Source organism: Pelmatolapia mariae, linkage group LG2 (genome assembly GCF_036321145.2).
Source record: "Pelmatolapia mariae isolate MD_Pm_ZW linkage group LG2, Pm_UMD_F_2, whole genome shotgun sequence".
Lineage (NCBI taxonomy): Eukaryota > Metazoa > Chordata > Actinopteri > Cichliformes > Cichlidae > Pelmatolapia > Pelmatolapia mariae.
This window is the reverse complement of record NC_086228.1, coordinates 34,589,609-34,853,186: the sequence shown is the minus strand read 5'-3', so window position 1 is coordinate 34,853,186 and position 263,578 is coordinate 34,589,609. Positions and strand designations below refer to the sequence as shown.

The window sequence follows — 263,578 nt, the reverse complement described above, 5'->3', positions numbered from 1 at the left end:
AGAGAGCCAGACATTAATATTACCTAATGATTAAGAGAGTGGTGCATAAACACATAGAGAGGTTGGTGAAGAAAAAATAGTCAGTGCATCACAGGAAGCCCCAGCAACCTAGGCCTACAGCAACGTAACTAAGGGAGGATTGAGAGTGACCTGATCCAGCCCTAAATATAGGTTTTATCAAAAACAAAGGTATTAAGCCTAATCTTAAAAATTGAGAGGGCGTCTTTCTGTTGAATCCAAACTGGGAGTTGGTTTCACAGAAGAGGGACCTGAAAGCTGAAGGCTCTGCCTCCCATTCTACTTTAAAAAACTCTAGGAACAACAAGTAAGCCTGCAGTCTAAAGTGCTCCACTGGGTGACACAGTACTATGACATCTTTAAGATAAGATGGGGCCTGATTATTCAAGACCTTGTATATGATGAGAAGGAATTTGAATCTAAATTGTACAGGGAGCTGATGAAAAGAAGCTAGAGTGGGAGAAATCTGCTCTCTCTTTCTAGTCCCTGTCAGTACTCTCGCTGCAGCGTTTTGGATCAACTGAAGGCTTTTCAGGGAGTCTTTAGAACATCCTGATAATAATTAATTACAATAGTCCAGCCTAGAAGTAATAAATGCATAAACTAGTTTTTCTGTATCATTCTAAAACAGAATATTTCTAATTTTAGAGACACTGCAAGAAAGCAATCCTGCATATTTGATTAATATGCACATTGAAGGACAGGAAGGTCAAAAAATACCAAGATTCCTCACTGTGTTACTGAAGGTCAGGGTAATGCCATCTATTATGTAAACAGAATTGGTCCTAGCATGGAACCCTGTGGAACGCCATAATAAACTGTAGTGTGAAGAGGGCTCTTCATTTACATGAACAAATTGGATATTAGATACATATCATTGCAGTGCAGTTTCTTTAATTCCTTTAATAAAATATTATGGTCAACAGTTCTAAATGATGCACTGAGGTATAGCACGACAAACACAGATATGAGTCCACTGGCAGAGACCATAAGAATTATCATTTGGGACCTTCAATAAAGATGTTTCTGTACTGTGATGAGTTCGGAAAACTGACTGAAATTCTTCAAATAAACCATTCCTCTGCAGATGATCAGCTAGTTGTTTTACAGCTACCTTTTCAAGAATTGTTGAGATAAAAGGAAGGCTGGAGATTGGCCTATTAACAGTAGCTGACATAGCTGGTTCAAGTGATGGCTTTTCAAAATAATGGTTTAATTACTGCCAACTTAAAGTTCTGACGTACATTGTCCAAACATGCTATATCCATGCCCTGCTATCAGCCCCTTTGATAGTTGAACTTTCTTTTGCTTTTAGAACTACCTTAATTCTTCATGGCACAGATAGAGTAAGTACAACGATCCAGCAAAAACCGCAGTTCAGCCACTACCTTTAGCAGTGGCCATGATGATGACAATGAGCTGCAGGTGATTAATTGTCAGCAGGTTTGTTGGCCAAAGGCAGGAACCCACAGAGGAGTTTACTGCCCAGGTAGGGAGGACAGCAGGTAAGCAGAGAGGTGAGTGAGGGGAGAGACAAAAACAAACTGTGGTAGGAAGCCACAACGGACTTTCCATCCTGGCATGATAGTATCACACAGTTGCTGCAGATTTCTTGACAGCACATCCCAAATGTGGTGTTTAAGCGATGCTAAGTTGGGATTTATTTTATTTAACTCAAGACACATCAGGCCAGACAACATTGTTCCAATCTCTTATTGTCCAACTTTCTTTGAATTGTAGCCTCAGTTTCCTGTTCTCAGCTAACAAAAATGAATCACGCTGTGGTCGTCTGCTGCTTTACATGCTGTGCATTCAGAGATGCTCTCCTGCACAACTTGGTTTAACTGAATGAAATCTAAGTTACTGCGTATTTCCTATCAGCTCAAAGCAGAGTGACCATTCTCCTTCTGCTTCTGGTATCAGCAAAGTATTTTTACCCAGAGAACCACAGCTCCATGGATAGTTTCTCTTTTTCAGACCATACTCTGGAAACCCTACAGATGACTGTGTGAGAAAATCCCAGATCAGCAGTTTCTGAAATAGTTGGACCAGCCCATCTGACAACAACGTATCCAAAGTCACTTTTCTTCCTCATTCTGATGCTCAGTTTGAACTTCAGAGATGAACATGTCTGCATGTGTGAATTAGATTAGATCAAACTTTATTAACCCCTCGAGTGGGTTCCTCCGGGAAATTCAGCACTGACAGAAGTTGCATGTTGCAGAGTTGGAATACCAAATAAAGGGGAATGAGAGAGTATGAATATAAGCATAAATATAGCATATATAAATACAGAATATATAATAGGGATAAATATGAATGCCAGTGAAATATAGTCTATGATGAAATGTAGATCTCACAGGTCTATTGCACATTTCAACTATTGTGAGTCTGTTGCACAGTGATTATTGCACAGTCGACTATAAAAAAATATTGCACAGTAAAAAGCACTACAGCTTAGTTGTTCCCGCCCTCCTTTGTCCTCCTGTTTCCCCTCCCCCTGCCCTCCAGCGAGGAGTTAAATAGTTGGATGGCGTGTGGGACAAAGGAGTTTTTAAGTCTGTTGGTCCTAGACTTTGGGAGAAGCAACCTGTCGCTGAACAGACTCTTCTGGTTCCTTATGGCCATATGCAGAGGATGCCCAGCATTGTCCATGATGTCCAGCAGTTTCTTTAGTGCACTTAGTTGCTACCATGCAATTGGCTGATAAGATATTTGTGCTAACTAGCAGCTGATCAGTTGTGACAGAAAGCAGCTCACTTTGCTTTAAAGACAGAGAGTGTGAATGAATTGCACACATATATATCATTAAAATATCATCCGACTAAGAAACAGTTACTGGTAAAGATTACTCCTGCTTAAAATGTCTAGTATTTTATGTTTAGGCCACATCCGAACCAAAACTCTCCCAAATGCAAACTTAATTAAATAAAAATTTGCATATGAGCAGAGTTTCCAGCATGCAGTGTGCAGCAGTTAAACTCTTCAAAGCGTCTTACACAGCACTCTTTGTTCTTCTTTCAGTTTTATGATTCTGTATGACAAAATTCACTAATACTATCAAAAGTATTTCCACATCTCTGTAGCTAATCATAAATTTCTGAAAAATCATACACGTTTACATGCTTCCTGCTTGTAAAGAGAAGTGATTCCCAACCACTGGTCTGTGAAAACCCCTTTTCATTTTTAACGTTGTTACCCTAACCCCCTTTTGAAGACGGATGTGGCCATTCTTGTGAAAAAGTAGAGTGCAAAGTTACCAGCTAAAGACAGGAAGTCAGCGAAGTGCACCCATAGACTTGCACAGACACCAGCTGATCAGGGCTAATTAACACACAAATAAAACACTTGAATTTCCTTCCTCAAAGCTCAAACATCACGGAAAGATTAGTTAGTAGAGTTAGCTGCTTACAAAGTCCCACAATATATTAAAAATATTATATTCTACTAAAAAATGCACCAACACCACACGTTGTATCACAACGAGTACGCCAAGCCGAAGAGCATTAAAGACAATCAGTTCCACTTTACTGGGAATAACCAAAGTAAAGCACCCAACTAACCAAGCCATGCTGACTATGACTCTGCTTTAGGAAGAAGAACAATATATAATATGCACTGGTTTAAAAGAAAGAACCAACGGACATTAAAAAGCCAAGCAAGACTTTTTTTGATCCCACTGCAGGAAAAGTTGTGCCTTACCACAGCTCAGGTACAGATAGCAGGATGAGCACTTCAGTACTCATCTACAAGTACTTTATAGGAAGTGACAGCAAACAGTGATAACAGCAACCACTGTGTGCAGCATGCTGTTGCAACATTTGAGTCATATAAAATGCTTCCAAGCTTTGAGACTTTTATGGACTAAATAGGGGTTAATGTTCACTAAAATCACATAAATGCCTGTGGAACAAATGAAGATCTTCGATCAGATGGCAGCAGCGGTCTGAGTCTCACAGCAGACGTATCCCCACACATTCAGTTCAAGCTCAAGTTACCTCTCCCTCCCTCTCTCTCATGTATACGGTAGGTCTTTGCTTCACCCTCCCAGCAGCTGAACGAAGGAAACACAATGAAAATTTTATTGGTGCAGAGCCAGAACTTCCTCGAGCGTATTAGCTCTCTACCCGTCTCTCTTTTTTCACTTTCTCTCTCTCTTTCTTTGCCACCCACTCTTTACCTCTCTTTTACTGTGGTAGTTAGAATATTTACGTGAAATGAAAACTGAAATTGCTGTTATAGCATGAGGGGTGGAGACAGAGGGAGAGGAGAGGCACAAATAGAGCAGACAGAGGAAATCTCTCCAGTCTGGATCACAGCAGGCACATCAAGGTGAGTCCCTTCATCTGCATCTTTGTCTCTGTTGTAGTTTTATAACATACTAACAGACAAACTGCACTCTGTTACTTACCTCAGCTGTCTTCAGTGTTCACACTGCAATGAAACGTGATTACCGACACGTGTAACGTTAAAGTAAAAGGCTGCAGCTTCTGTTTAGCGGGACTACATCAAATCAACCAGCTAGCGAGCATGTTAAGTGTACCTCATTGTGCTTTAACACTCTTCAGTAACACCTGTAACACTGAAGTGTTTTGGTGAGAATCTATATTTTGATTCCAAGTTCTATATTGTCACACGGCATCATTTTGCCCTTTGGCACTTCCCTTCTGCCTTTTATGATTGGTGCAGTGCTGTGATGGATGTCAGGATACCAGTTTTGCCTTAACAGGAGAAGAAATTGCAAAACAAACCTGCGCATAACCAGTTTTTCAATAAGCAGGTTTCAGCTGCAGAGGATTCCTGTGGAAAAATTAACCCCACCCCACCCTGTTGGTCTGATTTGTTTATGCTGAATGACTACAGTCCACCTGTTTGCTTCTTCTGTAGGTAGATTCAAGCTTTTGTGTAACAGCTGATGGTGCTCACGTCTTTTAAAGTTATAGAAGTTAAACAAATTTGTGTTAAAAGTGTTCAAACCTCCAAACATCCACAACCATGCAATTTGTTACTCCTGATGATAAACGTTAATATTCCAGACCAGAAGTTAGACTTCAATAAAAAGCTTAACTGGCTCTACAGTATCTATTTTTCTGTAAGCTCTATCTTTTCCTTCCTGACAGATGCAGTGTCCTCGAGAACAGGATGCTCTAATCCCTCAGCCCCGTGGGAATTTACCTAAGCTCTGTGCTGCGGTTCCAGTTGCCGTAACTATAGGATGCATGCTTTTATTCTCTCCTGAGAAGTTGCTTGGCTGGATTGCCATGGCAGTACTCATGCTGACTGTTGGCCCTTTGCTACATGGGCTCTGTCTGCTGGCAGAGGAGCTGATATATCATTCAAACACAAGGTGAGAGGAAAGGTGTTGTAATACATTAACTGTATATGAAAGATGGGAGTAGCTCCATAACATTACTGTTAGCCTCAAGTGGCCACTGAAGGAACTGCAGTTTTTGACTTTGCTTCATTTTCAGCGTCAGAAGTTACAATTGTTACAACTGATTAAAGCAGTTTAAAACCATTCGGTATGCTTACTATCACTATATATAAAACAAGAGACTTGGATCACAGTAACAACTTAGTATCTCCGAGTTCATTGATTTAATTCCACAAGCTGAGACTTTACTGTTCGTGAGTACTGTGTCACTTCTTAGGATGATTTTTAGTAAAGATATTTCTTTCCACAACTGGTGGAGCTTAAAAGTGACAAAAAACATGTTTGCTGCCAAATTATTGTTAGAGATACCGAGACAGCCTTTTTAAAGTAATAATTACTCTGTATAGCAGCAACACGTGTTAACGGGGCCAAAATTTGCCCTTCTTCCTTCCATGTTCTGACCAGATATCGAGGACAAGGGATGCTGAGCCACATGCTCCCTGCCTGTGGTTTGTGGGGCAAGACCCTGCTCGCTGCTGGTGTGGCAAGCCTAATGCTGTACCTGGCTGGACATCATCTACCACACAAAGGCAACATCTGGGAACTCCTTGTCCTTGTGTTTGTCCTTTACCCACTGTTGAAAGTCTCTGGAGTCCTGGTGAGGTTACAGACACGTCTTCATTGCACATCACTGTCTTTCTCTTACAGGGCTTTCAGCCTTTACTTATTATTAAGTATATTATGACAAATATAAAACTGTCACCAAAATGTGAAGAAGAACCACCATGAATTCATGTTTAAAACAAGTATTTTGTTGAAGCAGTATCAATTAAAGCAATGTGTTTGTGTAAAACAGAAATTTACCACAAGATGGTGCAGTTTTTGAACAAACAAGGGTGAGGTGCAGAGCTGTAATTACACAGGGATAGAATTGATGAGGCGATGGGAAAGCTAGGTTAAGAAGAGAGGCGACAATCAGCGAGCAGCAGTACAGCTTATACAGACTGAAAGTGTGGAGGAAGGAGTGGGTGGTGACGTGTGGTGAGGTGTGGGGCAGGAACGGTAGATGGGTTCTAGGTTGGGAGCTGGGATTTTATTAGTTATTGGCTCTGAGCCCCTTCTTGTTTGCAGTGGTGATGGACAGGTTGAGAGACGAGGTTAGGCAGGAGTTTCTGTGGACTGTGAGGTTTAAATATAATACTGGTCTAGAGGTGGAGGTGTGCACTGGAGAGAAGAGGACTGAAAAGAAGAAACAGAGTAAAGGAGTTTAAATACTTGAGGTTAGAAAGAAAACCGTCTGGACTTCTTTAAGTTGCTTGAAGATGTTTACCCTCTCATCCAAGAAGCTTCTTCAGTTCTAAGGTCAAATGATGGGGAGTCACAGATTTAGGCTACGTCCACACTAATACATTTTCATTTGAAAACGCATCATTTTCTCTTCGTTTTGGCCTCCCATCCACACTGAGACGCCATTTTCGTTCAAGGAAAACATTTTGAAAACGCTCTCCTAAGCAGATACATTTGAAAACGCTGTTTTCGCGTCGCAGTGTGGACAGTGAACCCGGAGCCATTTCGAAAACGATGACACATTTTAGTCATGTGATGCAGTCATGTGACCAATTAAACAAAGATAGCGGAGGGCATTATACAGCGTTTGTTTTGTTTGCTTTCAGGTTTGACAGCCTTATTAAAAATTAATATCAGTCTGTACATGCTCCAGAGAGCTTTTCTTCAAATTCTTTAATTCTCACTCGCTTTTGCAACTTTGTACTTTTGTGTTACTCGCAGCAACAACTCCACCTCATTGTTAGTCCATTTAAAAAACTCGGTGCTTTTCCTCGACATTTTGCCGCGACGTTTCAGAGAGCCGGAAAGTAAATAAGCAGCACACAGAAATGAGGCAGGTCGAATCTTCTTGCGCTTCACACATGCGCAGTACTGAAACGTAAGCGTTTTCGTCCGTTTCAATGTGGATGCACAACTCTATGAAAATGACTGAAAACGATAGCGTGGACGCGGAGCGTTTTCAGGCGAAAATGCCGTTTTCAAATTTATCCGGGCTAGTGTGGACGTAGCCTTAAACCTTGTGGGAGTGTCCCCCCCAAGAGGGACAAAGGACCCCCTAATGATCCTCTACTAAAATCACACGAGCCAAGGTGTGAAAACGGTTGTAGATCACAATCAGCCAAGGTTTCAGGTGAACTCATTGTGAAACCTAGCCCAGGATGTGAGTGGGCATTAAGGCGTCTGGGAAGGGATCTCAAAACTGGATTATAGACGGCAGACAATTGGTGTCGTAAACCACCGCCTCTGTTCAAAGAGGGTCGTTCATAGGACATAGTCATAGAAATCATAGTGGACATAGATGTTGCTGCTGTTCAGATCATGTAGAAATAAAGCAACACTTGGGACATCCCAAAAAGACGCTGAACAAGTGGAACATCTGGGAATGGAAAATCAAGAAAAAGTCGTAAACAGGCTGCAACACAAATACAGTAGCACAACTCTTTACCACATTAACATGTCGTGGAAGTTGAGGATGCACTACACAAGTGCTGCTACCTCATTTCAGATGTTGTTCACACAGCGCTCCTCAGTAAAGTAATTCATCATTCCAAAGAAATCCAGTTCTCATGATGATGAATGTTCTCTCCTCTTGATCCAGCTGCCATTGCCGCAACCAGAGCTAAACTCACATTGCAGACAGTCATTAATTAGCAGCACTTCTGGAATGTCCACCAGCCTGTCTACACTAGAAGACTTTCACTATGAACATAAACACGGCGCTACAGGCAGGTGTGCACAACCAGTCAGGTTAGTTGAAGGGCTACCGACTCGCCATGCTCAACAGTGCATGCAATCGTCCCAGCAGCAGTCTGTCTTTACCTGCACTCAGACGGTAGATGTGGGATCTCAAACATACATTACCAGTCATGACTCTTTACGTTGTAGATTCTCACTGAAGGCATCAAAACTATGAATGAGCACATAAGGAATTATGTAGTAAACAAAAAAGTCTGAAATAACTCCAAACATGTTTTAAATGTTAGATTCTTAAAAATGTCTGCCCATTGCTTTGATTACTGCTTTGCACATTCTTGGCATTCTCTCGATGAGCTTCATGAGGTCGTCAACTGAAAGATTTTCCAACAATCTTGAAGGAGTTCCACTTGTTGGCCTTTTTGCCTTCGCTCTGTGGTCCATTTAAATCAACGGTGTCACCAGTAGTTCACGGTAGGAACCATGTATGTAGAGACCATCCGTTCACCTTTTCTGCATCTCACGGCGGCTGGAACCAAAGATTTGAAATTTGGACTCATCAGACCAAAGCACAAATGTCCACTGGTCTAATGTCCATTCCTTGTGTTTCCTGGTCCAAACAAATCTCTTCTGCTTGTTGCTTTTCCTTAGTCATGGTTTCTTAGCAGCTATTTGACCATAAAGTCTCCTCTGAACAGTTGATGTAGAGATGTGTCTGCTACTGGAGCTCTTTGCGGCATTTACAGTGGCTTGCAAAAGTATTTGGCCCCCTTGAACTTTTCCACATTTTGTCACATTACAGCCACAAACATGAATCAATTTTATTGGAATTCCACGTGAAAGACCAATACAAAGTGGTGTACACGTGAGAAGTGGAACGAAAATCAGACATGATTCCAAACATTTTTTACAAATAAATAACTGCAAAGTGGGGTGTGCGTAATTATTCAGCCCCCTGAGTCAATACTTTGTAGAACCACCTTTTGCTGCAGTTACAGCTGCCAGTCTTTTAGGGTATGTCTGTACCAGCTTTGCACATCTACAGACTGAAATCCTTGCCCATTCTTCTTTGCAAAACAGCTCCAGCTCAGTCAGATTAGATGGATAATCGATTGGATTTAGATCTGGACTTTGACTGGGCCATTCTAACACATGGATATGTTTTGTTTTAAACCATCCCATTGTTGCCCTGGCTTTATGTTTAGGGTCGTTGTCCTGCTGGAAAGTGAACCTCCGCCCCAGTCTCAAGTCTTTTGCAGACTCCAAGAGGTTTTCTTCCAAGATTGCCCTGTATTTGGCTCCATCCATCTTCCCATCAACTCTGACCAGCTTCCCTGTCCCTGCTGAAGAGAAGCACCCCCAGAGCATGATGCTGCCACCACCATATTTGACAGTGGGGATGGTGTGTTCAGAGTGATGTGCAGTGTTAGTTTTCCGCCACACATAGCGTTTTGCATTTTGGTCTCATCTGACCAGAGCACCTTCTTCCACATGTTTGCTGTGTCCCCCACATGGCTTGTGGCAAACTGCAAACGGGACTTCTTATGGTTTTCTGTTAACAATGGCTTTCTTCTTGCCACTCTTCCATAAAGGCCAACTTTGTGCAGTGCACGACTAATAGTTGTCCTATGGACAGATTCCCCCACCTGAGCTGTAGATCTCTGCAGCTCGTCCAGAGTCACCATGGGCCTCTTGGCTGCATTTCTGATCAGCGCTCTCCTTGTTCGGCCTGTGAGTTTAGGTGGACGGCCTTGTCTTGGTAGGTTTACAGTTGTGCCATACTCCTTCCATTTCTGAATGATGGCTTGAACAGTGCTCCGTGGGATGTTCAAGGCTTGGGAAATCTTTTTGTAGCCTAAGCCTGCTTTAAATGTCTCAATAACTTTATCCCTGACCTGTCTGGTGTGTTCTTTGGACTTCATGGTGTTGTTGCTCCCGATATTCTCTTAGACAACCTCTGAGGCCATATTTGTACTGACATTAGATTACACACAGGTGCACTCTATTTAGTCATTAGCACTCATCAGGCAATGTCTATGGGCAACTGACTGCACTCAGACTAAAGGGGGCTGAATAATTACGCACACCCCACTTTGCAGTTATTTATTTGTAGAAAATGTTTGGAATCATGTCTGATTTTCGTTCCACTTCTCACGTGTACACCACTTTGTATTGGTCTTTCACGTGGAATTCCAATAAAATTGATTCATGTTTGTGGCTGTAATGTGACAAAATGTGGAAAAGTTCAAGGGGGCCAAATACTTTTGCAAGCCACTGTATCTGAGCTCTAATCTGAGGTGGTGTTAACTTGAGATTTCTGAGGCTGATGTCTCGGATGAATTTATTCTCTTGGTCACTTGGTCTTCCTTTCCTGGGGCGGTCCAGTTTCATCATAGTGCTTGATGGTTTTTGCGACTGCACTTTTTTTTTTTTTTTTTTTACGTCCAGATGAACAGATTCAACTTTTGGAGATTTAAAATAAAAATCAATATTTCAAAATGAATCCTTTAATAAATACTTAATAAACACTCCCAATAAAAACCTCATTTCAAAAACCGTTTTCAATTTCCAAATTAAAAAAGAGATTTTCAAAATCTTTTTACTTTACTGACATTTTCCACTGCACTTGGGGACACATTCAAAGTTTTAGCAATTTTCCAGACTGACTGACCTTCAGTCCTTAAAGTAATGATGGACTGTTGTTTCTCTTTACTTAGCTGGTTGGTTCTTAGTTCTAACTACTGTTAGAAATCATAATATGAACTCTAACAGTTGTCAAATAGGGCTGTCAGCTGTGTACCAGCCTGACTTCTGCAGAACACAACTGATGGTCCCAGCCCCATCAAGAAGGCAAGAAATTCCACAAATGAACCCTCACAAGGTGCACATGTGAAGTGAAAACCATTTTAGGTGAATACATCATGAAGCTCATTGAGAGAAGGCCAAAGATTTGCAGCGCTGTCAACAAAGCAAAGGGTGGCTACTTTCCAATTTTGTTGTAGTATTGTACTAAGTATGAATGAGCAATGATAATAAAGAGTTATCTTAACTTAAATACTTTCAGGAGAATTATTAATAATTCTTCTCTTTGCTACATATATCAATATATCTTGTTTCATATATTTGATGTCTTCAGTTTGTATCTACAATGTAGAAAGTAGTAAAGACAAAGAAAAACCATTAAATGAGAAAGTGTGTCCAAACGTTTGACTGGCAGTGTATTTGATTATGTTTTAGTAGTTGAAGCCTTTACTGAGCGGCTACATTTGAAGAGAATTCACCAACCTGACAATTTGATCTCAGTCAGAGCTCGGTGTGTGTTTGTGGCTCACAAATAAAAACAGCTTTAAAGGACTACACTACAGAAAGACCAGTCCCTCCCCGGGGCTTTACCTGATTAAAACTGATATGGCATTTCTTGAGTAAAAATAGACTCTAAACATGTCTTCATTAGCAACAATGACCATTGCGTTTTGCACAGATCTCTTTTGGTGCAGCTGACTGTGTCCCTCATGCTGAATTCAACCTAAAAATATATTTGTTCCACATGGAAAAGGGCAGCTTGGGTGAGAGGATGCCCTTTTTTTCCCCTGGCACCTTCAGCAGGGTGTCAGGTGGCTCCTGAGCATAGGTGAAGTGTTGTGACATTGTTGCGGCTGTTTCTGTGGTTGGCATGCAGGGTCCGTCGGCGGTGGAGGTGTCAGACATCTGCGAGGGGAGGAAGAAGAACGTAGCCCACGGCCTTGCCTGGTCCTTCTACCTGGGATACCTGCGACTGGTGCTGCCACGTCAGTAACATGACAACATCTATAAACAAATCATGTTTTGCCCTCATGTCCTGTTAAATTCAGTGTGTGTCCATGTGTGCAGAGGTTTCTCCCTGTTAAAAGGGAGTTTTTCCTTTCCACTGTCGCCAAAGAGCTTGCTCTAAAGGGGTCATATGAATGTTGGGGATTTCTCTGTCTTCAGCTTACAATATAAAGAGCCTTGAGGCAACTGTTGTTGTGATTTGGAGCTATATAAATACAAGTGAATTGATTTAAATTAAATTTATTAACCAGTTCAGGTTGAATCTATTAAGCTGCTAGACTTTGTTGTCTGTTCTTTTTGGCTCACAGGGTCACATTGCTACACTTTCTTCTCTATTCTAGAGATGGAGGATGAATGTGAATGAAGAGATCTGAATTGGTTTCTGTGTTTGCGTGTCTATTCAGATTTGGAGCAGTCCATCGCAGCGTTTTGTGCCACACACCAGTTAAACAACATCAGTTGGGGTCGTGGCTCCAGGAAGCTCCTCATCCTCATCCCTCTCAATGCCAACATTTCCCATAAGCTGGAGGACGAGGATGAAAACATCCAATTCTATGACAACCTACCAAACAATGAGATTGACAGGGCAGGAGTCCGGGGGCGGGTCTACAAGCACAGTGTGTACCGCATAATGGATGAGAATAGGAAGGTATGCAAGCATAAAGTAACCCAGGCATAGTTTTGTTTGTTTTTTTACTTGATTAATGTGCATCAGACTGGACTGAAGTCCATATTAAAAAATGTTTGGTCAGTATTAAACAGCTGTAAATGTCTCGTGCAGGAAATGAACTCAGCGTCGGGTTTTTTTGCTGCAAGTGTGGTTTGAAAGACTCAGCATGGTCATATTTTTCTCCTTTGGTCAGATTTGCAAAGATTGCACAGTTTAAATATGACAGACAGCGAGAGTCACAGCAAAGTGACAGACTCAAGGGCCTTTTTCTCTATACATAATTTGCTTCAGTATCTTAGAGAACATCAGCGTGCTGTGTATCCAGCGTGTTTGATGCAGCAAATCTAACACGCTGGATACACAAGTAATAGTTCAGTCAAAAGAAAGGAAGTTTGGGGCAACATGAAAGCATTTCGGGTTTCATTTAAGACTAAAAATAGCCACAGATAGCTCAAAGTGAATGGCTTTAATTTACTGCTGCAGACATTACATGGAATCAGGTTATTTTTACATATATATGCATATATATTCAGTTTAGTGCATATTTAATGTGCACTTTTTACTTCATCTTGGACAAGTACTTTAGAGTCTAATACTTTAGAAACAAAACACATCTTGAGTAATGATTTATAACGTCAATTTGCTGGCCATTTTTCTTCAATATTACAATGATTAATATCAATTTGGGAGTTTGACAGGTGGATGCTGGGGTGGTGGAGGGGTTGAAACAGCAGGCAGAGTTGAAGGGAGGAGAGATGGGAAATTTTATCATTCAAATAAACTTAAATTTGCAGGACGTGTTTGGTGTATGCTTTTATGAGTGTGAAGGGATCCGTGCTGCATACCGTCCTTGCTGAGTGGCCAAGCGCTAAAGTTGCTCTTTATGTTACTTTTGCTGTAGCTTTAACATCATGATCTTCCTCAGTGAAGCCAGGAAATCCTAACAGCTTTACACTGTCTGCTGAGCTGATTGTGACATTATTTCACTGAGTATTTATTTCCGGGTTACGACATACTATAAAACAGACTCCTTATCATCTGATATTTTTTGTACTTTGAAATAAAGAAATAAAATAATCTGCCTCACCTTTGACTATTTCCCTTCAATAGCACAGCATTGGTACGACCTCCTGGTTAAACCAAAGAATCCATCAGTGGAGAGCTAGTTTGTGAAAGCGCAGAAACAGCACCATCTAGCTGTAAAACACGAGAATCAAACATATCTGAGAGGAGAGTGCTGCAAGCTTTTAAAGGATTATCTGTCCGGGAAATATATCTTTCCCTGAGTGTCTGTTTTTTGTTCATGTCTGTGTGTGTTTGTGTGTCAACAGGTCCATGAGTGTGTGGTGGAGTATGCGACGCCTCTGCTGACGCTGTACAACATGTCCCAGGAGAGCAGCGCTGGTTTTGGGGAGCCTGAGCGCAGACAGCAGGTTCTGCTCTTCTTCAGGACCCTGCAGGACATCCTGGAGCACTCGCTGGAGTGTCGCAACCGCTACAAGCTCATCCTGCTCAATGGTAGTGTGTGTGTGTGTGTGTGTGTGTGTGTGTGTGTGTGTGTGAGAGAGAGAGAGAGGGAACTTTGTACTCCCAGCATGACACAGGCTGCTTTTAGGGGGATTTTAGCTTTCAGCTTATCCACTTTCCCACAAGGACGTTGTGGCTGTTTTTAAAGGGGTTTTGTTGCTACACTGGAGTCTAAATGTGGCACAGTATGAAGCTGAAATGAAATATGTAGGTCAGAGGATCAGTTTCAGGAACATTTCTGGCTTTGGTCCAGTTAACTGTGGCCTCATGTGAACTCATGTTTATCTTTGTGATGGAACTGAATATCACTGTGTAGTTCTTCGATTGTTATAAAGCTGAAAACATGGAATTAACAACCAGATAATCTTCTTCTTCATCTTCATCGTTTTCTAGATGAGCAGGAGGATGACCCTCACTTCCTGTCCAAGGCCATCCTCAGACACTTGGAGCAGCAGGAGAGAGAGGAGTTCTGTCTTACACCAAATCCTCAGCAAGAGAGGGCACACCCATTTGTGGGCAATGCAGATACTAATAATGGTGAAGTGATGAGCAGAGACCCCACGCTCATGATCAGCCTGGAGCAACCTCAGCCTCTGAGGGTACCCACGGAGGACACTTACTAAGTCAGCAGACAAAGATGAAGACCAGCTCTATGGAGGACCAGAAGAGCCACGTGCATCAAAATAAAGAATTTTGTGCTTCATTAATAAATTTGTCCAAATAATATGCATTTTATATTTAATTTTTAAATAATTTTATTAATTTAAAAATCACTAAAATAATTTATTATTCAATATATAAATCATTATTTCAAAATCCCAAATCTAATCTATTTGCTAATAAAATAGCGAATTCACGAGCTAACAGGAACGGAAAAATGCAGGGAGGAAATGGATTGGAAAATGTCAGTAAAGTAAATCTGTCTTATTTAAATTGCATTTTAAAACTCTCTTTTTTAATTTGGAAATTGAAAACGGTTTTTGAAATGAGGTTTTTATTTCGAGTTTTTATTAAGTATTTATTAAAGGATTCATTTTGAAATATTGATTTTTATTTTAAATCTCCAAAAGTTGAATCTGTTCATCTGGACGTAGCGTTTTGTGGGAGAAACGTTTCGTCACTCATCCAGGTGACTTCTTCAGTCTCAGCTGACTGCAGGTTTCCCCAAATCTTATAATCAGTACATTTGCATGATGACTGAAACCAGCCCACTGAAGGAACAATGGGCTGGGAGGTCAGTTCCTTAATCTTAATTATGCAATTTTATACTTGTACCTTTATTTTAAATTAAATTATTAAATCATAAATTACTTTAGTAATATTTAAAGAAATAAAACAATTATAAAATGAATTCCTAAATGGATTTCCTAATGCATATTTTATTGCACAATTCATTACTGAAGCACAAAATCCTTTATTTCAATGTTCGTGGCTCTTCGGGTCCTCCATGAGGCTCAGCCTCCGTCACTGTGTGCTAACTCTGCAAAATGATCATTTCGTATATTCCTATACGAATATACGTATAGGATATTCATATATTATTTAAAATAATGGATTCAATTTATAGCTTGTTGGAGTTTCTTATATAGATTCTTTTTTTTACATTTTATTTTGAAAGTACCTTTTGTGCATCCACATTATAGAATAATTCAAATTCTCCAAGAATTGGCACCAGTCCGTTGCGGGGCTATCACACAGAGACAGACAACCAATCACACTCAGGGGCTAATTTGGATTCACCAGTCAAAGTGTCGTCTGTGGACTGTGGGAGGAGAGAGGGAGAACGTGCAAACTCGCACACAAATCTTGCTGTGGAGCGACAGCGCTAACCTCCACCACCGTGCCACCCAATGCAAAGACAAATGGTGATTAAATGATCATTCAAAATAAACCAGTCTGGCATGATTCATTTGTTCCAGCTGTTAAAACTGTTAATTAAAATGTATAATTAATAATAATTTGAAACATGTTGAGATAATTAAAACAACTAGCATGTTCTCAGATGTCAGGCTAGCACTGCCGTAAACATGAGACTTTTATTGTGAAGTTAAAAATTAACATTGTAAAAAGGATATTTCAGCATACAGAGGATCCAAAGGTGTTCTTTAAAGCAGGAGGAAAAGGTCAGTAGCTCTCTTAAATATGGCTAAAAACAGCCAAATTCAGCTCATCTGTGGGCTGCTACACCTTCCATGAACGATCTGTAAAACTAGGAAAGCATTGATTTATCATCAAAATCTTTCTTTCATTTAGAAAATTATATCAGTGCTCTCACAACCAAAGACAAAGGTTAATGTAGGTGTCCAAGTAAAAGTCTGAAGTGAATAGTATTTGCAAAAGTCAGGTGGCGCATCTAAAAGAACTAGAATCATCTATCAGCCTTCTTAATTTATTTCAAAGATGCTAGTTTATGGAATAAATCCCTGCAGTTTTTTAAGCTGAAATTTTAATTACAGTTATTCAATTATTCATTCATTTACACTAAAACATGCTTGTGCAACATGTTCATGTCTATGTACTAAACTCAATATTAAATCAATACAGCTTTACAAGATTTTTGTTAGGTAATATTCTGGAATAACTATCATTAATAAATGGACACTGATAGTTAATTAACTGTGAATCAACACTGTTAAACAATGAATGTAATAATAATGAATGTACTATTCCATATATGGTTTTTAATAACGGTTTTTGTAAAGGTGCAAATGATGTCTGTAAAATGATAAATCTGTAAACTTTATTTGGATTGCTATTATAAAGTTATTACGGTTTAACCGATGTTTATAATTCCAGTTAACATGCGTGCGGTATGAATGTGGACGATGTTGCTGTGAGTCACAAGACTGAAACTGCAGGTTTTCTTCTTTTTTATTTTACTGTTTAGTTTAGTTTTCCCGTTAGCTTTCCTTCTGCCTTTGCTGTCAGTTTAGCTTTGTTAACGCAGGAAAGTTCTTATTGTGAAGTAAAATTAGAGTTAAGTCAAATTTGGGATTGTAATGGTCAAACCCATGGCCACACTCTAAAAGTCCGTAACTCCTATGTATTTTTATTGTTTCATCTGAACACAATAACACACTTTAGTTTCCAATAAGTTTATTGATTGGTTTGGATACATTTGTTCTATTTGTAAGCGTGCACATTTACTTTACTTATGTATTCATACCAGTTCATTACTTTGTTTGATCTTTGACTAACCGTTGCTTCTTCTGACTAACCTGCCATGATCCCTGGGAGTTGGTGTTTTTGTGCTTTATGATTGTGTTTTGCTTAGTTACCCCTCGTGTGTCATAGTGGTCTGATCAGCCATTATCTATACCTTTGTGTGTCATTTCCTGTTTAGGTCAGTTATGTCTGTCTGGGCAGTCATTTGGTTTGTTAAGGTTGCAGTTCTCTGCCTGAGTTTAGTTTTGTTTCTTTGACCTCTTTTATGAGCTCAACATTTATTACTTTTGTAAATATAATTTTGGGGTTAAATAAATGGAAACCCTATTTTTCTAATAATTCCTGTGACTCCTGCTTTTTTCAACTCGCTCCATCACAGGGTTGCATTATAGTTGTAATATGTGTATCACATGACCAAAAGGACTAAAGGGGATCTCTGGATACTTTAAAGTCTTGAGAATGAAGACTGGCTCATGGATCAGTGATGAAGCCTCGATTACAAGCACAGCATTTGGTTATCATGCTGTGCAAAAACACTATAAAAGCTGCTACATTTGTAGATATTATTATTATTATGTTCATAATCAGCACAGGTAGGTCCACTGGTATTTGGAAATTAACAAAGTTTTTATAATTGTGCCTCGGTACACCACCATCAAAGTTGGCACTTGTATTCAAGTGCCAACTTTCAGCTTCGATTCAAGAGGGTTTACAAAAAGTTCCACACATCTTTATTCACAGTCCAACATTTTGATGGTGGCGTGTGAGGCGAGGGGTTTAATAACATCTGTTCCACGAGCTGAAATATTTTCACACGAGGTCAGTTCACCAATATTAACTTTGAACTTCACATTTAGTAAACAGCCTGCTCTCTGTGTTTGCTTTGTCACAATGCGCTCATTCCTATCTATCCATCAGTGTGTCAGCTGATGTTAGCTGTGTGGGATGTTGTGATGTTTTGCTCCTCTCTGGAAAACAGGTTGGACTTGCCTCCCGGAATCATGCATCTGTTTTAATCAAACAAAGAAGTATAATCATTAAATATTAGCATACACAGTTACATTCAGTTACACTGCTGAATTAAACAATTTGTTAAAAGTATCTTCAGCTAAAAGTGATTTCTTTTCTCCAAAGCAGGAGCGTCTTCATACGAAGTGGTGTACACTTCATATGAAGTTCATATGAAGTGTACACCACTCCACTCCAGTTCATATGAACTTCCATAAAACACACATTTTGTCTTGTTTTTAACTCCAGCTAGTTATTACAAAATCAGCTAATTCACTAGTTCCTATTAAACTAGATGTTGAATGTTGATCTTCAACACTGAATTCAAGGCTTTTTTCATATAGTAATATCTGAATTATATTTCCCTTAAACATGTATTTTCAGTGTTATGAGCATAAGGCCTTAATGTGGAGATTAATTCACACGAGCGCAACCAAAGACGACTGCTTTTCTTTGCAGATTGTTTCATCTGAAGGCCAAAAGGAAAGAAAATTTCCACTTTGTTACTTTTATGGGTTTTGGAACAAGAACTTGTGTTTGCCTGTCGAGTCCACTTGATGCACAGTTTCATCTCCATTTCTGCTCGTTTACACCATCGATCTAAATATTATAAACCCCACAACTGTTCTGTGTTCATAATGCAGCACAACTGGATCAGATCCCCGTGGCTGTCGACTGATCTGATGCAACCTCGCGGAGCAGTTTCACCGGCTGCGCTCTCAGTCATGAGGTGTTTGTGAGTGCATGTGAAATGCAGATAAACAGGCTTGGTGCCAGGCATCTTGTGACCGCTTCTTTTGTTTATACAGTCATTGAACACATCTTCCTCCTCTTCCCTCTTCTTTACTAAATACCATGACTTTACATGAACTCTTTTGAATTCTGTACTTTTCCAGTTTTTCTCTTTTCCCTCATTTATATGTAGCCGTCTTTCCCCACCACTGATAATAAATATGCCACAGACAGTGATCGTTTTAGAGGTCACACATTTAATCCAGACGTTAATAAGTTAAAAAGCGCAGCAGGTAAAACATTTAAGAACCATGGCAGCAATAATAAAAGTATAATAAATAAACAAATAAGAAAAGAATAAGAAAAGTCACATTTACATTTACGTAGCAACACTTCCTTAGCACTAAATGAAAGGTGCTCTGTTTGCACATGATTTTTCCTCTGCTCACATTTCTGAATGCTCACAGGACGTTTTATAATTATAGCAGTGAGTCAGCGGAATAGCAGTCAGTGTTGATCACTTTGAGAAGGATATGTTATGTGAATCATTTAGTGTCACATGTGCTCACACCTTGCAGCTTTTCTTAATATCTTAATAAAAGAACCAAAGGTAACACTTCATAATAGAGTTTACTAATAAACTTTATTTTAAGTTTAATGAATTACATATTGTATTATTGTTATGCTTTACATTAAGGTCCATACATTTATAGACAGTGATCCAAATCTTGTCTTTGTGCTTCTCTGCACCACCACAGTGCACTTAGCTTTCATTCAAGGAAAACAAAAGCTGAACTTTTGGGGAATTTTGGACATTTTCCTGCATTGAAGCTAAACAGCAGGGGAGGAATGCACTGGAAATGCCTGAAACTGAAGAGGGTGATCACAGAATTATTTCTATGGCTATTAAAAGCAACAACCAGCCAAGTCCTGACAACACTCTGGAGGACACTGTCATCAAGAGACGCCTTGGTGAATGTAAGTGCAGAGGGTTTAAAACAGGTGCAAATCACCGGTTGCATAAGGCCATATTAGACTTGCGTATCAAAAATAATCTAAAATTGTGTTAGTTTGACAACTTAATCTGAGTCTCTGTTATTAAACCCCTCGCCTCACACACTACGTGTGAAGTTTACTTTGGAAGTGACAAAACACAGAAAGCTTATTCTGAATAGTTGTGTAATTAAAACACACACACACACACACCACACTGAATATCTTAAACAGTGAGTGTTGGTTTTACAGCACTGTCACTATACATTGCATTTCCTTGTCACCCCACAGTGTAGTTCCCCTGCATTTCCACAGAAAGACGCTTCCTTCTTAGTGGCGAGCCTCTGACTTGACGACAGCAGCTAGTCTGAACATGACTGGCTGCCAGCTGTGACGTTTCACAGCAGGGAGATTTCCCAAGACCATGACTCAGGTGTGAGTCTTTAACCTGTAACCTTCCTACTGCTGTCTGCTCTCACGTAACCTAAGTAGGTTGGACTTAAAGCAAGGAGCTGTTTGGTGTCATGGAAACACTGTCCTTTGATTGGAGGAAAAAGCTCCTTTCCCTCGCCAGATGAATATGAATTTAAATGACCGGTGTGTATTAGACAATTAGTCATTTGTGAGCAATGCATGATTTATGACGCCAACATGTCTGGACTTGAAAACAACACTGTGGGATTCAGAGGAATCTTTTGTGCAGTTATAAGAGTTAGATGGATTGCTTAAACCTTTGGATCTGCAGCAGGCCACTTTTGTTCATTTATTAGTATTTTTTTAGTACTAGTAGTTTTTTAAATCAGGTATGTAGAGCCTTCATTTACAGACACATGCTAATACAAATATTCTACTACAAATAAAGGTCCTGGAGCATAACTGAAGAAAAGTGAACTTTGTGTGTTTTCTACATTATATGAATTAAAATTTTTATAGACAATAAATGTTACTTCCCATATGGTTTTCTGGAAAAATAGGGAAATATATATTATGTGGAAAATCCAAATATTCTCTGTTTTGATCTTGAGTTTTCAAAAATCATGTATGAACTGACTGTAAACCTTATTCAGCTTATTTACTATAATGAATGGTTGCCTGCACACTATTTTTATTTATTTTTTTGATTATTTGCTACTTGAAAAAAATATAAATTTACAAACCTTTCTCCAGGAAATCTAAAAATTTCGTAAATTACAGGGTCATAAAAATAAATGTTAGAAAATGTCATAAAATGTTTTAAGAAAATACTCTTAAAATGTGTGGGAGTGGAGTTAAAAAATAAACACAAATACATCAAAAATGGAATGTTTTTCATAAGGTAAACTGAAAGGGAAATGAAATTCAAAAAGAATAAAAAAAAACAAAGGTAAAAATAGGCAGTAAAAACACAATGTTGATTTAAGTCATTTTACTAATTTTGTCCATTATTTGCTATATATTGGTGTTTTAAATGTCATAATCGTGTCAAATGTGTCATTTATCTTTTTTAATCTATTTAATCTGTTTTTAATATTATTTTGTAGGATGTTAAGTGCAACTTTCATAAATATATAGAGTTAAAAACAATAGACGTGTACGAGGCACACAAATATTACAAGGTAGGACGATACATAAGGAAATATCTTCATTTATTAATTAATAATAAAACTAAATATTACAAATAACTACTGAGCTTTTACACCAACTTTCTGCAATCTCCTCGCGCGTTGCGTGATCCGGAAATTTCTGGCTCAATCCACCAAGCCCCGCCCACACGTGCGAGAGCTCAGCTGACGCAACCGACAGCTCGGGTATAAAACCTCCGCGCTCACAGCCGACAGCCGCTCAGCTCAACCAACTCGATACATGGAGAAGACACAGACCAAACGCTCGGAGGAGATACCGGTGCTTCACAAACAGGAATCAGGATGGTCTATAGCTCGGCTCTGGTCTTTGGACACCTCTTGTCGGAGGAAGAAAACGTCGTAGAGATGATAGGAAAGTGCTTTTGTCCGCTAAAGATAACAGGACAAAAGATGAGTTCATCCCGGCGGGGAAGCGTCGAGAGCTACGAAGAAAGCGAGAGCATTTCATCCTGTAAGTTGTTCATAAAGTTAGTGTTTTGTTTTTTTTAATATACTTTTATCCAGTTTATATAAAAAGGCGAAGGTTCTTCCTTAAGTGCTCCTGGTCTAAGGACTGCTCTCTCTCTGGCAGAGCCTTTAAACACCGCTAATGCTATTTAAATATCAATGGTCCAAAGTAAACCTTGGAACCGGTTGGAAGTAGAACTAAACCTTCGCGTTAGAACAATGGGGCATTGAACTGGCAGTGCTCGTTCACGGGACACTCGTCTGATGCAAGCCCTTCAGCTTTTGGATCAGCTGATCACTTGCTGAGCTTTTCAGAGCGCTTCCTTGTTCGCTGCTGATGCAAAGCCTTTATTCTGGTGACGTACTATATTAAGTGCAGCTTTCATGTGATTTAAAATCTGTCCAAAGTAAATTGATTCAAGGGTCTGACACTCAACGTTCCTAGTGTAGAGAAAAGGAGGGACCCTTTGGCGTGGATATTAAACTCTTAACGAGATGGTGTGACTTGTTTCTCATTCTGACTCTGCTTTGTCTCTTTATTCAGTTGCTGACCTGGACGCTGGTCTGGAGCACGAACAGCGGCTTTTCCAGCAGGTTGTGACTCAGCAGATGGAGCGTCGCCTCACTGAGGCCAAGGCTTCCATCCTCAACTGCCAGGTGCTGCTGCTACCTCGCCACATGACCACCAGGATTAGTCAGGATGTGGTGCGTGCTTCTGCTGATGAGCCCTGTGGGCTCCGGGGGGCCTCCATCAAGCTCTACATCGATGGCAAAGACGGCCTGAAGTACATTGGGAGCATCTTCCCCGATTCCAGCGTCACGCCAACTTTCGAGCTGTCTGTGGTCTTCAAGGCAGAAAGTGATGGCTGGCCGTCATTCAAGAACATCTTCGATACCAACAAAGTTTTGAAGCTGAGACCAGAGTACCGACTGGTCAAGAGGAAGCTCTACTCCTCTGCCAGTCCTGTTGTTCACGACTTCAACTAGGGGTGAAGATGAGACGCTAAACCATTACCCATGTGTGGTTTTAACCATCAGCTACATGTAGTCTGCCATGCACTGGAACCTGATTGCCTTCCTGTAGTTTTTAAAGTGAGTTATTTTTCTGTATGAAACTCTGACAGGAGGCCCACTGTATTTTTTTTTCTTTTTTTTATATTTATTTTTTTTCCCTTTTCCTCTATTCTGTAGTTGATGACAGTATTTTTGCACCAGTATTTGAATGTAAAGATGTGTACACTGGAAATGTGTCAGTACAGGATTGGGCAGGTCTCATTCCTGAAAGATGCTTTTTAATATACAGAATGCAAAATAAACTTTTTGCACAACTTCAGTGCTGTGTTTGCATGTTTCTCTTGAACACTGGGATCACACAGACCTGTGATACCATCATAATTACAGACCCATTTACAGGTAATAGAAACTGTTAATAATCCCGTTCCTGATTACAATAAGCCTGAGGGCACAAAATGCAGTTCCCAGGAAACTCTGTTCCCACAGAATGAATTCCCCATGTCAGGTTAATCATTACTCAAAAAATTCAAATTGAAATGCTGCTTAAATCCCCAAACTGATCCCTTACACATTTAGATCAAATCTTTATTAACAAATTTACACAAATGTATCAGCTACCCAAACACAACTACATGAACCTTTTCCAGTACAAAACTTCACTCCTTGACACGCATTACAAAAACATTTCCTGTGCTCTATACAGAGCCTACATCCTAAGTAATAAGTGGCAATGATTCAGCAACAAACTGTTAAAGCCCATTAAATAACAGCTGGGGTTTTTTTTTTGTTTTTTTTTACAAACCACTGGTTTTTAAAGCTGCTTCCTGTCTTCAAGGGCAACTTTGGGCCTTAGTGTATTTCCTAGTATAAGAAGGGCTTTGACATTTGAGCTCAACCTAATTAAATATTTTCTAGAGCCGGGTAATGTTTTGAAAGCCTCTTTTTGGTGCTGTCGATACCTCAGGTTAAGAGCTTGTTGCCAAACATCAGTGGCAGCCCTGCTCAGTGTTGAAGGTGTTACACTGAGTTTCCTGTCTCTGTGATATGAGTTTAACCTGTGGCTGAATTTTATATATATAATTACCCTTATTATCAGTTGTACTCAGAAGTACGATCAGTAGAAAAGTGAAGGATCTGCAGTTTAATGGGCTGAAACATGCACTGGTATACACTGGCCAACAGATTGAATCAAATCAATTAAATTACTATTAATAGAAGACACAAACCACAATTTTGCAACCAAAAAAAAATCAGAAATCTATTTTATGAAATATTTTAAGTAACTCTTATTTTATCATTATGCTTTAGCAGTGATCAAACTAATAGATTTCTTAGCTCGGGGTGGTGTCAGCCCAACATGCAGCACTAGAAGACTCGCTTTGAATTTGTGGAACTATACATCATGGTTGCTCATGTGGCCATCTTCGTTGTTGACGTCTGTTCAGCCCAAAGGGACTGAGCATAATCGGGTGCAGGACGTACGCACGACTCAAAGTGATCAAATCTGCCAAGTAGAACTCATCTGGCCCGTTCCCATCTGATCCCAAACAAACTGTTGCTGGTGAAAGTATTGTTCTCTATCCACAAAGTCCTTGTTGTGTTGCAGCAGGGGCAAATTATGACCCCGCTACCCGTGCTGGTGAAATGATTCTTGGGAAAATTGGTGCAACATCCCATGGCGCCCCATGAATGGGAGAGGAAGAAAAGCTGTGCAGCTCTCTCAGACACACACACACTTATGACCCTTAGCACAGGTGTGTGTGCGCACACAAAAACCAGGCACATGGAGACGGCACAGTCCTCTTCAGAAAACGACCAAAGTGACCAGAAAGCAATCAGCTGCAACATTCGAAGAGCGGCTCTCAGCCCCCTCTTGCACTACTTCTTCATCTTGAGGTCGGCCTCCATGGCACTCCGCCGCCCCCTAGTGCCTCCATCCTGCAGCAGAGACACAAAGAAACGTGGAGAGAGAGAAAGAGCGCGCTTAACGTAAGGGTGTACAGGTCAAAGGTCAGGGAGGCCCTGTGGCAGGCCTCCTTGTGTCATTGAGCTCCGCACAAAAACACAGCACAATCCACCCTGGAAGGCATCGTTCCCCAAATGATGAACAGAAAAAATAATCATGAGCAAAATAAAAAGAAAACAAGGAGAAAAGAAACTGGAACATGCAGAAATGCTAACGCACATTAACGGAAAAACACAGGAAACTGGCATTAACCGAAGGTCGACGGAAGCTTGGGTGATGAAAGTTACCTGTGTGTGTGTGTGTGTGAGCGTGTGATGGGAAAACATTTTGGTGCAAACAGAAATGTAAACGTTTATGAGGGTGATACAGACAGTATTTTCAAAGATATATGAGTGTGTGTGTGTGTGTGTGTGTGTGTGTGTGTGTGTGAGTGTGAGAGAGTGAGAGAAACTGCAAGGAAGAGGAAGAAGTCTTTCATTTCTATATCATCTGTATGGCACATCTATAGAGCACAGGATGGGCGTAGGCTCACGACCCATCTCTTCTGCATTTAATCACTTCTATACTGCTGAGTAGTTGACACCACTTTAATAACTCAGCAGTTTAGAGCAACGTGTCTTTGATTCTGCCGTCATAAGTCTTGGAAAACCTGACTGATTAGATTGGATTGCCACTATGAGGAGTGGAGGTTATTTCAACATGCTGTATATAAAAGACGGTCATTTTACATTAACCACTTGTTTACAAACAACCACTGTGAAGCAATCTGATATTCTTATATCAGCATTTTTTGACACATAAAACCCAAACAATTTCCTCACATTTGCTATGTGTTGTATGTTTTTACTCGTCTAAATCAGCCGGTTGTTGTGTTTGTGGTGCTATGCTAACAGTGTGGTTGGAGCATGCCCTCTGTTGGACAAACTATGTAACATTCACACTCATGGCTGTAGGGCGTTTCTCCCATCTCTTTTTAAATCTTAACTTATCAGCCAATAAAAATACACAAAAAAAGAATAACCATCGTGAGGGCAGTGCGCCAAGTTACAAGCTAAAACTAAAGCTGCTCCCATAAAACTGCATCACAGAAATACCTACTTATAAATACTATGTTAAAAACTGAAGCTAATTTTATGGATAATTTAATTAAAAGACTCTAAAGGGCACCAACACTATAAATGCAGGTGACTTGAATTATCCATGCTGAGGCCTAACAGAGACCGAGCTGCTACAGTTGTCTCTGCTGGCGACTGGCTGTCCATCAAAGTGTCCACACCCACTTCTATTTAAACACAAAAAAACAAAAACAGTCTTTCGGACAGGGTAAATATTATATCACAGACACCAAAAATATTTTTTCTATTGGGCTGAAAAGTGATATCTGATTATCTGATGTAGAGTTGGTTATTTTAACATGGGAGTCAATGAGGATTGACTCACTTTTAAAGCCAGTCTCAAGTGGCTCTTAAAAGAACTGAAGGCTTTGTCTCTTTCCCCATTTATTTGTGAGAGCCAGAGGATGTTGCTTGGTTATTTTACATTTAACATCTGATTTTATATTTGTTTTTTATTTTATTGAGTATTTCCCACCAGTCTGAAGTGCGAGTGACTAACTTCAACTAAAATTGGCCAGTTTAGGTTTGTAATATAGTTTGCAAGCTGACTTTTGCTCCTATCAATCTATATAGTTTTATTTTCTGACTGGTCGTATTAGTCCACCTTTAATGGCTTTTATGGTGTCTTAAATCCTTACTGTCCTCTAAAGCCGCTTCAGTAGAAATAAAGAGAAAGATCAGAGGTACAGACAGGCGTGTGCAGTGTGTAACACTGTGGATGTGTGTACATGTTAGCTTTGAGACAAGCGTGCACGGAGCGTGGCCTGGCTCTGGTGAAACTTGAGCGAGAACCTGAATACTTACAAAAAGAGAGAGAAGGAAAGCAGGAGAGGCCATTGGGACACTGTCCTGTAGGAGGACAAACATCGGAGTGAGAAAGAGAGAGAAAGCACACACAGGCGTGAGAAAGCAAGTTTCATACAAGTCTGTGTCAAACACAGAGACACGCTCAGGAGATGGGAGTCCTGTTGACTTCAGAGCTGCACATACACAAACGCACATTTCTACACAACATCAAGACACACACACACACAGTTTCTGAATGCAGTCTGGAAATATTAAGACTCATGGACATGAAGAGCGTACACAAGCAGGCACAAACAGAAGCAACGCAGAGGTGTGAGGACCTCTCACAAGCACCACACCACAGTTTGCACAACTTGTTAAAGTTCTAAAATGGAGAAGTTGGACTTTGCTGTGTAGCAGTCAAACAAAACACTAAAAGTTTACTACATCTGTAGAAATATTTGTTAAATATATTCTGCAAAATGTATCTTTATGTGTGGACTTTCCAAGAAAACATGACATCTTCCCAAAATGTGCTGTCTGAATGTTTCAAATTTCCATCATATCCTATTAGACACACACTCAAGCGTTCAAACAGGAGAAAGCAGGGTGCAGATAAAAGATGGATGTAGCCACTGTGACAACTGTGAATGCAAAGCCCAGTTGTAAAGCCTCAAGCGGAGCTTTTACGGCATCATTTTATTATTTTGAAATCAAACATGACGAGCGAGGACTGGATCTGACTGAGACATTCAGGGACGCTGCGTGCTACGCTACAGCTTTATCCTGTTTTTCACTCTTCATAAAATGCACCTCATGTTTTATTAAGACAGTCATCAGAAAAGTGTTTACTGAGGTAACAGATCAAAGGAGCTGAAGTGTCATTTTTCCACAGACAACCTTTTGTCACCCCCTGCTGGCGATAAGAAGAAATTAATGTTTAAGGCACTTCCACAATGACTCCATGTTTGAGAACAAGAGTGGAAGAAAATGGTTAGCTAGAATGAAGTTACATCCATTTTTTATATGCAATGTACGGGAGAAAATAACACACACACACACACACACACTAGGAGATGCAGAGAGAGAAACAGGAAACAGAGCAGAGGGTCAGAGATAGACTAGAGAGACAGCAGAGGTGCAGCCAGCATGCAGGATGTGAATCAGCTGGGAAGTCAAGATTAAGAAAGTGCACTTACAGCAATTAGAAGAGACAAGAGACAGTGCTGTGTAACAAAGTGAGCATGCCTAACTTGTATGATGCGCATCAGTGCCGACCCTTTAATACATTGGCACTCTTAACTCCTTGTGTCCTAATTGCACCACTGGTTTCTGGTACTTCACACCACACTGACACAGTACAGTAGCATCACTCTGGGATCATAAACTGGAGTCAGGGTGAGGTGTATCAAGGTCAATTCTTCAATAATTTCTTTTAGAAAACTAGTCCATTTGTCATATTCTATGTGAAATAAATCAGAACTACACTGACTGCATGGTCACTTAAATGTGTGTTGAACCCACAGTAAATACAACAGCATATCTGTCTGTGACATTTCACAGAGCATAACTGAATCCACTATTTATGTGTTTCTTCCACATAAGCGTGTATTTTCATCCAGTTTTGAAATGATGACTGCCAACCGCAGCATGATGGCACATTGAAATTATGGTCCTGATATACCAAACACATTTATCTACACCAATATAAAATGCCCTTCATAAAAAAAACCTTTATGACTCCATAAACTGGAAGTGTTATCTGTGGTTTACAAGAAACAGCCCAGTTCTGGGACTGTGCACTTCCTGTAAATAATTAAAATGCATTAAACTTAGATTAGATTTCTCCACCTTCTCTTGGAGGCGGGCAGAGGGACTGTTTGCAGTAGCTTTGCAGGCATCATAAAACCCTAAATACCTGGAAGAACATTTATTGCACCGATCTAACAGGAGTCACAGCACTCAGTGTTGGAGAGAGACAAGAGTTTACAGTGTAGTTACAAAACAGCACTGGCATGTGGGGAAACTTTCTTTTGCTTTTAATAAAGAACTCTGCTTCATCACAATCAGACTTGTCTGCTGCTCAACCCACCTTCTCGGCTGGCTCTCCTGGTTTACGATTTCCCTCCCTGCCTCGGAGGCTCTTGGCAGAGATGGCGCTCTCTGAGGTCTGCATGATGAGCTGGGTGGCCAGGAACTGCTGGACATGCTCCAGGACGTCGCGCTGCATCTCCAGAGCCATGTGGTACACGTCGTGGTCCGACGAGTTGTACATGACGGCATTCTGAAACATCAGCATGATGTCGCGCTGGAACTCAGCGGTGGTACGGATAACACCGGACTCGATGTTCTTCTTTATGGCGGACAGGTCCATGGGTCTGCAGCAAGAAAGCAGCAGCAGTTAGTTTGTTTTGGTACTTTAGTTGAACAGTTAGGCTGCAACGATTTTTAGCTGAGCTTGTTTCAAAAATGAAGGGTGTGTGTGCGCGGTCTGACCTGTGTACAATGCTGTGGTAACCTGGAGCGATGTCATCTGACACAGGCTGTAGGAAGACGCTGGCGTACCTGAGAAACACAACATTAGTAAAAGTAAAACACCTGTCTCCTCTCAACAACGTGACCCGGGTTAATCTGTAGGATTCAAACGAGTCTCTAACTTCTTTAACTGACTGGAAAAAGTCAAATGGTTTCATGCAAACGCACTGCAGAATGTACAACAATGTAGTTACTCATTCAATCACACCAGCTCGATACAAAAAGCTGGAAATTGATGAAACTCACAATAATAAGACAAAAAAAAAATCAAATGAAATTGATTTGAACTTACTGACCAAAAAAACAAGACTTGAACAATTTATTGTTGAGCTCTGGTACAAAGCTCTACCTGTGATTGGCTGCAGCTCTCCACACCAGCATAATGGCTTTCTTCCAGATCTTCTGCGCCTGGACCGCCTCCTGGTCTTCGCCACATGTAGAGCTGACGCAGAGAAAGAAGAGAGAGGAAGTCGGAGCAGAGTGGGAGAGAAAAGCAAAAAACCAAAGCATATACTGTTAGACTGCTTAGCTCAATGAAAATGACAAATGTCGGCTAAGTTTGATCCATTTTCAAAGAAAGATTTCCCCTAATATTTTTGTTTAGAAGAATAGCAGGGGTTATTTCAGGAGAAACAGACTCCTGGTTTTACTATTACTGGTAAAAATAGGGACAGGGTGAATATTTTTGCCTACGCCGTTTCTGGAAGAATAAGCACCTGGGCACTTACAGCTGGGAAGAAGAGGCCGGGCTGCTGGCCAGTGAATCAGCAGTGTAGCGCTGGGAGGGCGGGCCGTATCCATCCTCACTCTCACTTGCTGCCCGATCCACCTCAGATAAATATGGACCCTCCCCCTCTCCACACTCGTCCTTCAGCTCCATCGCTTCTTCAGGGTCACCCTCGCTCCCTGCCTCCTCCTCCTTCACCTCCTGGATTTAACCACACAGAGTAAAATAACAGTTATTCTTGTTATCATATGCCGTCCACACATGTACGTAGCCTTAAATGTGTTACCTTGGACTCTTTCCCGGACACAGAGCTGTCCTCAGAGTCTGTGGGACAGAAACGAGGAGACAATGAGAAAACAGAAATGTGTGAGCATTTCCACTGTGGGTATAGATCAGTGTGTAATCCACGCACCTAAGCAGGGTGGGTTGGGCTCAGGCTGACTCCACTCCTCTCCTTCACTCTTCACTGTAGCTTCAGTGACTTCTTTGACCACGGGCCCCTCCTCTGCGACTTCACTTGCTGCTACACCATCATCAGAGGTGACAGAAGAAGTGACATCACTTCCTGTAACCTCAGGTCCTTCATAGTTTCCCTTAAGCGGTTCTTCCCTTTTAGTATCTGGCTGGTTTTGTGTCTCCTGGCTGGCAGGTGTCGGGGCTAATGTCGCAGCCATATCCTGAGGTGTCTGTGGGGGGGCTGACTCTTGGATGGTGGGTGTGGGCTCTGAAGCTTTCAGCTCCTGGGTCTCCCAGGGACCAGGGAGGGTGTGACCTTCTGACACGGCCTCTTCGCACAGAGAGAGAGCTGCTTCCACCGCAGCTGCATCCAAAGCCACAGGGTCATCGTCCTGGGATGATGATTAAAAAGATAAACCATTATGTTGTTTCAGTGTTTCCCCACACATGAACTTTACATGGGGGAGCCAGGTTAGTGAAAGAGCAGGTATTAGACCTGCTGACTGTCAGAGCAGCAATGAAGTGTCTCCAATTAAAAAACAACAACAAACAAACAACAAACAAGAGGAGTTCTTAAGCTTAAGCTAACCCCCAACCTACCAAAACCACCAGGGATAACTCTTAGTCTGGCCTCTTCCTCCTGACCTGTCAGACACAGGTGACCTTACTGGGATCACTAGGCTCCTTCCAGTATGGCTCTCATACTGGAAGAAGTTCATTGACCACACTAAGGTTGTGATCGTTACATCATGGGCCACATCCAGCCTACTTTGATCTTGAGACAGCTGTGAAACTCGCCTTTCTGAGATGTCTTGATATTTGAAAAGGAAGTGCAATTTCAACAGCATGTCTTAAAGAAACGCTGATGTAGCAAATGAGAGAAATGTATTAACACAACTCTTTGGGTTTAAATTGTAAGAAGAAAAATGTGTAAAATTTAAGAAAGTTCTGGCAAAGTTTTTGTTAAGTCACAGAAAATATTTTTTAACTGTGGAAACCACTAAAAACTACAGAAACCTCTACAGTGAAAACACAGGAACTTTTCTCTTATTTAATTGCTTAGCTATTACTTAAGTACTTTGGTGCAGTATGAAAGGCCTCTTTAATTTACGCCCTCCATGCATCCAAAGGAATAAAGAAACCAATATACTACTGGAAAAATCCCCTTTTTCTTATTGTGAAAATTCAGTAGCTGTTAACGAGCGATTGTCAGTACTTCCTGTCTAGTGCTCTCCTACAGTCTGTTCAGGTTGCTGCTGTGACAATCCTCAGTGTAGTTATGCCATCTACAGGCAGTCCTTGTTCTGCTCTAGAGATTCTTCGGGGCCACTCTTAGCTAAATGCTTAGTCCAAGTCTGACAATGGGAACATAAAATATGGCAAATTTCATTCTTTGTTTTCCAATTAACACTAAATATTTTCTAAATCACATTTTCTTTGTATTAGTTTGTTTTTAGTGTCATTGCCTTAATCAACGACTAAAATACTTGATATTAAACCTACAAAATAAACTCTGCTCCTGGTCATATTAATCTCAAACTAATGCAGCCCCTACACAGTATGTACCTTCTCTTCAATGATGGCAATGATGTCTCCCACTGTCTCCAGGTCCAGTTCATCACCAATGTAAGACACAGCCACGAGGTCTTCTTCTACTAATCCCGTGTCCTCACCGAGCTCGGCCTTCACTGCGGCCTCTGCCTCCCCCTCTGTAAACCCGTGCAGGTGACGAAATAAGAACACAGGCATGCAACAACAATCTTACTGCAAAGTTAAGACCCGTATCTCCCTCTTTGAACCAGGAAACAATGACCAAAATGCAACAACACGGACGTCTGACTTTATTTAGAAACCGACTGTAGAAAAACAGAAGGAAAAACAGGAGGAGGAGAGACATGCAACGACGTTCCCCCAGACACAAAGACATTTAGTGTTACTTTGAACATGCTCTGTCTATCTTAATTACAAGTAATCAGGAGTCACGATGCCCAGTTAGGTTTTGGTTTAACCTGCTTTTTAAAATCAGGACATTTTTAGGAGCCTCATGAATGCAATTATTTCCAAGGACAGCAACCAGGCAAACTGTAAAGAAAGTAGGTCCTGTGTAATGTGACACTTAGTTAGGTGTGTTTACCTGTGATGATGTCATGACCAGGTGGTAAGGCAGTGGCTGCCGTAGCAGTCTGTACGCCATTAGTTAGGCTTCCAGTGGAGTCGCCCTCTGCAACCTGACATCAGAAAAAACACAACAGCAACAAAAACACCAAAGTGAGGTTTAATAAAAATTATCAGAGCATAAAAGAAGATTTAAAAGAATACTGATGTTAGAATATCACAGTAAGGCTTTATTGCCCTAAAACACTGAGTGGATTAACTCCTAGTTTCATTCTTTGAATGTTAGTAGTAGAATAGGTATCAAAACTCAGTGGCTTAGTCAGGAATTTAAAAATACTCCAAATCTATTTGCATTTAAATGACCTGTTTTCACACATTGCTGGTTTTCAGGTATTTTACAGAACTGAATCTAAAGCCTTTGAGCGAGACTCGTAGCTTTCATTGTAATCACATCGTTTCTGGATGTTATGAGCCATGCTAAGTTGCCTCTCACCAGGCGAGGGCTGGCTGAGATGAGGTTGCCTTTTTTCAGCAGTTCTGACAGTAGAGGTGAGGGTGGCGGTGTGGCCTTCTGGGCTAGGAGCCTTTTCTGTGGCGAGTCATCTACTAGAGCAGCGAGTCCACCATCTTTGGGCCCAGGTCCTGGAGGGTCTGCTGCTGGCAGAAAGACTCCTACCCCCTGAGCCTGACAGACAGCAGAGAAGTCATTGAGAGGGAGCAAAATGATCTTATTCCTCTGACTTTAAATGAGGCAAAAACTATAACCCCTGGGGTCGAATATACTCATGTTTAATGTTACTGTAGACGTCTACATATTCACTGCAGTGAAGCATAGTTTATGTTGCTGTGAGCTTGGCTGAAATTCATCTCTTAACAGAAAACTGGGACTCTTATAAACTCATTTCCCTTCACCATCATTCTTCTATCCTGTGAGCTAAACAAGTATATATGGCAAACTAAGTGTTCTTACAACTGAGTGGATGGTGGCTGCATCTTCAGAGACACCGGCTCCTGTATCCATGGGTGGAGTGGACACTGAAGAGTCAGTCTGAGAATCCAGGGTTGGTGGGCTGGCACCCAGGGGAGACCGTACAGTCACACTGGGCAGACGCTTGGGTGTGTTTTTCACTGCCTGGCGAGCTGCAATACAGACAGAAGACCAGAGTAGAGGTGAGCATGACAATTTTCAAACTCTCCTTTAAAAAAATCTGAAAAAAAGCAGCAGAGAAATCCTGAGCATCATGTGAGCGGATCGTCATTCCAACCCAAGCACTTGAGTGAAAGACGCTCTTGTCTTAAGAAAAGCTGAGAAAAATTCCAAGAAGGACGAGAAGTTGCAATCTTCTGCGATATAGATGCATATAATTCCTGCTGTATTACATCCTCTCAGTTGATTCTGATCTCACATCTATGTTACCCCTAAGGTTTTTATTAAGCTTCCCTCCCCTTCCTAAAAATATCAAACTATAAATTACAGCAAGGAATTTTTCTACTTCATCTTCATGATACTCAGTTTGCAGATGGTCTAAAGTCTATTTTTAAAACGTTTCCTCTATCCAACAACCTCAAATAGCCATAAAATACAGAGTGCAATAGTCCAGAAGAAATAAAATGCCTGGCTACAGAGGACCTCTCATCATTTTTAATAGTGCTATTTTTTTCAGACATCCTAATTCCTGATTCCCTTCTAGTATTATCCACATAGCCAAAACCACAAGGGCTTTGCAACAGATCGGCTACATGTGTGGACCGAGGTTCGACATGTGATTTGAATCTTCCTGGTTGTACGTAGATGTGAGAAATGATCTTGACATATATACTTAACTTCAAGCTCTGACAGATCTTACCATAATATACAGACAATGACAATGGCAACACCCACCACAGAGCAACAAGTTTGCAACTAATTCTTCGTCTTTTCCTAAGAAATACATGCACCAGCCTTCGTAGAGTGAAAGTGAACCTAAGCTACCTTGGTACGCCATTTCTGTGGCTTTCCTCTTCTGCTCTGCTTCCTCCTCGTCCTGTTTCTTCTTTCTAGGGAAGACAAATTAAAAAAAGCCACAAAAAACAAGCATTTTATGACAATATAACAGTTTGTATACAAAACTAAATGAGAGAACGCCCTCATTTATCTAAATAACCCAGTCATCTACAGAGATACAGACGCAGACATAAACTTTTTTAATCCCACATTGGGGAAATTTACTTGTTACAGCAGCACAGACAGAAGAAAAATGTGAATAAGAGATATATTAGAAAGCACACACACACATACATATATATATATATATATATATATATATATATATATATATATATATATATATATAAATAAAAGAATAGTGTACAAAACATGTATAGTCGTTGGTTACTGGCAAACAGAGTAAAGTTCTACTGGCAGCGTTCTGCAAGATCTTTAACACTCTAGAGTTGGTTGTGTGAAACAACTATCATGGTAATCCACCCATTAGGTGGAAGCACTATCCCACAGATAAGATGCTTACAGTGTGATCTCTCCCCAAAGCTCTTTCAGCTGGGAGTCCATGTGACCCATCTGTATCAGATCCACCTCCTTCTTCAACTTCCTGTTGTGATTAAAACAAACAAAGCAAAAAGGGGTTAAAGTTCAGATATCAAAGTTGTCAAATGTTTTCCCTTTAAGAGTTTATGTACCTGTACTGCTCTTGTGTGTCTCGTATAAGTTTTTTTAACTCCTCTATTCTCTCAGCGGTCAGCCTACGAACGATGACATCTTCAATGGTCTCGACCACCTCGCCCTTCTCACCGCGCTTACGCCTGGAACAGAAAAACACTCTCAAATTATTTTTGAAATGCATAATAATATTGTTTACTTTTTATATCTGCACACAGATGTGTGTGTGTACACTGTAATACTGACTTAGGGGCTTCAGTAGCTTCCAGCAGTTCTGAATATTGTGAGGCACAGTGCTGAGAAACAGAGAACAAATTATTCTTATAGGTGAGCAGAGGAGATCAGTCCAACTGCAGTTACATTCAAAAGACAATGTTCCTGAAGACTTATGGAAGTGAAGTGTGAGATAAATTCACAAAAGGAATATTTGTTATGCTCTCACCTTTTGTGAGAACCAGTCTGGTGGACGCCCAGGCTCTGCGAAAGGCTTGATGGCTCTACTTACACTTACCCTGGAACACAGAGAGTCTCCTCAGACTAAACTCAAGCATTAAGCAGATAATCTAACAATAACACACATTTTCAAGCATTTTAAAAATAAAATCAAATAAAATGAAACAATATTATTTTGTCCTACAAACTGCCTTGCACTCACCTACTGCCAGTGTTTGAAACAGATTATGAGCACCATAAGGATCACTGTTAAGACACACAATCTGATATATTCTAGTACGATGGTTCATTTAGACAAAAATTAGTAATCTTAGGGAAAGCACAAACTGTTTGCAAACACTGATATCTTAAAAGAAATGGTACAAAACCCTATGAAGATAATTTTCCTATTATATGGCTCATTTTTAGGAGAACTGCAGAAAAATAGTGGTATATAATGATAGTAAATACAATTACATTTATATTTATCAAACAAGACCCTTAAATCATTTTACATATCTTCTCCTTACAGCATTTCTCCAACACATTTAAAATATGAATATGAGGTCCCATGGGCAAACTAAATCTCTTTCCCTCTCTCTCTCTCTCTCACACACACACACACACACACAAGTAGCTGAGCATATTTCTTTTTACCAGTTTTGGTCTCCGCTCCTCATAACAGAGGAGGCCAGGCACAATTTCTCCCTGACTGACCAGGGCTCTGTCGGCCCCACATTCAGTATCTTGTGTTCTGTTGGGGGAAAAAAAGAAGAAGAATTTATTACACGATTGACTGTTTTTCCTGCTACTTTGTTGCTACTAGCTAACCAAGCCACAGGGTGCCACAAGCCAGTACACAGTGTACTGGCTTGCCCCAAACCCAGATGAATAATGGAGAGGGGTGCATCAGGAAGAGGATCTGACTTAAAATCATCACCAATCCAATCATGTGGCTCATTAGTAAGATCTGCATACTGGACTGGTCAGGAGCCCACAAACTGCAACCAGTGCTGCTGGCAAGCACAGTACCAGTGGAAACTGTGCCACTAATGAGTGAAGACAGATTAGAAGAAGGCCAAGGTTAGTGTGTCTAGAGTCAGTAACAGAGAAATTCTGGAGCGTGGAGGACAGAGCAGGGACTGGGAAAGGGAAATAGCTGACTGATTGGATATGTCCAGAGGAAAGATAATAGATATACTGAACAAAGGACGCTGAAGATGGAGCTACAAGAAAGAAAGAAAAGGGGAAGAACAGAGGGAAGATTTGTGGATGCAGTGGAGGAGGACTATGCAGAGGGTGGTGCGACAGAAGAGGATGTTAGGGGTTGGGTGAGATAGAGACAGATGGTCCAGATGATCCACTGTGGTGACCCCTAAAAGGCACAGCTGAAAGAAGCTAATTGAAAACCTGTATTTTAGGGCAAAAGCAATGGCACAAAAAGAGCCACATAAAATATGAGAAATTCTGAAACAACTCAGTTAACTTCAATCTGCCACACAAGCTTCCATCCAAATTGCAAAAGCATCTGAGGGTAATCTCAGTAACTGAACATCAAATATATCAGTGGTGATAACCACGAGCTTCACTGTTGATGGTTCATAATATTCAAGTAAAGATTCATTCATGTTGTAAATGGGACTTGTGTTTACGTGTAGTAGTAGTTCTGCCACATTAGATTTTAACGTTATGGCTTTGTTATTACTAGCAATATTATCTGACTGCGTTTTGACAATTTTAACTGAGTAAAATCCCAATTAACATTATTTTTACTTGAGTGCTATTTTACGGAACTTTGTATCCCTGCTTACTTTGTCAAATACACACAAAAAACATGTTAAAAAAACTAGTATTTTTTCTAAGAAGAACACTATCATCAGTCACTGATGACGAATCAGTCTCCGCGGACTGTCTCAGGTTTTTTAGTGGTTTGTTGTTGTTTTTTCCCGAAGTACCACACATATGACGGTCCTGTTCCCGTACAGTCAATAAAAACCGTTCAGATCGTAATATGTTAAAAACGTTATTTTAAGTTTAAAAATATAAAAAACCAAGGGCAACGGCGTCAAATGAATGATTTAAAAGTCTTTCGTTATTTATCCAAGGTAGCTAGCTAATGCTACACTATTGATATTAGCTTGGGTATGCTAATATGATTACAGCAAAGCATTCCTCACGTTTACTGGGGCGTGAATATAAGTCAAAACACACAACCCTATCAAGAGACGTATCACATACATTTCTAGAAAAAAAACAACATACGCATTGCTAATATTTAATTTATAGCGTTAGCTTAGCATAGTCGATTAAGGGGGACACATTCGTGAGACACACACAGGTAAACACGGTGCAACGTTTTAGCAAGGTAAGGGGCTACAGGTTCTGGCTAAAATAATCTAGCTACAAGTCTTGGAGTTTGTTTGCTATTACTACTGTCTATAAATGACGAGGAAAAACAGAAAGACTTGAAATATATTACTCACTGCCGATACCGCTCGCCATTGCTTTTGTAACGAGGCCTTGATCACAACTTCCGCCGGACAGGTTTCAACGGAACACACAGTAAAGTCAACCCAAGCGAGCGGAACAAATGGAAATTTGATTAAATAAATAAATAAATGAAGCTTTAAAAAAACAGTGAGGGATACTAGGAGCTGTTTCATTACACTTAAGCAGAGCTGGGAAGTAACGAAGTACAAATACTTCACACAGTAAAGTCAACCCAAGCGAGCGGAAACAAATGGAAATTTGATTAAATAAATAAATAAATGAAGCTTAAATAAATAAATAAATGAAGTACAAATACTTCGTTACTTCGAAGTACAAATACTTCGTTACTGTACTTACGTACAATTATCAGGTATCAGTACTTTACTTGAGTCGGGTTTTTTTTCTGACAACTTTTTAATCATACTCCCTATATTTTTAAAACAAATATTTGTACTCTGTACTCCCTACATTTTCAAAATAGGCTCGTAACTCTTGTTCCATATAGAGTAGTTAGACATATTCAGACACACAGAACCAATGCATAATGCATGGTATAGCACAGAACCATGTACATAATGCACACACACACACACACACACACACACACACACACACACACACACACACACACACACACACACACACACACACACACACACACACACACACACACACACACACACACACACACGTCATTTGTTACTTGATGGTTGTTGTGGCTAACCTTCTAACTACCCCTGTGTAATTCAAAAAATGTAACTACTGATTGGAAGGTTGGGAGTTCGATCCCTGGCTGCTTTAGCTTATATCCCCAAGTGTTCTTGGCCAAGATACTGAACCTAAGTTATTATCAGAGTGTGAATGTTAGATAGAAAGCGAGAAAATGTATAAAAGGTGCTTGTGAAATACATAAATTTACTAAACGAAATATTTTTCTCTTTGAAAAACTAAAGTTCATGCCAAATTTTAGCCAGTGCCGACAAGGGTGTATCCTTCAGCGTCTATTCAGCAATAATAAAAATAATGGAATACAGGAATAAAAAAGCCCTGTAACACACTGTCGACCTGTCCAGGTCATGATCATGGTCATGATAATCCGACCGTGGATGTTAAAAGACTTCCTAACAAATGTTGTGAGGTTGACAATTTTGAGTTAACATTAAACACTTTCTTTCCAAATGCATTCAAAAACTTTCTAGCTGTTGGTTTGCGACGTTTGTGTGAGTGGCACGGTAGTGTAGTGGTTGGCACTGTTGTCTCACAGCAAATAGGTCCTGGGTTTGAGTCCAGCAATCCTTTTTTATGTGGTGTTTACATGCTTTCCCTGTGTCTGCCAGTATCCTATTCAAAGATCTGCATGGGGTTACGTTAATTTTACATTGGCCATAGGTGATAATAGATTGGTTTCTCACCCTGTGGTAGGATCCAGCCCCTCCGCTACCCTGAATTATGCTTAAACGCCTTCAAAATGACTAAAAGCCCCAACTTACATCTTATACAATGCAAAATTCTTCGTAGAACACACTGTACAGGACAAAGGTTGTTCCAAATGGGCTTTACACACTCAAACATATGCACCTACTGCAAAGACAATTCTGCTGTTTAGAGGTTCTGGCAGAGGATATGTGAAGACTTATACAAATGGTTTAGTTGCTGTATCCAAGCCTCACCTAAGCTGTGCATCTTAGGTGGCATAAGTGAACTAGATATGGAAGCAGATACATCACATATACTCCTTACTTCCTTATGCATCACTAAGAAAACACAGCTTCTTATTAATCAAATCAATATAGAATTTTACTTCTAGATCACATTAGTCTGGAGAGAATGTCTGCCTCCAAAAAACCAGCTGGGTGAATTTGTTTCTCTCTGGTCCCCACTGATCAATTCCATTATTCAGTGGGTGTGGTTGACTGTAGACTGTAGCCTTGTTTCCTTGTATGCCTTATAGGCAGATGAGGGTGGTCTCTGGGACTATGGGTGTCTGGGGACTTCCTGGGGCCTGGGAGCAGCATTTGCTGTTTTGGAATGTCTGGGTGTTTGCCTCAGTTGGCGGTGGGGGACTGGGGTGGGTGCTGAGTAACGGTCTTGGGATGTGGGACCTTGGGTGCTTGTGGTAGCAGTTGCTGGCCCCCAGTTGGTCTCTTCTGGGCGAGTCCAGGTGTGGGGCCTGGGACTCTGGTGCCCGGGTTGACCTGCTCTCCGTCTCATGAGTGCCCGCAGCTCATTGGGTGGGGTGCTACGTCCAGGTGAGGGAGCAACCGATGCTGGTGATGAGCAGTGCAGATGCAGATGAGCACTACTTTTCAGCAGTAGTGTTTGTGTTGCATCCTCCCCCACCATCAATTTTAACAGCACTCTAGTTTCTCATCCTGTACACTTTATACACCCACCCTCCACAACACACCCACCCAACACAGCACCTTTAACACTGAGTGGAGGGGGGAGGGGGCATCTTCCTACACACCTGTTTCACACACCCTGCCTGCGATGGGGGTCTACAGGCGGGTTTTGGGGCACTCTGGCTGTGTCCCTGTACGCTGCTGGTTTCGGGAAGTGTCTGCTCACCTTGGAGGAGGGGGTTAATGTGTGTGCATGTGTGTCTTTGTGTGTTATTAGTGGGTGGATGGGTATATGTGAGAGAGTGAGTGAGCCATGAGTAAATAGCTGGGCCAGAGTCTGGGGCTTGTTGAGCTTTGGCCCCTGTGGGACGTGGTCGTGGAGGGTGGGGTTCCCCCTCCCTGGGATGTGGGTACTTGTTTGGCTGGATGTTCTGGTGTGGTCATTGACCTGCTCCCTTGGTGGTCTGGGCTGGCTTGGACCGCTTCCGTGTTGGGAGGAGGGAGCTCTGCCAGGTGCCTGGGACCCTGTTCTTGGCTCATACCAGGGTGGCCAGCCTCTAGCGAAGCCTGTTGCCTCTGGTCCTCTGGGATTCTCACCCTTTGGCCATGGGCGCCCCATCTAGGGCCTCCCTCCTTCTCCTGCTGGGATGGACGTGCAGATGTTGCCTTCTGCATCTATCTCCCTCTGCCCCCGGCTCCACCCTCATTTTTAAGTATAATTCGTGACAAAGACACATACACAAAAGGAAAACCGGACAATGGACACGAGACCATCACGATACAGCCTCATCTCACACTGTTTTCTTGTTTTCTTTCAGTTATGCTTATATATAAGGGGCTCAGGACATTCTCTAAATAAAGGACGGCAATTTATATTTTCTCTATAATCTTTACTTTGATTCATAATTTATAAAAATCCCAGTAAATTGTAAACAGGTTCTTGATAGAACCCCTCAATTCATCCACTGCCTGAAAAATAACTTCCAAGTCAGCTTCCTCCTGATTGGCCGTCTCCCATAATATGGTTTGAACAGCTGGAGGTGGACCTGTCGTCCCCTTAAAAACATTTCAAATTAGGGTCAAACACACATTTATTAGAAAGGACAATTAAACACAAGTGCTCATGTTCATAGCTTGTTGCCTCATTTCTAAATGATGATAGTATCCTATAATCCCCTGCCCCGTGTGTGCACGCATCATGTATTGTAAACAGTAGAAAGCTACTTTTGGCTGCTTCCTTGTTGCATGGGGTCACCACAGCTCTGCATGATCGACTTGGCAGTTATCAAGCCGGATGGCCTTCCTGACATAAATCAAAGGGGATTTGGATCTGCAGCAATCTTTATCCGACCAAGCGACTGTGAACCACGACACTATGCATGCATTAATGTAAACAGTGACCACAAGAAATTAAAATCCAAGAAGCAAACAGTCACACCACATTTAAATATTGGCAGTCTTTATTTCAACAAGACTAAAAAATGTTGTTTAATATACATTTTCTCTTACACTTTAACATCTATCTCATCTTGTTTTTCCATAACATTTAGGAGATACTCTGACAAGTAGAAATCTGGTGTACTTGTAGGGCCTCTTTTAGAGACATCTAAAACCGCTGCTTTTTATTTACACTCCCCCCCCCCCCCCACTCTTTTCAGTCAGTCACTCACTCCATCCTCAGAGAGTCCTTTCTGTTCTTGTGGGCCAAAGGCATACATGGAAAGGTTTCAACAACAGTCCAACTTTAAAAGACACAAGACTGAACTCGCTCTGTGGACCGAATGGACGTCTTCCAGCAGCTGGACCAACTCCTGCCAGCTGGAAACGTTGCTGCCCTGGCCTGCAAGCACAGACATTTTTGTCACCATCATCAGCCTAAAACATTTCTTCCGTCGGGCTTCTTCACACTCCTCACACATGACACGAACACGTGCACGAGCCCTTGTGGAAATGTTGGTGGAACACAAGGGAGAAAAAACAGTAACCTAGAATTAAACTGGTCACCTGCAGAAGTAATGCCAAATCGAGCTGCTCAAGCACAGCTTTGTAATTTTAAATTAAGGCTTCAGTATTTCATACAGGTTGCATAGATGTTTCATCAAATCCTTCAAGGTCAGAGCTTGATATGACGTCCTCGTCTGATGATTGCGGATGATAACCTGAAGATGTCCCGTAAGCTCAAGAGCAACCTGTTAATGTCAAAGCCAGACAAGATGCAAAGGAATAAACTCCCATCTAATCGCTTCATCCGTGCAGACTCGCATTAAAGCTGCAAATCTTTTCATTATACTTTTACAAAAATGTATATTTCTGTCCACTTTAATCTGCACACTGAAACATTGTAGATGTTGCATTTTTGATAATCTGTAAGTTCTAAATGCATGTTTGAAATACATGGAATACATTAGTGCAGCAATGCTGCATGAGTCGGCATTGTTGTAGAGATGAGATGTCCAGGTAATGCAACTTAACAGACCCGATTATCAAATGAAAAGCTCCAAGAAGAAAACTTACATTGTGCTTGTCAGCTGGTAACAATATACTCAAACACCTTTCAGGGAATCTGAGCAGATAGATCATAAATCATCAACAACAGCCACTTTCTTTTCTTTTCCCAAAAACAAACAAACAAACAAACAAACAAACAAAAAAAAAAACAAAAACGTAAGAAGATGCTAGTAATGTACCAAACATAAAAAATAATCAGGCACCTTTCATTGCATTAATTTTGGTAGTAATTGTGAAAACAATTAACTTTGAGTTGAAATGACGAGAACCGTTCAGAATGAGTCCATTTATACTGACACAGGCCATTTAAAGAGGTACAGCGTGTACTGTGGGACGGGGACGTGGGCCAGAAAAACAAAACAAAGGCCCCAAAACCTGTGCACACTGACCAGAGCGCCCCCCCTTATCTGTGCACACTGACCTCTTCCACCACCTACAACTACCAGTAAAATCCGCTGTAGTACCTAATATATATCTTCATACCAAAAAAAAAAAAAAAAAAGCTAAAAATCTCAACACCTCCTCAACATAAAACCCTGTATTAAAATAATCTTTTCTAGATTTCCATTTGATTAAAACACTGACTTTTGTTCCTCTTGTCTTGTTTAATTAAAAAGCTCCCAAAACGTGCATGTTGCCCTCTTTTCTTTCCAAACGTTAAGACTGTATAGAGTCAGATCTTCTGTGCCGAACTGAGCTTACAGTACCCCCAAAAAAAAAAAAAAAAAAAAAAGGGCATTTGGGACATGTCAGCTTTGCCTTCTTGGGGGTTTAATGGCAGGGGACATCAGCCACATATCTAACTCTATCAGACACTCTCAACCTCATGGTCTAGATCACATTGACTCAGTAAGCACGAGGTATGACCTTACTATTGAACTGCTTAAGCTGAAAGAAGTTCAGTGAAATAATAATGAAGAAATTTAAAGTTAAGATGCGAAAACGCTCGCAGCAAACGTACATTATGCGTGTTAGGGGCTTGCAGAGCACCCCGCAGACTCTTCCACAGAACGACGCCATCTTCAGGTCAAACATGAGCACCTGTGCTGTAAACTCACTGCATTTTTGAGACGAGCTGCCTCCAAAGCAAACCGAGCGAAACAACGAGTCTCAAAATGCTTCAGAATTTCTCGCCTTTCTAAAATTATAAATGCACACAGGCACAAATATTCACAGTATGCACTTTTATAATGTGCAAAAAAAATTAAAAAAAAGCTTTGAATTAGTAACAAGACAGCGTCACGTGGGTTCTGTTTCTATTAGTCGTGTTTTGTGACCGATAGAAAGACCAGCCTCAGAAATTTAAAGATGTGTCCCAACACAGGCACTCAGAGTTTGACCCAATATCTTTCTTAATGCTTAGATGTCAGATGTCAGTCATCGAAGAAGGCACAAAGTTAATCGTGAGATTAAACTGCCAAAATAAGTGTGAAATGCTGCAAGCACAACCAAAAAGTAGCTCAGAGAGAGCTGTTGGAGGACAGGTTTATCTGGGCAACAAAGGTGGATCTCTTGGGAAGAAAAATCATACTGCTGTACACTGATGTCTTTAACAACATACGAACAAATAGTTAATAGTGAGGTTATTGTAATATTAAGAAGTTTCTTCCCCTCCCACCCCAACGGTGGACAGTCCAATGTCCTGAAGGCAGTCTTTTTGTTTTTTAAAGTCTCTCTGACAGTTTTCCCCTTCGTGCTGTTGCTCCTGGTCGTTCTCTTCCCTCTCCCTGTCCAGCCAGTTTTATCTCAAGCGGGAAGCTAACAGGGCCAGGGCGAGCCCGCAGAGCGCCAGCGCCATGCTTCCCCGTGAGGTGACCCCAGCTGAGTTATTGCTTTGCACTGGATTAACCCGTGGTGATCCAGCCACTTCACTTCCACCCACTGCTTTTCCACCCCGTTCTTTATCAGACGTTGGTGGAACAGAGAAGTACATGTCGCAGTTCGGACCGTCGCAACCGCTGCCGCTCTCATCTCCACTGCCGTCATCATCTAGGGGGCAAAAAAAGACAAGCAGGTGAGACGTGCAGCTAGGAAACCGAGTCGCAAAAGCTGTGAAGCTCATTAACCGCTCTCACCGCTCTCTGCAGTAATGTCGACGCCGCTGTGTGCAGCTTTGAGCCGGCTCGTCATTTCCTTCAAAACTGCTATCTGACTGCGGATGACGGTGTCTGGTTTTGTTATGTCCACGTCCACGTCCGGGTTTGATATCTGATTGGCCAGCCCGCTGCCAATGACATCTGATTCGTACCTGGTGGAATCAAGTCTGGCATTAGACTTTAATTTCAATAATTTACAAGCAACGCAGTAAAATTTAGATTCTCTCTTTGTGAAGTCTGCGCCTCTCACCTGCTTTTCGCTGTACCATTCCAGCACTCCTCACCAGCTGCAATCCCCTCGCTTACACACACGGTCTCTGGCAACGTGGACCAGAACTTTTTGGCATGCTTCAATTTCTTTTTTACTTCAATTGTCTGTTTAGAACACACAAAAAGAAAAAGGTCAAAAACAATTACTCAGAGTAAATGTGATATTCACTTCTTTGCCTTCTTAGTCCTCACCAGTCGATCTAAACTGGTTCCAGCAGCAGTGGTGGGTCTTGCTTCAGGACTGTAAGGACGGAAGCGGCTGGTGAAGGTGGACTCTGTGATGGAACGTTTGGAACGAAACCCAGTGCTTATTTTGGGCGTCCCACATCCTTGGAAAACCTGTTAGAGGAGGAACAAGAATACAGAAATGTTTTACAGATGAAGACAAAATGACCCTGTGAAATGTTACGTTTTGGTCAAAAATGTCCCGAGTGCTTTTTTAACAAAAGAAGGGATTTTCAACACAGCATTTCTAAACAAACTAGTTTCTTCAGAAAGCATAAATTATTTCAATTTGCCCACAATATAAGAATTATTTCAGACAAAAACAAAAAAAATTGACCAGGGTCAGTGTCATTGTCCCCATGGAAAACTCATCCATAGCACAAACCACTGCTGTAGAAAGACTCCAAGTATCAAGAACTGGAGTGGGGAGTATCATCAAGAAATGTAAAGACAGACACACAGTACAGAACACGCCTGGCAGCGGTGGGAAGCAAAAGACTCTAGAAAGAAAAATGGTGAGAGAACAACTGCCAAGACACCCGTGAATGACTTAGCCAAGTTTGAAATTGTAGTCTCAAAGGAGACAATCACTATAGACCTGCACAGGAATGAGCTGCGAGGTTAGAGACCAGGAAAAACTTCTGCAGAAGACACGCCTTCAAGCCAGACTGAGGTGTGCTAAGAACGACCTGGAGACAAATAATCCACACTAGAAGAGCGTCCTTTGGTCAGAGGAGATAAAACTACAGCTCTTTGACCACAGACACTTTGCTGATGTTTGAAGAAAGTAGTGAGAGTTCTACAACTCCAAGGACGCCGTCCCCACAGGGAAACACGGTGGTGGGAGGATCACGAAGAAAGAAGTTTATGTGAAGATTTTAAAAGAAAACCTCGAGCAGTCAGAAACAAACCTGAGTCTGGGTTGTATCTTTATCTTCCAACACAACAACGACCCAAAACTGAACTGGTTAACTGGTGAAGAACTACCTCCAGAAGACCAAAGTGAACGTTACTGACCGGCCGGTGCAAAGCCCTGACTTGAAAATCCCTGTGGGGTGAACTGAAAACCAGGGTCACTGTGATCAAATCTGGAGGAGCTTCAGAGATTCTCCAAAGAAGAATGAGCTGGGATTGTTCAGGAGACGTGTTTGAGAGATGCTGAAAACTACAACAAACGACTGCAGGCTGTTATCCAGCAAAAAGAGTAAACGACTGACTATTAGCATCCAGGAGGTAATAATTTTGACCCTGGTGGTTTTTGTGAAATAGAAACTAAATTATGTGCAAAGTAAAAATAATGTAAGCATCCAAAATAAAACAAGGATGTTCGGACAAACTGTGCTAAAAAAAAAAAAAAAAAATTTGAAAGGGAGGGCTAACAATTCCATCCTCATCTGTTTTTATTTTCTTTAATTTGAAAGGCGCTGAAATGAGACTGACCTTCTGCGACACCTGCATGCTGTTCTCCTGCATGTTCATGATGGCGTCTGAAATCTTCACATCAATGGGATCCATGACAGACTCGAAATTAAAGGGACCTTCGAGCCTCTCGGCGAGACTATGCATGGCCTCTGAAAACCAAAACATAACAAGCTGAAATCAACACAGGGGAAAGCAATTTAACAGTAAAAAAACAAAAACAAAAACAAAAAAAACAGGTTGTGGTAACATTACAAGCTCCTACCACTAGGGAGAAGCACATGCATGAGGGTGAGACATTTTTAACCAGTGAGATGAGCCATTAGTGTAGGGCAGGATTAAGCTGCAGCACAGCAAGGGGGCAACAGAAACAGATGCCTCTGCAGACCGCAGCGGTGTCAGCAGCCAGAGATAGACACATGTAACGGTGATATAGTTAGAAACCATGTTTCTGGTCACAAGAATCCATCATGCAGGATAGATATAAAGCACACAGAGAAGAACTGTGGATGCGTGCACCACCCTGAGTGTAATGTAACTGATCTGGTTCTGTTTGTACACAGCACAAGACTGCATTCATTCCAAGGGTCACCGCATGTACAGCCCCTCCCTCCCCCTTTTCTTAAACAACCTACTAAAGAATGAGGGACATGTTTGTACATGTTTTTCAACAATAAAACTGTTCCCATGTTAAATGTTTTTCTTCCAAAGCTGAACTGCAGTTTACTTCCTTTCTTTACCCCGAGTCTATCGTGCCACAAATCCCATCGCCACTCTGGTTTCATGCTCACAAGGAGAATAAGGGGTGCACGCTTAGATAAGAAAGTCGATGAAACTAATGATCTTTGAAGAAATATGAGTAAGCGGCAATGAACCCAGGAGCAGGAGGCTGCATAAATATACTCTGTTGCCAAATTAAACACTTTCAGCTATTATGGTTATAAGACGGTGTAATCACGGGCAGGTTTCTGTTAAACAGTGGCTGCTGGAGGTGCCCTTGTTCGCATGTCGTCTGCTTACCGAGGAAGTTGTTCCACTCCGTGTCCAAGTCTGCCTGGTTAGCCAAACAGCCACGCATCACATTCAGACAGTAATTCTGGCAGGGTTTCAGGGCTACTTGGCCCGAGCAGTACGGACAGTACAACATCTTCATGGCCGCTCGCACACAGCTGGGAGAGGCGCTGACCTGGAGTAGGCAGAGGGCAGTTAGTGGGCCGTTTTCATTACATCATCGCCGAAGCACTCATTCAACACCACCAGAGACACATTCTCATACTCTGAAAAAGCATGACCATTAATTGCATAAGCCAAATCCACAAAGCAGTTTAATCTAATCGCCAATGAATCACTCAGTACAGTGGAAAAACAAGTCATACCAGAACAGAGTGGTTTATGTTACCAGACAGAGAGAAAGAGAACCACAGATCAGAGATGTGCACTCAGAACCGGAGCAGGGAGGGATGGACAGGACTACAAGGAAAACAAGTCTCGTTCTCGGCTGTTAGTTTTTCTCTTTGTTAAAACTGTGCTCCGTCACTTACCGTGGAAACTTTATTGGCCACCTCAGGCATGAGCGCCAGGCCACGCACAAAGGTGCGTGCGGCGATAAAGGACCTCGTTAACTGGATGCGGAGCTTGCGGGGCACGTCGCCGAATGGCTGTAACTCCTCCGTATGTCGGCTGACGCACTCCATGTAGGTGTCGCTGAACTCGTACTGCACGTTGACCAGCCGGAACATCCTCTCCAGAAGGTCGGCCCAGAAGTCCGACAGCATGGAGTCCAAGTTCACGGCAGCGCTGCCGGACACGTAGTACTGGGTCAGGGACTGGAAGAAGTTCTTGAAAAGTTCCGAGTTCTGCACGTACATCATCCCGTATGTTTTCACAAACATGCTGTCCAGCGAGATCTCTGCGTTTTTCAAAAGCTCGCGGAAAAACTCTGTGGAGATGTGAAAGAAAGGCCGGGTTAGTCTACAGCCTGCGGGTGACAAAGAGCAAGAACAAACAGTGTCAGATTGTTTATATTTAAGTGTCTACAGGGAAGAGTTCAAGATGTCACGAAGAGAACATCTAGAGGAGCTCAGGGCTAAAGTTATGACTATCTGCCCAGTTGGACTTTTCCTGTTTTTTTGTGACATTTTAAACTTACTGCTGTGTTCCTCTCTCAACATTTTAAAGGACTTTAGAGGCCCAAGTTTGCTTTCAGTACATTAAAAATCTTGCTGCCACCATTTGAAATCAGACTGACGTTACTCCACTTCACCTGTGCCCCATGTCCTGACACTTAGAACGAGCTTAAGCATAAAATCTTTAATGAAAGGCAAAAGGAATGTGTTAGGGGACAGTTGGAGACGAGGGGGTGAGCGCGGCGCATCAGCAGAGATGTCTCTCCACATCAGTGTGCTTCAGACTGACCACCATCAATGGCATTTTTCTGTTGTCACATTCCATTCGCCTTCCTTTCTGCCAGCTTCTCTTGGACTGTCCTTCAGAGACATTTTCAATAGGATTACGGAATAATGCGACCCCACAACCACCAGCAGCAGCCCCTCCCAGCTACCGTATATGGACCTGTATGCACCCCCCTCCCACTACTATCCTACCAGCCCTGCATCTGCCTCCCTCCCCTGCTTTCACTTCATCAGTTCCTTCAGAGAGCTCTCTTCACTAGAGATGAGGAACAATGACCTACTTCATCCTGAGGAATGTCCATCACCCCCCTTACCACCCCCCAAATAATCCAAGCCCCTTCTCCCAGACCCCCACACCACCCTCCTTGCCCAATTTTCTTAATCTGAATAAAATGAGAATTCCACAGAGCCTCTGAAACATGTTTCACCTTCAGTCTCACACACACTCGCCCTTTTTATCCATTATCTGTGCCCCCCCACCCCACCCCACCCCCCTCTCACAGACCTTCTGTCCCGCTGCAGTTTCTCGGGGTGCCCACTGCGTGGCTTTGAAATGTAAAGTTCCCATGCTCTCACAGGGGGAGTCACTAAATGCTCTCTGCTACCAGTACACACACAAACACACTCTCGCACATTCACACTCACACAGAGGACCCGAGTAGTGCTGTCACTTCCACTTCAGACTGACACACTAAAAAGAAAAAATGAGATAGAGGAGGGGTAAGGGTGGCTTGGGGCGGGTTAAGTTGAGGGCTTTTTTTTAAGAACTTCAAATCCCTACTGTGTCGCCAAGGATACCGGAAACACTGCAGCCCCTCCATTTACCTCCTCGCCATCACAAGTGCATGCGCACACACAGAGCCAGGGGAGAGGGCACCAAGTTCCACGCTCCATTGACAGAGATTAAAACAAAATGGTCCACCCCCACCCCTGGAATGTCATAGTAGCCACACTGACATGAAAGTCAGTGAAAGGAGACTGAGGAGGTGAAGAAGAGGAGGAGGAGGAGGAGGTGGGAGAGGCATGAAGCACGAGGACAACCCTAAACTTCTCCATTTCCTTTCTACAGTTAATTAGAGGAGTAATTCCTATATGCTAAACAGATAAGCCCCATTATGCGTTTGGACAAACCCACGGGTTTTTAAGAAGGGTGTGTGAGGGGTGGTGGCACAGTGGGGGCAGGGGTGGCGGGGATACGGAGGCTCTCTGGCCCGAGCTGAGGGGTCCAAGTATGAGCAGCATTACTCAGACATCTTGCATTGTCATTAAAAACAATTTATGACACGCAGTCGTCTGCCAACAGGCCGAGGAGCTGAACGCTCCCTCTGGATTTTCCCATTAAAAATGTACCTGTCACTCAGCCAATGGTCTGAGAGAATCTGGGTGAAAGGTTACACATGAGAGTGTCAGCTGTAGGGAAATGTAAGGAAAAGGACGACTCCTGCTCGACTATCTGTCTTTTCCTTCCTGCACGCTCCCCCCCCCTTGTCACTATTCCAACGTGCTGCAGAGAAAGTGCTAAATTACGAACAACGATCCTGGGCCCAATCCAGGAACAGAGGAACTGACCGATCTCCTCCCACTTCCTCTTCCAAAAACTCCCCCCACTAGTGTCCCTATAAACTATGCTCCTCCCAATCCCAGCCCAGGCGGTAATTGCATCCTATTTGTGCCAATTAGTCGCCGAGCTTCTCCCTTTTCTTATGGTATGGGATTCCGTCCCTCCTGCTGCTGAGCTCGGTGCTCAGATGGATGTCGCTTGTATGTGTCTGGAGGCAATGGGGCCATAATCCAAGCGCTTAATTCCCAGACATGGAGTTGCTCTGCTGGACAGGGTCACTGCAGCAGGACAGGCTGAGGTCAGAATAAACACGCAGCGACGAGACACACAGAGAAAGAGAGAACTATTTCTGGCTCTGGTCTTAATTGGCCATGACTCCTCGCTCCAGGCGCATGATGAGAGCCTGCCCAATCACATACACTACTTCCTGAGTTTGTTAGTGCGCGAGCGAACGCTGCGTTCGTCTTCATGTGCAGCTGCAGCTGCGTTTGTGCACATGTGCGCACTCCTTGTGATGTCACGGCCGCTGCTGTTATTTCTCTGCAACAGTAAGCAGACCAATGTGCACTTCCTGTTCCCATTTCACCGGCTGTAAGCGCTTCCTTCGGTGGTGTCTTGGTGTGACAAAAGGAAATAATAGGCTGGCAACCTGAGCCCGTCACCACATTTGATGTGAAAGAGAGAGGACCTGGCGGTTTAGGTAGAAGAGAGCACAGCAGGGCTTTGTAAAGAGATCCCACATCTAACGGTTGAGAGACTGCAGCAACCTGCCTACAGTGATGATGAGGAGGGAGCACGCAGGGAAGAGGTTCACGGTCATCCGTAGAGCTGTGCCCTTCTGATAAACTGGACGTTCTTTTTGGGTGTTGCCAAGCTTTAGAATTTTTGCACAAGCCAGTTGTTATGACTCCGTTACAAAAACACTTTGTGCTGAATAATAGCGGAAAAATTCCTAAACAAAACAATATTTATGCAATAGTTGATCGGTGGTGCTCTGGATGGATAAACTTGACATAAAGAGCCGAAGCCACAATTGTTCAGAAAGATTTTTTTACGAAATTGTGGTTCTGGTATCAGTTCCTCTAAAATCAAACACTGTGAACACTATTTTAATCTCAACGTTCCACTCTAAAGTTGAACCCTGTTACGGAAACAACATCTTCATTTGCTCGCACGCATCTCGGGTGTTGTTTTTAAGCCTGGTTTGTGGTCGTTACCTAAACGTGACACTGACATTTCCGAAGCTGACCATTTGTTACAGACCGTTTGTGTATTTTATGGACGAGATGACTAAACGAGAAAATAACAATTTATAGATTTCTCAGTAATGAGAACAGCCCTTAATATTGCCACTAAGCACCAGATGAGTTGTGCAAGACAAACAGGGTGGAGGACATGCATGCGTGAGAACTGAGTGCAGTGAATCACAAGCAGCACTTGGACACAGTGAAGAGAGATGGAACGAGAAAGAGCGGCAAAGAGAGGGGTTTTTGGGAGAGTGAGGCATAAGATGGGGACAAAGGGCAGTAAGAAAGGAGAAAAAGATGGGCGGGACAGCTCGAGCAGCCACTGCATTCCAACACGTCACATTCCTCTTCACATCTGGCTGCAATACACACGCTCCCTGTTACTCACCATCCCTCGCTGCCTTTCACAGACACATAAGATCTGACCCACATGTGCGCACACCAACGCAGAGCTATGCACATAACCTCCTTTAACAAGCAAGATTCCAATGCACCGGGAAACTAAAAATCTTTTTTCTTCCCATTTTTTCACTCAGCCTGTTTGGGATCCTCATCCTCCCCTCTATCCTATCATCGCAGGGCTGCAGTGGTGGCATGGTTCGGTGGTTGAAGGTATTCAGAGCTGCCCTGCTTCCTCTGTGAGTCAGCACTGTTGCATGTTCCCATGCGCTCTGGCCCTCAGCAGGGGAAACCTGATCCCAATATTTACAGGCATACACACATGTGCTCACACACAGAGGAACAGGAAGTATAGAGACGACTAAATCTGAAGATGTGTGTGGTCCGTCTGGAAGCATGCGTGTGTCTCTGGAGAAAGGGAAGCCTGTATTTCTTTTCTTTTTTTTACATTTCTTTCAGGGGGACGACGAGACAGGGAGCAGAGACATTGGGAGACAGGTGGACAGGCCAGAAGACACAGACTGGCTGTCTCAGCTATGGGCAGTGCGCTGGCAGGTGGGAGTGTCCATCAAAAGGAAAAAAAAATTAAAATAAAATAAAAGTGTAGCACAAATGCTGCGATGAGGAAACCAAGGCCAGTCTTACAACATAACCTGAAAACTGCATGTGTTTGTGAGCCAGTGTGTTTGCTTACTGTCAAAGTGGTCATGCCTCTGTTTGAAGGTGGATTGTAGGCTGGTGCTAAGCTTGGAGACGGGAGCTTTGATCTCCGTGTGGCTCTGCTGGATTAGCTTCTCCTCCATCTCCACAGTGCAGCAGGAGTAGCCCTGCGGACACACTTTCAGGACTCCTGGAACAGACGAGGGAGAACGTGCGTTAAAATTCCACGTCATCTGAGAAACATGCGAGTCAACACAAATTAACTCGAGCAACAAGTCCTGATTTTAAATAGAAACATAAAATTTAAGATTCAATTATGATGCTGTTAATGTCACTGTAGCAGCAAGTAATGCAGATTAGTCATTGATTTCTTCCCTGGGATTCAGACCTTATGCTGAGAAATAACAGGTTCACCTCTCACCAAATCAAACGCACCCTGGCTGTTAAAGCCCCCTTAAATGCACGTAATTGCAGCTCAGAGGAGCCTTTAGCTGGCCGCTCTATAGAGCCCCGCTCTTATCCCGACACTCCCCTGTCTTGATGGATAGTTCAGCGCCAAAGCTTTCTCTGAGTGCTGTCCCTCCTAAACAGTGTTTAAGAGGAAACGATTAACTTTTCGCCCACACTGCAGGTGAGTGCGCTGACGTCAACCACAAGCACATGAATGGAGATAAACATATGTGCAAGCACGCTGGGCTGAGGAGTTTGAAAATTCTCTCCAAGTAATGTAAATTAGAAAGTTTTGGACTCCTTATTTCGGTGTGAACTGAAAGTGTATATATGCATAAGATTTCCATCAAGAGTAAGTGCCAAGTGATGCCTTCTTCAAGGCTCGTTATACTAGACGAGTGGCGTTCTTCTCCCCTAGAATCTCAGCACGAACAGCTGGGGTACAAAACTGACAGACATGGCTCTGAAAGATCGACTCGATTAAAAACAAAAACAAAACAGCAGCCTGTTCATCTCCTCTGTTAAAACCCAAATACTGTGTCTGACAAAATGCGAACTGTCAAAAGTCAGTTTACCATCCAATTAAAAGGAGGGTCAGGGGAGGACGTATGCAAAGCCGCAGCTGCAATAATGTTTTGTTTTAAATGTAGCTGTTGGAATCTGGGAGAACACTGGGATCCTTTCATTGGATCCCAGCACCAGCAGCCAGTTTAGTTTTCCCCACCAGCTTGTGCTGAACACGTTCCTGCTACTTGCAGGACTAGCATGTCATTCATGGACTGAAGCTTTGGGATTATCAGCCACACTCATTCAAAAAAATAAATACATAAAAATCCTGGATTAGTGTTTTCAGATTTCACCAAGTTTCCACATTACTGACACACTAGTAATACTTGATACCTTCACAGTTATTCAACACAGTTATTCCTGGTTTATACACTTATTTTATGACAAGTTGAGTCTGTTCAACATTAACCCAACCCCCCCCCACCCCAAAAAATCCCCTTTACTTCCTTTAAGTGACACTAAAAGAACCGTATGTAAACCACATCTGGCCATTTCATTCACTAACATGTCCTGAATAAACCTGGCAAAGCTACCTTAAGCTCATCTTTTGTTCCCGTCACTTTCAGCGCTGATAATCAGTTATTATTCACTTCCTTGTGTTACTCGTTTTTGTTACACTCAGGGAAGCTGCTCTGCTGCAGTTGAGGTTCTGCCTGTTGAAACTGGTTTGATTACATTAAAATCAAAGCATACGACTGGGATTTTTTCCCCCGCCTTGTGTTATCTTCAAATGTTTAATGCGTTGCTATGACAACCCTGACAATGTGGATGTGTTTCTCTGTGACATCTTGAGGCTGCTTTCATTACTGCTGTAAATGTAATAGAAGACGCCCATTGAATTCTATTAGCAAACAGGGCCCGACTTTTGGTGATTTTTCTTGGTAGCACAGCATAAAAAGATTGCAAACACACACACACACCAACCAAGTTTTGCTTCAGCACAGTGAATCAAACATATCATAGTTCCCAGCATGTCTGAATAAGCACCTAGAACTTAAAAATAATGAAACTTAAGGGTCAGACGTGACTCTCAGCAGTGCAATCGTCTAAACGGAGCACTAGAGGGAGGGATGCACCCTGGCGCCATAAACTGGACGCCTCTGTCTGGGATCGAGTCCAAATAAGCCTCAAGTCACCCCTTCTCCTCAAACTCATCCCCCTTGTTCCTTTACACATATGCACCTACCTCTCACACATACCCAGGCACAGTTGGCAGCCCATACCTAAACATATTCACACATCACATCACCGCTCAACACATGGCTCTTTGTATGAGGAGCCTGATTGGAGGTACCCAGACACACACACACACATACACACACACACACACACACACACACACACACACACACACACACACGCTGAACTTTTAGGTGAAACAACCATCCAGTCTCTCCTTGAGCAGGGCCCCCTGCTTGCCCACAGCGCAGGCGTACAATCAAAAGGGCTATATCCATGTGGAAAATAGCCGTAGTTACCAAAGTACACAAATAAAAGTGAGATGGTCAATATTTCACAGGAATGTCTGTACAAATGTCACATTGTTAGCTCAGAGGATTAGGTCTCTGAAAACTGAAGAATCTTAGCTAATGCATACTTTGTGAAAACATTTTGGCAGCCAATTGCTCAAACCGCTGGGAGAGAAACGGCACCCGCTGGAACAAAAAGAGCGCGCAGCGAACATGAACAGTTAGAGCTTATAAAAATCAACATCCCACTGACATGTTTCTGCCTCACCATTGCAGGGAAAAAAGGAAAAAGCTTTGTCAGTTGATGCATCAGTCATTTCTCCACCAGCACTGGCGTGAATAGTCTTTGTGCGACGAGTTGCCTGATGGAGTTCCTTTGAGGGGCCTCTGTCATCCCCTCCAGTTTCCCCAAGTACTTTAAGATGTAATAAGACACAGTGACAGAGCATTGTTCAAGTGTCACTTAGAAGAGGAAAACTGCAATTTATGGCAGGGAAAACGAGAGAGTAGCATCTTGTAAACAAACATGCGACTGTGTCGTGGCATTCATGGGCTCTTTGCTGCCTCTCTGGCCTTTCCTTTGTGGCTGTTGAGGGGGGGGCGACCACCATCCCCTTTAAATGGCTCATAAAATAAGTCACTTCCCTTTGACATTGTCCTGCCTCTCAAACTTTGTTCTCAGAGGAAGGATAGTGGGGGAGGTGAAAATGCCTTACAGACAAAAACCAGATTAGACACCTCGCCACCCCCTCTGCCTGCCATCATGTGCCCCTGAACCAGACGGACCTCAAAGTGCCCCCCGCTGCCGCCTCGCCCGCCACCACCCTGCAGGCTTAACCAGCGAGGTCAGGGGTTAACAGCGACTCCTCTGAGAGAGGTCCTGTCCTCTGACCCCTCCTCTCCCTCCCTGTCCGCTAGCCAGCACATTCACCACACACAGTTAGTCATGCCTCAAACCCCAATCACTCCAATAATAACGCCGCCAACACACATATCCCCCCCAAACAAAAATGTTAAAAATCCCCACAAGTACAGGCAATTAAGAGACACAGAAACAGACAACATATAAATAGGACGACTTAACGGGCACACACTACAATCGTTAAAACTGCAAAGAGGTGTGGAGGAGGCCACAGGGTACAGCATGTCACGAACCACACAGCGTTCTGTCACTAATTGGAGCCTAGTCATCTGTGACTGAACCATAACACAGAGCTTTCACACGACCATCAACATTTGTAAATAATTAAAATGATAAATGCAGCTTAAAGCTCATGTATATACACAAACACACACTTCAATCCCAGTGGAATGCAGGTCGTTTGAGATGGCGAAAGCTGGGAAATCTCACTTCGAAACACCAAAAATGTGCGGGCGCCTTCCAAGTCGCTCTGATTTATGTGTGAATGTTCAATATATAAAACAAAAGATTCAAACATTCCCAGCCGAGTGAAGTACGAGAAAGAAAAGAAAAGCAACACCCGTGAATGCAAAGGTTCACTATTAATTCACATATTATGCTCGGTCCTGTAACATATAAAAGGGAGAGTGCTGCTAGTCTGCTGAGCGTTACTCACACACGCTGTTGTAAATTTGCACACCCTGCAGCCATAACATTCTCCTCTCGCTTCTCACCTCTGTCTGCGGTGCAATTTTCCCGAGGGGGTTAAGGGATTGGTGCCATTTGTTGGGCAACTTTCTTTTCTTGCTCCACATCCTGTCAGGCACAATCACGTGAACCAAACCTGTGGCGGAGCAGGTCGACGTCACCGCTCATTTAAAAAAGGTGTGATATTTTACGCACAAGCATGACGTTAAGGGCAGAATAAATTGTGGATTGATTTAATGAGGAGAAAGAGATGAAAGGATAAGCAAACAGCTGCGCATGTCGCTTCCAAAAACATAAAATCATAGCATTCCCCCCCTCCAACTCATTCCCTTCTTAGATTCTTTCCTGTTGCAACATGTTGTCAAATCAGCCCATTCTTTGTCTCCCTCTCTTCCTCCCTTTCATCTCCAAGAAGCCTAAAGTTGTCGTCTGTATCCGGGTTTTAAGAAATCCTTTGACTCATTCGCTCATTCGTCACTGATCCATTAGTTTTCTCAGCCTGTAATGCAATGTTCGAAAGAATTCTAATAATTCTGCGCTTAATGCAGAACTAAATAACTCAGTACAGACTAAAAAATGCTTTGCTTTTTAAGTCAGCTTTCACTAATTACTTTGGGAAGCGAGCATTTTGAAATTACACCCTCACAGCTATGCAAAATGATGGAATGAATGTTTTCTGTGCAGGGCTTAGCAATTCAGTCTCTGCCATGACATCAGTCTAGTGTTACTTTATCCCGTGATTTTTCACAGTACAGCTAGGATAAGTGCTTTTCAAGAAATTATTTAACCAAGTCTTACTCAAACCTTGTTTACAGCTTGGAAGGGGGGGGGGGGGGGGGTTATAACAAACATTCACTGCCTGCTACTCAGTACAACCGCAGACTTGCTGAAGGGCATCATGCCAGCACTAGTTCAGGGAGGGAGGGGGAAGTGTCTCTGGTTCACTTTCCACATCCAGATTTTCCTTGCTCCCTTCTGAGGAGTCAACCTACTCATGTCTGCAAGGTGACCATTACGTTAAAGTAATTACTGTCCAGATATCAACTTCTAAAGTGTGCCCTCTTTTTAAGCTTAAACACCACTACCTTCACATTCAGCAACTGGGAAAAGAAGAAGAAAGAAAAAAAGAAAGAAGAAGAAATAAAGCAACGTTAAACGTACACTCTAATATCCTGAATACATACTGAGCTTCAGCTGAATTACCGCAAAGGGAGAAAATGTTCAGCAACATTATGCTGTAAGCGGAAACCATTATTAGAGACTGGGCTGTTCATATGGAGATCATCAGGGCAGGGCGATATTTCCACCTACTCCTTTTCTACACTTCAGCCCTTACAAAAATAGAGTAATGACAAGTTTATGGCAGCTTTGGCCAAACCAATAATGCTTTTTGGGTCCCGCACCATTAGGGACGTCCAAGAGATTCTGAATGTGCTGGGAGGGGAATTCTGAATCTGAAGTCACAAGCCTCAACAAAATGGTGGGTAGAAATGCTGCCCTGTATCCATTGTTTGTGAAGTCAAGAATAACCGAACCAACAAATTCTGCACTTGATGGACAAGAAACGATTGTTTAACGCGGTTCTACTCAAGCGGTGTCGTCAGCACCTGCATAGAAGCAAAGCTAACGAACACAGCTGATCATAATCTGTGTGTCAAGTTAAGTGTCTGCACAGAAATCCCGTCTGCTCTACAAACACACCGCAGCACCACTGACCCGGACATCTGCTCTAAAGAAGACACTACAACACATACTGTAGATCTGTGGCTCCTCACAGGGAGTGGCAGTTTTTGGAGACAGGCTGCAGCTAACCCATGACTCACTCACTCACTCTCTCTCACACACACACACACACACACCTCGTAACTACCCTCTAGCTTGTAAAGGATGCAACTGAAGTGGGCAATGGCTTTAAAAATTTAAGTTAAGCGGTAAAATCTTTTACGACAGTCATTTCAAACATCTGCAAAAAAAGAAAACGTGCCTGGAACAAAAGGTTTTCCCTCATCAGGATCACCATCTTCATGAAGTTATTCGTCTTAGACAAAAACTGCATGTGCTACAATACTTCTAGACTATACACTAAACTGCGTTTTCTTGATCCGTTACTCAATATGTCCAATAACAATGATAGTGATCTCTATAGCAGGGCTGTATACAATTATTATTTTTTAACTTTGAGGATTATTTGTGTAAGTTTTAGAGATTTTTTTTTCACCTTTATTGTAGGAAAAGAACCCAACAACCATCTCAGGCTGACCGCATGACATAACACTCAGCATCACTGCAGGTTAGCTCATTGTTGCCAAGCATCTTCTGAAGGACTGCCTTCTTGTTCATCTTATTGGGAAGCTTTGATTTCACTCACAGCAGGTTAACAAGATGTCGAGTAACGACAACTCTGAGTCTGTTAGTCAGCTGACAATAAAGCGACCATCGTCCACATGACGAGTCAAGGCACCGATGTTGTTTCAGCCGTGGAGGTTAATGCAGACTACAGTCACGGAGGAAGTTGATCACTAGTGTCGGGCTCGGGAAACTCGAACACCGCCTGTGACGTGAAAGATTTACTCCACTTAGAACAATGTTCACCATCCATTTGTGAGGGAGGAAGTTGAGGTTTAGCGGAGTTCTCTCTGGAGTGAATATTCAGAGCTATGCAGGCAGCCACAGAGCTTTGGATAATAACTGTGTAAAATGATGTTTCCTTAAATAAATCAAGAATTAAAATCTATTCCACCGCACAGCTGTGAAAACACCAAACTGCCAAAATGTACTTGTCACGTGGCATCAGTGTGAGGAGGAAAAAAACAAAAATGTGGCTACTGCTGCGGTGCAAGAGCAAAGATTCATTAAAATCCTAAAATGCATCTACTGCTTTTGTTTTTTTTAAGAAAAACAAAAGCAGTAGATGCCTCCTGCCATCTCAGCAGAAAAACAGAGCACGGCCCAGCTCCCATTTAGAGTGAAGAAATGTCACATTTAAGTCTTTATCTGCGCTAAAATCTGCAAGATTTTGTCCAGCTTGCGAGTTGTTCTCTTAATGGCTCTCAACCTAACAAACAAACCTCACACTAGGATCCATAAATCGGAGCCCTTTGCCACCAGAGTCCATTTCTGATTACTAAACCAGTCGGGGCCTCGGGCCAATTAAAACTCTCCATTTGTGAACATTCCAAAACGCTGTCATCCATGAACATTTACCCAGAAGCCCCTGGGGAGATTCCTCAACACTGCCCTGGCCTCTGGTTCGGCCTTTTTTTTTTTTTTTCTCCCCCCTTCTCCCATCCCAGTCCTGCATCTCCGGCTTTGTCTCCCCACACAAAAGCTCCCTGCCTACACCACTTCCCAGGTCACTGCTTTGTCAGGACTTTAGCTCACTTCTTAACTTCCCCAAGTGCATTTAACAAGTCAAACCAAATTCCAGCCGCTGTTCCGCAACTGCTCTGCAAGTTCACCTGCTGGACTTTATGTGCACACATGCACATCTGTTCAAGCAAAACCTGCTTGAATCCCTGACCAATACATGCCAAACAGCTATATGTTGTGATTAAAGACTGTGCACGTGGAGGGGAAACTTATGAGGGAGCTACCGATTCAACGGGTTCAGGCATTAGTGCTTAAAATGCCCATTTTAAATTAAATGCTCTTAAATTAGAATAAAACGGTTCAACATTTGGCCCAGAAAGAAGCACGCAGGTCAAACCACGGTCATAACTGCCCTGAAATTAGATTATAGACAGAAAGGTCAGGCCTCCAACACAACTGCGAGTTTAGCCTCTAACCACGAGGGCGCTTGAAGCCATAATTCATATTAACATAGTTATGGGGAATTCATAGTTCAAACAGAAGTGGTTTGGTTCAGGATATGATTTAGCTTGGGGTACTTTCATAGTGTGCGCCGCACAAACTTTCTGCAACTTGTTTTACTTTCTGAAAACCTCCCGTCCATAAATCAGCCCCGGTTCAGCAGCGTGACTGCTATTCAGCTCCGCTTAGCCAGCTGGTTTTTGACGCATCTGTGTCAAGTAATGCACAGAGAACAGATTCGTACATAAAAGAAAAGACAACACTAAACACTTGCGAGTAAATCAAGAAACTTTCCTTCCTACCATCACTCTGCTGGGAATCTTCCTCAACAACTGCACCATCTATCAGCACGCGTTGGAGGCAATGATTCACGTTAACTGGTCTAATCTTTTAACCTTCCCCACATCTATCTCTCAGGTGATGCTGCCTTTGATGAGCCGCAGATTTGAAGTATTAGACGCACTGCTTTAACTACAGATTCCACCTTGCCGCTTTAGTCGGTCAGTGTTTGCGCGTACACGCGTGCGAGGAAATGTGACGCAGTTACAGCGAGAGAGAGCGAGACTGTTACGTTGAAGATTTGCAGAGACAAGCAGAGGGTTTGCAGACAAATGGAGAGAACAAGTTACAGCACAGCGTGATTATCACAAGGGAAGAGCAAGAGAGGGGGGGGGGAAAAAGGAAGCACAAAAGACGTTCCTGGCTTGTCCCTATACACCAGCCCTCCATCTTTCCACTGACTCATGGCACACAAATGAAAACAGACTTTAAAGGAGAAGATGAAAAACACTCTTTACTTAAGGCCAAGTGCTTTACCAGGGGACCCTGCGCAAACACTGTTGTGCTGTCAGAGAAATGGACTACCGTTAAGCTTACAAATAGATGTGCTTCACACACAATGCATGAGAGCTATGCAGTAGAATATATGGAGAAAGCTTAAACCAGTTTGTGGCCTTTATGTGTGTACTGTGCAAGTCGCAAAACCCAAATTAACACCCTGCCACTCAAAAAAATTCTAATTTTTCGAAACATACGAGGGCTCTTAAAAGACCTGACATGCAAACAATACATTTCATCGTTGGTAGTAAAACCCAACGAACCACTCCTAAGGACTGGGAGCTCTTTGACAATGTTTATAACAGACCTCAAAAAGCAGCTGAAGTCCACCAGATGTTGAGGCAGGACGGGGCCCGGTGAAGCCCCCCCAGGCAGAATGAGGTCAGGTACGAGATCAAGTTTCTGGAAGCTCAAAGCTACAAAGGGGGGGGGCAACAAAGATTCTGATATACCTGTTGGGCCTTACGAAACTGGACACCCAACAGAGGCGTTGGGAAGAGAAGCACTCACTGCCGACTGTCAAAAGAAGCAGAAAGACTAAACCTCGGGGTACAATGCTTTAATGGTTCTCAGTCATGGATGGCTCAGTCTGTTCACGACGATGTGCACCGAACGGGTCGATAAATCAAAGCTACTTGCTGTTTCAGTGATTCACAATATTTCAACCACTGGCGCGCCGTCTCGCATTCCCACATAACGAGTAATTTTTCTGCCCACAAAGCACACACTGACCAAATGATTTGCAGCCATCACTTAGCAAAGCATTCGATCCTTTTATGTGTATGTTTTTTATCACGCTCCTTTATCCGGCCTCAGCCAGAAGAACGTCTGCCGCCGTCTCCTTCATGTTTTCAAAACCTGCTTTTATCGTGGTGCGAACTTATCAAGTTCACAAAGCTATGTCGAGCAGCCAAAAATCCGACTATTGCTTTTTTGGGGGGTGTTTACGCAAGAAAAAAAAAAAAAAAAGAGCTTTTTGATCTCAAACAATATAATTTATATGAAAATAAATCCAAGAGCGAGCAGCGCACAAGGAGAGAGAATGGGTAAATATTAGGAAACCTATTAAGCTAACTGCAGTTTGGAAAGTTGAGCTAAGTGACTGACTGCCATGTCAGTGGGAGTCTTGATGCAGGCCTTGGGAGTAATTAGCAAGGATTACAGCTCCTCTGGCCTGCACCCAGCACTGGGGTTTCAGCCCAAACACCCAGGCAAGTCCCTGGCTTCGCTCCCTCACAGCTTTCCCCAACCGCACAGGCCTCTGGTGGTGTCACACAAATCCTAATGACGATCATGACTATCAACACGGGGCATCAAGCCCGCTGTGGCTTCAGAGGAAATCAATTAACCTTGGTCGAGTTACACCTACATCTTAACCACACTCCACGCTACGCGGTGAGATGACTTGAGTGAGTGATTGGAGACACGATGCAACAGGCGAGGAGGTGGGGGGTGTCACACTTCACCCCTGCAGTTTGAGATCAGCGCCAGTGACCCTGTACCACACTCCTCACAGCTGGCCAGGTGTCACCAAGTGGTCAGCAAAACGGCAGCTCAAATATCAGAAGGACAAAAAAGTGGCAGAAGCAGCAGCTTAGAAGCCTGGAGTCAACTGGCAGAGACAGGCTGAGGTGGTGAGGGAGTAGCTGTGATAAAACAACCCAAAAGCATACAGAGCAGGTATTCAAGTGATCTGACAGCACACCAAAACTAGCCTAAAGTGCTTGTCTTGATGCACAGACAACGATTTTGTGTGTTTCAGAGCAGATACTTCCTCAGCTTGTGGGTTTAAAAGCATCATTTCATGTCAGTTCACACTACAAGCCAAATTTTTAACATATTTTCATACTGGGAGACGTCTTACTGGTGCCTCCCTAACCATCAGAAGCGTGCGCAAAGCTATAACAAGAAATGTGGTTTACTTTTGGCGTTCACATAATCTAAAACCCTTTCAGGTCAAGTGAACAACAGTGGTAAAAGGAGACTAGACGGGAGCTAGGTGGGCTGCAAGGCAGGAAAGTGCCAGTGAACCACTTCTGACTGAAGAAAAAGACTGACTGAAGAGAAAGAACAAGAAGGGGAGAAAAGGGAAAGACTAGCAGTGAAACAAAACCTCCCAGAGGAGCTGCAAAACAGCGAGCGGCGGGAGAAGAAAATGATCTGATGTGTCAGTCGGGAGAGAAGAGGCACAGTCGACTTTTTCTTTTTTTTTTTCTTTTTAAATAGCGAGCAAACAGGATGTGTTAACAAGGAGGGTTTTTTTTGGGGGGGGGGGGGTGTCATCTCTCTCAAATCAAAATACAGAAAACCGCAAGGCCAGATCAGGATTCCCCACAGTTTGCACGAGGCCAAGAGCCACCAAATGATACAGTTGTGTTCAACTGTGGCCTGCAGTGCCAAAAATGTACTGTGAGGCGCTTGTTTAAAACCTTGTATTGTGCTCGACAGGCACGTGCACTCAGAGGGATTTACTAAGCGGAGCAGGCTAGATGTAGACTTGTACACGGCCTATATGGCCAACCGAGGATGATTCACATGCATCCAGTTGCCTCCCTGGATTCAATGAGCCTGTGTCACACATTCCCAACCACTCTCTGGCTCCCGTCTAGCCCACCACTTGTGGATATTCAAGTGGACTGGGGTACAAAACTCTGTCCTGTCAGTCAAATCTCTCCCTTTCTCTGCATGCCTCAGTCAGTCCCTCCAGTGCTCTCTTTGTTGCCGTGTGTTCCCAGCTCCGGGACTCCTGTGTGCAGGTCTTGGTGGTCCGGTGTGGAATGTGGTGAGGAGGGGGGGAGGCAGGCCGGCCTAAAAAGGGGGTAATCAATTGTTCCCACACAGAGCATCCACCCCCCACTGATCTGTCGCTCACTTGGCCATTTGGGGGTTGTGGGGACCAAAGCAAAGGATGCAAAGCGTTGGAATTACGGACGTCGAGTCGACGCGCACACACACAGCTATTGAACTGATGCTACACTTGCAGCATACTAAATGAGCATAAGAGACAAACTTAACATTCCAGAGTTGTTGAAGGTGGTTCTTACCCAAAGACTAAAACAGGCCTGAATTCACAAGATCCACGCAACAACAAAACCAGGTACTTTCATCAGCACTCCCAAGCCGTTTCTGTGCTCAGCCTGAATATTTTTATACACTGTGATATGCTGATGTGCTTAGGAACGGGATACCATGAGAACCCCTGATCTCAGAGCTGCCACACTGTGATAGCAGGAAACTGATAAGAGCTGGCAGGCACGTGTAGCCACCCTCCCTTCCTCCTCTGGCCCCATCTGGGTGCTCAAACTCACAGCCGGGATAAACCCCCCCCCCCCCCCCCCCCCCCCCCCCAAAACCCCTCACCGATTCACAAGACCTCATCCTCATGATACATAAACTCAATTATCCCCAAGGCGAGTCAAACAGTAAGGCAAAAGATGTTACAAATTCACTGCAGACAGCAACAGGAACCATTATAATATGACTGCATTTGGTCAGCAGCAACAGGGCTCGCAAAATCGCTAGCCCGACGTCCCGGGGCTAGCGATTTTTCCAGTCGGGCTACCAGAATCTATCCCTGCCCTGCCCGTCGGGCTATCATAGGAAGGAAAAATATATGTCAATGCTTTTGCATTCTTTCGGAAATGTAGCTGGGTAAATATGTCATTAGCGTCGGTGAACCACTGTCAATATGTGACTAGGGCTGCTCAATTAATCGAATTTTAATCTAAATTACGATCTGGGCTTTCAACGATCATTAAAAATGACTGAGCCGATTATTAGCACCTCCCTCGTGCTTTACTCTAGCGCTGCTCCGTTTGGCAAATCGAGCGCACCTCTCTGCGTTTCGAACACCATCACTACAATTAAGAGGAGCTAACAGAGGGAAGCTCGGAAAGCTAAGCAGAAGTTATTTGGAGAGGAGAGTGACTGCCGTTGGTTGAAAAGAGAGGTAAAAAAACCCTTCAGTGGTGTGGAAACATTATGGGTTCGCGGAGTCAGACGTGGATCAAGTAGACATAGTGTGTAAACTTTGGTGTCGTAGCTGCACCACAGAGCGACATGGCAAAGTTCACTAAACATAGATGTTTACATTTTATTTTTTATATTGCAAACATTTGCACTGTTATCAGTATTTGCACACTATTTTATACTATTTTTGACAATCTTTAAAGCCATTATTCAATACATTTTTATTGTTAAATAAATATCATCAAATAATCGAGATCTAAATTTCAGTGAAAATAATCGTGATTATCATTTTTGCCATAATCGAGCAGCCCTATATGTGACATATTGAAATCGCATTTGAATTTGCGCTTGTTTTTTGCTTTCACTTTGCAATCGCGCGAACTGTGTATAGAGAGCGACAGTACTGATTGGTGAGTGACGATAATTTGTGCACCACTTCCTCTGACATTGTCTTATCAATCGTTAGTTTACTATCAAACATGACAAGTGAAATCTCCCGCAGGAAGCTTAAACATGTGAGAGGTTGATCGCGCAGAGAATCGCTGAGCGTTATGTGAGTGCGTGTGTAAAGGCAGCAGGATATATATTTTAGTTCTGCTGAGCCAAATAAGACCGGTCAGGGTGAAGAAGTGACAGCCAAAGAAAAGCTTACCACAAAACGGAAAAGTTATGACAAATCAGACTATAAGGCAAAAAGAAAGTGCAGCTTTATGGTTTCATGGACAAAAGAATTTCTGTGGCTGGAATATGACAAGCTAAATAACCAGGGGTGCACATAAGTGGTCCGCAGGTGCGCATTCGTTGTCAAAATAAAATACGCGCACAAGATAAGAAGTTGCAACGCGTGTTTGCGTCCATAAGATTTTCTGGAGGAGGACAGACATTTGTTTAGAACTCTTAAAGATGTCGAAGAAGCTCCTTTAAGCAATTACTTTGGTGTTCCTCCACCTCCAAAGAAATGTCAAATGGAGTCCGAACCACAAAAGAAGCGCGTATTCTCGGAAAAGTGGTTGCAGGAGGTGAGCTGGCTTTAAACAAATGATGAATGCACAGAGATTTGGTGCAGAATGTGCCATGAAAATCCCACTCTAGCGGACAAAAACACTGCCTTTTATATGGACGCAAACGCGCGTTGCAACTTCTTATCTGGTGCGCGTCTTTTATTTTGACAGCGAATGCGCACATGCGGACCACTTATGTGCACCCGTGTAAATAACATAATGTTCTGCCGGGTGTGTTGTTGGTTTCCCTCGATTTCTGAGTCGACAAGTGCCTTTGTTACTGGGACCAGTAATTTTAAGAAAGGCCCCCATTAGAACCCATGAGAAATGCAAGAAATGGATTATTGCTCAGTCTGCAAATAACATACTAAAAATCAACCTGAAAAATCTGTTTAGAACAGCCTACTATGTTGCAAAGAGTGAACTACCACTGGCAAAATTTAGCAGTCTTTGCAAACTTCAAAAAGCAAATGGCCTAGATCTTGGTTCCACTTGCCTCTTACCTGTGACTCCAGTGGAAATTTCAAATTCAGGATCTGACACAGACTGATTCCTGTTGTACAGTTCTTACAAGTTCATAGAAATTTATGTTCAATTACAACCAAGTATTTGAGTTGATGATTGTAATTTTTATACAATATTGTAATTTGTGTTTCAACAATTTTTTGATTAATGTTTTGTTTCCGTTACAATATTATACTTTAATGTATAATATTGTAACGGAAACAAAACAGGAAACAAAACATAAAAAAAATTGCTCCCTTTTTTATTCGGGCTACTTAAATTTATTTTGGGCTACCAAAAACTGAAGAGTCCCTGCCCGAAGGGCTACCAGGGATTTTGAAATTTTGCGAGCCCTGAGCAACCAAAAGTTGCTGTCATGAACTTGAGCCCACATGATTTGGAAGTCTTGGGTTCAGCATCAACGATTAGTCACAAATACAGAAGATCTTTACATCCTCATGCAACCAAATGAAGGCAACACACGTCAGTAATGAAGCCGGATGAATGCAATTAATTTTACAAATATTAACTACCCTTAACTAAGCAGGGTTAATATTTGGGGGCCGGGGGGGGGGGCTTTAATGCAGGACTATTCATGTAATCCCGACCTGCACACATTTTCAAACTAATCATTCACATATTAATGATTACGCAGCTTATTCCTCCAGGGGCAAAAAGGACACTTAAGATAAGGTTTTTATTAGACTCACACCTAGATAGGTGTATAATGCATTTAAATTACTTTTTACGCTCACCAAGTCTAGATCTAAGCAAGAATGTGGCTTTAAAGACCTATAAGTGGTTCCTCGTTAATGCTATGAGTCAGACTTAGATGTGTGAATTTTCTGTTGGCTGTAACCACACCTATGGGTGGGCCTACAGACAGTTTCTTGATTGGCACACCACCTGAATCCATCTGATCCCCCCCATACCCGATTTAAAAAAATAAATAAATAAATAAATAACTGAGACTTAAAAGCATGTACTTCTCTAATGTACCATTCAGGAAAGAACAAATGAAGCATTTCACACCAAATGCATCTTTCAAAGGATGCAGCCTGCAGTTCCATATGTGAGACCTGAAAGCCAAATAGCTATGTATTTATACAGCCTGCCTGAGCTTCTTCTGCCATGGGAGGAAAAACCTTTAATTAAGTAGACTACATTTCAATCAGTTGGGGACCTACAATATTCTCAAAGTAAACAAAAAAAACATGTTGCCTCTGGGGGGGAAAGGTCTGAAAATCTAAGAAAGCCAAGATTAAGGATTAAAAATGAAAAGATCAATTACTTAGGGTTAGGAACATCAGTGGTTTGGTTTTTTTGGTTGAGGCTCTCACTCAACATTAAGACAAACGCCTCCTTCCTAGCTAATGATGCTAATATAAACTTGCTGTGAGCCGCCTTGTCAGAACAGGAACCGTGAGCATTTTCAGAATCATGGTCTTCACTCGCAGCCTGCAGAGCCTCAAACAAAACTTTGCAAAAACGTCGTGTTTCACATTTTTTTTTAATGTTTCACATTTTGCAGCCATGCCACAGAATATTTGTTGCATAGCCAATTTTCTTTGAATTCGCCCTTCCCTGCGTCATTGCCAACTAGCATCCAGACCACAATATAAAATATGTGTTCTGCTTTTTTAACACTGTTTAGAAAAATCCAACTTCCTATGTCTTAGGATTTTAAAACATAAGTTTGACATTTTAAAACCAATTAATTCATTAACTCAATGTCTTGTGTCCCTGTGGGACCCTTGATGTTGCATTCCTCCAACTCTTTGCCATGCAAGAGATGCAAGGTCGGTTTCTACAAGCATTTTTGATGTTTGGACTGGTAACACTTTGCTATGAGAAGTCAGGTTTGTTGACTTTTGGCAATGCACACTGTGGCATGTGATTTTAACCATAGAAGATAAAAGTATAAGCAGGAACTTTTATTTTTTAGGGGGTGGGTGGGTGTTATATTTGACAGTGCCAACAAAACTTTTGCACTGACGTTTCCCACAGTTTCTTTTTCTTGGAAGCAATAACACTTTAAGAATCACTTCCACAGTTTTATAATGACAACACTTGCCAGTTGGTTTTACGAGTCTGACCTTGAGAAACTTGACGGGTTCGTTATTGGTTAATTATTACAAGCGCGAAATGCTGGGGCACTAGTCTAGAGCCACTCCAATATTGGTTGTTGCACCATAAAAACTTGCAGACCGTGTGTGCGCGCCCCAGTTTCCTGCTCTTATCTTATCTGCAGAATGTCGCTGCAGCAGCACAACCTGCCATTTCCCCAAACTGTAATGATGTGGGGCGTGCTGCCACCAGCTAAGGGAGGGGGGTAGCCCTTACAATGTGAGACTGCAGAATGTCTCGAGCTTACCGAGAGGCCAACGCGCTGAGGTCATGCACGCCTTAAGTTTCAGCCATAATGCACTGAGCTGATTATGAGCAGAGGATGTTCCACACACTGAAAGGAGGGAAAACGACCCTCCTTTCTTTGAACTCTGCTATTGTCTCATACCTGAAGCATGATATGAAGCCTGACAGCCAGAGTAAATCAAAACAGATTTAACCCCCCCACCCCCCCACTCTTTTAAATGAAGCGTGAAGTCTGACCCTGCTTTGGGTAGCCTTTGACATGGCCCAAACCACTAAAGAGATGGTCCTGTTACAGCTTTACAGGAAATGCTGTTAACAATTTATCACAGTATCAAATATAACTGTAAAGGGAACTCAACTATTATTAGCAGATATAGTCAGACAGCAAAACCACCATTTACATCCTGTGCGATTACCAGCATTATTTATCTGTCATCATTAAGGGAGCAAATCGAATTTATTTCCCATTTCAGTGAAGTATCCAACCACGGGACATAAACAAATCATCATCCATAAGACAGGAACCTTGGAAACGGGGCTTGAACCGTTTTCACGTGAGTGGTAAACGACTGATACTATGGGATCAGAAAGGAATTTACCGAGTGAGCCTGCTCTTCCTCTGCACCACTTAATTCTGTCTACAGCAAAGCAGGGTTTCCATTTCAGTTTTACGGCATTAAAACATCTTTACTGAATCTCAAGTCTGGCTTCAGCTCAGGCTGACAGTAATTTTAATGGCAACAAACATTCATATCTCCGTGCTGCCAACAATAACACAAGATGCTTGCGGTTACAAAAGGCAAGTTTTGAATCCCACCAATAAGACTCATATTCCACGAAACTGATTTGTGATGCACATATTGGAGGACGTAAACATTTCAAAAACTCGTTCTGTGACAACTGGCTGAGATTGTGCGTCATTTTTAAAGCATGTCAACTTTTCCACACAGTAATAGTAAAACAGTTGCTTTATTCAGATTCAGTGTGGGGTGTGTGTGTGTGTGTGTGTGTGTGTGTGTAGGGGGGGGGTGTCTCTATCATCTCAGTCTCTATCAGCGACAAAGAGCCACTCATTGAGGTCAGCCCTGCCTAAAAACCCAGACATACACCGGCAAACTATTGTAAGGAAAAGCCACGTGTGTGTATGTAGCACACAAACCTGGACAAGCTTTCATTCACATCCTTTCAAACCCAGGGATGCAGGACAATAAAATCTGACCGAGACAGACGTGTTGCGGTACTCCTAATGACATTTACCATCACAAAGACAGAAGCAAAAAAACAAAACAAAAAACCCCACACACAAACCTTATTAAAAAAAAGACTATGAGACTTGTGTGAAACTTGGGATCAAATTTCTGTCTCTTTGACAGCTACACCCAACTCAAATTCTAATGAGCCATTGTGGCCCCAAAAGAAAAAAGCTGATCTGAACATCCCTTAGTATGCAAACGAGAACTCATAAAGGGCTTTATGATAATAAAGAGAACATATACACATTGGCTCACGTAGTCAGATGGAATAATGCTGTGAGCACTTCGCCAAAAACAGTTATCCAAGTTGTAAAAATAGCTTTTCTGCTAATTAAGCTCTTTATGAGGGCCAAAACCTACATATGTATATTTTGTTTTTTCCAAGTGGGAAACAAGACAGAAGCTTCCCCCCAGATGACCTACTTCTATACTGTCATACACCATGCTGAAGCCACTCCAAAACTGGCAAACCTAACTTCACCAAATGTTGCGTATTTATTTTAAGTGCCATTAAAATTAAAAGGAAATGAGTGGCAGTGAGGGGTGGGTGAAAGTATGCAGGGCACATAGGAATTTCAACCCCCCAACTCCTCCCCTTGTTGCCCTCAAGGATTTACTGTAAACGCCCCCACCCCCCTCCTTCAAGGAAAGTTTCCATTACTTGGGCTTATCTCATGATTAGCATCATTGATTTGCCTTTTTGCCTCTCTGATTATTAACATGTCTGCTTCCATTATTACTTAGCACTCTGCATCCTGTGACTGGTCTGGAGGTGGATTTAGGAGATAAACAAATAAAAAACTTTTTAAAAAATAAATCAGCCAAGCCTGGAGAGAAAGAAAAATCCATAAGCTCTTTTTTCCACAATGCAGAGGAATGTTTACTAAATCGCTGCCGGCTGCCTGTGCTTCACAGCCATGGGGGTCTCTACTGAGGAAGCTTGGAAATAAACATGGGCCTGGGTTCTTTCTGTGCGGAACAGAGCCTGTGTGTTGATTATAGCTCTTTATTGTTATGAATTACCTACAAGTATTTCCTAAATGATGACTATGTTTACGCACTGGAGCAGTGAAGTGTTGCCAGCAGCACTGAGCCAGAAGAATGCATTCCCAAATGTTTCATTGCTACTTAATAATTGAGGAAAAACATGGACCAAAAGAAAATGAAAAAAGCAGCATGTCAGTATGATTAACAACGCCTCTATATCAAACCTGGAATAAGCACTAAATGTCCATTTATAAAAGTGACCGTTTAATCATTTGCTGTAGAGGTTGTTATTTGTGGCAGTGTCAAAAAGCAGTTAGGTAGTTTTTGGCTAAAATGGAAGGTGTGGTTAAAAGATATCTAAATGTCAGGTTTGGATTGAAATATTTGAGTTAATTTCACAGATTTGAAGCTAAACTCTCTTCAAGCTAACTTTGCTAGCTTAAAAGGTTCTCTTAGCTAGGACCACCCGGAAACCTCTGCAAGACCCACCGGGGGTCCCCGCTCCCTACTTTAGAACCCATTGGGTTTTAAGGTTAAACTTGAGATATATTTGTATATACAAATATAAATAAAAATGGGCCTCACCGTTGACTCCTTTGTTGGGGACGTCGTTAACGTTGAAGCCTTTGGAGCTGTAGGCAGCACGAACTTCATTACAGTTGTTCAACTTTTGCTCCGCAGTCCCCGACACCGACAACACAGCCACCGTCCACACGACACACAGCGCCAACAAACTCTTCATTTTGGGCCAGGCGAAGAGAGAAAAATAAGAAGACTAACAGCGAAAACCGTAAAAATGTTAAAGTCGCTCAGGTGTGAGTGTGTGCACGGCTAGGACAAAGTTTCAGCGAGTCCACGGTCGAGTTTCCTCATGGAGACGCGCTGATTTCTTCGGCTCAACAGATACTTCATTCACAGCAGCAGAGGCCGGGAGAGCAGAAAAGACACCGAAAAAACACCGTTCACGTCGGACGTTTCACAGCTACAGGTACGTGGGTTAAGTGTCGAGTTCCAGACTCAATTGAAAAACACACAAAGACGCGACAAAACAACGGGGTTAAAACATGGAAAAACTTTTTTTCTTTGAGACTGAAGGCAACAATCACAGAGTCTCACTACTGCTTCAGAGTTTCGACGAAAAGTAAAAACCACGGGAGGAGAGCAGGCTGTGGAAAGTTATCGGGAAAAATTTGGGTTTCTTCAGTCTTCTTCTCTTTTCTTTTCCGAATCGGAGGAGGCCGAGGGTTTCAGTGGGAGAGGACGCTGGACCGCTTGCAGGTTGTACTGGGATCCAGATGCGAGCAGAAAAAGCCCTGGTGGACACCCAGGAGTGAGAGCAAGTTCCGGGGACAAAGACCTGGAGATCAGGAACACCAGGGGTGGAGCGTGGAGCAGGGGCTTCCAACCAACCCAGGAGCTCTCTCCCACTTTAATGTTTAGACTGGAGGAAGCCGCGCTTGAAAATCAGGACTGGAGCTGAGGGTGGAGCTACATGGTGGCATAACATGTGGGTATGACCTATTACTGGCCCACATGACATAAAGAAAAGACTCATTTAGATATGCAAAAGTGCTCAAAATCACAGATCTCTTTCACAGAAGATCCAAGTCTGACCCCTGCTTTGAGCAGGGATTTCTTATCAGTTTTTTTCTTTTTTGCTGTTAGTGTTGAGATAAGAGTAGATAAAAGTCCTTGGAGTCAAACAGGCTTCCACACACAGTCTTAACAGATATTAGTGACAATAAACCATTTTTATCTCTGTTTCTAGGGCACCCCAAGGACTTGAATGATAACCAGGACATTTTGTAACCACATCTTATCCAAGGTGGGGAAACAGAGATCAGTGTGAAGTCTTTTAAGTCTTCACCCAGACGCTTTTATTTGAGTCCAGTACATTAGAGCTTGTTTAAAATGGCTGGGTGAAAGCGTGGCCAGTGTTTCTGTAACAAGGAGTCAAAAAAAAAAAAAAATGACAGGGCCCGCTCCTTACACAAACACGGTCAGGCTGTCCTGTGTTAGCAATGGGCCAGCTGTGCTTCTCACATCCAGCTGCCTGTCAACTGTAAACAACAGTAAGCAGCTTGCTGGAAGCATGGTGGCAGGCTGTAGAGGTGGACTGAGATTGCACTCGCATCTAATGGGAGATGTATAAATCAGTGAAAAGCAGATGCTCACTGAGATGAAATGAGGAAGAATGCTTTTTTTTGTTTAGACAAAAAGCTCCTGGACATGTTTGAAATGATGCGTCCTCCTGTCATGTTTTAGTTTTTTAAGCTGCACTTTGTTGGCGTCTGTCTGCTGGTGCTGTCATGCTGCTCTTTGCCTCTGACCTTTGTCCATCTCGCAATGCTGGCAAGAAAAGAGGAAAGAAAAAAACAATCTGAGTTTATTTAGCACTGATAAAAATTCAAAGTGTCAACCTCTTAAAACACCAGAACCCTCAAAAAAAGGAGAAAAATAATTCAATTCACAACCAGAAGCTGCACTATTTTCGCATTTTCAGTAAGGATGAGGTGCGCGACAGTCTTTTTTATGCCAAAAGTAGCATTGACAAGATTTTTGTACCCCCTGCATTTAAAAATGCCTGGACTTGTGCACATGTCCGTTGGTTTGGGGAGGGCGCGGGGGGTTAGCGATCGGCAAAATGACATTCCTCCTTTTGTGTCCACATTCCTCAGGCGGCTCCACTCATTCTGTGTGACTGCGCCTGCTGCAGGGGAAGCCAGGGGCTGCTGAGGAACAGGAGAAGGAGGAGGATGCTGGAGCTGTGTGTGCATGGGAGAGCGTGGGCCCGGCGCTCCTCTCAGCGGGCCAACAAAAGGTAAGAAAATGGTCCAGTGCCATGGTAATTAGACGTGAATGAGCTTTGAACGACATGACATGTCTCGGGCCTTTCTCTGCAGCGAAGGAATTTCAACATCCAGCTTGGTAAAAATTGGACTGGACTTTGGGGGGTGGGCGGGGTTGTGCCCGTGCACTTTCGAGCACCTGAATTACATTGTTATTTTAATTTATATGCAGTGTTTGATGACCCCTCTGGCTCGTGAAGGTACACAAGCCCGAACATCTTTGTGTGGCCATGAAAAAAGCGCTGAAATACATATTCATAGGGGAGTCAATCACTCAGGCAGAAAATGCAACAATTCCTAATAGTCAGCTATTCTCACTGTTCCTGCTGACTAACATCACATTGACCTTTCAGTCTCATAATGCGGGCTGTTCCAACATTGCCCCAATATTACCCTAAGAAAACACATGGACTCTGCATCTCAATGGGCCTGTTTGCCCATTCTCCAGCCTCACATTAGCATTCAGAGTATACTCCCCCCCTCCTCCCCCTCCATCCCGGGCTAGCTGCTGCTCTCTCTGCAGCCGGCGTTTGCTCATCTCCTTATAATCAGCCTCCCGTTTACATCTTAAAAGCTGCAATACAGCTCAGGAGAGAAAGGCACAGCTGGATAATAATGGCGTTTTTATCTAGCACTGCCGAGCAGAGGGTGTGTGGGTGTGAAAAGTTACAGCAGAGAATCGGGGACACAGAAATGGGATTTTGAAGTGCGTTTGCTGTGACAGGCGTGTTATCTGCGGAGCTGTGAGTGATTGGCCTTGTTAGGGAAGCAGACAGGCTTTAATAATGGAGACGAAACACAAACACTTGGGACTAATGAACCCTGGTTCACTGCTGGGTTGTGGATGAGTATAGCTACCTGGTTAAGTTAAACTCAGGAGGTTAACAGACTGGGTCAATAGAGAGAAGCCCTGCAGAGAGGGACAGAGAGGACAGTAGTTCATAATCTGCTGGGAGTGAGAAAATACAGATCCAAAGAAAAAACACATGATCCACGTGCTGCTTTGAGGACTCAGAGCAATGAGCGCAGTCCAGAAACACATAAATTTCATGATTCATGACTGGCTTTGAAGTGGATCAGTAGCGAAAAGCACAGAAAGTAATATATATGCCTGGAACATTGTGTGTGCAATTTGTAATCGCAGCAGCGTGCCATCCATTTAATCCTTGTTTTTCATGGCATTTTAAGGATTATTCCATACCCATAAAGCCAAATCTGTGAGTTGGAATCTTTCACTTCATGTTTTTGGGGTTGTTTTTCCACTTTCCTCCAACAACTTAGCATTGAGCTGTTGGTAGCTTTTATTCCAAACATTTGCTCATTCTGCTATTACTCTCACGTAAAACAAGCCTGACAATCAAGTTAATCTGCAACTTAATTTCACTTAATTCATTCAGCCTGACACTACATCCATGTCAACCAGTTTATTCCTGGAAGGGGTTTTTTGTCTTTTGCCTCAACTAATCACTATTGAATGACTTTTGACCTGACAACATAATGTTCAGTCAACAAAGAAGTCATGGGAGTGCTCGCCTGGAGCAGAAAGACACTTTTTAATGTTATTTGAGTTTATTAACATTAGCAAACTAACATCCATCAAGTTCATCCATGCTTGTCCACACAGCAAGTGGTTCTTATATAGTGCTTTTCTACTCTACCTGACCACTCCAAGCACTTTTTACATCTTGCTGCATTCTTTACCTATCTAACATTCACACACATTCATAGAAACTAGAGTAGAACTGGAGGTTAGCATATTGTGACTGTGCAGATGGATGGAATAGCAAATCCATCAGATTCTTGGGTCTTAATGATAGAGCTGTGACACTAAAAAGTCTGCTAGCTTACACAGTCAGCATTTTTGCTAGCTCTACTTCTTATCCTTGTAGTAGCTCTATCCATTCTTAATGTTCTAAGCACTTAAAGTGCCCACACATTCATTCAGCACTTTTTATACTAAACTAGTGTGTAGTGCTTTTCCTGTTACACTCATACCACTGACCTGTCTGCTGCAGCTGTCTTGCTATCAGTCTTGATTATGTATGTAGCCTCTTCATATTATTCTAATATAACAGTTTTAGCTTTCTTTGTAAACTCAGCCACTCTGCTGCCAGCAAACTGTGAGTGGTTAGATGCTGCCAATGCTAACCCTTTCACATGAACACGTGCATGGATTAGTAAACTTCAGGCTAAGTTAACAAGTTGATAGCCATCTTTATGTGACCACTTAGCCTGATTGCTAATGCTAGGGTAAGTGAAGCCAGTTTATGCTAAGGTATCTTGGAATTTGCTTCCTAGTACAGTGCCCGGACTCTGTCCATGAGCATACTGCAGCAGTTTCAGCCTTGGCTGAAAGGCTCTACCTTGCTAAGGAGGAAAATGTTACCCATTTTAACAACTACTAATGAACTTTGGGCTCAAATCCATGAAAATGGATGGATGAAAGGATACTTTTTAAACATGGTAAGCTCACTCTCAACTTCGACATGTGACTTCCAAGGTAAGATAAACATGGCATTTTTTCCTCCCCGCCATTTATGAGAAGCATATTGTTTAACCCAGAAGTAAGTAGGATCATATAATTTTTAGTTGAATGTGGCCCTGATTAAGCAGATTAGTTTTTTTAGTGTTAGCAGCTAAGCATATTTCCACCCCTCCGTGCCTTAATCTTTATTTCTTGCTTCATTGCTAAATGCTTAGCTGAATACACTAATGCTAATTGTGATGCTAATATCTTAGCTTAAAAACACATTGCCACAGGCACAAAACATCAAAACAGATTGAGTTTATTTTACAATGTATTTTCCCCATCAACATTCAATTGAGAGAAAAAACAAACACATCATTATTTCTTATGACTCCTAGGTGGGACACTGGCCAGGGGTCTTGTGACTGGCCATAGGAGACATAAATCAGGTGGCGCTAGTCAAATAATTTAGGCCTGCACTTTGTTTAGGCATTCCACTGCCAGGACCCTGGTAGTCGGCGTGCTCGATCGCTGATATGACTTAGCTGTACACCTGTGCTTTTCCTGACATGACAAGTCAAACAGTGGGCCATGGGCAGACTCAGCACTCGCAGCTGTGGAGTCAGCTGTGTGGTAGCAGCAGCACCATGTTTGCATCATCCATGTTAAAAAACCAAACAAATGAAACAATAAGAATCTCACTTTTGCTTTTAACCCAAAAAGCACAGAAAAAAAGATTAAATACAGAGGCCATCCTTGGAAATGTATGAGACCAGTGCAACATAACAAAATTAATGTACACGTTTTTATACATATTATATTTCACATTAATGATCGCTTTATGCACAGTGCTAAAGAGTAAGCTAGAAACGGCAGCAAGGCTTCACAGTCCGGCCAATAATTAGTCCACAAACCAAAATGCCAGTATTGTAAATAAACACGTTAATGTAAACATGGCACCAACACAGAGAAACATACACCTGTACAGTTATCAGGCTGACTTTGGAGACTTATATTCAAATGATAGCCCTTGGATCCTTTTTTTATTATAGGGCTGTTACTGTTTCTAAAAAAAAGTGCACCAGCTTTACAAAACAGAGCAAACAGTGATGGTGGGAGTGTGAAGGAAGCAGTCGGTAATAATTTAGCTATCACTACGACATAAACAATCAGAGAGAAGGGTGAGTAGTAGCAGAGCATTTTAAGGAACAGTGCATGTTTAAATAAGTGATTCATTGCATCCTTCAGGGGGAAGGAGCTCACTAAAACTGACCAGATAAAGTCCAGCCCTGGCAGGAGGTCATGCACTGCCACGAAGGAAAATGACAGCAGCTGATTTCGTCTTCTTCCAGTTTGTACCTGCTGGGCTGTGACTCAGTACAGACTGAGCGGGAGCATTTATTTATTTATTTTTTTAAAAGGCCCGTTGTGTGCTAGGTCCATTACATGTCTAAAAATGAGTCTCTCCATCGCTTTGTTACATTACATAAGAAGTGAGTGTGAGAACAGAGGTGAGGCAACAGGACGCAAAAGTTGAAATAACCATTGTGGCAGCGGACCAGTGGGCAACTTTCTTATTTACACAATGGCGTCTAATGTGCTTTAATAGGTTTGTTAAGAACACAGGTTGAACAGGTTCTTGTTCAGACAGATAAAGAGAAATGTAGCATTTTCTGTTGTTCATGCGTCCTCTGCTGAGCCACTAAACTTTATATCAGGAACAAGAATTCCAAAAAAGGTTTGTCACATTCCACACATTTTGTACTGAATCCTAGAGGGAAGAGGTGATGGGAATGCATGGGTCAGTGGGGATAGACCGGGAACAGACTGAGCATCAAGGAGAGGATTGGAACTAGGTAGCTCCTCCACAGTGGAGCCGCGAGTGAGGAGACGCCTCCCATCCCAGCTGTAGCCAAACGAGGGGTTAACAGCTGCTCCTGGAAGGTGAAGTCATCCATTGCCAGGTTATCAGAAAGGTCTGAGGAGGGAGACAGACGGAGTCAGAGACGGAGGAGATGGACAGAAGATAATGAAGGAAGGTGAAAGAATGAAAAATATGAGAGAAGCAGGAAAAAGGAGAGGCAATTAGAAAAAAAAGGCTGCCACAAAAGCTGAAAAACACATGTCTGTCATCTTTCTGCATGATGTCTGACACAGCTGTAAAAACAATGTTACATTGGGAGAAACCCAAGCTGCTCATATAACCAGATGTTGCATGTTATTGTTGTAAACACGTGCTGAATCATACAGACATAAATTTTGCTGATAGCAAGTGCTGAAATGTGGTGAGATGCTGAAAAACAAAAAATTAAAGTGAAAAACCACAAAAGCTGCATAAGGTCATGTCGAAAACTTAATGTGAATCATCTGTCACAATTTAACTGACATCTTAGTTAAAACAAGACTATTTAAGACTATTTGTATTATAACTGGGATTTGGTAACAACCCTTCATATTGTTGTTCTTCATATATACTGGTATTTTCCCTCACAACCATCTCTGGGGTTTACTGTAAACAGTCAAAAGGAGATAATATCCCGTGAGCAGCAGCTCTCTGGGTGTTCTTGGTGTCAGAGGAGAATGAGCAGACCGCTTCAGGCTGATAGGAAGTCAACAGTAACTCAAATATCCACTTGTTGCAACCAAGGTATGCAGAAGGGCATCTCTGAACACAGAACACATCACAACACTTCAAGCAGAAGACCACACTGGTCTCCCTTTCCTGTCATTTCCTGTCAGGAAAACGAAGCTACAATTTACACAGATTCACAAAAACCGAACAATAAAAGGTTGGAAAAATGTTGTCAGTCTGATGAATCTCGATTAATGCTGTGATATTTGGATGGTAGGGTCAGAATTTGGTGTAAATGACATGAAGGCATGGATCCATCCTGCCTTGTATCAACTGTTTATGTCAGTATCAGTACTCAGGTAGGTTCAGTATTTTCTGTTGGATTCTTCCATCAGGATAATGCACAACATAAAAATCAAATAATCTCAAACTGGTTTGTTGAACATGAAAGTTAGCTCACTGTACCCAAATGGCCTCCACAGTCACTAGATGTGGTTGAATGGGAGATTTGCATCATGGATGTGCAGCTTAAAGAAATCTGCAGCAATTGTGTGACGCTACCATGTCAAGATGGACCAAAATATCTGAGGCATAGAGTTTGAGTTGCTAATTCAGCTGTTTCTGCTGCTTCACACTTGGCAGCAAACTGTACAAGTGCAAGGTTGAGATTATCCACTAATGAAGCCAACAGAACCACATCTGCAAAATGCAGAGACGAAATCCTGCAGCCACCAAAGTGGAGACCTTCCGCCTCAGGATTTGAGAAATCATCAGTATATTAGGCCTCGGGAGTGAAAACGGGCTGGTCATCCGGCTCTGCTTTCTCTATGGAAGGCGTGCCACTGGCATCGACACAATCCTCAGATCATTCCTTCTGCTGACCAACTATCCCCAGTTGAAGTCAGCACCAGTGTTACTAACTCTAGCCAAAAGAATAAAAACATACTTTTCATCAACTAAATCTACAGTGATGTTTTTTCTCCCCTTTCTTCCAAAGGAAATTTTTTATTATCTTCAAGGAAGTCGCATATTTCTACTTCATGTAAAAATGACTGAGTGCTTTACATGAGAAAAAAGTTATATATAGCTTAAATATTCCTACCCGAAAAAGCAAAATGAGCCATCATCAGAAGCACATATGACAGTCTTGTGAGTGTAAAATGCATCTGAAAAATCTCATAAAATGGTTTAACTTCTACGTGTTTACTAAATTTAATATATCCCAAAATTCTCTTCCACACAGAACAAACAATTGCTGTATTCAGACAGTCAATATTCAGCACTGTCAGAGGGACATGTAGAAATCACACAGATGAAGACACAGAATACAACCTGTAATTAGATTGTCTCATCAGTATCATGTGGCAACCAAATGAGCTGTAATGTTTTCCTCTCATCATTCTTCTTCTATGATTATGTTAATCTTCTGTCATATGGTCTGCTTTTACCCCCCCCCCCCCCTTTTTTTTTTTTTTACAGATAGTGAAATGTTATTATTGTGTATCAGTTACCATTTTAACTATCTGATATGCCTTTTTTTAACAAATGTATATTGAAATGTAATCTCTCCCGTTATTGAGTGCTGCTTTATTTTTCATTTTGCTTTTTGTTCTGGAAATGCAAACTTTTGTTTCCAGTAAGCAGAAAAAGGTGAAAAGTTGTCACCTTTTCTTATTGCTGCATTAACTCTTTCATGCAGAGAGTGCATTTTTTTCCCTTGATGATGCACTGTCATTGTCAAGTAGCAGTTTGTGGTTTTGTGCTCAGCACTGTATATGAACGTAGTGCTGATGAGGAGCACAGGAAGTGTGGTTGCTATGAGAATTTATGCAAACCGGCCAGCAGTGATGAGTAAACGATAAAGTGAAAATGAAATATATGTATATGTATGTAAATATAAATATATATATATATATATATATATATATATATATATATATATATATATATATATATATATATATATATATATATATATATATATATATATTTATATTTACATACATATACATACATATACATATATATGTATATGTATGTATACATACATACATACACACACTCACACACACACACACACACACACACACACACACACACACACATACATATATATATATATATAGATATAGATATATAAAGGAGAGAGTTGGCATATTTAGGAGAAAGACATTTGTGGAGATAAACTGGAATCTTTTTATTTATTTAATTATTTCTCATGTGAGATTAAAAATAAAATAATAATAAAAAAATATCTAGGTTCGTTTTGACCTTGAAAAAAGACTTTTTGTCCCTGCTGTTTTCTCAGTACCAGGGTGCCATCACAGGATATGTTGCCCCTGTATTTGTCATTGCTAAGCTAACCTGTATTTACATGTTTACTGGGGCAGAAACACATCTGTTAGCGGTTTAGCCTAGGACATACCTGCTTACACACTTGAGCAACAATAAATTACTGTGCTGTTATTGCTGTTAAATAAGTGATTAGGGTGAGGAAGTGATAGAAAGTAGGCTATTAATTTTCATAACTTTTACAGGTCTGCAACCAAGCGTAAATGTTTGAAAAAAAGAAGAAGAACAGATAACGCACCAGTGGGCAGTCAAGTGAAAAAGCCATCTGAGCCGACGGGGATCAGTGTTCATTAACTGATGGATCTGGCTTCTAAAACACATCTGATGTGGCTTGGACCTTGGAGTCCATCAGAATCAGCTAACGCTCAGGGTTTATTGTATCGCACATGCGCGGCGAGCACTTAAATGGCACCAGGGATAATATGGAGAAAATTAGAGCTGTGCGAGGTTTATGCACTGTTTGCCTCTGGTGATAGCTTCCATTTAAGGCATACTGTTATTTTTCACTTTCATCTCTCCCTCTGCAGATACTGTAATGATGCCCTGAGGCAAGGCAGGTAACTCATTTGCTCCAATGGGGCTGCTTGGGGCTTAGTGTCACTATTTTGTGGATGTGAGTCAGAGAAAGCTTTGGTTAGATAATCTCTTTTCCTATTTTTCTCCATCTGTTTTGCGTGCTGCAGTGACTCCTTGGCTACCTGCTGCTCTGATGTTGCTTACTGCTCTCTTGCTGCACTGCATCCACATCTGTTTCCCCCCTGACACCGAGCAGATCACCCTCCCTTTGTGTGAAATATTCTGTGCTACTTTGTCTGGCAAAAAGCTGTGAGAAAGGCTGAAATATAAAGGGTGAGCTTTTAGGGAGGCCAGGAGGATATCAGTAATAAAGCAGCAGTACAGTTAGGAATGCGAGCTATGAGTTGAGCCGCCCTCTGTCAAACCAGACACAAACACACACACACACATGTGCGCAGGTGGACTTCTGACATAGCTTCCTCCCACACACTCCTGATGGTTGTGCATACATTCTCATCCTCACACACACTCATACCGCACGGTCACATCTGAGCTCCTAAAAATAACACATTGCTCCTAATTGAATTAGCTGTCTCATCTGATCTGTGTACTGTTCCCCCTCACGGCAGCGATCCAGCAGGAGGAAGTGGCTGATCTGAGCCGCTGTGTGATCACAGGGAGCAGTCAGGAATCTGATGAAAGCTTCGCCCTTCTTTACTTGAGTAAAAACACAACAAACCGCCTAACTGTGTAGTGCCTCAGGCTCCTACACAGTCAGGCACCATCTTGAACAGAGAAATACACTGCAGTTCAAGTCTTGAGCCACCCATCATTTCTTTATATTTTGCTTCAAGCATAAAAACGACTCCCAACTCAGCAGACAACTTACAAGTATTTTTACATCAACAAGGTGATTCCCAAAGAGGTATTAGCTGACACCATGGCTTATCTTGACATTACGCACTTTGTGTCCTGAAAGAAATGAGAAGACACCCTGACTAAAAGAGTCCTGGCTGTGCTGAAGAATAAACTTTCAAGATCATTAGAATTGTATAAACTCTGTTGGTGCTTTATATATAGTCTACTTCCATGTATGTTTGCACACTTCTTATTGTTCTAGCAAAATGCAAAGAAATGAGTGGCTCCAGATTTTTGCACAGCACTGTAAATGCACTCCAGAGCTTCGAAATGCATCTCCTACAAATTTCTTTGCCGTTACGACATCATTTGAATGGCGGCCAGGGGACAATTGACTTTTTTTCCTCCTCCTGTGTCCTCTGACATGGCAGTGGGCAGGCATTCTCTGGGGCTCTGAAAGAACGATTTGTCACAGTCGACAGCGGCGCACTGTACTGCCGAGCCAATTAAGCTCAAGGTGCAATTTGATACAGCTTTTATATACACTGTGGGTAAGAGGGAGGGCGGGGGCTCGGACGGGGGTGGTGGGGGGGCCGTTTGCATGCGCGTTTGCATTTGTGGAGTTGTGCGGGGATGATTGAGTGGGGTGTGTGCGCACGCCCGTCCCTATGTGTGGTTGTGAAAAAGCTGGAGACAAAGTGGGAGAACATTGTGTTGGTGTTGCTTTACAGCGGCAATAATGCGAGTGAAAAAAAGGAAAAATTCTCAGGCTCTGAAAAAAATCCCTAAAGCCAGGGAGGGAGGGGAGAGAGAGGGGGCCTTTTCTTGCTAGTTTAAACACTTTGACATGAGCAGCACCACAGAGGGGCCTTGTTCTGCAGGATTTAAAAACAACCCAACGGGGACTGAACACTATGCAAACTTAGATCCCTTACACTCCTGCACAGGGCTGGGACTAATAATATCCTGGTATAATTAGTGATGAACACCTGTGCCTGTGTGCAGCAAGTAAGTATAGACAGAGCGAAAGTGACTGAGAGGAGAACACAGACACAAGTAATCCAGATTCTTTTCCCCCTTTTGAGGAGGAACCGGGATAGCGGACAGACAGGGACAATTAGGCAAATAGATGAATAACTCCTGGATATAAATAGAGCCACAGTCCAGACTGTGATTAATGTGCCCAATGTGGGCCCTGGTGGCTTTCGGCAGAACACAGCCCCCCTCCTGCTCATCCATTCAGAGCCTCTGCAAAAAGACGCCACCTTGCTAGCGTACCCCTGCTACCTTTATCGTGGCCTTATGAGCTTGAGTTACGACCCAGGGGAGAGGTCAACAGTCCAACCATTGATTTGTAACGGTAAAGGCTCTGTGCTGCGAAGCAAGCACGGTAGTCACATGCAAGTTAACAAACGAGGTTGCATTCAGGGTTTAGCTTTATGTTTTCTTTAGTGACCGGTCCCTGGGAGGACAGACCAATATATCCAGGCGCTGCGGTATTTTAGCGGGGGAGCGGATGTTTGTTTGGATTCTCCTCACAGGTCAAACGGTGGCTGCAGTGTGTGTGCGTGCATGTGCATTAAGTGTGTCTGTTGTCTCTGTCTGTCTGTGCAAAAGGAGGACAGGGGGAAGACAGAGAGGGAGGGGAGTCTGGAGCGTTGTTTTCAGCAGCGCTCGGTGCCCGAGGCTCGTCCTTTACGCTTTGCAGTTGTCACAACAAGCAAACTATGTAGAAAAATTACAACGGTGAGCAGAGAGAGACGCATTTCCCAGCACAGGTGAAGAGTACACGTTGGAGAAAAAAATAAATAAATCACACGAAATGCTGTCGGTAAAAACGTTTTCTTAATTTAACTCATCTTAACAGAGTGGGTGCACACCAGTGGCTGAAGCGTTACTGTAACCCCTCCGGTGAGAGTGTGTGCCTTCATGGTGCAGTACAGTTTATTCAGTACATGTGTGCTATGCACAAAGGCCTTTTTTGGTCAGATAAGTATGTGGAATGTTAAGTCTCCAAACACAGGTGCTTCTTATGAAATGGAGGAGATGGTTTAGATTGCTGCTACATTGGCAGACGATGTGTGCGCATAACACATCTAAGCTGCTCAAATTTGATCTGGGTTTTGAAGATTCAACAGATTAAGTGATATTTTGGTTTCCAAGATAAAGCAAATACTTTATCCCTTGTCCCATCGCAGCAGAGCAAACTACTCGCTTGGATATTAAACTCAGCAAATTTAGAAATTGAATGGCCAGCATGTATATATGTATGTGTGTGTGTGTGTGTAGTCTTCTTTCAGTAGCCGCCCTTACAGCTGCAAAGACATGGGTTCTATAAAAACATAATAGGAGCGGCTCATTCGTTTGGCTTATCTGGAAGAGATTAACTGATAAGACAGTGCACTGTGATTATCGGCTCCTTGGTCACATTCTCAAACTCCGACACTTGGCCAGGGCGCTGAGTCCTGGGACACTGCTTGACTGAGAGCCGGGAGTGAAATGAGGGAGCGGTCCGGGATGCCTCTGTCGATGGGCTGGGAATGTGACCGTCTGCCTCCACACCCACAGGCCGACCACAGGGGCGCTCGGAGAGGCTGGGAATGTCGGGCCAAGAAAAACGGGACGCCCAGAGGCGGCCCTGGCCCTGGCCTTTGCAACGGCGCTGCTCTCTGAGCTACTCCGGCCTCCCAACTTCCACAACTCTGTTATTCTAGACAGAGGGACCCTCCCACACAAAGGGCAAGAGAGCAAGACAGAGAGACACGATGCCAAAGAGGGCCGGGGACATGAAAACACAGATGATGGCATTTTAATTGCTTTTGAAAAACAAAGGTGCACAATTGATTAAAAAATGCGAGAAGACGTTGCTTGAGTGAATCTGCAAAAGTTCCCCGTTGCTCCGATGGGAGAGGAATACACCCTCCTGTCGACCGGGGAAAACCGACCCATCACAGGCACTCTCTCAACTGCGGCTTGTGGAACAAATGCAAGTCAACAGTTATTAATTAACATGGTCAACGAAGGGAGGTGCTGTCACCGAGGGAATGACCAGCATGCTGCACCCATTGCCCTCTCCCCTGCGCCATCCAAATTAGATTTACTCCAGTGTATTTATAGTCTCCGCCTCCCGAAGCAGCTAATATGATCACAGAAAGGAGTAAAAGATCTAGCTTGAACAGAAATAAAAGCACCGAGCAGGGACGTAAATTTTAACCGAGAATTCCTCGCAGTGCTGACGCTGCGAGGGCGGAAAGTGTGCGCGCTAGCGAGAGAGGTAAAAACCATAACAAATCAAACGTACAAAGAGTTGATTCTGTACTCAGGGCGAAGAGCTCATTCAGGACAGGGGGGGAGCGCTTCTGCGTATAGAGAAGGGCTGTGAACCCTCTAAGAGGTCAGTCCTGAGGCGGGGTCAGAGGTTGGCAGGGTGCACCGTTTGAGACTGCTTCTGAGAAGACTGGACAATGGCAGTTCTTATTGGAACAAGCGAGAGACTGGCATAGAACGACAGAGACACGAGAGAGAGAATCAAGTTAGTGGGTAGCTAATGGGTCAGCATTTGACCCCAGGGGCATCCTGGGCCTCGTCCTGGTCAAGTCGCCTCCAACAAGCACATTTTTTGGATTCTGTCTTTATCTTCTTATAATAAAGGAAGCCGACAACCCACAAAAACATGTTTACATTCTTTTCCTGGGTCCGGCAATCAGCTCAGTAATGGAAATGGTGCTGGTAGATTCTGATATGTTTGTTGTTTAGATGTCCTCACCGACTAACCAGCCGAATTGTCCCCACATTCCTGTCATAGAAAAAAGCCAGACTACAAATACAGCCAGGAGTGACAACTTGGCTGGTCTGACTGCACACACAGCGAGCTCCTGCAGCGCAGTTTCACTATCTGTCTGAGCCCTTTTTAGTGGTTAGCCTGCGGTTTCCTGCAGCAGCTCCGAGTGTAGTGACAGCAGGACTCCTGCAATGTTCACTGTGTCGTCGAGTTACTTTCACGAACAGCCTGGAAGGAGAGAGTGAGAGCAGGCCAGAGGGAGGGGAATGGATGGAGGGAAAATTTAAAAGACGCAGGTGAGATTAGAGGGTTAACGTGTGAATTGCAAACCTCCCAAACTCTCAGCCGAGCTTTTAAGACATTCCCCACAAAATGGCTTCTGTGTGTCACTGTGGCGGCGAGCAGCGGAGCGGCGGACCTCGAGAATGGTACCGCTGTGTGCAGAGTGTTTGTGGACTGTGGCTGAGCTGATGGACACGACCCAGGAACAGGCCTGGAATCAATTTAGTGCGTCCAAAAAGTGCCTGTGAATGTAAATAAAGCTCTTGAGCAAACAAACGCTTTTCCGAGAGGCACACACAAACACGGAGAAATGCAAAAGGCCTACAAAATGAATCAAATGCTGGTGGGCCCCCTTCAAGTAGATGATGAGAACCCAGCTCTGAGCCCTTGTATCCACATAAATTAAAACCAGGGCTCTTCTTCCTGCCTTCTGGCTAATTTGGAGTGTTTTATCCCTGAACTGATCTGAGATAACGCCATGACAGAAGACCAACGACAATAAGAAGACAACATCATCCCCCTGTTCCTCTCCCCCCTCTTTTTCTGCTCCGTTTCCATCTTCCCCTCTTACTACCACCTCATTCAGCTCAGGAACTGGGGACACACAAGGCCTTGTGATCAGCCCCAAGAAGAACAAGACTGGGAAACTATGACTCTTACTCGCCAAGCCTGTTTACACAGATGGTGGCAAGCTTCATTATTTTTGTGAGGGGTGTGGAAGGAGGAGGATTGGCTGAATTTACAGAGGTTGTTTATAAGCTCAAAGAGGGATGGACATGGAGAACATTGGGTCAGAACATTTCCAGTGTGTTGGACATTATCAGCCCCCTCAACCACGCAGCCTTTCAACAACTCCTCTACCTCAAGGATTTCACGCTGTCATCAGTTTAAGACTTCTCCAGAAATTTTATATACCCACTCCGGCAAACAGTTAGTACTTTGAAATCATCATTTATCATGTGAAGCCTACACAGATTTGGGCTGGTAAACAGTCATCATTGTGTCAGACAAGGACGAAAGCAGCAGGCACTCTGTCCAAATCTCTTTTTGGAATGAAGATTTTGATTTGCAGTAATCCTGCAGATCACATCATTTTAATCTATGCATTTTATTTATATGTATTTATTTAAAATCAGTGTTTTTAGGTACATACGTGGTCAAAACAACCTGCTGAAGTTCAAAGTGAGGATTCGAATGGGGAGGAAAAGTGATTTGAGTCACTTTGGACAGTCCATGGTTGTTGGTGCCAGGTGAAGCTGCTCTGAGTATTTCAGAATCTGCTGTTCTACTGGGATTTTATCACCATCTCTAGGGTTTCCAGAGAACAGTTGTAAATAAAGAAAACAACCAGCTAGCTGCAGTTCTCAGGGTGAAATGCTTTGTTGATGCCAGAGGTCAGAGGAGAATGGCCAGACTACTTTGATATGACAGGAAGGAAACAGAAGCTCAGATCTCTGCTCATTAAAACAAAGGTGTGCAGAAGAGCACCTCTGAATGCACAACGTGACCGCACTGGGTGCCACTGCAGAATTTGTTGTAAACATGAAAAGATGGATCCATCCTGCCGTGTGTGAAGCTGTACAGATTACTTTAATGTCCTACTTTGGGACCATTAGTACCGACTGAGTATCAATGAAACGCAACAGCCTTCCTGAGTATTGTTGCTGACCATGTCCATCCCTTTATGACCACAGTGCACCTCATCGTGTCACAAAGCTGAAATCACCTCAAACTGGTTTCTTGACATGTACTCATGTCATGTGAGAATGGGAGATTCACGTCATTGATGTGCCGCAAACAAATTTGCAGGAACTCTGATGTCATTATGTATTTTAATACGGACAAAATCTCCACAGTGTAACCACCAACTGACCCATTTATCTATCTCAGGGGTGGGCAACTCCAGGCCTCGAGGGCCGGTGTCCTGCAGGTTTTAGATCTCACCCTGGGTCTACACACCTGAATCAAATGATTAGTTCATTACCAGGCCTCTGGAGAACTTCAAGACATGTTGGGGAGGTCATTTAGCCATTTAAATCAGCTGTGTTGGATTAAGGACACATCTAAAACCTGCAGGACACCGGCCGTCGAGGCCTGGAGTTGCCCACCCCTGATCTATCTAAATACCTTTGCAGGTATTTGAAAAAGGAAACAAACCTTTTGCAAGGTTGAGAGGTTACGAGTATCACTTTTAGAGAAGACAGTGCTAATAATGAAATGTCCAAAACATTACAGTAACCACCTCCTTTAACAGCAACTTTGTGGCTCACTGACAGATATATTATCACATTAATTTTCTTCTGAACTCCTTATAGAGGTGAGCACTTCAGATCTGGTATCGTATTGATAACCTGGGTAATAACTGTTGGCACATTTTGGCACTCAAATTCAAACTCTCAGCATCTAATATTTTGTCCAATCACCACACAGAACTCACAGTATTTGACTTCATTTTAATGTTTTTCTTTAATTGTTTTTCACCTCCTGTTACCCAACATGTTTTTACAATTTTAAAAAAAGAAAGTAAAATACTGTAAAACGAAAACTTGCTTTTTAGAGTTGTCATAATTTTAGAAAGAAAAATAATGAATGAAATGTTTAAAAAGACAACTTAGTGCTGATCGATGCACGGGCCAAGGAGTGAAACGTGTTTTTTCTGCCTGCCATGTGGGCACGCAGACACCTGCACGCTTCCTCTCACATGTGCACCGTCTGAGCCCGTCTCTTTCTCATCCTAGCCTGTGGCACCGGGCCTCCCTGGCTGGCAACCATATGTTGATGACTCTTCATGAGTACAGTAGCGCTGACGATCAGCTCTATGAAATTACATGAAGCTTGAAGAAGAAGGAAATTGCTTATACGGTGGATGCATCCGGTGCTGTTAATGTAAACTGTGTCCGCTGTGATGAAGACATGTGCAAACACTGTTGTGGAAGACAGGCGCCGTGTGACTCACCTATCAGGTGCAGAAGGGTCAGAGGTCACAGCTGCAGTTAATTAACATACCATGCTGGAGCACTGACAGCACGTTAGGCTGTTAATTTGACCCACATACAGAATAAAGAATGTTTAGGTTTCCCAGTGTATCAGCCTTTACAGTTATCAAAGGTGTTTTTGTCTCTTTGTGTTCTTTCCCCACATTCTCTCATCACCTTCTTCGCTCTTTTACTCACTCCTTTGTTCCAGCCGCAAAATTTGTAGCAGACCTGAAAGGTGAGCCGAGCCCAGCCTCTCATCGTAAGCCGCGTGTTTCACATTACAGGAATATTTCCACTTTGTATTTTGCTAACCTCTGGCGCTGATAAAAAAGATCCAGAGCTCCCAAAGGAATGGCTTTCCTTCGGGGCGCTTACAGTGAGCGAATGTCTGAGCTCAGGAACATAACAAGAGGTCTATTCACGTGGCTCCTGCTGAGCATAGCGAGCAAAAGCCCGTCCAGCTCAGCAAGAAAACACATGAGGCAGGGATCTGAGCTGCTGAGCCAAAGCAGAGCACACTGTTTGCTTGCAGACTACCGAATGTTTCCAAACTGCATCGAAAAGCCATTTTCGCAGGTTGTTTAGTAGTAGTCCACTTAGTGCCACAAAAAAAAAAACACCCAACCGTTTTATTAAAGCGAATTAAAATTGTGTGATCATCTTAGCCACTTCTCAGGATTAATCACTTGTTTTCCCACTGTGTACTGACTGGACCATGAAATATTACCTTGATCCTACTGGGAGTTATCTGCTGTATTTCACTGGGCTTCCACACTGAGCTGGAAACAGATGATTCCCTCACTGCCAGCTTTTCACAATTAAACTTTTTCTTCAAATTTTAAGACTTTATGCAGTAAATGAGTGTGTATTAGCAGATGCTTTTGTGAAGTTTTTTAGCACCAGGTGGTAACAGGATAAAAAAATGTGAGGCTCAGGCAATGAAGAGAGGCTTTGAGAGGAATCTGTGAGCAGGGTTTTGCAGAGATGGCGGCACATCCTTTGTTTCTCATAGAGGCCATACAGTCAGAGGCCAGGTGTGCATGAAAGCACAGAAACACAGGTGAGCCCTCATCATAAAGGTAAAGACACGCCATATAGAATCACATTTTACTGGACTACAACAAAGCTAGAGACAACTCCATATGTTCACAAACACACATCTATTCATAGGTACAGTACTGTGCAAAGACTTCCATCATTCCTTCATATTTTCCTTCCGAGGAGCCTCTTTCTAGTCATTTTAAAGTCATCTTTCAACATTTCTTCAGTCCGTTACTTGTACCTGACCATTTCAGAAGAATGACTTTTGTCTTGTTTTGTTTTGCTTGGTTGTTAAGACACTTAACACTGACTTAGGATTCATTCAAGTATAAAAAAGGAGCTTAACTCAAGAGATGAACCAGCTTAATGTCTACACATAACAGAAAACCTAGCAAAGAACTGATTTTTAACTGTATCTTGAGGCACTTGTCACACAGATACACACAGTGGGGGGAAATAATTTAAATAATGAATTTGAAAAGAGCACATTAAATAAAAGTTATAAATTGATTTCCATGTCACTGAGTGAACAACTCAACCAAAATTCTGGCTCCACAGACTGGCTGTGTGCCCAAATTCATCAGGAGATCAAATGATTATTTCATGCACTATAATGTGTTTGCATTTCTTTATTTCAATCTCCCAAAAATAATACAGTTATCACGAGAGGTATAAAACTATATTTTTTATGAGCTATTAGCTGAAAATGTCATGGTGTTGTGCAGTTTGTCCTTCAAAAGTTTGAGGAAACGGGACAAGTGGAGGATAAAAGAAGAAGTATGAGGCCAAAAAACTGTCTGCAGCCTATAAAAAGTATCTGAACACATATGACACAGGATGTGAGAGATGGATCCAGTCCTTGTAGTAAAACATTAGGTAGTTATGGCAGAGCTTAATATTTTACTTTATGGTAAAGCACGGTGGAGGCTCTGTCATGATACAGACTACTTAAGGCCCAGAACCTGATTGCTGTAGCTCAGACTGGGAGGTTGGTGGTTCGATCCCTGGCTCCCCCAGTTTGCATGCCAAAGATACTAACCCCGACTTGCTCTCCGATGCATCCATCGGAGTATGAATGCGTATGAATGACAGTTAGAAAGCACTGAAAGTATAGATAACAGTGCTTGTGTGCATGGGTGAATGCGGCGTGTTGTATACAGCGCTTTGAGTACTCCAGGAGAGTAGAAGCGCTATATAAGAATGAGTCTATTTACCAACCACATTTCAATAAATCTCTCTGTAAATCCAGTGATCATAAAAATGTATCCACAACCCCGCTAATGCAACATTTGCATCATTAAATGATTCGCAAATTTAATGCTGTTTTCTTTTTTTAACATCACCTCAGGTCATGGCATAGAGATTCTTTGGTGTGTAATTTGCAACCAGTTTGGTTCAGGAGGTATGGAGGTGGGTGGTGGGGCAGGTGGTGGTGGGGTGTCCCTGTCCTGGAATAGCTCTCCGGGACTGGAATGTTCTGGGGAATGTGTAGCGCGGAGGTTTGATTGGCTCGGGAGGAGAAGCGTGTCCGTCTGCGTATGTGTTGTCAGAAGGTTATGGAATCTGCGCAGAGAGTCAGTGAGGAGAGATCCGTCGTTGGTAACAGCCTCGCTCTGGTCACCAGGCTGACAGCTGACTACGTTGGTGGCTTAGCCCTGCCTGTCTGCACCTTGTTGTTGTGGCTTCGGTCACCTTTCCCCACGGCCTGTGTGGGTATACGTGTGTGTCACACCATTGATCGCTTACCAGGCTTTGTGAAATCCGATCTGCCTCGTCCATCTCAGACCAGCAGAGCACAGACAAGCAGGCCATTAGCCCCCTCTGCTCTGCAGGTTAACCTTTGAACTCCAGTCCCCCGTTTGACCAGAATGGACCAAGAGGCCGTGTGGGGTCAGCATTTTGCTAGGTCATCACAGGCTATCAGCAGCTATCTGTGCAACTGCCAATAAGCACCGACTTCTCAAGGTCTACAAACATTACTGGCTTGCATAGAGACCGGTGCAAACAGGCTTTCAGGTGGTTGCAAACACACAAATGCATGCAACCATGAGATGCACACATACCTAATCTAGAAATATACGAGCTGCAATGAAGCAGAGCTGCACAGAGAGGCTGACGGGAGTGTTTAACAGAGGGCATCAGGCTCTCACGGCCCAGCCCGCTGGAAGCGATGGCCCTGCAGGATTCCTGTGTGAACCCTGGGTTCCTGCTCTCGCTCCCTGCCCGGCAAACCCAAATCTCTGCCACAACATCCCAGACAGGAGGACTACTCCCACTGCTGTGTTTGCTCAGCTGCGCTGGCTTTGTATCAGTGTATCGAACCCTCTTGTTTCTGCTCCCTGGCTGTTTTCTCCCTCTTCTTCTGTTTGGTTTCTTTTCTTCCAACTGTTTGTGGCCTTTTTTTTGTTCTCTGTTTGGCTTTCACAGCGTACATCTGACGTTTTTCACAAGATTGACGGCAGGTCACGAGGTGGAGGTGAGGCAGCTACCTGCGGAAGTCTCATGTCTCCTGCCACATAGTGTCACGTTGGTGTCAACATGCACAGCAGTCACGTAAATCACCTCTCTGCTTTGGACTGCGATCGCTCTGACTCGCTGCAAAAGAGGCCAGATCTGTTAATCTGGTTAGCGGGCACAAACATAAACAACTTAACAGCCTTTTTCTTCTTCCTTTTACAGCCTGGCTCATAAATACAATTTAAGCTGATTTTGATTCGTCAGCGTGGATACAGCATCACTTGAAACCACACAAATTAAAGTCCATATCGTGTGCATCTAACCTGCAAAGATGCGTAACCGCTTGCGTCGTGGCGGCGGGCCCAGCCCCGACACCCCCGCGCACTCGTCCTCGTCGTCGCAGTCGCCACTCTCAAATTCCTCCTCCCCCTCTTCGCTCCACCCGTCCGCTCCTGCTCCACGAGACCGGGCTCTCCAGCGCTTCTCAGACACCGTCACAATCTGCAGCAACTGTGGGACAAACAGGAAGCGGTTAAAGGTAATCATGTGAAAAAAATGCACCCTCAGCCTCTCCGTGAGTCACTCTGCGGCTGCGGAGTGGGCCTGCGCATATTAAAAGTTTAACAAAGCTGTGAAAATAAATAAGGGGTGTATCTTGATCTGAGTGTGTAGCATGTGATTATAACAGGGTGAGGGGAATTCCAGGGAAAAAGGAAAAAGTCGGCGAGATCTAAAAAAGGTTGGTATTTACCAAACGTGTATGATAATCACCAGGCAGGAAAAACAGTTTTGTTATCGGTGCCAGTTTTGTTATTTTTGTCCAAACGTGATTCATTCAAAGGGCTGCGGCTTTCGCTCCATGTAATTTGCCGGTCGAAAAAGAAACTGTGGGGTAAGCAGACTGGTGTGATTGTGTTGTTACTGGCAAACATCATTGTCTTGAGTGGTTGTCTCAGGGCAACAAGGATAACACCACATAACACACTCCACCCGAGTGGACATCAAGGTCCCCCCCTCCCCCGGTAACTAAAAATACACAGCTAGATGTGAGATTAGGAGAAATGATGTTTGCAATATTTTTGGAGCATTTTAGCTTGAAAGGAAGACCCGACTAAGATAAAATCCTGCAGATGGATCAATACGACATCAAAGCAAGATGGTAAAAGACAAACATGCACCACAAGCTCGAGTAAGTGTGCGACAGAAATGTGATTTTCAGCATAGCCTTTATCCAGTTTGGCCTCTGGGCTGGAAAAGCAGTGGCTGTGTGACTTAGACAATTTACAGAAGCTCATAATGAGTTCTGCAACACATTCCTTAACTTCTTCTTCCTTTGTTTGGGAGAAATGTGGGAAACTCATCAACTCATAAATCATATTGAAAAAAATACCCCGGAGCTGTTAAGCTATTTTCATTAACGATGTTTAAATTCCAGTCGACCTAGTATAATAAAAATATATCAAGCTTTACACGTTTAATAACTTTAACTGAATGAAACATCCTTGAAAAACCTCATTCAGTTCCCATCCTACATTCGTGCGTGAAAAAATGCGTGTGAGAGCTTGGAGACAACGTACACGGTCGCACTCTGACCATCGTTCGGGCTTCACAACATCGCACGTGATTGAGAGCCTCGCCAAAGTAACAGATGTGCTAAATTCCAGCCGCCTGCCCTCTCTGGCAGCGTCGTCTCATCTCGCCGCTCAAGCTCCTCCTTGTTTGTTTTTTACTGATTTCCTTCCTATCTGTGTACGTCAGCATGCATATTTTGCTGTTGTTTCTAGTTGTCTTTGGGAGAAAATTGAGTTCATATGGGCCTCGTCTCAGGTCAGCTGCGACGTCTGTCTGGGCCCAGACTCGTGTGTGTGTGAGTTTGTGTGCGCGCGATAGAGAGCGGAGGTATAAAAACCCCAAGCTAATCACAGAATTACGTCAGTCGGAAGATAAACAACCCTTTTCCCTTCGCCTCCATATACAAGCCAGTCAATCTGGCTTTTACAAGTGACATAAACTCTAAATTTTGGAGAGGGAACACACATTACCCTGTTCCCAGCACAGCCAACCAACAAACCTCCATTCATTTCGCAACATTGAGGCCATACACAGATGATGACCACAACATTTTTAAAAGCCTGGTCACTTGGACCGAAGGACGGACAAACAGTAACTCACAGACATCGGACAGCGGATCCATAGGAATATTTTAGCTTCTTTTTGAGGCTGTGCAGCGAAGCACCACCTGCTAAAAGAGCTGAGCTCTCATGAAAACACCCCGTTATCTTCCACAAGTAAACTCTCCACATTGTGAATGGAACTTTAATGTACTGAACTGTGTTAAAGAGACATATGTGTTTGCCTGCACTCGCCAGAGCCCTCCACAGATTTACCAAGCTGGTCCCGAAATTCCTTCTAACGACTTGTATCCTGGCAACTTGTCCAGACTCAGGCACGGGAGGGGCAAACCTTGTTAAAAGGAAAACAGACACTTGTAAAGCGGGGAGAGAACGAGGTGGCTCGGGGTATTTTAGAACAAAACCTAAAAAAAGGAATGAGGAGAGGAGGGAAAACCACTGATGTCAACAGCCGTGTTTGGAGTTTACCGCCATGAGCAGATCTTCACCTTCCAGTATACACACAAACTCGCATAAACAGACACTCTGACGTCTGCTTTACTACATCCTGACGGTAGATGACACAGGGATAAGTGTTTACAGTCGTGCAGGATCTGCAGCTTGGTGGGGCTTTGAGCTCAGCGCTAATGTGTTGGCAGGCTAATATCCTCACAATGACAGTGCTGACACACCGGTGTTTGTTAGGTTTCATGTTTACCATCTTAGTTTGGCATGTCAGCTAATGTCACAATCAATTCGTTTAAAAGAATAAATGTTTTGGGTGAATGACCAAATTGAATCACTTAAAAGCTCTTAGTCAGCTGTGAGCAAACATGCGGGGATATATTCAGTCACTGAATGAGTAATTCAGTTCATTATCCTAACACGGAGGCTCTTTACTCCACGGTAAAGGTTAATGTAGCTGGGAGTTAACGCTATCCAATCAATGGCCTGCTTCTTCAAACAGAAACACACAAAAGCAAACACGCACCTTCAAGTTTAATGCTGTGAAAAAGTCAGACGATCCCACCGATCTCTTAGATGAAATGGACAACTTTACAGCAGAATTTAAAATGTTTACAGCCTGCTACAAAGAATAAATATTTTTGTCTTATACCCAGTTTTCCCCTTCGTAAAGATACATTTAGTCATTTTTTGAAGTTTATTCAATGGAAAAAAATGTGGGACCCATAAATATACATTGATTAGTGTGTAATTATTATCTTCCAACAAACTGATGCAGTCTCATAGACTGCAGGGCGCCGCCATGTTGCCCTGCCATCTTGAATACCATGGCTGAGATGGATATCACCGTTCCCCCAACCTCGTTTTATGTTTGTGGCTGGAGAACGACCAACTTATAGATGCTTGCACTCAGTGGAGGGAAGTTTTAATTCATGCCTGGACCTTCAGACTCAGACATGGTGTGTTATAATCTGAAATGGGTCCCCTTCACCAATCAAGCAAAAATACGAAAGAAAGAGACAACCAGCAACTTAATAAAATGTCATCCTCGTCCTCAAGCATTATGCCCCGAACTGAAGTAAGGGCTCTAACACACCAACTTCCACAAACATGCTCATTTATTCCCCATTCCCCTCCCGTCTCCTGACAGCTGACAACAACAAGGCTAAACAACAGCAAAGCTAACATCACGCCAGCTAATATTTGGTTTAATTACATTCTTACATCGTATGAGAGTTTAGTATCCAACAATCCACAACAAAGAAATTCAGGAAAAAAGAAGTATCCTCACCAAATCACCTCAGTATCGCTGTCATCAGACAGATGTGAGCTTCTCAGACTCATCAACCTACATCGGACTCCTTTCACAAAGGGGCAGGCGCCAACGAGGCCAGTGGCTGCTATTAGACGACTAATAAATATAATGAAAAACATGTAAACATGCTAGCTGGATATATGCAAAGCAGCACATGTAAAAATGTTAAAACACAAAATCAATAGCAGTTTAAACTTGGTGTGTCATCTGGTTGGCGTGACCCATCTAGTGCGCGTCTACACCACCAGCAACCGCCGCTGCTTGTCTGTAAGTCCCTCCCTGCTAGTACATAGTGTCTTTGTAGCGTCACACATCAACAGAGCACCCTTTGGACTCAGGTGGAGCTACAGGGGGATTGGAGGAGATCTGACCCCTGGCAGTGGTGCGTGAACATGCCCTCATGGCCGTGATCCAGATCCCCAGCTATGGGTAGTTAGCACCACTGCCTTGTGGTTGTGTCGGGAGTGACAAAGACCAAAATCCAGAATGGAGTCTCAAAGTTGGTTGGATGGCATTCTTGTCACTGTCAGGAAGCTCCTGCATCCTCCCGCCGTTCCAAATATATCCTGGCACTGGATCCAGAAGTCCCAAATCACACACACAAGTCACAACTTCCAGCAAAAAGTCGTCGTCCTCATGGCAACCGATGGATTACACTGTAAAATGTGCGGTGCAGCTGCAGCATGAAAACTGAGGGAACATCGTACATTTGTTTGCTGAACATACGATAAATGTACATTTTGAACCTTGAAACAATAAGGCATTTATGATTCACCTCAGCTTCAGAGCTCTGATCACTGATCAGTTCAGAGAACACTGTTATTTTTCTGAGGAATTATTTTTATTAAAACAATTCTCTGGATTTTGAACAGAAGAAGTGCTGTGCACATCATAACGACTGACATTCTAGGATTGATTGTTTTGTCTTAAACCACTGTACTGGATAAATCAATATTTAGCCCTGGTAATGGAGCACAATTAAAATGTCAAAGAAATAACAATTCATTCTGATGAAGACATGAATGCTGTTATTGTCATAGTACATCTAGAGGGCATCACAAAAGTCACTGTGGATTAAATATTTAGAGACCACAAATATGCCAGCCGACCAAGTAAGTCTAGAAATATTTTGCCGAGCACGAGAAACCTACCAGTGACACCAGAGGCAGCTTACAGGAATAGTTCTCACGGGTATTACTGCTAACCTTCATGACAGTTTCATAACTGTTAAGATAAAGTAGTAGACAAACCAATTAACCGACCAACATTGCTATCGTCTCAGAGCTAATCTTTTTTTTTAAGATGTTGATTAAAATCTAGCTTCATGGACACATTTGAGTGAAGAGCATATGAGCTGTACATGGAGAATGCATGAAAACGGTTTTGGAGAATTAAAAAAAGAAAGTGTTTATGCAGGCATGGCACTGACCCTTCTCCACAGCGGGACAGGGGGGAGGATGACAGGGCAGTAGCTCTGTGGCAGGGCGCTGTGGATTCTGCCCACTGGCTGCCTGCCTCTGCCGCGGCTGCGGTAGCATGTAGGGGTGGGGTGTATGTTTGTATCGAAAGTGACGCTGCGCTTTTGGCATGGCAAAGCCGCTGCGTGATACGCCAAGAGCATCCAGATTTACCACAAGAGGAGAAACCTCAAGCAGCTCTGAACTGGAATCTTCTGCGATTATAAAAAAAGAGAAAAACCAAAGCAAGAGGAAGCAGGGAGGAAACAAATAAAAGGGACTTTTTTTTTTTCGAGAAATGTTCGGCATGTTTTCCATTGCGAGAGGAAATCTCTCGCTCTCCTCTTCTCTGTTTCGCGAGTAGCATCGGGAGCTGGCTCCCACAGACAGCTGGACACAGGGAACATGTAATCAGCTCGACCATAGGCATCCCGCACGCCACAGGGTTCACCTCCCTTTAACACAAAAGTGCAAGTCACACCAAGGAAACATGGGCTCAAAGGCTGCACACAAAGCCCAAACATGTGGCAGATTGCTCAATGCAGGCCAGCCCAGACAGAGACACAGAAACCACAAGTCTGTCACTGCCTCCCACACATGACATGAACTCCACACAGGGTCACTGCTCGACACGACAGCTGCAGCTGAGCCTCAGAGCCTCTGGCTGACCTCCGCTGATAGAAATCAACCTGCGCTCGCTGATCATCAGCTGTGGTCTGCTCGAGCTGGCACCGAGATCTTGGATCACATTTTCCCATAAGTCACAGAAATTTTCAGAATGTAGGAAGAGCCTGGTTGAATGGGTGATAGTCAAAAATGGAGAGGATGAGTAAAAAAGGAAAAGTGCATGGAATTTTTTTTATCAGTGTCTGTGGTTGGGATCTGGGCCTGTGTTATGTCCTCCTCTACATGCACAGGACTTGTCTGGACATGCTGCTATGTGACTCGGCCCAGATGGAATCTGTAGGACTGAATGTTTCTATCAGTGCTTCAACACATTTACATCACGCCTGCAAATCTAATCTACAGAATTTAAGGATTAGGTTTCCAAACAGACTACCTCCCATAAGTTAAAAAAAAAGGTCCCCCAGTGTTGATGGTTTCTATAATTGTTCTGACCTGAAGGAAATCAGTGACACAGTGATGAAATTAGCTGACCTGATTTATGGGGTTTCAGTCCTGCTTTTTTAGAGTAGCTTTGCATGACTCACAATTAAAAATAATCCTTATTTACCTGACACTGTCCACCTGTGTGAAACAAACAGTTTTAGCCCTTCTCCCTTTGTGGGAGCTTTTTTCTCCACAGACTCTGTCGTCCTCCTCCACCCTACAAAGCTTTTCAGTGTCTGATGAGCTGCAGGAAAAGTGTTTCATCAATAAACAGCGCTGGTAGAAGGCTAAGTTCACAGGAATAAGGACGTGCTGGGTACTGAAGCAGGGGTTTTCCTGGAATAAAACAGGCCTATAATTAAAAAATGATAAAAATGGTCACAAATGCAGTAGTGTGCAAAAGTCTTGAGCCACCCCTCACATGATGCAATTCTCATCCAGGCTTTCTACTTGTTCCTTTGGACACTGGCAGCTTTATTTCACACATTTTCAGTACCTGACCAGGACTTTTCTGTTTAGCTGCTTAACAGTGACCTATAAATCATTCAATAATGGAAAAATGGCACCTAACTCCAGGGATGAAGAAGTTCTGTATGCACATATAGCAGACAATTTACAAATAACTCATTTTAAATCAAATCTTTAGGCACTTTGTTACTAGTGGCCTGTCACAAAAATAAATAATACGTTCCCATTTTTTACAAAGATTAAAAAAATTACGCAGTTTAACAGACAAAGTGGCACGAACCAAAAAAGGCGATTCCCAAAGAGCTGCTTATTGTAAATGTATATCCATATCTCAGCACGGTGTGCAGTGTATCCTTAAAGAATATGAGGAAAAAGAACAAGTGGAGTACAAAAGAAGTGACAGGCCTAAAAAACAAGTACAGCAGATGAACAGTATCTGAGACTCATGTCTTTAAGAAACAGGAAAATAATTCAGGAAGGACCTGAGAGAGGGCCTAAAGACACCGAATGAAACACTATCAGTCATGGATCGGCCTCCCCAGATCCCGGACCTCAGCATTATTGAAGCAGTGTGGGATCATTTTGACAGAGGATGGAACAAACAGTCGAAACATCCAAAGAACAGCTTTAAGAAGCCTGGAGAACTAGTCCTGAAGAACTGATCACAGAGCTACATGAGAAAGTTCAGGCTGTGTTAAAGAATAAAGGTGGTCACGTGAAGCTCATTCAAACTTCACAAACTCTGTTTTTTTATGCTGTATGTTTTGATAAATCACTGAACCTCGCATTTCTCTAGCAAGATAGAAAGAAATGAGTGGTGGCTCGCGACCTTTGCACGGCCCTGTATTTTCCACACAATGCTGCTGATTTTTCTTTGAAGACCAAAACATCTTCGGTACATGTCACAACACTTTGATGTGGAGTCTGACTCACACACATGCTCCACACTGATGCTGATGTTGCCCCATGTCTGCTGAGCGTGTGAGTTGGAAAATATTTGCTAAAATATTACCCACAATTCTCATCAGGTAGGAAACAATTGTTTTGATGGACATGTGGAATGCTTTCAAGCAGTCTAGCCACATGTTCTAAACTTTCCCATCTTTATTTAGAAGTGAAACCAACCTCAGAGTGAACCTCAAGTGTCGGTAATAACCCCTTCTTCCACTGAGAAAGCACAAAGCTACAAAAACGGATGTTTGCATCATGCCTTTGTTTCTCTGACTAACCTGAAGTTCTGTTTACAGCCTGTCTAATTGTCAGATTGTATGCATGTGTTAGCCTCTCAGCCTTCTTCTAAGCAATGCTTGCCATAGAAGTGTGCTTGAGGAGTATAATTCTGTTATAACTAACAGAAATAGTGTCCTGAACTAAGAAAATTAGACCCAGATTATAAGACATTTCTCCTGTACCTTCCAGGCCCTGGTTAAAAATAGTTTGCGACACTCTGGTATTGATATCAGAGCGCCTCTAGCACAAAAAAGGTACAGCACATTTTTAAAGCAAGCGTGCAGGTCATTGTGTCAGACAACGCCTTTTCATCACGCATTGTTTTTCTTGATAAACGAAGGAAATGGACTTTCCTTGCATCTAATGCGCACATGTCCCGTGAGCCGCTGTGTTTCTGTCACGCTGGCAGATATCCCTGTTCAGAGCTCGTAGCCTGGGGAGAAACGGCATGAGAGTGGAAATAAATGAGGCACATCATGGGAGAGTAGAGACAGATAGACAGACAGATGGAGGAATGACAGGAGGCACTTTCCACAGAGTGAGTCATGGAAAGCTCCTCAGCGGGGCAGAGCGGCGTTTGGGTCAGCGCAGCCTGCCTCGCATTCCCACCCGCTCTCCTCGAGTCGTTACTCAACTTTTATTGAATGTGAAATGTAAAGAGAGGAGGAGGAGGAGGACCAGCGCTGTCTCATTCTCCTCTGTTTCTTCTCCCCTCACCCTCCTGTCTTCCTCTATCTGTCCACGCTCGAGCATGTCACGCAACAGGAGCTCAGCCTCAGACGGTTAATGCAGACAAAATTAATTTCCTGATGTTCATTCCAGTCGGACACAGAACACGCAGGAGGAAAAAAAGAAGCGGCTCTCCGGTCCGGCATGAAACTGGGAGTGTTTCTGCTCCACCTTAGCCCGTAACTCTATTTCCAGACCTCTCAGTTTGGACTGAATCCTGAACGCATGTTTAGATGATGTTGCAGAGGGAGCTTAGGGGGTTCCTCTGATATATAACCTGTGTGCATTCATATTAAATAAACTGTTGGTGTTTAAGAATAGAAGAATGTTGTTTTCCAACACGCTAGGCTCAGATCGAGGCGGTGCATGAGCGCAGGGGGTTAACTCCCTTTAGTATTAAATATATCTGGTATGACAGCAATTTTCAATCTTTTTTTGAGGCTAACCAAATGAAAATATCGACTTATGTCTGTGAATGTGCCTGATTGTCTCTATGGGGTTTAATAGTTTAAAAAGTCTCATTCCTGCTCGGGCCGCTGGTTGCTAAATCTGATTACACCCCGTCAGACAATCTCTTTTTGTCCGCTGCCCATCTGCTTTACACGTTATCGCCGTGCTTTCCAGAGTCATGTGTTGCTCAGAAATCCTCCATTTCAACATCAGCAGACTGTCACTGCATGTCCCATGATCACACCTAGTGGGAATCGGTGGATGATCACTGGGGCAAGCGGGTAAGAAAGAGTGGAGGAGCTATGCTTGTGTGTGAGCGGCAATCAGCTGATGTGCTGTAGGCTTAGCTTAGCTTCTAGCCTAAGCACATAGAGAACTGAAGGTGCTGGAAAGAATGAAAGAGAAACGTAAAAACTGCTAACCACAGAGATAAATAGGGGTCTTGCGATATGAGAAGACGGGGAGCATGAGAGGGGATGATAAAATTTGGGAGTGCTGACATTTTGACAGGTCTAGAGAGGAGCCTCAACTGAGCTGTAACCCCCCACTCCGCCCTGAGCACTGCTGTCCCAAACAAAAGGCGCAGGATGAACGGGGAGGTCTATGACCCTCGCGGATAAGACCCTATGATGACCTAGCAGAAACAGGAAACAGGAAGTGTGACCCGTGACCTCTACGGGGAGGTATCCTGTTACACAGCAACATATGACTGTGCCCAGCGACAGAGAGTGTGAGAACGCAGCAGGAAGACTCAGCTGTCCGGTTCCCTGACAGTTCAACGAAAAGTCAAGAATCAGCAAAGAAAAATTAGCACGAAAAAGACAAACAAACAAACAAACAAGCCCTCAGCTCAGAGTCACAGGTAAAAAATAGGAAAATTCCCCTCACCGGTGTTCCTGCTCAGCAAGGCGAGTGCCCGCCTTGTGCTGCGGGGTTTTTATAAGCCGGCTGTGTGATAATTACACCCACTGGGGTGGTAGTGGTGTGGGAGCGAAAGGGGTGGCATGGGCCTCAGGATTGATTGAGGGTTTGGGGAGGGGGCAAAGATGGAGGGAGAGGTGGAGGTATGGAGGTAAGGAGGAATGGGTGGCAGTGGTAGAAAGGATGGTTGGGACTCATTAGCAGGCAGACTAATTGGGAGGAAAAGGCCCCTCACATGCTCTGTCTGACCTCACAGTCAGCAGGGGAGAAAGCCTGGGGTGGGAGAATGGTGTGTGAGTGTGTGTGTGTGCAATCTGTTGGTTGGATTTGTCAAGTTAAGGAACCACAACTGCTCAAATCCTAAACTTACCATGAATTCCTAAGTCTCCGGAAAACGAAAGGATAACACGCATGCACGGTGCGCTAACAGGGGTACACAAACGCCCTGCAGCCCCTTCAGAGGTTTACACCAGGTGTCACACTTCATTTAAAGCACCCCTCGTGGGCTCGTACCCGCTCACAAATATTAGCATCCCCTCTTTCCTCTCTGCTGTACGTGGAAAAAAAAAGAAAATAAAAAAAGACGAGGAGGGCGAGAGGACAAAGCCCTGAGGGGATACATTAAAAAAAACCGCTTCAAAACCCTCTCAGTAAATAACATCAAACAGGAGTCAGTCTCTTTGACTGGAGTACGTGTAATGACTAGGTTAGCAAGTTTACAAAACAGCAGGCCTAGTAGACACCCATAGAGTGCATTAGTCCTAAGTTAAAGGCCACTGCACACATCTCTACAGTAGTATTCAGTAAAGGGTTTCTTATTTATATATTCCTGCTATATGAGCTTCAGTGTGTCCGCAATTAATTACTACCACTGTGCACAGTGACTCAGGACGAGTGTTTCTGTGAGTTATGATATTAAAGAGTGCATTCTGCGCGAGCATGCACGAGGTGTCAAGCGCACGCCGCCCAGGCTCTGGTGGCTCGGAGGAAGTGAGACTGCGTGATGGAATTTGTGGCGCTTGGGATCTGGTTTATTTTCCACCCTGGATTCCTGTCCTACCTGCAGGATTTTCCCAGGTTCTGGCTTCAATTAGTCTGGGAAGCTGTGAGCAGAAGAGAGGTGGGTGTGGGGAGGAGGGAGGGGGGGGGGTCTTGGGGTTTTAGGGGAGGGATAGAAGGTGGGGGCTGGAGGAGCGAAGGGCGACAGCGCTGCAGTCTGTCACACACAACTCAGCACAGCTGGGGAGATGGAAAGAAGTGAAATGAACAGGGAGGGATAGAGATGGATGGAAGTAAAAGCTAAAATGTTCAAATAGCTGAAAATGAAAGCTTTGGCTGGCAACGTGAAGAAGTTATTTTTCAAATTACAGAGCAATTATAACAGTGTCAGATCAAACAGCTGTGTTTTAATGAAACTGACTCATAAAAGATGCATTCCAAATTTAAGCTCTCCAAAGAGTGTCGTGTAGCCAGAAAAGGGGGGCTGTCAGAATAATCCCAGGAGGTCTGACCCTCCAAATGGCAAACTCATCTGACAAATGAAACGCTCTGTAATCAAAGACCAATCACATAATTGCTCTATTTTGCCACTAGCTCAACCATCTCCTGCCAGATTAGTTGTTCAGAGGAGAAACTTGATACTCTGGGAAGTTAAACAGATGTTCAGAAAAAACAACAAAAAAAACAAACTAATCCCCTCAGAACAAGAACACATCATCAATATAATATGTTCTAATTTAGGAGCGCTAACGCCCCTACGTCCCCTGCGCGCAAGAACTTCACGAAAAACGAAAGTGTTAATGCAGAGTCACGTTCACACAGTCCACTTCTCAGCAAGAAAACCAGGAAGAATCGCCAGTCTGGCATCAAAAGAATATCTCCAACCTGACGTCAGAGCCGGGGAGAGAGCGAGCTCGAGCACTCTCGTCTTTATCAGCTCATATTGCATATACAGACAGGACCTCACACGGGAATTTGTTACACACAGTGTTTGCATGCACAAAAATGTCCGTGGCTCCTCACAGTCCCGCACTGTTTAAAGATTCCAAGTCGGGAAGCAATAACTGAAGGAGAAAGCCATTTCTCCTCATCCATTTATAGTGTGCGGCTCACTTTAAACTTGGCTACGGCTCAGTCATGACATCAACTGCTTCAGGCGTGAGAAAACGCTGTTTTATAAGCTGAGGCGACCGGCTCTGAATTTTTTCCTCTTCTTATTGTGTTTAGTTTAGCCTCACAGAGGCACAAAGGCAAGGGGTCCCCTGCCAAACTGTCTCTGTATCTGCTGATACTCTGATCAACACTGACAACGTGAGAAATGACACATTTCCGCTGCATAGTTGCATTTCACAGGGCCATCGTCACGGAGCACTTAAGAGTGGAGGAATGAAACATCAGGGGGATTAAAGTTGGAAGGAAGTCGATTTTTTGAGGGGTCCCACGTTCCCTCTCGCTCTTGGAGAGTGTAGCCCCCTATATTTTACGACACAGTCTTACATACTATGGTCTGGGACCGATTCGCTTTTTGAAAGTGGGTCAGTACGAGCTGGAAGAACCGTTGATCCTGTTCGCTGCTCCAGCCAAAAGGAGAATAATGTTCATTCAAATGGAAAACGTGCACAGGAGAAAAGAGCCTTATAGGATTTGCAGAAGACTGTATGCAAGCGACCCCTGTCCAGCATGCAGAGCTGAATGCATATCCAGGACTTACATGTGCACATTCATCTGAGCACGATCGTCTGTGAATACTGCAGGTTTTAATCAACATGGCACTCCGCTGTTTGCCTTCCTGGACCATTACGCAACATTACTATCTCACCGTTGGCCTGTCCTCATACACTTTGCATATAAACAGGGCAGATGAAAGTAATTATCTGTGAGCCATGGCCCCACTCTTTCATATCACATGGTTAATTAGTTGCTTTTAGCCCAGCATCATCTGGAACTGGTGGTCTTTCAACTGGCGGGGAGGCGGAGACCTTGTAAAACTGCTTTTAACTGAACAACATCACTTTCTCCAGTGCCCTCGGTGGTTGTTTACAATATGCAAGCGGAGAGCAGGACCATGAAATGCGGTGTATACTCAATAAACATTTAGCAGGATTAGAAAGTATGTTTAAGGCTGTGCCTCTCTGTTGAAGAGGGATTTGATCCTTCCCTGTTGGCAGGTAGCTCTGGGTATGGTTATGCTGCCAAGTCACTTGGTACTTGGTACACAACTTGGTTTCAGATTTGAAATTTGGCAAATTGTTATTCTTGGCCTCCTAAAGGAAGGATCCCACTGAGTCTGGCAACTGTTTTTAATCAGCAGGTAAAAGGTTTGTATGCATTCATGTATTTCTTAGGTATGCCGAAGGACTTTGACGATCCCCTTCTTTTTCTTCTAGCTCAACCAGGGGGTTAACATTTGTGGCTGGGAGTAAAATCTTAACTGGTAATACTGGCCCCTAATGGACGGACAATTCTATGCAGTCTGTGAAAACTTGAATACATTGCAAGTAGCAGCCAGACATTGCTAATCATTGATCATTAACTGGTCATAACCAAGTGTGAGCAGTTTGGTTTTTGCACTTTGCTGGTCTGAAGCGTTCAGATATGTGGACGGTCCAGCAAATTCACCCCTGAACAAGTATGGCCTGTTTGGAAGGGTTGCCAGGAGAAAGCGTCCTCTCTCCAAAAAGAGCATGACAGCATGGTTTATATTTGCAAAGCTCCATCTGAACAAAACACAGGACTTCTGGAACAACGTTGTTTGGACAGACGAGACCAAAGTGCAGATGTTTGACCGTAATGCACAGCGCCATGTTTGGAGAAAAGCGAACAGAGCACATCGGCTCTCACATCTCTTACCAACTGTCAAGCACAGTGGTGGAGGGGTCAGAGTTTGTGCTGGTTTTGCAGCCACAGTATAACCAGTATTCTAAAGTCTGCGCCCATTATTAACATCACTCTACCAGTTTATTGGTTGAGCTCCCATACTAACATGCCAAAAAAACCACAGTGGCAATAATAAACATTAGATCTATGACCATGTTAACAACAACATCAGGCAAATGGACATTGTGCAGATTAGCACTTTTATTGTGTCTCAGAGCTCCAACTAAAGCAAAAGTAATTTTATTTTTATGAAAACTAATTAGTTTCATATGTTTTGATAAGAAATGTTACAAGAAAATTACAAATTACTATCAAGATAAACTCGGTGAGCCATCTTCCCCTAAAATTCCAATACTTTAAACTTCTCAGTGGGCTGATTTACAGCAGGACTGTTGCAGCAGATTGCACAACATTGCAAGGTGTTCCTGTCATTTTGCACGCCCAAGTATAATGGTGATTGGTTTTAAAAATATTAGTGTAATCCTATTTCTGCAACAAAAGGGGGGAGGGAAAGCATGGCTGTGAGCCATGAACAGTTTTACTGCACATGAAATATGCAATCAAGTGCAGTCATTCTTTTGTCAGATGTTAATCCAGGCCATTGAAGTTAAGATCTGAAGGGAAGGGGAGCCGAAACAGAAACACGCTTGACTCTGCTGCACGGTCATCAGATATGAGACTAAAAGCTCCCTTGCGAATGGTCAATCTGCATAAATATTAACCGATTGCGTAAACAGAATCAAAACCCCATAAACGTCCACATGTTTGCCACATCATCAGTACAACATGGGAGCCAATTAGAAATGGGAATTAGGTTACTGAGAACATATGACTTGACTGAGTTCATGCTTCCAAGGGATTGTCTCAATGTCTATAACACAATGAGCTCAGTCATTTCACTAAACTGCATTTTCTTGCAAAATCTCATCAAAAGCCTATCAGGAACTCGATCCACACGGTAAACAGTCTGCACTGCAGCAGCTCTGCTTGTAATCATATGGCTACAATTGTTTATCTGTGCCGATGCAGGAAGTTTTGAAAGGCTTATTACATTAAAGGGTATGTCCTGTGTTTTTAAGCTTAAAGGATAATTCAGGTTTATTACAGCTTGGCTTTTATTTTGGTCATTTTGGCTCTCACTCCTACTTATAATAATAGTGTACAAAATTGCTCAAAAGAAGGCTGAAAGGGCAAAAAATGCACAGTCAGGTGATCACACTGATTTCACACTGAAATTATTACACAAAACATCCATCCTGGTCTCTGCACTGAGGGATTATTATTGACATTTTATGCTTTCTTTGCGTTTTAGCACCAAATAAAATGGTTAAACAGTTTTTCTTTCCCCAGTGAATGTCAGGAACTTTCTCTGGTGAGTCCAACGTCTTCACAGCTCACAGAAAAGATGGCCAAAACTATAAAAAAAATAAGACCCACATTTTTAGGAATGAGCGTTTAAACTGCCTAACGTATGTAGAGCCAGGATGAATCATGTATGGTGGCGTTTGAAGGCAGCAGGAGGCATCTGACACATATGAATGAAGTAATGCTGCAGAAGTAAATGATAGAATTACACCGTTTCAACCCAAAGCCCTCTGAATTTTGTTTTTTCTTGAGGCTCTCTGGGGGAGTGGAGAAGGGTCCGGAGCTACTTCTTAGATCTCCCAGGTTCCCTTTTAAACAGGAGAATCCACCTACACAGGGCTACAACATCCTAAAGCTCAAACACACTCGTGTTAACATGCACACATATGTGTGTATGCATGCGGGAGGGGGCGAGGGGTAGTCAGCTGGAAGTGTTGACAGCTACAAGTGCAACCACCAAGAATCAGGAAGTGCCGGCAGATCTGTGGGCTGATACATGAGTTCGATCCTGCATCTCTGAACAAAGCCAGCCTGCTCCAACCGTGGTTTACATGCCAGCGGAAGTGGTGGGAAAAAAACAAGGGCTTCGGCCTTGATGACAGCTGGGCCTTTTGTGGATGGAGGACACGCATCCTTTCATATTTTGGCTGCCATACGGGAGAATTTGTGTCCAGGAAGAGCTTTTTTTTTTTAACAGTTTCCAGTCAAAAGTGTTTTGCTGTGTTTAAAAAGGGCAAAATAGTAAACAAAGCATCCTCATTTAACATCTTTGCTTGGCTTGTGCTGACCCCCACAGGAGCTGCAGAGCAGGGCCTCCAGCAGCTCGGGAATCAGTGTCCAACTGTGAGCCAAGAAGCAGAGCTAATGGGAGAGTGGACTATCCCACCTCTGCAGAGCCGGAGCTATAACCATGAAGGAAATAAAAGAGCACAGCTCACCTGGTTGATGTGTTTGAGTTTGTCTATGATCTGGCTGATGACCGGCTCAGGTGGCTTGTTGCTCCTGGACTCTGAGCTGGGGTGCAGTCGTTTAAGGCCGGGCCCAGGATATCTGAAAGGATGGGAAGAAAATGCTTAATAAGCCTTATGTTTATGAAACTCTGAAGAGCTTCAGTGACTTCAGGCTAAGCTACCTTTGTGGAAGACACAAACAGGGCTTTTATCACCATCTAGTGTTGAAAAGAGGAATCGCAGGTCTTCTGGGTTTTAGTTTCCGGAGCTAAAAAACTCATTTGTCAATGAGCTCTGACCAAAGAACCAATTTTCCCTCACTGGAGAAGCTACAGCTACAAAACCAGAGACGGGTTGATATTTATCTAAGATCTGCTGTTTAAAGACAGCTTAATGTTATTAATATAGTTATAAAGGCTGCACTTCATCACCCATCACATGCTAACTCTGAACATCTGCCTTCAAGAGACAGGCTGCTACATTACTACCTTCTTTGACATTTTTAAGTGTTTCAAGGGTGCCGACAACATCCCCAAAGATCTTGAACTATCATGTAAAGTTTGGCTGCTGATTAATTTCATGCACATTATCTGCTCAGTTAGTAGCTTTTTAATCATCTGAAGTTAATGAGAGAACATTAGCAGAGATGTATTTTTGCCCTGCTTTAGCTGTGTGGGTATATTTAGGTAGAAGCAGCACACGGGCAGGCTCTTACATGCCTAAATGTACGACTGAGGAAGTGCTGCTCTGTTTACACTTGTGTACACTATGAAGAGGAGGAGCTGGGGTGTCTGAAAGGTAGATTTCTCCACAGCTGTTGTCTTTCATGTTGAGACTTTCCTGCAGGTGTGTTTTTTTCACTTCTGACAGTCCCAAGGGTTTAACCCCTTCCTCACCGCACGCTCGGAAGGATGAGACCGGCTAATTCTGCTTGACTGAGACGAGCACGTTTAGGTGAACCTGAGTCAGACATGTCTCTCTCAGGTGCCGCAGTGGAGAGCGGATGTCACGCTGCAGCGTTTATGTCGTCTGCCGTGTTGTTGTAAATGTTTGAAAAGATGAAGGACGAACTATTTTAGAGGAAATAGATTAGCGAGAGTGAAAAAGGGGCCTTGAAAAAAGAATCTGTGCACACGTGTGTGTTTGTGTGTAAAGTATGAGGTCATCCTTTGTTCTCTCTCTTTTAAACAGCCCTGTGTGCACACTCCCCCAACACACACTCACCTATGAGCTGCCGTCTCTTTTCATCAGTCTTTCGTTCTCCTCCAAGTCAGACTTTTCATTAAACTCAAATTACATTTCCCCACTTATTTATTCTTCTTATTATCCATGATCTCATCCCTTCTTCGCTGCTAATTATCACATGAATAATGGAAAAACGTGTGATCAATTAAGCAGAGGAAAAGAGGAAATATGGTTAAGAGGAGGGAGGATTAGGACGGGGAGATTTTGAGTGACGATAAGAAGCCGAGGCAGGTTAGTGTTTCACATGATAAGTGCCTGTCAGATAATTTTACCACAATATAATTTAGCGTGTCTCACCGTTAAACCGTTTTTCACCGCTGATAGTCTCAGTTGTCGACTCTCGGCTCGTTATCCAATCCTACTCGTGTTATTGTTCGCTGCCAGCAGAGCTGATCACATCAGCTCATGCTTGCGATAACTTAATCTAATGCAACACCAATTACCACGCTGCCATTAGGTCCAGTGTGAGGCTGCCACCTCTCGCAGCAAAATAACCCGCAGAAGTAGAAGAACACTTCCTACTACACACACACTTTTATACAAACACCTTTTTCTGTGCCTAAGAATCTTGTCTAAGACACACACACACACACACACACACACGCACACACACACACACACACACACACACACACACATGATTGTTAACACTGTTCCTTTGTTTTAATGTCGCACTGAGAAAACACAAAATTCAGAGTTCATACAAACAGCTGTGATGGAGCAGTGGGTGGGTGAACTTAAGTCTCATTAAAGTGGGCGCATTATGCTTCATACTTTTATTTTTGGAGCGCTGCATGATTCTAACTTCAACATAATCCTCATTATTCTTTAATCCTCAATCCTTCCCTGTCCTTTAAGCTAAATTAAGCCAAATTTCTTCCAGTTGGCTGACCCCTTGTAAATGACAAGTTTGAACAGCAGGTGGGCGGAGTTGCTTACTTTCCATCATCATCAGTAGCTCTGCTCTTCTGTACTGATGTATCATTAAAATGGTGGTAAAAACTGACACAATTATGCGCTCGTTTTATTCATCCCAGCTGCCGTAGCAACGGTACAATGCGGCAGGTTTCAAAAAGCGGTGCACGACGGGCAGAAAGAGCTGCTAGCGACAGTCTGACGTTAACTTTGTCATACGGTGCCATTCACATGGCAGGTATAAACGTCCTTAAAGCCTTAGCTCTTATTGTACATATGCTGAAATCATTGAAACGCTGACCATTTGTAATATGAGCATCCACCTCAGTAACAGCATATTCACATGGGAGCCTCTAAGGAAGAGGATAATGGTTCCCTTTTAATGGCTCCTTGAAACGACTTATCTCGTCTCTTGGCCAGTCTGCACTGGTCCAGGTTGAACTTTCTCAGAAACTGTTGATGGACTGCCGTAAAATTTGGTTTTGCTACCCTACACGCACAGACGAAACATGACACTGACTATGAAGCTCGCGTTGCCTTAACTTTAAACCATGAGGTTAATGTTTGAGGGTGGGGTGAAATTGTTCTAGACCCATAGCCGACGGAGGTACTAAATCATTTGCTTTAAATCAACTGTGATTTAAAAAACATATATACAGATATCCATTATTCTCTATGATATCTTTGGGACCACAGTAATTCTTACATGTACCACATCACATCAGCTGTCATGAATTCAGAGCCTCTCAGAGTGTGACAAACCATTTCTGCTTTTCATTGACCCAATTTGGCACTAATGGCATTTCTTCCTTGTAAAGAAAAGTTGTGGATTACACAATTAGATGAAATCTGCTGAGGGAATTCACGTTTTCCTCAGAAAGAATGGAATTAGCTTTGGTGATACTTCAACTTTCTTCACCTCTTTAAGTAAAGCCAGTTTTTAAAAATAAATTTCATACAATCTTAAAAACTCTGAACTTTCCCATTAGGCTCTGTTATTCTTTGTTTTAAGTGTCTATATATTTAAATAGCATTGCCGCTGGCACAGTGTTAGCATAAAGAGTCGTATCTGACTCAACTCAAGGCCTCACAAGACATTTAGCATAGCATGTGCTGTAGGCTCCCAGACAGCTATAATTTAACACAACGCTAAAGGATGACAGTGGGCACGGAGCATGTGGCAGTCTCTGAGGCTGAAAACAGAGTTGAAGCCCCAAAAACTGCAGTTCCTTTAGTGGCCACTTGAATCCGGCTCCCATCCATGTGGATTTAGGCTTACAGTTTGGCTGTGACCTAGAGCTCGACTCCACCTATCTGTGTTTATACTCCTGGTGCCTATTGCAGCAAGTGTCTGTGCTTCACGGATGCAGCTTGCTAGCTAAGCTGGCTAGGGACAGCTAACTTAGCTAACTTAGCACTCCATCTTCATGTCCTTTCTTCTGTTTTTGTCTCACTCTACCTCCTTCACTACATCCATGAATCTTCTCTGAGATCTCCTTCTTTTCCTCCTGTCTGGAAGCTCCATCTTTAACACCTTTTCTCCAATATATCCCCCCTCTGCACATGTTCAAACCTTCCCAGCTTGATAGTCTCATTTCTACTCCTGTCCATTCTGGTCACTCCCATCTCCAAACCATACATCGCATCAGGTCTCACTACCACCTTGTAAACCTTACCTTTCAGTCTTTCTGCTATCCTTCTGGTCCACATTTACTTATTTCTGGCTGCAAAAATCAACATGGCAGCAGCTGAAACTCTGACTTTAGGTTTGAAAGTCACAGCCCAGAAAAACGAATCTTTTATATACAGTCTACAGCACTGACTCGTTTGCACTCATGCTGACCAGTCTCTGCATGATTCCACCTTTGTGAGCTGCGGTTCAAAGCAAAGCTCATATGAAATATGAATTTAGAGCAAAAACTGAAAGAGTTTTTTCTCAAACAAACAAATCTCCAAACAAGAACAATTAGTGAAAAACTAAATATGATAATGATTTTCCATCTTCTGACCTCCTCTCAGTCTCCATTGTCACAGTCCCCAAAATGAAACATTCACGGTCGACACCGAATCTTATCTTTGAATCACTTATCACACAGGCATGAATTTACACTGTCATTAGATCCAAAAGAGGAATGTTTTGAGTTGATACGGCGTTACGTTTTTATCACAGTTATCACAGTAACACTCTTTGATGTGGTGAAAAGTGTTCCTCCTCTGATCTGGCTTCCAGGTGTGATGGTAAACAGAGCCCGATAAAAGGCGCCTCATTTAGCTCCACAGATCACTCCTCAAGTATCAGAGACATTCAGCACCCGACCCCTCCAGTGCTTATCCTCCCCACCCACCCGGTCTAAATTTATCTGCATGAGACAATGCACTGAATGAATGCCACATTTGGCTCTGAAGAAGGTCCTATCTCGGGAGATAATGGAAGATGATCCAGAACAAATCTCGGAGTGAAAATGCACCCGAGTGAATCTGCAGACATATGCCCTCGCAGGTGACATGGAGAATTGCTTGCCGCGAGACACTGTAATCTCTCCATCATTTTGTCTCCTGTTCCTGCCTCCCCTGCACCTTCCTGTCGCACTGCTTGGTCCAGCTTGTAATCATCCCCTCAGGACAGCTCTGCCCCCTTGCCAGCCTGATATCTCCTCCTCAGACTCGGGTTCTTTTTTTTATATCTTTGTGCAAGAAGTACTGAACTTATTCTCCTTCATCCTTGGGAACAAGAGTTAAAACATCTCCCAGTGCTTTTATACTAAAATTTGTGCATCTACACTGATTTAATTCCACACATGATTTAAAAGCCTAAAAATCCTATGATATCTGTAACTATGTGAGCCAAATTGAAATCGGGGCCAGCTGACGGTGCAGGCGGAAAGAGCGCTGAGAGTTGTGATGTGTGAAGCCAAAGGACAGGGGTGAAATGAAATATTGTGGAAACCGAATGCTGTTCTGCGGGGTGCACAGGAGACGCTGGATGAAGGAGGAGAGAGCGATCGAAACGGCAATTAACTAAGCGAGAAGAAGGTGACAGTGTTCCTGACATTAATAACATCCCATAGAGCCAAAGTCAAGATTTACACTCGCACTCAGTGGGTGAGACGGTGGGAGTGGGGGGGCCTTGTGGGAAGCTCATCAGCTCTGGGAAAACTTGCCCTTCAGTTCACCTACACTCCTAGATGTGAAGCTGGAGGGCTGGGAATTCAAGAATGGGAGCAAAGTGTTTGTATAAGCGATCATTTAGAGAGAGCCAATAAACTGTGAAGTGCTGATTCGCAGTCTGCAAACAAAAACCAGACCCCCGCGTTACCTGTTTGTCATCTCCTGCCCGTTCCAGCAGAGGGAGTGGTTCACTGGAGCAGGCTCGCGGCTGCATAAGGCCTCCCCGAGACCACTGTAAAAGGAGCTGAAGCCTCTCAGGCTGGTTATGAAGTCCCTGAAACACAAAGGCAAAGAATACAAACGTCAGTTAACACCATCATCAGTGAGCGGATCAGAAAACAGCAGAAAAAGCGAAAGGAGGCAGGGAAAGTGCAAGAGAGGGAATTCAGCTTAGATAGCAGCGAAAGCAACTCGATTAGATCCCCCTGGAGAAGGAGAGAATAAAAGAGGCCAAAATGAGCAGTGTCTCTATTCCTAATTGACATTAATCTGGCCATTGTGCTGCTGAGGCCAGCAGCCCCCGCTGGGCGTCATTACACTGTTCATTTAAGCCTGTTACTGCATCAGAAGTGCTAAAAAAACCACTCAAGCGGAGAGAGACCGAGCCAGAGCATCACGCGCAAGCAGGAGGGGACCTGTCGACAGCGTCAGGGGCAATATTTGTCTGTCAGGGAAAAATATTGCCCCCGTGGCACCCTGGAGAGACAGAGAGCTGCTTCATCATAGGAAGAGGTCTCGTTCTGGCGCCCGATTTCCTCACCTGCGGAGGTCTGCCAACGTCTCGTCGGGGTCCGAGGATGACGGCTGAGCCCCACGGGCTGCGCCGGAGGCGGCCAGAGGCTGGGACGGAGGGGATCCGACGGAGCGAGAGGCCCGCTGAGGAGTGTGTCCGCACATCCCGCTCACCTGCCCAAGAGAGAGAGGAGATTAGAAAGGAAGATCTCACTTCTCCCCAGAACCTCTTCATCACCACTTATGTGGCACCGTACCCACTTCCTGCTCCTAAAAGCCTCTTCATTCAAGCAGCGGTGACACTGCAGACGCTAAGAACCTGTCAATACCAAACTGCCGGCCTTACCCAGCTGAGCACCTCTGCAAATTGTCATCTGTTTGGGATTGTTTATTTTTGGGAGGGATGAAAGCACCGGGATTTGCATAACAAACAAGTCATTGTATCCTCTGCCAGCCATGTTCGAATTTGTAATCATAACACTCCAAAAAAAAAAAAAAACCAACCTCCAGCCTCTCATTTTGCTGCTTCTTTCCCGTATAAATGCCATTGTGTTTCACACCAGAGACAACATAACAATAATAAATAAGGAGTCCTTCTCTGTCTCTCAGAGATAATGGAGCTGGCACATTCTTTTCAGGTGCAATAAAAATGCAAATGGCTGTTAATGTTTAGCTTGTGGTTTAATGATTTGCCGGTGGTTTAATTTCCCTGGGGAATACTGGCCGGGCTTAATTCTGCCATGTAATGTTAACAGCTAATTGTGCCCAGCTCCCCTTTAAGTGAAAAGGCTGGCATCACTGCTGCTGAATACTGATGGGATCCGATAGAGCGGCGACGGACATCTTCATCTGGAGCTAACCGAGGCCACATAACACACACACACACGCACACACACACACACACACGCACACACACACACACACACACACACACACACTTAGAAATGCATGCACGCACACAGATTTTTTCAGCATAAACAAAAATGAATCATTTCATGCAATTATTCATTTGAGCATAATGCACCTAATCCCATTAACATGATAAACACACACTCCTACATAATATACTCTTTGCAAGCACTTGCATATCTTACAACAGCGCACGCGCTCATTTATCGCACGCGTGCTGACACACTGAAATGCTGATCGGCTGCAACACGGAACCATCAGGGTTAATCAATACAGCCTTGTCATCCAAGGATGGTGTTAGAGACTCACACACACACACACACACACACACACACACACACACACACACACACACACACACACACTCCTGACAGTCACAGATGGCTGAGTTCTCCTGCACTAGGCATTTACCAACACACAGCTTCCCTGACTAGCCATCTTCCCTACCGTGTGCTTAAGGGGATATAACACACACACACACACACACACACACACACACACACACACACACACACACACACACACACACACACCTATTTGAGCTCATTGTTTCTTCCACCCCAATCTCTCCTTCCACATCTTCCTCTCGTGCGATACGTTCGTTCTCGTGCGCCCGGAGCAATTGCCGGTGCTTCCACGGGCCATGATTAATGTGATCGGAGCTGCGTTTCTCCTTTTTGTTTGAGCATTCTCGGGAAGCCGTAGGGAAGTTGTGGCACAAGGGAGAGGACTGATTCAGCACGCACGCCGACACAGCCCCACCCCATCCCTGCCGATTGTTTTCCGGATTCTTCAAGGAAGGGGCTCATTAGTGGGGTATTAATATTACCCAGGGCTCGACTAACACAACCAACAGGAGAGTCTGCAGATAAAGCCCGCCTCAGCGGGACAGCTCAGAAATGCACACTTTTATCTGCATCGGGCAGCCTGTGCCTTTCTCTCTGAGGGAGAGAGGGGTGCTGGCGGCCAGTAGTACGAGTCACACAAACCTCGCAGCCCAGACTTGGATGCACTGGCATACCTGCATCTCGGGATCCATGTGGCGCTCAGCATGTGCAAACATGGTGTAGAGATGCACCGCAAACAAATCAATGGAATTGCACACAGCGCTGGGACCAATGTGAGATCGGGCTTTTGCTTTCATTATGATCGTGAGGAGTTTTTAATAAGCAAACGGCTTCAGGAGCAAAAGACGATACTATCGGTGTTATAGGATGGCACGATGCCACGCACAGCTGTAACAACATACTGGAGAAAATTTAGTGAGTAATGCTCGTGCTCCAGAGAAGTCAAGGCTCAGGGGACAGACTGAGTCAGCACTCAGCCCCCATCCTCCTCCTCCTGTCACCAGCATAGGAACTAACTTCTGTTGAAATACACACTGTACACTGAGACAAAAAATCTGGACTGGCTGTAAATTCATGCTTTTATGTCATCTTTGCATCATTTTTAAGAGGTATCAATCAGAAATCAATGAATAGACTTCAAACTGTTCAGGATGCAGCGTCAAGGTCGGTTTTAACGAGTCTACGATGGCTGCTCGTTTGTTTCAGAATTGATTTTAAGATTTTACTGACTCCTTTTAAAGCCCTTCATGGCCTGGCTCCATAGTGCACACTAGAGCTGCCGTTCCTGTACCGACCTGTGTGCAGCCTGAGATCCCGCTAACTGTTCCAGCCTCACGTTTAAAGATAAAAGACGATCGAGCGTTTTCTGTTTGGGCTCCTCGATTGTTGAACGACCTGCCAGACTCACTCTGGCCTGCTTGGTCAGTGGCTTCTTTTAAATCACTATTAGAAACCCATTTATAATGCAGGGCCTTCTCATAAATTTGATGATAGATTTTATGTCCTTTGTTTTTGTTTGTTCAACTTGTACATTTTATTCATTATTAGGGAGTCACATTGATTTTTTTATGTTACACTTGCATGGGCTGTTTTAATTGATATGCAAATTTTCATTTTTAATAATTCATTCCATTCTGTTTCCTGTTTTATTGTGAAAGTCCTTGTCCTATGTGCAGTGTGTCTAGTTTTGCTTCCTCTTGTCCATGTTCCATGTATCTTTGTATCCACACCAAGTTTCATGTTTTGGTTTTTTTATGTTTATCTTCAGTTTCCCCAGTTTAGGTTATTGTTTAGCTTCACCTCTGCCTTTTGTTTTGTAATCTTTTCCCAGCCTTGATAAACGGCTCGCTTTCTGTTAATATTCAAGTTTTCTTCCATGTTCCTTTGTGTCTGCATTTTGGGTCCTCTTCGTCACTCCATACTGTTACAATAGTGGTTTACACTTTTATCCAACCTAAGTGAAAGATTCCTGGTTTGATGCAAGGAGGAAACACAAATTCCTTCGGAATTGTGTCAGGTAGGGCATCTGGAAAGGAGCTGAAAGGAGCAGTTTTTTGTTTTTAATTTAAGGAAGTAAACTTTTTTAGACAAATAACATTAACTTTCTTTTAACCCTAGGAACCTCTCACTGTGAGCCAACAGTGCTAAACATGCTTTGCTGTCAATTTAATTTATGTCTTTACATGAAAATATCTGGTTTCAAATGAATCTCCTTTTGTTCAACACAGAGGAAATCATGCGTGCTCAGTGAACACGTCATCATCGTTATCATCTGAGTTATCATAACAAATGTTTCCAGATTAACAAGAAAACTATTTCCTCTGTATTTTTATCTTATTTCATCGATTTTTATTATTATTTTTAGCTGAATAAAATGTTTTTTCACATGAAGTTTTAGTTTTTAGTTTAGTTTTTGTATAATGAACTCCGTAATGTCACTTAATCCTCAGCAGACTGACGCCAAAAATAGCACATGTTTTAATGATCTCTGTTTGGACATTGTGTTATTCCATGATGAGTTATTCAATCCATGTTCCAACATATATATATTAACTTAACTTGCTCAAGCAGTCACACTACAGTATGAGTGCAGTGATTTTCTGGGTCATTAACCAGCCGTGACTGATGTGTGCTCAGTCGATCCTTCTGAAGCTGTGAAGTGAAATTCGTGTGGTGCTAGTCCACAACAGCAAGCTTTAAAAAGTGCGGTACAATGTAAGGTAAAGCCCCACATGATGAAGCAAAATTTGAAATAGTTATATTATTAGTTACTGCCAAATGAATTAGCATTATGCTGATGTGTCACTCCAACACTGGATCACACTAAAAGTAAGAGCATTTGATAAAATAAGAAGGTCTCAATAAAAACAAACACTTGAAACTGTTGAAGTAGATTACACATAAAAAGTCGTTCATCCAAAGGCTAGTCTGGTGGGTTAAGCTATAATCTGATGAAAAAATGAACCCATTCTGATGTAGATCAAGCAGGACCTTTTCATCAGCGTCTTTTAGCTGGGGCCCTTTTAAATTCACACAGGGAAGTGAAAATATGGATATTGTGCCGTCTGGATTGGAAATGAGGAATTGTCATCGAGTCTTTCAGACTGAAAAATATTGTCGGACTTGGGTTTGATTCAAAAGTTTTGCTTGCGTCAGTCTTTGCTGGCTGACTCACAACCACAGCCAAAGATCTCAAGTCCCTGTGATTTAAAGTGGGTGTGATTAACCGTAGCTGTGGTTACTATTAGAGCGCATTTCAAATCCTTTTCTCTTAGCAAACTATTTCAACTTGTGGAGTTCAGGTGTTACAATATTAATTGTGGCTCCTGAACCATGAGTGCAGCTCACTACACATGTACGTTAGTGTTTCTTTCACTGGCCCCAACCTTGGTTTATACACAGACAGCAGACTTCACATAAGATAACTCATTTTTCATGGCACTTGAGAAACCTATTGACGTATCTTTTATAACTGTGAGGTCTCTCTTAATAAATTCATGGCTACATAGGTTGTAGGGTTAGGTGTCTTTTAGTTTGTGATTATTACCCGCATGTTCCCAGACCATATCACAACCATAACGTTAACAAAATTCAATGATTGAGAACTTATTTGGTGCCTGTTTCTATTTTTCTGAGAATGAAAGCAGCCCGTCAGCTCAGATTGGTTCTTATCTGCATATATCTGGTCAGAGGCTTGGATTTTATGAAGGTAGAGCTTTACAGTGGAGCAATTGCTCACACGGTAACACTGATGTTTATCAGGCTCTGTGTTTGAAATGAGTGTGACAGAAGCAACCTAATGGCTTCGGGGGGGGGGGGGGAAATGTATTGTTATGCTTGCATTTTATTTAGGAAAAACATGTACTGAGGCTTTTTATCAGATTTGTCAGGAACGAAGCTTTTCCTCTTTACACCGCAGTCACACCTGAGATCGTGCTTTAACTGATCTGGTTTTTTTCCAGCACAGAAAAAAAAACTTGTATTTTTGTCAAACATGTTCAAGTTACAATTACAACAGACGTGAGCAAGCAAATCCTTCACAGCATGAGCATGCCCATGTTGGTCCTGTGCTCGCATTAACTGTTAGAGAGGGGCATCGTTTAACCTGTCCTGTCAGCTGGTGTTTGGAGACACACGCAAGTCATTTTCTCCCTCTCTCTTGAGCTAACGTTGCGTAGTTTTATGTGAGTGTAGGTTTCATTCGACATATTAAATGGCAGTTAGATACTTCACTTTAGAGCTCAACTGACATCGGATTTTTTCAGATCAATAATGATTTTCTGATATTCTTTCTTGTAGACATGTGAAATATGAGCAGATTTCCCCTAACATTCTTTATATGTAGTTATTTACTAGAATAATACAACAATTAATTTTAAAATTAATTTTGTTTTATTGTCACTAATACATGGTTGAAGAGTATTTCTCCTGTCTTACTTTTACTTTTTAGGGTTTTTGCTTATCGGTCATTATAAATGCCGATACTATGGTGGCCCTGAGAGGACAAATGGACTGCAACTTAAGAAAACACCACGCATAAGAAAAACGCTGCAAAAGCACACAAAACACAACGGAAATAGGAAAAACAAAAATGGAAACAGGAAAAAAGAAAACAGAAATAGGAAAAAACAGATTTCCAAAAGCACAAGGGAAGTGTTTCTGGGGAGACAATAACCCGACGGACCAGTTGCAGGACCCAAAATATGCTAAGAATTGCGCTGGGAGACACTTAAAAGAAGTGGAGGATCTATCGGTTTTGTGAGGAAAGAAAAGATGAGAGGTAAGTGTGTTAGCCTAACTATTAGTCTAAATCTGTCATCAGTATTATATGAATCATGAGATGAAAACACACTTACCTAGCAGGCTTTGGTTCCTGCAACTGGTCCGTCGGGTTATTGTCTCCCCAGAAACACTTCCCTTGTGCTTTTGGAAATCTGTTTTTTCCTATTTCCGTTGTGCTTTGTGTGCTTTTGCAGCGTTTTTCTTATTGCTGGTGTTTTCTTAAGTTGCAGTCCGTTTGGCCTCTCAGGGCCACCGTACGATACTGACATATCAGCAAATGTCTAATATTAGACTGATATATTGGTCGGGCTCTACTTAATTTCTTGCATTTTGATGAACTTTTATTAATTTATGGTGAACTTTTGACATTATTTTATAGTGGAAATGTATAAAAAAACCATCACTTTTCTATTATTATTAATTATTCTTTATTATTGTCAGATTTTCTCATTTCTGTCTGATATTAGGTCACTGTTGTGACCTCAGGAGGATTTCAGTAGCTCACGTGTGTTTCCAGAAAATGTTATGATCACATTCAGAACTTTGAGAATTTTCAAAAACATGTCACAGGTCCGTGTTTCTCTGTTGTAGTGATCAATGTTAGGAATTACATAAAGCTCCGCTGTATGCCTGAGGCTGACTTATTAGCTTGATTAGCTAGCACAGCAAAACCTTAACCACTTAAAACATGATCCATTTTGAGATTTCTGAGAAGAGAAACCATCCTAATATCAAACCTCTTTTTTTTTTCTCCTTAATGGTTATCAGCCATTATACCAGAGGAGATGCTCTAAAGCTAACTGAGCTCATAAATCTCCCGCACGCCCTGTGACATCTACACTCGTGCTATCTTAGCATCACTCCTACTCCTGACTCCTGTTTCTCGCTCTCACTGTAATGTGTGCCGTATCAATATCTACAGATGTCTTTCAAAGGTGAAGCATCATTTTAAAAGTTCCAGCATGCTGACCTATTGGTGAAATTGCCCACATATACTGTCTGTGTTGCATTTTTTTTTAAACTTTTTTTCAAATTAGCTGAGCTACTCCACAGTCTACCCTCTGGCAGTTCCAGAGGTACCCCAGGGGTACATGTACCCCCTGGTTGGGACTTGCTGAGCCAGAGGTAAAGTGTGGGAAATGTGAGCAGTAATGTAAAGCGCACATGGACCAGTGAACACAGAAATCCCGTAGCGAAACTATCAGTGCTAAAAACACACAAGTGACTAAACGCTGAGCTGAAAGGAGGATGTTAATGTCTAAAACAGATAATGTACAGCTGACAGTTTAATTTAAAATGAAACTCGTTGTTTGTGAATCACGCGTATGGAGACACTCTTTGGAAAAATGGATTTCACACTCCTCACTCACTGTGCTACTATTCCTGAAGCATTCAGAGACTGTGAAAAGCTATTAAAGCATGATGTATTTTTGATTTTATCAACACTGTCCCAATGCAGATCAAGGGGGGTGGTGGTGTGTGGGTGTGGGGGGGTGTAAATCCTGATGTTTTATTCAAGTAAGATGGAAAACAAGTCCAAGAAATGTGATAGATGCCCCCTGCAACGAGGAGCTAATTGCCTGCATGGGGAAAGCATTTGATAAATGGCTCTTTAGTGAGAAGGATGTTGTTCAAATTGAAATTTGTATCCATATTATAAATAATTATACACCATACAAGTGATGACCAGAAAGGGAATCAAACTTAAAAGCCGAGTTGGTTTTGATTAATTTTTAAATTACAGCATTAGTCATTTGTTATTAAAGCTCAGCTAAACAAACAAAAGCCTGCACAGGACCCGCCGCTGTTTCTGTCATTTCTTATTCATCTTTATCTTCTTCCTCCTTTTTCTTTCTCTGAAATCCAGCCTCTCTAGGCATCACCCAGAATCATATAATAAAGAGTTTTGAAAATACAGAGTATTAACTGTGGACAGTCTCTTAATTCTTTTCATGTATGCACATCAAGCACCCCGGCGTCACCATTCGGTTGGAGTTAAACTATTGAACCATGTGCCTAGTTTTCAAAAACGAGGTACTGTTGGACTCCTTGGATCAAGCAGAGTTCAAAGAATTTCCATCACATTTTATCTCATGAAAAAAGAAAAAAAAAATCATAATTTTTCTTCCCAATCTTTAGAAAAACCAGCACAGAGATCTTCAGAGCAAGCCTCATAAATGTCTCATTAAAGTTATCAAATAGATTTTTGAGCCACACACAGCCAATCACAATCACAGGAAAAAGTGGCAGACATGAAATGAGGTCACAATCAAAGCCGTTCTGCAGTTTAGCAAAAGCAAACTTTGTATTGCTAGATCAAAAAAACAAAAAACGTCACTACTTGGAGGGTGCTGCAATAACTGGAAAGGTTTTAATTAGCTGGAAGTAATTCTTGTATCTGGTAAAATCGTCTCAACTTGTCCTGTCAAACTGATTGATGTGACCTCCCCTTTAAATCAAAAAGGCCACAATTTTTTAACAACTGATCTTTAAGTCTCACAAAAACTATCAGACGGATTTTAGATTTTCAAAGCCATTTATCTGTTACAGCCAATCAATGACAACAGATGAGCCTCCAAACAGAATATGAGATTTGATGTTTTAACCCTAAACGTAGTGTCTGTAGGCACTTCTGCATAATCTGAGCACTGCTCAGGGCATTGCAATAAGCAAGAACACACACAGGCTTTCCTACCAGAGGTTCCACCCACGGATTCAGTCTGATCCAATCTACAAGTTTAACTTGTGTGGAAAAAACAATGTTGTTTTAATGAAAGTCAGTGGAACATTTTAATGTTTGTCTGGTACTCTGCACACAATTAATTTAATTCAACTAGTAGTTAAAACAGCTCAAAATAGCTCAGACATGTTCCAACATGGCTGTCCAGTAGCACAAGAAGAATTTTAGTTCAACTGCTGGGCTTCCAGATACACACTCTCTAGCCTCTTTATTAGGTACGCCTGTTTGACTGCTTATTAATACAAAGATCTAATCAGCCAATCACATGAGAGCACATCAGTGGATTTAAGATGACCTGTTGAAGTTCAAACTTAGCATCAGAAGCGTTTACAGACAATGGTCTGAAAAACAAAATTTCCAGTGAGCTGCAGTTTCTGGCTGAAAATGTCTTGTTGATGCCAGAGCTCAGAGGAGAATAGCTAGACTGCTTTGAGCTGGTAGGCTTGTATGCTCTTCTGCATACCCTGCTGTATGCAGAAGAGCTTCTGAACAACAAACTTTGAAGCAGATGGGCTTCAGCTGCAGAGGACCACAGCAGATGCCAATCGTTTCAGCTAAGAACAGGAAACTAAGAGTATAGCTCACACAGGCTCACCAAACAACAGAAGACTGGGAAGACGCTGCAGCATCTGACTGGTATGGTCAGATGTTGGCAGAAACAGCATGAAAGCATGGATCCATCCTACCTTGTGTTAATGTTCAGGTTGGTAGAGGTATAATGGTGTGGGCCACATTTTCATGGCAGACTTTAAGTCCCGTAGTACCAGCTGACCATCTTTTAAATGCCACAGCCTACTAGAGTATTGTTGCTGGTCTTGTCGTTATGCATAGTATCTCCTGATGGCTGCTCCCAGCAGGATTTCACAGCATATCACAAAACTCAAATCATATCAACCTGGTTTCTTCAGCATTACGGTGACTTCACTGTACTCAGATGGCCTCCACAGTCACAGATCTCAAGCCAACAGAGCACCTTTGGGATGTGGTGGAACGGGAGATTTGCATCGTGAACGTGCAGCTGACAAATCTGCAGAAACGGTGTGATGCTGTCATGTCAGTATGGACCAAAATCCACCACCTGTGGTGTGAAGATTTAAAGCAACCCTGGTATTAGTAAGATGTATCTACAGAAGGGGCTGGTGAGTGATACAAATCTATCATAATTTACAGTGTTAAGCTACAGAACGATCCCTCTGTGTCCCTTAAACATCCCAAATCATCTTCTATAATTTGCATTGAACAGTTAAACATGACTTCTATTAATTATGCATCGATTAAATATTTAAACATGACTAGATAAATAACTAATAAATAGCTGACAAATAAGACATATGTTGGAGCGTTTGGAAATCTGATTGGCTGGATGCTGGCTCTGATGGTATTAACAGTTTCAGAGCTGGCTGCGCTTCCCGTTTCTCTGCAGTAGTTTCGCACTTGTTCGAACAGATTAATAGGCAATAAAAATGCAGCGAAGATTTAATTAGTTTTCTTGTTTTCACACTGAAGCAACAGTTTGGATGTGATTTTATCTGCCTCTGATATGTGTGAGCACAATGGGAAAGCCACCAAATAAAGACAGCTGATGAAAAGAGTGTGTTATTGACAAAAACTGTAACAGGCACACAAAGAGGTATTTGATATTAGACTTAAAACTAAGCACCCAGCTGCATTGAGTGTATAACTACACATAAGTCATGTACTCCGCAGTATATCTCCTCTAATCTTGGTCAGATCCATCATATTTCTGTCTCAACCTACTTCCCGTCTTCATTTTCAGCCGAGGGGTCGAGGGGTGATGGATGTCTCCTCCACACTCTCCTGTCCTCCTTCCCCTTGGGCTTGCTCTTCACACACTTCCCCCCTCCCGCTCTATTCTTTCGCCTCTCCCTCTCTTTGTCCCCTCTTTCTCTCCTTTCTTTCTCCTCGGTAACTGGTAAAAATAGAGCTTCATAAATCATGCATCTTCTTTCACAGCAGTGTGTAAAAAAAAGAGAGGAAAAGAAATAAATTGGGGGGGGGGGATGAAAAAGAGAGAGGCAGGGAGGGAGGGATGTTGAGGATGAGATGTAGAGACGGAGGTGGATGACATCAAACTCCAGGAGAAGGGTGGGAAGTTGACAGGGGAATAGATTGGAGCTGCAGGGCTCTTGGCTGCCCTCTCCGTCTCTCTGAACATTGGCTGATTCACGCTGGAGTTGGAGGAAATGAATGTTAACATGCCAAGGAGTGGGCTGGCGGACGATGAGTGGTCATCTCGCCAGCAGAGTTACATGTTTCAAGCCCGCAGAGCGGAGAAGAGATGTCTCTCTCGCACCTTGAGGACTCTCTTACTCAGATAGGGTCGATCCGTCTGTCGCCCTTAGTAACAGGGGTCTGCACTCTGACTGGCGGGAAGGTTAGTGAGAGATCGCTACGACAACTGCACCACATGTAGAATCACATGAAAACCCAAAACAAGGCACGGTAGATCCATTAGGCTGTTGTACAAAATACTGTATCACGAGAATATTACTTAAGGGTTCCTCTTAGGTGAAAAAATCACCACGGCTCTGATTTTTTTAAAAGATTAGAAATCAAAGTTATTTGATAACGCAGCTGCAGCGAGTTCTATTTGATCATGTTAAAAACATGGCTGTAAGCTGTCATAACCCCCCACCATGATAAGATGATGAAATGTTTGGAAGAACCCCAGTAAGAGTGCAGAGTCCATGCTCCAAGTTTGGTGCCAGCAGATAAAAAACTTCCTGTTAGGCCATCTGGTGTTGATTTCAACTGGCTGTAACAGACACATGCTGTATAAACATCTAAAATCAATCTGATAACTTTGGTGAGAATTGGTCTGAGGATTCATCTGCGCTATTTTAGGCAAAATGATTACTGCACTGCCAAATAATCGCCACATAACGTAAATATTTCCTCTGTAAATGAAGCGCCCAAATCCATGAACCACAGATCAAAGCATTACTGTGATATGAACTCACTTCCTGTTTGGTATCCCTGCAAATGATTTTGATTGGCTGTGGTGGACAATCAATCTATCCCCAACAAGTCACCCTTTAATTCAGGTTACATTTTTGACAGCTCTGAAAATTAAAAATTTTCCATCTGTTTCATTTATAGTGAAAACTGGGCTTCAAAGGTACATCATATCTGAAAATCCATCTAAACAATCATGTTGCCGTTTATGTCCACGCTTTACTTTCAACCTTTTAAATTGCTCTCACCTCATCATCATGTAATCTTGTGGCAAAATTTGTAATTAAAAAACTAGTGCATGTATTTGTTTTTGTTTTGTGGGGTGACAATAAAAAGGTTAGTGTAATGACCACAAAACAGTCATCAGTCACCTGCCTGCAATTCTGTTTCATCTTCTCATTTAAAAAAAATGCAACTTTTTTACTGCTTCTCACTTTTTCTCTTATCATTCTTCTTATAGCTGATGTTCTACATGTTACCAAACAGGATAAACTATAAAGCTGTTTGTTGGGAGGGAGCTTTTTCACCATAGGGCTCATTTCCATGTTCAAGAAACCAGTTTGGGATTATTTGAGTTCTGTGATATGGTGCATAAGCCCATCAAAAGATGGGTACACTGAGGTCATAAAAGGATGGACAAGGTCAGCAACAATAATAAGGAAGAATGTGGTATTTTAATGGTGCTTAACTGATACTAAGGCAGCCGAAGTGTGCCAAGAAAATATTGCCTGCGCTATTAAACCACCAGCAGAAGGCTAAACCGCTGATACAAGGCAGGATAGATCCATGCTTTCATGTTTCATGCCAAAGTCTGACCCTACCATCCAGATGTAGCAACAGAAATCGAGACTCATCAGACATTTTATCAGACTTTTATTGCCAATTTTAATGAGCCTGTGTGAATTGTAGCCTCAGTTTCCTGTTCTTAGTTGACACCCAGTTTGGTCTTCTTCTCATTCAAGGTTCAGTGTTTTGTGTGTTCAGAGATGCTGTTCTGCACACATTGGTAGTATGTAGAAGAGCCTACAAACAAGGTTGTAACTCAGTTACTGTTGCCTTCCTCTCAGCTTGAAGCAATCTGGCCATTCTCCTTTGACTTCTGCATGAAAAACTTTCACCCAGAGATCTGCCGCTCAGCGAATGTTTTCTCTGTTTCAGATCATTCTCTGTAAGCCCTGGAGATGGTAGTGCAAGAAAAAACCCAGTGGATCAGCAGTTTCTGGCACCAACAACCATGCTATGCTTAAAGTCAGTTAATTTTAAGCTCAGCAGGTCATCTATACAGGTGAAAAAACCCTGACACCACTGTAGTGGTCCTTCTTTCAGGTGTTTAACTCTGGGTGAGGCTCTTTAGTGTGACAAAATTAGCCCTGAGAGAGACAATACCTCTGTCCCTTTTGTGACACTAAGAAAGGAGCGAGATGACGTTCACATCCTCTGTCTCTCACTCTCACACACACACACACACTTTTTCATTGAGTCAGTGAATACACTGTCACAGCAGCCTCGTTCTGCCTCATATACAGGACACAGACTCATAAACACAATGTAACGTCATGTGATGATTTGAATTGGAGTCTTAAGTACCACAGACGAGATTTTTTTTTAAAACTCCATCTCAAACACACACACAGAGAAGAAAGTGAGCTTTCCCCCACAAGTCAGTGATTCATAGATGCAGCCACACCCTCACACTGCAGAGTAAGTGAGGTCAACCTGTGCGTTAATAAATGATGGGTTCCGAGTGAAAACCTGGTCACTGTGGGGATTCAGGGTGTGAGAGTGAAAAGTTCAGCAGATATCCAGGAGAAAAAGCACATCCAGCTCTGTAACCCCAGCAGAAAGGGCCTTTCATATTTCATAAGCAGTTCTGTCTGACTTCGCATGTGGGCTAAGAACCAACTTGACGGTTTTATTGCAGTTAACGCCACACATAACGGGTCACCGCTGCTGAGAAGTGAGAGACAAGTTTCAGAGAGACGTGCTGGGAGCATCTGTCTGATACGTGCTAGTCTTCATCCCTCTCTTGCCTGCTTGTTGCTTCTCCTTTTAATGCAGTTCCACCCAAAGTGCATTTTTGCTTTGGATGTGGAGAAGTAATGTGTTGCAGCCTGCTGTCTGAGGCAGAGGGAAACGTCTCAGCCTGTCTTCTTCAGCACTGAACGCTGAATAAGGATGTGACTCAGCGGGTCTAATGTGGTTACAAGCATACATACTATCAGTGTGATACTACAGCGGGAGGTGTCACCAAATCTCTGCTCGCACGATTAGAGATTTAGTGAAATCAAAGGTGAAAAAATATGTAGACTCTTACATTACTGCCATAGGTATACCAAGAGTTCAGGTAAAATTAAAACACTATAGAATAATATAAATGAATCATTTGCAGTCTTTTAATGTGCGCAGAAGGAAAGTGGGTCGGCTCAGTGAGAGAAAGACTGCAGTGATTATGCGCTATAGGCCAAAAAACAAGCAAATAAACAACATTCAGAGAAATTTATTCAAATCATCTCGAAACTGAAAATCCAGATAAACAAGTTTGTCAAGTGTTTTCGTCTCATGGCCACAACTGAGGTGAATGATATTTGTAGCTGTGTTCTCTTCCAACCTGCTGAGATCAAAATGAGATGATTGCTGCCTTGATTAGCAACATCTCATCTCGTAGTGTTCAAAGCAGCAAGTATTGTAAGCTGCTGGGACCTTTCTGGTAGGGTTTCAGACTGAAAGACCAGACTTCTAGCAGGTTGTAACTTCAACAACAGAGCCCCAATACTGCAGACCTTTAACATTTAAATAGGCAGCAGCATGCGGGGCTGGAAAACTAAACCAACAAGCAAAAAAATAAATAAATAAAAGGCCCTGTGGGTGGTTTTTACCAGGCCTGCAGCATATTCCATATTTAGTGATGACTCGAAGAAAGTTTTATTGGGAATACAAACAAATGCAGACGGAGACAGTAACATTGCATTTGCAGAGGGATGATAAATACCAAAATCAAATCACATTTGTCTTCAATACTCCAAGATGATCAGTGACCATAAAGCCGGTCCAAGTTGTGACATCGCTGTGGATTTATCCATCTTCAGTTTAAAAGCACATCTTACAGTGTGTACGTGTGTTAGTGTACGGCACTCACCAGGGTGTTCAGGTGGCTGCGCGTATTCACGGCGTGTTTGAGAGCCAGTTTAATCATTGTGGGCAGTCTAAGAACAACAGCCTCCATATCCTGCTCTCCCCTCATGGCACCGGCCAACTTCCCCAGTCCATCTATATAGCTCCTCCAATGAGGCTGCACTTCTGCAGCTCCCCCCAGGCAGTTGTGCATCACTGCTTGACAGAAGCCTCTGCAGGCCGGCGGCCCCAGCACGCCCTGGCAGTGCGGGCAGTACCACAGCCTCAGCAGGGACCGGCTGCACTCTCGGCCGGGCCGCAGATGGTCTGTGGTGTTGATGACCTCGATGCCCAGGTTCAGCGCCTGCAGGAAGACTCGTGTGGCCAGGAGGGAGCGAGAGAGTCGAGTCATCATCAGTTTAGGATAAGGGCCAAACGCTCCGGAGTCCTTCCAAGCTCCTCTCACACACTCCTCGGACACTGAGGTGCCACTGCCTCCCAGCAGGCGGCGGTACGTGAGCGGAAAGAGGCGGCCGTAGAGCACCGCTACCATGTGGTCAACTGTGGAGTCCGAGCCAAGGATGTAAAGCGACATGTCCAGGAACAGCTGCCCCACAGAGCTCTGGGCACCGCTCGCGAGAGTCGGGAACTCTGACTTCAGCATAGTCAGGGTGGAGTTACGTCCGTGGCGCAGCACCAGGTCAAAGGCCTCTGCAAGAAAGAGTGAGACAGGGTGACAGTCAGGCCATCTTCTGAAAGCTCAAAAATTTCATTCAGTGACGCCTTAATAATCACTACAACTACCTCAAAGTTATCTGCAAACAGGCATCAGCTTAACTCAAAAACATGAAACACTCAAACAGAAGCTTTCCCCCAAACAAAGATCCTATCCTTAACGATCAAAGCCAGGGAAAACTTCCCACGCGCAGCCTCGCGTTCCCTCTTTCCCACTTTTTCTCCATTTGTTGTTTTCCTCTAATGTGCTCACACACACTCTGAGGAAAAGCACGAACACATGCGTGTTATTACAGTAACGGGTGACGGCTTCAAAATGAGCTTCTCCAATAGATAAACAGTGAGATTCTGGCTTTGACCTTTCCACAGTACAAAGCAACGGTCTGTAAAAAGCTCACAGAATCGTAAAAAGACACCAATAACGTCAATATATTAGTCAAGTGTGAGAGGCATGGCCGTAAGGATGTCTGTGAGGAGAAAAGCATTCAAAACCTGCAGGAGGGAGTGGAGCAGGGGCCACTGTGAGAAGAGAAAATAATCAGTGGCGTTTCAAGGCACAAAGTGAAGTCTTATCAACAAGGTGGCACAAGAAGCGGGAGCTCCATCATCGACCCAGTTGCAAAATGAGTGAGGACCCGACAACAGAGGGGATTTAAAGCTCCATTACTGAACTTAGCAGGGGAGCCGGGACTCAGTGAAATGAAGCTTTGGACGGGAGAATAGCGTGAGATCCCGAAATCCCATTTATACCACGGCTAGTCCACTACATCACTTTGTTGGGAGTGACTGCCGCAAATGCTTTGTGAGGAGCAAAGGAAAAACAGTGGTTTAGGGAACATTAGAGGAAGTTATTGGTTTATGTGCTACAACAAATAGCCATTTCATCTTTGTTATTCGTTTTTCCCTGCTTGGATAGTTTAATTTGTTTTTCTTCATGCCTCTCTGAGGTCAGTGAAGCCTATGTGGAGCTCTGGCGTTGAGAAACAATTTGACACCTCTGTTTTTAGGACATATAATGTGACTTTCTGTGTATGCGTAAAGAAATCCACATGATGATATAAATACATATATATGAGATGTTTCACTATGATTGAAATGAATTCTGGCTGAAACTCTCACAGAGGAATAAACACATTCGTTCCTCAAATTAAACATTCACAGTGTTTTTGTTCATCTGAGGTTATATTTACCTCGTTTTAAGATTTTTATTATCATCTGACATGTAAAACCTTAGAAACGAGTGCAATTTCTTCTCCCCATGTTTAGCAGGACTCAAAACACAGCAGCTAATGCATAAATGCAAGCAGGCCCAAAGTGATCCAGTTTTGCTATTTATGGTGTGAAGTGAGGTGAAGACACACTGATATGAGCTGAAAATGTTTCAACTCATATTGAGGCTCAGCGATTCCAATTTATTAATTTACAGAAACTTATTTTGAAGAAAAAAAAACAAGAAGAAATTGATTTTCTGTCAAAGTCTCAGACCAAAGGATAAACAAATATAGCACACCCAGATGGTGGTTTACTTGCTAGCACGAGCGAATGTCTGCAGCACACTTATTTGCCCTTTTATGGCAACCAAACTGCAAACTGCACACTAGCAGGCAGATCGGAGCATATTATAATGAACAATTTGACACTAAATCCACCTTTTTGTGTTGTTGAATTGCTGCTGAATCATTTGAATCTTTCTGGTCCTGGTTTATAGTGCTCATTGCGGCACAAGGTACTTGCCTTTGTACGGGGAAAATTAAGCTCAGCTTTGGAAATAACAGAAAATATTAGAACATTTTTTGATGTTGCATAGCTTCACTGCCATGTTTCAAGGTTGTAAGCCTGAGTTTAAAAGTTGGTTTTCAACTTTAAAATGCTGAAAGTGTTGAAATATGCTGCCTTAACTGACTAAAGAGAATCCTGTGAAGTAACTACCCTGTAATTAGCCAGCTTTAGTTATGGTGGCCGCTGTTTAATAGAATACTGAGACTGTTTAAGCAAACTTTATCATAGGCTGGAGTAAACTGCAGCTTTAGGTTCTAATGTGTATGTAAGCAGCCTGCTCGCTCAGCAGAACAGTCGCTGGCTGCCTAAAGGTTAAGAAAAGCATTGGAGGATGTTCAGGAGCAGCGCACATCTGTTTGGTTTTTCACTCTACGGCTGTCCTGCTGTGTCTGTGAAGCACTTCCCTCTGTGATCAGTGAGGAGGCAGATGTGCAGATTGCCAGCTGAGACAAGGAGACAGACTGAAAGGAGGGAAAACATACCCACACACCCACACACCCACACACACACACACACACACACACACACGCGGTCACACACAGAACTCGCAGATGAGCACGGAAAGTTTTCAACAAGCAGATATTTGGTTATTGATTGAAAAGTGGAGGCAGTGAGAAAATGTATCCAGCTCACAAAGCGGTTTCTAAAAAAAATCCACCCACATCAAACCCTGCAATTCAGCCGCTATCTGTAGCATCTCTCACGCCGTAAAGAGGAGAGCCACTTTGCGATGGTAAAGAGAAAGACTAGAGGGCTCTTCATAAATGCAATTCAATGGCTCTGAGTAGCCGGGGTCATAGTATGAACCATTGCGAGTCCATTTCCTGCAAATGCTCCTCACGTTCTTTCAGCGGTGAAAGCCTGGACGGGATCGGGTATCCTTTAATGGAGGGGAATGGGGCCGTATGTCGGGGACCTGTGACACGCTGGATACAAGCGTACGAGGTCAAGAGCACGCATTACAAGAGCAGGAGCCCAGAGAAGCACATTAGGTCACGCTTAAAATTAGCAGTAACATTCATTTTGTGAGCGTCAGGGATGGGGGCAGAAGGCTGCTGGTTGCTGGAAAGCCGTTTCTCCTGAGACTGAAGGCCTTTTACTGACAGACCACCTGTTTACTCCAAAGCATCTGGGCATCTCATCTTTCTCGGGCATTGAAATGCTCATGTCGGATTGACTAAATGCGGTCCAGTAATCCTCTACTATGCGAATTTGTCATAATATCTGGTTTCTGAGTATTTCAAGCCATTAATCCCAAATTAAGCAGCGATCAAGTATCACACATTTCATGTTATTAGTAAAATAAGTCTGACAAATCTGTGGCACAGTGAGGTAAATTCTTTCTGACATCTAAAGCCTTTAAGTGACTGCAGCTCTGACATAAAACAGGCGCTCCCATAATCTATGAAGGGCCTGTCAAATAAGCATATTTGATGTTCAGGAGCCCATCAGTCTCCACGTTACGTATAAGTACATAAATCTGCGGCTCATAATGCACCAGGCTTGGCTGACCGTTGCCTGTGGTTGACACGCTGCGAAGGCAAAGACATGCACCGTGCTGCCTCATCAATCAGCGGCCCATACACCCATTATCCCCTGAGAGGAAAACATCAATAAATTACCCAGCCAATGAGACTAATCCATTTGGCTGATGGAGTTTCACCTCTAGCTGCCATGGAGACGGATGGAGGAGTCGCTGCCACCTGGTCCCGTTAACAAAGCAGTACCTGTCCAGGACGCAGACAGAGGACTGGCGGGGGTGCCACGGTGTCACTTTTGATGTAAGGTGATTGGGCTTCTAAAGGGGGCCGGTGATGATCCAAATGTCTTATCATGTGTCTGTGGGTGCACCAAGCACGTGCGCAGGCTGACTCTAACAGACACCTCCCAGCAGCGTCGACGTTCAGTCGTGATTTTATGAGCTACAACAAAGCAGCATCTGTTCACTGACTGTAAACAGTACGCTGCATTTTCCAGGCACGTTTCACTCAGAGCACTCTGCACTCAGGTAACCTGAGACCCGCTCCACCTGACAGCCTTTTTTCCCCCCTTGCGGGATTGTTGTATGTTTGCATCCGGGTGCTCGGGGCTTTACGGGACGGCGGCAGTGAGGCAGAGCGGGGCGGGGCCGGCTGATTCCAGGAACAAAGCAGGCAGGATGCTGGTAAGGCCTAGATAACATCACCAGCAGACCATGAGGGCCAATGGACAGCGGGGTAGAAATGAGAGGTGTATTAGGTTACTCCATCTGTTAGGGAGCACCTCGTCGAACACACAAACGCACACACGCCCACACGCAGCCGCGCACAATGCAATCAGAGCACTCAGCAGCAGCCAGGTGGTGACAGCGAGGGCGAACATTTGGCGGACCATGGTGGGATGGCGAGGTGTAAGTCAGGTGTAAGGACACTCATACACACACACACGCTAACAGATTTTTCTTTGTGTTCATTTATCTGCTGCCCTGTGAGCGTCTAGCTAATGTTTCCTCCCAGCTAGGCAGTAAAATAAACAAAATTCATACACTGCTTTTATTACTCGTAGTCTGCTTCTAATAAGAAAACAACTCGAGAGGGTTGTTTTGGGGGGGGGGGGGGGGGGGGGGGGGTTTCTCCAAAAACTCATACAGTCCACTCGGATCCACTGAAAAAAATATACAGCACTTTTACTTCTGTGTATATTTTTATGAAAATGTGGTGTATTGTTTCAGGATAATCTTCAAGTCCAACAAGACTCGTTATCTGTTCTACATTAATTGAAGGTTAAAATCTAGGTAACAGTCCCAAGCTGCTCTGGATAAAAACACACAAACAGAACTTTACTTCTAAAGTTCTGAGACAGTTAAAAGATATTTTTCACAATTTGATGCATTAATTAAAAAATAGTTCTCAAATATTTCTATTTCAGTAAAAAAAAAATTGGCAAAATTTTTCATCTCTCATTTCTTTTTTGTTATTTATTTGAGGAGCCCGAGCTTCAGCCAGCAATAGTTCTGCAGGCTTTCTGAAGCTCTTTCCAAGTTTTTCTTTGGATGTTGGCTCCTTTTTGACTGACTGATAGCGTTCCAGGATTACTCTTATTGCATTGTCAGTGCGTTTGGGATCATTACCATGCCGAAAAAAGAAGCCGTTGCCAATCTGATGCTTTCCTGATTTTATTACATGGTCGATCAAAATCTGGCGTTACTTTTCTGTGTTCATAATTCTATCAATTTTGACAAGATCAGTGCGGAAGTGCAGCCCAAACCATGACAGAGCCTCTGCTGTGTTTTACAGATCTCTCTCCTGACTTCCTCCATTCATACTGATGACTATTTCAAAATTAAAATTACACATGTGGTGCTGTGGGCCAGGCAGGTTAGGACACAGAACAGGATTTGAAGAAAACAGCAGCTTTACTGCTGAACTCAAGCAAAATACAAAATACACGAAAACTCAGACAGGGCGAAAGAAAGCTAAGAGAGCTCAGGCTGTGTTGAAGAATAAAGGTGGTCATACCAAATATTGACTTTCAAGCTTCTGCTGCTGCTGTCACAGTTGGGGCACACTGCATAGCTCATCTTTGTGTGCCGTCCTTCTGCTGCAATGTAACACTGGGTATGAGCCACTAGAGAAAACAGGTCCATGTGCCTCTCACAGGGTGGCTGGTTTGAAAAGCTGAAGGTGACATTGTATGAATAGATGAAATGAAGTTTTCCACCATACAGCAGGGCCAACTCTGTTTTGGCCTTACATACTGTACTTTCCATTGATGTATCCACATCACAGCGCAGGATGCAGACTGTTTATAGCATTCAGTTTATAGCAGCATGTGTATTTGCGAGGGGCTGACAATCAGAAAGAAGATGGCTAAAAGGCAGGAGAGCCATACTGGCTTGTTTCTGACAGAGGAACTGCAGGGGCTTCACAGTGGCTCAGTATAAGATAAATAATAATCACTTTAAACTGTGAAGCATGCCAAGCTACGCTAATAGAGTTCAGATGATGAGCACAATGAAGGATGAAAACATTCACAAGCATGAAGAAATGTAAAGCTTGATGTTTATGTACATATATGATATGCATAGACTCTACATCCCCAAATTTCTGTTAATAATTACCAGCCATGTTTGCTTACTTAGTGTACATTCAGTATTTTTCTCCACGCCCACCTGCAAAGACTCTGTCCTCTATTAAACAGGTCTCACAGTTTGAGAACCACCAAGCTAGGTCAGGCGTAGAAGTCACTGGTTTGAAAATAAGCTGGCAAGTATCAGACTTTATTTTCACCTGGTTGGCTGAGAGTTGGAAAGCAGCCATGGTGATATATGGCAGCCACAGTTTTTTAATACATTGTAAAATGCAATTGCCTGAATTCACAAAGAGCAGCAGAGGTCTGCTCATCAAACAGCACAACAACAAAGAAAACTGATTCACTGGAGCTCAGAGCACAAAATATTTTAATAATTTTTAATGCAAAAGATTTTTCCACACTTACCAAGTTCCATTTAAGCTCTGGTTAATTTGCTAAGAATATCAACTTTATTGCAAAAAAGGACAAATATCTAAAGCGGCTCTGGGATAATTAATGGAAAACTATTCACTTACTGTGACAGCTACAAAAAGAATTAAAGCAGTTGTGAAGGAATAAGATGAGTGTATATTCCCACTCAGTTTATCATACCTGTTGGCTTTATTCCCCAACAGGTGCCACTGCTGGGGAATAAAGCCGCGGCTGATGGGTGCAGACGACAACGGTTAAAACGTGAAATGTGATTCGAATTCAATTTGGAACGTTTTTGTTTTCTCCATTCATCGTGGGTTGTTTTTTTTAAACGTGGGTCGTGGGGCATAGACTGTTTTTCACCTTCAGAAGTGGAGCCAATGCCATAAAAAAATCTGCAATAAAAGTAGCATCTGTGTGTGCTTTGTGCCTGCCTCCCTTTTGACAGCTCAGCCAAATATCATTAGAACTATTCAAGTATAAGAAACACATCATCTCATTGACTGGAAAACATATCCAAGAGCAATAAACCACATCCACGATTACTTCTTCTTATACCATCAAAATCTAAAACAGGAAGCATTAGACACACAGAGATAAAAATTGCTGTTCCTGGGTGATACAGATACGCCAGCAGCCAGTTTTTCTTTCCTCCCGTGCTTCCATATTTCTGCTTGTCACCATTGACTCCATTGATCTCTGGCACTGGGCTCCAATGCCGAGGTCAAAGTTGAGCCGTGCTGTATCTCTAACCGGCAAACAGGCGCTGTCAGAGGACACGGTGTGCAGCAGAATAGAGGACACGGCGAGGTGGGAAGGACGCGAGGGCAAAAGTGAAGTGGAAAAACACAACCGAGAGCTGGAGGGGAGGTAGAGGAGGAGGAGGAGGGGGTTCAGTGAATGGTGCCAGAACGTGTGGAGAGAAACATTCAGCGAGGCGAGCTTTGAAGCTCCATTCAAAGGCATCTGGAGTCAAGCAGTGCCAGAGCTGTGAGACACGTCGCACACCTCTCGCCAAAACTCAGCCACGGGTGAGAGAGACCTGACACCCCAATCAAACGCTCGCCTCGCAGACAAAATACACATCAGACCCCGAGGAATCCTACCACTCAGAAAAGTGATACTTGAGTGAAAGGCTATTCCAATAATGGATTCATTTCCAGCGCACAGACCGAGACGCAGAGACAGGACACACATACACAACCCAACACACGCACACACCCATAGGCGTTATTGCTCTCTGGGGCTGCCGTTCAAGGCCGCGGATAAAAAGCCCGCAGCCCGTCCGTCCACATCTGAGCGAAGATGAGAGAGGTCACGACTAACGCAGCACGAGCACTCCACTCCAAATTAAGCATCCGAGCTCTATTAATCCAATATGCATCTCTAAGTAGATCCTGTGGTTCGTGATGAATGCACTCCTACTCATTCACCCTCATGCTAGTTTTCATGCTTGCGCCGCATTACGCCCATGCATCGGCTTAATGCTGAACAGCTCACTTTCAAACAGAAACAAATGTTATAGAGGGAATATTTGCGTTGCCATTTCACGATGCGCTCGCAGTAATAAAAGATGAGATTCGTGATCCCCTTTTTCTTTTTTTTGAAGTCGGGCTTATGACACATAAAAGGAGAAGCGGACTGAAGTGAAGAGAACTTATGAGGAGAAGCAGCAAGTGTTTTTGAAGTTCTGAAGCAGATGGGTGCACAGTGTGAGGGGAAATAGTGAGGCTGCATGAGAGGAGGCTTCCTTAATTATAAAACCCAGACTAATAACTTTCGGTGGATTAAAAATAATAATAATAAAGTTAAAACACGTCAGGTTTTAACCTGACACGTGTTGGAGGCTCTGACGCTTTACAGTCCTGTTGTTCGAGCTATCATGAAGTCCCACTCTAACCTTCTGTATGCCTTTGTGTACGCAGACATGTGTGTGTGAACAAATGAGATGAGTTTTTTTTAATTATTACAAGCTGTATTTAATAAAAGATTAAAGGCCAGGTCATTGCCACTTTAATAATTAATTGTGGCTCGTCTATATGTGGAACATTCTCCCTGAAAATAATGATGCACCTTGCATGATGTCACTATTATAGTGTCAGGACTGCCTGAAGACGACTTATTCTCATCCTTTGTCATGAGATCAAATGGACTTGGAGTGCGCGTGTTAGCGTGTGATCGTGTTTGTAATTGACTGCCTCAAGCCATGTGGGTTGAAGGACACCGATGACAGTTTCATTACAGAGCCGCAGAGTGCAGTGTGAGGAGTGTTTCTTCTCCCGGTTTGTCAACGTGGGTTCAGATGTGACTCAAAACACTGAATCAGTGTGAGGTGTGTTTGATTGCCCAACAATGATTAACTTTGAGGGAAAAATGGCTGCAACATTTTTTTTTGCAGGAGGAGTGTAAAGTCTCACCTTTGAGAGAAGATGGGTGGCCTCGAGGATAAGGAACATGCTGACAGACTTTGATGTAGGACATGGAAATATGGAGCTTTTTACCAGAAGCAATTTAGCACAAAAAGGTGGTGGAGGAAGAAAAGGCACAAGCTGGGCTTCTTGCAGGTCTTCACATCCAAGAAGGAAAGGAAATGTTGGACCCTGCAGCTCAGAAACAGCAGCTCAGCTTATCGATATAGTTGTCACCGAGGTGGGAGGTATCACAGCTAAAATACACAGTCGAGGGTGGGGGGCGCAGAGGTCATGGAAGTGCAGAGAAAATATCAGCGGGAAATAGCCAAAGGCTACAGATTTATGCTGATTTAACAACAGTGTTTGAAAGATCCGCTGAGAAGCTTCCACTAAAATTGAGATAGCTTTCAGAGGAAAGATAAAGAGTTTTGAGAAGAAAAAAAGCAGGCAGCTGTGTCAAAAGAAATGTTTGGGAGCGGCAACAAGTCAAAGAGCAAAGAAGACGACGCCTCACAAAGCCAGACTTCAGAGGATGACAGAGAATGCATCAGTGTATCGCTGTTTCATGTGTAAACTGGAGGAACCCCAGATCGTGGTGACGACCACAAAGGATGCCAGGAAAAACAAAGGAAGGTGAATGAGCTAAGACAGCATTTTGAGAGGCTCATTTAAAAATCATAAAGCCGCTGCTTATTCTCCTGCTCTGAGACAAATTCGGTTTACACGCAGTCTCAATAGAGTTCACGACATTCGTTCTCTTCGCAGCCCATGTTTTTGGCAGTATATGCACACATGTAGCTGCCTGCTTTCATTTCTAAGAAAATACTCATGTTCTTCGGGTGTTTTCTTCTTACTTGATGGAAAAGTGACATATTTAACCCTTTAGAGAAACTGTGATGCAAGAACCAAGTTAACAGTGTAATCCAAAAAGAAGTTGCTAAAGCAAGCTGTTAAAAAATACAGTATAGAAATACCAAGAGAACAAAGCAGGGCAGGAGAATCAGTCGGTTATGCTTTTATTTGAAAAATCCAAAGTACAGGTGAATGTGTCGGGGCCTCGGTCGGGGAATACACACTTTGCCCTAGCGGCTGGTCCTTAGGCCGGCGTGACTGACCTAGCGATCAATTTCACAGCAACCACTCGCAACCAGTGGGACAACTCTAATTTTTCCCCAGCGACAGGTGGTTGCTATGCGGTGGCCAATCGAACAGGTCTCTGCGCCTGTGTGACTGGGACATCAGGAAAACTGGCAAAACTAAACGATGATTCTCAGGAGTACTGCAGCGCTCACAGCATCAGTGCAGCATCAGCCGTCTGCAAACATGATGATAATAAAGTTTTTAGTGAAATAAGTGAAATTCTGTTGAGCTTTGTCTGCTGGATGTGTCAGCGAGAGAACAAACCAGGTTATATGTAGAGGTTCAAAATGTGAACACAACTCGCAACAAGTGTGCTTCAGTGTTTTTCATCCCACACAGGCAGCTCAGAGGCAAGAAGCCAGGCTTTTGTTTGGTTGCTGCTGAAAACCGTGGAAGCAGAAGAGATGGAGAGATAGAAACAATCTGCCAACAGCTTTGTTTCCAGCACCACAACCTTCTCCCACTGGACTCTGGCCATTTCATCCTGATGGTGGAGAAACTGACTTTACAGAACTTTATTGTTGTGAAATAACAGCAGGCAAGCTAACCTTGGACGTTCATGTTTCCCAAATTTTCAGCTAAGGCTTCACTAAAGATAAAGTATGGGATTTTCTTCAAGACACCAACACTCATTGAGCTCGTCTGTATTATTGGGTCAGGTGCTTCTCCTCCACTCTATGGATTCTCTGTGGGCTTTGGGTCAGTCGATTTGGCTAGCCAGTAGTTTTGGGCAGATGCTAAATCCTGCTGGAAAAGAAAATCAGTATAAACCCTGTCAGCAGATGGAAGCTTGACGTGCTCTACACTCTTTGGGTAGATGACTGGGCTGACTTTAGGCTTGATAAAGCAAAGTGGACACTAGCAGAGGACATGGCCGGCTTCAGAAACTTCACTGGACTTCAAAGACCTCAGATTCTTGATACTCCTGATACTTTTCACTCTTCCTCCAGAATCTGAGCATTGACCATTTCCAAAAGAAATTCAAAGTTTACTTTCATGTGAAAGTTCTCTTTAGCCCTGGTAATAAAACTTTCTGGAGACCACACACACACACACACACACACACACACACACACACACACACACACAATCTCTAGAAAATGAGAGGAGCCACTATTCTCGGTTGTCTGAGGTCTGTTGTTTATCCTTTCTGCTGATATTTTTCCAAATATATTCTTCCCATCACCTTGCTAAATTTAAAAGGAACATTGCACGCCACACACCATGAATGACGATTTTCACCAGATGCAATGTTGTGGTCAATTACGGCAGCAAAACACATTTGAACGTCCTGGAAAAAGGCTTTAACCAGATTGTGATGTCTGTTGCTGAAATGATGTTTGGGGTACTAAGCCTAATGCATATTTCAGATGTTAAAACACAACTCAGGGGTCTCTGTTGTTTTCCTGATTTAGTGCCAATTATGCTTATTAGTTTTAATAACCCAGAGAGGCTTTTATGCCCTATCAATCTGAATGTGATGGTTTATTATAATTTGCAAACCGCCATGTCATCGTGCTTAAGAAAATAATTGCTTCAGATTAAAAAGGGCTTATGGGCAACAATCCGACTGTTTGAGATCCGAATCCTTCTTCCTCTTTGGTCAAGAGATTAATTGTTTCTGTCTCTTGTTTCAGAAACTGGCATAATCCCCAAATCTCAGGACATCTGGTGCGCTTGTAGGAGGAGACTGCAGGGGCTTTTTTTAAGCTCATTTATTGGGAATCATGCAGTGTCAATATTTTTGATGTGCTGCGGTAAAGCGGTAATGGAAAATAAATACGTTGTTGCATCACGTTGAACAGCATAGCAGCTGGAACCAATGTGGTGGTGATAGCAGGAAAATAGGGTCCGCTTTGATGTCTGGTAGTCCTTCAGTCAGACGCTGCTCAGTGATGTTGATTCAAGTTTCACATTGAGACTGAACTGTGGAAACCTGTAAACTGTTAATGTATTGATGACTATCCTGAGTTTATAGTCTAAACAATATTCCTGCAGTTTTATTTGATGTGAACTTGAGCGTTTTAAACAGTTACATTAGGAGAGAAAGTTCATTTTTTTGTAGTTTAATTCAAAAAGGTAAATTTTCATGTTTTACTTTCATTCTATAAATCATATTACAGATAAAGTGAAACATTTTAAAACCTTTTCTGTCCTGTTTTTGATGATTATGGCTGATAGCTAAAATGCAGTATCTCACGTTATAATAATACTCAAACATCATAGATCTCACAGTGAAGTCTAGGTCACTGCACGCAACCACCGCCGTCGGGATGACTGCAGACTTGACAGTTGTCCAAATGATGCTCATCGACACCCCCTTCACAAAGAAGGAAAGGCACAGAGGGTCATTGCTGTGAAGGCTGGCTGTTTACAGAGTGCTGCATATTAGTGCGAAATTAAAAATGTGAAAATGTGGGAGGAAAAAGATGCACAAGCAACGGGGATAACTGCAGACTTGGGAGGATTTTCAAGAAAAGTTCATCAAGGACTTTTTAGAGCTTCAGAAGCGGTGGACTGAGGCTGGTGATGTTCAGAGACGTCGCCGGGAAAGATTAGCAGCTACGTGCTGCTAGTCCATTGCACTTGATTAACTGATCATCAGCAAGTGCAAACATCTCCATTAAAGCAGAAGTTGGGTTTTTTTGCTGGTCTGGTGTGTGTAATCAAAATGCCACAATCTTTGTAACAGGACGTCCCAGCAAATTTACAACAATATCAGACTGTGCTCAAACACGGTGGTGGAGGGGCTTGCTTTGTAGGCACAGGACCTGTGCACCTTGCAGCCACTGAGTTGACCCTGAACTCCTCACATGTGATGCCATGTGTCCAACAGGTGGGTCATGCAACAATTGCAATGTTCCAGTCAAAGTCCAGACTTCAACCCGTCTGAAATGCTGTGGCCGGACCTTAAGAGAGCTGTGAATAACTAAATACCGGAAAACTTCAATGAACTGAAGCAATGTTGGAAAGAGTAGTCGGCCAAAATTCCTCCACACAAATGTGAGAGACCAATAAAGTCATACAGAAAAAGCTGGTACGCTACTGAATCGTGGGGTATAATGAGTTTTTCACAGGACTGCATAGAGTCCTGTGAAAACTGTAAACATAGAATCTGTATAAACATAAATAACACCAGAATATTCTTCTGAACCTAATCTTATTATTTTTTGGTAATTATGCGCCATAAACATTATAAAGCATCTCTTGCAGGAAAACATGCAATTAGCAGCTCCTGTTTGCTCCTAAATGAATCGCCCCAAGCTCCATTATAGTTTATTCCCATTTGGAATATAATCTGTATTTTATTTTATATTATAACTATCTGCCTAAATATTTTTTACATGCCCCGTTAAAGAAACAATAGCCCACCTGGGTGGGAAACACTGTTGCGTGAAATAAGCCAGCTGTTTCTAAGGACTCGCAGTCATTTCTGCAAAGCTAGGGTAATAACTTCCGACGTGAGGCTTGGTACTAACGCCCTCCCTCTCAGAAAGTAACGCTGAAGAAAAATCCGACAGCTCTTCTTAAAAACATGGACTTACATTTCACTGTCTGGATCTCGGGTTACGTCATCACAGCTGCTCTGCAAGTCTTGCTGCTGTGTAAACCATCAATGTGATTGTTGGCAAACATTATGTAAATAAGCCTCCGCCACTTCCTCCCACAATTTTGTGACTTTGCACCAAGCGGCACTTGAATTTGCATCTGTGACTGCTTACGTTTTTTCTTGTCTTAGTGATGTGGCATAACTATACGAAAGAGCAATCCTAAAAAACCTACTAAAAATGTCCTTTTCCTCCTTTACCAGGACTAGAGTAACACTCCAGGCTGACTATAAGCCAGTTTCCCTCTCCTACCTGTCATATAAGAGACTTGAGTCTCATACACTGTAGTTTCTGAGCTGCGTTTGCCACGCTGAGTTTATTGGTAAACAAGCACCTAATTAAGTGATGCTGCAAAAGTGTACGGTACTTCTCAACCTGTGCTACTATAAATAGGTGAGAGTTAGGAAAGGGTATTGTACATGACGGGGGAAAAACTTGCAGAGCCTCTTTGTTGTTTGTGTGAGAAACGAGATGAAAGACATACGCCTACGCCGCCTGAATGGCTGAGACACACCTCACCCTCCTCGAGCCTCCCCAGTCTCCCCTCCTCCCCCTCCTCTTCTTCACTGCTTCCTCACACACGCAGCTTTCTCATCCCACGAGCAGAACAGGACTCCCTTGTCTGTGCCCTCACACACACACACACACACACATGCGCACTTGTTAAGGCTGATCCCAGTTTTGCACGGTGCATGCCTCAGCCACCAGCACACAAATGAGACACGCGGAGGCACAAATAGGGCTCACAAACACTCACAAGCAGCCTGACAAGTGGTTTGATCAAAGGCCGACGCATACACACACACACACACACACACACATGCATCCATGCTGTGCAGTTTGTCTCCTCTGTCTGTCTTTGCTTTCCTTTTTGTCTCCATTACTTAGAGCTGTGCTAACCTTCTGCACCAATCTCCACCTGGCCAACCACCCCCCTCCACATCCCTCCCAGCCCCTCCTACCCCAGCCCTCATCCATCTACAGTGAAAAAGATGTCTGCAGCAAGGTAAAAAAATGAATGTGACAATATTCTTAGGGCAGAAACAATGGGGAGAGTCCCCGGGCTGAGCAATGTTAGGTTATTTATCTCCAGGTAAAGATGTGTCTCTTCCCTACTTTTCCTCCCCCATTCCTAATCCTATACTCCCACAGCCCCGGAGCTCCTCTTCAGCCACCTCACTACCTCTGTCTCCTCCTCTGAGAATCACCTCAGCAATCCATGCATTACACTCCGGACCTCTGAAACCGGCGAAACTGCAACACTTTTAATTTTTAATCAGGGCCTCGGTCAGCAGGGACCGGGCTCTTTTACGCTCCCCTTCTCCCACCACCTTAGTCTCACCTTCACTTCTGCCCTCTCTCTTACTCGTGCTCGCCTACGCGCCCCGTCCCTCGCGTCTCTCCTCCCAAAGTCACGGTGATGAATGGGCAAGCGCTGCCATCTCTGTGCCCACCAGCGAGAGGCAGAGGCCGGCTAACGCGGCTCAGACGCTCTCGGGGATCACAGGCAGCGAGGAGAGTAATTAATCCAGTAGGATGGGAGGCAGGGTTGCAGGACATACTGCGAGCTTCAGGACACCGCGTGTGTGTGTTCATGTGTTTGTGTGTTGCAGCGTAAATTATTGGAAACAGAGGATAGAAACTCCAGAGTTTTTGTTTTCTGATATATGTGTAGAACTCGGGGTGATGTGTTTCAGAGAACAAGGTTAGGCTGGTGTGCGTTTGTGTGTTTGTGGGTAGATGAGCTCCCTAAATAAACACCACTTGGGTGCAGACTGGAGGAGCCAGAGGCGGCACATACAAGACTGTCCTTGAACTGCAGGGTCAAACATACTAAAACGAACACACACACACAGACGAAAACACCAACACAAACCACGTCTACAATTATATCCAACATCAGCGAGGATGGAGCTGCGGGGAGCTTTTCTACAACTGTGAAGGGGGGGGTGCGAACCATTATTTCAGCTCCTTTGTTTGAATAAATCCATTGTCTGTGCCGCTTCTCAGAATAATCACTAAACACTAATTGTCTGCAGACGCGAGAGAGGACTCAGCTCCCAAATTAAATTGCATTTACCTTGATAAGAGAGTCTCAGAGACAAACCGCGAGGTAAAAGAAAAATATGTCAGGGCTGGACGTATAAACAGGTGTGTTCTCCGTCAAAGCTCCATGTTAATTGGGCCAATCCATTACCCGCTTTGACATGCTTAATGTTTCGGGGGATGACCGATTAGGGCAGCGCAGAGCACCGTACACGGGCGCCTGGCTGGTTTCCTCTGGTCCATGGCGTCTAACCAGAGGCTACAGCTCCATGCATCATTAGTCCTAGCCTAGCCGGCATACCAATCACACGTCCCCATAGCCTAATGAGATAACTGAGGGGAAATGGAGGGAATGGCTTCAGTGCTGTAGAGCTGCTCTCTTAGTGTGCGGTCTCTCAGGTTTTTGCGTGCAGCTATGGCTGAGGCCGGCGCGATTACGGCACAAATGACGCTCAAAAGGAACAAAGCTGAGAAATGTTAGATTTTGCAGGAAACATGACAAACATGTAGTGGGTGTGTGAGGGCACAAAGGGGAGGGAGGGGTCAGTGACAGCACAGGTGGTTGTAGGGAGTGGAAACGACTCAGATGCTTCCTGTCAGGCTTTCATCTGTTGGGCAGCACACAGCAGCTCAGTCAGTAAGAGACGCAACATCTTCTGTTAAAGAAAATGAAAGTCAAATTTAAGAGCCGGCACAAGCTGCTCTTTTTAGATGTTCAAGCCTGTGCAAAAGTCGTCAGCCACTCCACTTTTTTTTTTTTTTGCTAAGAAAATAGGAAATAAGTGCAGTGATTTATTGAAATGTTTAAGCACATAGTATATGAGGGGCAAAAACAGAGTTTTTACAGTTCCAATGAGCTTTAAAGTCAATGTGATGTGACCACTTTCTTCAGCACAGCCTGAGCTCTCTTTGGCAACTTTCTTGTCATTTCTTTAAGTAGTTTTCAGGATGTCTTGAATAGAAATGCCCTTCTTTAGATATTGGCTGCCCTTTGTTCTGTTCTCTGTCAAGATGAGATCCCACATTGCTTCAATGACGTTGTGGTCCGAGCTGCCATGAAGTCAGTCTATGACCGATTGAGCTCTATTATATGGTTTTTTTGCTTTTACTGCTTTGGCAGTTGTTACATCCCTAGCCTGGGGATAACCTGGACATAATTTGATGCACAATTCTTCCCACTCCCAAGAAAGTGAGAACACTTCAAGATGCTAAACAGCATTTGGCTGACTTCAGAGTTGAGCAGTTCCCCGAACAACAAACAAAAAACCTCTAGTGATCCTTATTTCTCTCTAACAGGAAATAAAAGGCAAGCAAATCACAATTCTCTAAGCTTTACTTCTAACCACAAAATAGGAGAAAAAGGATTTATAAAAAAAGGCCTTCTAACTCCTACTAAACTATCACAAGGTGCTCAGTATGTACAGCGTAAATGCATTTACGAATTACTACTGCAAAAAGCTCTCAGCTAACAGCACGGAGGGCAAAATAAACAACTTAGCTCTCAAGATTTATTTTTTAACTTCTAATCAGGATTCTTGCACAAACACTCAAAATCAACTGGCAAACTAACTGCTGGCTCTGTGGTGGGTGCAGAGGAGGCACGGAGAGGGATGAGGTGGCTGTCTGCTGGAGGTTAAGAGGCAACTGTCTGTCCAGTGATCCAATCCACACACAACTTATTGAACAGCTTCTTCAAACCACCTTGTGTCAGTCTCCACTTGTGTCAGCAACAGTGATGGGAATAACTGTTGCTGACAGTTATTCCCATCACTGTAACGATTCTATTTCTATCGTTACAACGCCGTCATCATTGCTAACAAGAAAATGCGGTGCGGACGCGTTACTGTTTTTCAACACACAGACGGTTGAAGCTGTCTTCTTCTTACGGGAGCTAGTGGGGCGAAACAATCGCACGAGTCCTGCTAATTGGCTGAGGAAGAATAAAGTAGTCATGGTAAACCAATCACATGACCAATTTAAGATGCCATAGCAACAAGATGCTATAAACCAGTTTTCAAGTTGTGTTGAAAGTCCACGAGATGTGTGACGTTTAGCATGTTTGGAGTGTGTCGTGTAGTGCAGCGGTCCCCAACCTTTTTTGCGCCACGGATCGGTTTATGCCCGACAATATTTTCACGGACCGGCCTTTAAGGTGTCGCGGATAAATACAACAAAACAAAACTAGTACCGGTACCGAAAAAAAGAAGATTTATTCATAACACACGTAAAAAGACCCAGGTAAACCGAGTTAACGATAAAAACGATAACAAAATAACGCTGAAAACCGATAAAAACCCTGAAAACCATACATTTCACACCTGAGCCTCAACTCTCGCGGCCCGGTACCAAACGACTCACGGACCGGTACCGGTCCGAGGCCCGGGGGTTGGGGACCGCTGGTGTAGTGGATAGTTTCGTGTTGTGTGTCAGAACAATGAGGGGACTGGTGACTGTCACAGTTGCTGCCAAAAAGCAACCAAAGGCAGATTACAGCGTAAACTCTGTCTCCAGGTAGAAAACAGGAGGAGTGATACACCTCCTGCTGTCAGGCCTGCAGGTATCAGATCTTCAATGTTCTCCTTTATCTTATAGTGGACAGGAACTACTTTTTAGAGTGGCACAAATAATTTGTGTTACATCTTATTTGATGCAGGAACACCTGATTGTTCTGTAAATAGTTTGAAATGTTTATAAAAAAAACACCTTGGCTGCATTTTTAGGTAAATAGCTGCAAATAACTTTGTGGTTTGCAAAGGCTGTGCATAGGTTTTTAAAATTTACAATTTATATTTGCATTTCAAGTTATGAAAATGATTTGTTAAACATGTTTGTGGTTGTTACAGTAAAAAAATCTAACCTTTTTCTACTCAGATTTTATGTTTTTTGTCTGATTTTATATCAATTGTGTTAATACAGTATGTCAAAATGAAAAAATAGATGTAAATTCAGACATGTGAGGTTGAGCTGAAAAGAATGATACCAAACAAGGCAAGATAAATAGTTGTTAAAGGTGAAATGTAGAGAAAAAATAAAAAGTAGTCAAAAACGGCCAATTATACCGTGGACCCCAGAGGGTTAAACATTTTTTTTAAGTAACGCAATAGTTACTTTTTCTAGTAATTAGTTACTTTTAGAACATTGTAACTCAGGTACTAACGCAGTTACTTTTTTGAAGAAGTAACTAGTAACCATAACTAATTACTTTTTCAAAGTAACTTGCCCAACACTGGTCAGCAACACACCCACACACACCCATATACCTTGGGGTTGTACAACAATGTAAACAAATACCACATGATAAGAGTTAGTGATCACAGTGTGTTTGCTGGAATGATTTAAAGTCTGATGGTACTTTCTCCGCATTCATAATTGCATCAATTTTGACAAGATCTCCAACACCACTGACTGAAATGCAGCCCAAACCATGACAGAGCCTCCACCGTGTTTGACAGATGGCTGCACACACTTGCTCCTTTCCTCTGACAGCAACTTGAACCATAATCTTGAAACCTGGATTCATCACTCCATCAGACCTGTTGCCCGGATTTTAAATCCAGTTCTTGTGTAATTTGGCATCACCTCAGCCCTTCTCCATGTTTCCCTTCCTTTTGAATGATTTCTTGACAGCCACCCTTCCACTATCCTCTGAAAATAGTCAGATACATGGACTGGACTGAAAATGAGTCAAAAAGCAGCCAGTGTAGTCCAAAGAAAAGCCTGGAGAACTATTGTTAAAGACCAATTTAAAATTATTTTTATTTTAGCATACAAAGCTGAACACATTTATAAAGTGACCTAATTATGGAATTACATATATGAAACACTTGCCAGAGTCAGTGGGATTTATGCTCTGGGAACAATGGACGTGCCAAATTTCATGGAAAGCTGTCCAACAGTAGAGAGACTGGTAAATGGTGGACAGAAGGACTCACCAACAAACAAACATTGCCAGAATGGCTAAAAACCGTTTCTGCCATTTTCTTCAATTCTCGCAACATGAGGCAGTTAGTCAGCAGCGGGATTCATCAAGCATTGCTTGCTGGCTGTCCTGAAATCAGGTAGAAGTAGGTGTCGAGCTGCAGCCCACATAACGTGACCCATTTTTTTTCCAAAAGGAGGAGCAATCAGCAGCATAGCCGAGGGGTGCCAGAGACAGGGAGCACACATGCAGTCCCAGAAGACAGACAGCGATACAGCACAGGAAATACAATCATCCATGAGCCTAGAGGCTAAATGTAAGATTCAGCAACAGTGCAGCAGAGGAGTTAAGTCCTTTTAAAGTCCAACCAGCAAACCCCCCACTCACTTCTAAATGTGTTTGAGCTGCTGGAAAATTTCATCAAAGATACTTGTACACCTATTGAGAGGAATTGTTGATGCATCACAAAATATTATAGCTGCAGAATTGAGGATTTTCCTTGGGTTTAATCCGTCTTGAGACTTCTATTCCATCTGCAATTACCGGACTTCTGCGTAGCGAGTACATAGCTGCTGGTTTCCAGTAAAGCGAGATGAGAGCGTCAAATGGAGAGACTGGATGAAAGAGGAGAGTGGAGCGAGGATGAATGGAGATGAGAGGTCACAGCGGAGGGGAGCACACTGACAGATATGGAAATTAAGTCAAGAGGGAGACAGAGATACGAACTTTTCCTTCACTTCCTCTTTGTATTTACCCTTCAAAAAAAGAGAGTGAGACCTAATAAAACATTTATCATTCCAGGAAAGAGCTTTAATGTCAAAGACATTAAAGAGCGGAAAAGAGGAAGAGAAAGTTGAAAAGAGAGCGTGACAGAGAAGGATTCCCAGAGTGGATGATGGTGGTGAAAGATGGAGTAGTGCCGGGGCTCAGGGAGGCAGGGGACAAGAAATCAGAGGTACAGGTGTGACAGGAAGTAAGTGGCAGGTAACAGTGGAAGCTAAAAGGGTTGCATTACACAGAGTCTAAAGATGAGCAGGAGCTCTGACAAAGAGACACGGAACTTAAATCTACAAACATTTGAGTCCAAAAGCTTGAAAGGAAGGATCCACAGGCCTGCAAATGATTAAAAGAACTTCATTTTTTTTGTTCCAACACAAACTTGGGGTGAAATACTAATAAATTTAATTAATTCACAAATTTAGGGTGCATTTTTTTTTTTTTTTTTTGCTATTCAGTGTTTTTAACCAAGTAACAAAAAGTGCTTCACTATCCAGGTTTCCATGTCGTTCACTTCCATTTTATATCCATGTGAATTACCACAGTCTGTATATAAAAGATGGATGTAGCCACAGTTATTTACCTACTCATTATTGAAGTCCTGTTAGAAAAAGGCTCTGAAGTTACCAAACAGCTTGATTGACACATCGTTAGCCAAAGAGCTCAACTTGTATTATCCTTCTTTATGAATAATAACTAGCATTTGGGCCCATGAAGTAATCAAGAAAAATGTTTACTGATGTTCACATGCAAGAGTAGCAAAGGCTACAAAAAATCTTTCTGCAACCAGACAAGTCGCCCCCTGCTGACCATCAAAAGGAAATCAGGTTTAAGGTAACACCATTTATATACAGTCTATGTCAGCGGTGGGCAACTCCAGGCCTCGAGGCCCGGTGTCCTGCAGGTTTTAGATGTGTCCTTGATCCAACACAGCTGATTGAAATGGTTAAATGACCTCCCCAACATGTCTTGAAGTTCTCCAGAGGCCTGGTGATGAACTCATCATTTGATTCAGGTGTGTTGGCCCGGGGTGAGATCTAAAACCTGCAGGACACCGGCACTCGAGGCCTGGAGTTGTCCACCCCTGGTGTGTGAATCACAGATGCACCTTACTAACCAAGCTAGCTAGCCAGCTGATAACACTTAGCCACGGTCATCTTTTACAGTTCTTTATAGTGCTAACATATATAACTATGGGCTAGAATCAGCCCACTGCAGACACATTACCCATGCCTCCCACACTTCACGTATAAAAAACTCACACGTGTGGTACTGTCTAAGTTAAGACAGCAGCTATTTTTATCAACTGTTCTTGGTCTGTTTTCATTGGCTGGTTTATTAAATGTAACTGTAAAAAAAGGTAACAATTGGGAGGTGCTGTTTTGTAAGTCACTATGTACTGGTTATACTGGTTATTTAGAGTTGGGCCAGCAGATCTGTTTTTAACTATCTGTATCGCTTGCTTTTTTTAAAGTGTGCCACAAAGTATGGTGTAACATTACAACAGGAATGTGCCGTACATTTAAATGAAGTTATAACATTAAATATTAATATTTAAGAGAAAAATATTTGTTCTTTTGGAGTACAGAAAAACATTTTGCTCAAAGTACTTGCAGCACATTATTCTTTCAGTGGCGCATAATACACCGAGAAATGTACACCTTTATATTATATGCATATATGTATTGTATAATAAAAAAGACTACAAAGTTCATTTTACATCATTTTAGAAAAAAGCTTGTGTAAATCTAATGTAGTTGGAAATGTTACATTGCCAGTGTCAACATTACCCAGTGAATGACTGTAGTTTAGTCATTTTTCTCATCTGCTGTTTCCAAGGCCAAACATTATTGTTTTTGTGGTGACCTCCTGCCTCCATGATGTCACATTTAATATCATTTTTGAAGGATAATAAAAAAGACATGACAAAGGAAATATAACGACTCCATTAAAATGCATCAGAGACTTTAAGTTGAAGCTTTAGCACTTTAAAAAAACGAACACATCACGTTCACTGTGATTATTACTTCATATTCTTCTGTTTACATTAAGAAGAAAAACCTCGAGGAGCATGTAAGCACTGACATGGAGCCACTGATCTTTCCCTGAAACTTGTCTGAATCTCTTACAGAAATGTGGACTTTTTTTTCCATATGCTTTCCTTATCTACAAAATCAGTGACGTTAGATCTTTTCTTTGATTTACAGTTCTGAAAACAAGCTGCTCTAGTTCACAAAGAATGATTGTAAAAGTCTGAGCTTATTAAAGAAATGTTTGTGGATTCAGTTTAAGTGCTTGTCTTCTCTGAAATATGTGTCTGAAGTGGCAATGAGAAGGGAAGACAGCGAGTGGCTGACAGAGAAATAAAAAAAAAATTATGTAGAGACGTAAAAATGAAAGTGAAGCCGACAAAGAGGCAGAAAACAGACCGAGGAATTAATGAAAATGAAATGTGACGGTGTAAGAGAAACCTCGTGGATGCTCTGAATCAGCTGAACAAACAGATGAGCAGACTGAACACAAACAAGCCAAAAGATTTGTCCTCAGCCGCACAATTAAATGACACATTGTGCATTTACAGCTGTAACGCTGATCCTGAAGGTGTTTCACACAAACAAATCTCACTACAACCCCACACGAGAAAGACTAAACATACTGATTAGCGGCAGTACAGTGTGCATGCAGAGTGTCACTTATAAAATAAAATCAGTTCACCTGCACAGGAGTGTCAACGCTCTTATTATTTCCTGTTATCGTGAAAAGTGATCACAGCATCTATGTCAGGTTGTTGCACACACTCCTGCAGTACATGTGTTGCTCACTGCTGAAGAGTGACACGTACACGTACTCGCTGTCACTTATTACAGGTATGAAAGGCCTGCTGACACCAGATGAACTCTGTTTTTCAAAACTAAAGAAAAAACATCAAAGAGAAAGAACAAAGCTTGATGTTTCATATATTAGGCTTAAAGCTAGAGCGGATATTTGAGCTTCAGTTATTTGGTTACATATTGTGTTACCAAAGGTTACAGTTACAGTTTGACATTTTAGGATTTGGTAAAGCTGGGCATACACTGCGATTTTTCAGTCGCGTTATTCAGCTCCTGCTCAAACTGCACGATTGACTCGTAGGGGTTATAAGTTCGTAGGTCACGATGCAGGGTCTCAGACTATACTCACACTGTGCGTCCATAAAATGAAGGTTATAACACAAAATCTGTCTTTCACTCACACAGACACGCACACCACCACCATCAACTTTGCTAAATTGCTAATGAAAAACATTGATCAGGCAGCTGTGATTGAGCAGCAATGTCCATCCAACTATTTTCACGGTTGTTGTGGTCGTGATAATTTTGTGAGGCCACATCGAAAAGGCTCGGATGAGCTTGCCAAAGTTCTACAAGTTGTGCCTCTATCACTTGTGTCCAGATCACACGCTGCACTGCCGTGCTGCTCCGTTTTTCACTTTCATTTCTGTGTTTGCGCGTGCGCAGTGTGAGAGGCTGCGGTGACACCCTCACGACGGCCGACAGGATTTCAAACAGGTTTGATTTTCTTACGACCAAACGACTGATGATCGAGAGCTGGTCGTGAGGTGTTAATCGCTTCTCGTTACCCCACGTATACTACACGATGCACGACACACGACGAAGGCGAAACTCGGGCCGATCGCCAAAACGGTCGCACGACTGAAAAATCGGCTCAAAATGGGCCAAAATTCGCACAGTGTAAGCCCAGCAGAAGTACTGACATTCACTTACAGTTATAGCTAGACTGATTTCTTCTGTCTGTATAGACAGAGTCATCATGCTCTGAGGTAAGCTGGAGAAATAGCTACAGATTTTTTTTTCTATGTAATTCTGTCAAAACCTAACTACACCTCAAGATTCAGTGGTTAGTAAAACCACCATTAGCAGCAATAACTTCACATCGTTGTGAAGGAATTCTGGCTCACTCTTCTTTACAATGTTACTTTACTTTACCGAGGTGTTCACTTTTGCACAGCTCTCTCCAGGTTTCACCACAGCATTTCAATCGCGTTCAGGTCTCAACACTTTGATTATTTTGTTTTTCAGTCATTCTGTTGCAGATTTGCTGCTGTGTTTGGGGCTGTTGTCCTGTTGCATGACCCAATTTAAAGCTTTAGCAGTCTCAGATCTGATTCTAGAATACTTTAATATACAGGAGAGTTCATGGTGGACTCCATAACTGCAGGGTCCCCAGGTCCTGTGTCTGCAAAGCCCAAATCATCACCCCTGCACCACTGTCCTTATAGCTGCTGTGGGTGTTTGTGTTGCTCTGCAGCATTGCTTTTACCAAATAAGGTTGCATGTGCAATAAGGCCGAACATGTGCACTCTGATCTTGTTTGGGCGTTGTTTCAGAAGTCTTGTGGTTTGTTCAGGGACACATTTGCAACCTAACCCGTGCTGCCTGGCAAACCTTCCAAACAAACACTGTGTGTTAACACACAATGCTACAATCTTCAGTTAATCAATTGCATTTGATTAGAAACACCTGGCTGCTAGTAACCCTCTTACTTCCTGTGAATACACTAATGATGTACTTAGGATGTACACAGGACTACAGCCTGGCTCTTCACATCTTTTTGTCTTCTCATATTTCAGCTCCTAAATATAAAACGTGGTTGGAGCATCACATAAATAAATATGTAAAACAGTTGTTTTACACTGTCATGTTGTTGCTCTGTGCAGACTGCAATTAAGTTGATAATATCTGGTGGGTTTCTGCTTAGTGCTGCTGTTGTGTGAAACTGTGTATCCCTAAGGTGTCAGCTTTTAACAAGTTAGGAAGGTAATGTCTTCAGTTTTGGAGTCATTATTTTCAGCTTATCTGCTGTTCTTGTTAATGTTTTAGGAGAAGCTGGAGATTTATCGCGGTTTTAAAGGCAACTCAAATCAAACTCAAACATGGAGCTACTTGGTTTTCACAAGACAGCAATTTTTTTTTTACACGTTTATGCCATGTGTTTTATCAATTTGAACACAGTTTTTGGTAAAGCTGTTTAATTGGGTTGATATAATGCTTAGTTGAATAAAAACAAATAATCCAAGAGAAGAAAAAACTTCACAGCATCACAGCCTGACAGATCAGGTGCTGATTATGTAAATCATTGTTTGTCCACCTGGTCATTATGAGCGCTCCCATCTGTTCCTTGAAGTCTGGTTTCTAATGAACTACAGCCACATCACGCTGAATATAAAAATATGAAAGACAAATAAGTGTGATGGAATTTTACTGAGCGTGTTGTGTGGCTGAGCAGATGCATAAGGTCGCTGCCGTGTTACGGAACAAACACTGTGAAACTACAAATGCTGAAAGCGCAAAAGTCAAGGATAAATAAATAGTGTGTCATTGAAGTCAGTCAGAGCAGATTCGGCCCCGTGAATGAATAGAATAGAAAGACTTTCACTGCTCCTCACGTAGACAGCTTCGTCTCACACACCAGTCAATTGACTTTTTAAGAAATCATCAAAGGAAACGGCTCCAACAGAGAGAGAAACACAACAAATGTGCTGTGCTTAACACGCTCGGTACATCTTTCACACCTCAGCAGTCTGACTGAGCTGTAAGGATTTTTATTAAGGGTTTGTACAAAGAATTTTACCTTAATAATGAGAGTAATTAGCACACTTGTGGTAATCCGAACGGTCATTTCTGATGGTTACCAACTCAATACACTGCAACTTCCATGGCTAAAAAAATGAAGCCAACAGGAAGTGCTGTTAGCTGATAACTTGTCCAAATGCAATCATCTGGCTCAAAACAAAAAAACAAATATGGCAGCAACCAAAATGCTCATGTTCAGGCTTTAAAATGTCTACAGACAAATGGGTGGGACTGCAGTGGCTACCAATTTAGGGTTTTTAACACTAATACCGATATTTGTGAATTCAAAATCAGACATATTGTTTCTTTCAGAAACATGCAACATAAGCAGAATTCCCGAATATGTCTTATGTGTGATTATCAGCGACTCCTTGTAAAGATACGATAACGTCCATCCATCCGTTCTCTTCCACTTACCGTTGTCAGGGTCGCGGGGGGGGGGGCTGGAGCCTATCCCAGCTGTCTTAGGGCGAGAGGGTGGGTACACCCTGGACAGGTCACCAGTCTACCGCAGGGCCAACACATAGACACAGACAACCATTCGCACTCACATTCACACCTATGGGCAATTTAGAATTACCGATTATCCTAACCCCACTAACTGCATGTCTTTGGACTGTGGGAGGAAGCCAGAGAACCCACGCAAACACGGGGAGAACATGCAAACTCCACACAGAAAGACCCCGGCCTGATGGTGGATTTGAACTCAGGAGATTCTTGCTGTGAGGCAACAGTGCTAACCACCGTGCCACCGTTAAAATAACGTTGCAATTTAAAAAATTAAACTTGTTTTATTATCACAACCAGTCGTGGCTTACTCGTTTACACCCTTTCTGCTCAGATTACACCTTCAGTACAGCAGATAACACGTCGGTTTCGTCGCACAACACCCACTGACACGGGATGAAAGGCGAGCATAAAAACATCATCAGCTTGTTGTTGTTTTCGTGGCGTTGCCGAGTGACAGTGGACGAACTATGTAAAGTCTACACTCATGACATGGCTGTTTCTTCTGTAATTTTTTTCATTTATCTGCCAGCCAATATATTCAAAATGCTAATATATCAAATAGCTACTGTAATATCGACCCAAAGATAAATGAGTCGGGGTCTACAATCTCTTGTATATTGGAGTAGTCGACTGTAAGTAGTGAATGTGAGTGTGAGCGGCTACTGCAATAGACTGAATGGCTCCATCCTCATCACGACCCTGCATTGGATATACAAAAGAAAACAGATGGATGGATGGACAGTATAGTTTGAAAATATAAGGATATGGAGTGTACCATCACGTTACACATTCTTTTATTGAAACGACAGTCTCCTGTTTCAACAGAGGGGATAGGACGCTGTAAGAATACGCTGTGCCCCGCTCATCTGCTTTGTGTTTTTCCCAATCCCAGTGAGTATACGCAACAAAGAAAGCATGCTGTAAATACATCCGCTGGACAATGACTCGCAAACACGCAGGCACAGACAGACGCCTTTGTGCTGCGCTTTTCCTGTTGCTGTGGAAATTTCGAGCGACAAGATAATCCAAACACCTGTAAACAGAAGTAATTCTGACACCAAAGCATTATGTGATTTCAGCAAAAGTAGCAGAGCAGGATGAATGAGTTTAGAATTTAAGCTTACGCTTTATTGCATTTTTCTTTAATTAAAACAGGATTGGAGTGCATGAATTACATCACTGTTACAAATCTGTTTGTGTACTGCTGAGCTGAAACCTACACACTGCTGTGTCTTGATTTTTTTTCTAAAGCTCTTTGAGGCCCTTCACGCATTTGCTCCGTATGTTTCTAATAAAGCACACATTGAAACGCCTACAGTGATGTGCCACACAGAAAAAGAAGCAGGCATCACACACCAGTGACAGATTGGGGTTAGTGTTTAGGGACTGATGTGCAGACTGGAGAAGCCGGGGATCGAACTACCAACTTTCCAGTTAGCAGTCTGCTCTACCTCCTGAGCCAGAGCTGCATCATTTAAGATTAAACATGCTTTTTAATTTCAAAGTTTTTAAAAGGTTATTTAAATATTCTTTAAGAATAATTAGTAATAATAACAAACACTAATTACTAATAATATATTTGTCTCTGCGGTTTTGTAACCTGGATAAAATCTCCCAGAATCATTTAACAGAAAGAAAAGAAAGACATGAAGGTGGGATCCCTCTTCCAGGGTGGACAGAGAGGTGGTTTGTATTTTAAAAGGATGTTTTAAGATAAATCCGGACTTGGCCCATGGCTGTGCAAGATCACAGAGTCTTTAATCCCCTATGAGCCCGATGACACTATGAAACCTGGAGGCCAGGTTCTTTGAGTCAAACTAAAGTTCTGACTGATGACTAAAGGATGTTAGTGTTGGAGACACTGTAAATCCAGCCATAGTGAAGTGGCAGAGTCTACGTGCTGAAAATACTTCCAGCACTGTCAGCTTTGCATTTAGCTCACAGCATAGCAACAAGGTTTTCTTTTCACAGGCTAACGCATAAACACGTTCTTGTTCTTGGTATAAAACATCTTGTATGTCAGCTCTGAATCCTACCAGCTAAAATAGGGATATTGATATGGTGTCAGCGAAGTAAACTTTTCTTTTCTCTCTGTTTTGCTTCCAATCCAGACAAGTGAGAGTTTGTGCCAGACTTAATTCTGATATTACATTATGCCATGTAATATCCCCTTGGCTTCATTTTCCAGCCTCAGAAGTTACCTTCTGTACCGGATCTATAGGATAAATATTAACAGACCATTTTAATCTAAGCTCGACAGTCACTTTATTAGACTTCCCACTCCCTAGTTCCCCCTTTTTCCTTCAGAACTGCCTTCATTTTTCATGGCACACATTCAGCAAGGTGCTGGAAATATCAGAGATTTATCAGACGCACATCCATCCACTCTCCAATTACGCCACATCCCAAAAGCACTCTATTGGATTTAGATCTGGTGACTGTGGAGGCCATTAGAGTACAATGGACTCACTGTCATTTTCAAGTATGCACTTTGAGAAGATCTGAGGTTGATGACATGGTGTGTCATCCTGGTGTGCTGCACCAGCAGCAGCCTGAACTTCTGCTGCAAGACAGAACGGATCCACGCTTCGAGATTCTGACCCCACCATCTGAATGTTGCAGCAGGTATTTTCTATTACCCAACTTTGGTGTGCCCGTATGAAGTGTAGCTTCAGTTTCCTGCTCTTAGCTGACATGAGTGGCAACCAGTGTGGTCAGCATGACTTTGCCCCCCCGTACAGTGCGGTGGCTAAAATCCTCTGTGGTGGGGCATGGCCTGCGGTATCGTGCAGGGAAGGCAGACCATCTGCAATCATGCCATCTGCAATCATGCCCCGCCGACTTAAATATGGTGCTGGGTCCTGTGGTGGTTGTTGGTGGTGGATTTGTGTTGAGCTGTGAGCGGAGAGCTGCAACTGTGGTTTACACAGCAACCGTGTGTGTGCTAATAAAATATGCTGCAAAGCATGTTCATGCCATCGGGTCTGCCGTGGTCATTTACATCCTCATTTCATTTCAAAAACACACATTCAAATGTATTTGATGATTTACTTCCTCTACTGATCTGGTCATATACATATTACTCCTATTTAAAAACAAAACACCTTGAACCACTATATTTTCATCCACTTAATAACACTTCATTGGAAGCAGTATATTTCCACCTGGCCAGAATTCAATAGCACTCTTTCCAGCTCTGATCACAGGCTCACAGAGCAGACTTAAGAGTCTGACAGCCTCTGGGCCTTAGTCACAAGAGCCGAAGTTCAAGTCTCACTGGGGGGTCCCGTCACATTTCTGCCTGCGTTAAGTAGCTCAGGCAGTGTCTGGACTATATGCATATATGTGCTCCCGCACACATACACACACACGCGTGCCCACACACATACATGAGCTTAAGACGGACACTTCCTCCTATTGGGCCTTGTTCTTCTACTGCTCGGGTCCACTGTGATCTGCCACAGACGGCGGTTTGTCTGTCACACAGTCTGTGCCGAGCCTGGCAGTACGGCTCCAGGGAGGAATTCTCGCTCACGGGCAGATGAGGCAGCCAAGTTCAAGCCTCAAGTGATGCCTGATCTCACCATGACACGGCCCTGCCAATCTGTGAAATCAGAGCTGCGAGGTGAGGGCGGCTGTGTTTCACTTTAGCTAACATCCCCAACACGTGTATTTTAGCACAAACCTAAAAAACACACACACAGACACACATGCACAAGTATGTGTCCTGAAATGAAGAAACAAAATCCTTGGGTTGATTCAAACAAACAAATTAAAGCCTTTATATTCAGAGTTAATCAGGGGTGAACATCCCGCTGGTCTCACAGCATCAGGCTCCAATTTGTTCCAGGTATGTGGAGCACAAAATGTAAAATCTGTCTTTCTAAGGTCAGCGCTAACTCAAGGAAGCTGGAGCAACAACATCACACAGTGCCGTCAATAAGCTTCTTGCAATAAGAGAATAAATATTTAATATACAGAAAGAAATGTTGATCTGTTTTGAATGAATTCCACTCAAGGTTGTGATACAAAATAAATACACTGATAACCATTAAAAATAAAAACCATTGAGAATCCTGATATCACGCGCATCACATAAATCGTGGCTTCATACTCCCCAGTCTGAGGCTTCAACCTTAGCGCTCTAGCTTTATTTGGGGTTTCTAACACCCAAACAGCTATTACTAAAAGTACTAAAGTATCAGAAAAGACTAACTAGCTAGTTAGAAGGAAGTCTCCATTAACTATGCAGGTACAAAGAACAGACACACACACATCCGTTTTAATTCTAAATAACAGACCAACAAAATACCAGAATTTCATTCACCAAAACAGAAGCAGAAGCTTCTTGGATGGTTTGTTCAATTAAACATTTGAAGGTATAGTGAGTCATTTTTTGAGGTTCTTCCAACAAATTGATACAGTCTCATGAACTTAGAATGAATCCATTAAAAATACATAGGAGTGGGCACCGGTTTGGGGAAGCAGCCATGTTGCCTCACCATCCTGGATACAGTGGCCAAGATGGACATTACGTCTTATTGTGTTTTATCTGTGTGGCGAGAGACCAGCCACATGCATAATTCGTCAAAAGGAGAGGAGCCGAGAACTCGTAGAAGTTCAAGAATCATGGAGGCAAATTTTAATTCATTGCTGCACCTTCAAACTCAACATGTGAAGGATCATATCTATGTTTTATCATCTGAGTAATGGTCCAATTCACCAAAAAAGGAAAACACGAAGGAAAAAGACAACACGACCAGCATCTTAATGAAACGTCATCCTCTACCTCTTCACCTCAAGTGTTTTAAGTCAAAGTCAGAGCTCCAACACACAGAAATGTGCATAAACATTTCCAAATCTTGTCACAATCACTTAATGTCTGCAGATTAGACGTGGGACATGTCTCTAGACAGCTGAAGCAAGCAGGCTAAACCACAACAGCTGGTTATAACCTAACATTATGCCCATTAATGTTAAGCTTGAGTGTCCTAGTAATCACACTTTCCTTCTGATAAACAGTTTGATTATATTCTCACATTATATCAGAGTTTTTCACTGAATGTCCAAGTCCAACTATCTTAGATGGACATCAAAGAAAATTTTATTAATGCTGACTAACAGCAGCTAACATAGGCGAACAGTAGCTATAAGAGGCTAACAGCAGCTAACATAGGCGAACAGTAGCTATAAGAGGCTAACAGCAGCTAACATAGGCGAACAGTAGCTATAAGAGGCTAACAGCAGCTAACATAGGCGAACAGTAGCTATAAGAGGCTAACAGCAGCTAACATAGGCGAACAGTAGCTATAAGAGGCTAACAGCAGCTAACATAGGCAAACAGTAGCTATAAGAGGCTAACAGCAGCTAACATAGGCAAACAGTAGCTATAAGAGGCTAACAGCAGCTAATATAGGCAAACAGTAGCTATAAGAGGCTAACGGCAGCTAACAGCAGCTAACAGATGCTAAAACGTGCTAAATGTCTGTGAAGGTTCTCAGTCATCCAGGTCATCGTAGTCAAAGGAGTTAGCAAAGAAAAGCGTCTGAAAGACAAAACGCGTCTGAAAGACAAAACTCCAAAACACAGACTTAACAACGTGGTGTATGCTGTACAGTGCAGCGAGGAATGCCCAGACCTCTACATTGGAGAGACCAAACAGCCACTTCACAAGCGCATGGCACAACATAGAAGAACCACCTCCACAGGACAAGACTCAGCAGTCCATCTGCATCTTAAGGACAAAGGTCACTCTTTCGAGGATGCCAATGTTCACATTTTGGACAGAGAGGACAGATGGTTTGAAAGAGGAGTGAAAGAGGCCATCTATGTCCACTGTGAGAGACCATCTTTGAACAGAGGCGGTGGTTTACGACACCAACTGTCTGCCATCTATAATCCAGTTTTGAGTTTCCTCCCCAGACGCCTTAATGCCCACTCACATCCTGGGCCATCGGACATCAGGAATTCTCACGACAAGGTGGGGCCAGGTTTCACAATGAGCACACCCAAAACCCTGGCTGATTAGGTCCCACACCCGCTTTCACACCTTGGCTCATGTGATTAGAGGATCACCAGGGGGTCCTTTGTCCCTCTTTGGGGGGATACTCCCACTGGGTTTAAATCTGGGACTCTCGGCCATTTGACCTTAGAACTGAAGAAGCTTCTCGGATGAGAGGTGAAACGTCTTCAAGCAACTTTAAGAAGTCCAGACGCTTTTCTTTGCTAACTCCTTTGACTAAAACGTGCTAACAGCAGCATTTCCTCAACAGCTTACCTCGGTATGGCTATCATCACACAGAAGTGAGCTTCACTGACTCATTTCAGACTCCAGAGTAAACAGACATGGACACCACCTGACGTAAACAGGCTGCACTCACTACAGATGAACGGTGGCCACAGCGTTAGCATCCTATAGCAGTCACTGTAGCTAGGATAATGCACTTGAACTTGGGATGGGTAAGAAAACAAACTTCAGTTGACTGCAATCTACTGACATCTACTGGTCAGATTTTACACACTAACTTTAAGCTGTTTTTACACATAAGCTTTTCATACTTTACCCACTACGTGTAGAACACAAATACAGTCTGATCGGTCATTAGAATGTCTTTAACCTGCTAGCTCCCAAATCCATTTCAGTCCAGCGCGATGACAGCCCAGATACTGTTTGGGTGAATTCACAGCAAGCGAGCGGTTGTCCTGTTTCCTGGCATTTTATGACATTTTCCAAAGTTCATGTGTGAAAACAGCTGTACAGTACAAAATAAACATTCAAGGACATCAGCCCCTTTCTCCTCCCTACCCATTACCATTGCACTCCCATGGTTCTTTGCTATATTTATAATCGGGGGCAAAATTTGTCCTTGATCAGGTTACACAGTGTATTGCAGTCAACTGAGAAACATATTCTGTTGTTGAGAATCAATGAGAACAATGTCCATCAGTGGCAGATGTTATCTGTGGTTGTGTTCACTGAGCAGTGCCTTTCACCTGGAAGGAAAATCACACAGATTTTTCCTTCTGGAGGAACACAAGAGGCCCTATCAGTAATGTCATCTAGTCCCGTTAAAGTCCGTTGTGAACAGCATATACAGATAGCATGGATGATCAGGTATTTTGGATATAGCTTTGGTGAACCTGAGGTAAATGTAAATTTATCCTGTGAGTGAAGAGAGAGAAAGACAGTTTTGCAAGGACGGCAGGCAAAGTCAGAATCGCAGGATCACAACGTAAAGTCAGACTTCATTTACATACTCGTCACATCCAGTGTGCATCTTGCCAGAGGCACGATATCCCTGTGTGTAACTGCAGGGTTTGAACTAATAGTACTGTGGGGCATGAATATAAAATATCACTTGAGCATTGTTGTGCAGAGCTGATGAGATCATCTATAACATTTTCCAATATATAAACGTCTGCTTAACATCCAGCTGATAAAACTGCGTTAGAGCCCATTTAATCAAAGCTGTCGGTGTCAGTTACATCGTTCCATCCAGGTAAAACGCCGCTGTGCATATAGAGTGATGTGATTTCACAGCTGCAGATAAAGTCAATTTAAACTGCAGATTTAGCTCAGATTTATTTATCTCTGATGTGTCATACATGATGGATGTAGAGGCATTTGTTTTCAGAACAATCTGTCTGCTTGTGACACTGAACAGAAGTCATTTAAATCCCATCCTTTTCCAGTATAAAAGAATCAGATTTAACATCATCTTTAATTCTGTATTTAAAAAAAACTCCACCTGCTATTTTCTCCTCGCAGTAGGAAATCTTTTAACATGCGTATCTGTTTTTGAGTAAAAATCTAATCAGCCCGAGCCAAGGTTAGTCACGTCACCGTGGGGCGAGTCCGGTGGCGTCGAATCGAATCACATCAAGCTCCTCTTTTTTTGATGAACTGATCACTTCTATCATATTACAGTAGTTTTAGATAAATGTGGCTCGAATGTAGTGAGTTAAGAGACTTCAAAGAGGCGCTTTGAAATGAGGCCATGAAAATGCCAGAGCACTGGTGGAGCGTGTGCGTCTGTCCTTTAAAGTCTGCTCCTGGCTTCCTGGCTGCGTGTTAATGATGAGCAGATAAAAAATTCAACCGGGTGGCACCGCTCTGCTGTCTGTCTGCCTGTCTGTGCTCCCCTCTCAGCTTTCTGCATATGCAGGCATATGCGCGAGCAAACAGAAAGCGAGGGTGTCCGTCCGTCTGTCGACTTGTCGTCACAGCACCGCGGGTTATAAATGTAACTGACTGTGCTGTTTTGCCTTCAAGTAAAAGGGCTGCGGATATGTGGTCTGCGGTAAGAGTGTGTCCGAGTGCGAGGCAGCGGGCAGTTAGTCTTATCTAAGAGACGGAGAGTCGGGCTGTGTAATTATTTTCACTGGCTTTGATCCAGAGCAGTCTCTTCTAGACACCTGTTGGCCTCTGGCTCTTGTATGAGGCCCGATAATTAGACCCACAACCGCAGGAGCAAGGACACACGTGCACCAGCAGCAGCACACATACGCGTACAAAGCATTTGTCTCCACTAACGCTCCTATTTATTTCATGCCATAGTCACGGCTAATCCAGTTTGAACTTTTCCGCGGATGGCTCTGCAGTGCGCGTGCACTGTCATAGCGGCTGTGAGAGAGTCAGAGACAAAGTGACAGCCAGACTGCAACTCTATGTCTTAGATTTAATTTCTCTGTGTTCCTCACTTCAGTGTCTCGCTGTGAGACTCAAAGCAGCTGCCATTCAAAGTGTGCAGACTTTCAAATGACATTGACAGTCAACGTTTTTTTTCCATTCCTGCGACACAAATGGCAACTACAGCTATCGATTGTAGGTTTTTTTTTTTAAGGAAACACATTTAATTGAAATTTCATTCAATTTGTGTTTTTCTTATTTTTCACTGTCAAACACAAAGAGAGTAAAAAAAGACACCTTCAGGAAAATGGTCAATGGAAGGCATTGCTTTAGAGAATTGAGTTCCTTTAAGAAATAATCATTTAGTGAGAAAGTAATTTCCTGACATGCCTTGTCTTGTCCTTTCATTTCAGTACATTCCCAAGGCTGCCTATTATTTTTCAAAGAACAGGGGAAGCTTTCTGCCAGATGAACCAAAGACATACAAAGAATTTCTGGCTGGAGTCACTATCTACAAATCAGCAGCACAAAAGCCTTGTTTGCAGCAGCCTAGAACAGAAGGTTCTCGGGCTATGAACTTTTTTATGTGTACAAATTCATTGTTAAACGTTTATATAGCTGATCACACAGCAATCACACTGAAAACCTCAAGTCAAACTTCAAAGCTCGTCTGAATAATCAGCCTTTACAAACCTGGCACTTTAATTTAGCGTGAACCTCGTTAATCAGCTATTATATCATTATGTTCTATTGCTAAACACTAAACAGAGACGACACCTTTACAGCCCGCTCCATTTATTAGTCCTTTATTTATCCAGGTAAAATCTCATTGAGATTAAAAATCTCATTTCCAAGAGAGATCTGGCATCATGGCAACAAATGTCAAAATGTCCATCTGTGTGCTGTGGCTCAGCAAATTTGGGCTTTCTATGCAGGTTATTAAAATGGACAATAGCAGCCAGCATATTTTAGTCTGGGTATCTCACTGTGGTGTGCAAAAAGTCTGCTTATTTTCTCCAGCTAATTTACTATGGGGAATTAAATTCAATAACCAGCGAATAAGTATTTAGACACAAGTCATTGACAGGAACTGCTGCTTTCACACACCAGGTAAAGCAGACTTGGAGTTTTAAACTCCTTACACAGCACCGGTTATTATAGTTTTAGAAGTTTTTATTATATTTGGTTTTATTTTTATTAAGTTCCATCCATCCATCCATTTTCTTCTGCTTATCCGGGGCCGGGTCGCGGGGGCAGCAGCCTAAGCAGAGAAGCCCAGACCTCCCTCTCCCCAGCCACCTCCTCCAGCTTATCCAGGGGAACACCAAGGTGTTCCCAGGCCAGCTGAGAGATATAATCTCTCCAGCATGTCCTGGGTCTGCCCCGGGGCCTCCTCCCGGTGGGACATGCCCGGGAAACCTCGCCCAGGAGGCGCCCAGGGGGCATCCTTGTCAGATGCCCGAACCACCTCAACTGGCTCCTTTCGATGTGGAGGAGCAGCGGCTCTACTCTGAGCCCCTCCCGAATGGCCGAACTTCTCTCCCTATCTCTAAGGGAGAGGCCAGCCACCCTTTGGAGGAAGCCCATTTCTGCCGCTTGTATCCGCGATCTCGTTCTTTCGGTCACTACCCACAGCTCGTGGCCATAGGTGAGGGTAGGGAGGTAGATCGAGCGGTAAATTGAGAGCTTCGCTTTTACACTCAGCTCTCTCTTCACCACGACGGACCGGTGCAGCGGCTGCACCAATCCATCTGTCGATCTCCCGCTCCCTTCTCCCATCACTCGCGAACAAGACCCTGACATACTTAAACTCCTCCACTTGGGGCAGGGTCTCGTCCCCGACCCGGAGTGGGCACTCCACCCTTTTCCGGCTGAGGACCATGGCCTCAGATTTGGAGGTGCTGATCCTCATTCCCATTATTAAGTTTATTAAGTTAATTGTGGTGAACTAAATATGGCCCTGTGTTCAGTACCGTTTGGATTGCTTTCTTTTCTAAGCTGACATTTTTTAGGTCACTATAGGTAACTGTACAGGTTTGTTCTTTTCTCTGGTGTGTGCAGTAGCCTTTTTCTCTGAAAAAGATTTGCCTTAAAAATAAAAGTTAAAAAGGAAAAATCTGTGGGCCGTAAAACCAGAACAATCGGCAGGTGGGGGATGTAAAACTGGGTGATGGTTTTCTCAAGGTGCCTAAGGTGGAACGGCCTGACCATATTTATCTTTTGCACGTGTATTCACACAGCAGTATCTTCTCTGCATCCACTGCCAATATGAAATCCTAAATGATGCTAACGTGCATGTCTTTGGACTGTGGGAGGAAGCTGGATTACCTGGAGGAAACCCACACGGACCGTGACGTGCACGTGAACTCCACACAGAAAGACTCCAGCTGACACGGTTAATAAAAAGTGTTAATGGTAAGTTAGTAACAGAGTACTCATTAGTGCTCAAGCTCAAGCTGTTTAGTGCACATTTTGTACTAGTGATCTCATGCCCCCGTTATGAACATAAAGCCATAATGCAATCATCTGCAAGTCATTTAAAGCCTACATTTCACTGGAAAAAGTACAAAGGAAACATCCACCAAGAGACTTTATTGTCTATCCATCCATCAGTGCAACCACTCCACCGCTGTGTTGCCCAAGTTTTACACAGAAGGCTACGGCTTCACTAATTGAAACGTTTTTCTTCTTCTTCATATGTGAGTGGTTTAACTTGTATCCATGGATGCAGAGATGAACTGTGTCCATGGCTATTCAATAATGGCTTCAGCGCTCTTCTTTGCATACAGGGATTTCTCCAGATTCTCTAAACCTTTAATGCTGTAAAGAAAGAAGTCCCTCTGCAAATTTACATTGAGGAACCATTCTTGAATTATTAAACGTCTTGCCCTTGCAATCTTATGGAGAGTGATGTGCTCTTTAAAATCTTTACAACTAAAAGACTCTTTAGATGCTCTTTTAATACCCAGTCATGTCACTAATGAACATAATTAGCTGTGAGATTAACCCTGCTAAAGACCGGCAACCTGTCCATTCTCGCCCAGTGACAGCTGGAACAGGCTGCAGCCCTGCACCACCCTCAGCTGGATGAACGATTAAGAAAATGGATGGAAACTAGATTTTTCACCAGTTTCTACGCAACTATTCCGGGGGGGGGGCATCAGGCGTAACATGTAGGGAAAATAAGTATTGAATATGTCAACATTTTTTTTCAGTAAATATATTTTTAATGGTGCTATTGATGGGAAATTTTCACCAGATGTCAGTGACAACCCAGGGAATCCACACATGCAAAGAGATCAAAATAAACAAGTCCATAAAATAATAAAGCGGAATGACATGGGGAACGTGAGTTAAGCATACGATGAAAAGGAGGTGCAAAAATACATGGAAAACCAAGAAACCAGCTGATATCTGTCTGTTTCGAAGGCAATCCTTCCCCCTGTCAGTGCAGTTTAATATCAGCTGATTCAGTCCTAACTGATGGCTTATAAAAAAGGCTTCAACCAGGGTCTCACAGAAGAAGCCTCTCATGATGGGTAAAAGCAAAGAGCTCTCTCAAGCCCATCGCAACCTTAAATGTTGCAAAACACACTGCTGTCAGTGGTTGTAGACATATTTCTTAACTTCTGCATGTACCAGTGAGCACTGTTTGGGGCATCCAGGAAAGTAGAAATTCCCCCATAAACCAGCCACAAGCAGATTTCTGGCAGACTATTCAAAAGACTAATCAGAACCGCCGTGGCAACCTCCACTGCTGAAGAAAAGCCATGTTTTAGCTCACTTAAAGTTTGCTGCACAACATTTGGAGAAACCAATGAACTACTGGGAGAAAAATCGTGTCAGACTAGAACTGAACTCCTTGGATGTCATTGCACATCACCACCAAAACACCACATCAGCAGTGGTGTTTGGAGGTGGGAACATCATGGAGTGAGGCATACAAGGCCCCCGAAACCTTTAGCATTTGGGTTGCTATATCAACATCTGGTGAAAATTTAATGTCAATATTCCTATTACAAAAATATTCAGTGAAAAATATGTTGACGCGCTCAACATTTGTTTTCCCCGCCGTAAGAGAAATGCATTAATTTTCCTTAGTTTCCACATTTGATATGTTATTTTGGTATATTTTCACCTAATAATATAGGGTTTTAAAAGATTTACAAGTCAATGAATTCTGTTTTCATTAACATTTTACACGGTATTCAAATTTCTTGGAAAGATTTGCATGAAATTAACATAAATATTTAGAACTGGAAGCAAAGGGGAAAATCTTATAATATTTTGTCTGTTTCTTTAGGGCCATCTGGCTTCTCCTTCCTCTCTGCCGTTACCGCTGACCGTGTTTTCCCCTGAGATGGTCATTAGCCTTCACGGGCTCTCTTCTAATTTTTACTCTCTTAACCTAGTGAGGGCATCTGTACACGTACTGGAGTGTTGTAAGGAGATCCAGTCATCAGTGCACCCTTGGGTCTTGTCTACAGTTTGCTCTGAAATGTCGCGGTTAAACCCAACACCTCTCTTGGGGTTTCATCAGGGTTTGGACACTTTTACTGCATGTGTGAGTCATCTGAACAAACTGCTCCTACTGTTTTCATTGTGTACCTCTAACCAGTGTTTTAACCGCATAGCAGATATTTCAACATTAACACTGAAATATCTCTAATGTAACTGCATGAAATGCTCAAATTAGGATGGTGATATTTGCCCTTAATGTTTAATGTGATCAAGAAAAACAACAGTTGTTAGGTCGCTCCATGAAACGTCAGTCAGTGCCACCCACCTTATCCCCTCCAAACCAGCTTTTAATGTAATAAGCAATCATTTAATAAAACCACACAAATTTTATTGCATAGTATATTCAATAATAGACTATTTAAGTACACGAAGGTGGGGTGAAAAGTTGAGTATGAGTACCATACTGGTGCATGCTGGTGGGGAGGTGATGATTTGGGATTGCTGTGCAGCCACAGGACCTGGAACTCGTCTGCAAACCAAAGTATTCTAGGGTCAAATGTGAGGACATCCGTCTTACAGCTAAAACTTGGCCCACATTGGGTCATGCAACAGGACAGTGATTCCAAACACAGCATCAAACCTAGAAAAGAAGTCCAGAACCTCAGCCTGATTGAAATGCTGTGTAAGGACCTTAAGAAGGCTCTGAGAGACGGATAAATTCATACAGAAAACTATTGTGGTGTCGCGAAAATGAGATAACCGGGGACGGTTACTAAAGTAGTGACAACGCCACCTGGGGGGAGCGCCCCAACCCCAGGAAAGATTTCTCTAGCCAATGAGAAGATTGCACTGGCTACCAAAGCCCACAGACTCGTTATTTAAAGGCAGAGGTGAGACAAAGGAAGTTTATAATTCAAAAGTTTATTAAGAGGAACTACTAAAACATATAACTATAAGATCAAAAAGCGCCTAGGGTAGCAGGGGTGAGAGGGTAAAATAATTAATTAAAACACTTTATTACCAAACGATGATTAAAACGACACACTCCCTACCACAATGCTACCCTAAAACAAGCACAATATGTTAAAAGAAGCAACTAGACAAAATGGTGGAGACCGGCCACTTGAGGAGGCAACCTACAGGGAGGAGTGCCCAAGGGTGCCACCAATTACTCACCCGTGTGATTTCACAGCAAACCTCACTCACACTAAACTCTAAAGGGTGCAATCTGCCTATGCCCGGTGTGTACACTCGCATGCATCGGGGAGGGGATTCCACCTCATGTGCCTAGCCTCTGAACAAGCGGCCGCACCTCCACTAAAACAATAACAGAAAAGATAAAACGTTAAACAATCAATAAAAGATCAACATAAAACCAACACATCCCAAATCACTATACATTATAAAAGTAGTGCATAACAAACAAAACGGCATCTGACAAGACAGCAGCAGTCTAATGCACACCTGCAACAAGAGAGGGAAACAGTAGTCAGAGTCCACCCTACTATGCCACAGTATGATAAACAAAGGTCGCACTTACCACTCTCTAAGGGCAACTGAGTAGCTTTCCTTAAGAGATATGTGGCGCTCAACTGCCTAGTGCTCGCAGCCACCTTAGATTGCCAAGACTGCCAAATGCCTTCTCTCAGTAGTGAAGCGCAGCTGTTTCTTATAGCCAGGTAATTGTCGGCTGAAAGGTGTGGATGTCAGTGGTGCGTTTAGGGACATCATGTAACATCCTAACCCCAGAATCTACTTCACTACACTATTACTTCAGTTTGTTGCTGCTAAAGATTCAGTAGTTCTGCAACCTACTGAATCATAGGTTTTCACAGGTGTGCGTAACTTTATTTTCCACCTAACAGAGTGTGAAATATGAATGTATACAAAAGGTACACAGTGAGGTTTGTACCGTATTTGTCGGACTATAAGGCGTCACGTTAACTTTTATTGAGTGGAAAAAAGTTAGCATTCATCCTCCAGCTTCACTGTGTTTATGTTATGCTAACATAGCTGTGTCGCTAGCAATCACGTAGCACATCATTATATACCAGCTAGCCCAACTTCAGTAACCCTACAAACGTCACTGCTGTTTAGTTTTCTGTCTTCATTTACGTTGGAAGTGATAGCAGAGCTGTACGTTTGAATTATTTCAGAAATCTCTCAGTCAGAACATGCTATATCATGTTTAGGTGGAAACTAGCGAGCTAACTTCCTGCTAACTTCTAACTCCGTTAAATTTAATAAATTCTGTTTTCATGGATACCTGGATGTTACACTTAACTGTTATACCTGGTAAAGCAGCAACGCTGATCATTTTATTGAAGATGAAAGTATTTAGACAGTTGTTAACTCTCAGTGATGTTGCAGTGTTCGTTTGACTTTGGAGTTTAGGACCCAGATTACTCCGCGAAGCTCCTGCCTACGGTAGCCGTAATGCTCCGACAATCCATCAAGCGGTGCAGCTTCATAGCTTACCAAAGTCATACTAAAACATTTTTTGACAGATTTTTGAGCGCTGTGTACCACATAAAATCGGTTTGACGTTAGTAAGCACAACCAGAATTCATACATAAAACGCACCGGATTATAAGGCACACTGTCGATTTATTTAAATTAAAGGATGAACACAGCATGCTGTGTTACTTTCTGATGAAGACTGTAACACTTTCCTCAACTACTTTGTAAATAGGGTAGAGCTGGGCGATATAAGATTTTTTCATATCACGATATGTTTTTTTCATTTCAGGCGATAACGATATATATCACGATATAAGCCAAATAACTATATTTGTAAGATTTAAATGTGCCGTTGCTCACAAGTAAAATGTGAAATAATCAGCAGCTTGTCTTGATTTTAATATTTATTTCCCATAATAAGTTCAACAGGGTAGATGTACTTAAGGAACATGAGACTTTTTCAGATAAATAAAGGCAAATATTGCAAACTACACAAAAGGCAGCCGCTAAAGCGTTTAAGTTTCAAAATAGAACAAACAAAACAAACTACTAAATTGTCAATTCCACTTAGAAACAAAATATTAATTCTAAAAATAAATCTTAGTTTGTTTTACAGAAGAACAGACAAAATTGACTAACTTTTGTCAATATCAAATAAACTGAGAACTAAAAGGAAATTTTCAATCTCTCCTTGTTGTATAGCTTTCTGAACTTTCTGAATCCTTTATCATCCGCAACTGAAAATAGTTGTTGATGATTACTATACCTTTCTAATGTGACGTTGTTGTCCCTGGCTCTCTTTCTCTCTCTCTCCCTCCCGCTCTGTTCCTGTGCTACTGCGAGTGTAACTACCGCCCCTCCCCCCTCTTCCCAGCGCAAAGCACAAGGCTCGCGTGCGGAGTGAAGCGGAAAAAAAGTGCGAGAGAGAGAGAGGGTGAGAGAAAGAAAGAAAAAAAACCCACGGCTCGCGTCGTTCACGTCAAAAATCCGGCTCTAAGAGCCATTTCGTTCGCGACCGACACATCACTACGAAATACCTTCACACTAGGGAACTTCTATGGCCCTTCCGTTTGACAATCTCTCCGGCATTGGAACCATCATCTGTTTTCTCTTCGGTAACCTGGTCACCCACGCTCTCGGTTGATTTTTCTCTAGTCGGCACACTCATTTCCTCCATTACCTGGGCAGCCCGGCTGGCTGCTTCCCAAACAACTACACATGTGCGGCTTGGCACTTGTGCTGTACGTAACAAGTCACGTGACGTGACGCTGCGGCTGTGATTGGTTCGGCTCTGCGCTACTTAATTTGGATTGGCTGTTCTTTTCTTTTTTTTTAAGAGAGCAAGGTCTATCGCAATAGTTTATTTTTTCTATCGAGAAAAAGTTATTTCGCAATACATATCGTTATCGTTCTATCGCCCAGCTCTAAAATAGGGTGATGGACTTGAGATCCAAAATCTCCTCAAGTGCCTCCCCTTATGAAGATGCCCCTCATTGTCCCGGGTCATTTACTTCTTTTTCATCAATCACACTCAATGACTTAATTGCAGTAATAGGTAAAACGAAATCCTCATCATGCTCCTTAGATATATTACCTCCCTCCGTCCTGTCCAGGACTCTCACCAGCATTGGTCCCACACTACTATCCATCATCAACAGTTCACTGAGGCAAGGCTGTGTTCCGTCCTATTTTAAACATGCTGAGGTAACTCCTCTGTTAAAAAAACAGAATCTAGATCCTACCTCCCCTAGTAATTATCGTCCTATTTCAAGATTGCCATTTATAAGTAAATACATCATCGACCACAAAATCCTACTTAACAGGCTGAAAGTTCTGGCTGGTATATCTGGCACCGCCTTAGACTGGTTTTCTTCCTATTTATCAGGTAGGACCTTTTCTGTTAGGACTGACAGGTTCTCCTTTAACATTGCTGCCCTAGCCTGCGGGGTTCCACAGGGTTCAGTTTTGGGTCCATTATTATTTTCTTTCTATATGCTTCCTTTAGCTGGCATTATTCAGTCTTTTAGTGACCTGTCTTATCATTTCTAGGCCGATGACATTCAACTGTATATGTCCTTTAAGCCTCATCAGCTGGATAGGCTGTCCACCCTAGTCCAGTGCTTAACTCAGGTTTCTGACTGGCTTTCTAACAATTACCTTGTTTTAAACATAAACAAGACAGAGACCATGATCATAGCTCCTCCTGATCTATATTCTAAATTTAGTCAGGTTCTTGCCCCTTTCTGTTCTTCTGCTAAGCCAAATATTCGAAATCTTGGAGTAATATTTGACTCTTCTCTGGGCCTTGACTCACATGTAACATCTCTGTCTCGTTCCTGTTTCTTTCATTTAAGGAACATTTCTAAACTGCGACATATGGTCTCCTTAGCTGAACTGGAAAAAATTGTCCATGCATTTGTGTCATCGCATTTAGATTATTGTAATTCCCTGTTTACCAGTTTGGATAAATCATCTCTTTCCCGCCTCCAAGCTATACAAAATGCAGCAGCCAGACTACTAACTCGCTCTACCTACCTACCTCTACAACTACGTTTGGTTGACTCTGTGGAATCCTTTAAAAAGCAGCTAAAAACTTTACTGTTTAAACAAGCCTTCGGTTGACCAACGCTTTTTACATTTTTAATTTACATTTAACCTCTTATATTGTGTATATTGTGTATTTTGCTATATATTGTACTGTTTGTTTTAATCTTTGTGTACAGCGCTTTGTGACTACCTGTCTATGAAAAGCGCTTAATAAATAAACTTTACTTACTTACTTACTTTTAAGTGCGCCTTATAGTGTGGAAAATACGGTAAGTCTAACTTCGATCTTTTGCTGACCAGTCTTAGGGTTTTACCAATTGCTTATCTTGAGCACATGAAGCTCACTTGGTGTCATAATGTCAATCCAGATGGGGAAAAAAATAAAATCTGATGTTTTTCTAATCTATAAATCATATAGGTATTGATATAGGGGACAAACATAGGCATCAGCCCCTGTCTGCTTTGTTGACCAATGTCAGCATATGAGAGATTTCCAGGTGTTAGAAGCTATTTATCTGTTATTTTGCATAAATTTTGCTTTTGTGTTCAGAAAAACACAGAAACAGTATAGGATTGAGATCATTATGTAATGAATGGTGACAGTTGTGAAGGTGACAGAAAAGTTAAGTAAAAGATTGTGTTAATCATGGCTGTAACTGTAATTAAAGTTACTCAAGTACTGATAAGTAATCGGTTAACTATCCATGAGTCTTTTTTCAGTGACTTTGTGTTCCTCACCAAATTAAAAGAATCCATTTTAAAGAAAAAAAAATACTCCATCCTTTAGTAACCTTGTTTTTAAAGAAATTCCGTCAACCTTCAGAAGCAAGAGATATTTTTTTTCCCTTTTACACCTATACAAGATGTTAAGCCTCATCACACAAAGAGTGGTTTATATGAATGTGTATCTGTAGTTGAAGGAGAGGAAATAAAAGCGTAGAGAAGTATGTGAACGCCAAACAAATCGTGCATGACCTACGGTGCGTGCAGACAGACACGTGAGCAGCATCTAAACTTTCCCAGGTGCATTTGACTGTGCAGTTTTGCTCGACAAACAAGCCCACTAGGAGAAAACACAGCCTGGAATCAAACAATAACACAACATAAGAGATACCAGCGTGGTGTAAGGTGTGCAAATTAAGCTGCGAAAGACAAAGCTCAACATGAGAGGGAAATCTGCACCGGCTCAGGGAGGCTCTTGTTGCTTCAATTAATGGGGCGTTTCACACACACACACACACACACACACACACACACACACACACACACACACAAACCTTCTCTCTCAGCCTGATGTGGGCCTGGTCATTAAGATTATGCAATCGACTCAGGCGTATCAAGTCTGCTTTTCGATGCTGAAATCGCCAAAATGAAGCAGAGTTCAAAGCAGGACAGAAAAGACTTTGTGGCATAATGAGAACGAGAGCTTCCTGCTAACACCTGTGACAAATCCTGGTCTACTGAGGAGAACAGGAAGCCTTCAGAAAGGAAGACAGCTGGGAGAAGGAATACTGGAAAAACAAAGACAGAGATTTAAAAAAAGAACAGTGGGCCTAAAAGAGCAGAAAGAGGACATTTGAAATCCTGCATCTTTTAGTACTTTGGTAGTATTTGTTCTGGAGCCTGCACAAAGGCAGGGCTTTGCTCATAAGACAGATGTAAAGATCAATACCACTTTTAGATCACATTACTGTTATACGTACAGTAAATAGCTTCGTTGTTAGCATATAAACACAAGTGCTGCATTGATCGTCGCTTTTGAAGGACGCAGGAAAGCAAACGGGCGTAATTCCTAAAGCCCCGAATGCTCCTTTCAGCAGCGTGATCTGTGTCATATCTGCACAGGCAGGACAGAGAGAAATTAGGGAGGAAAATCTCGGTTATTAAAGCTGCATGAAAGCCTGAACTCTGTCTGACTTCAGAGCGGTGATATGCACTTCAGCCAAATGAGGCCGGGACCAGGAAGGCCTGCACGGGTGAACGCTTGTTATTATCTTTAGATTGGTGGAGAGGGAGGGCAGAGTTTGACTGTAGCAGCCATTAATCCACCCAGGCTGCTCAGAGCTCCGTCACACGTCGGCGCAATCCCGACTGAGCAGATCACACGTGTACGGATGTGTTTACAAATTGAAGCGGAGAACGCAGACGGCGCAGCATTCACTGAGGGAGCACGTGCTTGTGTGACATGGCTGCAGAAATGAAAAATAATGACAGTCCCAGCAGAAGCTGACAGGTAGGAAAAGCAGTGCGATGTGGGCTGTGATGGATGGGGTGAGGGTGGAGGGAAGGAGCTCGAGGGAAAAGAGACAGGTAGCACTACAGCACCCATGAGAGACAAGGATGGGTGTGGGGGGGTGAGGACAAGAGGAGTGAGTGACAGGGTGACACTGCCAGCTCCTCTGCGGCGCGCTCTTCAGGGGAGCCCCGGAGCGTGTTCTGTTAAGTAAACAGCTGCAGCGACGAGAGCTCCTCAAATATTAATAGGGAGCGATCCCCTCCGCTAGCCTTGTTCAAACTGACGTTCCCTGAATTGGGACTACAGCGCTCCAGTAGGGAGCAAACATCCCGGCTCCCTGTAACGCACCAGAGGCCACCAGGGTCGCCCGCAGCTCCCATCAGACCTGACAGAGCAAGGCTGAACCCCGGACACCCAAGCTGCAACACAGGCCCCTGGTGGCTCATTATGATTGCCGCCATCAAAGGCAAACATCTCAGACTGTTAATGAAAACGCACTAAAACACAGCTTGCACCCACCCTCTCCAGCCTCCATCTGTGTCCATCAGGCAGAGATGAATTATAAATGAAAGGGTGCTCGATCTGAGAGGATCGATACTAACGAGGTTCAAGTTAGCCGTGACACAGTTCTCCATCTTTGTTTGTTCCTCCCCTCTTCCCGCCACTTCTCAGTCTCGCTGGCTCTTAGGAGGAGAGAGACGATCTCTCGGTGCATGCTAAAAAGTCCGCCTAACAAGGCAGAATTAACTACTTTTAGAGGCTTCATTTGGAAGTTGCTAAAAAGCACACATAGCTGATGAGGGAGCTGGTAAATGAACAAGACTCCGCTCCATTCTACCTCCTTTGATCGACCCACCACTCCCCAGCACCCACCCCATCACCTCTTCACTGACAGGCAGACCAGGGGAATTGGCTGAGGAGGAGTAATGGAGCTTGTCGGAGAGCTCCCTGCTTCACACCACTTAGCCTCTAGTCCAGTCATGGGAGGGGGTAGGGTGGGTCCACTGATGAAGCTCCACCGGGACTCACAGCAGACTCTTCACCACCCAAACATTTCTCTTCACATCAGTCACGCCATACAGACAGGGAAGTGTACAGCAGCTCCCCACCACCATCACTTCCACCTCTCTCTCTTTCCTTCGTTAAGCTGCTCCGTCTTGGCACGTCCTGGGCTACAGTGCCCTCTTCACACACTCCTGCTGGGTGAACACAGTGTTCCAATTCATCAATAATTTCTAGGGTCAATCATTACTGTATGGAAGACTACACACTAGATATTCTCTTAAGAAAAAAGTTTTAATGTAGGACCAAAAAAAAACTGCTTTATTGGCTTAGGAAGTACTATCACCCGCTGGTGTGGAAAGTCCTGCTTTGATTCAATTAAAGTTGAGCTTTCCTAGAGCCAAAAGTACAGTTAGTTAGTACAATTAAACCACAAGGCAGGTCATGATGTCTGTCAGACAACTGTATTAAAAATGCTCCAGAAGGCACCTTTACCACAAACAGTCCAGAGGTCTAGTCCATTGACTTAAATTAGCTAAGCTAAAACCAACAGACAGCCGCTTGTCATCCAGCTAAAGTGAACATGCCACTAACTTGTTTCTGTGTGTGCATGGCTGCCACTGCTGTTATGAAAAGAGAAATTACCTAATATGGTCCAGTGTCGTTTTGTCTTTTGGAGATTGGACATATGTTAGCTTAATGAGGTTTTGCATTCATATGACCACTAATCATATGACATATACCTGTCTCCCACTTTGGATGTGTGACAATGTAGGGTCAACTAAATAAGATCTCAGTCATACAGGCCTAGACACCAGTCTGCAATCATCTTCAATCACAATGAAAACCTTCTTGTCTTCAGTCTTCAAACTACAAGAAGCCACAGAAATTTGCTAGCTACCAAAGTAATCGCAAGGAAGTTTTTAGGGCGACCATTTACCAACCAAACAGGAAGTACACATTTTTCCTTAGCAACCAGCGGTTGTTTAACGCTCAACATGGTGGGAAAACTCCCAAACTATGCCAAGTAATGACCTGAAAAATCTCTATATGGATTAAAGGGTGGCGTGCTAATTTATCACTTAATACTAGCTAGCTTGGTTAGCAAGCTGTGTTCATTAATCGCACTGTTGCAACACACAGAAACAGCCAAATAAACTAGAATTTCATTCCCCAAAACACAACTACAAGCTTGTGTGATAGTCTCTACCTCACAATAAGCCATGATGTTAGTCGTATTAGCTAACAGCACACACAGCAAGGCACTACAGTTTAATGACTAAAAATAGTGGAAGAGGCCTAGCAGATGATCTACTCCAGCTAACTTTGTTGGGCTTTTAACATGCTTTCACTGCTGTAGTGGTGGACATTTAAACATTAAACCTGTGTACTGGGCCCACAGAGAAGCAGCAGTTTTTGCCAGTTCCATGTTGGTCATGGGAGTCTATGCTATATTTTTGGAGATTAAGTTACATTTCCATTGTAGCATTTTCATTTTGCTTATGTTAGCTTTATGCTAACATATGCTAACATGCTAACATGGCTTTATGCTAACATAAGCAATTAAACTCAAAGCATTTCTCCCTGAGCCACAGTCTCATATTCTTCTATGTCATTTGCATAACTGCATTTGTAGTTTGAATTAACAAAACTAGGAAATCCCAGTTTCACTCTGGCTCCATATATAGATAAAATCAGTTTAGACAACTAATCTGGGCTAAGTTCTAAGGTTATACATGTTGTAAATATCATATTACTTTATCTGTGCAACTTAGAAATCCATATAGTCGCACTGCAATAACGGCCATAAGTCATTTGAACTGTCTCCATGATAGTGTTGGTTGAGAAACAGCGAGAACAGTCTTCTTCCTCAAGAGGAAGTTGAATTTGAATAAATGTTGTTATATTGTTGGAAATAGGCAATGAGATCCCAAAGATGGGAGATAAGCCCCTCTGCCCTGCTCCACTCTGACCTGACATGCTTGTTATGTTCGCATGGCTGAGCACACATTGCGTAAGTTTTTCAATATTTCATAGGCCGAAATGAAAAATGCATCTCTTTGAACTATAAGTGCACGATTGGAGGGCAACCTGGTGGGGTCGGGAGGTGAAGTATGAACTGCGGAAAAATAGATGAGCAGAGATAAATGGCTCACTCCTGGCTGCAGTGACAGTCCTACAATCTTCCTATTCATGCAAACGCTTTGCTGATACCATGAAATAGTAACCTGAATTACGCTTAAACGTGTCAGACATGTGCGAACCGACTGCGGAGTGCATTTCGGCAAAGCAGAGGCGGCTTTTCACAAACAACGCAACCTTGAAGATTAATTCTGGAACAGGGGTCCCATGCCACGACCTGCCAAACGTGGTGCACAAAGAAAAAGATTGACAAGCAAACACCTTCAGGTCTTGCTTGGGTTGCCCCCACAGAGCTGCGCTCAAATAACTTCAGACTGAGGGAGTGAGAGCTTTGAGCAAAAGGGAACTTTTGGAGCCACAGTGTATCAGCTATAAAGAATCATTCAGCCTCCAGATCGAGACCAAACGTGCCCGCCCTGGTGCAAGGATGCAAACAAAGTGACATCTAAAAATAGACTCCATTTGGGTTAATGTGAAGACAAATGTGTGCCTTCTAAAGTGCGCCTTGTTAATAGATGTGGCTGTTCAGATGTGAGCTTACATTTGCATTGATTTCGCTGGCAGAGCAGGCTTTGATTAAAAAGAACTGTAGGCATTTCTGAAAAGCAGATCTGTATCATCCATTAAGCGGGAGAAAAAAGTCTCACATGATGTATGGAGACACTGGGTGATTCATTTAAAGGAGCTTATTAGCTCGGTAGGCGATGTGTACATATCAATATGCTGCTTTTCATCCTTTTCTCTTTACTTTGCATTTCCGCTCCTTACTCTTCATTTTCTCTATTCCTTTTTTTAATCCGAGCTCTTCCCTTTCCCTTCCCAGCTGATGCACTAGTCATCAGACTTGGAAAGAAACAAAGGCTGCTTCCCTCAGTTGGAGCTGGGAGGAGCTGTCAGTCCCTTCAGCGCTTTTTGATGATAGCATTTCAAATGACACTTTGATCCTCACTCCATACTGTTTGTTTTTTCCTCTATGATGAAATTCGGCTCGAGAGGCGTGCAACAGGGCACATAATTAAAACGTGGCTCAAACACTGAGAGCCAGGCTCGTCCCTAGAAACCACCCAAGACAATTTTTTCTTTCCGCGTCGGTTTACAGAACACGACAGGGTAGGTGGTGTCGCAACCGTACAACTGAACGGGAATCACGCGTTCACCCCACAGATAACGCTCCGCTGAGGTGACGCCAAAGCTGAGTCAAAACTCTCTAGAATAAATGAATCTAATGAGGCAGATCTGCCAGAGCTAAGTGTTGTCTCTGATCTGGTGGGAGCTGAAGCCCAAACGCCTGCCTCCCAGCTCAAGGAGGAGGATGAGTGCATTCGCAGACACAACTACAAGTAAAAGCTTCACTTCAGAACCATGAAAGGCTCATTTATGTGGAGTAAGATGTTGCTTTTCACAAGAAAACATTCAAGGACACAAGCTAGATCGGAACAAACAAAAAAAATGGACCTGCAACTTTTAAAGCAATTTCCTCTTTTTTTTAATCCTTTTTATTTCTAAAGATTTAATTCTACAAGCTCAGAAGCAAAGCTAACCAATCTTTCACAGGTTTTTCCAAATTTAATATGAACATACTACACCGGCTCCTAATCTCAACGGAGGAATGAGCCTTTGTTTAAAAAATAATGGTGGGAGTGAATAAGACGAACAGCCCAAAGAGTTCGTCTGAGGGAGTTGGCTCATTTCTTCCTGGGGTGATAATTCTCCTATTGAAGATTTCCAGAGTCACAGTTGAAATAATATGCAAATAAGTACCCCATGGGGTGCTGACTGGCTGACACATTATCAGCAGAGAGACAGACGTTGCATTTTTTGAGGGGGGGTTGAGCGTGGTCAAATCAAAAGACAGAGGCCCGATTAAAAAGGTGTACTGCGACGCGCATAAGACTACAGGAGCACTTTAAACAGGATGCCAACCCTGTTGGGAATAGGAGGCTGAGGCTTCCCGTGGAGACAGGAGCGACTAGCAGCCAACACAAAAGCCTGCAGAGATAAGACGAACACTTTGGAAAGCCAAACAATGGAAAAATAAAAGCATGTAAAAAAAGAAAGAAAAAAACTGTATCTGGGGGGATAAAAAGAATGATATGAAATCGTTTCTACAGACTCTCCATCAATAAACAAAGCCATTAATTAGTTAGTATGATGTGAGTTAGCCCGGGTTAGAGGACCAGTGGAGCATACCTCAATAAACCTGCTGTTGTCTCTGTATAAAAGCAAAGTGTTTTTAATTTATAGATGTCTTTCAGTACCGTTTTATATCCACTATATGTACTCTGTACCTGTTTTTGACAGGCCTATTTTACTTCAAGTCAAACAGACACCTGTCCACTTAAAAATGTTTGAAAAGTGGCTGTTAAACTAATTCTTTTATCATTATTTGGAATTTGCTAAGAATAATGCACTGTAAATCCCTTTTCCAGTTGAATCCGTTTCATCATCATAGTGTTGTATAATAGTAGTTTTGAATATGTGTTGTAATGACACAATCATGTGTTCCTGACTGCAATAACCACTCAGCAGTTTGTGACTTTTCCATAGTCACAGTGAGCTCCACCAATCACACGCTGTCATTTCTATTTAGAATTGTGGGTACAGTAGTTATTTTGCAACATATCATAAATAAATTACCTTATTGTTGAAATAAGTTTGGCATCATACAGACTTGCAGTTTCTAAAGGAGCACGTACCATCATGTCACAATCTTGTAGCACATAGAAAGTAATAGTAATCATAGTCATAAGATTATAGCCGTGTCCAAATTCATAGGCTGCATCCTCCTGAGGACCCGGCCTTTGCGGTCTACGTGGGCCGGGTCCTCCGAAGTCCGGGTAGGCCCGAAGCGAGCGGCTGTGAAATGGGACGCTCTAGCCTTCAGTTATTAAACTCCACCGAGCTGTCTCGGTGGAGTTTAATAAACTCAGCATCTGCTCCTTGCTATCTAAAATATATCAGGACACTGCCGTAAATTCTCGATCATCTCACACTTTAATCAGTTTTCTGTTTGACGTTTATTCAGCTGTAATCTCAGCCAAACCGATTTACTCACGAACAAGTAAAACACTGAAAAAAGACAAACAATAACATCTTTAAGTTATCTAAGTGACTTATACAGTCAGGTCCATAAATATTGGGACATCGACACAATTCTAACATTTTTGGCTCTATACACAACCACAATGGATTCCAAATGAAACGAACAAGATGTGCTTTAACTGCAGACTGTCAGCTTTTATTTGAGGGTATTTACATCCAAATCAGGTGAACAGTATAGGAATTATGACAGTTTGTATATGTGCCTCCCACTTCTTAAGGGACCAAAAGTAATGGGACAATTGGCTTCTCAGCTGTTCCATGGCCAGGAGTGTGTTATTCCCTCATTACCCCAATTACAATGAACAAATAAAAGGTCCAGAGTTCATTTCAAGTGTGCTGTTTGCTTTTTGAACCTGTTGCTGTCAACTGCCAGGATGAGATCCAAAGAGCTGTCACTATCAGTGAAGCAAGCCATCATTAGGCTGAAAAAACAAAACAAACCCATCAGAGAGATTGCAAAAACATCAGGCGTGGCCAAAACAACTGTTTAGAACATTCCCAAAAAGAAGGAACGCACTGGTGAGCTCAGCAACACCAAAAAACTAGGAAGACCACGGGACACAACTGTGGTGGATGACCAAAGAATCCTTTCCCTGGTGAAGAAAACACCCTTCACAACAGTTGGCCAGATCAAGAACACTCTCTAGGAGGTAGGTGTATGTGCGTCAGAGTCAACAATCAAGAGAAGACTCCACCAGTGTGAATACAGAGGGTTCACCACAAGATGTAAACCTTTGGTGAGCCCCAAAAACAGGCAGGCCAGATTAGAGTTTGCCAAACGACATCTGAAAAAGCCGTCGCAGTTCTGGAACAACATCCTATGGACAGATGAGACCAACATCAACTTGTACCAGAGTGATGGGAAGAGAAGAGTATGGAGAAGGAAAGGAACTGCTCATGATCCTAAGCATACCACCTCATCAGTGAAGCATTGTGGTGGAAGTGTCATGGCGTGGGCATGTATGGCTGCCAGTGGAACTGGTTCTCTTGTATTTATTGATGATGTGACTGCTGACAAAAGCAGCACGATGAATTCTGAAGTGTTTCGGGCAATATTATCTGCTCATATTCAGACAAATGCTTCAAAACTCATTGGACGGCGCTTCACAGTGCAGGTGGACAACGACCCAAAGCATACTGCAAAAGCAACCAAAGAGTTTTTGAAGGGAAAGAAGTGGACTGTTTTGCAATGGCCAAGTCAATCACCTGACCTGAATCCGATTGAGCATGTATTTCACTTGCTGAAGACAAAACTGAAGGGAAAATGCCCCAAGAACAAGCAGGAACTGAAGACTGTTGCAGTAGAGGCCTGGCAGAGCATCACCAGGGATGAAACCCGGCGTCTGGTGATGTCTATGTGTTCCAGACTTCAGGCTGTGATTGACTGTAAAGGATTTGCAACCAAGTATTAAAAAATGAATGTTTGATTTATGGTTCTTATTCTGTCCCATTACTTTTGGTCCCTCAAGAAGTGGGAGGCACATTTGCAAACTGTTGTAATTCCTACACCGTTCACCTGATTTGGATGTAAATACCCTCAAATAAAAGCTGACACTCTGCAGTTAAAGCATGTCTTGTTCGTTTCATTTGGAATCCATTGTGGTGGTGTATAGAGCCAAAAATGTTAGAATTGTGTCGATGTCCCAATATTTATGGACCTGACTGTATATCATGTTTAACCTGAGTAGTGAAAGACCGCGGTGGGTTGAAAATGATGAGCCTTGAACCCCAGGCTAGCTATCGAGCTGGTGGGTAACAGACGTCTTAGAAATCGTCGGAGCACTTTTGCAAATATGTGATGTCTTGATAAACCGAGCAGATATTTGAAGTTTACAAAGCTACATTCTCACCTGAAAACATCTTGAAAGTTTATTTTGTGACCCAAAAAGAGTAATAAGAGTAATATTAAAACTAAGCAGCTGCCGCCATTGTTGGAAACTGGAATTGGCTGGGCCGCGCTATGAATTCTGTGATATTTTGGGCCACGAAGTATACACCTGACCCATGCTTCAAATCTGGGGGAAAGGAGGACGCATTTGTCGGCCGCATTTGGAGGAGTCTACGAATTTGGACAGCCTTCATCGCGTCACTGTGACGTAATCGGACTACAAATGCGGCCTCAGGAGGATGCAGCCTATGAATTTGGACACCCCCTATTGCTCACAATCAAAATCCTCTGGAGAATATGAATACAATTTTTGCTTCCAGAACATCACGGTTCTGGTGTACACTCTAAATCTCAATAAACAAATCCTAATGCCTAATACGGCTAATTTATGTTAGATATTTGAGTTGTATGAAAAGACATTTATTTAAATTTTTTTACTTTTCAAATCATTATCCTTTATTTAGGTACAAAAAAATCAAATAATTACAACAAAGGAATTAACAGCTCACACGCTGCAGAACTCCAGTTTACTTTATGAGTTTCATCTTAAGTAGTGTGTGACGTTTAGCGTACACCTGTTCTTCATCAGGCACTACCACCTTGAATCACCTATGATTGGTCCCATGACCACAAATGATGACAGTAATACTTAGATCAAACTGCTGATATAAAGTTGAAATAAATTACATTTCTTCCTGGCAGAAGTATAAAAATTTAATGCCCAGAAAAAAAAACTCAATAAAAGGTCTTACACAAGACCTTTTATTGAGTTTTATTGAAGAATGTTTCTCTTTTGATAGTATAGTGTGTCAATGTTATATAACTTTTTATATACTAGACCATTTATGTGGCACATTGGGGTTCATAAGGTGAATAAATCTGGTATATACCTAAATAACTGCATGAAGTATTTTATTCTTAGACATTGCTTGAGGCATTATGGGTATTTTTCTTTCTGTTTGTTACTTAGTATTTAAAAAAAAAATTATTTTACTTTTTTAACAGGATTGTTTTGTTTTGTTTTACTTAGGTCAATTAAAAATGTTTTTTCACGCTTAATTTTTTTGCTTTGCTTTTTTTATTTTAGGTAATTACAATAACAACCTCGCTGTTAATCTAGCTAACAGTTAGCTAGATATCAAGCATTGCCTTGTTTGGTTCTCCTTCCATTTCCCACCATTATGGGAGCAAAGTATGCAACACATAGTCCACACACAGTCCAGAAAAGTATTCAGGATCACACCTGATAGTGTGAACACACTCAAAATAGCACAAGTATGGAAGTACACAATATGGAAGCCAACCACGCAGCAAAGCTTTTAGCTGCATCTGCAGAGGTTGAGGTTGATCTGACGTCATTATAATAAGTTTTACATACAAAACTTACAATTCTCACACGTGCTAAAGGGTCCCCCTTGGACACACAGCACATGTCCATACGACAGTCAGACTTGACCCTTATTTTTGTTAGCATGTCTGGAATCACTTTAGCCGTTGCTGTAGTTATGCTACCTACCAGAAACCACATTTAAGTCACGAATCCGCTCTTTTTAATGTAGTTTCAGTTGTTACCAGTGAATGGCTGTAGAATTAAAGCACTTTGAAACTGGATAATTCTTTTGACAGAGCCTGTATTAATAATATATTTTCAGTGTATTAAGCAGCCTAGCGTGGGACAGGATACTGTATCCCCCGTTGCACCATTTTCCTCTATATAATATGGAGAGAACTAGAGGGTGAACCTAAATGCATAATTATGATAACAATCTGAGACATGACTAAAAGCAATTTGTGACCAATGGTGTGACTCAGCAAAGCAAAATCTGATGAAAGACATTCAGATCCATGCCACATCGCAAGTGTACCCACCTAAAAGCTATAAAACAAAAAGACTTACCGACCTCCCGTGGAAACAGTGTTGACCATTTATGCTACGTGAAAGGAAAATGGTGAATTCAGCACTGAGCCAAAGATCAAGTTCAGATAGTGGAGGCAGAGAGCGAGGGTGTAGCTGGCCAAACAAATGACCACCAGGCTATACCACTCACATTTAGTCCAGGAAGCCACAAACTTACACAACTTTTTCATCAGTCTGAGAAACTGTTTTCAATTCAGTTTGCCTATTTTTTGCCTTCTTTCAAGGAAATGAAAAAAGGTGACATCTACTCAAAGTCCTACTAAAAGAGAATTCCAAATAGCCGAAGCACCGTTATGATAACAAGAGTTTCTGAGAATTCTGACATTAGTTCATTGAATTCAAAGCACTGCTGGCATAAAACACATATTGATTTTTTGGCTTTATTTCTATTACAAGTGGTTCTTACAAGACTGCAAATGTGTTTTTACACCATTACTTAAGGTAATGTGATTCACAACAAAACTCTGTTAACACATTCATATATCTTCTTCCAATTTTTCCACTTCAATCTAAAAGAACGTGCGAAGAAGCAAGATTAATACATTTCTGTCTGCAGCTACTTCTCATCTTCTGCCTTTGTCGTGCAGAAAAGGATGACGCACAAAAGAAAAACACACATGTTAGAGTTTAATTTCAGTGGCACCCAAACATCCGTTTGCCACTAGCAAATCACATTAGGCTTTCTCCACAAAACAGCGACAGAAACAATAAGGAGGTTTCGTCACAGGTACATTTGCTGTACCTGGATGTTTGGGTGCTCCTTTGTGGATCTATATCTGCCGCTGCTGCTGTTTCTTCATCTAGCTTGCGCTATGTTCTCTCGGGCTCACAGCAAAGAGACACGCTTTTTCCTCTGTGGCTCCCGAGCTCCAAGAGAAACCTCAGAAGTCAGACAGACAGCACACCCTTCAGAGTTACAGTGCTTTATTAAGTATCAATCTGTACAACAGTTTGCCGGCCCAGCAGAGGGCTCAAAAAAGTACTGAAAATCTCATTACGGGAAAACTAATAAGTGACGCACAATGATAAAACAGCAGCAATTAGGTTAAAACCAAATTACCAGTTGATAAAAGAAGATGTGGTAATGGCTGGTATATCTCATCGTGTCTGGTAAACGATGCTCGAAGGAGCCCATTGGACATAGCAAAACTGCCTCTCCCCATCATTAAGTTATTAGATTAGCCTGGGGCAGCAAGTAAACAACTTCAGACATCTCACTGCAGGCATACATCCCACCAGCCCTCACCGTTATTGGATTACTCAGGGAAACTTTTCCAGAAGACAAAATGACTCCATGGAGAGCGAGCGAGCTACGGGATGATTATTGGAAAGCAGATGATGGGAAGAGCAGAGGAAAGGCCTGCTCAGGCCAGACGCCCGGAGCACTTAGGATCGAGCGGATGGCTAACAAGCAGGAGACAGGGAAGGGGTACAGAGGGCAGCGAGGTCTGGTTTTGATTATTGGCTGCTGGAAGGAGAGGCAGCTCGAGTCTGCCAGGTTTCTGCATCATCCGCCTCCTGCCACATCTCGTTTGGGTTACTGCCACAGCAAATGTCCATTCAGCACTATCAGAGACAAATGAGGGCAAACTCCTGTCAAGGTCAACAACCACCTCCACTACGGCCACAGGGGGTCTGCCATTGTAATTCCTTATACACTCAGAGTAATTAAAACTCGTCCAGAAGAAGCGGGGGAAGTCGATGGAATTTTTTGAGACTGCTAATGAGATGCTAATTTGTTGGCCCGCTAGGAACGAGGCATGAGGATCTCAAGGACACAAAAGATTTATTCCCTTTTAAAATGATGGTGTGTGTGTGTGTGTGTGCGCCCGTGTGTGTCTTCTTCTTCACTCAAACATTTGCCAAGTTTGTTGAGCAATACACACGGCAGGACTCCCGGTGTCTTTATGTTTGATAAAAAGATACGAGCATCCTTTCAAACTCTTTCCAAACTCCTGATAATTTACAGAGCATCACCCCTGTGAGTTCAGAGTAAAGTGGAGAAAGCTCCCCTGCCTCGCGGCAACGAGTGAAGCCACACGCAGATCGCCCTCATGCTGCCTGAAAGTAGTCCAAGTCAGACCTGTTTTCGAACACCCCACTGAGCCAGCCTTCTATGGACTCATTGAGTCATTCCAGGAGCGCCAGGCTGGCTGTCCCACTTTTTTCAACAGATATCACACAGACTCTCTGATATCTACGCGCGCGCACGCTTGCACTGCACAACTTTCCTCCCCACACATTCCACTTTATAAGCAATCGGGCCAATCCTGTCCTCTCATGTTTATTAATTAGGCTTGCTCTTGGACTTGAATCTGACTCCCTTCTGGGTGAAGACTATTCCTCGGGAACGCCAAGCTGTGCTGAAACTGAGCGAGACAGCACTGTGGTCTTCTCGCTACACCAGCACTGCAGTCATTTTCTGATATGTCATTTTTTACACAAGCGCCGCACAAGAAAACAGCCCTATCCAGCCCGCAGTGCCAATCAGCTACAGCGGCTTTCGGCACTCATGCAAAAAGAGATCACTCCAATAAAAGTTAGTTAAAGTTAAATAAACGCGTCTCTCATTAACAGAGAAGTATAATCTCATTTTTAATCTGCGGGCTCAGGCTGAGAGTTGTCACAACAGTGGCAGCGCAGCTCTGAAGGACACAACGCTGGGGAAATAACATCAATTAGAGCTGCCAATCACCCAAAATGCCAGAAGACAGTTTTGGATGAATTTCTGCTTTGTCGGGCAGTTACACAGACGACAGGGAGGATGGGTGAGTCAGAGGGGATGAGATGAGGTGTGAAGTATAATCACATCACAAACACAAATCTGTGGCTTACTTCGCTAAGCCTCAACATAAAGACGTCGTTTTTGGACTTGTTCTTCAGAGCAGACTGTTTACTGCACTTGTGCAACTGAAAATCACACCTGAAAGTTCATTCTAATTAGTGCTGACAGTCCGCTTAAGAACTTTAGTGCTGAACCAAACCAAAATGATAAATTCACTGCCCCGGGCAGCACTCACAACATCAGTGTTTGGTCACTGTCAGCTGGATGCTATAAAATCAAACCCATATTGTGCTGCTGAAGCAGCTAAGTCTTTTAGTTTTTCAGATATTCTTCCTAATTCCAGCTCCTCAAATCTGATGGTTCTCTTCTTTTGTCTATTTTGAATCGTGATTCGAGCACTCCAGGGGCTTTTGAGTGTTAGTCGCACAAATCAAGCAATTAAAGGTTGCCAGCTTGAGCTGTGAGAAGCCGTCATTATCTTCTCACTATTTTTCAAAATTGTCTAGACTGTATGATTGCACAAGCAATCAGAAAACAGGGCACTCAAAGGGCTTATGCAACAGTTTAGTGTTTACATGCCTGTGTTGATGAGAGACTTTTAGAGATAGGACCTTGAGACCACGTTTTTGTAACTCTATAACCCAGATAGTCTACTTATGGGTGGTCTGTTTAATTTGAAGTCTTCAACACAGACTGTAGATAATAGATGTAGAGATACAACCACTTACAAATGTTGCTTCCAATTGGCTGATAGCCGACTATCACCCAGTTCCCAGCCACTGGGAGTCCCTCCTCCTTCTCCTGGGGCGTATCTACTTTTAACTATAAACACGCCCATTTCACTTAATTGCAGAGTGTCTTAGAATTAAGTTTTTAAAATGTAAATCATCAAAAGTATTACCAGTTTACAATTCTTCATTTCAATCTAATCTAATAAATAGATACAACTGAAAAATTTAAATCCAATTTTTTTGCACACTGTGTAAAAAGCAAGGCCAATTCCTGTAAGTACCTTACACCTGCATTCTTTCTAATGGCCAGCAGGGGGCGGCTGCAAAAAAACAAAAAGCAGCCCAATTGTATAAATGCGATTTAATCGTTTGATCGACTCATGACCTAAGTAAAGACTTGCATTCTAACCTTATGATCTCACTGATTGTTTTTTAGTCTTTTTTAATATTATTAATATTATTTAATATTATTATTATAGTTCTATTTTTAGTACAAGAAATGATAAAGCAGGGTATGCTTTCAGTCGTGGTTACATTCATCACACCCAGTTTCAAAAGTCTAATTTTGTAATAGCGACTATGCTCAAGTCAAGGCTTGTCCATCTTTTATATACAGTCTGTGGTCCCAAAGCTCGTGATGTCACGTGTTTATTTATTTATATTTTTATTTGAGGACAGGCTAAAAAGCCACGTGGGACCGTATATGAGAACGTTCACCAAACGTGTTATTACCAGTGAAAAGCATAGATCAAGCTCTATGTTTAAAATCTATGCAATGCCCCTTTAAAGACTCTCAAATTACCCTAATCACTATGATCTCCTCTCGGCACTCCAAACTCTGCAATAAAAAACATGTTCACCGATGTGCAACATCACATACTAATGCACTCGTCAGAAATATTGAACTCCATGATTTATTTACCAAATTAAATTCTCAGCATGTATGAGATCAGACTCTCGTTACAAAGATTAGATATAAAGCTGTGCATCCTGCGCAGGGTACAGATTCTCATTTTGAAACTAAACTGACATCATCAAGACGCTGAACGTGAGGCAATCTCGGCGAACACGGCCGTATGATCGCTCTAATGCGAATCAAAGTGAAATCCAATCATCTGTCATATTAGAGCGGATGCGGTGTTTTATCCATTATGTTGTATTTTCCTGCTATGCTATAAAGAGATCAGCTAAGGCTCATTAGATTGTGAACTGGCATTTGAAACATGCGCAAAGCAAAATTCCTAATGCCTTACCTATTTCCTGGTATTGATCCTAAAGAAAGCTAAAGTTAAGGCGGCCTGTCATCTTACTACTTAAAAGACAAAGATAGACAGAGCCATTACTTTTCCATTGTTTGCAGAAGTTCACTTCAAAAGGGTGAAAACTCTGGTGTAGTCTGAGGCTTGGGAAAGCAAAGCAGGCAGGTGGAGCTGGAAGGAGAGGAGGATGCAGGGATGGAGAGATTGGAGGCAGAGGAGTGAAGAGGGGGAGCCCTTTGATCTCTGGCAGAAGTGGATGCTGAAGAGAAGAGACAGAGAGCTGCAAAGAAGACTGCAAACAAGGCATGCACTCAATTCCCAATAGTCGCACCAACGCGAAAGGAAGATAGAAAAAGAGGGGAAGACAGAAGGAGAGAGAAAAGTTGAGCAGATTGAACGAGACAGAAAGGAGAAGGCGAGAGAGAATGGCAGGGTCGCAGAGAGAGAGAGAAGAAAGGAGGAGAAGACAGAGAGGATGAAAATGAAGTTGAGGGAAACAGATAAGACCAGGATGTTAAAAGGATTTCAGTCCGTGGGCTGTTTGGGGAGTTCTCTCCAGCCCTATGCTAAAGCAATTAGTATTGAACCCCTTCTAGGAAAGAGCAGCCAAACCACAGCGGCAATCTCTAACATTGTTAGTGTGAAACAACCAAGTCAAGCAAACCCCACGGTCCCCATTAAACCTCAAGTTTTAATTGCCGTGTCAGGATGGTGCCGCATTTCACAGCCCATAAGTGTGTACTCTCAAAAAAGTTGGCCCAGTGAGTCCCTCTTCAACTGGAAACCCCGAGACAGTAAACAGTGCTGCTTTGCTGGGTTGTAAAGGCCTGCATAGCATGATAACAAAAGCTCAACATTAAAAGTGAAAGGGATACTTCGAAAGAGCTGTCGATAGCGTGGCGACAGAGAGAGACGAGCAGTGTGCTTCTTTGTTGCCGTCCAGCTCATTTGAAACCACTTTGTAAAGTTTTTATTCAAAGTGAGATTGTGTCATTTCTGCCGTCGCCATCTTGGTTTTTTCTTTTTTTAAAACAACGACTCTGACTGTGAAACCACTCGCTCACTGGCAGTGTTGGGATTGTAACTAAATGAAAATGTAATGTAGCACACATCACATTTCTTGACAGTAATGAAGTACCTAACTTCATTATTCCCCGGAAGATTCATCACACTACTCAGTAGATTACTGTCTGGTAAAATGACCTGATACACACTGTAACCTAATTACCAGTTAGGCTACAGTTCCACACACTGATCGAAATCGCTGTCCTGCCAAGGACACGTGTGATCTTTCTTTCATTGTTCGTGTATGAACACAAAGCAAAGCTGAAAACCAGCGCAGAGAGACTTCAAAGTAATCATCACAGAGATTCTACTTTAGAAACATGAGCAGGTAGAAACAAACCTACAGCCTGACTGCTCATCACTGCCTTTGTTACCTGTTGAAGACGAGGCTATTGGACTGGGGTTGGGAGTCACTCAGCTTTTTTTGCTAGTGTTGTGTTAGCATGCTGTTTCTGCAGATGTTTGCAAAGAGTCTCTTTGCAGCACAACAAGTTTTTTTTCTGTCCTGGATGCCAATTGAACTTTGTGCTCTTTCCTGCAGTGCAATAAAAATAAAAACAATGTCCGCATCTCCACTCAGAAGTGAGAAACCTGAAATCAGTTGATTAAAGAAAAAACATGTTTGATGGTTTTTTTCCTTTTTATCTGATTACAATTGTAATGTAATTACTGCATGTAGTACACTAACACGTTACTTTATTGCCTTACTAGAAGACGTAATGTGATTACCTGTCAAGTCATTAGCCAATGAGTGTGCTGTGGATAATCATCCAGTCTGAAACAACGAAAGATCAAGATTTATTCAGTTTGATTCTAAATGAGTGACTGAGCCATTAACTCATCAGAAAAGTATTCACAGAGGTCAAGAGGTCAAAAAGGTCTTACAGCCCTCTATAAGACCTTCTATAAGTCTTTTATCACCCCATTAGAGCACTTTACTCTCAGACTGTGGGCTTACTTGTGGTTCCTAGCGTATTTAAGGCCCCTCGGACAAACAGACGCCCTCTCTCTACTTTTAACATTAGGCATAAAACTTTCCTTTTTGATAAAGCATATATAGATCATATATGCATATATGGATCAGGTGACTTTAATCCTCCCTTAGTTATGCTGCAATAGATCTAGGCTTCTGGAGGATTCTTACGATGCATGTGTCCAATGATCCCACGTACTGTGGAGGCACCACAGCAGTCACACGACCGGCCAGCTCTCTCTATGTCTGTCTCATTTCTTAGCCTGGACTTGTGTTGCATCAGCCCTAATAGTTCCTTTGATGTTATCCAGCCGCTTCTTTTGCTGTCCGCTTTTTCTTCCTCTCCCCTGGAGAGTGGTCTTTGTCAAACTTGTCATTCTTGAGACGTGGCCGTATTGAGATTGTAATTTCCCTTCTTTTTGACTGGTGACAGGAGTTCTTAACCGATGCCCAGGATCTTACAAACCTTCAGAAGCAGCGTCTTTTCACTGCCTGTTTTTTCTCTCCCAGGTCACCTGAAAGCATCCATGTAGAGCAGTGGTGTCAAACATATGGCCCAGGGGCCAGAATCAGCCAAGTGAAGAGTCCAATCTGGCCAGCTGGGCAGCTTCGGAAAATGTGAAGGAGTGCATAGATTTTTACCTGTATTTTTGTAACTTTTACAGCTTTTTCTATTCATAAAGAGGCATTAAAATTCATACTTCACCAAAGTAATTAAGTAATAGCTAAACAATGACAAAAAAAATTCCAGTTTTTCTGCCATGTATATCAAAATGTCTGGGTTTGGGGTTTTTTTGAGGGCGGTTAATAGGTCAGTGAGTTCAGAGTAAAAACTTTATAATTACAGGATAATCTGGACAGTGAACTATCATAACCTTTTCTGTAATTTTACCTGTTTAACTCATAATTTCACTGGTCCGGTCCGGCTGAGATTCTCGATGTAGAGGAATACTTGGATAGCAGTCGCATTTTAAGCCTGAGCTCTTATTCTCAGAGTGAAGATCTTATTTGTACATATTGGCTTCAGCATGGCAAATGTCATAGTTTGGACTATATTGGACTGCTGAACCATGCATACACTAGAAGCAGGAGGAAACACCTTTACCTACTGCAAGTTATAGCTTTGCATTTACTTTACAAGAGTGTTTTTCTTTTCATCTAATTTTCAACAGGAAAACACAGAAGCATAGTACATTTTCTTTAACGGAACGATTCGGACACTGTAATAGTCTTTGTACACCTGAGTAGCACCTGCTACACCAGGTATTTCATTTCACTGTTCAGTCACTCACCTGCTTCCTGCACCTTCGACAAAATCTACGTCTTTTTTTCGCGTCACCGTTTCCCCGAGTTGTTATTTTGCATGCGTCTGTTCGCTTGAGTTAGTCCTAGCAGCGGGTCTTCTCTGACCGCTCTCATCCAGGTTTCCAGGAAGGCTGCTGACTGTCGTGGGTTTTTTTTCTCTCTCGCTCTGTGAATAACAGTCATCGCCAACTGCAGTGCGCCAAATCTCAGGAGGCTGTCACTTTCTGGAGCAACATGTCTGGCACAGACAACCACACTACATCTAAAGTCACTTAAACAACACGTCGCTGCCATTCCAACATTTAGTTGAACAGCAGCCTCCTGTCTGTATGCATTTTGCTACAGCTTTATTTATACGTGACTCAGTGCCTGGAGGAGTGAGCTGCTGATGTGAAAAAAAATTGTAGCCAAGAAAGTGAACACTGTTGATTTATGTGCTTAAATGTGTGCATTTGTGACACTGGGTTGTTTTTTTGTTGTGCGTGCCAGATGAAATTATCTCGTCTTTCTTCGAGGCAGGTCTTGGATGAACTGTGCAGACTGCTTACCTTGGAATATCGCGGCGTTCTGGATGATGAGACGTTTGAGTTGTGCGCTGACAACCTGCAGACCAGACTCCATATTGCTGCGCGCGGCTACCTGATACCGCTCCTCCATCTTCTTGGAACAGCAGGTCGGGCCTTTGGTTTGGCAAACCTGCAGATCTGCACCTGGCAGGAAATCAGCAGGGACAGGATGGTAGTCTGGATGAACAGAGGGAAGTAGCTGCGAAGCCACTGTTGTTTAATTTTCAAGAAAAAAAAAGACACACAAACACACACAAATAGATTCAGCAGCATTTTCCGCACGCAAAAACTAAGAAACTATCTCCAGCAGAGTCCGCAGCCTTAATGAGCGTATGATTATTATGTAGAGGCTGTGTTGTGTAGCCGGGCTCAACTCAAAAATAAATTGCTGCTTAAAAATAAGTCATTTTGATCCACATTCGGGCAATACACTAAAGCTGTGTAGTTCTCCTCAGAGATCAATTTGGTCAACAGAAACTTTTCCTCCACTCAAGGCTACACTTTTCACTCCGAGGATCAAAAAAAGAACGGTTTTTTTTGTGTTTTTAGGCTAAAGATGAGAGCCAGGAGCAGTGCAGCATGCAGACATATAAACCTAGGTTTCAGCAAGCTTTCATTATGGATACACATAAAAAAACAGCCACGAGTAAGATTGAAGGCAGTGAAACAACATTCGTTCACCTGGCTGTGGACACTAAAGGTTGTTTACACCTATGAGAAATAATTGGATTCCTCGAGCTCCTTTTTGAGCGACGCATATTCAAGCCTGCGAAAGCAGAACTGGGGTGTCGGGGATGTTTCACAGGAGCGATGTAGCCAGACACGACCTGATCAAAGAGCAAACACCTCGAAGAAATTAATTCAATTAATCCCACGCAGGAGGAAAGCAGGAAAGATAAACAAGAGCCTGCCGCCACTGTGAAACTCAGTAAACTTCGAGTCATGGTCATGCTAAAAGGAGTGTGAAATCTGTTTGGGGTTTTTTTAGATAAAAAGAGTTTACATTAATAAAGAGGAAACAAAACAATATCTGTGTCTTTAAATAAATGCTTTGCATCATATTTTCTGAGCTAAAGTTCAGTGTACTCACAGTGGATTTTAGCCTGAACAGTCAAGATGTGACACAAATACAGAAGATCGGTTTAATTTGTGGAGGGCTTAAAAAATATTGAAATAACTGTTTGGAAATTACAGACATTTTTATATGAATTACAGTGTTTTTAATTTTTTTAGTTCCACATATTCAGAGCTTCAAAAGTAACTGGACAAAGTGGCATCATTTTAAATTTAAGGATTCTTTTTGATGCCTTTTCAGCTGTCACAAGTGGTCTCCACACCGGGTGGCCTTCCTGATTCAGCCCCAAAGTAGATTTGTGTCTCCACCTGCAACTGGCAATCTTTTGCTTGCCAGTAAAATGTGTTAACCACCACACTGTGGAGCCAACATAAGGAGCAAATATAAGGACTGTTTTTAGTGCTTGGATGAAAATCCGGTGCAGTCAGTGACAGCCTGGAGTGTAGAACCCATAAACATCACCAAATGCTCTGCCAGACCTTTACTGTCCTTCAGTTGCTGTTTCTCTGTGAGTCTTTCTGCCTATCTTTTGCATTTAATAACCGAAAAGCTGCTCTGTTGCATTTGCAGGATGCTTTGGGTTGTTATCCATTTGAACTGTGAAGCACTGGTTGATCAGTTTTGCAGCATTTGGCTGAATCTGATTGGAGACTACGGCCCTGCATGCGTTACGATTCATCCTGATACTTCATATCAGCAGTATCATAATCAATAAACACTAGTGACCTTGGCTCCACTGGCACCCATTCACACTCATGCAATAACACTGCCTCCACCATGTTTGTCAGATGATGTGTTGTGTTTCAGATCATGAGCCTGTCAGTCTCCATACTTTTTTCTTCATTGTGCTACAATTTAATCTTGGTTTCACCTGTTCACAGATGTTTTTCCAGGACTGCGCAGACTCTTTTAAATGTTTTCTGATAAAATCTAATCTGGCTTTCATGTTCTTGAATGTAATCGGTGGTTTGCACCTTGTTGTAAATCCTCTGCATTTTGAGTCATCTAATAATTTGATTCTTGATTTCAAACTGAGAGAATGGTTAACCACCTCCTTGAGATGGTTCTTCAGTTGGTTAGATGTTGTTTTTGCCATCTCTCTTGTTTCTTTTGATCTTTCGTCCTAATGATGGGCTCTTTTACTTGCGTCGACAGCAGTCATATGCAAGTTCAGCACTGGAAGTGTATCTGTTTATCTTGTCATAAAATAATGAAGGAACGGGCCTCATCAGGCCATGAAACTCCCTGTCAGTCAATTTTCTGATTACTTTTGAGCCTCTGAAAATGGGAGAGTGTGTATAAAAACAGGCTTTAATTCCTAATTAGAGCTGAAACTAACTGACTGGTTTAAAATCCCCTGTTGTGGTGTAGAGAGGCAACACTGCAAAATTACAAATCTGCATAATTGTCCAAATACTTACAAAGTTTAAAGATTTCCACCTTATCTCTGCTTGAAAATGATGGACAGTCAGACATAAGTAGGGCACAACCATCCAGTGTTTAGATACAAAGAGCAGCTCCAGTGAAAACCCCTTTCCTCGGTGCTTCCCCCTCTCAGCCTCTCTGTCCCACATGGCTGCTGAGAGCTCAGTGGAGGCTGCAGTGGTAACGTGCCAAAGCCTCGTTGAGGAGTTGTCTCCAGGATCTGCCTCCCTGAGAGGCATCGGTGACAAGGGCCTGATTGATGCCACGGTAAACAAATGTCAGGGGAGCCTGCCAGCTTTGGCTGCCGCTGCTTTGGGTGCGAGGATATAAGGAGGCGGAAGCAGTGAGATTAATTTGGAGGAAGGGGGGCTGCTAGGATTGCGAATGTATCAGAAATGTCTTGATAGCTGGCGTGTCAAAAGACGGAGGAAAGGCTTTTGTGGAGGCAGAGGGTTTATCTTAATAACAAAAGTGAGTGTCTCTATTGGATCGGGGCTCTTTCTCTGTGAGATCTTCAAAAGAATAGATCTTCAGAAGCGGGCTCGGGCTGTAACAATGCAGACACAGACACGTTAAACTACCGGGAGATGCAACAGAGCGACAGTCTTAATAATTAAAAAACGCTGCGGAATCAAACGGAGAACAGCTTCTGCTAACTCCCAGCTCACCCCTGACTCCCATCAGGGTTTAGGGTGTACAGTCTAATGAGCAAAAGAGGCAATAAAGCTGTCACCCAGCACCTTTTTGTGTGCATACTGACAGGCTTAATATCTTAAATCAATACGGACAAAAGACTCCCGACAGATAAGATCAAGTTAATTTCAGACTGCAGGGGCAAAATTATTAAGCTGTCAATAGCGCCATAGGTGAGGCGAGCGCGGCCTGAGCGGAGAAGAGACGGGGATTTAGCAATTATCTCCGGCGAAACAGGCAGATTCATCTGCACCGTTTGTCGTTTTGCAGATGATAAATGTGTTTCATTACACGAGTTCCACAGCACTGAGGGAATAAGCGAAGGATTCGGGAGGGAGATGATTCCCCCGTAGAATTTCAGAAATAACAAAATCATACCGTCTAAATAAAGCTTTCTTTCTGACTGACACATCACTGGGGAACGAGCTTCCTCCTGCTCCCCTTTGCTTTAGGCTCCATCCCTGTTTCTCGCCCCTCTGCTTTCTTATTTTTCCTCTTTTACTCCTTTTCATCTGCGCGCACTTTTGTTCCGAGCTCGTTTTCCTTCACCTACCTTGAGCTTAATAGCTCCTGGGCACTGTGAGCAACTTTAAAATCAGCCTGTTATTGGTTAATTGGTCAATTTTGGGCGTCCTGATGGCCAATTCTCTCCCGCAAAATGAAGAAAGACAAGGTAGCAATTTACATGTAAATTTCCCCAGCATGCAACCTCGGTTCAAGGTGGCGCCTTTAAATTACTGCGTGCTTTCAATCAATACTGTGAAAGGAGGCCGGGTAATTCGACGTGCAGGACAGCTGCTGTTTTTATGAGTGTCTCTGAATGCCTTTTATAAACACATTGATCGCCCTTCAGATTGTCACAGCCTCATCTAACCGTCCTCGCTGCTCTACCCCTCACAGAAAGTTTCCTTTGAAAGGCCACTGCTGGAAACGATGGCCCTATCCTCACACTAACACACACACAAACAGTGGAGGAGTCCCTCTCCTCACATCTTTAACAAGCCCGGGAACTCAGAGTCAGGGGAACAGATACAGTACAGTATGTGTCTAAGTTTCTCGGCACCAATTAGAAAGCTATCACTATGCAAGCTTAATGATGGCGACCATGGGGGAAAAAACAAGTTGTACTAAAATATAGAATATGCTAAAAGCCGTTCATTATGAGCATAAATTATACAACAGCTACTTTCGAGTGGAAGCGCGTGGGAATCCGTGGCTACCTCTCCGGGGCAAAATAAGCCAGTGTCACTTTTTAAAGATAGAGCCATTTACAACCAACCTAAGGAGTGATAATATCATTAACTACTGGGGATTAAAGTGGCTTTAAGTATTTTTAGAGCTGCTCCACTTTAAACCATTTGATGAAGCAATGGTTTGAAAGCTGGAAGCAGGAATGTGAAAGTGCCCAACATTGTTCTCTGCTCTTCCTTTTTGTCTTTTTGCACATAACAATGAGGCAGTAAACAAAAGGCTCCTGTCTTTAAAGTGGGACCCTTCAAAAAGGAAGAACTGAATAAAACCAAATATGAATCGGTGTTTAACCAGCTGGAAAGGCTTCTCGCTTCAGATCAGACTCATCCACCTATTAGTCATTCGCTGTCATTTTTAAAACAGGGGCATTTGGGACCTTTTTGCATGGCATCCTGCTGAGAACTATAAAGCAACACAAAGCTATAACTGTTTTAGCTCACAGCAAAAGAAGAAGAAGGAAAAAACTCCTTTGCAGGACCTCTTTGCAGGATTTTCTGCTGAAACTAGTTGGATCTCAGCCTCCAGCACACGAGTGTTACTCTTATATTTCGTGAGTATCTGATGCTCTCATGAATCAGGTCCCACCGCCGCTGTCGGAGATCCAAAAGGTCTTCCCATCATCAAGCCAGCGCCGTCACTAGTGGAGCCGCTTTCTCGCTCATGTCCCGGGGTGAGTGTTCAGCGCTGCCTGTGCGCCTCGCCTCGCACATATGTGATGACACGATGGAGTGAACCGACACCCAGCCTCCATTTCACCTTCAGCCAATCCAACCACCCACAGCAACAGCCGCAACAAAGACACGAGTGGTACTACTCCTACAGATGTGCCAAGCTTTGATTTTTCCCCTCTATATGCCTGCTGTAATGTTCCTCTGCACTCACTTCTTTTGAATCACACTTTTGGAAAGAAAAACTTTAGTCTTTTGGTGCTTTTTTTGCCCCCTCCGGCACCACATGCAGCATTATTAGAAATTCTGCTCTGCCTTCCTGTGGACATGTTTCTGAATCAGCCACCTCCCCCACACTATACTCAATATCGATACAGTCCACTTCACATTTCACCCATACACACACACACACACACACACACACACACACACACACACACGCAGAAAGTGATACTTCCCTCAGTCGGATCACAACTAGCCACCCTCAACATGTAATTTCATCAATCTTTCATTTACTGTGTGCCTCATCGGAGAACTCGTGTTATATCAGCCTGCATGACAAGCAGCTGTAGCTGTGACTCCAACTTATTCGGCATAAATTAATGGTGAGTATATATTATGGATGAGACATGACCAAAAATGAATAAAAAATAGGTCAAAATGTGTGAAAAGTGACTGCCGGTTTCATGTCCTCCCCAAAAATAATACTAATAATAATAAAGTCAGCTCATTAGGACAAAAGTGGAAGATTTGAGAGTTATAGAAATTCCACCAAAAGCTCGAGCATGCCCAATAAGCCGCTCATTCTGAAATCTTTACAGAGTGCTTAAAATCTGTTAAGGACCATCGCTGGAGGTCACTGCACATAAAGCATTGTGGGGCCATTCAGCGTCACTACAGTGAGCCCAAAATCAAATCCCATCAGTCCCAGTATCTGTTATACAGCGGGACTGCAGATATTTCAGGACATCCGGGATTTTTAATTTCCTATATTACTTCAGTTTCTTTTCATAAGACATGAAGTGAATGTGAGAGACACCTTAATGTCACCATACAGGTACAGTTACATAATTCTTCATTAGTCATAAGTGCCTACACTTTAATACAAATGCTGTAAAAACTGATGAAATGATGTACGGCAACGTGCTCAGTCAGTGTTAAAGAACTGAAGAAGTAAGTGACAAAGATTTGAAGCATGGTCGTTTCCAACCTGTCTACAGCAGTGACTCATGGGTGTTTATGAGGAAATCATTAATTCAGCAGCTTTGTGATGGTTCTATTAGTTATTTTCCACTCTGACTTTGACTGGTGTGTTTTCCTGAAAACTGAGAATGGTATTTAGAGTTTGATTAGCAATGGGCCAAGCGGTTAACAGCGATAAATCACAAACATTGATCTGCAGGGCCGGTGCTTAAATGTTGAAGACAGAATGAAGACAGAATAAAATGCTGCAAGTGTAATGCTGTGTTACAGTCTTTGCATCACAGTACAGCGATGTTTTACACTAAACTTTGTTGTTGTAGTTTACAGTAGCTGTCAAAATAACAGTTTCATGCTGGTAAATCTAGCTTGAGGGATGTACTATAGATCTACTTTATTGAGAGCTGTGTTACAGTACACTCTTATTTTTCTAACGTTTAAATCTAAATGTTGGAGAAAGAACTCTAACTGGGTATATTAACCCTGGAGTTTGTCTGATATTTGCTTTGCTGAAAGTGATTGATTTTTTTTTTACCTCTTGCTGTTTTGCATTGAAACACAATATAATGCAGAATGCATTCAGAAAATTCAGCTTGCACAGTTGATTAAGGGGAGAAAATACTTAAAGTGCTATTGTTTTGCTGAGAAGGGGGTATTTATAGAGTATTATTGAATATTTAGGACCTAATGTACAGTATATTTTTCATTTGCCAAAATGCTATGTTCAAGGCCAAATAAAACTTCTAGATGTTTCCTCCATGCACAAGGTCTTTTTAACAAATTGCCAGGAGCATCAGTTGTGTGTAGGATCACTGAGGGTAGTGCTGTTAACCTCTATCATAGATACAGGGGATACAAACATTTCTTGTATTTACATATTTTTTATATCCAACATAACATTTAGTCAATCAGCAGACTTCAGGGAGCCAAAGCAGAACATTAGGTTTAACACGCTTGTGAACACCTTTTCTACAGAACTGTATAAGCCATAAACCAAGCAATTAATCTGCAACAGACCTGCAGCGAGGATGAGTAAACCAAACCATGCCTTCGCTGGCCGTGATGGATTGTTCTTTGGCTGATTGGTGAATTGATTTCCAGTGAAAGTAATGGTTATGAACTGTTAGTGTCCAGCTCAGACTGATTCCTTAGAGATGGTGCACAGACAGCTGGTCTGCCTAGCCTCAGATTTGGGAAGGCTAAATATTTCTCATTGCCTGCCAAGAGAAATATTTAGCCTCCCCTTTGGCTGGCAGATAAAACGCCTGATGGCCTAGGTGGAAGGTGTGTGATTAAACATGGATGCTTGGAGAAATGTAGGGCTCAGCGGTTAGGGCTGCATGCACCTTACAAGATGGGAGATTAATATGTGGCAGAAGGAGCATGACAAAATATGCTTCAAAGTGCATCGCGCTCTCTCTCTCTCCTGCTGTTTGATTTGAAGTATTTTGCGATTCGCCACACTCTTTCATGTTTACAGAACATTTAGTGTTATTCAAAAAGAAAAAAAGAAAAAAAACCACCCCTCTTTGAATCAGGTGGGAGTATTGCATGCTGCGAACGGAGAGAAAACAGATAACCTGGAGCACTTCCCTGTGCTGACATGACACTAAAACACCTAATTAACATTTGCGGCTGGCTGTGATGCAGACACATGAGAGGCTTTTACCATTTCCATAGTGAATCAGAATGCACGCAACAGGCTCCAGTGCACCAACATGCTGCATTCTGCAAAAGAGGACAAAAATATGGACTTCTGTCCACAAAGACCCGAATTATTTCACCATTAACCTTTTTTGTTTTTTGCCAACTCACTTCTCCAGATCTATTCCTTCTTCATTAGAGAAGATAGAAGTCAGTGACAGCTGAGCTCCATGGAACAAAAACAATAAAAATGAGTTTGGATCATTGCGTCATTTACAAAATAACTTCCAGTTTGGTCGCAGTTCAGATCACACACATAATTGATATTTGCTGACAATGTAACAGGAATGGCTGTCTTTCATTCCCTCAGCTTTTACCCCATCGTCATGTATATAAACAAGCACCAAAGTTAGGATATTGACAGCCTCCTTAAAAAACTAACTCAAATCTTGCAATGTTTCATATCTAACCGAATCAAAGTGAGGTGTATGGCAAGGTTACTCCATGTTCAGATCAATACTAGAACAAATTGTACAAGTTTCAGTTTCGTATTTGTAACAGGATATTCCGCTTAATGCGGCCAGATTTTTTTTCCTTTTTAAATTCTCAGAGCAGGTTAGTAAACGTTCAGCCAGAGGGATGGAGTGTGTGTGGGTTGGCTCTCACTGAAAGGGTCAGCATTTAAAACAAAACACAAAAAGGCTCGATGACAAGAGAATCGCTATAGTGGTACCATTCGCTGGGAAAAAAATCTATATCTGGCTTAATGTGTTGGTGCTGATTGTTAGAAACGTGCTCTATCCCACAACATTATCAGGAGTACGTAAAACATTAACGTCCCGTATCTACGAGCTTTATTAATGAGAGTTACCTGACACTGGGGTTTCAGGGACCCACTTGGAGCCCGGGTGCAGAGACTGAAATACTGTGCGCACCTCCTGGCAGTTTGGCACGTGTCCGCCGGGAAGGGAGAACAGCTGGAGGAAGGCGCACAGAAAGAGCGCACTGTGGACCGGTGAGGAAGCCATGGCTGACGGGCAGCAGCACTCAACCAAAGCGGACAGTAGAGCAAGTAGCAGCGGTAAAGTTCAGCGCGCTGAAAGTTACAGAAGGATCCAGCGTTTGCGCTGATGAGGTGAAGCTGCAGCTCCCGGCTCGGCTCGGATCAGCATCCTTCCGCTTTCCTCTTCTCCTCCTTCCAGAGTCCGTGCGCCCTGCAAAGCTGCTCTCTCGGGCTTCTTGGCGAAGCTACATGGATCCCGAGAACTTATGAGTCCCTGTTCACTTGCAGCAGCGAGTCTCATCTCTCCGCACAGATGGATGAACGACCCCCCCACCCCCCGCTGAATCCATGTGCGCGCTCGTTAAAAAGCGCGCGCGCCACGGCGTGAAGCTAGCTGCGCGTACAGAGAGCTCCCCTCAGTGATGCGCGCTGACACAGTGGCCCTGTGTGGGCGCTCGAGTGGAAATATGAGGGGCTTAATAATGCGCTGCACGAGCCGCTTTAGATTAACCGTACGGGATTTAACTGGGGCGCACCACTCGTGCGTTTCACTATACATTTAAACCAGTGTTTACCAGGAGCTGCACACAAAACACCAAAGACATGTTGTATGAGCGGCAGTTTATTTTTCATCCACATGGAGATCGTGCACAACCAGCAGTCTGTATGAACAAAGCATAAAACTCACTGTTACATTATACAAATTTCTTCATGTCAGTTTAAAATGAGTCTTACTTTCACTCAGATCTACAAGCATTAAAGTTGAGATGGTGCCATCTAGTGTTCAGTGTGCATGTCAACAGCAAAAACGCTGCCCAACAGACAAGGACAAGCTATTCAACTCCTCCGCAGACTGAACAGTTCATCAAGTCAGAAAAGTTGTTTTGTGAGTTTTTACTGTACAGAAATTAGTACAATCCAATAAATGCAGGACTCAATATCTGGCTGATTGTAAATCGATGAGAAATTTGTTTCACTAAGTGTTGAAATTTAAATCATCCATCTGAAAACAGCAAGTGTCACAACACCAGAATCACAGCAGAAGTAGAAACAGCAGCAGCACCAGCTCATCTCGTGCCTGCTGTGAAAGGCTTTCAGTCTTTCAAGTGTTGCTCAGGACAGACAAAACACACGTGTGTTGCATTTCTGAGAAACAGAGAGCTTTGCATGGATTTGCACAGCAGAGTCTTTCAGAAGCTGAGAGCAAACCATCAAAACTCACTGTACGCCCAGCTGAGTTTAAGTGCTATGAACAGGCGGAAAGGTGACCAGCAATACCTTAAGTGCACAAACTGCAGTAGATGAGCGTTTACTACCTGCACTGTGAGCACTTTGGAACTGCCGGGACAACAGTGTGTTCATCTCAAGGAATGAAAAGTCATGAGGGAAGATGTCAGAGGAAAGACCTGTAAAGAAGCACATGCGACAGACACCGACTGCTTTTACTGTCACACTTATACAAGATGATTTTTTCTTATTTATTTATTTATTTTAAATGGCCAGCAACCATTGCTTCTATGTTCCAGTGGTATGTTGTGTTATATTTTTCGATGTTAAAAATACAAATTGATGGGTGGGCCAGGTACTACTCCCTGGGCAACTTTAAAGCATCCATTTATCAACCTAGATATTTGTCTTCTTCCATTGTCCACACCTCAACTTTGTTCTGGTTAGTGTCAGTTTACACCATGTTGAAAGCATAGTACACACCACTGTACCCGACTAGCCAATGTACTGCTTTTTTTAAAAATCAGCACAGCTGAGATGTTCTCCGTTATGCTTCCAGAATCGTTTACTATACTCATAAACTTGCATTGGAGAACAGTGAGCTATTGGCAACGTTTGCTAAAAACGAGCCACTGTACACAAACATTCTCTTAAGTCAACATGAATAATTGCATTGATTATTGGCTTTTACAATACTTCAGTTCAAACTTAGATAACATAAAAGCTAATCTGTCTTCATTAAAAAAAAGAAAAAAAAAAGTATGTCAAGATACTAATAAATTACCATAAACTGAATATATCAACTCTGTTACATGATGAACTTCACATATTATAAACTGCATTTTAGGAACTTTGCTACAATTTTATTTAAACGTTTTATCTTGCATTGGGTTCCTACAGCTAAGACAAAAGCCAAAGAGGGGGGGGGGGGGAGACTCATCTCAGACATGAGCCTGGTTCTGCTCGAGGTTTCCTCTTGTTAAAGGGGAGTTTTTCCTTACCACTGTCGCCAAGTGTTCGTTTGTGGGGCAATATAAAGCGCCTTACGCCATCTTGTTGATTGGGCGCAACACAAATAAAATTGAAGTGAACTGAAAAACAAGCCCTCCAGACAGAAGGGGCAACTAGGGCAGTAGACTTTGAATACTTCACTAACTACACTAGATGCACCTTAGCTGGAGGACCATGAGGCAAAAATGGAGGGAAGTGATAAACTGGATCACTTCCACACACCGCCAGTCTGCACCATCTGCAACGAAATCAAACGGAGAAAATGAATCTCATTACTTAAACGGATTGCATTATTAAGACTGGATACATGTGTTGCCTTTAAGTGGTATAGGAAACTCATTAACACCAACGTGCTCTATATTAGAATTAAAAAGACGTTAAACATGATAAACGCCGGTTTACAGGCACGACATTGCAAAAAGGATGGTCATGTTGCCATTAGCCCTGAACTGACGCTCAAAAGTTACAGTCCAAGAGATTCTGATCTGTTACACGTGCACACACACTCCTTCACATTAAAGGAAATTATTATTCCGTCTGCTCATTTAAAAATCCGATTAACCTGTGCAATTAAACAATGCATCAGATTTAATCAGCTGATGCACCGAGGAAATCATTTGGGCTGCCAGAGGTATCGAAGCTGTTCTGCAGCTGTGCAGCGTGGAGAAAACATGGAGATGTTTCCCTTTGCACCAATGTGAAGTCTCATTTTTCAGAAATAAAACCGTGAAAACGCCTCACAAATGATCCGACGTACCCCGAGTTTTGCACGAGTGCAGGCCAGCTTTGGTACTCCACATTACCCAAAGGTTACAATCAAGCCTTTCTCTTCGATCGAGCCACACCAGTTCTAGAGGTTTCTCTCCACGATATCTGCACGGCCCACGTGTTTCACTAGAGTTTGGAGAAGCAGGAGGAAGCTTAAACTTACGACGCTCCATTTTCCAAAACCATATTTCAGGAAACAACATCGGAAGTCATCTTTGTTCGCTTTTTATCCCTGAACTAAAAGTTTCAGAAGGCCGGAGAGCTCTGCCCTGCCCTGCTCTGCTCTGCTTTCACGAAGTGGCGCCAGCGGCGTCTGATGCTGCACTGATGAGCGCATGGAGTCCCTCAATTAAAGAATAGCACTCAATCAATCTAATGACGCAATTAAGACAATCAGTGCCGGCTGCTGAGCAGTAAGCGGGTTCATGTTTAGGTCTTCGCGGATTAATAAAGAGATCGGCCTTCATTTGCGACCTGAGCAAATGCACTTTAACAAGCTATTGTCAGCCTTCGTGTGCAGATTACACCAAGACTGAGTAATCCAATAGATCCAATACTGCCTCACACAGCGTTCAGATTAATGCGCAGGAGGTGCCGACAAACTAATCAACAGCCGCATCAGACTTTATATCCAGACCTTGTCAATCAAACGTTTCTATTAGCGCAGTTGTCAGCACACGGCTTACCTCTGATCGTGTTGAGCTTCATTCAGTTTAATGGGTGTAGTCAAACCAACGGGGGCTTCCCATAAAGCAGAAATCTCGCAGTATCTCTGTGGATTTTCCATCTCAGTGTATTCCTTTTACCACCCTTCAGCGCAAAAAAAAAAAAAACTTTTGTCATTCATGAAATTGTAACAGCATCTTTTTTCCTTTCTGTATTTCTTCCTCTTTGTGGGGGTGGGGGCAGGAGCGCAGGCGGATGTGCGTCCTTAAATCCACTAATAATCAATGCACTTGTAGATATTTGGCATCATATATCTACAAGCTTTCCTCTGAAGCGACATCTGCTAGGGAAGAAAAAAACAATCTGAATATGAAACCTGAAGTGAGATCAGTTTTATTGACCCATCTCACTCATCCATTCACCGCCGTGCTGGCCAAAGAAACCCAGGAAGCTTGTGACCTATAACCCCAGTAAAACCCTGCCCCCACATAGCCTCCTGTGCTGTCCGCAGCCAGGATGTCCCTCCTCTGCAGTCCCACACAAAACACCATTTAATAAAGCTCTGTTTGCAGCTGTCAAGCAGAGGGATGCACGGCCTTTCCAAAGCAGGGCAGCACTCCCCTCTCCACCGTGGAGCCGAGCTGCAGTGTTGCCTACTTTCCGTCTTCTCTGGTTGAACTTTGAGCTAGTTTCCCAGGCTGTATGTGTGTTAGAAAGCCTGTGATTGGCTGCGTAAAGAGAAAGAAGGCCCCCAGCTGCCATTTTACTTTACTCATCTGCAATATGTGATTGATGTCTGCACAGACACAAGAAAAGGGATCATCATAGAAACACAGGGAAAAAAATGCAGAGTCCATTGTGTGCATTGGTAGCAGCAGCAGGGTGGCTCAGTGGTTTACATTGGTGCCTGTAGGTGGCTCGGGGTTACCCCCGCCATCAAAACTGCGCCCAACTCCAGCACAGATAAAGTTGCTCCTCCTGCCGTCGCACTGCCTGCTACACGTGAGAGGATCAATCAAAATATCGATAGTATTGATACCAACGATGGTATTGGTATCGGATAGATACTTTGTTTCTATCCTCAGAATCAGTGTCAGTCATTCTGAATCAGAATTTGCAAACTGATGATGATTCATCTCATAAATCACGATACTACTGCCCACTCCGCTTTCGATACACCCTGCTCTTTTACTTAGAGTCAGCTTGAAGAACGCATGCAGATGTGGACAAAATTATCAGCCCTGCTATGAATTTTAAAGTTTTTATTAAAGAACAGAGATTTTGAAAATAGCATTTTGAAACAAACTAGTTTTCTTTAGAAGGCATAAATTATTTGTATTTGCACACAATAACAGAATTATTCCGGAAAAATAAAATGACCAAGCTCAATATTATTATCTCAGCTGAAAAACTGCTCTTTTTATTGGGCCATAACACAAACCAGTGCTGTGCAAAGAGTGAGATAATGCACACTGGAAGCATCCTTTGGTACATCAAAGATGTGCAACTCAAAGGACACCGTTCCCACAGTGAAACACGGTGGTGGGAGGATCATGATGTGCGGATGCTTCAGTGAGTCTCAAACTGGGAATCTCATCAAGGTGGAAGGAATCACAAACAAAGAAGGTTTATGTGAAGATTTTAAAAGAAAACCTCAAGCAGTCAGAAACAAACCTGAGTCTGGGTCGTCTCTTTATCTTCAAACACAACAACGGCCCAAAATTTGTTGCTCCTGGTGAAGAACTACCTCCAGAAGACCAAAGTAAACGTTCCTGACTGGCCGGCACAAATCCCTGACTTGAATCCCACTGAAAATCTCTGTGCTGAACTGAAGACCAGGATCTATGCTGGAAGACCATGAAATCTGGAGGAGCTTGAGAGATTCTTTGAAGAAGAATGAGCTGGAATTGTTCAGGATACGATGTTTTGAAAAGCTGTGTTAAAAATTTGCTCTGTGTAGCAGCACTTGAGAAATACTAATACAAAACAGCCAACAAGCTCTGGGTGGAAGCTGCCCTCTTTTGTGCCAGGAGCTGAGAGGAGTGACACCCAGTGCGGTCTTTTAATAATTAACTGTTTGCTACAACGTTATTAGTCCTGAGGTTTTATTGATTTGCACCCTTATTATAAATATCATACATTCATTTGTGGTAGTTTCCTAAAAGTCTGGCGTAATTTCATGAGTTTTATTTATTTACTAAGATGATTAAAGCTTTGCTGTGAGAGATAAACTAGTAAGTGACTACCACACTCTGTATCACCCTACACATTCATGTGTAATAATTGTTTAGGCAACAAAAACAATGCAAAACAAAACATTGCAATAACATTTTATTTTCATGAATGCTTTCACACTTCACTTATCCTTTATAAAGTTATGTACACATAATTTGCTCCCGAAGAAAATAAAATATCCAGTGTGGAAAGGTAAAGAAAGAAAAGAAGGCAACAGAGTCCAAAAAAACGTAAAGCACAATAACCCAGAAAAGTTTAATTCATTTCATACATATTATTGATTTTAAGGAATTTAAATTTGTGACTACATATTGCCAGTGACTCGTATATTCATAACAGGAGGTAGGGTTAAAGAAACTTGAAATGCTTTGTTTGTACAACTAACACAAGGTGCCAACTGTTGCTAACAGCACCCCCTAGTGGGATGGCTGCGCACAACACATCCTTCTAAAAGTGCATGTCATGACTGGGGCCAAATTTCAAGAAAGTCTGCATACAAATTCATACGGGCAATAATTTTTTTTCCCTCCTTCCATTAAAAAACAAAAACAAAACGTAAACAGTTTTAATTATTACTGATAACAGACTTTTTGTCCTCAGTAAATCTATAAGTCAACTGCACGGAGACATCAGTAATGACCACTGTGTTTACGGATTATACCCAATATATTCTCACAGTTTTAATTTGTTTTATAGTTTCTAAACTGATGACATGACAATGCACTGTGTGTAGGACTTCAGTTTATCTATGCATCATGTACCACATTCACAGCAAGTTTATCAAATTATTTAATGGCTCCTGAAAGTCCTCACTCTTTGTGACGGTCTCATGAAGTGGACCAAAGAATGATCAAGCCAAATCAACCCAACTGAAAACTACACTGTGTGGTGCCTACTACAGATCTCTTAAAATATATTTACACTCCCAGGGTTTACATATAAGCAAGTATCGCAGTTAGTAATAAACCTGGTCTACGCATGAACCCGAGAAATTAACTGCTAATGTATTTGGGACCTGAAATGAACATTTTTTTAATTAATCTTTTACATTTTTAAACCCTTTTTTTCATATCAGCTTTGGTTTAAAACAAATTAGAAATTGAAAGGATCAATCATGATCCATGAAATGTCATTAAATAAGGCAAAAATTCATTACAAGGTACCACACTGCAATTCATTATGAATTAACATTTGTGAGGTACCGCACAATGAAAAGTTTAAGTTTAAAAAAAAAAAAAAAAAGGATCCAGTTTTCCATTGTGAAAACCAGGCTGCAGTCCCTGCTCATGTCGGAACAAATGTATCACATGTCGGCATGCATTCAAACCACTGCTGTGTGCTTTTGTTTTGGTCAAATGTCAAATTAAATATCTCGTCAAGGAAAAGAAAAAAGAAAAAAAAAACAAACCAGCATCCGCAAACTCAAATCCCATGAGGTATATACACTAACAGTCTGCACAGACAACGCATTCTGAAACGCTGTAATTTCAGCCACTATAACAACAACAACAGCAGAAATAGGGCAATTATTTCAACTGAGCTCTGGTGATGCACGTGAGGAGTAAAGTCAGTGCTCATCATCCAAAAATCTCATGTGGAACAGTGCATGTGGTTATCCTGACAATACTGTGACATCCGATGGGACCTACTGTTCTGATGCTTTGCAGGCATGTTGTTATGCACTGTGTCACTGTTATAATCATATCAGAAAAGAGAGCCAACCTAACATTTTACCGTCTCCTTAAGCAGTTTGTCTCTTCTGTATTAAGTGAATGATGGTGTGGTTAGGAGTTTGCATTTGTGTGGTTTCTGAGGTGAAATGTCATTTTGTTTTAGTAATATTTCAGTCTTCAGACTAATCAAGTCCAGTGTAGCAGTGAAATTACCCAGGGGAAAACACGACCCCGATTAACATTATTATAAAGGTCTGTGGTTCAATAACACACCGTGCTCCGATATGAATATATCAGGTGTAACAGTGTAACATTTTTATGATTTTTTGTTAATTTGTTGCCATCAGTTTTAGAACGTGAAGAAGAAATGAAGCGCTTCCAGCGAGATCAATTGGTGTATCCTGGCTGTCCGCGTTAGCTGTGAACGGATGGGCTGGTAGCCTGCGGGGTTATCTGATGCCTTGTTTCTATTTCAGTCATGTAAGCGTCGCTGAGCACAGCCTGAAAAATCACAGTACAATTAATTGATTCCTCTATGGTTTTGATTTTCTCTTCCTGTGACAGCTAATGCATTGGCTAGTGCAGCACTGCGGGGTCGTTTCTGACCAGCGTAATCGCGTGCACGCCAACGAAAGCCTGAAAACTGCGCAATAATTGCCAAATGTTACTACTACGAGCTGACCTGCCCAATATGAGCTGACCTGCCACTCTTCTAAAGCTGGATTTCTAAAGACAGTCCCTGTACAAAGAACAGCTTTCCAAAAAAAAAAAAAAAAGAAAAAAGAGGCAATAAACCAAACCTAAGCAATGAGAATAAGCATCATTCGGAAAGAAGAGTTACTGGAGGCTTTAAATGTTTTAGCATAAAAGATACATTAGAAAAATAATATATTTACCTCTCAACCTTTCAATCTCTAAAGCATGTACAAGTTCTGGAAAATGACCTCAGTGCTCAAGCTGGTTGTGAATTTCCATGTATGTGGAAAAGTAACAGCTTAAGGTCCAACATTAGAAGAAGGAACCAAAAGGCATTTGGTTATCACTAAATAAGAAGCACTGCGGTTTAAATAACAGTTCTTGGCCCACTCAGGTTGCTGGATGGAAAGAACCTCCACATCCACACTAAGCCAGAAAGTGAAGGAAGTAATCTTAACTTTTCCTATTTTTTTATACTTAGTATTAACTTTTAATGATGCATGTTTTTATTTTGTTTTGTTTTTTCCTCTTGAACCACCACCTCTAAAATCTACCACCTGACAGCAGTCGTCCCATTATTGGCATGGAACGACTGCATTAAGCTTCCTCGGACGCTGTGGGTCTCTTCAGGTCTTTGATTTGCTTGATCAGATAGTTTTTCTCATCGCAGAACTGCTCGTCCTCAGATCTATCCGTCTGGAAGTTGCCAAGGAACTCCACGAGCTTGGTCTGGTTCTTCAGAAGGATGTCCATCACGGGCTGAGTCTTGTTGGGGTTTGCAACAAATACCTTTGGAAAGATTATGTAAAAGGTTTAAGTACCATTTGTTTGCACAGAGTCCAGTGAATCAACTTTTAGCCAAAGTCTTGCACTGCAGCTGCGACGGTAATTCTTGTTCTGCTCTGATCATGAACCAGTTCTCCTCCTGCTGCAGGATCTGATTAGGTTCAGTGATCCCATCTCCAGAGCAGATCAAGGACACCTTCGCCAGCTGTAGTCCAACACAACAGAGTTGGAGTCCTCCTGACTGACCAACTGCTGGACAGGAGACTCTTTGGAGAAGCAGCTGAATGATACTAAAGACTGGCATAACAGAAAGCTGGCCAAATATCCAGCTGGCAGTAAAAACATGAGAGGTGAAGCTGTTAGCAGCAACCAAACGTTTAAATAAGAGAAATCACAATGACTCAGCCTGACTAAACAAAACCTTTGTTTGGGGAACACAAACTGCTTTGGTAAGTTTATTCCTTCAGCTCAAACAAGTCTTTAAAAACCACATTCAATATTACACCAACTTAAGGTAGCAGGTATTTGGGGTTTTCATGACACAATTCAGATTTATTAAGAGTGGATTTTGAGAAATTTTTTGCGCACCTTGAAGACGTGGAATGCTTCAAACTGGATGTTTCGGCTGTTATCTCTCAGCAGGTTCATCATCAGCTTCAAGTTCTCTGCCCGACTGATGTACCTCGTCATGACAGTGAAGTTGTGCCTATCCAGGAGAAGTTCACCTAGGAGCTAATAAATAAATAAATAAATAAATAAATAAACATGAGAGTTTACAGAATCAGTCCACAAACTTGTCAGTTAAACTTAAGATTGAGCAGGAGCGGGAGGATGTACCTTCAAAGACTGCCGTTTTGTGACGTAGTTCTCAGAGTGCAGAAGCTTTTCATACTCTGTAAACACCTGATAAAAATTTCAAACGTAAGCTGGGTAAAGAATGAGCAGTTTTTCCAATTAAATATCAAAACCACTCAAGAAAGCTCACTCTGTCATAATTATTCTCCAGGAAGTCTGCACACATAATCTTGTGTCTCGTGAGAAGATCCTGATGGGGAATAGAAGAGGCCAAGATATCAGCTAGGAACAGTCAGGATGTTAATCTTGCCATTAAAAAAAATATATATATTAGTGTACCTTGAATGAGGCAAAAGCATCTGAGGCGATGTCAAAGGTTGAGAGCTCCACATAATGGAAGAAGCAGAAGAAGTCTTCAGAGAAGAGCACTATCCTCGCCAAAGGCTCGTGACGCAGGCACTCTCTCAGCATCATCCCACAGTTAAGAGCCACTTCTGGAGCCTCGTATCTGCACAGGTTCATACATGTCAGGTCCAAGTGATGGTGAACTCATCACCAGTTATACAACTTTCACTCGAGATGTATAATCACATCCTAAACACTTTCACTGTTAGTTTGACATCAACTCTGTGTTTCCAGTGACGAAGGAACGAGATCCTCGCAAAAATAAACAAGTGGATTAAACTAAGGCAGAACGTGAGTACAGCAGCAGCGATCTACACGCAGAGAAGTCGTCAATCACTCAGTGACACTGAGAATTTAAACGAGGCTAAAACTTATGGAACAGATTCTGTAAATCGCCAAAATATTTTTTATATTTTTAAAAGAGCCTGCTGAATTTGATAATTGAGGAATGTGTAAGAGATCCTTAAAACAAATAAATAAATAAAAAGTGTTACATCTGGTCCAAAACAAGTCTGCTGAATGGCAGTATCCTCCATAGGTCACTACCCTGAAACCAGATCTTCGCATTTTGGAGCACTTATGTACTCATCTAAAGATGACCAATAAGCAGTGATTTTAGATCAGTTGTGCTCATTAATTATGAAAAACTTTGGGAGAAAACTATGTTTTGTTAAGTGTGAATGGAAAGTCTGAACCAATGCAATTTGCTTACTTGGCAGGGAGAGGAGCACAGGATGCAAAGCTTGTTATACTCATTTAAGCAGGTAGAAAAATGGCAAGAGTTTTGTTTGAGAACTGTTTATACAACGTCACAATAGTAACTTTTAATAAAAAGGCTGCTGTGTGCTTTCAAAGGGTCTCATTAACACTCTCAGTCTTTATTATTTACAGTAGTGGACGCTGTACTATTTCTTAGTGTGATATATTCTTGGGTTAAATCAAGGAGCTGCAAAGAATGCATTATAAGCCCTCTCATCAATCTGTTAAAGAGACAGTATTCAGATAACTTAAGTTAACGCCCATCCCGGTTTCATCCCTACATTCTCACAACTATGACAGAATGAGCCATAACCCTCTTATGCTAGACAGTGTCCCTTAAGCTCTGCCAGATATTTGACAGCACATCAAGAAACGTCAAATGCTTCTGGTCGCTTGGATAATTAGAAACGCAACGTCCCATATGGAGCTGAGAAAACGTTACAGTCCAGTTTATAAAAACACCTACCAGTCTGAAGGTAAGGATTTTGTAGTTCGATCACAATGGACCCTGTAACAGCATATGTTATCGCACTGCTCTCTGCTGCTGCAGGTTAGTTATGAACAAACTACCGTCACTGCTGACTTTGATTAATCCAACCTGTCGCAGACTTCTTCAGACAGAGGCCTGGCAGAGACTTACGTAAACTTGGATTTTATAAACATTTCAATGTGTAATAGATGTGAAATGATACAAATGATGCAAAGTGAACAACCTTTACACAGATGTGAAAGGCATTTTGTGATTTTCGAGAGGTCTGTGCACCCATCTGGCCATTAAATGTACACAAACTGTGCCTTTCGAATTTTGTGCTAAAATGTGGAGCAACCCAGATGTTCATGCTTTGTCCTCTGTGACATGTACAACAATTTATTTAAAGAACAATCTGTTTTGAGGTCTTAATGAGCTTGAGCAGTGCAAGACTGTGAAACAGAAGGAAAGCAGGTGTCTCATACAAACTTCTTTTTCTTCGCCCCCTCATGTTGTTGTTCTTTAAAGCATTCTCATGTTTCTTAACAAAAGCAGGGCAACGCAAGATACTGGAGCAAGACATGTGAGCCTATTGGTTCATGTGAAGGGCATGCATTCAGATTCTTGCAGTATTAAAAGCTGTGACTTTTTACATGGAAAAGTAGCCGGGGGGCCATTCATACATGACGCTGACATATTCAGATGTCTCTGATGAGCAGAGAGGACTGAACGTCTGAAAGAGGCTTTAAATAGGTGATGTGTGGGAACCGTTATACAAATATTTTGGTGGCATTTCTCATGATCCCCAGGTTTATTATGACCACAGAGGGCAACAACAAAAAAATCAGTTTCTCCACAGCCTAAATACTTTTTTTTTGCCAGTCCTGTTACCCACTGTCCACTTTTTGTGAGTCTACACAGTTTTTTCCTTTTATCTATTGGTTTAATGGTAAACAGTAGAAGCAGCCTGAACAGCATTATTATTAAAAGTTGTTCACAAGCTCATCAGTGAACCAAAAAGAGAAAAAACATTTTCTATGAAAGCAGGAAGTGTTTTGGCTGAATGTGGTCTTGTAAGTGAGCTGCCTCTGCAGCCATCAGGGTGTCGTAATGTTTTACCTCTTTGGACAATCTTTCCCTCTGCAATCATAGTACAAAATGCTCTGTGTAGTTTAGATTCTATTAGTATTTCTTTTATTCATATATTTCTATTTTAATCCATCTCCTTCCACATTATTGCCCATCCATTTGTATGAATGTTCCTGTGTTTTGTGTACAACAAATCGCTCATAGTGGGATCAATGAAGTTGTTTGGTATAATTTTGGGTTGAACGTGACATTTCTAGATCTCATTTTCCACGGAGAGGTATTTTTTTCCTGTGCGAAAAGTACACAATTTCCCCACGCACAACAAGGGAGTTCATTAGCAGTGTAACAAACCGAGACATCAACGTTAAATGTCAGGTTTTGATGTCTGCCTCTCATAAACAAACCAAATCTTCCTCTTTATAGTTGTGACATTCAACCGGATAAGATGGCATTCGATCCACCAAACAGCAGCCGGAGCATGCAGCTGGTCTCTGAGTGAGTGAGCAGGATGACTCAGTTTTTCAGAGCTGTAAAACTAGCACTGTACTTTTTGCTTTATCCATCCATCTACATGTGTAGCCCACATGTGAGCAAGTTCATGCTTGTTCCTGTGGGAGTTGTTGAAACTCATACTGGCTAATGCAGAAGACTGCAAGGCATGTTAAAGGAAGGTATTTGTACCTAAAAAGCAAAAGCCAAATGCTTTTTATTTCATGCTAAGCATTTGTTTGTTTGTTTATGAGGCTCTAAGGGTGGATCTGTTGTTAATGCATGTAAATGGACAAAGAGCAGTCAGACTGAACATCAAATGACCAAACACTGAGTTTCTGTACACTGAAAATATGAACTTACCCTTTGAGAAGCATGAAGAGGATCTGTGGGTGTGTAGAAATGTATTCTACCGTGGGCGTGCGGGTGCCAATCTGACGTCTCACAATATTGCTGAACAAATGGACCACATCCTTCTTCCCCTGCACAGTAACAACCACTCAGACTGGGTGCTGATATGCACAGGTTTTTTTTTTTTGCTTTGGGCATAGACGTTCAAATCAGGCATGCAAACACGCACTCCCCCTGATCATTCAATGTGTGCACCAAGCAATCAATACTTTAAACTCATAAAGTCATTGCAGAAAGAAGGCATTTTTTTCCTCCTACCTCGAAATCAATCTTCTGTAGGTTTGCAATGAGAGAAATGAGAAGGTTGGTGTTGTACAGCTCCTGTGCAAGCTGAGCCACTGCTTCAGTTTGGGGCTCCTTGTCACCTGTTCCACAAAGTACTTCCTTCAGTGAGGCAAGATTTTTGGACACCTCCTCTGCAACCTTAATAACAGGAGGGGGTAAAAAAGTATGATCAGCTGCTGCTCAGAGTTATTGCAAGTTTTAACATTCATGCCATCCTAAGAGAAATCCACAGCTGACCTTTTCACACTTCTTGCTGTCACCAGCATCCAGCTTTTCCATGTATGCAACATGGTCCTTCAGACTCTTCACTATCTCAGCTGGGTTCTTCTGAGACTTTCCAAAAGGAAAAGGCATGGCTGAAGACAGGTAATCCAAGACCAGATCTCTGATGAAACATGACACGGGTTTTAAAATTGTACAAATAAACCTATTCGACTTCCTGCACCTCTTTGCATCAGGAAATCGCTTAAAAAAAAAAAAAAACTTCACCTGATGAGCTACACATGAGTGAGTTACGGCGTTTGGCTAAAGACAGAAGCTCATAAGGAAGAGACTAAAGTTTAAAGTAACTCACAACGCTACTTCACGTTAGTCGAAAAAAAGGCTAGCAACTTTTCGTACTTAACGTTTCTTACGTCGAGTTTAGGGTGGATTCATTATATTAGTCTATATTAGTCCACTTTCAAACTAAGCTGGGTCAGCTGAACAGTAGAAGGCAAGCTTTCTAACCAAAACAAGGATGTAACGGAGAACAGGACGTCAAAATGTCAACGTTGCAGCATGCTCATCGGAAAAGTTGAGCTAGCTTGTGACCTAGTTAGCTATAGCTAGAAACAAGGCAACTACCAACAGGACGCAGTTAGAGAACGACGGTTGTGGGGAAGCACACACGCACAAAACACCCTGCTGAAATATTTACTTCAGGCTGTGTACACTCACCGAATGAAGGGTAGCTTTGAACTTCAAAGACGCTCGGTGACCAAAGGTGAGCTAGCGGGCTAGCGAGTCGTCTCCACTTTCAGTATCCACTGTAACGTTACTTTGAAAAAGTCTGTAACGTTGTCTGACAGCTGTAGCTACCCTAACGTCCCCTAACTGTAGCTACAACTTCCTCAAACTAGAGACATTCATAGCAGTGATATTTGACGTAAATTTCACTTCTAGTGACCCCTGTCATCGAACTTGCTAGCTTCCTAGTTATTACAGAGTGACTTGCTGCTGGGCTTGCCCGTCTGTCAACTTCATTTCCCTGTTCTTTTCTGCCGAAACACCCGTCCTCTTCTCATCCCGGGGACAATGGGCGGTCATGTTTTGCTATGTAATATGACTGACACCAATTTTATCCTATCACTTTTGCGTGATGTGGGCACGCCCTCTACCCCACTGCGGGTGCGCATGTTTCACAAAGTTACATACTAATGAGGGGGAGTATGTTGCAGACTTGAAGGGAGGCCACTCTACCGGATAGCCCGTTAATAGAAATCAAGTGCATCTAAATTCTCGGGAAGAGATAAGCCATTAGTTGAGAAATAGTTCGTGTTTTATCTGTGGTTATGAAATCTAAACGTTGTAAAATCGGCCAGAATAAGAAACAGGATTAGTTTTTTTATTCTTTCATCTAATCGCCTTTTGGTGATTTCTTTGTTGAGTCACAAGAAAATTCAGTATCCAATAGCAACATCTGTAAAACACATTTCACTAGATATTATCAAAGCAAGCAATTTCTAGAACACATATGGACCACAAAAAGTTCCTCAACGTGAATAGTTACCAAAGTCTTTCTTTAATGTATGTCCACTTACCATCACTTAATAACGGATGACAGGCATAATGGGTTGACTCTCCTCTGTATTCTCCAACTACATGTTGTCCAAATTTGTGATAATAACCACACTACACTAACAAACACTGCATAAAAGCTTTTTACTTGCATAGAAATTAGTGAAACTTTGAATGTCATTTAAGGGAACATATGGACACTTCACCGTCAAAGCTCTTCTTTGGAGGTGGCTGCGTTTTGCTCCATTCTCTGCCGGGGTGATCCCACATTTCCTTAGAAATGTTATATAATAATAATGTTGAAGTCCAGGCTTTGCGGAGGCTAATTCATGACTGGATTAATAGTCCAGGTAATAATCAACACAACTGCTTCTGAATTTCAGTTGTGTGGGCAACGAGGGCCGACACCCAGGAAACACTCCACCTCTGGAACACAGGCAGGAACCCACACACACACAAACAGAGGAGAGAGAGAAAAAGGAAAAATGGTTGGAGTGAGAGAGGTGGATTCTAGGTATAGGGTGAGATAATGGAAGAGATCCATAAAGGAATTAGCTGAAAGAGAAAGATGAAAGCATGCAAAACTATTACTAACAGAAAGTCTGGCTCCTTGGAAGCAAAATATAAAGAAGTGAGTGGCAGCTCAAGACTTTTGCACAATGCTGTATGTTTCTAGAATAGTTTAAACCACAGGTGTCAAATATGAGGGGATCCAGAATTGAACTGGCAAAGACTCCAAATTCAGCCCACTGGATGGCTTTGAAAACAGCAAATGAAGGGCATAAATTTAGACCTTGCAACTGTAATTGCATAATTTTTACTTTTCCTACTGATAAGGGTGTCCTTGACATTCATATCACACTAAAATAATAAAGTAATACTTAAATAATTAAATTAAATACTGTGGAAATTTCTGGGATTTTTTTATAGAACTTTTTCTGTAATTTTACACATTTATTACTTCATTATTTTGTTTATTACCGTTCAGGTCATGTAGAAAAACTGAGTCATTCTCTTGAAATTGTACTTTTTTATATTAAGATATCTCAGGGTTTAAATGCAAGTTACATTTCTTTAGAGTGACAGAAAGAGGAGTTTTACAGAACTGTCCCACTTAAGATCGAAGTAGGTTGCATGTGTCCCATGACATAAAATGAGTTTGACATCACTAGTTTAAACTTTTCCTACTCAGGGGCCCACCATGGTGTTGACATGCATTTTTTAACATATCCCAGGCTGTGGTGCCTTAGAGGTCCATTATTGTCCCAGCGCCTAAAAACTCAGCTGTGATTGAGCTTGTATTGAGCCCCTTACTGTGCACACTACTCACACGCGATTGCTAAGCAAAGTATCCGGGCAATCATATTGTGACGCTTACAGATGATGCAGCTGTTGCAATTAATGATGAGTCAATGTAGAGGAGAGACGTGGAAGAACTTGTTGGCTGGTGTGATGCAAACAATTTGTGGGAAATTTGGGGAAGATAAAAGAGATTGTGGTGGTAGGAGGAGACCTCACATCCTTCAATCCCTCCTCATTAGAGGAAAAGCTGTGGTGACCACAGTCAAATACCTGACTCTGCATATACCCAGCAACCTCAAACGGGCCACAAAACAGACAGTATTATTAAGATGAGGAGGTTGATACGTGCTTGGCCTTGGTGCAGCTGTGCTGACTTCCTTTCAGCATTGTGTGGTGGAGAGTATCCTGATATCTTCAAAAATTATTTGGTATAGCAACTTATCTGAGGTGACAAGAAGTCTGCACAACAACAGCAGCTTCAATTGTTTAAGGGATATTTTTATCAACAGATACAGAACCATGCACTGGACATCATGAGAGACCCCTTCCACCAGCCCATAAACTGAGGTTCATACACTCAGTGTCGTAAGTTCTCCTCTGCACTTTATCAGTTTATGTATGTGTTTTTATTACTATGTGTTTTTTTTAGGTTATTATAAAGTGTTATTTTAGCAGTTTATTTTTTATAGTTTATAAATTCTAATAATTCTTTCATGTTTCTATCTATCTATCTATCTATCTATCTATCTATCTATCTATCTATCATTTAATGTGTGTCACGGGGACCAAACTTAGATCCATCTGTAATTTCATTACATTACACAGTGTAAATGGCATTTATTTACAAGTCCTTCTTTGATGGTCTCATGTGCCCCGATGATATGTGATAAAAATGTGATAACGTACAAGGTTTAGACACGCTTATCTTTGTAACAATATTACAACATGAAAGAAATTAAATTAAATCAAATGGATTTTTTCTTAGAAGAGACATTTATTTTTCATAATTTAAGACAAAAATCCCCAAAACATGACAACATGGGCTGATTTTAGCTACAACAACAGCAACAACTTATATTTAAATTAAAATCAGTACTAGCTTTTACTAAACCTGCATGCCCGGCCATTGTTCTGCTCTGCTTTTAGGAAAGATACACTTCAAAATTAAAGCCATTTCAATTAGGTCTTTTTGAAAAACACTTTTGCTATTTTTTTTCTACGCCTGACACGTAAGTTTGTCGTCATGACTTTTATTGTGAAAGCCAGACCCGGAAGTCCTACCGCCGTGGACATTTTAGCTAGCTTGGTGCTATTGCGAAAAGCACACGATCACTTCTGAAGGACGGAAAGAAACACAGCCGCTGGCCGGAGCACTTTTCCTTCTTTTGTAGTGTTTCGGCGCGATAAGATTACATTAACAGGTAAGCTACGAGCTGTGAATCCACGGCTGGATGATACCCGCTGTGTTTTATGGCCTGTTGTCGTTTCAGGCCGTATTGCTTGCGTACAAGCCGAGCTGCTCGCTTTTCACAGGGATACATCACGTATGGCGCTCTTTACTTCGAAACGGTTCGCAAAGACCCGCGCCTGTCATGATAATTTCCCACATTTAAAGGGAAATATTCGCAGTTTTTCGACTTCCAGTGAAACCATAATGTCGAAGAGTCACATTTTCCTACAACCGACCTTTATTTCTCTGCATGAAAAGGCCTTGGGAGGAACATTTCGCGGCGCTGAGATGTTCGTAGTAAAAATGTTTTCAGTTATAACTAGTTTGGTGGAGAAAGAGTCACACACCCCCTTTAATTCAAAAGTTTGTGGGAGAAATTTGAGTCGCTTCTTATGTTTCGCCCCTTCTCGTCAAAAATCCCCCCACAACTATCGTCTTGTAGTGTAAGATTGTGATGTGAGAGCGATTCAGAGAGCAGCAGATGTTGAAATATAGTCTTTTTGGTGTTATTTGCTCGGCCAGTATTGTGTGTTTGCACGCTGAGCTCTGTTGCTGGAGCCGCCGCAGTGAAATCCTGGCCCTGCTGTCATGGCTGTAATGGCTCTATCAAGGCGTCGCAGCGCACTGCTATTGTGATTTTTTTTCTTTCTTTCTCTAATATCTACATAAAATCACCCAATTTCGTTTGTGGATTGATTTTATCTTTTAAGTTTTCCTTTGTTTTTTTTTTTTTTGTTTTTTTTCCTTTAAAGAATGTGTGCAGAGCACAATGACAGCGGACTATGTGAAAATAACAGCACACGTTTGGGGATTTGATCCACCTATGCACTCTGAAGAATACACTAACGGATTTGTTTGAATTTTAATAAGATATAGATTAGTACATAAATAAGATGTGCATTAAAATTTAGCTGGCATTGAATCAAAAACAATATGAAACTTGAAATCATTCAAACTCCAAGTAATGCCTGTGTACTAACTAGTCATCACAAATAAAACTGCACATTTCCCCTTGAATAGTAGTGGGTTTTTTGTGAAGGGGACAGCTGCAAGTTGTTGCAGATGAGATGTGGGAGAATAGTGGTGCAGGATGTACAAGCAAAATAAGAAACATTGTTGCATCACTGGCTGAAAAGAAAAGCTCATGGGGGGTTGTCTGCTATGGAGGACATTATAATTAAAAGTACTCTGGGTTGCATCAGATGTGCTCTACCAGCTTCTGCTGATTTCCCTTCCTTTTTAATCTTATCTAGCCATTGGATGACTGGTAAGGGTTCCCTGCACCCTCACAATATGGCCTTCAGCCATGACACTTTACAACAGGATTTTATATTTGACTGCCTTCTTCACACACAAAAACTGTAGGTGCTTGTTACTTTTTTCCCCCTCTCCATTCAGCATCTAGCAAAAAATTCCACATGTTCTGTTAGAATAAACTTTATGAGATTCTGAAGTTGGAAAAACTGAAGTGAAATTGGAAATCTTACCAACTACCCGTGGGCCCCCCATGTGTGATCCATTCCTGGCTTTGCCAAGCAGCACTTAATGCAGGCACGGAGCTGCTCTGTTGTGACTTTCGCCCTCTGTTTTGAAGTTACTTGAAGGTAGTAGTTGAAAGTTTTTGTTTCCAGCTGTTTCTGGAAAAGAGTTTCTCGGTACTCCTTTCCAAAGCAACTTACGTGTTATTTCACTTAAGTGAGGGCGCGGGGTTGGGGGTGTGTGAGTCCAAGAATGTGGTTTATGCTTAAATATCCAAACTGTAAGTGATGTTTGTATTCATCACTCACTTTTTGCCTACGTTGGCAGTGAGTATCTACTATCTTGTAGTTTCTAGTTTATGAGCAGTGATTAAACTCCATGTAGACCATCATAGTGAACATTTCCTTTGATTCCATTCCTTTTAAAAGAGTCTACAAGCTTTTGCAAGTCAAATTTATCTTGCTTTTCTTACTTTTTTTTTCTTCCTTTTCTAAATTAGATTCACAAACAAAAAAGCCTTTGGCCATGTCAGGACAGAGAAAAGGAGCCGCAGCAGCAGCACGGCTACCCAAATGTGCCTTCTGCAGAACCAACCGGGACAAGGAGTGTGGGCAGCTGCTGGTGTCTGACAGCCAGAAGGTGGCAGCCCACCATAAGTGCATGGTGAGGAAGCCGCGTTGTTCTCAGCTTTTCAGCCCGGGATCCGTCATCCAAGCTGCCTACTTTGCAGCCCTCTGCCACATGAGCAGAATAGTGAACAGCTCACGTCTGTTTTTGTTTTTATTTCTTCATGCAGTTGTGAAATGAAATGATTCTTCTCCAATAAATGATCTAATGACTTCGTGGAAAACTGTACATCAGCAGTAGTTAAGAGAAATAATGCCAGAGGTGTTCTGTATATCCAATTCATTCTTATATTAATGCTACGTAAATAAATTTCTCATTATTTTATTTCTTCTTTTTTTCTGTCCTCTTCAGCTTTTCTCTTCAGCCCTCGTCACATCACATTCAGACAGTGAAAACATCGGAGGATTTTCCATTGAGGATGTGAAAAAAGAGATCAAGAGGGGAAATAAACTGGTGAGTACCTACTGTTGTGCTCAGGTCAGCAGACAGGCTGCATCCATGGGTTAGCACCGCTGCCAAATTAGTGTTAAAGGCCCAAATTTTCAGTTCAGAGACTGTTTAGCATCTGAAAGCAGTCGTGGAATGATTCAAGGGAATGACCCTGAGCACTGTACAATGCCTGCTTCTAAGTAATAGTTACTAATGCCAAAATGTACTCATGGTTTTTACTGCTTTTGCTATAATAATCATCATCATCATCATCATCATCATTATAATAATGGTGTCTCACCCTTTAAGCTGTGTGTGTGTGTGTGTGTGTGTGTTTATGTAACTATGCAAGTTTGCTACAGAGGGCTGGAGTTGATACCAGCTGCTATTATTACATTATATCCTCTTTCTTGGCATCTTTAAGTGGGAAATGTCAGCTGTTATCATCCAATAAAAGATCTAAAGCTGCTTGTTCTTCTTGCCTCAATCTGACATACTGTTAAATAAAAAGATGGCTTTTCCAGGATGCTTTCAAAACTGGTTGTGTGTGTGTCAGTGTGCCACTGAATGCTAATGGGATGCACTGCAGCGGTCTGTAAGTGTGTGCTTGCACTATTCTGTATTTCCTGTATATAAGTGTGAGAGGGGTGTCACACTGAAATGCAGCTTATTTCGAAATGAGAATTGATCTGCAGAGCTGTGCAATAATAAGTTGCACATGTTGTATTTGACTTATTTAATAATTGTTTTTGTTACATCATCACTAAAATCATCACTTAGTAGAGAGTAAAAAATGTAGCCTTTAAAGTTGTGTGTTTGCAAATATTTTAATTTGTTTCCCAAACCTTTCTGCAGATTGTCATTGATTCATCTTTTGGATATTATCTTGATGAATCAGCTCATATTTCTGACTATAAAATGTTAAATCCCTTCCTTTAAAAGGCAGGTCTTATTTGACCAGTAACTAAACATTTGGTGTATGATCATAAACAACAAAGCATCCTTACATTTTGGGGAAAAAATAACTAAAAATATTCATCAGTTTTGAAAAACAGTGCTTTCTGATCAGTTCAGTGTTCATCTACAGACGGTATGTTATCAGCCGCTCTAAGCTTCCTGTGCTGGTTTTCTTTTAAATTGTATCACATTGTTTTCCTTTTGGTGTAACCTTCCCTGCTGATTTTAATTTGTTCTTCTCTTGAATCAATCAGCGGTGTCCCACTGGGACATGTTTTTAATATTTTCATATGACACACCAGACGCATAATATTTGGAGCGATCATTTCTCAGATCCACGTATGAATGCGTTACTAATTGATGACTGTTTTGAATCAGCGTACAAAATAATGTCGCTGCATCTGCTGTTGTTGTAGATGTGTTCTTCTTGTCACCGACCGGGTGCGACCATCGGCTGCGATGTGAAGACGTGCCGGAGGACGTATCACTATTACTGTGCTGTTAAGGACAAAGCCCAGATCAAAGAGAATCCCTCACAAGGGATTTACCTGTAAGACTCTTACATTTGGATTCTGCTGAGCGTTACTGTACAATAAACAGTCATACACCCAGGCATTTATTAGCTATAGCTGCACAGCTGGTATTGGGGAGAGGTCATTAATCTCAACCATTTGTCACTCATATTCAGTCCTGGGTTCTTTTAACTGAACTCTTTTATTTCTGATTGTAGCGTTTACTGCCGCAAACACAGGGATGCTTCCCAGGATGGCATTCAAGGTAAAGTTTACTTTAACATCAGCTACACTGCTGCTACTTAACCACAAGCCTGTGACATTTATCATTGAACCTGTGCAACAACAGCCATTGTTAGCAGTATTCTGATTTAAAACCGTAATCTGTTTTATCGTCAAAACACTTCCACTTGCACGTGTCTTTGTGTTGTTGTGAAGTTGAAATTTGTGAAGCCCGACTCATTTCTTTGTCATTAGATGAAGAGGGAGCTGTGGCCGAGGATTCAGACTCGTCGCCTCCACAAAGCAGGGGCAGGGGAAGGTTTGAGAAGGGGAGAGCCAAGGCGGGATCTCGCGGCCAATCAGAAGACACACGCTCTACCTCGTCACAGGCTGCAGATGAGGAGAGCTCCTCTCACGTACGGCATCGCTCAGAGTCCATAAAACAATACGAGGTTCTCTTGAATGGTGTCTGTGCTGGGTGTGAATTTTAGCTGATGTGCCCTTTTTGTTTATTTAGCGGGACAGGTCACCTCTCCGGACCAGCCCTGGAGACAGCGGCCAGCGCTGCGGCTTTTGCCATGCTGGTGAGGAAGAGAATGAAACAAGAGGCATGCTTCATACGGATAACTCCAAAAAAGTGGCCGCACACTACAAGTGCATGGTGAGAATTCCCGTTCAGAGAGTAATCTGTGGATGTGCTTTTAAAGTACCGCCGGCCTGCATTTAATCTCTGATCGGTTTCAGCTTTTTTCATCGGGGACGGTACAGCTGACCACTACGTCACGGGCCGAATTTGGAAACTTTGATGTGAAAACTGTCATCCAGGAAATCAAAAGAGGCAAAAGAATGGTGGGGACACGAAACAAATAGCAGTTTAAAGTTTTGCATCTAAAATTCGTTCTGACAGAGTTGTGGATTGTGTTGGGTTTTTTCCCCCAGAAATGCACACTGTGTACTCAGTTGGGTGCTACCATTGGGTGTGAAATCAAAGCATGTGTGAAGACCTACCACTACCACTGCGGCCTGCAGGACAAAGCCAAGTATATTGAAAACATGGCGCGTGGCATTTACAAGTGAGCAAAACTTCTCTATTTTATCTTCTCTGTTTTTGTGTCCTAAACTGCTTAATTATATATTTATTGCACAGTTGTGGTCTCATTATAGTGACAGTAATTGTTAACACACAAGAGCATCAAGAGCATTGCAATTATTTTGTAACTCGGTTACTGAAGTGAACTGGATCACAAAGATAATTAATGGTTGTCTCAGTGATGTGTAGGGATTTGAATTAGAACACCTGGTATATATTATATTGATTATTGTAATCCCGGCCCCAATTTTGTGATCACGACTATGGAAGTGAGGTAGAAAAATTGTGCTCTTAAGACTTTTTATTAATTTTTTAGTGTTGTCACAAAGCATCGAGTGTATCGTGAAGGGAGAATTCCTTCCTTGCTTATTTCTCCTTAAAGTGTTTTTGTTGCTCGTTCAGTACAAGTGTGTGTTTCAGGAAGATGCATCTTTTGATCCAGCAGGATGCACACAGTCACCTGTTTCACGATGTTCAGTACATACCCGGTGGTCTGCCAGACGGAGTGCCTTGATAGTCGTGTTAGGGTCAATTTGAGGAGCAACAAGCCACGACAGTCAGCTGGCAGGCTGCCCCGGTTCTGTAATGCAGTTAGCAAAGCGGCTGTTGCCACGCGGCAAATTTCTGAGTTTGTTATCAGTCAGCCTGGAAAACAAAATGTTAATATGATTCATTACAGTTTTTTTGGAAAGCTGTGGTGAGCTCATGCAAGTTGTCCTGATAAACACCATTCACATGCTGTTTTGAATGACTCCTTATTTTTCTCCTCTCCAGCAGAGGTGAAGAGTGCAGTGTTAGCATGACGGAGTTTGCAAACTACTAAACACTAAAGACTTAAGGCTAAAACACAGCAACATGGTCCTTTTTTAAGGTTTGATAAATGATGTGTATGGTTTACAGCCATGATAGCTACATTATATGGACCAAAGCACTGCTCTATCTACACATTACACCTACAGGAGCTGCTATGAAGCTCCCAGTGTACAGTGTTTGTGATGATGTTAATGCGAGAGGAAGTTTGGAGCTCTGCAGTAATGAAATCAGCAGTGTTGGGCAAGTTACTTTGAAAAAGTAATTCAATTATAGTTACTAGTTACTTCTTCAAAAAAGTAACTGAGTTAGTAACTGAGTTACAATATCCTAAAAGTAATTAATTACTTGAAAAGTAACTATTGCGTTACTTAAAAAAAAAAAGTTTAACCCTCTGGGGTCCAGGGTATAACTGGCCATTTTAACTACTTTTGATTTTCCCTCCACATTTTACCTTTAAAAACTATTTACTTTGCTTTGTTTGGTATCATCCTTTTCAGCACAACCTCACGTGTCTGAATTTACAGTCATGTTTTCATTTTGACATACTGTATTAACACAATTGATCTAAAATCAGACAAAAACCATAAAATCAGAGTAGAAAAAGTTATATTTTTTACTGTAACAACCACAAACATCTTTAATGAATCATATTTCATAACTTTAAATGCAGCTATAAATTGTCAATTTTAAAATCCTATGCACAAGTTTACTTTTACCCTTTTTTTAAAATAACCATTTCAAACTATTTACAGAACAATCAGCTGTTCTTCAATAAGACGCCACACAAATTATTTGTGCCACTCCAAAAAAATAATTTCTGTCCACTATAAAGGAGAACATCACAGCCTGATACCTGCAGGTCTGACAGCAGCAGGTGTATCACTCCTGTTTCTACCCGGAGACAGCAGTCGCCTCATTGTTCTGACACACAACACCAAACTATCCACAACACTAACTACACAAGACAACACATTAACTACACACTCCAAACACGCTAAACGTCACAAATCTCTCACATCTCAAAACTCTCTCTCTCTCTCTCTCTCTCTCTCTCTCTCTCTCTCTCTCTCTCTCTCTCTCTCTCTCTCTCTCTCTCTCTCTCTCTCTCTCTCTCTCTCTCTCTCTCTCTCTCTCTCTCTCTCTCTCTCTCTCTCTCTCTCTCTCTCTCTCTCTCTCTCTCTCTCTCTCTCTCTCTCTCTCTCTCTCTCTCTCTCTCTCTCTCTCTCTCTCTCTCTCTCGCCGTCACTGCTAAAACTTCCGCTGTTTTTTTTTTTTGTTGTTGTTTTGGTCTTAAGCAGAGAGTGCTTGCTAGCTCTGTCCTTAGACAGTAAACGTGACGAAACTATTGAGGAAAAAATGCCGCGTATATATTGTTTATCATGAGTCTTGTTTTACGTGGTCTATCAACACAATTTAAAACTGGTATATATCACCTTGTTGCTTTGTCTTTAAGTGGTCGTGTGATTAGCTTACCACGACTACTTTATTCTTCCTCAGTCAAACAGCAGCACTCATGCGATTGTTTTGCCCCTTAGCTCCAGGTGTTGTGCTAGACAGTGATCGTGATTTTCGCGTCCGCGGGAGCGCGCAGCTGCTTAAAGCTGTAGCGTCCAGATTACTTACATAGTCAGCTACTTCCGTGCTACTGATATAATATGCGGTAAGCTGAACACAGCTTCAACCGTCTGTTTGTTGAAAAATAGTAATGGACCGCGTTTCCTTGATAGTAACTGTAACGGCGTTGTAACGATAGGAATAGTAATTAGTTAGATTAACGCCGTTACTTGTAACGCCGTTACTTGTAACGCCGTTATTCCCATCACTGGAAATCAGCATAGCGTTGGCGACTAGTTCAGCACTCATTCTGTGGTTTTCCACTTTCCTGACTTATTCATCACTTAAAAAAACAAACAAACACATTTCCATAACTTACAAACACTGTTTGTGTTTTTTGTTTTTTAAGGCTATACTGTAAGAACCACAGCGGCAATGAGGAGAGAGATGAGGAGGATGAGGAACGAGAGAATCGCAGTAGAGAGAGGGCAGCAATCGACCACGGAGGAACACCATCAACACAAGTGAATGGCAACTAAGTATGTCACTGCTCCTCTGGTTGTGCACAAAGAATTAAGTGTAAAAATGTCCGCTTTTAAAGCCGACCATTTAATAAAAGTGGAATTGCCATCATTAACCAAACTTTCCTTATGATTTTTGCTTTTTAGGGTGGGTTCAGTTTTAACAGGTTTGGCCCAGTCGGTGTGACGTAGGAAGAAAACCCGAAGCGCAAGACCTCGGAGAGAGATTCTTTTTCTTTTTTTTCTTTCTTTATACTAAACCTTAGCCTACTCACAAAGTTGTGGTCTACAAGCTCCCAAAGTGTTTCACGTGGACAGGATGCCCCCAGTGTGCACCAGATGTCTTCTTCATGAAACCCTTTTTTTAAGAGTTGAACAGGATGACCGATGGTACTCGGCAGTGCACTGGACTGCAAAAGCATCATAACAAGCCAAGGCTATTCTTTCCCAAGTTTCAGCTATCGAACCAATTTTGAAAAATACATGTTAATGTCGGGGAAAGGAGACGATGAACTGATCTTCTGATTGTCACTCACTGCCCATGTTGCCACAAATGACATGACCCACACTTGTTGAACGTCAAAGCGTTGTTTCCTCTTCCCTAGCTTCTAAAGGACTCACTTTTAAGAGGGGTCTGTTTGTTACTAGTGTCGATGACGTCGTGCAGTTTGATTACCTTGTTTCTGTAATCGCGTCTTAAGAATACTCTTTTCATGTTAGCCTTTCTTTCTTGATATGTAATATTTTGCTACTGTATTATCATCATGAGTACTTTTGAATATCTGGATTTCAGACAGTCACAATTACAAGTTTTGCCAGCATGCACTTGGATTTTTCCACTGTTAAAGGTGGCATTTTTTATTTAGCTGCTAAAGGGCCAAGTAGAGCCCTTTAGAGGAGTTGGCTTGACTTTGTTTGATGTACTGTTACTTGTATCTCTACAAATGTATCCATGAATGATTGGAATAGAAAATATTTTTATTTTACACTTTTACTGAGTGAATCGAGTCTTTGTTTTAAAAGTGAGTCTTAAGGGTAGTAGATACTAGAAGCCCGACACATGGCCAGTTAGAGTATTAAAAATGAGGGGTTTTTTTAAATTCAAAATATTTTTGAGTATTTGTGGATATAGTTTACAAAGAAAAATAGAAGACAGAAAACACAAACTGTTTACAATGAATACAAAACAGAACTTCTCATGTTGGAACATTGTTTTCCTCTCTTATTTTTTACCAAACAAGCAACGAGAAAAAAGAAAAAGAACAAAAGCCACAACCCCGAAGGATTTTGATATTAACTAGCCCTTTCCATAAGAACCACACAGAAGTTAGCTGCACCATCACTGAGCTTCACATTCCCGTTAACACAGACAGACATCCGACCACTATGGAGAAGTAAATCCGTTAGTCAGCTGGAACACCAAATTTTATCAAATGTGCCCTTTTGGTTCTGGATAGAGCAGTGGATCTCTTCCAGACTGAGGCACGACATGAGATCAGCAAGCCACTGAACATGGAAGGGCGGGGCAGCAGCCTTCCACCTCATCAAAATGGCATGCCTAGCCAGGAGGGAACCAAAGGACAGCACCCTGCGCTTTGCTCTGGGAATATACTTATCATCCTCTCCCGCTGTACCAAAGAGAGCAAGTAGGGGGTTGAGAGCTAGTAGTGCAGGAAACCTCCCAAAAATTTGCCAGGGCAGGGCAGGTCCAAAACATCTGGGTTAGATTGGCATCATCAGACCCGCACGTGTTACAGCGAGGGTCTAAACTGGGATAAAGCTTAGCTAGTTTGGATTTAGATAAGTGGGCCCTGTGGACTACTTTGAATTGTAACGGAATGACGGGCGCAGAGTGATGTAGAATTTATCAGAGAACGGTCCAAGTCCCAGACGTCATCTGACATAGATATACCCAACTCCTTCTCCCATGTGGACTTGAGGCCCACAGCGGGAGCTGGGGTTACACTGCACAGTTTGTTATAGATGCGAGACATTACAGCTTTGCCTGATAGTTGCAAATTAAGGAGCTCGTCCTGTAAGTTAGCAGCTAAAGCTTCTGGAAAATTGGCGAGGTGGGATTGCAAAAAATATCTGAGTTGTAAGTATCTAAAAAAGTGAGTTCTGGGAAGACTGTATTTTCCTGCCAGCTGATCAAATGATGCTAGTTTATTGTGTATAAAGAGATCTTTAAAGTAAATAATACCTGCTCTAAACCAGGTGGAGGAATAGGTGGTTTGAAAGGATGGGGCTTTGAAGTGAAAAATTATTAAGATTGAAATGTCTCCTGAACTGCGCCCACACCCTGAGGGAGTGCCGAATTATCGGATTAGATGTAAAGTTGTCAATGGATAAAGGAAGAGAAGAACCCAGAAAGGAGGCAAGAGAAATACAAAAGTGAGTTTTAAAAGTTTAAATGTGACACGCTAGCTGTGAGAACATGCAGGTACAGTTAGGCCTGTATGTTGTTACAGAGTGATGCAACATTTGTTGCTTTAGCTATTTGCCAAAAAACACTGTATTGATGTGCGCTCTTTTTCAAAAGGTCAAAAGTTATTGTACTGTTGATTCAAAGCTGTTCCACAGACAGGGCTAGTCTGTCCCCTGATTACATAGGTTAGGCTGGTGAAAGGGCTGTTGTATTTGGAGTTGTTTCTGGGACCAACATGAGCTGAAAAAGCTGTCAGTGCAAGTGAAATGTAGCCATCATTATGCTACAATAGCCTATACACTCACAGGCCAACAGGTACACCTGTTCGACTGCTCAACACAAATATCTAAATCACTAATCACAGGCAGTAACTTGGCCAGTGTATTTAGGCATGCCAACGTGGTTAAGACAATCTGCTGATGTTCAAACTAACTATCAGAGGAAAAGTGATTAAAGTGACTTGAAACGTGGTGTGATTCTCAGTGCCAGACAGGCTGATCCGAGTATTTTCAAAATCTGCTCATTTATTGGGACTTTCTCACACAAGCATCTCTCAGGTTTACAGAAAATAGGACGTAAAAGGGGGGAAAAATGTCAGTTCTCTTGGCAAAAATGCCGTGTTGATACAAGAGGTCAGACTACTTTGAGCTGATTGCAGATGTGCTACAGCAGCAGAAGACCACACGAGCTAAGAACACAAATCTGACGTTACATTTCACATGGACTCACCAAAATTGGACAGAAGTTTGGAAAAATGTTGCCTGATCTGATGAGTTGATTTCTGCTGTGACGATCTGTTGGAAGGGTCAGAGTTTAGTGTAACCAACATGAATTCATCCTGCCTTGTAACAGCGGTTCAGGGTAGGGGTGTAACAATGTGGGCATCTTAGTACCAACTGAGCATCATTTACATGCCACAGCCCACCTTACTATTATTGCAGACCTTGTGCATCCCTTTATGAACACAGTGTAGCCTTTTTCTGATGGCTGTTTCCAGCAGGATATTACACCGTGTCACAAAGCTCACACAATCTTTAACTGGTTTCTTGAACATGAAAATGAGCTCACTGTAGGCAAATGGCCTCCATAGCAGTCAGATATCAATCCAGTAGAGCACCTTTGGGGTGTGATGGAACAGAGATTCACACCATTCATGTACCACTGACAAATTTGCAGCAGCAGTGTTGTCGTCATGTCAATATGGACCAAAATCTCTCGAGAAATGTTTCCAGCAGCTTGTTGAATCTTGATCAAGAACCCAGTAGTGGGTGATTACAAGATCCTTTCCATGGAAAATAAAAACCCCTGATAGGAAGCCAAGTAAAGAATTGTGTCTACGAGGTAAGTGTATCATAAAGAGAGACTGCCATGAGTGGAAATCCACAGTGTTCACCACAAGTTACAAACAAATCATCAGTCTGAGGATTAGAAAAGCCAGATTAAACTTGGCTAAAAAACAACAACTAAAGAAGCCCAAACAGCTCTGAAACGGCACAAATGAAACTCAAATCAGCCTGTAACAGAATGGACAGAGGCAGTGTGAGGAATGAGCATGATGGCTTCGAATGGATTGGGTCCGTGGTGTTTATTGATGATCTGACAGAAGTTAGAAGCAGCCTGATCAATTCTGAGCTGTCTGCTCAAATATAGACAAATTCAGCAAAGGTTATTGGGCAGTAGTTTGCAGAAAAGCTGGACTGTGACTTAAAATATCATGAAAAAGCAACACAGGAATTTCTGCAATGAATCAAAGAATCTCAGCCCAATCCAGCTGTATTTCACTTGCTGAAGATGAAACTAAACGCTGAAACAAACAACTGAACACAGCTTCAGTGAAGGCTGCACGCGTTCTTTGATGGTGGTCATAGTTTCCAGACATTGCTGATTGAGGACTGTGGTCAATGTAATACATTTTAGCCAGAGTCTATGCTTCAAATGCATCTCAGTTCCTTCACTGGAAAATCTATTACGTTTGCGTACAGAGCCAAAGTCATGTCACCCTCCATATATCATCAGACATAACTGTATGAAAAATGAACATAGTTGTATTCTCTCAGTTTGTGGCTTTACTACTTTACTATAAGATCTAATTAATTCAGAAGAACAGTCATATACACTTGTGCCTAAGAAAATCATTGACAGGTCTTTAATAAACCGAGTTGTAGTATTATAGTGAAAGTCAACAACTGACTGTAGGATTTCCTCCATCATTGTGAGAAAATGACCAAGGAAAGAAATGGTTTTAATATGTCTGTAATTCTCAACTACTTCCCACTTACATTTTGAACTGTCATTATATTCTTATATACAGAATTTTAGGGTGTGCAGACATTGTGACTTACACATAAAAACAGGTTTCACAATAATGTAACACAACAATGGCTGTTTTGTTCGGTTGTCACCATAAATCACAACAGTACGCCAGTGGGGCATAGTGCACAATACTGTGACTTCAGTTCACTGAATTCAGCCTGTTTCATTTCATGAATGCCTGTGCTTATTGTGGGAAAGTGCCAAAGTCTATGTGACATATATCATGTATATATTGCTACTGTTTTTGCAGCTACTGTTCAATAGAAATGATTGGACTTTGTCTTTGTGTAGTGAAAGGACATCAAACAGCACTTCCAGAGTGTTACTGCCTGCAAGCAGACTAGAGACTTCAAACTGTCTTGGCATTACTATACTGCATGGAGTATAATATTATACAAACTCTGGAGCAAGAAATAGACATTATTGTACTTGTCATACTGATAATAAGGCTAATGCAGGTGCTTATTTTCCCCTGTCTATATTTACACAATGTGAAAAAACTAACATTCAAATGAGCTTGTGGATGTCATTTTAAATCCAACCTGGGTATAAAATTAGTAACCATATCCATAGGCTATAGTGTTTTAAATTTCTATTTCTTTAAATGCAGAATTGTGAAGACCCAAAAGTTCTCTCTAAATCCCAGAACAACCTTTCTTCTTTTTTAGGAAAAATCATTTTCATAACAAATTTAAATAAACGTAATCCATACAGGAATCAGAGTTAAAACATTTTTTTCAAACCTTCTTGGGTAAAGATGTCTTTCAGGGGGTGCATTTGGGGGTTGCAGCATAAAACTGCATTTTTTCTTAGTATAGAACTGCTGCGTGCAGTGAGGAATTCAGGAGTGGCAGAGAAGTATGTAGGGCTGGTGCAGGGCATGTATGAGGACGGTAAGACGGTTGTGAGATGCGGACAGATGGGTTCAAGGTGGGGAGGTGAGATTAAATCAATTATCAGCTCTGACCCCTACTTGTTTATACTGAAGACAGATGAGGTCAAGCAGGAGTCTGCATGGACTATGATTTTCACAGAGAATACTAATCCATAGTGAGAGTAGAAGGTGGGTGGAGGAGAGCCTGAAGAGGTGGAGGTTTGTGCTGGAGAGAAGAAGAATGAACGTAAGTCAAAGCAATGCAAGTGTTTATACCTGCCTCCCACTCATGCAGAGAAGAGGTGAAGAACAGAGTGCATGCAGGGTAGGAGTGGGTGGAGTTGAGTGTCAGAGGCCTGCTATGATGTATGGTTTGGAGAAGGTGGCACCGACTTAAAGACAGGAGAGTGAGCTGGAGGCGTTACGACTTTCATTGAGAGTGACCAGAATGCACAGGATTAGAATTTAGTACATCAGAGGCACAGCTTAGGTTGGAGACAAAGTTAGAGAGGAAAAGCTGAGACAGTTTGGACATGTGCAGAGGAGAGATAGTGTACAAAGGATGCTGAGGATGGAGCTGACAGGCAGGAGGAAAAGAGGAAGACCACAGAGAAGATTATGTAGTGGAGGAGGACTTGCAGAGGGCTGGTATGAGGATGCTAGAGATGGAGTGAGATGAGTGAGAGTGAGTGAGATGGAAGAAGATGATCTGCTGTGGCGACCCCTAAAGGGAGCAGCCGAAAGAAGAAGATGATGAAGAAGTTACACCCTGTCCTGAATGATGATCAGCTTCTCCTAAAAAGGTAGCCTCTTTCATTAGTGCAACTTTAAGTGAGGTCATTGGTTGAAGTGCTGGGTGGGTGTGCGCAACATCGTGTATCTATGACCAATAGAATCTTCTTAAACTCGGGTTCGCTACATTTCCACGGAGCTTTGTTCTTTGATTGGCAGCTCTCCAACAGCCTACGTACGATGGGAGGAGTTGACCCCTCCCCGTATTTTTCGATTTGCCCGCCGCGCTTGTGCGTACGATCACGTGCTTGCAACGGGACGGCAGCAGAGGCGCGAACCCGGAAGAAGACAGACAGCTCTGGTAGCAGCGGAGCTATCTGCTCCATGTGTACGCTGTCGCGAGGGTGAAGAGTCCGCGAGATCACGCTGAGGATACGCTGTAGCGTTTTCTGTCTGAAGTCCGCACCTTGGAGTACAGACGTTGTTAACGGCAGGGACTGACACGGACATGGCGACTTCCAGCTCCTGTGTGGTGGTAAGTTCTTCCCAAGTGAAATAAGAGACAGAAGGTGGTTGGAGGTTACCTCTGCATGCAGCCAAACACGCTGTGTGTGGGCGTGCTGTTAGCCGCAGTTATTAGATGATAGCTACCTGTGTGGACTGAGTACTCTTCACCACTCACACATTGGTAACTTTTTGTTGTATTTTACTTTATTTATGTTGCATGGATATTGTATTCAATACACCGTGGCCTGTGGTGCTCTATAGACACGCGCTCCACATATGCCTTACGTACGTGACGCAAGCGGTGGACCCACTAACGTGCGGGTGTATGCGTCTGTCAGCAGAACCATTATACAAAATAACAAAGTGCTCGAAACGAACGAGGGGGTAAAGAAGGGGGCGTGTTAGAGCACACGCCCTTTAAGTATGCCTCCTAAATAACTGTGCACAGCATTGTGTTTATGTTGGTGTTGGGGCGGCTTTAGACCTCTGTATAAATCTTGCTTCCACACTTGTATGAGAATGTGGTGTCTTTAAACCCTTTTAGGATCCCGAGTGTGCGTGCAGTTTGGTATCGGCCCGACACCAAGTAAATACAGGGCCAGCACACATACCGATACTTTTTACTCGTAAAGGCAGCTGATGGAGGGGAGAGCAGTGGAGATGTCATCATTAATTTGACAATTCTAAATACATTTTAATGACAACCAAATCACTGTGATTTTTACCTTCCATCATAAGTAATCAACGTCATAAGTAGTTCGTTGTTTAAATGTATTATAGGCTATAAATAAATATTTTTATACCCATTTCCAAATAAATAATGAATTTAGCACAAGTCAAAGTATCGATCCTATTGTGCTAGTTTCGAGCCCATACCAATACTAGTATTGCTACTGATATTTGGCTCGATTTGCCCACTTCAGTCTGAAATATAGAGTAGCTAACTGTAGAAGAGCTGCTTGGTGGTGTACAGTGATTGCATTGTGGAAAATTAAATTGGCCCAGCAATGAAATAAATTAGATTTAGCCACCAGTCTGTGTGACATTACATCAGATATGTTGATGTGGATGTCTGCACTGCAGAGCTGATGTCACAGATGGAAAAAGTTATCTTCTGCTAATGGAAAAAGTAGTCTCAAGCTGTCCTGAATTTTAAGCATTTTTACGAATAAAGAAGACGCGCAGATGGACTGAAATAGCCATTAAAAAAAGATGAGTAACATTTACTTTTTCTTACATCATTCTGAGTCAAAGTACAAGGTCCTACCTTACTGGATCTGTTGGTGTGTGTTTTGTGTTGTGCACTGTACTACAGGCTACCCTGGCCCCTACACTAGAATCAGTAAATAGATAACCAGTGTGCTGTTTTTCAGCCTGTTGCCAGCATTTTAAGCCCAGTGTACTTGTGATCCTTTCTGGGAAACAGATTTCCCAAAACATTTGCAGACACAGATAATAAAGCAAAGTGTCCATTTGGCTAAAATGTATATTTTTACTGTGCTGTTGCCTTAATCACATTGAAAGAAAAATTGGCAAGTTGTCAAACATAGACCAATATGCAAGCACAAAGGTCATCATTCCTTTGACCACAGTCTGGATGACTGGATTTTTTTTTCTGCGTTTCAATAAATGTTGATGCTTTATAACAAAAATTATATGAGACATAGCTTAAGTTTAAAATATTAGGTAAATGTATGTGAAAGAAGTTGATTTCTTTTCACTGTTATCTGCTCCATGTCCTCTATAGATAAAGGATGTTGCACCAGCAGAGTGACATTTTGCTAGTTATATTACCTTTGTTCCAGACCACATCAGCGTTAAGCACATTTCCAAATCACTGTGTGTTTACAGGGGTACGTATTTATTAAGGTGTTTCTATGACTGTTTTAGAATATCTGATAATAGTATTTGTTGCACATAATTGTGCTGTCTGCTGTCATTTTCTGAATTAGTTTTGGGCTTTAAATGTATATAGGTTTTAAAATAGCTGCCATTTCTAATCAAGAGGGAAATTATGGTTGACTAGTAGACTTATACTGAAGGCTAGAGTACTTTTAGAGTACTGGTTTCAAGCCTGCTGCTGACTTATTTCCTGCATTTCATCCCCCCTCCTCTCTCCATACTTTCCTGACTCTTCTCTGCACTGTCCAGTCCAATAAAGGGTGAAATGCCCACAAATAAAGCAAATACAACTATGTTTTCTTGCTTTGTTTTTGTTTGGTTTGATAAATTTCTGTGTTCTTGAATATAAATACGGAGCAGGAAATGAACCGAATACATCTTTAAAACAAACAGCAAGTCTGTGAGTAACAGTGGAACATACTCTTTCTAATCATGTGACTGTGATGACATCTGATTTGTATCAGCCCTTATCAAGAGTTCACAAACTGACCCACATGTCAGCAGGACTAAAGGGTAAGGCTGTATTTCAGTGTAACCGCACGTGGCGCGAGGATAGGAACCGTGTTATCCAGAGTTTTGGTGCGTTCATTCCTGTATTCGATTCAAATTCTGCACCGTTCCTCTCTGTTTTTTCATCCCTCCCACGACTCCTCGAGCTCTGTGCTGCAGCTGTCACATGATGCCAGTCATGTTGTTTGGTTTCCTGTGGTCTGCTGTTTGACCTGCAGCATAAAATGTAATTTTACAAATTACCAAGTACCTCCTTAGGAAGAGGCATACACTTCTGGAAGAAGATCAGATGGCAGTATTTTGCTGGACAGAATGTTTGTGAGGAGACCTTCAGCAGCAACAAAGGAATGATTCATTGACGCTTTAATGATGTCCAAATTGGAAAACTTCCTCTTTCTGAGAATCCAGGGTTTTTTTCTTGAGACGGCTGTCTCAGTGTGGCCCTAGGTGGAAACCCAGCTCGTCCCTAATCTCTGCAGATTAGCCCTGTGAATGTGTAAAATGAGGCAGATAAACTAGTGTGGCAGCAAAATTCGTGGGAAAGTAGACTTCCATTAACCTGATCTCTTTCACCTTGGTTGCCCTGTGTCAGATGAGCCCCCCCATGCTCCTTGTTGGGTAATCCCCCCCTGAGATTTTTCTTTCAATTCTTTTGTATGTTGTCTAATGTTTTTTTTCTTCTTATTATTTTCAGATCAGTGATGAGGAGCAGGGTTATGACTTGGACCTTTTCTGCATACCAAAGCACTATGCTGCTGACCTGGAGAGGGTGTACATCCCACATGGACTCATCTTGGACAGGTGGGTGGTCCCATTCATAGAGCTATGACTTGCCAGAGATTTCCTGCACCATCCAAGTGGTGGATGAAAGTGCTCCGTTAAACTTGGATTCGTTTCTTGCTCCCCAAACCGTGTGATATCAGGACTGAGAGGCTGGCCAGAGAGATCATGAAGGAAATGGGTGGACACCACATCGTGGCTCTCTGTGTGCTGAAAGGGGGCTACAAGTTTTTCGCAGACCTGCTCGACTACATCAAGGCTCTGAACAGGAACAGCGACCGCTCCATCCCGATGACAGTCGACTTCATACGCCTCAAGAGCTACTATGTAATTGATCCGTCTTATCGTTTTTCTTTAAATCACCAAAGCCTCTTGGAACTTTTTTTTTCTTAGAGTATACACTTAAAAAAAGTGGAAATAACTAAAAAGTTTGGCTGATAATTAAAAGTTTCTTAAATTCTAAAAGTAAAATGCAAAACAGCACAGTAGGGAAAGGATTCGACAAATAAATGATGGTCATATGAGGCCATGCCGGTGTCTCTCAGTCAACCCACTGGGAATGCCTGGAAATATAAAGCCTGAACATCAATTAAATTATTAAAATAAAATAAATAAAAAATATGAAGTCTGCCTAGAGCAATGAAGAAACTGCATGAACTCAAAACAACCCATAAATGTTGTTTCTAATCATTTTTTCAGCTTCAGACTTTATGGTTTGACTTTCTGTCTTTGACCTTCTTGTTGCATCAGTCCATTTGTTTATGCACAGCTCTCTTAGGCTCCTGCCACAGCATTGCAGTCAGGTTGAGGTCTGCACTTTGACTGAGCCATTGATTTTTCTTTTTCAGCCATTCTGTTGTAGTTTTGCTGCTGTGCTTGCAATCATTGTCCTCTTGCATCATGCAAGCTTTAGCTGTCAGACAGTTGGGCTCATATTTGACTCTAGAATACTCTGGTATACAGAAGAGTTCATGGCTGATTCAATGACTGCAAGGTGTCCACGTTTTGTGGCTGCAAAACGAGCACATCATCACCCCTCCACTAATGTGGAGCCTCCCATTAAAGCCAAACCTCTCCACTCTGGTCTTTTCTTTCCAAAGAAAATTGTTCCAGAAGTCTTGTGGTTTGTTCAGATGCAGCTTTGGAAAGTTAAACCGTATTATCATGTTTTGTGAAGAGGCTTTTCAAAAACTTCTGTCTTTTTCAAACTTAAAGATTTAACATGTCAACTGAGGGCTGTAGAGTCTGTGGAAGCGAGAAGGGTGTACCTGGTCTTTTGCACGACTCTGTGCCGCCCTGTGAAAGACTCTTTCTTGCCAGTCTGAAGGTTTCCTTTATTCTTTTCCTATTTTTGTCTGCACAGAATGACCAGTCGACGGGTGAAATCAAAGTAATCGGTGGAGACGACCTGTCTACTCTGACAGGCAAGGTAAAGACGGCTAGCTAAAACTCTACTGACATGATTAAAAATATTAAAGGCTGGTTTTTACCCCCTTGTTTTTTCTCCTATCTATAGTTGCTAGCAGTCAGCATAAACAGATATTTGAAAGAAATATATCCACATTTAAGCAAAGCCATTGTTTTCATGTAATCATTTCCTAAATGTCTTACATTAATTTAAAACAGGCCTGTTTATATGATTGTAAGTAAAACAGCTCCCACATAGTTACAGCCTTTTGCACTGTTGCAATCATTCCCTGTGTAATCAAGAGACCACAGCTCTCCTATTCAGCTCAGTTGCATTTTAAGATGACTTGTTTTTCACTTGATTAATGGCGTTTTCTTTTTTTCTTACACACAGAATGTCTTGATTGTGGAGGTACGTACTGATTGTTTTTCATCTGTTTTAAAGTAGGCAGCTGTTATTTCCAGTAGTGCTTATCTGCGCTCCTCTCTTGTGCTTCTAGGATATTATCGACACAGGGAAGACGATGAAGACGTTATTGCAGCTCCTCAAACAGTACAATCCTAAAATGGTCAAAGTAGCGAGGTAATTCATGGCTTCACTGAACTGCTGGAGTTCTACTGGAAAGCTGCTTCATACTGGTGTGTTTCAGGCTGAGGGGTTTTAAGCAGCTTGAGCAGATTTTGATCATCATTTTGGTTTGTGTCTTCAGTTTGCTGGTGAAGAGAACACCAAGAAGTGTTGGCTACCGACCGGATTGTGAGTTAATTATTTGTAACTTGTGAATTCCTCACAGACTTTGGTTGAAGTTCAGCTTATAGAGCAGTTTGTTAAACTGTAACAATGAAGATGTAAGAAAAGCTTCACGTGTTCTTTTCTTTTTTTCCCAGTTGTAGGATTTGAGGTCCCTGACAAATTTGTGGTGGGTTATGCGCTAGACTACAACGAGTACTTTAGAGATCTAAACGTAAGTATTTGAAACAGATAAACAGTACTGTGCAAAAGTCTTGAGCCCTCTAATATTTCATTTCTTTTGCTTCCAAGCCTTTTAGACTTTATTGTAAGCTTTTAAAATGATCTTGGGCCATAGTTTTCCAGGTTTTCTGAAGGTCTCTCAAAGATTTTCTTTAGACATTGGCTTCTTTTTCACTCATTTTCATTCCAGAGGTTGTCTTTAGACACTTTGTTACTAGCAGCCTGTCTCAAAAGGTATTCGTTAACAGTTTGACCCAGTTTAACCAGCCATTTAATACTAACCTATGAATAAATCAAGCATAAAAACGCACCCAACTCAAGGGATGAACCAGTGCTGACTCTTCACATTGCAGGCGACTTGGCAAAGAACTGATTTTAAATGATATCTTTAGGGAATCTGTCGCAGAAACACCTGACACATTTTACCTTACCAAACAAAACGGGAACAAAACAAATATCAGTTTTGTTCTTATATCAGTTTCAAGTCTTTGTCTTTTCCACTTGTCTTTATAATTTTCTTCCTAACTGCCTCGGCCCTGTGCTCATACTGAGGCCGCTGGCTTGTGGCTGACTCTGAGTTCTGGATGGTTTGAGCTTTAGGCACTTTGACGTTGTCAGATTCTTTAAAATGTCCACGTTTAGCTGGGTGAGGGTGATTTTAAGTGTATTATTGGGTTTGTTATGAATTCTACTGATGATTTTGTTTCAATCGATCTCACAGTGAAGAGCTTAAGCAACATATTAGCATGTGGCTGTAAGAGTGTGCACAACTATTTCCCAGCACCACTGTGTGTGTGTGTGTGTGTGTGTGTGTGTGTTGTACATACACGAAACAGATCATCTGGTAGTCAGATCTGACCGGCCTGTCAGAGTCAAGAACACTGATTCCAGTTCCCAGGCAGTTCATCCATCCATTCGCTTCCGCTCGTCCTTTTCAGGGTCGCGGGGGGTGTTGGAGCCTATCCCAGCTGTCATAGGGCGAGAGGCAGGGTACACCCTGGACAGGTCGCCAGTCTGTCGCAGGGCTAACACAGAGAGACAGACAACCATTCACACTCACATTCACTCTCGCATTCACACCTATGGGCAGTTTAGACTAATCAATTAACCTATCCTCACAAACTGCATGTCTTTGGACGGTGGGAGGAAGCCGGAGTGCTCGGAGGGAACCCACGCAAACACGGGGAGAACAAACTTTTTTTTTTTTTGTTCAACTCGTTGGAGTATGAGTGCAGGAGGTCAGGAGAGAAGAACAACTCTCAGTGTTTACAGCCATCTATAAAACACGGTGTTGTTGTTGGAGATTTGGTTAAAACTAATGGACATTATTATGAACATAGAAAAGTAGTGTCAGATTTTGATCCAGTATGCAATACCAAGAACGGCTTAACTTTTCAGCATAAGAATTCAGGCTGTGTGGAAGAATAAACGTGGTCATAACAAATATTGACTTTCAAGTTTGTTGCATTTGTACAAACTCTGTTTTTGCTCTCTATATTGTAGTTCCATTTCTGTTTTCGTTTCTGTAAATCGCTACAGCCGTTTCCTAATTTCCTAGCAAAATATAAGAAGTGGCTCAAGACTTTTCCTAGTACTGTAACTCATATTTTAAAACTATTTTTCTCTTTATACATCTCTGACAGAAGTAAGACACTCTGCTGCAGTGCTGTATTTTTTCTTTTCTTTTCCAGCATATCTGCGTCATTAGTGAAACAGGGAAGGAGAAGTACAAAGCATGAAGAGCACCTCGTAACAGTTTTCAACATTTGGTTATTTCATTTCCATTTAGCATCGATGTTATATTTCATTGCTTTGTATTGTGTCACGAGAATATAATCGGCTTGCTCAGGGTCCCTGAGGATACACCCAACGTGATAATCCCGTGTTTGTGTTTGAATCACCACGCATGGACACGCAAAGGTTTCAACTTTTTGAATTCGATTGCCTGAGAAAGAATCACGTCTGGGTTTGATAGAATGAATCCCAGCTTCACCTCGAATTAGAATATTGCTTTTATGGTCCCCACTTTCATTCCTTTTTTTTTTTTTAATTGAGAGCATTTTAGGGAAATGCTGCTAGCTTCAAGTGCAGTCACGTAATTGTTGTGCTGCCATAAGATTTACAACCTCCTCTTTCATATTTTGTATTTTGTGTAAAATGATTATTGTTATTATTATTATTATTTTTGTGTTTGTGTAATTCTACCTGAAACTATTAAAATGTGCTTGTTTTTTTATGGGACACCTGAAGAGGAAGTTAAATTTTATTGAAGTGTGTGTATATTTTGGGAGAATACTTCACTTTTCTACGGTACTGTGTTTTGTAACGCTGAAGACACATTAGGTAGAAAAGTAAATTGCTGCTGTCCCTGATTAAATTATGTAGACATTGGTAAACCTGAGAAGAAATTTATGAAAATGAATGAAATCAAAGCTTTAGAGACATGCACTTCCTTTGTGTAACATGAAAGGTGATCCTTTTAATGCTGCAGATATTCAATCACAAACTGTTAATGGTTAAGAATCTTTCATTTGAATATTTGAAATTCCTAATCTGTATCTACATATGTTTTATTCAGGCATAATTTAATTAAAGGCCCCTTTTTTAAAAATATCCTTTTTGTTTGCAGTTTCGCTAAATTGAATGTTCTGTAATCGTCAGTGTTGCAGCTCCAGCCATTAAATTTTTCCACACCAAACCTGAAAGAAAGTTTTTCATTTTACTATTACAGCAAGTTATTGTTATATTGAAATACGAAGTGCCAAAAAATATAGATATTGACAGAGACAATGATGCTGCCAAGATATGGTCTTCTAACTTCGCTCATTAAGATCATGAACATTTGAGGTCCTGTTGTCTGATCTTCATTTGAAAATTGAAACTGACATTGGGGAATAATTATTTGGTCCCCTGATGATTTGTAAGATTTTTAAGTTTTCTCTCTTGCAAAAAATCTGTAATTTTATAGCAGTTGCATTTTAATGGAGAGAGACAGAATATTAACCAAATATCCAGAAAAACCCAACACATTACATAAAAGTTATACACTGGTTTCCATGTCGTTGAGTGAAATAAGCATTTGATCCCTAAGCAAAAGATGACTCAGTATTTGGTGGAGAAACCCTTGTTGCCAAGCACAGCAGTAAGACGTTTGCACACAGGAGGGATTTTGTTCCACTCCTCTTTACAGAAAGTCTAAATCCTTTATATTTCTTGGCTGCTGCCTGGCAACTTGAAGCTTCAGCTCCCTCTGCAGATTTGCATTAGACTGAGGTCTGGAGACTGGTTAGGCCACTTCATGACCATAATGTGCTTCTTCTTTAGCCACGTCTTTGTTGCCTCTGGCTTGTTTTTGGTCAGTGTTACGCTGGAAGACCCATCCACGACCCATCTTCAGGTGTTGTGGCTGAGGGAATAGGACTTGGTCCAGGATTTAACGGTACATGTCTCTGTCCACTGGCCCCTCTTGCACTCTTACTAGAAAAACAACCCCAAAGCATCATGTTCCCACCTCCGTGCTTGACTGTGAGGATGGTGTTCTTTGGGTCAAACTCAGCATTTCTCTTCCTCCAAAATACAGTGGGCCAAGTTGATGCCAAAGAGCTTGATTATGGTTTCATCTAAATGCAGCACTTTGTTCCAAACCTCTGAATCATTTAAATGTTCACTAGAAAACTTAAAACCGGCGTATACATGTGCATTCTTGAGCAAGGGAACTATGTGGGCACTGCAAGATTTCAGCACATTACTGCGTAGTGTGTTACCAACGGTGCTCTTGGTGTCTGTGGTCCCAACTGCCTTAAGATCATTAAGAAGCTCTTCCTGTGTAGTTTTGGACCGATTCACCACCCTTCACATGATCATCCTGACCTTGGGAGCCCCAGACGAAGAGCGATATATGGTCATGTGATACTTATTCAATTCTCAAATAATCTCACCAACAGTTATCGCCTTCTCACCAAGACTTTATGGTCTTGTAGCCCATTACAGCCTTGTACAGGTCTACAGTCTTTTCCCTGATGTCCTTTGACAGTCTTGCCCATGGTAGTGGAGAGACTTCAATCAATCAATCTTTAGGAGGCAGAATTCTTGCTGGGTTGGAGAAGATCAAATACTTATTTGTGACACTGAGTGACATGCAACTCAATTCATAACTTTTACAGGATGTTGTTGTTTGTTCATATTCTGTCTCTCGCCATTAAAATGAAAGGTCCCATCATAGCTGTCATGGGGCAAGAGATGGGGTATGCTCTGAAAATGTATCCAGTCCATCAAAGGACTAAGAGAAAGACATTTTTCCTAGAGCAAACATGCATGTCTTTACATCTGCGTAACTTTGTGCTGAACATTGTGGGGGGGTCAAGATCTCTGTCTAAGTAAATAAATAAATCTGGGTAAATTCCCAGATCATTAAACATGCAACTATTTTGCTGGTAATACCTGAAATGAGTAAAGAAAATCAACAGCCTATTTATGCAAGATAATTCATAATTTTATTGAGGGGGTTATATTGGTTGGGTCTGATTATTGGGGGGGTCATAACCCCCCTAACCCCCTCTGGAAATTACGCCCCTGTGTCTTTAGACTGTGGGGGGAAGCCCACACAGGAAGGCTCCAGCTAACCAGCAACCTTCTTGCTCTGAGGCAAGAGTGCCAACCACTAATTAATAATTACTGTGGTTTTTAATTTGTGCTGTTGACGAAAAGCCACTCATGTTTGCAGATGCACCGCTCCTCACATTTGTTTTCATACTGACTGGATGTTATTTTAACTCTAAGCACTCGATTATATTCCAGTTTCATGTGTCACTTCTAATGGAAACTGTGTGTTTCCTCTTACCTCAAACTGAGACTAATCTTAACCATAACCAGCTGTGTTTCATGATGCTTATCAAGACCCAGCCTTAAATTAACCACTTTTCTCTGCCTAGTTTGCCTCCTCACTGCAAGCTTCACTTCATTTATGACCACAAAACTGGCACCATAATAAACATGGTTATCTGCAGGTAGTAAGTAACCCGTGAAAACAGTAAGGAGAGTCCATCCAAGCCTGTACAGGGCCTCTTGTCGTTGTCTCAAGACCTGTTGAGGTGTTTGTTTTGCAGTAAAATTTTACTGCAGTAAAACCTTACTGAAATCTTTTAGCTATAATTATATTATAGATCTGAAAAAAGTGTCCTTACAGAAAACATTGAGACTATACTTCATAAATTGTATACCATTCTTTTTCAATTAATCTTTATTGATCACAAGGAAGGATATAAACAATATCCGGAGTAAGACAAACATAGCTGTCTCTGACAAACTATCTCGTCGTTAGCCGTCTTTGTGTGCCACAGTAAATTCTGATTTCTTTGTGGAACTGGTGAATACTGGGGCTTGCCGTGAAACCGTTTGCATGTATGGAAATTGGAGGGGAACAAACGCACGGATGGAGCACAATACTTTCCGCCTGAGCACGCCGGCTAATGGAGCGCTTTTATTGGACAGGCCTGCTAACGCTTAAAAAGGGGGCGTGAACTTCGCTGCTAGCTTTTAGCTCTTGTGTGATCATCTGGGGGATCTGGTTCATTCTTGGAGGTGCCCAGCAGAAGGGTTTATTTTTTTGATAGTCTGTGGACAATATTTCAAGCTGACACGGATTAATTCGTCTTGTGTGCAGTTGTAGCTGCCAGGCTGATGGACAAAACGTGAAGTGAGACGGTGACCCGGCCTCTCTCTTTCTGAAAATGGCATTGTGGTTAACTTAGCTAGTTAGCTTATCGGGCTAGGTAGCTGGACTCTTGTTGTCGCTGAGCCAACTGGCTTCCATTAGCTAGCTGTGCGGTGTTAGCTGCAGGGTAGGCTGATGAGCATCACTACATGTAGCTCGGCTATTTTAATGTCGTTTGTAGTAGACTGAAAGACGAGCGTTCAGTTGGTGGACAGAGCGACCATTTGGCTAGTTTAACTACGGCTAGCTCATTTAAGGCGCTAACATGCAGCGGTAGTTTGGATCCAGTCGTCACAAACTGCTGCCTTGCACCAGCAGACCAACTGTTAGTAGGCATTGTGCGGTGTGTATAGCCATGGCTCTCTAACAATCCATCAGGAAAGTTGGTGACCGGTCACAGCGTTACAGACAGGGTTGATGAGGGGCAGCTTCGAAGAACACACGGCTGCTTTGTGGACTGGACGCTGTTATGGTACATATACAGCGTTAGTTTGCTTCAGCACCGGAGTCACCCTGGGCACGGGGCCTTGCAGATTGCCGAGAGTTACCTACACTGTGTTGGCTTGTCTTAGGTGAGCTCAAGTGTCTGTTTACTCATATTGCTCCAAGAACATGTAAAGTTTGCACAGGTTGAAGATCAGTAATGTAACTTTACTGAGTCGGTTCGCCATTTTAAGTTGTTGAATCGGTGAGGGGTGGTGGTGAAGCGTTATTTAGCGAAATGAACCGCTCAGGAGTCATGCCACAAGAAAAGATGGAACTGGATCTGGAAATCCCAGCTTCCATAGTTCCAAGCGATGGACACCTGAGAAGATCCAACAGTGCACCCATGATAAATGGATTAAGGTAGAGCAATCTGACTTTAATTTACTGCAAAATTAAGTCTTTCCTCATTCACACATTGAAATAAGTTCATTTGCATTGACATGACGGTTAAAGGCGTTCATAATTCGTCTTTGCAGTGATAACTCCCAGGTGTTCCAGAAGGAGGTCCTACGGTGCCGGAGAAATAGCACTACAGTTGTGAACAGGCCCAACATGGTACAGTGGTTCATAAACACATACTGACTTGATTGACATGCCTGAGTTACTGTAATGAGTGTTTACTCATCAGCCGTATCCTCTTTTTACAGGTTCCTTCATCGCCCATTCGGGTCCCGAGTACCAGACTTCATCAAATTAAACAAGTAAGGAATTGAGGTGGTTGCAGTACAAGTAATTCCTGTGGAAGTTGAGCTCTTCAGACCAATGTCTACGTCGGCTGTAGTGAGAGACATGCAAGCGCAACCTCTTTAGGCATTCACAGGGTCCGTGATCTTAACAAGCTGATCAACTATTAGTATCACACTCCTGCAGGGCAAGTCTTGATTTCCATAAGAAAACACATGGGTGTGGGTGGTGGGGAGTGGTTCAGTTGTAGCATCTGAGATAAGACTGAGCCTGAAATGGACTTGTTAATCTTGTACTGTGAACTGAAGCGCTTCTTCTTGGCCTCCATCAAAAAAAGATGTCTTTCTCTCGCTCTGCCGTATTTAATAATATTTTAATAAGAGTACATATCATTTTTATCCAGGGGGAAAACGTAATGGGTCCACTTTAAAGAACATAGCTCAGAAAAGTTCAAATGATGTGATGGTGGCTAATGTGTTTTAACCTTTGGGTCTCTTTTGTTCTCTTGTAGGAAGAGGGCATAGATGTGATGAACAGAGAAACTGCACATGAACGGTAAGTTATCCATTTATACACACAGTGTTTGAATGAGGAGATCTGCTGTGTTGATGGTGACAGGCTGATGACTCCATGTTCTGATTGTTGTTGTGCACTCAGGGAAGTTCAAGCTGCTATGCAGATGAGCCATTCTTGGGAGGAAAGCCTTAGTCTGGTAAAAACTCTGTCCATATATGTTGCTGATTATGTTCTGCTGACAGGCAGTTTTGCATGTTTTGGCCCCTGGCCTTTCTTGGTCTCTCTTTGTTACTATAGAGAGGACAAGTAGAAACATGCTAGAGTAACGCTGAAATAACTGGGAGTTAACAGGGCCACCAGTCTCTAAAGGTCAGGCTGAGTTGGTAGTATAATACTCCCACACTTGCAGTGCTGTTACTATTGGACCAAAGGATGCTGTAAACACACGGTGAACTGTGAAATCTTTAATGTTTTTTTTAGAGTGACAATGATTTGGAAAAGCCTGTATCTTCATCTCCAAAGCGAATCGACTTTGTGCCTGTGTCTCCAGCCCCGTCCCCAACCAGAGGAATAGGAAAAAAGGTACGTCTGACATTAACTGTGGTTAGTCACACAGTTATCGCATTATAGTTTCATTAACTAGATCTAGGCAAATCATTTTGATTACTTGCCTTAACCCAGTTGACTAATAATTTATGTGCAGCCTGCAGGGAACAGTTGGCTGCAGTGAAGCAGGAGCTTCTTAAGCCTTTAGCCTTTTTCTACTAGTACCTGTTTGGCTCAGCACAGCTCAACTCCATTTGTAGGTTTTCCATTATGCGGTAGTGCCTGGTGAAAAGAGCCGATGTGATCCGGAAATGTGACGCCAGCAGACTGCATTCACAGATTGGCTAGTCAGTGGCATCACTTGATGAGTCATGAGAGGGTCTCCTTCGTGAAAATCAAAACGTCCCTCTTTTAAACCCAGCAACGAGCGTGATCCCAGAGTCTGGCAAAAAGCTGTAGACCGAGCGGCGGATGCACCATCGCCTCAACGTGTTGTGGTGTTCATGTCTCATACACATGACTTCACGGGACTTTCGGCTGCATTGCTTTAACAACCTCATGCACATCAGGTGTTACCAGATTGTAGTGGAAACCAACCAAAGTTGAGCCAAATTAGGTACTAGTGGAAAAAGGCTTTTAGTTTGCTGCAGCTCCAAGATGCAACGTTTTCTCTTAAGAGATTCATTTGGCTTATTTCCAGCTCCACAAAACAACTCGGATTTTTATATTAGCACTACACTTTAATGTCTCCGTGGTCTGAAACAAACAATTCTTGCTCCTCTTCCTTTATTTGTCCCCCTCCTGAGGTGACCATGTAAAACAATCTAAAACTGAGTATTTGGAGCAGTCTGAAGTTGGTGTTTGTCTCATAAGGATTATTAACATCTGAGAGAGAATTCTACAACAGCAAAGATGACGATAGAAGTTAAATTTTAGGGTTTTTAAATCCGTATTTTGAGGCAAAGTCTTACAGCTATCAGTGTCTTACTGACCAAACAAGTACTCCCGTGATAGTTGCAAAGTGGTATGTCTTACTTCATAATGGGCCCACTTTAATTATTGTTTCATGTTAGATTTTGTATATAGAAGCCAATATTTATTTATTTTTTTGTCTAAATTCTTTTGGTACAATGAAGTCAGATGTTTTTGAGAGGTTCTTTTGACATTAAACATATAAGGAACTCTAAAATATTAGAACAAAAAGATAACGATTAAGCAGTAATTTTGCAGCACTTGAATGTTATCAGTTGCAGATTTATCTAATGGGTTGTCTATGCTTTCTGCTCTCCCCCTCTTACAAGCAGCAGTGTTTCTCTCCTTCACTACAAATTCTGGTGAGCAGCAATGGTCTCACTCCCAGCCCAATACCCAGCCCAACACGGCGATTTGGGTGAGTACCAATTCTTTTGAGCTGTCACAGCTTAAAGATAAAGAGTTAAAATCTGTCAATTACAGACTTTGCACAATTATGTTTGCAACTTCAGCTCATGCTCACAGTTTGTTGCTGTATTTCCAAATGTATTGATTTTAATTGTGCCTGTTTTCTGTCTTGTTCAGTCGGCGGAGTCAAAGCCCGATCAACTGCATCAGAGCCAGCATACTCGGTCCAATAAAACGCAAAGGTGAGTCATGCTTTAGACATGCTTTCAATGCTCTGTGTAAGGGAGGCTTTGCACATTAATGCAGCAGCAAACGGGCACACTCCCTCTGAGTGTTGCAATCAGACCTACCTCTGCTCTCTGTTTTGGTAGCCGATTTGAGTGTGTGTACATCCTGGCATTTGTAACCTCTGACCCTCTGTGTTTATACGGAGATTATGAGATTGACCTCCCACTCAAAGGAGACGAGCTGTAATCGCATCAGTTTGCTGGTGGCGTCCTAAAACAAACTTTAGCTACCTTAAGCATATTTTTATGTTTTTAGGGTTTAGGCGTCAGTCCTCTGACTTGTCTGGTGTAACCTCTGCACATTGTTCTCGCTGTGGGATCAGGGGCCACTTTATTTTACAACACCTTGCTGAGGGAGGAGTTAATCATGGCCAAGGTGTTCATCGGTTTTGACTTGAGAGACTGGTGCTCACATCCAGTGATTAATGCCTGATTTAGACTTATTTAGGAAATCTACACCATAACCAGAAACTGGTTTTAACTCAATAGGCTGTGACCTTCCACACCATTCAGTCTACGTGAGATTACACTGAAAGGTCACAGCGAAGGGTTAAAAAGGGTTTCTGATCATTTATGGTTGGAACTAGGGTTGGATGATTTGATCTATAGTCCCTCCATTATGGCAGCACTATCCACCCTCTATAAAGCACAATGTGTCAAAAAAATTCCCCCAAAAAGCAAAAAAACTGGTGAGTGGGCTCATTTCTAAACCATCATGCAGTCAGAAGTATCCTGTTAGTGTCTTCTGTCATATAATGATGATCGATTTGAAAACCTGCGGAAGTCTGGGCATGAACCTGTGTGCACTCGGACATATCTGTGTTGAAAGTGTTGGTTATGGGAGGGATGTGAACATGCAACTTGGAACTTGAGTGAAGCAAATTCAATTTATTAAGAATCTGATAATGTTTAATTTAATGCATCAAAGGGGAAATGAGGTGAAAGTCGTCTTGATTGGTGAGCTCTGATGTTATCGTCCATCAGCACGACCGTAGTCAGAAGCCATCTGTTCGACATGTCGGCCTTGAAGCTTTGATTGTAATGAAGAATATATTTGTAAACAAATGTGGGACATCTAAGAATTGAATACATTTTAAATGGTATGAAATGCATATTTCTGTTAATCATCAATGTTCTTAGACTAGAGGACAGATGTTCTGGAGATGAGTCTTCTGTGGTCTTTATATTGATGAAGTTAATTTATTAAGCGCTGTGGTGCAGGAAATGCTTGTTAGGCTGGTAGGGCTGTGTGATATGACCAAAATCTCATATCTTGATATGAGACATTTATCGTCCTGACAACGAAATATATCACAAAATTTTTACATTTTCTGTAAATTCTGTGAATCTCGGGCAGCTCGACTTGGTTAAAGTGTTTTCAGCTGGGCGTGGTGTACCTGGAGTCGAGGTACGGCCGCAATTTTCATTGAGTATTTATTACACGGCGTGCTGCAGGGAAAAGCCTGTTCTAAGGTTTATTTTTAGCACCTGACGGCTCTTTTGTGTGATTCAGTTTTGGGTTTTTTTGAAAAATCTGAACAGGATCTCCAACTTTATTGTGAAAGGTTTATGTGGGGAAATAAACAAGCGGACGGCAGAGCCACGCAATGATTTTACCGTTGTTGTTGCTAATGACAACACTTAAAAACAGCCGCATGCGTAGTGTGGTTATATGAAATAAAAGAGAAAGAGAGAACTTAAAGAAATTCTACATTGACCATCAACACAATGAAAAAATATTGCTGTAAACAGTTTATTTTGCGACACCACGAAACAAACGATAGCGTAAAATGAAACGATAGATGTTTCATCTGATATATCTCGTTATATCGAACAGCCTAATAGGGCTGGACATGCCAGCCGATGTTATACGTGAGATTCGAAATATTTTCCAAACAGACTTGATGATGTTGTGCTTGTGTGCCATATCTGTGGTTAAACAGTATCTATAATGGTTCATGGAAATAAAGATTCTTGGAAGGAAAAACAAAAGCATTTGACTTGTGATCTGGACACTAAATGTTAATGACACACAACTCGGTTTGGTTACATGTCTGACGAGCAGTCTCAACTCAAAGTCTCAGTCTGAGTCATCTGAAATCAACCTGCTCTTCAGTCAACAGACTGACTGCATGTTATTTCTAAATTGAGTAAATCAGTGCGAGAATATTAAATCATTCTAACCTGATTGTTTTAAACTGAAATAACATTATATGAGAGGGTAATAAGTGTCACAACCAGCTCAGGCTGGTTGTTGCTGCTGCCATTGACCGATGCTGTAGCCAGTAAATGTGTACCTGTGTATACACACAGACGGGTAAAGTAGAGTAAACCTATTGGAATATGCAAATTCTGAGAGGTTCACATTTGAAGCCTTAATCATTAAACATGACATTTGTTTTGATTTTGTGTGTGTTGGTGTGTGCTTATGTACTTTGTGGTCCTCTGTTGACAAAACACTGCCACGCTGCAGATTGAACGTGCTGTTAATCAGTATGGAAGTTACTACGTAAAAGTTCACCAAGTGTAAACCTTTCCTGTTCATCTGCCTGGCTCTTTTGTGAATAGTCGCACAGCTCATGTGTCGATTTCTAAATGTTGGACGCCTTTTACTCTGCAGGTGAGATGGAAACGGAGAGTCAACCCAAGAGGCTCTTCCAGGGGACCACCACCATGCTGTCCTCGGACGTCTCCAACCTGTCAGATCTCAGCTCCTGGTAAGTAACTCTCAGGCCCATCAACAAATAAGAAGCTGCTTAGATAATGATGAGCTTTTGAGTGCTGAGGCAGGTAGGCAGACACACTGGCTGTAAAAGCCAAGCTTGATTACTAGTCACCATCTCGTAAATGGAAAAACAAGGAAACCCCTACATGAAGAGGATCTGAGTAATTAATAGGGGATTTTATTGAGCCTTGTTGATCCTGATTGGAATCAAATGGCAGTCACCTCACTGGCAGCAGTTTTATTTAAGAACTATTTACTTCCCATAGAAATCGAAGTATATTGATTCTGGGGCGATTCTGTCTCAAAGTTGAGTCGGTGTGAGTGCTAACATTTGAGATTTTGAGCAGTGCATTCATTCAGGGTGAATAAGTTATGCAAGCCTTACTGAAGACTACCTTTTTCTTCCCTCTCAGTCACTCTCCAGATTTACTGGATGGAAGCCTCAGCAGCGTGGGCTCCTCCACCGACTCGCCAGGCAAAATGGAGGGAGTGTCTCCTTCCTCGTCCAGCAACTCACCCTTTGCTTCTCTCCAGGATTTGTCTCCCAAATGAGCATGGGATATCTAAGACTTTGGAAAAAAAAAAATAGTGGAAAAGACTTCTCTCCAGGGAACCGGTTTCCTTTTCAGACCCTTCACATCGCCAACTACATTTCCTTCAAGTGGAGTTTTCCCCACACTTTCTTCTGACTGGCTGTTTTTATGGCTACCTTTTATGGAGGGTCTCGATTTTAAGGAGACTACAGCCATGGATGTTTTTGTGTAAGAGGTAATCCTAGTAAAACTAGGACTGAGGGAAGTCGCTGCGCGCACCAGCTGCTAATTGATCTTGGATGGTGCCAGGCTTCGTAGGGATACTTATAAGTGGCTGTTGTGTAAATCTGTCCTGCCAGTTCCCCTCACCAGAGAGAGAGACATTGAGCACTGGACATATAAAGACTACTTGGATGTGTATATTTCCCTGTTTTTGTGCTGGAAAATGTCTGGCCCACTGGCCTTGGTGTGCACACAGTCTGCAGATTTTGTAAGAAAAGATTTAACTTATTGTTTTCCTGCTTCAGATATTGAGCAGATATTCTAAATATTTTTATGGTATAGGCTGTGAACTGTGGTGTTTGCATTTTCTTTTCTTTCTTTTTTTTCCCCTCCCCTTCAGCTCCAAAAAAATGATTTGCTGCTACTTTAATTGGTAATTCTGAGCAATTAATGCACCCAGTGGTAAATCATGATCATTCCTGGTAGTCTCAACACTAAAAGTTCCTGTGTTCTTACCAGGATGATTTTTGTAGATAGAAGTATGAAAATATGACTTCTTTTTTTTTTTTTCTTTTGTTCCTTCTGGCAAAGTGTTCTTATTATGGACAACACATTTGTTATAAAATTGAATTGTGATGGCGTTCTATCTGCAGTAAACCATCTGTGCTGTCATTTACACCAAATCAAGTGACTGCTGGAACACGAGGCAAAAAACCAGCACCATCACATTGTGAGTAAAGAGACTGCTCTTTCTGCTGTGGTTACACTTTTCTTTCTTTCTTTTTTTTTTTTTTTCCTCAATGCGTATTGCACAGGATGCTCGGTCCTGTAGTGTTTCAGCCTGTGTGAGTCTTAAGCAGGAAATGACTAAAACTAAATTTGAAGAAAAAAGTCCAAGGACTACAATATGTAGAGGTTAAAGCCTGCACTGTGATATTTGCACCTAAATTTGGTTTCATTTGACCTGACCCCAGTGTTCATATCCATCCGTATAACTCCATACTTCCAAACCCCTCTGTGGCTCTGTAACCTTAAATGTTTATATACAAAAAGGAAGTGATTGTAAATCATTTTATGGAAGTGTGCCCTTCTAATTTAAACAAGTGTGGTTGCAGTTCACATACTGAATGTTTTTGTTTTTCTCCCTTTTTTTTATGCAAATAGGAAAATGTTGGGGGTTTCTGCTCGCCCGGCTGTTAAAGTTTTGTTTTTGTTCCCTTCACGATGCGTTCTTTTCTTATGCTCATTTTATGAAGTGTTCAGGGCATGAACTTAGCAAATGATATGCTTTACTGTATGTCTGTAATAGAGGCTGTAATCTGCCAAGCTGGCTAACACCATGCCTATGCTCGTCTTTTGTGACTGCTATTGTAGCGGACATCAGGAGTAAATAAATTATTTCATTATGCTTTTGTATCAGTGTTTTCTTCTTTATTAGCGCTCGTATATGGAAGACCAAAACTACCAAAATAAAAAGAAATTCCCAAAATATTAGTCCAACGGCAACGGAAATTGGAGTTTGTGGGGTTTTTCTTAGTTTAAGACTGCCAAAAATCCAGAAAAAATGAGGAATGAATCAAAGAAATATCCAGTTAAATGCACTGGATATCATATTTTAAAAAATCCATATAAAAATAATGCATGGGGAAAATAAAATGGGGAAAACAATAAATATAGGAAAACATGGAAATGGAAAAGTTTAATCTGAATTGCAATTTTCACATTTCATAAATTACATTACCAGTGTTTTTATAGGACATTTGGTGCATTTTTTTTTTTTTTTTTTTTTTTTTTTTTTTTTTTTTTAGTTATTGATTTTTGTCAGTTTTAGTACTTCATAAAACAAAATGTACAAATTAAATGCAGATGCATCAAGGAGCAGGGTAGTGTTACAGTGTTACCAGTTCTAGAAGTAAACAATATTGCTAAAAGTATTCACTCGTCTACCTTCACATATGAACTTGAGTGACATCTGATTCTTAATCCATAGGATTTAATGATATAGTGATAACAGCTTCAACTCTTTAGGAGTGAATTTATGGAAATGTTTTACCATTCTTCCAGAAGCACATTTAAAAATAAACTTTATTTATATAGCACTTTTCAAAACAGAGTTACAAAGTGCTTCACGTTTTTGAGAACACTGATGTTGAACGAGGAGGCTGTGTGCCTCAGCATCCACTGACACCACTCTGATTTTACTGTTGCTGTTGTTCCCAGTTGCTTCCACTTTGTTATAATACCATTAACAGTTGACTGTGGAACAGTCATGGAAATGTCATGACTGGACTTGTTGCACAGGTGGCATCTTATCATGATACCATGTTGGAATTGACTGAGCTCCTGAGAGCGACCCATTTTTTGACAGATGTTTGTAGAAACAGTCTGCATGCGTAGATGCTGGATTTTATACAGCTGTGACCATGGAAGTGATTGGAACCCTGAATTCACTGACAATTCAGTGATTTGGATGAGTGAGTGAATACTTCTGGGAATGTAGTGCAAGTCTCACTGCTGCTATACTTGGCATCATTGTCCTGGTGCATGACCCACTTTCAGCCAAGCTTTACCTTTCAGACAGATTGACTCTAGAATACTTTGGTATGCAAAGGAGTTCATGGTTGTAAGAATAGTTAGTTGGTAGTAAGGGGCCCAAAGTGTGCCAAAAACATTGCCCGACTGTTTTTAGCCAACAGATAATTATGTAGCCTAATAGTTGTAGGTCTAATTAGGTTTAGGAGGTTGCCGAATTTTGATAAATGTAGGGACATTTATAAAAATTCAGCTCAAAATGCCTCAACAGTGACATCTGCAGGCTAGAGGGGGCAGAGCCTGCATGAGTGTGGGCAGAGAAAAGGACAGCAGGAGCCTCACTGCAGGATGGGATCTCTCATTTTATTTTAATGCACTTCAGTTTTTTTCATGCTGATGCTTGTTGTACCACATGGTAACAATGTGCACAACCTAAAGTCAGTATCTGCAGTTGTGATAATAGTATCATTATTAAAATATTGTTATTATTATATGTAAATGTTTTTTATTAGAATAAGATTGAACTCTCTGAACATTATTAACTAAGAAAAGATGGCAACAGGTAATTTCCTAGTAATTAATCTATTTATTATTTGAGGCATTATGATTGTGCTGTGGTGTTTACAGGATACATGCTGGTATTCCCCTCTGGGCTTTTTAAAGGGAAGCATAAATGCTGAGATAAAATCTCAGTTTTGTTTCTCTTCGAAGGTTTTGGGAGTTCAAACTGCAACATTTTGATGAATAAGAAGCTAAAACAAAACATCCAAGAAGCTGAAACAAAACATCCAAGGTACACAAATCTTGTAGTAATTTGTAGATTTTCTTTCAAATTATGTTTATTACGTTACGTTACGTTTCAAGCACAGATATACTTCAAGTTTCAGTGAGTCAGTTTTGAGATGGAGTTTGTACCGGTTAAACTATGTTTCAGTATCTCAGTTTTGTTTGAATAGCTTGAAGTAAAAACTCTAAAACACAGGGCTCCACACTGCCGGCTCTGCAGGAAGTGGTGATAGAGAAAGTTCTCAGAGTCCTCCTGATCACTGCATCTTAGATTTTGAATAAAATCCCCACTGATGTTAGAAAGGCCACTTTGACTTGAATCCCTGCCACTCACACAGCAGCAGAAAGCCAGGCCGCCGTGTCCCGCTCCATCGGCGATCACATGGTCCAGACCATCCTGACAGGAATCAGAGAGATGTACACACACAGCAAACTTTGCACAGGTGCTGCTCATTAAAACTGTCGATGTAACAGTGAAACGTGCCTGATGTTTCAGCCAGAGAGCCTCAGTTTGCATGCTCCCTAATTACACCTGAGACTTTTGCTTTGGTGATCAAGTCTGAGTCACTGAACTTTGTTTTCAAGACAGTCCCTCAATAATCAGTCAATCATATTTCACTTTCTTTTCATTTTTGTCCATTCTCTTGATTTTTTCTTTAGCGGGACACAAATTAGATGCTAAGCAGAGGGAGAGCGGGACACTTTAGATCAGGGGTCCCCAATCTCAGTCCACGAGGGCCGGTGTCCCTGCAGGTTTTAGATGTGTCCTTGATCCATCACAGCTGATTTAAATTGATAAATTACCTTCTCAACATGTCTTGAAGTTCTCCAGAGGCCTGGTAAAGAGCTAATCGTGTGATTCAGGTGTGTTGACCCAGGGTGAGATCTAAAACCTGCAGGGACACCGGCCCTCGTGGACTGAGATTGGGGACCCCTGCTTTAGATAGTCCAAGCTGAAATATTCACAGACGCTTTGGGTTGCTTAAAATATTCTTCCTTAGATGTGATTAAAAACACAAGTTAAAATAAGTATTTGTGCTGTTAACATGTGTCCACGTGGGGATGATGACTGTGGAGAAATGACTGTATTAGAAAAAAATGTAGGTTACTGGATGCAACAAGTTCCGACTTTATAATAGTCCTTTACACCGTTTGTTTGGGGAGGCCAGACTTTACTCTGTGGTGGCTTTGACCACCTCTTCGCACTCCTAGTTGTATTTAGCTGTGTTTTGTTATGTTATGTAATTTCATAGTACTTTACTTTT

The 263,578-nt window shown here is 42.3% G+C and overlaps 9 protein-coding genes and 1 non-coding gene across 11 annotated transcripts; 6 read left to right on the top strand and 4 right to left on the bottom strand.

Moving 5' to 3' along the window:
* Window positions 1-4,155: 4,155 nt before the first annotated feature.
* On the top strand, window positions 4,156-17,622 carry sting1 (stimulator of interferon response cGAMP interactor 1). Its single transcript, XM_063487945.1, has 7 exons — window positions 4,156-4,350; window positions 5,139-5,365; window positions 5,858-6,050; window positions 11,832-11,940; window positions 12,367-12,611; window positions 13,964-14,150; window positions 14,553-17,622. Exons 2-7 carry the CDS (start codon window positions 5,139-5,141, stop codon window positions 14,780-14,782), a joined length of 1,191 nt encoding a protein of 396 aa, XP_063344015.1. The 5' UTR covers window positions 4,156-4,350; the 3' UTR covers window positions 14,783-17,622.
* A 4,252-nt stretch (window positions 17,623-21,874) lies between these two features.
* Window positions 21,875-23,459, top strand: si:ch211-39i2.2 (DNA damage-inducible transcript 4-like protein-like). The gene is made up of 2 exons (XM_063499497.1): window positions 21,875-22,130; window positions 22,671-23,459. The coding sequence occupies exons 1-2, from the start codon at window positions 21,962-21,964 to the stop codon at window positions 23,111-23,113; spliced, it is 612 nt and encodes a 203-aa protein (XP_063355567.1). The 5' UTR covers window positions 21,875-21,961; the 3' UTR covers window positions 23,114-23,459.
* A 119-nt stretch (window positions 23,460-23,578) lies between these two features.
* Window positions 23,579-38,471, bottom strand: brd8b (bromodomain containing 8b). 2 transcript variants are annotated; one of them, XM_063499482.1, is made up of 19 exons: window positions 38,412-38,471; window positions 36,586-36,682; window positions 35,939-36,008; window positions 35,743-35,792; window positions 35,517-35,639; window positions 35,348-35,428; window positions 34,813-34,877; window positions 33,811-33,980; window positions 33,334-33,525; window positions 32,860-32,953; window positions 32,292-32,434; window positions 30,682-31,117; window positions 30,556-30,593; window positions 30,271-30,470; window positions 29,892-29,984; window positions 29,504-29,572; window positions 29,100-29,385; window positions 27,026-27,070; window positions 23,579-25,078 (listed from the first exon to the last, which is right to left on the bottom strand). In XM_063499482.1, exons 1-19 carry the CDS (start codon window positions 38,428-38,430, stop codon window positions 25,019-25,021), a joined length of 2,331 nt encoding a protein of 776 aa, XP_063355552.1. In that variant the 5' UTR covers window positions 38,431-38,471; the 3' UTR covers window positions 23,579-25,018. The 2 variants fall into 2 exon arrangements, with proteins under 2 accessions (XP_063355552.1, XP_063355559.1); XM_063499489.1 differs by lacking the exon at window positions 27,026-27,070.
* A 3,731-nt stretch (window positions 38,472-42,202) lies between these two features.
* On the bottom strand, window positions 42,203-73,801 carry gpc4 (glypican 4). Its single transcript, XM_063499471.1, has 9 exons — window positions 72,971-73,801; window positions 53,591-53,746; window positions 48,820-49,217; window positions 48,299-48,464; window positions 47,300-47,430; window positions 45,827-45,973; window positions 45,615-45,739; window positions 45,344-45,516; window positions 42,203-45,257 (listed from the first exon to the last, which is right to left on the bottom strand). Exons 1-9 carry the CDS (start codon window positions 73,125-73,127, stop codon window positions 45,010-45,012), a joined length of 1,701 nt encoding a protein of 566 aa, XP_063355541.1. The 5' UTR covers window positions 73,128-73,801; the 3' UTR covers window positions 42,203-45,009.
* A 4,277-nt stretch (window positions 73,802-78,078) lies between these two features.
* On the bottom strand, window positions 78,079-207,273 carry gpc3 (glypican 3). The gene is made up of 8 exons (XM_063487933.1): window positions 206,847-207,273; window positions 198,002-198,163; window positions 131,936-132,621; window positions 117,074-117,219; window positions 116,462-116,587; window positions 110,974-111,085; window positions 94,862-95,048; window positions 78,079-79,679 (listed from the first exon to the last, which is right to left on the bottom strand). Exons 1-8 carry the CDS (start codon window positions 207,001-207,003, stop codon window positions 79,504-79,506), a joined length of 1,752 nt encoding a protein of 583 aa, XP_063344003.1. The 5' UTR covers window positions 207,004-207,273; the 3' UTR covers window positions 78,079-79,503.
* Window positions 207,274-212,991: 5,718 nt separating this feature from the next.
* On the bottom strand, window positions 212,992-222,041 carry cab39l1 (calcium binding protein 39, like 1). Its single transcript, XM_063499460.1, has 9 exons — window positions 221,682-222,041; window positions 220,980-221,127; window positions 220,716-220,880; window positions 220,410-220,528; window positions 217,175-217,343; window positions 217,026-217,085; window positions 216,878-216,943; window positions 216,629-216,772; window positions 212,992-216,043 (listed from the first exon to the last, which is right to left on the bottom strand). Exons 2-9 carry the CDS (start codon window positions 221,094-221,096, stop codon window positions 215,852-215,854), a joined length of 1,032 nt encoding a protein of 343 aa, XP_063355530.1. The 5' UTR covers window positions 221,097-221,127; window positions 221,682-222,041; the 3' UTR covers window positions 212,992-215,851.
* Window positions 222,042-225,113: 3,072 nt separating this feature from the next.
* Window positions 225,114-234,465, top strand: phf6 (PHD finger protein 6). Its single transcript, XM_063487920.1, has 11 exons — window positions 225,114-225,244; window positions 227,252-227,415; window positions 227,731-227,832; window positions 229,182-229,315; window positions 229,496-229,542; window positions 229,755-229,915; window positions 230,017-230,160; window positions 230,244-230,348; window positions 230,439-230,572; window positions 233,366-233,495; window positions 233,625-234,465. The coding sequence occupies exons 2-10, from the start codon at window positions 227,278-227,280 to the stop codon at window positions 233,493-233,495; spliced, it is 1,095 nt and encodes a 364-aa protein (XP_063343990.1). The 5' UTR covers window positions 225,114-225,244; window positions 227,252-227,277; the 3' UTR covers window positions 233,625-234,465.
* A 5,696-nt stretch (window positions 234,466-240,161) lies between these two features.
* hprt1 (hypoxanthine phosphoribosyltransferase 1) lies at window positions 240,162-248,592 on the top strand. The gene is made up of 9 exons (XM_063487909.1): window positions 240,162-240,359; window positions 243,438-243,544; window positions 243,667-243,850; window positions 244,887-244,952; window positions 245,325-245,342; window positions 245,431-245,513; window positions 245,641-245,687; window positions 245,819-245,895; window positions 247,595-248,592. The coding sequence occupies exons 1-9, from the start codon at window positions 240,333-240,335 to the stop codon at window positions 247,640-247,642; spliced, it is 657 nt and encodes a 218-aa protein (XP_063343979.1). The 5' UTR covers window positions 240,162-240,332; the 3' UTR covers window positions 247,643-248,592.
* A 2,634-nt stretch (window positions 248,593-251,226) lies between these two features.
* pabir2 (PABIR family member 2) lies at window positions 251,227-260,403 on the top strand. Its single transcript, XM_063499449.1, has 10 exons — window positions 251,227-252,462; window positions 252,579-252,657; window positions 252,750-252,803; window positions 253,298-253,341; window positions 253,444-253,498; window positions 253,783-253,884; window positions 255,153-255,238; window positions 255,406-255,470; window positions 258,136-258,232; window positions 258,654-260,403. The coding sequence occupies exons 1-10, from the start codon at window positions 252,338-252,340 to the stop codon at window positions 258,790-258,792; spliced, it is 846 nt and encodes a 281-aa protein (XP_063355519.1). The 5' UTR covers window positions 251,227-252,337; the 3' UTR covers window positions 258,793-260,403.
* Window positions 253,551-253,707, top strand: LOC134646567 (small nucleolar RNA U109). Its single transcript, XR_010096764.1, has one exon. It is a non-coding gene; the product is annotated as a small nucleolar RNA U109 (small nucleolar RNA).
* Window positions 260,404-263,578: the final 3,175 nt, after the last annotated feature.

Bases quoted from the DNA above. Each gene is read 5' to 3' on its own strand.
- phf6 (XM_063487920.1), top strand. From the start codon at position 227,278: ATGTCAGGACAGAGAAAAGGAGCCGCAGCAGCAGCACGGCTACCCAAA. The intron at 229,916-230,016 runs GTACGGCATCGC...TTGTTTATTTAG, and splicing joins ATGAGGAGAGCTCCTCTCAC to CGGGACAGGTCACCTCTCCG. The intron at 230,349-230,438 runs GTGGGGACACGA...TTTTTCCCCCAG, and splicing joins TCAAAAGAGGCAAAAGAATG to AAATGCACACTGTGTACTCA.
- si:ch211-39i2.2 (XM_063499497.1), top strand. From the start codon at position 21,962: ATGGTCTATAGCTCGGCTCTGGTCTTTGGACACCTCTTGTCGGAGGAA. The intron at 22,131-22,670 runs GTAAGTTGTTCA...CTCTTTATTCAG, and splicing joins AAGCGAGAGCATTTCATCCT to TTGCTGACCTGGACGCTGGT.
- cab39l1 (XM_063499460.1), bottom strand. From the start codon at position 221,096: ATGCCTTTTCCTTTTGGAAAGTCTCAGAAGAACCCAGCTGAGATAGTG. The intron at 220,881-220,979 runs GTCAGCTGTGGA...CCTGTTATTAAG, and splicing joins ACAGCAAGAAGTGTGAAAAG to GTTGCAGAGGAGGTGTCCAA. The intron at 217,344-220,409 runs GTAAGTTCATAT...GAACCTGTGCAG, and splicing joins CTCTTCATGCTTCTCAAAGG to ATACGAGGCTCCAGAAGTGG.
- hprt1 (XM_063487909.1), top strand. From the start codon at position 240,333: ATGGCGACTTCCAGCTCCTGTGTGGTG. The intron at 245,514-245,640 runs GTAATTCATGGC...TTGTGTCTTCAG, and splicing joins AAAATGGTCAAAGTAGCGAG to TTTGCTGGTGAAGAGAACAC. The intron at 245,688-245,818 runs GTGAGTTAATTA...TTTTTTTCCCAG, and splicing joins TGTTGGCTACCGACCGGATT to TTGTAGGATTTGAGGTCCCT.
- sting1 (XM_063487945.1), top strand. From the start codon at position 5,139: ATGCAGTGTCCTCGAGAACAGGATGCTCTAATCCCTCAGCCCCGTGGG. The intron at 5,366-5,857 runs GTGAGAGGAAAG...TGTTCTGACCAG, and splicing joins ATATATCATTCAAACACAAG to ATATCGAGGACAAGGGATGC. The intron at 14,151-14,552 runs GTAGTGTGTGTG...ATCGTTTTCTAG, and splicing joins CAAGCTCATCCTGCTCAATG to ATGAGCAGGAGGATGACCCT.
- pabir2 (XM_063499449.1), top strand. From the start codon at position 252,338: ATGAACCGCTCAGGAGTCATGCCACAAGAAAAGATGGAACTGGATCTG. The intron at 252,804-253,297 runs GTAAGGAATTGA...GTTCTCTTGTAG, and splicing joins GACTTCATCAAATTAAACAA to GAAGAGGGCATAGATGTGAT. The intron at 258,233-258,653 runs GTAAGTAACTCT...CTTCCCTCTCAG, and splicing joins CTGTCAGATCTCAGCTCCTG to TCACTCTCCAGATTTACTGG.
- brd8b (XM_063499482.1), bottom strand. The intron at 36,009-36,585 runs GTAAAAAGAAAT...TCTGTGTTCCAG, and splicing joins AGGAGCGGAGACCAAAACTG to GGTAAGTGTAAGTAGAGCCA. The intron at 35,429-35,516 runs GTACATAAACTC...TAATCACAACAG, and splicing joins GACACACAAGAGCAGTACAG to GAAGTTGAAGAAGGAGGTGG.
- gpc4 (XM_063499471.1), bottom strand. From the start codon at position 73,127: ATGAAGAGTTTGTTGGCGCTGTGTGTCGTGTGGACGGTGGCTGTGTTG. The intron at 53,747-72,970 runs GTGAGGCCCATT...CGTCTGTTCCAG, and splicing joins CCCCAACAAAGGAGTCAACG to GAGTCCTGAAAGTGTGTCCG. The intron at 45,974-47,299 runs GTCAGTCTCATT...CTCCTCTAACAG, and splicing joins GCATGCAGGTGTCGCAGAAG to GTTTTCCAAGGATGTGGGAC.
- gpc3 (XM_063487933.1), bottom strand. From the start codon at position 207,003: ATGGCTTCCTCACCGGTCCACAGTGCGCTCTTTCTGTGCGCCTTCCTC. The intron at 132,622-198,001 runs GTAAGCAGTCTG...TCTTTCTTGCAG, and splicing joins GAACGCCGCGATATTCCAAG to AGGCCTTTGACCTGGTGCTG. The intron at 95,049-110,973 runs GTGAGCTGTGCT...TTTGTCCCACAG, and splicing joins AACTCAAACACATCAACCAG to TTGCTGCAGATTGTGACGGT.